We start from the raw sequence: 288,358 nt of genomic DNA on the forward strand, positions 1-288,358 counted from the left end.
TATTGGCGATGATCTTTGGATCATTAGGAATTGTGATGGGACTGTTTGTTGAAATCCCAATACCGACCGGATTGTTATTAATGCAATTGAATGCAAATGAATATGAGTTGATGCATATGAATGCACAAGTGCATGAAATGAGGAATTTGTTTATCCTGCCTGCATATAGAACGCTTGAAAACAAATTTTCAAAAAGATACCCCAGTGTAATGGGGGAGAGATAATAACAAAAACAGAACAACCACAAGAAGAATGTCATAATTAAATGAGAAAAGTTGATGATTTTATTGATGCCTTAAAAAGGATGACGACTTGAAAAAGGAAAACCACTAGGACTATATCGTCCTGACAAAATGAGAAGGCATTGGCATTGGCATTGTCATTCTTCAGAGTGATCTGGGAAAGGCTTGGTCAGGACTGCAACTCGTCCCTCCCTTTCTTCCGGCACCAAAAGCTCTTTATCGATGTAGTCCTGTACAATATTTTTTAGAACGAAGCAACGTTCAGTATTGTGCCCCATTGCCCGATGGAACTCGCAGAAACAATCTTTCCATTTCCCCATGGTGACGGGAGGATCCACAATCCTTGGAAGTTTGATCATATCCTTCGCGAGCAGATATCCAAGAATTTCTTCGATTGGCTCACCTAAAGGAGTAAACTCGCGATCATAACTCCAACCATCACGCTTTATCTTCTTCAGATTGTTGGATTTCTGTTGAATGCTGACTTCTTTGACTTCTTTCTTGGTTAGGGCTACTGGATGTTCTTCTTCTCTGCCTTCAACAAAGAGGTTCTTATCAATACAGTCTTGTACAATATTTTTGAGGACAAAACAATGATCAGTGTCATGCCCTACTGCCCGATGGAATTTGCAAAACTGATTCTTGAACCTTCCCATGATGGTGGGAGGAGTTGTGGCCTTTGAGAGCTTCACTAATCCCTTAATCAACATGTATTCAAGGACTTCGTCGAGTGGCTTGTCTATAGGAGTGAAATCTCGATCGCCGCTCCAGTTTCCGCGCTTTGGTTTTCCTTGATTTTTTTCCTTTTGCTGAGGGCTGGATTGAAAAGGTCTATTCTGGATTCTAGAATACTTTCCTTTCAAATCTTTAGACTCTTCTAACTTGCTGCTTTGACTGCCTCTGTTTTTGTTGTTGCTGGGTTTAGAACTGGTTGCCCTGTTGTGGTCTCCAATGATGCTCATAGGGATGGTGATTGATGACCCTTTGATGATGCATGAATTGCACATCATGTAAACAAGTTTTTCATGCATTTTGTGTCAAGTTTAAGGTTTTAAACCCATGTTTAGATGTGTTTTGATAGTAAGGGGCTATGGTTCGAATTTCAGAAAAATCGGAGTTAAAATGAGAGAGTTATGGCTATTTCAGTGTTTGGGCACGGATTTCGAGGTGGATCGGATCCATATCCGACCCAATTAGGTCAATTGGACCTTGGATCAACTCTTTAAAAGTCCAAAACCCAACCCATACGCCTATCCAGATCCATTTCAAAAAGTTTTTCTGAAAACCCCCCAAAAAGAGGCGCCTAGAAAATATTTTTTTTATAACATTGTTTTTGCAAATTCCAAAAGGTATAAATATACTTTTTAGAGAAGCCCTAGGCGTCTTTGGCTGTGTTTGGACGCCCCCTACAGTGACTCTACAGCAGCAGCTCCTTCCTCTCCATCTTTCCCAAGTGTTGGCCATTGAAGATCGACCTATGCTTGATTTTCAAGCATATTTTCAAGCTTTCTTTGGTTTCTTTTCCTTTCTTTCTTATTCCTTGCTGTCTTTTCACCATTTTTTTGTACTTTTGCAGGTGTAGCAGAGGTGGAGACCATTAACCTTGGGCGGGAGTGCGCAACACAACACCAAGGTGAGCCGGCCCTACCTCCATCCGGCTTTCTACACCCTCCGATCGCGAATCGGCTCACATTCCATCATCGGTGGATCTCCAACGTGTAGCAGCTGCAATAGGTGCCGTTTTTGGTGAAGTACAGCATCCTTGAACTGTAGAAGACGTCTACCTCCAGCCACGGTCCGCTCTTCTTCACCCCCCCGGTCGTCGGATCTTCCAAAAGGTAGGTCTTCTTCTTCCTTCTCTTCTAGATAAAACCGGTTTTTGTGTGTGGTTTTTGGTTTTGTTATTTTCTGTATGTTTCTTGGTTTTCTTTTTGTTTCAACCTTAGAATAGTATTCGTGCATAGACCAGCACGTTAGACCTAGGATTGTTTCATTGTTTGCATGTTCGAGTACCGATTTTCATCACTTTTCAAGAAAAACGTGTGAATCGGCTAGAGGTTCTTCTAGCCGATTTGGGTTGTCTGATCCAATGTGTGTGTTTGTGTTAGTTCTACAGAAAAAGCCTTCAAAAAGATCAGTTTGAGTTATTTTGGGTGTTGGGGACTTGAAGAAAGGCATTTTTCATTAAAAATCGGCTAGATCCATTCTAGCCGATTTTGATTTATTTTCAATTTTTGCCTTAGTTCGGGTTTTAGCAGCCATGCTGGGTTAATAGACCCTTTATAGATCCGATTCTAGTGAGTTCTTGCAGATCTATTGAGGGTTGAGTCATTGCTTGATTTGGGTGTCTTTGATTTTTAAAGATTTTTTATTCAAATTGTGAAAATCGGCTAGAATCTCATCTAGCCGATTTCTTTTATTTTGTTTGCTAGTGGTGTGTGTGTAAGCTTCTACTTCATACTGCATGTCTGCATATTTTATTGATTTTACAGTGTTGCAAAGTGTGTTGTGGTAGAGTTAGCATTTTAGGACTACTCTAGATAATCGTTTTTATCATTTTGTGTTTTTTGTGTTTTAGGTCTATTGAGAAAATTCCAAAAATCGAGTCTTAATTCTTGATGTTTTTTTTTATGAATTCCAGCATAGTGTTGTTTATGTTTGCCTTTGTGTAATTAGGAGTTCTTTTTATTAGATTTTAATTTAGTTTTATCAAAAGTGTTTGATGTTTAGTTTAATCATTTTCTTTTAGGTTGTATTTTTTTTTTTTTAGTCTTCTTCTTCCCCAAGGAGGGGCGGCAGCCATTAGAGCTCAATTCGAGCTCTAAGCTGTTTTTGGTAATTCTTAATTGCAATTAGGTAGGTTTAATTAGGTTGTCTAGGTTCAATGTATTAGGGTTTATTGTTTTAGCCGTTTTTAGGGTTGTATTTAGGTAAGTTTTGGAATTAGGTTAGCATTAACTCCTAGGAAATCGATTTTCCATTTAAGTTCTTTTGTTCCCTAGGTATAATTAAGTCTATTAGTTTAGAAAGTAGCATCCATTGAAGTTGGCGATTTTTGAGAAGGGAGGTAATTAAAGTAATTGAAAATTGGAAAGCTTTTGGAAAAAGGATATTCTTCAAAAATCATGTGAGGCATTTAAGGAAGATTTGAATTTTGAATGTGCATTAATGAAGGAGTTACTCCTTAACTTTGGAAAGTGTTTTGCAATTAAACCAAAATTCCAATATAGGTTACACGATTTCCATAGAGCATTAAAAGCATTTTAATTCCATCTTGAAAAGCAAAAATCGTGGATTTCTAGATTGGCCTTTTCAGATTTCCAAAAAGGCATTAAAGGCAATTAAGGAGTGTAACTCCCTCTTTAAATGGGGCGATTTTTGAGAATCCAAAGCATTTCAAAGTTTGAACATTGGTAATTATTACATTCCTTTTTCCAACCTCTTCCATTAAAATCGTGAACTTTGGATTAATTGTAGCTTAATTAGGAGGTTACTACTTTAGTCTAGACCTAACCTAGTCAAACCGAGCGTAGGTCGAGTCAACCCTTAGTCTACACCCCTTTGAGTCTAGTCAAAACCTAGCCTAGCCCAAGTCAAAGCCTAAACCGCATTTAGGTCGAGTCTAAGACCAAAGCCCAACCTTAGTCAAGCTTAGTGGAGTCAACCCTAACCTAAGTTAGGTCAACCTAGTCTACCTAACCTATCTAAGTCAAACCTAGTTGATTCAACTTAGTTCAAGCCTACCTAAACCGAGTTCATCCTAGTCTTGCTAGACCTAAATCCAAAACCCAACCTTGGTCAAACCTAGTCAAAGACCTAACTCGGGTAAAAACTTAGTCTAAACCTAGTGAGTCAAACCGAGCTTACCTTAGCCCATTCGAGCCTAGTCGAACCTAAGTTGAGTCCAACTTAGTTGAGTCTAAGTCAACCCGAACCTAGTTGACTAAGTCTATCCTAAACCAAGTTCAAACCCTAGCCTAGCCTAAGTCCAAGTCAAGACCAATCCGAGATCGAGTCAACCTTAGCCAAACCCAACCCAACCTTAACTAAGGTCAAACCGAGTCCACCTAAGTCAACCGAACCTAGTTGATTAAGGTAACTCAAAACCGAATCCAATTAGTGAGTTAACCTTAGCTCGAACCTATCTCTTTCAACCTAGTCAAATCGAGCCTACCTAATCCCATCCGAGTGCATCCAAACCCAAACTGAACCTACTCAAGTCGAAACCGATCCTAGTTGAGTCAACCAAGTGAAACCTAACCTTAGCCTTCGTTCTTTAGTTAAGTAAGTCATTTCTTATTATTCTTTTTTGATTTCTATATTAATTAGTTTATTTATCTAATTTAGTTTTAGTGTAGAAGTGTGTGTACGTATAGCGTATTTATTTAGTATGTATGAAATGTGTTTCATTGTGGTTTGAATGATAGTTAGATATTAGTTAACTTAGTAGTTAGATTGTATTTCATTATTGAGCATAGTTGCATTTCTATTGTTAGTTAACTTCGTTCTAGTCATAAATTGCTTGTAGTGTTTTGTTCGTCGTGCATTTAGTGTTTTCCTAATATTCATCTGCATATACACTGTTATACAATGTCATTTAGATTGCATTAGGTGTAGATTACATTTGATAGGGGGTAAATAGGTTCATAAAGTGAATAGTGCACTCAAATAAAAACCAGATTTTTGCCCTGTCGCAACAGAATTATTTTCTGAGCAAAAATTCTGTGTTTTCCAATTTTTTTTCTTTTATTCACTTTATTAACGTGTTATTTAACTGCAGACCAAATTTCAGTTCATTCGGAGTTGATTTGGTCTGATTTTTAAGCGTTTTGTGAAAACCGCTTTTTCTGGATTTTAAATTACAGGACTGACGATATCCTGATTTTTCCTAGATTTGAAACGCTTATATCTGGAGTTCCAGATACTGTTTTTCAATTCTGTAAAAACTGTCAATTTGTTTAATCTGTCAGTTGCAGAACAGAACAAATTTCGGGAAAATCGGACCTCGTTTGCCCTGTCAAACAGTGGTTTTCCGATAACCTGTCAGATTGCTAGTTTACACTAGTTAGGGGCAGTTTCGTAATTTTTTTAGTTTCGGCATTTTAGGTTTGTTTTCAGTAGTTTCTGTATTTTAGAATTTGCATAATCATCATACAGCATTAGTAGAAGTAATTTGGTTAATTTTAGAATTAATTTAGTATTTTATTTAATTTTTGTTTGATAAGTAGCATTTGTTTATTATTTTCGTAGAATTAGATATAGTTTTAGATGTTGTTTGCATAATTAAAATAGAAAACTAACTTTGTACTTTTCTGCATTTTTAGGTTGAAAAGCATATTTAGTTTCCAGGGTTATTATACAAGTGAGAAGATTCTCTAAGTGGCGAAAAGACAAAAATACCCTTGGTGTGGAGCAGAAGACTGAATGCTTGTTTAGTGTTCTTTTAGTGCTTAATTGTAGTTGTATTCACTTTATAATTGTAGATTGCCATTTGATATTAATAAATTAAATTTTCTAGAATTGTAGTTATTAATTCCTGTTCCCTGAGGATCGACCCGTACTTACCACTTTGTGGAAAGTCGGTTTTTATATTTTTGGTTGACGATTTTCCAAAGTTTTATTGAAAATAAGTGTTTTAAAAAAGAGCATTCCAAAATATCAACCAAATTTTGGCGCCGTTGCCGGGGAACGGCGAATTAATTACTTTATTTCTTAGAGTTTAATTTATTATTATTTTGTTTTAGTTAGTTAATTAGTTGTTTTCTTTTTAGTTAGTAGGATTAGTAAGTGAATATAGGATTAACATAGTAAGTAAATATAGGATTCACATATTGTTCTTTTTAGGATTCACTTAATTATCATTCTGCAAGGAGCGATTAGACAGGTGGGTTTTAGAAAAACATAGTTTGTGATTTCCTGTATTTATTTGTTTTAGCATTTTAGAATAGTTTACTTTGTTATTTAATTATTTAGTATAGAATTCTGACATAACTATATAGCATATTTGTTTGTTTTTAGTTACTGTTATTTGCTTATTTACATTTTAGTATCTGTGCTAGTTAATTTTTTTAGTTAGGTCGTTTGCTTACATCTGGTTTTAGTACCAGTGTATGCAGGGTCGACGAGGTCTAGGAACCCCATTACACCCATTTGTTGACAACCCAGAGAGAATTTTACATTCTCATCGAAGTTCGGCAACAATGGCTGACATGGATCCTCCACCTCCACCCCCAGTTCTTTCACGCCCTCTGCGGGAATACTTCATTCCCACAGACTGTTCAGGCATCCTGCATTCGGAGACCCGATGTAGGAGCGCCACATTATGAGATTAAGGCCAGCATTATTCAAATGCTTCCATCCTTTTATGGCCTTAGTCATGAGGATCCCTACCGACACTTAGATGAATTCCTCGAAATCTGTTCTACTGTTAAGATACAGAATTTCGATGATGATGCGTCGAGGTTGACTCTATTCCCTTTTTCATTGAAGGACAAAGCCAAGTATTGGCTAAAGTCCCTAGATTCTATAGAAATAGAGTCCTGGGATCAGTTGCAACAGGAGTTTCTTCGGAAATACTTTCCCATTGGTCGCACGAACCAATATCGTAGAGCCATCACTAGCTTTTCAGAGCTAGATGGTGAGCGCTTTCATGAGACCTGGGAGAGAATGAAGGATCTCCTCAGGAAATGCCCCCATCATCAGGTGCCGAAATGGCAACTGGTGCAGAGTTTCTATGATGGATTGTCTGACAAGAATCGTCAGATGATCGACTCTTCATGCGGTGGGACATTCATGCTGAAGAGCGAGGACGAAGCATGGAGGCTATTTGATACATTGGCCGAGAATTCACTCCACCATGCTTCGAGCTCTCATTCTGATAGAGCCACACCCAGCATTCAGAAGAAAGCTGGTGTTCTTGAGATTGGTCCATCTACTGCACTACAGTGCAAAGTAGACATGATTGCTCAGAAGCTGGACCAGCTTCTCTCAGGACCATCCACTACACAGCAGGTGTGTACTCTTTGTGCCAGTCCGACACACGAGATCACTGAGTGCCCTTCAGCAGCTCAGTACCCTGAATTTGTTCAAGAACAAGTTCAGGCAGCTCAGGGTTACGTCAGACCGCCAAATAACCCATTTTCATCGACATATAATCCGGGTTGGCGTAACCATCCCAATTTTTCATGGAAGAATCCACAGTCTTCTATACAGATGCCTTCTTCCTCTCAGCCAGTTCGGCAGCCATCTTTTACTCAGCCATTTCAAAGACCGAACTATGCTCAGTCTTCTTCTTCTTCAGTTCCTTCCCCGATTCAGCAGGAGTCTGCCCCGCAGACATCTTTTGAGGAGAGACTTCTCCAGGCATTCCAAGAGGTGAAAACCTCTAATCAGAATGCCTTCGAGAAGTGTAGCCAGATTTTGAGCTCGCATACGCAGTCCATTGCGAAGTTAGAGTCGCAAATGGGACAGTTAGCTGAGGCTATTAGTAGGAGACCCGAGGGTACATTGCCGAGTCAGGCTGTCATGAACCCGAAGGGTAAGGACCAGATGACTGGAGGCCTATTTCATACTGAGACACAGCAGCAGGCTAAATCAGTTATGGCCTTGAGGAGTGGACGTGAGTATCACGTCGAGAGCAGAGAGCGAGAGAGTAGAGAGAAGATAGAGGAGCCAGAGACCATTGTTTCACCTACGTCGGCTCAATCATCATCCCCATCCCCATCATCACCTTCATCATCTTTATCCTCAGAGAAGAAGAAGGATAGGAGTGAGTCTTCTCGCAAAGAGGAGGAGCCAGCAGAGTATATTCCCCCACCACCCTATCCCAAAGCATTAGAGTCTCCTGGTTATAGAGGGAAGCAAGGTGCGAAGATCCAGGACATGCTTGATATCTTCAAGCATGTGCAGATCAACCTACCTTTGCTCGATGCTATTCAGCATGTGCCAGCTTATGCCAAATTCCTGAAGGAGCTATGTACGCAAAAGAGGAAATCCAGAGAGCGAGTTCCTAACAGGGTCCATCTGACTGAGCAGGTGAGTTCAGTACTTCAGCATCAGACACCACCAAAGCTCAAGGACCCTGGAGCCCCTATCATTGCTTGTACTATAGGGAACATCCAGATAGAACGCGCATTGCTCGATCTTGGAGCAAGCGTGAACATTCTGCCCGGATATTTCTTTGATTCTTTCGGGCTAGGTGAGATGAGATCGACTCCGATTACACTTCAACTGGCAGATCGTTCCGTCAAGGTACCGAGAGGTGTCTTGGAGGACGTGCTAGTTAAAGTGGATGACTTTTATTTTCCAGTCGATTTCATTATCCTTGATATGGAAGGAGTAGACAGCCAGCACCAGACTCCGATTATTTTAGGCAGACCATTCTTGGCGACTGCCAATGCATATATCAACTGTAGGACCGGAGCCATGGATCTCTCATTCGGCAATAGGAAGGTAAAGCTGAATATTTTCAATGCCGCAATGGGACCAGCAGGAGACATGGACTGCTTTCGTGTAGACATTGCACAGGAGTTAGTGGAGGAGCAGCCCGAGTTGTACATTATTGAGGATTCTTTAGATTTGTACCATATAGAGAAGAATAGCTGTGTAGATAGTGTAGATGTGTCTAGAGTGTCGTTGGAGAGACCACCTTGGGGAGCGGTCAGGGAACCTCTTCCACCACTTGCGGAGACCCCCGCCAAATCGTCGATCGAGTCGCCTCCGAAACTTGAGTTGAAACCCTTACCAGATTCACTCAAGTATGCATACCTCGGAGATGATGAGACTTTGCCTGTGATCATCTCGTCCTTGCTCACTGAGGAGCAGGAACAGAGATTACTGACTATTCTTCGAGAGCACAAGGCAGCGATTGGATGGGGAGTTGCTGATCTAAAGGGGATTGATCCTTCATTCTGCATGCATAGGATCCATTGTAATGAGGAAATCAAGCCATTTAGGGATATGCAGAGAAGGCTAAATCCCAACATGAAGGAAGTGGTGAAGAAAAAGGTGGTGAAGTGGTTGGATGCCGGAATCATTTACCCTATTTCTGATAGTCAGTGGGTCAGTCCGATTCAAGTTGTGCCAAAGAAGTCAGGACTCACTGTGGTTGAGAATGAGAAGGGTGAGAGAATTCCGATGAGGACCACTACAGGATGGCGAGTCTGCATCGATTATAGGAAGTTGAATGTGGCAACTAGGAAAGATCATTTCCCATTGCCATTCATTGATCAGATCTTAGAGCGACTCGCAGGACAGAGCTACTACTGCTTTCTAGATGGATATTCAGGATACAATCAGGTAGCTGTCCATCCTGACGACCAAGAGAAGACCACGTTTACATGTCCTTATGGCACCTTCGCATTTAGACGTATGCCTTTTGGGCTTTGTAATGCCCCGGCTACTTTTCAGAGGTGCATGCTTGCTATCTTCTCGGACATGATTGATGATGTGATGGAAGTTTTTATGGACGACTTTTCTGTGTATGGCTCTTCTTTTGAAGATTGCCTCCACAAACTTGCTCGAGTACTAAGTAGGTGTGTGGAGACCAATCTCGTCCTGAGTTGGGAAAAGAGCCATTTTATGGTCCATGAGGGGATTGTACTTGGACACATTGTGTCCAAGCGTGGTATTGAGGTTGACAGAGCGAAGGTGGAATCCATTTCTCGTTTGACTCCACCCACCTCTGTGAGGCAGATTCGATCATTTTTAGGGCATGCGGGATTTTACAGGCGGTTCATAAAAGATTTCAGCAAAATCTCTCGACCGCTTTGCACGTTATTGGAGAAAGACCAGCCCTTTGTTTTCGGTGAGGATTGTATGAAGGCCTTTGAGATTCTCAAAGAGGCCTTGATTACTGCACCTATTTTGAGACCTCCAGATTGGACTCTCCCATTTGAGATTATGTGCGATGCTTCTGATTATGCTATGGGGGCCATTCTAGGACAACACATTGATAGGAAGCCCTATGTGATCTACTATGCGAGTAGAACTCTGTCTGATGCACAGATGAATTATACTACGACAGAGAAGGAACTACTTGCGGTAGTTTTCGCATTGGATAAATTTAGGTCCTATTTACTCGGTTCGAAGGTGGTTGTCTATTCTGATCATTCTGCATTGAAATATTTGTTGAATAAGAAAGACACCAAACCGAGATTAATTCGTTGGGTCCTACTACTACAGGAGTTTGATCTCGAGATTCGAGATAAGAAGTGAAGCGAGAATGTAGTAGCAGACCATCTTTCCAGACTGATCGTGGAGACCATGCAGGATCAGAGACCGATCAGTGATTCTTTCCCCGACGAGCAGATCATGTCAGTCAGTACATCGCAGTTACCCTGGTTTGCAGATATTGTGAACTATCTGGTTTCGAGGCAAATACCTGAGCATTGGAACAAGAATGAGCGTGAGAGGTTCCTATCTCAGGTGAGGCACTATTATTGGGATGAACCGGAGTTGTTCAAATACTGTGCAGATCAGATCATTAGGAGATGCGTTCCGGAGGAGGAATACCAATCCATTTTGAATTTTTCCCATTCGTTAGCCTGTGGAGGGCATTTTAGTAGTAGGAAGACGGCTGCAAAGGTTTTGCAGTCAGGATTTTATTGGCCCACACTCCACAGGGACGCTCATGAGTTCTGTAGGTGATGCCTGCGATGTCAGCAGATTGGAAACATGTCCAAGAGGGACATGATGCCCTTGCTGCCGATTTTGATAGTCGAAATTTTTGATGTTTGGGGCATTGATTTCATGGGACCATTTCCGCCCTCATTCAGAAATTTATATATTCTGGTGGCGGTTGATTATGTGTCCAAGTGGGTCGAGGTTGTGGCCACCAAGACCAATGATCACAGAGTAGTGCTTAAGTTCATTAAGCACAACATTTCCAGTCGTTTTGGAGTGCCACGTGCGATGATTAGCGATGGTGGCAAGCATTTTAGGAATGTTCAGATAGCTTCTCTGCTGAGAAGATATTCTGTCAATCATAGATTCACCACTCCATATCATCCGCAGACTAGTGGACAGGTTGAAGTGTCTAATAGGGAGATTAAGCGAATTTTAGAAAAGACAGTTCGTCCGGACCGCAAGGATTGGTCCCAGCGCTTAGATGATGCACTTTGGGCATATAGAACTGCATTTAAGACTCCCATTGGCATGTCCCCGTATCGCCTTGTATTCGGGAAAGCATGTCATCTTCCTGTCGAGTTAGAACATAGAGCGTACTGGGCTATCAAGAAATTAAATTTTGACCTCACCCAGGCTGGCAAAGAGGGAGCACTGCAACTCTCAGAATTAGAGGAACTCAGGAATGATGCATATGAGAATGCCAAATTATACAAGGCTCGCACAAAAGTATTTCATGATAAGCATATTGTCAGAAAAGTGTTTGAGCCAGATCAGAAAGTGTGGCTATACAATTCTCGTTTACATTTATTCCCAGGGAAGTTAAGATCGAGATGGACAGGTCCATACATTGTAAAAAAAGTATTTCCCCATGGAGCAGTGACATTATTCGATCCTATGACCCAAGGTACATTCAAAGTAAATGGGCAAAGACTGAAGCCATTCATTTCAGATGCCTTACAGGATGGTGAGTGTGAGATAGTGCATCTCACGAAGGCATGAAGATTCGACCAGAGGGATGTATCATATGTACATTATTTATTTTTCATTTCAGAGTTTTCATTTATTTAGTATTTCATTTCACATGTGCTAATTTGTGTTTTGATGTATGCAGGATGAACTTAACAATTAGTGTATCAATTACCAGGTACAGAGAAGAGTTTTCAAAGAATTCAAGAATCAGAGGAAAATCAACTTCAAAAGCTCAGAGCAAATCAGGTTGTATCTATCCTTTCTCCCATATTTTTGTTAGTGTCTTTTAGTGTGCATTTGCATTACATTTTTATTCATTTTGTATGCCACTAGAGACAGTGTCATTCAAGCATGGGGGGGTGGTTTAGATGCATGCACACAAAAATACAAAAAAAATTTTGTATGACTGGTAATCAAAGTAGGCATTTAAGAACAAAGTGTAGCATATATGATTGTTTTTGGCATAATCTAACAGTTTAAAATTTTTTAAGCCCCATAAATTTTTTTTTCTGAACTGAATCAAATATAGTAGTTGTTTATGAGATAATTCAAAGAAAAGATAGTATTTGATTGTTAGAAAATTTTGAATCACTTTTGTATAAGTATGCACAGTATGTTTTGTGAAAGAAATAAGCAATGGAAAGATGTGTTTGAAAAATGAGTTTAAAAGAATAGAGTTACGTTTAGTTGTTGATGTCTTCGTGAATCCTAGTAGTAGAACTCAGACACGAGATGAAGTGTTTGAGTATCTTAACGAAAAGGATAACGAAGGAGATCATCTCTTGTCTAAGTCGATATCTGTGGCCTTTGTAGTTCGAGTAAGTAGAATCTGAAGGGTGTTTTACATCTGGTGCCCCAAAGCCGGCTGGTTTGGGAGCCACCGGTTCGAAAGCTTGTTACATGGACTGCATAGAAAGCCTAAGAGATAGAGACATTGCACATGACAAGAGGAAGACTATACGTAAACTATTAGAATAGAAGGTCTAGTGACTCGAGCAATTAAGTCCGAGGGATACTCTGTATCTAGTGCCCTAAGGTCGGCCGACTTGGGAGTCACTGACCCAAAGCTCGCTACACGGGTCACGAAAACTGACTATTCGAAATAGTGCTCATACGAGAAGATTGCGCAAGAAATCAAAAGTTGAAAGAAAAAGAGAGAGTGAAAATGAAAAAAAAAAAAGAGAATGTGCAAAATGAGAAAATTTTCATTGCTTAAGTATATATGTGCATTACTGTGCAGAAAATATACAAGTGAGAATAAATGAGTAAAACATGAGAATATTTGACTTTCGGAGAAAAATCATGAACTAGCTACAATATGAGAAAAGTGAAAGAAAAGAATTTTTACTGTGGAGGCATTAGATTTTTAAACTTGTTTTGAGAATGTCAATTACAGGAAAGATTTGTTACAACTGCATTCTTAAGAGCCTAATATTTTTGAAAGATCATCCTTGCATTTTATTGATGTTTGTGGGTAGCATCGCTGCAAACCCTCACGAGACCTTACTCGTCCACTAGTGTAAGCTAGGGGTTTAAAGGGCTTGTTGCATACGCTAAATGCAACCGTGATTCCTACGAAAGTGAGTTAGTATTATGCATTCATGCTTAGCATTTCTTGTCTTCAGTGCATATCATGATTAGGGTTTGTTAAGGGACTAACAAACATTCAAGCATGGGGGTATTTGATGATGCATGAATTGCACATCATGTAAACAAGTTTTTCATGCATTTTGTGTCAAGTTTAAGGTTTTAAACCCATGTTTAGATGTGTTTTGATAGTAAGGGGCTATGGTTCGAATTTCAGAAAAATCGGAGTTAAAATGAGAGAGTTATGGCTATTTCAGTGTTTGGGCATGGATTTCGAGGTGGATCGGATCCATATCCGACCCAATTAGGTCAATTGGACCTTGGATCAACTCTTTAAAAGTCCAAAACCCAACCCATACGCCTATCCAGATCCATTTCAAAAAGTTTTTCTGAAAACCCCCCAAAAAGAGGCGCCTAGAAAATATTTTTTTTATAACATTGTTTTTGCAAATTCCAAAAAGTATAAATATACTTTTTAGAGAAGCCCTAGGCGTCTTTGGCTGTGTTTGGACGCCCCCTACAGTGACTCTACAGCAGCAGCTCCTTCCTCTCCATCTTTCCCAAGTGTTGGCCATTGAAGATCGACCTATGCTTGATTTTCAAGCATATTTTCAAGCTTTCTTTGGTTTCTTTTCCTTTCTTTCTTATTCGTTGCTGTCTTTTCACCATTTTTCTGTACTTTTGCAGGTGTAGCAGAGGTGGAGACCATTAACCTTGGGCGGGAGTGCGCAACACAACACCAAGGTGAGCCGGCCCTACCTCCATCCGGCTTTCTACACCCTCCGATCGCGAATCGGCTCACATTCCATCATCGGTGGATCTTCAACGTGTAGCAGCTGCAATAGGTGCCGTTTTTGGTGAAGTACAGCATCCTTGAACTGTAGAAGACGTCTACCTCCAGCCACGGTCCGCTCTTCTTCACCCCCCCGGTCGTCGGATCTTCCAAAAGGTAGGTCTTCTTCTTCCTTCTCTTCTAGATAAAACCGGTTTTTGTGTGTGGTTTTTGGTTTTGTTATTTTCTGTATGTTTCTTGGTTTTCTTTTTGTTTCAACCTTAGAATAGTATTTGTGCATAGACCAGCACGTTAGACCTAGGATTGTTTCATTGTTTGCATGTTCGAGTACCGATTTTCATCACTTTTCAAGAAAAACGTGTGAATCGGCTAGAGGTTCTTCTAGCCGATTTGGGTTGTCTGATCCAATGTGTGTGTTTGTGTTAGTTCTACAGAAAAAGCCTTCAAAAAGATCAGTTTGAGTTATTTTGGGTGTTGGGGACTTGAAGAAATGCATTTTTCATTAAAAATCGGCTAGATCCATTCTAGCCGATTTTGATTTATTTTCAATTTTTGCCTTAGTTCGGGTTTTAGCAGCCATGCTGGGTTAATAGACCCTTTATAGATCCGATTCTAGTGAGTTCTTGCAGATCTATTGAGGGTTGAGTCATTGCTTGATTTGGGTGTCTTTGATTTTTAAAGATTTTTTATTCAAATTGTGAAAATCGGCTAGAATCTCATCTAGCCGATTTCTTTTATTTTGTTTGCTAGTGGTGTGTGTGTAAGCTTCTACTTCATACTGCATGTCTGCATATTTTATTGATTTTACAGTGTTGCAAAGTGTGTTGTGGTAGAGTTAGCATTTTAGGACTACTCTAGATAATCGTTTTTATCATTTTGTGTTTTTTGTGTTTTAGGTCTATTGAGAAAATTCCAAAAATCGAGTCTTAATTCTTGATGTTTTTTTTTATGAATTCCAGCATAGTGTTGTTTATGTTTGCCTTTGTGTAATTAGGAGTTCTTTTTATTAGATTTTAATTTAGTTTTATCAAAAGTGTTTGATGTTTAGTTTAATCATTTTCTTTTAGGTTGTATTTTTTTTTTTTTAGTCTTCTTCTTCCCCAAGGAGGGGCGGCAGCCATTAGAGCTCAATTCGAGCTCTAAGCTATTTTTGGTAATTCTTAATTGCAATTAGGTAGGTTTAATTAGGTTGTCTAGGTTCAATGTATTAGGGTTTATTGTTTTAGCCGTTTTTAGGGTTGTATTTAGGTAAGTTTTGGAATTAGGTTAGCATTAACTCCTAGGAAATCGATTTTCCATTTAAGTTCTTTTGTTCCCTAGGTATAATTAAGTCTATTAGTTTAGAAAGTAGCATCCATTGAAGTTGGCGATTTTTGAGAAGGGAGGTAATTAAAGTAATTGAAAATTGAAAAGCTTTTGGAAAAAGGATATTCTTCAAAAATCGTGTGAGGCATTTAAGGAAGATTTGAATTTTGAATGTGCATTAATGAAGGAGTTACTCCTTAACTTTGGAAAGTGTTTTGCAATTAAACCAAAATTCCAATCTAGGTTACACGATTTCCATAGAGCATTAAAAGCATTTTAATTCCATCTTGAAAAGCAAAAATCGTGGATTTCTAGATTGGCCTTTTCAGATTTCCAAAAAGGCATTAAAGGCAATTAAGGAGTGTAACTCCCTCTTTAAATGGGGCGATTTTTGAGAATCCAAAGCATTTCAAAGTTTGAACATTGGTAATTATTACATTCCTTTTTCCAACCTCTTCCATTAAAATCGTGAACTTTGGATTAATTGTAGCTTAATTAGGAGGTTACTACTTTAGTCTAGACCTAACCTAGTCAAACCGAGCCTAGGTCGAGTCAACCCCTAGTCTACACCCCTTTGAGTCTAGTCAAAACCTAGCCTAGCCCAAGTCAAAGCCTAAACCGCATTTAGGTCGAGTCTAAGACCAAAGCCCAACCTTAGTCAAGCTTAGTGGAGTCAACCCTAACCTAAGTTAGGTCAACCTAGTCTACCTAACCTATCTAAGTCAAACCTAGTTGATTCAACTTAGTTCAAGCCTACCTAAACCGAGTTCATCCTAGTCTTGCTAGACCTAAATCCAAAACCCAACCTTGGTCAAACCTAGTCAAAGACCTAACTCGGGTAAAAACTTAGTCTAAACCTAGTGAGTCAAACCGAGCTTACCTTAGCCCATTCGAGCCTAGTCGAACCTAAGTTGAGTCCAACTTAGTTGAGTCTAAGTCAACCCGAACCTAGTTGACTAAGTCTATCCTAAACCAAGTTCAAACCCTAGCCTAGCCTAAGTCCAAGTCAAGACCAATCCAAGATCGAGTCAACCTTAGCCAAACCCAACCCAACCTTAACTAAGGTCAAACCGAGTCCACCTAAGTCAACCGAACCTAGTTGATTAAGGTAACTCAAAACCGAATCCAATTAGTGAGTTAACCTTAGCTCGAACCTATCTCTTTCAACCTAGTCAAATCGAGCCTACCTAATCCCATCCGAGTGCATCCAAACCCAAACTGAACCTACTCAAGTCGAAACCGATCCTAGTCGAGTCAACCAAGTGAAACCTAACCTTAGCCTTCGTTCTTTAGTTAAGTAAGTCATTTCTTATTATTCTTTTTTGATTTCTATATTAATTAGTTTATTTATCTAATTTAGTTTTAGTGTAGAAGTGTGTGTACGTATAGCGTATTTATTTAGTATGTATGAAATGTGTTTCATTGTGGTTTGAATGATAGTTAGATATTAGTTAACTTAGTAGTTAGATTGTATTTCATTATTGAGCATAGTTGCATTTCTATTGTTAGTTAACTTCGTTCTAGTCATAAATTGCTTGTAGTGTTTTGTTCGTCGTGCATTTAGTGTTTTCCTAATATTCATCTGCATATACACTGTTATACAATGTCATTTAGATTGCATTAGGTGTAGATTACATTTGATAGGGGGTAAATAGGTTCATAAAGTGAATAGTGCACTCAAATAAAAACCAGATTTTTGCCCTGTCGCAACAGAATTATTTTCTGAGCAAAAATTCTGTGTTTTCCAAATTTTTTTCTTTTATTCACTTTATTAACGTGTTATTTAACTGCAGACCAAATTTCAGTTCATTCGGAGTTGATTTGGTCTGATTTTTAAGCGTTTTGTGAAAACCGCTTTTTCTGGATTTTAAATTACAGGACTGACGATATCCTGATTTTTCCCAGATTTGAAACGCTTATATCTGGAGTTCCAGATACTGTTTTTCAATTCTGTAAAAACTGTCAATTTGTTTAATCTGTCAGTTGCAGAACAGAACAAATTTCGGGAAAATCGGACCTCGTTTGCCCTGTCAAACAGTGGTTTTCCGATAACCTGTCAGATTGCTAGTTTACACTAGTTAGGGGCAGTTTCGTAATTTTCTTAGTTTCGGCATTTTAGGTTTGTTTTCAGTAGTTTCTGTATTTTAGAATTTGCATAATCATCATACAGCATTAGTAAAAGTAATTTGGTTAATTTTAGAATTAATTTAGTATTTTATTTAATTTTTGTTTGATAAGTAGCATTTGTTTATTATTTTCGTAGAATTAGATATAGTTTTAGATGTTGTTTGCATAATTAAAATAGAAAACTAACTTTGTACTTTTCTGCATTTTTAGGTTGAAAAGCATATTTAGTTTCCAGGGTTATTATACAAGTGAGAAGATTCTCTAAGTGGCGAAAAGACAAAAATACCCTTGGTGTGGAGCAGAAGACTGAATGCTTGTTTAGTGTTCTTTTAGTGCTTAATTGTAGTTGTATTCACTTTATAATTGTAGATTGCCATTTGATATTAATAAATTAAATTTTCTAGAATTGTAGTTATTAATTCCTGTTCCCTGAGGATCGACCCGTACTTACCACTTTGTGGAAAGTCGGTTTTTATATTTTTGGTTGACGATTTTCCAAAGTTTTATTGAAAATAAGTGTTTTAAAAAAGAGCATTCAAAAATATCAACCACCCTTCTTTAACAGGAACTTTTCCGAAATTGGCTTCAGCTTGCTCGGATAATATCTCAATCATCATTCTTTTGAACAACCGATATATGGCGGGATCAATCTCCTCCTTGATGGTCTGAGCTCCCTCTTTGACAGACTTTATGGAATCCATTTCTCACTCACTGTCTGCTGAAGTAGCGCGGTCTTTGATCTCGTCAGGATCACACAACTATGCCAATGCCCTCTGCAGAACCACATGGGATGTTTAGCATGATGGAAAAAAAAAATTTTGAAACCAACACTCTTGAGGGAAAAACAAATGATGGAATTGGAAGGACATGTCAAAAATTTGGATAAAATTTGGAAGATATACTGGGAGATATGGAAAAGTTTTTGAAATTCGAAATTTCAAAAATTTGCAGGCAGGATTGGAATAAGGCTGGAAATCCGAGATCCAGTAGAACGAGAGAATGGAAAATCACCTGGAGTTTTGAAAGAAATTGGATTTTTGAGAAAATCATCCAGGGTTTGAGAAAAGATCTCGTGAAAAATAAAGATATTTTGAAAAAGGCCTAATAAGTTGAGAAACATTGGGAAACATAAAGAATTGAGAAAATAATACACATACAATCACATCTTGCACAAACATTTATGCACATTCAGCACTCCCTAAAAGGCTGACTCTAGATGCATCATTTTGAAAACAGCTGTAGGACCCTAATCCTAACACTAGGTTCAGATCATCTTTGTCCAATCCAGTTATGCCGATATACCCGAATCGAAATCCGAGGTACGTGGCATAGAATTTCAACTCCGGTTCTAAGGTAAGGTTTTCCAACATCCTTGAGCGCCTACCGATATACTTCGGACTGTGGCCCGCGGTACGTGGTAGGGGGGTGTTAACCCAAATAGTTGGCCCAGTTGTGAGGCTCTGTCCCGAACTATGGTTCTGGAAGAGAGCCCAGCAACGTGAAGACCGGGTAAAGATAGGTAAGGGAGTTTTGAAAAAATGATCACATGCAAGAAATAGAAGGCTCTAAGTCCTAGAGAGATAGATTTTGAAAACTTTGAAGAAGCACACATTGTTAGCATTCAGATCCTAAATTGAGGAGAGTTGTATTTAGACCTAAGTCTATGTGAGCATGAAAATTTCTCCTCAATCTAGTCCTACCAAACCATGCCTAAGCTACATGCAGTCAATGTCAGCTAGGTCAGAATCTAGGCTCCTAGGTTCGCATGATATCAAAAGTAAAGAGCTGACATTTTGTGAACACAATTTTGATAATTAAACTAAGTCAAGCACTACTTTGACCAGACGAGGACAGGTCCCATCACTGTCGCCAAACCTGTTATCGTCGCGAAATTTTTCCCCCGTCTTCCCTTCCTTGCGAAAGAGAAAAAGAGAGAAACGCTTTCGCGCTTCAAACTTGACCGGATTTTGGAAATTGTTTTGAAATACTCGCCTCCGTTTTGAAAATTGCGGGAAAATCCATGGGATGGGGCTCGACCTGTCGGTACGAGGTTCGACCGTTCCTGCCGCCTTTAACAGGGGTAATCGAACCAAGGACCAAAATTGTGCTTGACTTAGTTAAATCATCAAAATCATGTTCTATCCTAAATGCACAGAGAATTTAGGCATGTGCTATGAGATTTGGAAAATGCAACTTGGGAAAACATGATGTATGCTTGGAAAATATTTGAAGTTGAAAAGATTTCTCAGGAAAAGAGTAAATTTCTCAGGAAACTCAGATGAAAAGATTTAAAATCTTGAGAAAGTTTATAAAGACTTGGGAAAATCATGAATGATTGGAAGTCCTGAGAAAATGTGAGTAATTCTTAGGAAAAGTGTGAACATTTGAAGGGAAATGCTTGTCAGGAAAACTCCAGCTCTGAAAATTTTATTTGGAAAGAGGATTGAAAATTCATAGGAAAACTTTTGGAGTTGAAAAGCATTTCTTGGGAAAAGGTGAAAATCGATTTCTCAGGAAACTCAAATGAAAGGGGTTTTGAAATCACAAGAAAGTTCATAAAGGTGTGGAAAAATCAGAAATAGTTGAAAATCTTGGGAAAATAGAAGTGATTCTTGAGAAAAAGGTGAACCTTTGAAAAGGGAAACACTTCTTAGGAAAACTTGGACTTTGAGAGTTTTCTTAGGAAAATGATGGAAATTCATAGGAAAGCTCATTGGAGAAGGAAATTCAAAACTTGGGAAATTGAAATCCTGGGAATTTTACCCTTGAAATACTTGGAAATCGATTTTGATCTTGGAAAAAGATTAGAAAACTCTTTTGAAGCTCTTAAGAAAATAACATTTTCCAGGGAAAACTATGGGGAAATTGACTTGGGAAAACCGATTTTGAAAGATTCTTAGAGTTTCTTGAGAAATCGATTTCTTGAGAATGAAATTTTCTTAAGAAAATCATAAGAAAACCAATGATTTCATGATGCAAATGATATGAATGAAAGAATGCACTTTGAAAGGTTTTCTAGGGAAATTTGTTGGAAAAATGTGTATTAAGTCGAAGTAAATTCTTCACATATTCTGACTGTGGCCATGAATATGTTCCGAGTTTAATTGATTTAATGCACAAGATTTTGAAAACATTGGAAATATGATGTGCATTTTCAAGATAGCCTAAGAGTGTAGGCTCAATGTGACTAGTAGAAAGATGATGGATCTGGGTCTCGTCCATATTTCGACTAGGGCCGTAAATATGGATTCCACCGAGTTCATCAACTCCCTAAGAGTTGGTGCACGTGCCATTCGTGAACATCCATAGTGCTTTTGAAATAAAATGCATGAATCATATAAGCAGGATATTGCATAAATTCAAACTATATGATATGCATCCTAGTCTAAGCAGGAAATTAACTCTCTTATTCCAAAATTTACATTATTACATCACTAAATAAAGGAAATAAAAGAAATTTGCAGACTTCAGCTCCTTCTTTGGAATGTCCCTGCCAAGCTTGAAATAAAGTTAGCTCAAATATGTGGGTTTTTCCAAGATTTTCCAATAATATTATGAAATTATTGGACTTAATTGGATATAAACCCTATTCTCATGCTTCCTTGATATTTTGAAATGATAAAAATGCTAGAAATTCAGTAAGAAACAATTTGAAATTCGGAATTGAGGTTAAAATGACCAAAATACCCCTAAAATTAAAGTTACACCTTTAAAATCAAGGTTTTTTGAAGGAAAACTAGGTAAAATCGAGATTTTGAAATTCAAATTGAATCCAATGATGATAAAATGCAGTATGAGGCATGATGACATGCTGCTAAACCCATTATGACTGTAAAATCAGAATTTGACATTTTGAAATTTAGCCAAAATAGCGAATTTCGCTTGTTTTTCGCTTGGATCCGGGTCCTGCGGGACCCTGTTTTGGTATTGTGGCTAATTCGAACCTCAAATGGATTCCAAATTGCACCAAATTCGGTATGAAGCATCTACGTACTCTGATAAACAGCCTAGAATGCTAAAAATCATGAAATGATATGATTTAAATGCTACAATTCAAGGAAAGTCCTAAAAATGATGGATTTTGCCTATGGATCCGAACCAAATGCAATGCCTAATATGATAATGCAAGATTTACACCATGGAAACTTCTGATATTTTGCGGACTGCTAAAAGACCCGAAATGGAACATTTTTGGTTTTTATAGCCTCGGGATTTGAGCCATGGTGAGTTCAATAACAGAGATTTAGTTCTGACAGAGGTAAAAATCACACTAATCTGATAAAAAATGCTAAAGAAATACAAAACGGCCATGGAAATTTATGAAATTAATCAGAGTTATGAACGACACCTACATGAACAACTTTCATGTTTATGACTTCGGCATTTGATCAACGGAAACACAGATAAAAATATAACTATTTCTGCCTAAACTAACAGAACAGACAAATGTAGCAAAACAAAGGGCTGACAAGAAAAATCCGAATCAGGGGTCAACACTGTTCTAAAAATTACAAACTTTTAGATTCAAACATAGAACATTTCGGAAACAACTTTCACTGTTTACAGTTTTGGATTTGGAGCAACACACAAAGAGAAACCATATCCCTAAGTCGATCCAAGATCTCAGAGGCCCAAATTAGGCTCTGACACGTGTCCCGAACTATTGGATTTTTGTCAGACATAAAAAAAATTAAAAAAATCTGAAAAAATCATATTACAAACTAAACATTCTCCTGAGTTCATAACATCTTTCGGATCGAAAATCGGATCTCCCATGATGGATATATCGATTTTACAAATTGGCAAATGATTTTCAAAACGTATCCCGGGTAACAAAACCCGACTTGCCATTTTGAATGTTTACCGTAGTAAACAAATTCAAATGGCTCCGAATTTTTGGCAAAATTTTAGGGACACCTAAGGTCGCATTCCGTGATTTTTTTGGGATTTTTAATAAAAAAAAATGCATGAAATGACGTGTGGACTGACTGACAAAAACAGAGACCTACTGAAAATAAGCAGTATTGAAATAAAGGCTAAATTAATCCTAATTAATTTATGAAATATGCTAAATGAATGAAATAAAATGCAAATTAAACCTAGCTAACTATATGAATGTTAAAAATCATCAAAGAAGCATAATTAAACATTTTTATATATGTCATTTTATGAGAATAGCTCAATCCATCTCTTGGATGAGTTCTTTCTTCAAACGACTCCCGAATCGGATTATGGAATTACATGAAGGGGAAAAGAAGTGCACCTTGCTTCGTTACGCAGCGTAGGAGCTCTTGAAAGGGGCAGCTATCACGAGCTTCCTTCGTCCTTCGCTCCGAGCTTCGGATGGTTCACCAAAATCGAGCTCTATTGGAATTGGATTGGCCACGGCACGAACCTTACTCCACCCTCTTCAATGCGCCAAAGGGGGCACGATTTTCAAGGTTCAAAATCAGATGTTAGGAAGGCTAGGTCAGATTCTCCAAGTTCACAAGAGCTATAAAAAAATGATCTCTTCAGGCTGGGCGTGAACCCTTGTTTTTATAAATTTTTTGAAAAATTTTTGAAATTCAAACATGCTCAATCTGAGCCCTCCATGTGGCGCCATCTCAGGGGGTGCCATCTGAGGGGTTTGAAATTCGAATTTGTCTTTTGCAGGGAGCCCTCAGGTGGCGCCACCTCAAAAGGTGTTTTAATTTTTGAGAAAAATAAAAAAAATGGAAATTTTGTGGGTGAGACACCTCAGCAGGGGGAATTTGGAATTTTTCAAAAGTTTGCTTGATTCTCTCTGCAGGGAACTCTCAGAAGGCGCCACCTCAGAGGGTGCTCTCTTGGAGTTTGAATTTCAAATTCACTTTTTGTAGGGAGTCCTCAGGTGGAGCCACCTCATGGTGGGCTACCTTTATTAAAAATAAAAAATAAAAATGGAGCCAAGTGGAGTCCTGAAATGGCGCCACCTCAAAAGGTGTTTGACACATGTCAGAAGGTCAGAGCAGTGGGCTCAGAAGGCGCCACCTCAGAGGAATTTGAATTCTACCTTTTCTGGAGAAAGGAGATCTGGACATGTGGCGGACAAGTGTCAGCTGTCTGGAGAGGCTTTCTCAAATGGCGCCACCTCAGGGGGGAGTTTGAAATTCAAATGGAGGTTGGCCCTGGAGGAATGGAGGATGGACATGTGGCGCCACCTCAGGGTGGCTCCTACAATGCCATGTGGCAAGAGGGAGGAAAAGGAGGGAAAGGACATGTGGCGCCATCTCAGGCCATCTGGAAAAATCAGAGCTCAGGATTTTCGCCACCTAGTGCCTTGTTTGAATTTTGAATGGTTTGCTTTTTCTGAAGAAAGCCAGGAGTGACATGTGTCTCCTACTTTTCTGAAAGAGGTAGGGAGAAGACATGTGTCCTCTACTTTTTCTGAAAGAAGCAGAGAATGACACGTGGCAGAGGGGAGAGAAGGAGGGCCAAGCCATGTGGCGCCATCTCAAATAAGATGAAAAAGGTAGAAGTTCTGGATTTTCGCCACTTATGAGGAGTTTTGAACTTTTGAATTCTAGTTTTTCTGAAGAAAGCAGGAAATGACACATGGCACTTGCTTTTTCTAAGGAAATGAGAGTTTGCCACGTGTCCTCTGCAGGAGACACCCCAGATGGCGCCACCTCAGAGGAGACAAGCCTACTTTTTTTGTAGGAATTTAGGAGTGACACATGTCTCCTACTTTTTTGAGAAAAGTAGGAAGAGACATGTGTCAGGCTACTTTTCTAGAAGGAAGGAGGGGTTGACACGTGTCCCCTGCAGGAGACACACTTCAAGTGGCGCCACCTCAGAGGAGACAAACTCCACTTTTTCTAGACAGGACAACCTATGACACTTGGCATCTCCTGGTAATCTTGGGAATGACACATGGCGCAGGATGGATAGGGTGACACATGGCAGATAATTGGGATGACATGTGGCGGCTTCTGAAAGTAGCCCCACACTGACACTTGGCGTGGAAATGGGAGGAGAGAGAAAGGACAAGTGGCACCAATCCGGGGGACAAGGCTCCTATATTTTTGGGTTTTTCAAAGTTCAGGTTTTTCAAAAGAAAAGTCTATGTGACACCACCTCAGTGTGGGTCCCACATTGCTTCTTTATTGAAATAATAACAAGACAACAACCTCTTTTTGGAATTTTCATAAAAATTTGGACTAATTGGTAAAACAAAAATTTTTGGAAAGAGTTGGCCCCTGTAGGGCAATTTTGTAAAAGGAAGATATTTGAAATTGTCAAAAGGGCAAAATCTGAGATAAGGTGGCTGAAATCCATATTAAAACTATCCAGATCATTTTCCTGGGGAAATATTTTAAAATTCAGAGCCCTGGGGGTAAAATGGGAAGAACTGATAATTTTGAAGACCCAGGGTTTTGAAATCAATTTTGAAAAGAGTTGAAATTCTAATCTGGATTGAAAATTTTGAAATCAAGAGTTCTGGACCTCGAAATGACATGCTGTGCAGTGCAGTGATTTGAAATGCTCATGCAATGATATGCAATGTCATGTCTTATGAAATGCAATCTTGAATCAAGACTTGGAGATGTCTGTCTCCTGTCAGGCATAAAATTTTGAACATCTGAGTTAAAATTAGAGAAATTTTGAGAGTTGCAGATGAAATTTGGACTTTTGCAAGGTCCGGCTCAGAAAATGACCATTTTGCCCTCCAGCGATTTCAGAGGCTGGATGATGATGCTTGGTGAAGATGTAGGGGAGGTGAGTGAAAATTTGGGGTGTTTACAAATACGCGGGAGCAAGTCGTTGTAAAATTTTCCCTTTTTCCAAAAAGAGGGTTCCTCTTTTTAAAAAATTTTGTAAAAATGGTTTTGAAAATGAGTTTTTCGGCAAAATGGCTTCAGAAGGCTTAAAATCCTTTGTTTTTCTTGTAATTTTTTTCATTTTTTTGGTTTTTGTGTTGTTTTTCAATTTTTTTTTTGTATTTTTAGAATAAAATCCTAAAGCTTTACGAGAAACCAAAGATTTAAAAAAAAATTGTGTTTTTTTGTAAAATATCTATAACAGGGGGCTTTTCTAAGAATTAAAAGCTATTTTTGGGAAAATATCTTCAGAGAAATGCGTTTGGATCCGGATTTTGAAGAAATATGGATTTAAAGCACTGGATTCAGATCCAGAGTTGATTTTGAATATATCAATATGGATTTTAATTCAGAAAATCTGAAGAATGATCAAAATTTAGATTTGATTTTCTCATAAAATGAAACCAGGGGCAAAAAGGTCATTTTTACAATTTTTTTTTTTTGAAAAATTTGGGGTGTTCACAGATGCCCCTCTTTGCTACTAAGTCGGTTGAAAGCCAAGCTTAGTGGCAAAGATAACACTCCAAATTTTGAAAAATGCCCCAGTCAGCAGATCTGAACTGGGTGTGGAAGAATTATTTTGGAAATATGGCTCTTCAGGCTTAAGACCTTATCTTGAATGGTTTTGGGGAAACGAAATCTTTGAAGATGATATGATTGAGTAGAAAATGCGGAAATCGTGATGGGACTTTTAGATGGAAGTTCTGAAATGGTGGGAAATAGAAATTTTGATCAGGTCTCATGGGTGAGACAAGATACTCTTTTTGGAATGGTTCAGGTTTAGCCCTTAACCTGGATGGGCCGAAAATACATCAAGATGAATTTGAATTGAGGAAAGGGATACACGGGGACCTTGATGGGACATTTTGGAAAATGCCTTGTGAAATGAAGCCCGAGTATGATCCTTTCTTTGAATAAATGTATGAAGTATGGGTTCCTTGATGGGAGGAGCCATGATGGGACTGGAAGAAAACATCTCGTCAAAAACGAGGAATCTCATTGGAATGTGACTCAGGTTTAACCCAAACCTGCAAGGAAGATACCTCGCGAAGCGAGGTTCCAGGTTAACTCTTAATCTGGATAGGAAATCTACCATATGGGTTTCTCAAAATGGAGAAAGCACGATGGGACCTTCGGAATTTGGACGAACAAATCCAAGAGGGGTTTTTGCGAAAGGAGGAAATATAGAGTCCCTAAAGCTTTGAAAAAAGGGAAGAAATGGTGTGTCTCATTGCTGAGACTTGAAATAGCTTTTGAAATCAAAGAATCTTTCGCAAATGGTTCAAGTTTAACCCTTATCCTGAGTGGGAACACCATACGGAATCCTTGACTGAAGAAACCGCGATGGGACAGAAAGAGATACTTCAACTGAATGAGGCAACTCTTCTGGAAGATATAGATAATGCTAAGTTGCATCAAAATGAATATTGAATGTTTATTTCATTTTTGGAATAACTAGAAAAATTTGCCAATAAGATAAAATCATAGTAGATTCAAACGCTTGGAAATATGCACGTATGTGCGAAAGATATTCTCTCTTTTACCTAGAGTATTTCCCCCAAATGAGGTTAACTCCTCAGTTATAAGAGTCAAATTCAAAAGTTTAGCACTGATGATTTTCTTCAAGGAAGCTATCCATTTTCCCTGATATGAGAATAAAAGAAATATTCTTAATTTCATAAAAGCAGGGAATGAAGAGATATTGATAAAAGAATTTTGCATGAGAAAAAGATGACTTCTGGCAACTTCGGCAGTTTGATGTCTGGGTGTTTTCCCACGATGATCTTTTTGCACTCTTTTAAGTAATTGGGCTTTCTCGGTTTTTCACATCATCCTTCATTTGGATGTCCTGACTTTTCTCTCTTTTTCAGGGAAGGGTACGTCACAAACTCCTTCATCTTGGAGATGTTTCGATCCTTCTTTTATCTCAGGGATTCTATATGATATTGGCTCAAAAAGGTCTTTAGATGTAGCTGAAATCAAATATCTTTTAGGGTTTGTCAGTAGGTTCATCGCATCTGCCTTCATCTCGACAGTGATCCGAACTTTTCCTGGAAGAATCCGTCACAAGCTCCGTCATCTTGGAGATGTTTCAAATCTTCTTTGGCCCCGGGGATCTACTCGCTTAATTCGCCTTTATCTTGACGACAATTGAGAGATCTCTTTTGCGGATATTTGACCGAAGCTTTAAATGAATAAATGAGGAGATATGGATTGAGTGTATTCTTTTTATGGTTCAAGATATTTCCACTGCCTGATTGCCAAAAAGTCATTTAAAACATGCGTCATAGCTAAGATCAATATCAATTCGCTTCTGGCTTTTCAACATCATTGAAGATTTCTTTTATTGATCATATCGAGGACATTTCTTACATCCTTTTGGTTGATCAACAAGAAAAGATTTGAATTTTACCTCTTTCTCACAAAAAGTTTCACCTTTTGGAAAGAAATAGTAGAAGTAATCTCAGGAAATTCTTTTTGTATAGTCAGACTTTTAAAATCAACTAATGCTTTTAGCAAATTGGCAAAGTTTTCACGAATCTCTTGTGAAATAATCATTCAATATAGATTTTGATAAGACGCTTAGCTGTAATTTAAAGAAATGGTGTAAGAATCAGACTTTAGAAAACTAGACTGATGAAATACATTAGGTTTTGGAACTCCCGACCAGTTATGAGGAACTGGATTTTTGATAATCCCGACCAGTTATGACACTGGATTTTAAATCCCGACCAGTGAAAAATACTGGATTTCAAATCCCGACCAGTTATGACAACTGGATTTCAAATCTCGACCAGTTATGAAAACTGGATTTCAAACCCCGACCAGTTATGACAACTGGATTTCAAATCTCGACCAGTTATGAAAACTGGATTTCAAAATACCGACCAGTGAAAACACTGGATTTGAAAATCCCGACCAGTGAAAACACTGGATTTTGAAAATCCCGATCAGTTATAGAAACTGGATTTGAAAATCCCGACCAGTTATAGAAACTGGATTTGAAAATCCTGACCAGTTATAAAACTGGATTTGAAAATCCCGACCAGTTATAAAACTGGATTTGAAAATCCCGACCAGTTATAAAACTGGATTTGAAAATCCCGACCAGTTATAGAAACTGGATTTGAAAATCCCGACCAGTTATAAAACTGGATTTTGAAAATCCCGACCAGTTATAAAACTGGATTTGAAAATCCCGACCAGTGAAAACACAGGATTTGAAAATGAAGGATTTAATCTGATGGTTTGAAAGTGATTGAATTTGGGAGGTTATAACCCGAGGGTTGAGAAAATGATGAGATTTTGAAGATATTGCAACCAAAGGTTGGGAAACTGATAGAATTTGAAGGTTTTGGAAATGATAGAATTGAGGAATCGCACCCTAAGGGTTTGATCACACGACCAGTGGGAGCTGGATCTTTTGGAATACAGGACCAACGAGATGCTGGATCCTTTGGAAATACATGACCAGCGAGATGCTGGATCTTTTGGAAATACATGACCAACGAGTGTTGGATCTTTAGGAAATACATGAAATTTTGGGAGATTTAAGTCAAAACTTGAACTTAGAAGGAGAAAGGTTTTTTTTTTTTTTTGTCAGAAGACTGATTTTAAAAGGTTACCGGTGTGAGAACCGGGTTTTTTTTCAAATGAGCTCAATATATAATTGAAAAAGTTTGAGAAATAAGCAGTGTGAGAACTGGTTTTTAGAAGATAATTCAGGATTTATCCCCTTATCCTGAACGGGGGAAATAATAAAGAGAATACCTCATTGAAAGGAGGCATCAGGTTTATCCCTTATCCTGAAAGGGTATTTTGAAGATAAAAGTAGAAGAAATTTTAATAAGATTGGAAAATTTGTTAAAACTTGACATAAACGAGCATTAGCTTGATGTAAATCTGATCAAAGCAAAATGAATCAAATGAAAATAAAGATCACAAGATCAATTAAGAATTAACAAAATTTTGAGGAAAAGAACTTTCGTCTAATCCTGCCTGCATATGATGAGAAAGATTTTTATGAATTAAAATAAAATGCCCCAGTATCATGGAGAAGAATGTAAGAATTGATAGAAGATCATTGTTTTTATTGAAATGGCTCTTTGAATAGTACAAAAGGTTTTTGAATGAAAATTCTAAGTATAAAATTTCTTCAAATGCAGAGCATTGATGGGATCTGGCATCTCCACTCCATCTGCGTTGATTAGACGATACGAATTGCGAGGCAAAGCTTCCTTAACCACATAAGGGCCTTCCCAATTGGGTGACCACTTGCCCCGTGGTCGATGCTTGAGATGAGCTGTCGATCTGAGCACCAAATCGTTAACTCGAATTTTTCTCTTAATGACGGACTTGGCATAGTGTCGAGCTATCCTCTGTCGATAAGCTTGAGCATGCTCTGCTGCCTTGAGCCTTTTTTCATCTAGCAGATCCAGCTGCACCAATCTCTGTTGCTGATACTGATCAAGTGGAAATTCTATAAGTGAAGCAAATTTGAGAGCGGGCTTTTGGACATGGAGCGGTAATACTACTTCAGTTCCGTAAACAAGTTCTGAAGGAGTGGCATTAGTCGGAGTCCGAATGGTGGTCCGATATGCCCAAAGTGCGTCATGAATTTTCTCATGCCAATCTCGACCTGTCTTCACAGTCCTTTCCAAAATACGGATCAAAATTTTATTGGTGGCCTCTGCTTGGCCATTCCCTTGAGGATAATAAGGAGCTGAGAAATGATGGGAAATTCTGAATTTAGAACAGAAGGTTTTCATTCTCTCATTTTTGAAATGGGTTCCATTATCTGAGACGATATCATGTGGTATGCCGAAGCGGCAAAGAATGTTTTTGTGAATGAAAGAAACCACATGGCGGCCTTCTACTGTGCGTAGAGTAACAGCTTCAACCCATTTCGTGAAATACTCTGTCGCAGCCAGGAAGTATTTGTGGCCGTTGGAAGCAGAAGGAGTAATCGGGCCGACGACGTCAAAAGCCCACATAGAAAATGGCCAAGGAGAAACAACTGATTGTAGATATGCGACCGGAGCATGAATATAAGGTGCATGCAATTGGCACTTGATGCATTTCTTCACAAATCTATGACAGTCCTGCTGCATGGTATTCCAATAGTACCCTGCTCGAACGATCTGTTTGACGAGAGTTTGATAGCCGACATGGCCACCACAAATCCCTTCATGTGCCTCTTGGATAACTTTCATAGCTTCTTCTTTGTCTAAACATCTGGCATATTCAGAACTGAACCCACGGCGGTAAAGGACATTGGCAAGAATGAAATAACGAGTAGACATACGTTGAATCGCACGTTGCTCCCTTTTTGGCATCTCTGGTGGAAATTCACCAGACTCAATGAAATTTTTGATATTTTGATACCAAGGCTTCTCCTTTTGATCGACCTGGTTTACTTGCATAATTGAATCGAAAGCAGGTTGCTCGAGTCTGCCAACTTCGAAAGAACGACATGATTCACTGCCTCTGAATGATAAAATGGAGCCCAAGCTGGCTAAGCCATCGGCTATCTGATTGTGCTCTCTTTTTATGTGATTGAGCTGAAATTCTTCGAAGCTGTCCACAAGGGCTAAGACGATCTTCTGGTAGGGAATCAATTTGGAATCTTTCACTTGCCATTCAGTGTTAACTTGACTGACAACAAGTAGTGAATCGCCAAAAGCATGCACTCTCTTGATATTGAAGCTTTGCAGAATTTTGAGGCCTTGTATTAGAGCTTCATACTCGGCCATATTATGAGTGCATTGGAAACCAAGTTTGAGAGAATAAGGGATCATTTCTTTTTCTGGAGTGATCAACAAAACTCCAATCCCGATGCCAGACATGTTTTTAGAGCCATCGAAGAACAAGTTCCAAACTGGGGGCTATTGGATGTTACAGATGTGCTCATCAGGAAAATCATCCTCTGCTTTAATTTCTTCCGTCAAAGGGAAATCCGCCAACTGATCTACGATCGCTTGGCCTTTAATCGACTTTTGAGAAACATACTCTAAGTCATATTGCATCAGAAGGACTTGCCACTTCGCAATCCGTCCAGTGAGAAACGGTTGTTCAAGAATATATCTGAGCGGATTAAGTTTTGACAGAAATTTGATTTCAGAAGCCAGTAGGTAATGTCTCAATTTTTGGCACATCCAGACCAGAGCTAGACAAGTTTTCTCCATCTGATAATACTTCTTTTCATAATCAATGAATGTTTTGCTCACGTAGTAGATGGCGTGCTCTATCAGGCTGCCTTCTTCATACTGCGCGAGGAATCTACCACAGGCATTCTGATTGACAGAAATGTATAGTAAGAGAGGCTTTCCCAGCTTTGGCGGCTTCAAAACTGGTGGATTAAGGAGATACTGCTTGATGCGCTCAAACGAGAGTTGACATTCGGATCCCCATTCAAATTTAACTCCTTTTCTTAGCAAATGGTTGAAAGGTTCGCATCTCATGGCCAGATTAGAGATGAATCTGCGAATAGACTGAATACACTGTGAACACCCCAAATTTTTCAAAATGTTGTAAATATCCCCTTTCTGCCCTTTGTCCCCATTTTCTGGGTAATTGAGTCAGTTTTAAATCTAAATCCTCTTTTGTTTCTCAAAATTTGGTTGAAATTAAATTCATTTTCCATATCTGACTCAATTTCGGATCCGGATCCATTATCAAAATCCAAATCTGAGCTTCATTATCCAATTTTAAATTAAATTCTCAAAATTACCAAAATAATCTTTTGCAAAGCTCAGACACTTCGTCCGGTATCCGTTTGGATCCATCGAGTTGTATTTTTCGATTCGAGGTTTAAAAAAACTCGAACATTTTCTCAAAACCTGGGTCCAAACCCCTTTTTCTGAAGAGATCTTCCCCAAGATGGCCCGAAATTCTTGAGAAAACATTTTTAAATATTTCTTAGAAAAATACAAAAATTTAGTGTTTTAAATCTTAGTTTTTTTTTCTATTACAAAAATACAAAAAATGAAAAAAAAATAAAAAAAATTAGTTTTAATCCTTGTTTTCTTTAGGATTTTATTCTAAAAATACAAAAATTGGAAAAATCATGCAAAAAAATCAGGAAAAACTACGTGGTTTTTGGAAAAAAAAAAAAAACCTTTTCCGAAAAACTCACCTTTTAACCACCTTTTTAGGAAAACTTGAAAAGAAAAACCACCTTCTTGAAAAATCCCGAAAAGAGCCCCCCTTTTTGTCATAAATGTTTTTAACCCAAAAGGGGCTCGGGGAAAAGTTTTTTTTTTTAGGGGTTTTGAGAACCCCTAGCGAGAAAGGGTCGGAGGTCCAGGGGCGGCGTCTTTCTGCCCTCTTCCAGAAGTTTCTTCCCATCCCCCGCACTCCCCTCATTGCAAACTCCATAGCGATGGCCCCAGCACCGTCGATGGCCAACGACCTCACAGGCCTTCCCCTCCAATCCCCTTCGTTCATCATCAACAACATCGCACGCCAACAGGTGCGTTCACCTTCATCTACCCTCCGATCATCACCTTCCAGGGATGACCGTCGATCCCTAACCTCCCCTCTCTCTCGATATTTCTTCCGTCCCTATATAAACAGAGCCAGGGGAGTGAAAAAGGGGGAACCCATTGGCATCCGTTACAACCCATTTTCATGGGCCTTTCTGCTGGAGTTGTTCTTCTCATCCATCATCCTCGCATCAGTGATTAAGGTGTTCTCCACATCCCTTTTGATCAATCATCGCTCGTTGAACTCAGGCGTCTCTCGTTTGGCCTAAGAAGTATCTCTACCGCCTGACGCTCTCAGAAGAAAAGCCCCAATCAGGCCCCTGTATTCAGTTCTGATCTCCCGATTGCTTACCTTTTGGGAGGATCAACACCAGGCATCTAACAAATCTCCATCCGGTGAGCCTCCATCGCCTCTCCTCTTTCTTTCTTTTTTTTTTTCTTTCTTTCATTTCATTGCTCACTGAAAGGCAGACTGGTATCGCCGACCTGCCTATCGCAGACTCGTGGATACCCACTGCAACAACAAACATTGCCTCTGTTTAAATGCTCACTACATTGTCAGGCTATATTGCATAACTTTATCTCTGGTTTTAATGCTTGGGTTATGTCTTCTTTTGATGCTTCTTCTGCTATCTGACAGGAAAGTTATTGTTCATTATATTTCCTCCATCATATAGCCACTTTAGCACCGATTGTCTCAAAATAAAAGATGGCCTCTGCAAGTAATACCCTATCTGACCCGGCATCGGATCGTTTTTTTTTTATCTGTTGTGACCCCTCCTTTGCTTTCATATTTTTGATAATGTTGTTATTCTCACTAAGGTTGTTGTTGCGATCTCCAGCAACAGGCATTAACGATTGCAGGTCGCACTAACGTTCAATACCATTACGGCTTGCCTTCTTTGTGAATTCCTGTAACTTTATTCATTACGTATGGTTTATTTTTATCATGTTTTGCCTCCCTTGTTTAGTGAATTTTGGGTTATTTATGCTTTCAGCTCTGCAGATTCAATGTAAAGTTCTTCTACGAGTAATAAATTCCCTTGCATCTGTATCTTTTCTTAAATTGTTTAGAACATTTTTTTTTTACCATGAGAGATGCCTAAGTCATGTCTCGATTTCATAAGAATGTTTGGGTAAGAGCTGCTGTTGATGCTTGAAATGGAGTCTCCATTAAAGATATTCAAATGGATATTCTGTCAGAATTCCATGAAAGGGGTTAAGTAAATGCCTCTGTTCTATATAGATATTTATTTTTCATGAAGATGTCTGAGTAAATGATCCTAATCAGGCTATTATAATAATAAAATCGAATACTCATGTTCGATGTTTTGAGTATCTCTTACATTGCCATTGATGCATATTCACTTTTCTCTTTTCTTTTCATTATATTATGCCATGGGTATCATGGTATGCGTATTTCAAACTGATACATACAGTATTATCCATCTGTTTCTTTTAGTTTCACTTCCACTTTATTCTCTCTAGCATCAATATACCAATCCCGTGACTCATATGGATGTCGACATTTTTTTTTATCACCGTACTGGACCAGCCTCCCAAGATCGGATATGATATACTACAAAAGCTTTAGAAGTGACTGACTGTAACGCCCCGGATTTCCAAAACAAAGCTAAGTTAAAATTTTTCATGAATTTCTTTTTTTTTTCTTTGCAGCGGAACTTACAAAAGCTTTTAGCAGCGGAATCAGACGATAATGAGTCGTCAGTTTTAGAAAACTCCGAGCACGTTGCATATATGTGGCCAAGCAACTCATTGACCACCAAAGTGTTCCATTTTATCTAAAACTACATGTTTATTACAACACTACTGCTTAGAAAAAGCAGTGTAGGTTCAATAAAAAGGAAGCAGTACAACTCTGTCTAGAGAAACCCTGGAACTCGATGCCGCCTTGCTCCGCATATCGCCACGTAGGTACAACACCTGAAATCCCCATAAAACGGGGTCAGAACCACTGATGGTCTGGTAAGCATGCAGTCATACATCCATTCCACTCAAGTACGATAATGACCACTCAGGGTCGCAATGCGCAATAACGACGCTCAAGCCTCCAAGACTTAGCGTATATCGCAAGAGCCTCCTCAGGGCTATGAGTTGAACATCCGCTCGAGTCTTCATGACTTAGAGCAAGCCTTTTCAGGGCTGTGATTTGAATAACCACTTAAGTCTCCACGACTTAGCCATGACCTCTTCCGGGTCTCAAAGTGATGTCTAGCTCAAGTCTTCATACTTGGCACATCCGTATCCCACGCATCTAAGGACAACTCCTCGAGCTTCGCTTAGTCGTGCGGATACAACACGGGTCTTTGCCCAGTCGGTCCAGTAGTATACCGAACATGACACTTTCACAAAGGTTATGCAGGACTGACTCAACACGTCATCCACTCATACATTCAAAGCATCGTTGTACCTAGAACTAATGCATTGTTTGATAATTAACCGCTCCCGCCTTTGGTACGCAGGTACAGCTATTGTCCGGGCATCAACGCGACGTTCTGGGGGTTGATTATTCTATGTATTTTAGATACCCCAGAGGCCTGTTGACCCTATCCATAGTAGGGCAGTGTGTTTCAACTGGGAGAACCCTACTAGGCCCATATTCGGATGCATCCTCTACTTGCAGTAGTTAGGTTCAATCCTTAGATCTTAAGGATAACCACGACCCCAAAACCCATGAGTGACTGAGGCCATCGTGGACTCTATCAGGTCCAAAGTAAAATACATGTCACTCAAGGCTGTACCATCACTGTCATTCCACAGTGAGCATAATTCCTGAAGGGGTCTGCCAGTCTTACAATTACTTAGACAGAATCTGCATGCCATTTAGGCAGCCCGTGCTTTCAGCACTACGGGAGTGTGTACCCGACCCCATTCAGTCCGCCCCAACACAGTCATTACTGAGGGGGTACCCCTAACACGATTTTCAACCGCGGGGTATGTGCGACCTTAAGTCTTATTCATATGCATGCAGAACACCGCTCTTGGCACTTCGGCCACCACGAGCATCACACCTCTTTGGGTGGAAACAACACACTCTGGCTCTTCGGCCCTTACGAGTCTGGTTGTGTAACCGTTCTCAATGAGCATGCATATGACTCGATCTAAATAGATCGGCTACTCGGCGTATTTTTACGCGATGAGTACAAACCTAGCCAAGGCGCAACCTCTACTCCGGCTCAGCGGCCCTTACGAGCAAGGTGTCCTTGTAGGCACAAGGATACGAGCCGATCTGGCATCGTTCCATCAACGGACATCATTATGCCGTTCCATTGGTTACGGCAGCTCTTCTGCCGACCATTTCGTCAGCACCTCCCCTGCTCTATTGGCAGCGGTGCGACGAACCCTTCTACGTTTGTAGAAGGCAATACATGAACCGGGTAGCACTCTGCTATATGTCAGAGTATCCTGCTACGTTCTTTCTGTGCTATTCTTAACTTCTTCAGAAATTTCAGCAGCACTTCCTCTCTTTTACGGAGAAAGTGTGTGTTTCTTTTATCCATTTCAGCGGCATCTCCCCTCTTTGGTAGGAAATCGCCACGCTTAATTCGGGGAAATGGATGCGCACCGTTGTGCGTACTTTGCATCCATCAAGGTTGCAGGAACCCTGGGCCATAGCCAGGCCATACGTAATTGACTTAATTTTTACGTAAAGAGCATTTTGCCAAAAAGTGAAGCCTTTCCAATAGGGGCTTCATTCGTCAAGCAGAATCTTGAACGAGGAGCGGTCAGGGAATCGCATTGGCGATTTGGAGTTTGATCTCCATTTGAACGCTCATTTATGCGCTATATATGTAGTATAAGCAGAAGTCTGTGCTTTATACAGCGGCGGCGTAAAGAAATGCATATACTATTGTTCAGGGTGTGTAACTGAACGAAATATTCTACATATATAACAAAGCAGAAGCCTTGGCATCGTTCGACGCGACGGCGTAAGTAAATACATTGCAGAAAGCAGGAGCCTTGGCATCGTTCGACGCGACGGTGTAAGTAAATGCCTAATCGGAAGTGCAGTAATCGGAAGTGCAGAAAACAGGGAGCCTTGGCATCATACGACGCGACGGCAAAGGTAAATTACATAGCCTGTGCGATATAAGACGCGTCGGCAGAATCAGCAGATATACACCTAGATCCGTATCCAACGATAGTTACGAGGCGAGCGGGTGAACACCGAAGTGTTCTGAAGGGCTCAACCAAGAACTAGGGCGAGATACCATTTTAAAAACGCATATACTGCGTGTTTGAACATAGATATATCCGACGATAGTTACGAGACGAGCGGGTGAACACCGAAGTGTCCAAAAAGGGCTCAATCAAGAACTAAAGCAAGATACTACTTCAGAAAGTATATTCTATATACAAACAGTCAAATACTTGAGAGAGATGGATCAACGAAGCGAACTTACTTCAAATCGTGGAAGAAACGGCTCCGGGTTGCTTCTTTGGCTTCGAGCCTTTCTTCGAGAGGTCAGACTAAGTCAGATGAAGCTGACTTAGTTGAGAAAGAGGTAGAGCAGGTCAAGCTACTCAACCTAAGTGGTTTGAACCAAACAGGGTTCGATCCAAGTCAACTGGGTTCAGCAGGTTCGAACTCAGCTCAAGTAGGCTAAGTCTGGGTTCAGAAACCCAAACCGGAATTAGGACTAAAAAGGACTTTGACTTTGACTTTAAACCCAACTAGGTTCAAGTCAAGTCAACTGGGTTTGGACCAGGTCAAGTGAGTTCAGACCCAGGTCAGGTGGGTTAGGACCAGGTCAGGCAGTCTCAGGCTAAGTCAGGCAGGCTCAGACCAGGTCAGGTGGGCTCAGGTGGGCTAGGCTAGGTAGGGGAGGTTTAGGAGAGAGAGAGAAGGCAAGAGAGAGAGAGGGGGTCGATTTTTATGAGAAGAGAGAGAGTGGGGAGGGCTATTTATAGCCCAAGCCCACCTCCTCTTGGGAATTTTTATCCCCCCCTTGCCCCCTTGGCTTCTTTTTAATTCCAAGAGGTTCCTTGGTGTGGGGCCCACTTGGATATTCCATGGGATATTTTTGTGGGTTCCACCAGATATTTTCTGAGGAATATTTCTGTGGGTCCCACCAATATTTCTGTGGGTCCCTCAAGAATTTCGGGTTTCCGGCGATTTTTTTCCGAAAAATTCTGAGTACGCCATTCCCTTCGTATTGACGTAACTAAGAAAGTTGGCTCGCAGGAATCCTTTGATTTCATTCAGGTAGGAAGTTATGGCTTCCAGAGTGTTTGAGCATATATTCGCGATTCGACGAATATCCTAAGTATAACTGGCTCGCAGGAATTGATTCGTTTTGCATTCTGAGAAGAAATGCTATTTTTACCGGTAAATGCCTCATGAATTTTATTCAGATATTTTCTGAAAAATTTTGGGTCTTACATCATTACCCCCTTAAAGGAATTTCGTCCACGAAATTCAGCTAAGAGTACAAGGTGAAGAGTTCAGGATATTTATCCCGCATATCCGATTCAGGCTCCCAAGTACAATCATCGATTCCATGATGCTGCCACCTCACTTTAACAAGTGGGATGACCTTCGTTCTTAGCACTTGCTCCCGTCGGTCCATGATCTCCACTGGCCTTTCTTCTACCGTCATATCTTCTCGAACGTCAACATCTTCATGTTGAATGACGTGAGAAGGATCATGAACGTATTTACGAAGCATTGATACGTGAAATACATCATGTATTTGCGCGTATTGTGGTGGCAATGCTACTCGGTAGGCAGTCTCTCCGATTTGGCTCAAAACTTCGAAGGGACCAACGAATCTGGGGCTGAGCTTCCCCTTCTTTCCAAAACGAAACACACTCTTGGTTGGAGAGACCTTGATAAAAACCTTATCTCCAACCGCAAAAGTGAGTTCCCTACGCCGCTGATCGGCGTAGCTCTTCTGTCGACTCTGAGCAGTCAGTAGCTTCTTTCTGATCATGTGGACTTGCTCAGTATAATGCTGCAACACAATGGGCGAGTCCAAGGTTCGCTCACCCACTTCACCCCAATGGATTGGTGATCTACAGGGTCGTCCATACAAGGCTTCATACGGCGCCATCCCAATGCTAGCGTGGTGGCTATTATTATAAGCAAATTCAGCCAACGCTAGGTGGGAATCCCAATCACCTTTCCATTCCAGCATACAGGCTCTTAGCATATCTTCAAGAGTCTGTATGGTTCGTTCTGATTGCCCATCTGTTTGGGGATGGAATGCTGTACTGAACTTGAGTTTCGTCCCCATGGCTTTCTGAAGATGCTCCCAAAAGTGAGAGGTGAACTTCGGGTCACGATTGGATATGATCGAAATCGGCACTCCATGGAGTCTAACGATTTCCCGAATGTAGATCTCTGCCAATCGTTCAGTTGAGTATCGAGTGTTGATTGGCAGGAAGTGAGCAGACTTGGTGAGTCTGTCCACGATCACCCATATCGAATCGTGTTGTCTCTTGGATCGAGGCAATCCAACGATGAAATCCATCGTAATGCCTTCCCATTTCCATTCTGGAATCTCGATCCGTTGCATCTTTCCACCAGGTCGCTGATGTTCGATCTTAACTTGCTGGCAGATCAAACACTTCGAGACAAACGTAGCCACATCACGCTTCATACCCTTCCACCAGTACTTCCTCTGCAAATCTCGGAACATCTTCGTACCTCCAGGGTGAATGGTGTACTTGCTATTATGAGCCTCCTGGAGTACTTCCTGTCTTAGCTCAGGGTTATTTGGAACCCAAATCCTTTCTTCCATCCATATTCCTCCATCTTCTTTCAAATGGAAGAAAGTGTCATCTTTTTCAGCACGAGCTTTCAATTCCAAGTACTGGGGATCCTTGAACTATTCGGCTACGATGCGATCGAGGAACTCAATGTGGATCGTCAAACATGACATTTGGATTCGGCCAGAATCAGCCAAAAATGGCTTCCAGTTGACGAAATCCTCCATCAACTTCCATTGTCCGGTTAGGCTGGCCAGAGTGCCAACAGTCTTGCGACTAAGGGCAGCTGCTACAACATTCGCCTTTTCAGGGTGATAGGAAAGCGTGAATTCATAGTATTTGAGGAATTCCAGCCATCGCCGTTGCCGCATATTGAGTTCTTTTTGAGAAAAGAGGTATTTTAGGCTTTTATGGTCCGACATGACCTCAAATTTCTCTTCATAAAGGTAGTGTCGCCAAATTTTAAGTGCGAACACTACCGCGGCAAGCTCAAGATCGTGGGTTGGATAGTTTTTCTCATGGACCCTCAACTGTCGTGACGCATAGGCGATTACTTTGCCATGCTGCATCAACACACAACCCAAACCTGTTCCCGAGGCATCGGTATAAGCCACGAAGCCTCCCTGACCAGAAGGTAAGGTAAGGACAGGGGCAGTGGTAAGCCTCTGTTTGAGAACCTCAAAGCACTCCTTACACTGGTCAGTCCATTCAAACTTGACTCCCTTTTTTAGTAATTTCGTCATGGGTACGGCGATTCGGGAGAAGTCTTGTATGAACTTCCGATAATATCCGGCAAGTCCAAGGAAGCTACGGACCTCAGTAATATTTTCTGGCTGCTTTCAGTCCATCACAGCTTCCACCTTCGCAGGATCTACTGCGATTCCATCTTTCGAGATCACATGACCAAGGAACATCACTTTGTCTAGCCAGAATTCACATTTTGAAAACTTAGCATAGAGTTGGTTATCTTGAAGGGTTTTCAAGACGATTTTCAAGTGCTCCACGTGTTGTTCCTTGTTCTCAGAATATACGAGAATGTCATCAATAAAGACGATGACAACGTTATCCAAATATGGTCTGAATATCTGGTTCATTAGATCCATAAAGGCAGCAGGCGCATTAGTGAGTCCGAAGGGCATTACTACGAACTCATAATGGCCGTATCTCGTTCTGAAGGCTGTCTTGGGTATATCCTCTTCCTTTACTCTGAGCTGATGGTACCCATACCTGAGGTCGATCTTGGAGAACACCCTCGCTGTTCTGAGTTGATCGAATAAGTCCTCAATCCGAGGCAACGGGTACTTATTTTTTACAGTTGCCTGGTTAAGCATCCGATAATCGATGCATAACCGAAGGGATCCATCCTTCTTCTTTACAAACAGCACTGGGGCTCCCCACGGTGACACACTCGGTCGGATGAACCCTTGTTCCATCAGTTCTTCCAACTGACACTTTAACTCACTGAGTTCAGCTGGCGCCATTCGATACGGGGCTTTGGATATCGGCGCTGTTCTAGGTAAGAATTGAATTCCAAATTCAACCTCACGAAGTAGCGGAAGTCCTGGCAATTCCTTAGGAAATACATTGGGAAACTCCCGTACCACTTCCAAACTCTCAAGGGGTTGGTCGTTGGATTTTTCCACCGAGAGACTCAACAGGAAGGCCACACAACCCTTCCTAAGGTATTTTTATACCTTAAGTGCTGATATGAGCCTTTTCTGTGGAACTGGTTTGGATAACCGGTATTCCATCTTAGGCAATCCGGGTCGAGATAGAATCACTCTGCCCTCGCGGCACAGAATCTTGGCATTATTCTGAGCCAACCAATTCATTCCCACAATGACATCGTATTGTATCATATCGATCAGGATGGCGTCAGTAGGCAAGTGTTGCCCTGCTATCTCAATATCCAAATTTTTCACACACCGGATACATTTGGTACGTGAACCCAATGGGTTATATACTTCGATCATTTTATCAATCGGTTGCACCGAAGCGTGGAGTTGTTCGGTGAAATCGTCAGAGATAAACGTATGAGTAGCACCACAATCAAACAAGATGTAAGCTGCATGTCCATTAACAGGTACGGTGCCTTCAATCAGGTCACCATTTTCGACTTGTTCTGTCGTTACAGCGTATACACGACCTGCAGTAGGCCTTTGTTTTACTCTAGGTGGAGGTCGTTGAAACTGAGAACGTTGTGGTGCTGGTCGAGAGGGTCCGACAGATCCGGCATTACTCCTCTGTTCATCTGCAGCTTTCTTGGCGCAATCCCTTATAAAGTGGCCCATCTTGCCACAATACAAGCACCCACCAATGTCACGAGGACATGGCTTTCCGGGGTGGTTCATACGACACCTTGGGCAGCTGAAGTTGGACTGCTGACCATTCGGAGTTGGGTTCTGTCTTGGCCTCACGACTTGTTGAGTGTTGTTCCCTCCTTGGAACTTCTTCTTTTGAAAGGGTTGTCGTGAACCCTGGCCACTTGGGAATGTCCTTTTACGATTCCCACCATTCACTATGGGCTTCTTTGCTATGATCACTTTAGATCGTGCCCAATCCTCTTGGATTTTTGAAGCTGCTGCTACCGCAGCCTGAAAAGTCGAAGGCATGCTTGTTATCACTTGAGATCGCAGCCCTTCGCGCAGACCATTCAAATATTTGTCGGCCCTTTCTTGGTCTGTTTCGAACAATCGAGAGCAGTAGCGCTCTAGATTCTGAAATTTGGTGGTATAGTCCATTAGACTCATACCACCCTGTTCCAACTCCAGAAACTCCATCTTTTTCTTGTTTCTGGAATGCAACGGGAAGTAGTTATCCATAAAAGTCCTCCGAAAGTCAGTCCAAGGAATGACTTCGACTTGTGAGAACTGGATAAGTTTAGTGGTATCCCACCACTTCCGTGCATTGTCTTTCAACCGACACGTGCCAAAATTGGTCTTCTTTTCCTCTGGTACTCCCAGTACTGAGAAGGCACGTTCTGTCTCTTCGATCCAACTCTCCGCGAGCTCAGGATCGGCTCTGCCAATGAAAACTGGCGGGTCAAGCTTGAGAAACTTCTCATAAGTCACTCCTCCCAGGTGCTCGTTTCATGGTGCGACTGGTTCTGGCCTCGTTTCACGGATGGCGGTAACCAGGTTGTTGAGTGTCTCCAACAGGAATCCTTGCGTATGGGACTCCTCGCTTGGTATGGTTCTCCTCGTCGTAGAAGCCATTTATCTATGCACACACAAGCACTTGTTTTTAGTTTCTCGATGTATATGAGGAAGTAAAAGCTTTATTTACTTAATATATATCACATTTACACAAGCATCGCCTTAAACAAAACGTCATGCCGCACTGGCAGACTTTAGGCGTTGAGAAACTATATACATGAGTCTACTGACTCCAAAACATCACCAGTCTCTTTAAGACTTGGATTTCTTTGATGAAGACGAACTCCAAAAGGTCCATCTATTGCCACATGGCCTTGGTGCAGGCACTACTAGCTTTGGCTTGGGCGGCACTTCCGCACTAGCAAGCGAATATTGGGGATATATGAGGGACTCCAGTCCACTTTCCCAGTCTGCAAGATCAAGACTCTGGGAGTCTGGAATAATGATTGGCGAACAGAAAGAATCCCCTCTTTTGTTCCTGCCATTTAAGCTCGGCATATGTGATGCCGGATGGTAGCTTGGCGAGTGATAGACCTCCGCAGGGAAGTTCAAATCAAAATCCCTCAGCCTTGGTAATTCATCAAAAGATGTTGGGGTATGGTTGCTCCCAACACTAGAGTGATGCGGTCCACTGACACGCGAAGTCTCATCCCTGAGACCCTTTGAAGCCCGCCGACCCATATCGGTGGTATATTTCCTTTGGCATTCGTTGGCGGAATGCCCATCTTCGCCACAGTATTGGCAGTCTTGGACTTCATACGGGCATATCCACTCATCGTGCATGACCTTGCAGCGATAGCAGTATCCACGCGAGTCATGAGTTGCCATCTATACAAAGATGCACCCAGATCAGAACCAAAGTATAAAAACATATACTTACAGTGCGATATCGGGACCATGACGGATCTTGAACCAGGTTTCTCAGACTCATGCTTTGATACCAATTCTGTAACGCCCCAGATTTCCAAAACAAAGCTAAGTTAAAATTTTTCATGAATTTCTTTTTTTTTTCTTTGCAGCGGAAGTTACAAAAGCTTTTAGCAGCGGAATCAGACGATAATGAGTCGTCAGTTTTAGAAAACTCCGAGCACGTTGCAGGTATGTGGCCAAGCAACTCATTGACCACCAAAGTGTTCCATTTTATCTAAAACCACATGTTTATTACAACACTACTGCTTAGAAAAAGCAGTGTAGGTTCAATAAAAAGGAAGCAGTACAACTCTGTCTAGAGAAACCCTGGAACTCGATGCCGCCTTGCTCCGCATATCGCCACGTAGGTACAACACCTGAAATCCCCATAAAACGGGGTCAGAACCACTGATGGTCTGGTAAGCATGCAGTCATACATCCATTCCACTCAAGTACGATAATGACCACTCAGGGTCGCAATGCGCAATAACGACGCTCAAGCCTCCAAGACTTAGCGTATATCGCAAGAGCCTCCTCAGGGCTATGAGTTGAACATCCGCTCGAGTCTTCATGACTTAGAGCAAGCCTTTTCAGGGCTGTGATTTGAATAACCGCTTAAGTCTCCACGACTTAGCCATGACCTCTTCCGGGTCTCAAAGTGATGTCTAGCTCAAGTCTTCATATTTGGCACATCCGTATCCCACGCATCTAAGGACAACTCCTCGAGCTTCGCTTAGTCGTGCGGATACAACACGGGTCTTTGCCTAGTTGGTCCAGTAGTATACCGAACATGACACCTTCACAAAGGTTATGCAGGACTGACTCAACACGTCATCCACTCATACATTCAAAGCATCGCTGTACCTAGAACTAATGCATTGTTTGATAATTAACCGCTCCTGCCTTTGGTACGCAGGTAGAGCTATTGTCCGGGCATCAACGCTACGTTCTGGGGGTTGATTATTCTATGTATTTTAGATACCCCAGAGGCCTGTTGACCCTATCCATAGTAGGGCAGTGTGTTTCAACTAGGAGAACCCTACTAGGCCCATATTCGGATGCATCCTCTACTTGCAGTAGTTGGGTTCAATCCTTAGATCTTAAGGATAACCACGACCCCAAAACCCATGAGTGACTGAGGCCATCGTGGACTCTATCAGGTCCAAAGTAAAATACATGTCACTCAAGGCTGTACCATCACTGTCATTCCACAGTGAGCATAATTCCTGAAGGGGTCTGCCAGTCTTACAATTACTTAGACAGAATCTGCATGCCATTTCGGCAGCCCGTGCTTTCAGCACTACGGGAGTGTGTACCCGACCCCATTCAGTCCGCCCCAACACAGTCATTACTGAGGGGGTACCCCTAACACGATTTTCAACCGCGGGGTATGTGCGACCTTAAGTCTTATTCATATGCATGCAGAACACCGCTCTTGGCACTTCGGCCACCACGAGCATCACACCTCTTTGGGTGGAAACAACACACTCTGGCTCTTCGGCCCTTACGAGTCTGGTTGTGTAACCGTTCTCAATGAGCATGCATATGACTCGATCTAAATAGATCGGCTACTCGGCGTATTTTTACGCGATGAGTACAAACCTAGCCAAGGCGCAACCTCTACTCCGGCTCAGCGGCCCTTACGAGCAAGGTGTCCTTGTAGGCACAAGGATACGAGCCGATCTGGCATCGTTCCATCAACGGACATCATTATGCCGTTCCATTGGTTCCGGCAGCTCTTCTGCCGACCATTTCGTCAGCACCTCCCCTGCTCTATTGGCAGCGGTGCGACGAACCCTTCTACGTTTGTAGAAGGCAATACATGAACCGGGTAGCACTCTGCTATATGTCAGAGTATCCTGCTACGTTCTTTCTGTGCTATTCTTAGCTTCTTCAGAAATTTCAGCAGCACTTCCTCTCTTTTACGGAGAAAGTGTGCGTTTCTTTTATCCATTTCAGCGGCATCTCCCCTCTTTGGTAGGAAATCGCCACGCTTAATTCGGGGAAATGGATGCACACCGTTGTGCGTACTTTGCATCCATCAAGGTTGCAGGAACCCTAGGCCATAGCCAGGCCATACGTAATTGACTTAATTTTTACGTAAAGAGCATTTTGCCAAAAAGTGAAGCCTTTCCAATAGGGGCTTCATTCGTCAAGCAGAATCTTGAACGAGGAGCGGTCAGGGAATCGCATTGGCGATTTGGAGTTTGATCTCCATTTGAACGCTTATTTATGCGCTATATATGTAGTATAAGCAGAAGCCTGTGCTTTATACAGCGGCGGCGTAAAGAAATGCATATACTATTGTTCAGGGTGTGTAACTGAACGAAATATTCTACATATATAACAAAGCAGAAGCCTTGGCATCGTTCGACGCGATGGCGTAAGTAAATACATTGCAGAAAGCAGGAGCCTTGGCATCGTTCGACGCGACGACGTAAGTAAATGCATAATCGGAAGTGCAGTAATCGGAAGTGCAGAAAACAGGGAGCCTTGGCATCATACGACGCGACGGCAAAGGTAAATTACATAGCCTGTACGATATAAGACGCGTCGGCAGAATCAGCAGATATACACCTAGATCCGTATCCAACGATAGTTACGAGGCGAGCGGGTGAACACCGAAGTGTTCTGAAGGGCTCAACCAAGAACTAGGGCGAGATACCATTTTAAAAACGCATATACTGCGTGTTTGAACATAGATATATCCGACGATAGTTACGAGACGAGCGGGTGAACACCGAAGTGTCCAAAAAGGGCTCAATCAAGAACTAAAGCAAAATACTACTTCAGAAAGTATATTCTATATACAAACAGTCAAATACTTGAGAGAGATGGATCAACGAAGCGAACTTACTTCAAATCGTGGAAGAAACGGCTCCGGGTTGCTTCTTTTGCTTCGAGCCTTCCTTCGAGAGGTCAGACTAAGTCAGATGAAGCTGACTTAGTTGAGAAAGAGGTAGAGCAGCTCAAGCTACTCAACCTAAGTGGTTTGAACCAAACAGGGTTCGATCCAAGTCAACTGGGTTCAGCAGGTTCGAACTCAGCTCAAGTAGGCTAAGTCTGGGTTCAGAAACCCAAACTGGAATCAGGACTAAAAAGGACTTTGAATTTAACTTTAAACCCAACTAGGTTCAAGTCAAGTCAACTGGGTTTGGACCAGGTCAAGTGGGTTCAGACCCAGGTCAGGTGGGTTAGGACCAGGTCAGGCAGGCTCAGGCTAAGTCAGGCAGGCTCAGACCAGGTCAGGTGGGCTCAGGTGGGCTAGGCTAGGTAGGGGAGGTTTAGGAGAGAGAGAGAAGGCAAGAGAGAGAGAGGGGGTCGATTTTTATGAGAAGAGAGAGAGTGGGGAGGGCTATTTATAGCCCAAGCCCACCTCCTCTTGAAAATTTTTATCCCCCCCTTGCCCCCTTGGCTTCTTTTTAATTCCAAGAGGTTCCTTGGTGTGGGGCCCACTTGGATATTCCATGGGATATTTTTGTGGGTCCCACCAGATATTTTTTGAGGAATATTTCTGTGGGTCCCACCAATATTTCCGTGGGTCCCGCAAGAATTTCGGGTTTCCGGCGATTTTTTTCCGAAAAATTCTAAGTACGCCATTCCCTTCGTATTGACGTAACTAAGAAAGTTGGCTCGCAGGAATCCTTTGATTTCATTCAGGTAGGAAGTTATGGCTTCCAGAGTGTTTGAGCATATATTCGCGATTCGACGAATATCCTAAGTATAACTGGCTCGCAGAAATTGATTCGTTTTGCATTCTGAGAAGAAATGCTATTTTTACCGATAAATGCCTCATGAATTTTAATCAGATATTTTCTGAAAAATTGTGGGTCTTACACTGACGCATTCCCTTGATGGTCTTATGGGATCTCTTGCTGTCTTGAGTCGACCTATGGGGATTGGTTCGGCTGCCGATAGATCAATGATACCTCAACAGCCTCTGAACCAGGAAAGTATCAGTTCTGCTCAGGTAAGGGATGGACGAAAATGTCAAGAATGATGATTGTCCCCATTCGGCCGCGGCAATAGTCCAGCTTCAGATCCTACAAAAACAGTCCATTCGGTTCTTGGTTATAGCTCATAGCTTGCCTGCACCGCATTAAGACTTATTTATTAATATCATTGAAATTCATCTTGCTAATACTACTGCAAATTGAATTCTGATCGGGTGCATGTCTGTTCATGACAGGTTATCAGTGACTCACAAACAATATCAGCCTACAACAGGTTTGAAAATTTCCTTTCCAGTGTCCATTCTTCTCTTTGTTGTTGACTTCCTGACCTAATTTCTGTTTAGAAATTGCCATAAGGCCATGGTGGTTTTTTTAAAAAAAATTCAGTCATCTCATGAAACTGGATTTGTGTTCTTATAATCTGTGTAGACCATCTTGTAAAATTTCAGATCTGTATAGATTAGTGCTATGTTGGCTTAACTCTATGACATCTGTTGGGTATAATCAATTCACAAGTAGCCGAATGCTTCGATATAGAAATACAAAATTTCTCTTCAAATAATAGTTACATTAAAACCAAATCAAGAAATTCTGAGATGTGGATCCAATCCACGAGAGTCCCGCCGGAGAGTGACATTCTGAAATTGTCACCAATATTGACACTAAGTCATCAGGGTCTTTCTTCAGTCTATGATCACGTCACCGGCCCTGGGAAAGGCTGAGATATTTGCATCCAAAAAGGAGGGGAGAAAGGTCCTCATTTTGATGATTACATCGTCATAAAAACTTTGGTTGGATGGATTGTGAGACAGTAACTCCATTAAGTTACAGCATATAACCCGCCATTAGGGATACCCATGAGTATATCATATATTCGGGTATATTGATATATGACGTCTTCTTACTGTGTGTATTTTCATTACATTGCACTAATAGCATCATGCCCGTCATTTTTCTTTTCTACCAGCACTCTTAGGCATCTCAACAACACCCCGTTGTTGCCCATTGCACAGTCCCCTGCATCTTACCCATAACATCCATATGTTCACACTTCCTGTAAAATACACTCAGCCTGCTGTAGATACTGTATATATCTCCAGTCATCTTCACAATTCGATTATTCTTAGCACAAGCATTTTCGCCATTTTACACCACAATCATCTCATCACTTGCTTTGCTGTAAATACCCTGTCACTAACCCCTCTTCGGCCACCTGTTGCAAACACATAAACAGTACCCGCATGCTCACCTTTAGCAACAATACTCAGTGCACAGGTTATCACGGCCTATATCTCTTTGCATTATTCAGCCCCATTTGGATCGCTATTTTGGCATCCTGCTGCAATATTGACTGAGCCCCTTTTTTTTTTTGGGGGAAAGGCTCTGGTTCATCAGCTCATAATCGGTGTTTGATTTGTTGTAAACTGTATGAATTTTGATTTAGTTTCAGCCTATACCATTACATGCACCTCCTCATGTAGGTTTTCATTGGGCTCAAAGATTAACATGTGTATATTTCCAATGATAGTATAGGTAGGTAGGACCACATTTATTTTTTCCATCAACTTAGAATGCCATCCATGCATCTCAAATGTACACATTCCATCTTGTCCCTTAATCATATACATGTAGTTCAGCCTCTAGTATAACATTCCCCATCCGTATTGCTTATACTAACCTGGGACTTTGCAGGAATTAGATAGAAATCATTTTTCTTTCTTTAGGAGTTTGATCTCAATTCAATTCAATATTGTAATAGCTAAACATTAATGAAAATGTTATATTTTCAGCTCTTAGATAGAATGAATGAGCATTATAAATGTCATAAATTGCCTATTTTCCATACATTTTTCCTTTATTTCTCAAAATCTCACATTGGTGAAACACGAATGGCACGTGCACCATTTCATAAGAGGTAATTGATCCTAAGTCGATGATCCACATCAATGGCCATAGTGAGGGTGTGGACAAAACTTAGGATTTTTATCTTTTACGAAATAACATTGGATCTACACTGGATCCATTTTTCAAAATTCATCATATTTTCCTTAAATATTTTCTTCTTTTATCAGAATTTAACTTAAAATTAATTCAAAATATATACCAATGGCCATAGTCAGGGTATATTGAGAGTTAATTTCATTTTAAATTCTATAAAAGCACCAAATGTGTTTTATTCTTCACCTGAATTTAAACATAGATGACCATAGTCAGGGATGTATTATATCTTCAATCTTATTTTGATTCAGTTCAAGAATAAGATATCTTTTTCAAAATCCAATTTCAAAAATTTAAATGCATTCATCATTTAGGATAGAACTGCATCATATTTTCAAAAATTACTTTTTCAAAACTCCAAGTGATGTAAATACTTTCTTCAATCAATCTTCAATCCTATTCATCTTTTTTCAATTCTATTTCATTTTCCATCTCAGAGTCCAATTTAACTTTGAGATTTCGATTTCATTTCATATTCAAAAATCCTAATTCATTTTCAAAATTCAATTTTACTTTGAAAATTCAAATTCATTTTCAAAAGCTCCAATCAAACTCAAGGTTCAATTTTAACTTTGAGATTCTTGATTCATTTCAAGCTTCAAATCCCAGGATTAAATTGACTTAGGATTCATCTGTATATTCAACATTCAATTTCTAAAATTCCTTTTTCCAAATTCAAATCAGACTTAGAAATTCTTGATTCCTCTTCTGAAATTAACTCTAAGTCTATTTTAAGATCTAAAATTCAGCACTCATATTGGATCTCAGACTTCAGATCCAATTTCTCTTTAGGATCCAGAATTCAACACTCATGTTGGATCTTAGACTTCAGATCCACAATCTATCTTAGGGTCCAGAGTCCAACTCTACATCGGATCTTAGACTTCAGATCCAAATCCATGTTAGGATCCAGAATCCAGTTCTACTTTGGATCTCAGACTTCAGATCCAAATCCATGTTAGGATCCAATTCCATTCTCAAATTCTAGATTTCAAATCCAATTCCACTTTCAGATCTCATCCAAAACTCCCTAAATCCATTTCTATTCTTAAATACCATTTGATTATCTCAGATCCATTCCAAACTTAAAAATCCAAATTCAATTCTATCTCAAGTATTCATTTCCTTTCCTATATTCAAATTCAAAGTCCATTTTTTTTTACTTTGAAACTTTATTTCCTTTCATTCCAAAGCTTCAAAGTGATCCTTTCTCACTTATCCTTCCAATCCTGATTTACTTCAAAAACTTAGAACTCCTCTGATCTATCTCAAAAGTTCTAAGTTAGATTCAAATCATTCCTTCACTCCCTTATCAAGTCCATCTCAGAACACTTGGAAATTTTCAAAACATCTTTTCAAAAGGAGCATACATTTTTGCATTGCACAAGCATGATTCTTTGTGTATTTAGATCTTTAGAATAAATTCTTAGGTTATATTTAGGCAAAGCAAAAAGGCATAGATTCGATCCTTGGTTCGATTACCCCTGGTAAAGGCGCCAGGAACGGTCGAACCTCGTACCGACGAGCGAATCCCGTCTCTCCATTTTTCCCGCAATATTTTCAAAACGGAGGTGAGTAATTTTCTAAATATTTTTCAAATCAAGGTCAAGTGAGACCGCGCAAAAGATTTCCCCTTCTCTCTCTCTTTCTTTCTTTCTTTTCTCTTCTCTCTCTCTTTTCTTTCTTTTATTCTTCTCCCTTCAAAAAGGAGGGAAATAGAGGTTAGAAAAGGAAAAGAGAAGGAAGAGAGAGAAACAAGAGAATAGGAAATTTTTTTGCGATGATCACATACGCCCTTGAAGGCTTCGCAGTTCCCTAAGATTAGTTGGAGGCGGCATGTCAATAATGGCTTTTGCCTTGGCCGGATCCACCTCGATCCCTTTCTTGCTGATAATGAAGCCGAGTAATTTGCCGGACTCAACTCCGAAAACACATTTCTGAGGATTAAGTCTTAACTTGTAAAGAATAAGTCTTTCAAAAACTTGATTAAGAGCATCAAGGTGATCATCTTCTTCTTTAGACTTAACCAAAATGTCATCCACATATGCATCCATATTCTTGTGCATTTGATCGTGGAAAATAACGGCCATTGACCTTTGATAGGTTGCCCCGACATTTTTGAGCCCAAATGGCATCACAGTATAGCAGAAGGTTCCCCATGGGGTAGTAAATGAAGTCTTCGACTGATCACGAACGGCCAACTTAATCTGATTATAACCTGAATATCCGTCCATGAAAGAAAACATGGCATGACCTGCTGTGCTATCGATCAACAGGTCAATATTAGGAAGTGAATAATCATCTTTCGGGGTGGCTTTATTGAGATCTCTGAAATCAATGCATATCCGGACTTTTCCTTTCTTTTTAGGGACTGCCATGGTATTTGCTAACCAATCTGGGTAGTCAATGGCCCGGATGAAGCCTGCTTTTAGCAAATCTTCAAGTCCTTCCTTGACTTGCTGCTCAATTCGAGGGTCTAATTTCCTCAATTTCTGCTTGATTGGTCTGGCTTCTGGTTTCAACTTGAGTCGATGCTCAACCAGCTTGATATCCAATCCTGACATATCTTCGTAAGTCCAGGCGAACACTTCCTGATGCTTTTCGAGGAATTGGATGAGTCTAGTTTTTTCAATTTCGCTTAGACTCGACCCGATTTTGAGAATTTTCGGATCATCTTCCGATCCAATGTTGATATCCTCAGTTGGATCTTGAACCAAAGATGAGGGTTCATCCTGCTTCTGAATGTGAGCAAATTCTGACAATTCTTGAATGGTGGAGTCAAATTTAGCTGGCTCTTCGGTCTGATCTACTGCCTGACTGACCTCTGCTCTGTCTTTCATCTCAGGAAATCTTGCCAATTTTAGATACTTGGGATTGATAACAAATCTTGTCATTGATTCAGGAGTTAATGGTCCTGAAAATGCCAAAAAGAGGTTGTTTTTAAGAGAAAGATACGAGCCAAATCAAATTTTTTGTATAAAGCAAAGAATAATGACACAGACAAAGCATAAGAAGGAAATGACAGATGCTTGAAGAGAATATTTGATCTTTCATTGATTGAAGTAAAGTATTTACAAGATTTTAACAAAAGATGGGACTGTATTGTCCCTACAAAAAGAGAAGAAAAGAAAGCAGGAAAACTAAGGCATCATCTTCATTTGTTTCCCCTGACGAAAACTGTCCTTTTGCTGGAATCCTGGCCAGTGAACCCCAACCCTGAACTGTCTGAATGCTGAGTAGGAACGATTGGCTCCACTATACCATCTTCATTTTTTCCTATGCCCCGGAATGGCTGATATCCATGTTTTATCAGCAGATCAAATCCCTTTCTGGCTTTGGAGAACTGAGGGAATAAAGGGTGATCTTTGAAGGAGGCGTAATCAATACGTCCTCCTAACTTGAAGAAACAAGGTCCCTGCCATTGGACCGTAGCTGCGACATTTTCCTCTTCCATGACATCTTTTAGTTTCAGCATCTCTAGACTATCACTGAGATTAATTTCCTCTGCCTCCCGAATGCTAGGAATGTCTGCTGTAAATGTGAGACGAGGAATCATAGGCTGTGGCAGCCTTTCTTCAGGGTTTTCGCCCAAAACAGTGGTAATCATTCCGCCCTTAGACCACTTTATGCATTGGTGGAGGGTCGACGGAACTGCATTGGCATTGTGGATCCATGTTCGTCCCAACAACAGATTGTAAGTTGGTGGCACATTGACAACATGGAACAATACCGTGTGCACGGAGTAATTGATGAAGATCTCCAAAAAGACTTTGCCTTTTGCAGTTTGCCCATGATTATCGAAGCCATAGATGGTGATGGGATCAGGCACATATTCTTCCTCTTTTAATCCCAATGCTTTCGCTGTCATTTCTGGGCAAATATTCAGACTGCTGCCCCCATCAACAAGTACATGTGGGACAGTCATGCCCCTGGTCCTTACTACGATGTACAACGCGTTTGTGAACACCCCAAAATTTTCAAAGTTTTGTAAAAATGACCCTTTTGCCCCTAATCCCGTTTTTTGAGAAAATCAAGTTATTTCTTTAGATTTCTGGATTAGATTCCACATTGACATATTCAAATTCAACTCGGGGTCTGAACTCAGTATTTTAAATCCAAATCTGAGCCTCGTTGTCCGATTTCCAAAATAAAAGCACAAAAATACCAAAGAATGATTTTGAAAGGCTCAGGCGGCTCATCCAGCACTCTGTTGGATCCTCGACCCTATATTTCTCAATGCGAGGTTGTAAACCTCGAATATTTCTCAAAAATTCGGACATAAACCCATTTCTGAGGAAATTTTCTCAAAATAGTTTTTTTAAAATTTCAGAAAAATTCCTTTTTGTAAATATTTTCGCAAAAACACAAAAAAATTAGTTTTAAACCTTTGATTTCTCGTAAAGCTTTAGGATTTTATTCTAAAAATACAAAAAAAATATATATATAGAAAAATAACATAAAGAACCAAAAAAAAAAAATGAGAAAAACTACAAGGAAGACAAATAATCCTCAAGGTTTTAAAAAGCTTTTTGCTGAAAACCTCAGTTTTTGAACTATTTTTTTAAAAAAGTTTCCTTTTAATGGAGCTCCCTCTTGAAAAAGGGGAAAATGGCAAAACGGTTGCAGGCTCGCCCTTCTCCCGCGTATCTGTCTTCTGGAAGCCTCCATCGCAGAATGGCTCTCCCACCATTGATCCTCAAACAAACCCCTTCATTCTCCATCGCAGATCTTCAAACGGCCTCCTCCTCTCTCAGCCTTCGATCCTCAACCAATTCTTCTTCCCGAACCCTCCATTTCCCTTTAAGAATGAGCCTCCATCGCTTCGGTAGGGGATCCATCCATCTTTTTTTTTCTTGCAATCCATCTACGTCGCCCATCATCAGCATCTTCGTTGCTGAGAGCTACTCTGCAAGACCCCCATCCCCTTTTCTTCACACATCATCCATCGTTCGCTTCATTCCATCCATTGCCTCTTCCCTTCTTTAAAATTGCTGCAAGCAAAGGGATCTCAATCCTGAAGGATCCCCTCATGCTTCTCCACTGCCATCGGTTTCCGACCTCTCCAGAGGCATCCATTAGCGCCATCCAGCGTTCGTAATCTACCATTGGCTTTCCGATTGCATTCCTCCCTCATCCTTCAGCCAAAACGCAAAGAAATTGGTAAGAGTCTTATTCCTTTTTTCTTTTTATCTTTCACTCCTTAGATTCCTCTATTTTACCCCATTAACGCATTATCAAGGGTGTTGGGTTGCTTATAGCAACCCCAACCCCCCCTTCTGTGCTACAGCAAACGGAACTATCGTTCCAACATATTTTTCGTCGGTTTTACTTCATTTCATTTTATCTTTTTTTTTTCTTTCTTTCTCCGTTATTTATGCCAAGTTATAGGGAATCTGTGTCCAGTTTTTTTTATTTCCCCACCTACATCGGAATCTTATTTCGACCCGATGAAGCAATACAGATTTTGAACTTTTTTTTTATATATTGATATTGAATTCGTTATTCTCATTTCTGTATGCTTAATGGATCAAAATGCCACCTCCTTTATAATCTTTGCGTCCTATTGATATTTCCAGTTTTTTTATTTATTATTATTTAGCATGTTTAATTTCTACTTGTTGCATAATCGATTTAGCATAACATCTTACTTTTGAGGCTCATAATTTCTGATGGCTTTTTTTTTTTTTTGCTCATCCTTAGTATTTTCGTTCATTTTTTTTTTGTATTTTACATCTGATTGTTTAGTTGAATGCCATTCTGCTTATACATTTCTGGATGCTTCAAAGTTTTGTGTAATTATCGATGCGGTTCACGATTCAGCTGCCAAGATTATCTCTCTTTCCCCCTTATTTTTTTATTATAATCAGTGAAATCTTCTCTTAGATCATTCCCATATTGCTTGTTATTCTGCATTTCGGGTTTTTTTTTTTTTTTTTTCAGTTTATCATGCTGACAGATGACATGGTCATAAGGTTATTTGATTTCATTGCTGTATGAATGGTTCAGAGATTTATGGGTTATACAGATCGTATGACTGATTTGTGTTTTAGTAAAGATGGAAAATGGCTTTCTTACCTGCCAGTATGGACGGAAGTCTCAGATTATGGGATGTCATCCTGGCCAGACAGGTAGATGCGATGCATGTTGATGTGCCTAATGCTGCATTGTCATTGTCTCCTAACATGGATATTTTGGCAACCTCTCATGTTGATCAAAATGGTATCTATCTCTGGTGAGTTAGGTAGCATGAGCCATCTTGTGAATTCCTGTATTCGGCTCCAAGGCTTGCTTTGGTAACAGTCCAAATACTTTTATTTGGATTTGGGAGATCGTTATTGCTTATTGGTGACTAGCAAGTACCTTATAAATCTGCATATTCCAATAATTAAATTCATTCATGAAAATTCAAAGTTCAATGTGCTTCCTCTCTGAGAAGTTGAGCTGGCCATAAGTCTCTGTTAAATGTGTTTGCAATTTGCATCTTCTATTCTGCTATCTATTCTGTCTTCTGATATGAGCTTGGTCCTGAACATATTTTTGGATACCCTGCACCCCACTTCAGACATACTTAACTGCCTGTAGCTTCCTCCTTGGGTTATCAGTTAATACATGGAAACCACATCGAGGAGAAGAGTCATTTTTTTCTTCTCTCTTAATCAGCTGGGTTACTTACATAAATGTCATAATGATGGGAATTTCCCCTGTTTGGCACAGCTGGGAGCATGAAGCAAGCTTACTGTACAGAAAATTTTGAGCTCATTACTAATATTGTTGCAAAGCTGGCTTCTGCAGCTGTTGCCATAACAACCGCTATTCCAGTTGCAAGAGCAACGACTGTAGTAGCTAATGGTCGTGGTTATAAAGCCGACACTTCTAAAGATTAAAAAAGTTCTGGAAGGGTTCCTTACCTCCCTTCTTTAATGTGTTTCTGTAGCTTTTTGCCAATATATTTTTTTTTCTTTGCAAGTTCTGTACATAGTATGCTTCGTAGCTCTTTACATATAATAGCTTATTAGGTTTTCTGTAAATGTTGTATAAAATTCTGTGAGGTGTCACCACAGGAAGCCACAACAGATGGCATTCTAATCTATGTTTGACCTCCAACAGCATCCACTCCAACTCCACTCATACACAGCCACATAGTTCTTTATGAGCTATTCAAATTCGGGTATATGTATGGTACCCCCATCTTGCATCATCTTTTATATTGTTACACCTGTCATGAATATATCAATAAGCCATTTGTATATAACCTGTTATATATACTTTACCTGTCAAAATATATAATATCCATATCTTCTTTTGATGAGTAAACTCCATGGGTGCCAACAAACACCCAATATGGTGTATTGTTACCCCAATCACCCACAATACCTATGTACCTTACTCACTACTTCATCTTCACTGCACCATCCACCTGTATACCTGCATGTCAACTACACTTACTGCATTTTCATTTCCACTGTTATATTTCGCACTTCACTGGTACTGCTACATTAGTATATCACATTCTGCGTATCATGGTCTTTCCCTGTAGCCTTCCATTGCTTACCCCCGTCACTTGTTATCTCCATCTATACTATCACCGGCATTTTTTTTCCTTTTCTTCCTTCACATTGCATATTAGCAGCAGTTGCTGCATTTACATGCTACATTCACACCTAGCACCCTTATGGCACCTATGCTCAGCATTTGCAGCACCTTGCTGCATCCCTCCATCCCATTTCCCAGCGGCCTTCAGCCCCAAATTGCATTCCAGCCGATTAGAATCTAGATCCACCAACCACCAGCACTTTATGTTTTCAGTTCCCTTCCCAGCTGCATTACACCTACTGCCCCTTTTAGTTGCAATAATGGAGTTGAGATTATCCCACTCAATGATGTAGAATGTGTTGGAGGGGCTTCGATCCTACCTGCAAAATTTTGTAAATGTTGTTACAATTCCAGATTTAGGAAATTTTAGGTGTTTTAGCTGCAAGGTTTTTATATATCTCATATTTATTGTCACATACAAACATATACATATATATGTAGGCATGTTGATATATATGTCATTTTTATTCTTCCCATTATAAATATCTTGCTATATGAGCTTCTCTACCATCGATATCCACATGATATGTGTAGATTTTTCTTCCCTTTTCATACTAACCCTGTTGTTTTGCAGGAAACATGTAAAAGATATCATTATTTGGGGTTGTACATTTGATTTTATCCATTGTAATAGTTAGGTTGGAATAAGAATTTACATTTCTTGCTTTAGGTAGAATGAATGAGCATTATAGAATACCATGAATGGTTTATTCCATGCATTTTTTCTTTATTTCTCAAAATCCCCACAATGGTGAAACACGAATGGCACGTGCACCATTTCGTAAGAGGTAAGTTAATTCTAAGTTGACGATTTACATCAACGGCCATAGTCGGGGTGTGAACAAAACTTAGAATTCTTATCTTTTACGAAATAACATTGGATCAACACTGGATCCACTTTCAAAATCCATCATATTTTCTCAAAATATTTTTCTTTTATCAGAATTTAACTTAGGATTAACTCAAAATATATACCAATGGCCATAGTCAGGGTATATTGAGGGTTAATTTCATTTTAAATTCTATAAAAGCATGAAAAGGGTATTTTATCCTTCACTTGAATTTAGATATGACTATTATATAATACATTCAATGACCATAGTCAGGAATGTATTATATCATTAGTCTTGTTTAAATTCACTTGAAGAATGAGATATGATTTTCAAATACTTATTCAAATTCATTCATCATATAGGATAGAATTACATCATATTTTTCAAAATTCTTTTCCAAAATCCAAGTGATCCCAAATATCTTTCTCAAGTCTATAGTTTAATTCATTCTTCTATCTTATCTCAAAGATTTAAATTCCAAGTTCAAAGTCCAATTTGACTTTGAAATTTCAAAATTCCATCCTTATATTCTTGACTCATTCCAAATTCAAGCTCCAAATTCAAAGTCCAAATTGACTTCGAAGTTCATTTATAAATTCAAATTCTCAAATCGATTTTGAAATTCCAAAATTCCAACTCAATTCAACATCCAATCTCAAAGTTCAATTTAACTTTGAAGTTTCTGATCCATCTTCTGATTCAAAATCAAGTTTTCTTCAAGTTTTAAATCAAAGTTGAGATTGATTCTGGATCTCAAAATCCAAACTTTCCTAAAAGTTCCATCTGGGTTTTCAAAATCCAGATCCATCTTCAAAAGTCCCATTTGGACTTTTAAAACCCAAATCCAAAGACAAAATCCTAATCTCAACTTGGATCCAGATTTCCAAGTATAAATTCCATTCCACTTTGGATCTCCCATCACGGATCCAAATTCCATTTAGGATCCAGAACCCAATCCTACATTGGATCTCAGACTTCAGATCCAAATCCATTCTAGGATCCAGATCCTCACTCTACCATTGGATCTCAGATTCGGATCCAAATTCTAATTCTTAGGATCCAGAATCCAACCCTACTTTGGGTCTCAAATTCAGATCCAAATTCTAATTCTTAGGATCCAGAACCCAATTCTACATTGGATCTTAGATTTCAGATCCAAATCCATCTTAGGATCCAGAATCCAATTCTACTTTGGATCTCAAACTTCAGATCCAATTCCATCTTAGGATCCAGAGTCCAACCCTATCTCGAATCTCAGATTTCAGATCCAAATACCATCTTGGATTCTAAATCTTGAATCCAATTCCATTCAAAATTCCAAGTCCAAATTCCACTTTAAAATCCAATTCTCAAAGCCAGTCCCATTTTTTATTCAAAACCAAAGTTCTTATTTTAGATCCTAAATCCAAAAAAATCAACTCAAAACTCTATTCAGAATCCAAAATTTGGATTCGGATTTCATCTTGAAATTCTAACTGTTCCAAATCAATTCCATTTCCCAAATTTTATTCAGATTTCCCAATTCTATCTTTTCCTTCTGATTCAATTCCATTTTTTTATTTCTATTCTGATTCAAAGTCCATTTATAAACTTTGAAAATTTCCTTTCTTCTCTTTTTATCTCAAAACTTCAAAATCACTTTCCAAAATCCAGATTTATTTTCCCAAGCTCTTGATTATTCTAAAAACTTAGAACTTTAATCTTAAGTTCTAAGTTAGAAAACATTTCTTCACTTTATCTGATTCACTTGGAAATTCTTCAAAATATTTTCAAAAAGAGCATACATCTTTGCATTTGCACAAGCATGATTCATTGTGCATTTTTAGAATTAGGATAAATACTTAGATAATTTCTTAGCAAAGCAAAAGGCATTAATTCGACCCTTGGTTCGATTACCCCTGGTAAAGGCGCCAGGAACGGTCAAACCTCGTACCGACGAGCGGATCCCGTCTCACAATTTTCCTGCAAATATTTCAAAAACGGAGGCGAGTTATTTCAAAATATTTTCAAAATTAAGGTCAAGTGAGACCCGCAAGAGAGTTCCTCTTCTCTTCTCTTCTCTTCTCTTCTCTTCTCTTCTTTCTTTTCTCTTCTCTCTTTCTTTCCGTTCTTTTATCTTTTCTCCCTTCAAAAAGGAGGAAAATAAAAGGTTGGAAAGGAAAAGAGAAAGAATATTACGAGAGGAAAAATTTTGCGATGATCACAGTTTTGGCAACCGAGATGGGACTGTCGTCTTCGTTCGGTCGAATTTAATGTCTTTTCTTTTGCTTTGATATTATCCAAGTCTTTATTCTACATATGCCAGCTTCATTTCCATGCAAACCTTAAGAGCCTAGACTCTGTCCTAAAGCTAACATCATTGCATATAGGATTTAAGTATGGTTTGGTAGGACCATATTGAGGAGATTATTCCATGCTCACATTAGACTTAGGTCTTAAATACAACTCTCCTCAATTCTAGGGATTGAATGCAAAACAATGTATGCAAGTGTATGCTTCTTTTCATTTAAATCTATCTCTTTAGGACTTGCATTAGAGCCATCTGATTTATTTTGCATGTTGAACATGTTTTCAAAAATATCCCCTACCTATATTGTCCCGATCTTCACGTTGCTGGGCTATCTCACTGAACCATAGTTTGGGAGAGAGCCTCACAACTGGACCACTTATTTGGGTTCGCGCCCTCCTACCACGTACCTAAGGGCCATAGTCCGAGGTATATCGGTAGGTGCTCAAGGATGTTGGGAAGCCATTACCTTAGAACTGGAGAAATATTTCTATGCCACGTACTCCGAGCTTCGGCTTGGGTATATCGGCGTATCTTGATTGGAATCAGATTATCTGAACCCTAGAGTTAGGATTAAGGTCCTACAAGCCATTTCAACTATTGCATTTAGAGTCAGCCTTTAGGGAGTGCTGTATGCGCATCCTTGTTTGTGCAGCTTTGGTTGTGTGATATTTCTCTTATTCTCTCATATATATGTATCAGACCCTTTTCAAAACCCTGGGGGTATTATTCAAAACTTACGTTTATTTTCAAAAAACCCAGGTGTATATTTCTCTCTACCTACATTCATTTTTCTCTTTTAGATCAAATTTACTTCAAAACCCTGGAAAATTTCTTTAAAATTTTTAAAATCTCCAGGTTTGATTCTTTAAAGAGTCTATCCATAAGTCCTGCATTCTATCTAATTCCCCTTATTTTTTTTTCTTTCTTTCTTTGCCCCAGTATCACTTCAATGGCATCCGATTCTCTCAATGCTGTCTTTTCCCGAGATCATGTCTTCTATCAGATTCAGGATGGATCCCTCGGATCTGCGGGTCATCCAGTCTCGTCCTTTCTTCCCACGGTGGTATTATTCTTGGTTCGCCACCTTCTCACGTATGTTCCCAGACCACTTGGATGACTGTGGGTTGGAGATGGCATCAGCAGCAGGCAAGCGAACCATCAATGGAGCCCTGATTCAGGCTATGGCAGAACGGTGGAATCCACGTACCTGCACATTCTGGTTTCCTTGGGGATAGATGACTCTACTGATGGATGAGTTCAATGATATTATGGGATTGCCCGAACCAGCTGGTCAGCCAGATGATCCTGTCGAGCAGTAGTTTTTGATCAACATCAAAGGAGTGGACGTTCGAGAAGCCTTGGCCAGAGCAACAGGGAGCAGATCTTGGCCTTTCACTAAAATTGGTGGGAATCAGTTCATCGACCTATTCGAACTATATCAAAAGTATGGAGCCTACAATAAGGTTGACACTCTGTCTCGAGCAGCAAAGGACAGGATTCAGCATGCCATGATCCTGTGTACAGTGGGGTTAGCTTTCTTCCAAGATGGCCAGAATTTCATAGATATCAGAGTCGCTCAGCTCTTTCGAAGATGGGAAAATAAGCAGACCCGTCAGCTTTCAGTTTCTATGGCCGCATTAGCCTTCCTTTACAGAGGCTTGGCTCGATTTGCTCTTGGGGAGACCATTCTGGTAGAAGGATGCACTTACGCCCTACAGTCGTGGTTCCTGCGACACGTTCCCTCGAAAGCTAGTTCTTTCAGGTTCAACAGTAAGCAGCCGAAGACAGTCATCCAATGCCGAGCTCTGATCGAGAAGCTGCATCAGGAGGAGATCACCTGGGATTTCTTTGACAGAAGAGAGACTGTTCCTCGATACACTTATGCTCGTGACAAGCGCTACAAGTTGATGGGCCCTTTCTTTTGTGTTGATTATCAGCCGGAATGATGTCTGAGGCAGTTTTCACAGCGGCAGGTCTGTGCCAACACCCGTTTCCCGACAGGCAACGTGTCAGAATTCAACTTGCAGTCGGATCAGTGGTCTGGGGCATATCATGTCGCTAAATATACCTGGAACTCCTTTATTTCTCTGTCTATATTTCCTGGACCAAATGTATCATCTGAATATCAAGAATGGTGGCAAACTGTCTGCCCACCTTCTCTCTGTCTTTGAATGTTAAAAATATCAATAAAAATTTTACTTCTTGGCCAAAAATATTGTTTTCTGTATTTTTGTTTATAGCACAAATAAAAGTCACAAATTTTGGGTGACAACCTAAATCCTGGGTAAAAGGGATATTCCTTCCGCATTTCTTCAATATATTTTATCATGGTTGACGACCTCGCCTAGGTAACAAGGCATATTTTTTCTGTTATCATCAAAATGGTAACACAATTATCACAAATCGAGTGATGACCCAATCCCGAGTAATGGGATAATCTCTTGAAATTGTCTACCAAATCTCCTCATTTCTTGCTTTGTTTTCAAGAGAAATTATGATTTTCGAAAGCTTCTCCATACTCTAATCATTCCCATATTCTGCAGGAAAGCTTTGGCATCTAAAAATGGTTCAGACAAGGGCTGATAAGAGGGCTGCTCAACAACACAGTGACAGTGAGCCAGAAGAGATGAATTCTCCTAGACATTCCAAAAAACATGACTCCGGAGATGAGAGTGATGTTGATCCGGCCATGTACCGGGTTTTCCAGAAAATGATGACTAAAATAATGGCCGAGCAGGCTAAGGCGGCTCCAAAGAAAGCAACTTCTAAAACCAAGACTAAAAAGAAGCCCATAAAAAAGCCGGTTAAGATCAGCAAGCATAAAGTACAGCGTGACAGTACTTCTGAAGATTCTGAGTCAGCGGAAGAGAATTCTGAAGAAGAACAGCTAATCTACATCCCAAAGCATCTGCGATCATCAAAGAAACCAGTAGAAGAACCTGTGTTAGTAAATAAGCCCAATTATGGGGCCCCTGTAGAGGACTCAATCCAGGCACTGACCAAAATTGTCAAAGACCTGCAAGTCCGGGATAAAGGAAAAAGGTCATACACCAAGCAGGATTTCTACCTTGGTTTAGAAGGAGACATCAATTTGGAGAATCTCCCCCGAAAATTCATTAAATTCGATGGATCCGGAGACCCGCAAGAGAGTTCCTCTTCTCTTCTCTTCTCTTCTCTTCTTTCTTTTCTCTTCTCTCTTTCTTTCCGTTCTTTTATCTTTTCTCCCTTCAAAAAGGAGGAAAATAAAAGGTTGGAAAGGAAGAGAGAGAATATTACGAGAGGAAAATTTTTGCGATGATCACAGCGTTGTTATGAAATGAATGAGGCTTAGGTAAATCTTCATCAGAAAAGGTAATAAGCGCGTTTGTCATTGCTTGATTTACAATTTGCGCCATGTCTTCGGGCGTGGTGCCCGGCTTTACTTTGATCTTTCTTAATAGATCATTGAGCTTTTCCTGATGCTGGGGAGAATCATGAGTCAACTCGAAAATGGAGATGTTGGAGAGCGCTGTAATAGGCTTCTGAAGGCTTTTGGCCCGCTCTTCTGCTGCTTCTGAGGTTTCTGCTTCCTCTGTGCAGGTCTCCTTTTTCACGAATCTCTTTGGAAAAACTCGGATTTTCCCATTTTCTAGTGATGTATTTCTGATGTTTAAAAATGAGAGGATATCCCCTCTCTGAGATGCAGGCTGATCCTGGCGTAGAACCATTACCTGATGCTGCAGACTCATCTCCTCTTCGGAACAAGGATGTATGTGACTCTGCGGTAGGAAGGAATGTTCAGAAATGGTTGATGTGGAAAGCTTTGGGAATGGGGCGGATAGGATGTCCATTTTGCCCTCTTCTTCATCCTCGATGAGGATGCTTTTGTCGATGCAATCCTGGATCAGATGCTTCAGAACGAAGCAGTATTCGGTGTCATGGCCCATCGCTCTGTGGAACTTGCAGTACTGTTCCTTAAATCTACCCATGAGCACTGGAGGATCTGTGACCTTGGGAAGTTTCACCATCCCGTGAGAGTATTCCAGAATTTTTTCTAGAGGCTGGTCGAGGGGAGTGAACTTCCGATCCCTGCTCCAGTTTATATGTTTGGGCTTTTCTTGAAGGTCCCCCTTTTGTTGAGGACCGGCCGTAAGAGGCTTATCATTGTTTTTAAAGAATTTGCCCTTTCTTCCCCTGTTCTGCTCTGGCTTCGTGCCACTGCCCTGCTTGCTGCTACTGCCCTTATCATCCCTTGGAACCTCGGCAGAGTAGGTGAAGTGTGCCTTCTTCTTTGGGTCTGGGATATTTTTGGCCAAGGCGACACCTTCGTATATCCCGTTTTCCACCCCCATCTCGAGCCATTCCGCTCGCTCTGTTAGTTCAATAAAAGATTTGGAGGGATATGGGAAAAGAAGACTTTTTAGAGGTTGGGAGAAGTTATTGAGGATGACTTGGAGGGCATGTTCCTCAGAAATAGGGTTTCTTATTTTGTTGCACAGGCTTCTCCACTTGTGAATGAAATCCCTAGCCTTCTCATTGGGCTCCTGCTTTAAGTTGCACAGATGGTTTAGGGTGGGCAGAGCTTCCGTGTTGAATAGGAAGCATTCAACAAACATGTTGACCACCTTGTCAAAATCCCTTAGTTCGATGGGATTGACGTGCTCAGCATACCATTTGGCGGCTATTCCCTCCAAACTGCGGGGAAAACAGAGGAAGAGGGCACGGTTGTCTTTGCTGAATCGGGCGCATTCCGCGAAGAACATGGCAAGGTGAGCCTTGGGGTCTCCGGATCCATCGAATTTAATGAATTTTTGGGGGAGATTCTCCAAATTGATGTCTCCTTCCAAACCAAGGTAGAAATCCTGCCTGGTGTATGACCTTTTCCTTTATCCCGGACTTGCAGGTCTTTGACAATTTTGGTCAGTGCGTGGATTGAGTCCTCTGCGAGGGCCCCATACTTGGGCTTATTTACTGACACAGGTTCTTCTACTGGTTTCTTTGATGATCGCAGATGCTTTGGGATGTAGATTAGCTGTTCTTCTTCAGAATTCTCCTCCGCTGTCTCAGAATCTTCAAAAGTACTGTCACGCTATACTTTCTGCTTGCTGATCTTAATCGGCTTTTTCATGGGCTTTTTCTTTGCTTTGCTCTTAGAAGCTGCCTTCTTGGGAGCAGCTTTGGCCTGCTCAGCCATCATCTTGGTCATCATTTTTTGAAAGATCTGATACATGGCCGGATCAACGTCGCTTTCATCCCCGGAGTTATTCTTCTTGGACAATCTAGGAGAATTCATTTCCTCTGACTCGTTGTCACTGTGCTGTTGAGCAGCCCTCTTATCAGCCCTTGTCTGAACCATTTTCAGATGCCAAAGCTTTCCTACAGAATATGGGAATGGTTAGAGTATGGAGAAGCTTTTGAAAATCATAATTTCTTTGAGAAAAAGCAAGAAATGAGGGGATTTAGTAGACAATTTCAAGAGATTATCCCATTACCCGGGATTGGGTCATCACATGATTTGTGATAATTGTGTTACCATCTTGATGATAACAGAGGAATATGCCTTGTTACCTAGGCGAGGTCGTCAACCATGATAAAATATATTGAAGAAAATATGGAAGGAATATCCCTTTTACCCAGGATTAGGTCGTCACCAAAAATTTGTGACTTTTATTTGTGCTATAAACAAAAATACAGAAAACAACATTTTTGGCCAAAAAGTAAAATTTTATTGATATTTTTAACTTTCAAGGACAAAGAGAGGGTGGGCAGACAGTTTGCCACCACTCTCGATATTCAGATGATACATTTGGCCCAGGAAATATAGACAGAAAAAAAAAGGAGTTCCAAGTATATTTAGCGACATGATATGCCCCAGACCAGTGATCCGACTACAGGTTGAATTCTGACACGTTGCCTGTCGGGAAACGGGTGTTGGCACGGACCTGCCGCTGTGAAAACTGCCTCAGACATCGTTCCGGCTGATAATCGACACAAAAGAAAGGGCCCATCAACTTGTAGCGCTTGTCACGGGCATAAGTGTATCGAGGAACAGTCTCTCTACTGTCAAAGAAATCCCAGGTGATCTCCTCCTGATGCAGCTTCTCGATCAGAGCTCGACATTGGATGACTGTTTTTGGCTGCTTACTTGTAAACACCCCAAATTTTTCAAAATCTTTTAAATATTCCCTTTTTGCCCCTAAATTCATTTTCTGAGCAAATGGGTCATTTCAAATCTAAATTCCAGTTCATTCCTCTAGTTTTATTGAAATTAAATTCATTTCATATGTTTAAATTGATTTTGGATCTGGATCCATTGTCCATATCCAAATCTGAGTCTCCTTGTTCAAATTTTAAATCAAAATTATAGAAAATACCAAAAATAGCCTTTAAATAGCTCGGACAATCCATTCGACATCCGTTTGGATCCATCACATTGTATTTCTCGACTCGAGTGTCAAAACTTGAACATTTTCTCAAAACCTGGGTCAAAAACCCCTTTTTCTGAAGAAATTCTCTCGAAATGGATTAAAATTCTCAGAAAAATACTTTTGTAAATATTTCTCAGAAAAATACAAAAAATAGAAAAAACAATACAAAAAAAACAAAAAATGAGGGAAGCAAAGGGTTTTAAAACTTGAAAAATGGAATTTTTGCGAGAAAACCCTCCTTTTTTACCATTTTTTAGAAAAGTTCTGAAAAGGAGCCCCCCCTAGGAATTTTAGAAAATCTCCAACAACCATCTCCCGCGCATTTCTTTTCTCTCTCTCCCACCGTTGATCTCAAAACAACCCTCTCATTTTTTTACCCTCCATCTTCAACCATCGGGCTTCCCATCTTCTTTAAGAAGAGGCACCCGAGCCTCTTCTGAGGAGGAGCTTTTTCTCTGGAGGATCCCCTCTCGCATCAAGTATCTACGGCTTCTCTTTTCCCTGGGGTCCCCATCTTTTCTCTTCTGATAAGAGAAAGAAATCCGGTTGGTAAACAGAGGAGCCCTTGTAAACACCCCAAATTTTCACTCACCTCCTCTACAGTTCCACCAAGCATCATCATCCAGCCTCTGAAATCGCTGGAGGGCAAAATGGTCATTTTCTGAGACCGGACTTTGCAAAAGTCCAAATTTTATCTGAAATTCTCAAAATCTCTCTATTTTGTCTCAGATGTTCAAAATTTTACTTCTGACAGGAGACAGACGTCTCCAAGTCTTGGCTCAAGATTATATTGCATAAGACATGACATTGCATATCATTGCATGAGCATTTCAAATCACTGCATTGCACAGCATGTCATTTCGAGGTCCAGAACTCTTGATTTCAAAATTTTCAATCCAGATTAGAATTTCAACACTTTTCAAAATTGATTTCAAAACCCTGGGTCTTCAAAATTATCAATTCTTCCTATTTTACCCCCAGGACTCTGAATTTCAAAATATTTTCTCAGGAAAACGATCTGGATAGTTTTCAATATGGATTTCAGCCACTTCACCTCAAATTTTGCCCCTTTTGACAATTTCAAATATCCTCCTTTTACAAAATTGCCCTACAGGGGCCAACTCTTTCCAAAAATTCTTGTTTTACCAATTAGTCCAGATTTTATGAAAATTCCAAAAAAAAAAGTTGTTATTTTATCCTTATTTCAGTAAATAAGCAATGTGGGACCCACACTGAGGTGGTGTCACACAAGCTTTTCTTTTGAAAATTTGAATTTTGAAAAACCCAAAAATATAGGAGCCTTGTCCCCTGGATTGGTGCCACTTGTCTTTTCTCTCTCCTCCCATTTCCATGCCAAGTGTCAGTGTGGGGCTACCCTAAGAAGCCGCCACATGTCATCCCATTTATCTACCATGTGTCACCCTATCCATCCTGCGCCATGTGTCATTTCAAAGAACACCAGGAGATGCCAAGTGTCATAGGTTGTCCTGTCTAGAAAAAGTGGAGCTTGTCTCCTCTGAGGTGGCACCACTTAAAGTGTGTCTCCTGCAGAGGACACATGTCAACCCCTCCCTCCTTCTAGAAAAGTAGCCTAACACATGTCTCTCCCTATTTTTTCTCAGAAAAGTAGGAGACATGTGTCACTCCTAAACTCCTACAGAAAAGGTAGGCTTGTCTCCTCTGAGGTGGCGCCATCTGGAGTGTGTCTCCTGCAGAGGACACGTGGCAAGCTCTCATTTCCTCAGAAAAATTAGACGCCATGTGTCGTTTTCTGTTTTCTTCAAAAAAACTAGAATTCAAAAGTTCAAACCTCCTCATAGGTGGCGCAAATCCTGAGCTCTGATTTTTCCAGATGGCCTGAGGAGGCGCCACATGTCCCTTCCCTTCTTTTCCTCCCTCCTGCCACATGGCACTGTAGGAGCCACCCTGAGGTGGCGCCACATGTCCATCCTCCATTCCTTCAGGGCCAACCTCCATTTGAAATTTGAATTCTCCTCTGAGGTGGCGCCATCTGAAGAACCTCTCCAGCAGACTGACACTTGGAACCGTCCTGGACTGCCACATGTCCAGATCTCCTCTCACCAGAAAAAGCAAAATTCAAAATCCTCTGAGGTGGCGCCTTCTGAGCCCACTGCTCTGACCTTCTGACATGTGTCAAACACCTTTTGAGGTGGCACCACTCCAGAACTCCACTTGGCTCCAATTTTTTTATTTTTATTTTATTTTTCATAAAGGTAGCCCACCATGAGGCGGCGCCACCTGAGGAATCCCTACAAAAGGTGAGTTTGAATTTCAAATTCCAAGAAAACACCCTCTGAGGTGGCGCCTTCTGGGAGTTCCCTGCAGAGAGAATCAAGCAAACTTTTGAAAAATTCCAAATTCCCCCTGCTGAGGTGTCTCACCCACAAAATTTCCATTTTTTTTATTTTTCTCAAAAATCAAAACACCTTTTGAGGTGGCGCCACCTGAGGGCTCCCTACAAAAAGCCAAATTCGAATTTCAAACACCCAGATGGCACCCCCTGAGATGGCGCCACATGGAGGGCTCAGATTGAGCCTATTTGAATTTCAAACTTCTTCAGAAAATTTATAAAAACAAGGCTCCACGCCCAAGAGAGGGGAGATCTTTTTTTTGGAGACCATTTTGTGAACTGGAGAATTCGACCTAGCCTTCCTAACATCTGATTTTGAACCTTAAAAATCGTGCCCCCTTTGGCTCATTGGAGAAGGTGGAGTAAAGCTCGTGCAGTGGCCAATTCGATTCAAGCGAAAATCGTTATTTTTGATAAATTGCAAAATACCAAATTCTGATTTTACAGTCCTAATGTGTTTAGAAGCATGTCATACTGCATTTCATCATCATTTGATTCAATTTGAACTTCAAAATCTTAATTTTACCAAGTTTTCCTTCAAAAAACCCTGATTTTAAAGGTATAACTTTATAATTAGGGGTATTTTGGTCATTTTGACCACCAATTCCGAATTTCAAACTGTTTTCCACTGAATTCCCTGCATTTACACCATTTCAAATATCAAGGAAGCATGAAAATAGGGTTTATATCCAATTAAATCCAATAATTTCATAATATTATTGGAAAACCTTGGAAAAATCCACATATTTGCGCTAACTTTATTTCAAGCTTGGCAGGGACATTCCAAAGAAGGAGCTGAAGTCTGCAAATTTCTTTTATTTCCTTTATTTAGTGATGTAATAATGTAAATTTTGGAATAAGAGAGTTAATTTCCTGCTTAGACTAGGATGCATATCATATAGTTTGAATTTATGCAATATCATGTTTCTATGATTCATGCATTTTATTTCAAAAGCACTATGGATGTTCACGAATGGCACGTGCACCAACTCTTAGGGAGTTGATGGACTCGGTGGGATCCATATTTACGGCCCTAGTCGGAATATGGACGAGACCCAGATCCATCATCTTTCTACTAGTCACATTGAGCCTACACTCTTAGGCTATCTTAAAATGCACATCATATTTCCAAAGTTTTCAAAATCATGTGCATCAAATCAACTAAATTCTGAACATATTCATGGCCACAGTCAGGATATGTGAAGGATTTATCTTGACTTAATGCATATTTTTCCAACAAATCTCTTAGAAAATCTTTTCAAAGTGCATTCATTCACTTATGTCATTTGCATCATAAAATCATTGATTTTCTTATGATTTTTTTAAGAAAATTTCATTCTCAAGAAATCGATTTCTCAAGAAATTCTAAGGATTTTTCAAAATCGGTTTTCCAAAGACATGTTTCTCCACAGTTTTCCCTGGAAAAAGTCATTTTCCCAAGATTTTCAAGAGAAGTGTCTTACCTTTTTCAAAGTCAAAATCGATTTTCCAAATATTCCAAGATTAAGATTCTCAGGATTTCAATTTCCCAAGCTTCAATTTTCCTTTTCCACAAGGGTTTTCCAATGAATTTCTATCATTTTCCTAAGAAAATTCTCAAAGTCCAAGTTTTCCTAAGAAGTGTTTCCCTTTTCAAATGTTCACCCTTTTTTCAAGAATCACTTCTATTTTCCCAGGACTTCCAATCATTCGCGATTTTCCCTTTATAAACTTTCTCGAGATTTCAAGTCTTTTCATCAGAGTTTCCTGAGAAATTGACTTTCAGCTTTTTCCTGAGAGAATCTTTTCAACTCCAAATATTTTCCAAGCATGCATCATGTTTTCCCAAGCTGCATTTTCCAAAATCTCATAGCACATGCCTGAATTCTCTGTGCATTTAGGATAGAACATAACTTTGATAATTTAACTAAGTCGAGCATAGTTTTGGTCCTTGGTTCGATTACCCCTGTTAAAGGCGGCAGGAACGGTCGAACCTCGTACCGACAGGTCGAGCCCCATCCCATGGATTTTCCCGCAATTTTCAAAACGGAGGCGAGTATTTCAAAACATTTTCCAAAATCCGGTCAAGTTTGAAGCGCGAAAGCGTTTCCCCTCTCTCTCTTCCGCAAGGAAGGGGAGACGAGGGAAAAATTTCGCGACGATAACAGGTTTGGCGACCGTGATGGGACCTGTCCTCGTTTGATCAAAGTAATGCTTGACTTAGTTCAATTATCAAAATTATGTTCATAAAATGTCAGCTCTTTTACTTTCAATATCCTGTGAGCCTAGGAGCCTAGATTCTGACCCAGCTGACATTGACTGCATATAGCTTAGGCATGGTTTGGTAGGACGAGATTGAGGAGAAATTTTCATGCTCACATAGACTTAGGTCTAAACACAACTCTCCTCAATTTAGGATCTGAATGCAAACAATGTATGCTTCTTCAAAGATTTTCAAAAGTCTATCTCTCTAGGATTTAGAGCCCTCTATTTCTTGCATGTGATCATTTTTCAAAACCCTCAATTACCTATCATTACCCGGTCTCCACGTTGCTGGGTTCTCTTCCAGAACCATAGTTCGGGACAGAGCCTCACAACTGGGCCAACTATTTGGGTTAACACCCCCCTACCACGTACCGCGGGCCACAGTCCGAAGTATATCGGTAGGCGCTCAAGGATGTTGGAAAACCTTACCTTAGAACCAGAGTTGAAATTCTATGCCACGTACCTCGGATTTCGATTCGAGTATATCGGCATAACTGGATTGGACAAAGATGATCTGAACTTAGAGTTAGGATTAAGGTCCTACAGTTGTTTTCAAAATGATGCATTTAGAGTCAGCCTTTTAGGGAGTGCTGAATGTGCATAAATGTTTGTACAGGATGTGATTGTATGATTTTCTCAACTCTTTATGTTTCCCAATGTTTTTTTTTAAATCTTTAGGCCTTTTTCAAAACATCCTTATTTTCCACAAGATGTTTTTCTCAAACCCTGGATGATTTTTTTTCAAATATCCCATTTCTTTTCAAAACTCCAGGTGATTTTCCATTCTACCTTTCTATTGGATCTCGAATTTCTAGCTGCATTTTTATCCTGCCTGCAAAATTTTTTCAAAATTTCTCACATTTTCCTAAGTCTCATTCTGAGTCTTTCTCTGTTTTCAGTTCGATGGCATCCAGTCAAGTCGATCCTATCTTTCCTGAAGGTCACATCTCTTTCGAGGTGCGACAAGGTCGTCCTGAACATCGAGCCCTTAGCACCGGAACTTTCATTCCCCGGTGGTATTATTCCTGGCTAAAGAGCTTTTCCCGAATGTTCCCGGACCATTTGAGCGAGTGCGGATTAGAATTGGTGTCAGCAGTTGGGAAGCAGACCATTAATGGCAACTTGATCCATGCAATGGCAGAATGATGGAATCCTCGAACATGTACCTTCTGGTTCCCATGGGGAGAGATGACCGTTTTAATGGATGAATTTTCAGAAATCATGGGACTACCAGAACCAGCCGGTCAGCCAAGTGATCCTATAGAACATCAATTCCTGATCAATGTCAAGGGTTTGGACCCCCGAGACTCCTTAGCTCGTATGACAGGCCGCCGATCTTGGCCCCTGATCCAGTTAGAAGGAGATGAATATGTTGACCTACTTGAGTTGTATCGCCAGTACGGGACCTTCGTCGAAGTCAGCTCGCTATTAAGAACAGCCAAAGAAAAGATTCAGAATGCAATGGTTCTATGCACTGTAGGACTGTCCCTTTTCCCAGATGGACAGAACTACATGGACATCAGGATAATCCAACTTATGAGAAGATGGGGAAGTCGGCAAACCAATCGCCTCTCCATAGCCATGGCAGCGCTCGCCTTCCTTTATCGAGGTCTGACTCGATTCTCACTTGGAGAGTCCATTTTAGTTGAAGGATGCATCTACGCACTTCAGTCCTGGTTTTTCCAACACGTTCCAGCCCGATCAAGCTCTTTCAGATACAATGGTCAAGAACTCCTTCCAGTGGCGCAGTACCTGTCTATGATCAACAACATTCAAGAAGACGATGTAGTCTGGGACTATTTTGATCGGCAGCTGTCTCCTCCCAGATATACGTACGCTTATGGCAAGCGGTTCAAGTTGCTGGGACCATTCTTCTGCACTTACTACCAACCAGAGAGATGTGTTCGGCAGTTCTCCCAGAGGCAGCAGTATGTTGAAGCCCGACTGTTATCAGGAGTTATGGCAGAGTTTGATCTCACTTCCGCACAATGGTCCGGGGCATATCATTCTGCCCGCTACGGCTGGGATTCCTTTGTCTCTCTCAAAATCTTTCCAGGTCCTAGAGTGTCTGCCGACTATCGTGAATGGTGGCAAATTGTTTGTCCCCCACCTCTTTGTCAAGATCAATAAAATCTTATTTTTCTCATTTTAATAAAATTCTCTTTCCTTCTATTGTGGTTTGACGACCTCGCCTAGGTAACAAGGCATATTTTCGTTGTTTATTTTTTTTGCAGAAGGAATGGCAACACAATTGTCGTGATTCCCACGACGACTCAGTCCCTAGTAATGGGACATCTTTTTCAAATTGTCTACCATATTTTCAGCAAATATTTCTTCCAAAAGCTAATTCCTTCATAATCTAATCAGGTCTTTGCCCTGCAGAGAGCATCCATACCATTTGATGGTTGAGACAAGGTCAGGCAAAATAACCACGGCATCCCAGTACTCATCAGCCTCGGAAGAAGAAATGGGCTCCCCTCGATCCGAGAAGAGTCAAGAGCAGCAGCAAGAAGATGACGGCATAGACCCTCAAATGTATGCCATGTTCAGAAAAATGATGAATAAGATGATGAATGAGCAGCCCGGGACCAGCTCAGAAAGGATTCCATTCAGAGAAAAGTTTCATGGTCGTAGGAGTAAGAAGGCTCCCAAGAAGCAGATCCAGCCAGAAGAGATTTCAGATGAATCAGATTCAACTGAAAACACAGATGAAGAATATGAGGTGCCTCCGGCATTTCAGAAGCGTGGCCAAAGTAAAAGCCGCAGGTCAAAAAGCAGAGATAAAGAAGAGCCTTTGCAAGCGCAGTTTAAAGAAATGGCCCGAGTTGTCAAAGATCTGCAAGCCCGCGACAAGGGCAAGAAAGTCTTCACCAGTGAGGACTTCTATGACGGCTTAGAAGGGGATGATGATCTGGAAAATCTCCCCCGAAAATTCATCAAATTCGATGGTTCTGGCGACCCAAAAGCTCACCTCGCCACTTTCTTTGCTGAATGCTCTCGGTTTAAGAGGGATAACCGAGCATTGTTTCTATGCTTCCCCCGCAGCTTGGAAGGAGTTGCAGCCAAGTGGTATGCTGAGCATATCAACCCCATCGAGCTCAAGGAGTTCGATAAAGTTGTAAATCTCTTTATTGAACGCTTCTTGTTCAACACAGAAGCGCTGCCTACACTGAGTCATCTCTGCAATTTAAGGCAGAACGAGAATGAAAAAGCACGGGACTTCATTCACAGGTGGAGGTCAGCCTGTAACAAAATGAGAGATCCTATCTCGGAAAGGCACGCACTGTCCTTAATCCTCAACAACTTTTCGCAGCCTTTAAGAGGATTGATCTCCACCGCACCATCCCGGACTTTCATCGAGTTGACTGAACGAGCCGAATGGCTCGAGCTGAGCGTAGAGAATGGAGTCTATGAAGGTTTCACTTTTTCCAAGAGTAATCCTCAGGGTGAGCAGAAGAAGAAAGCTCACTTCACCTTCTTTGCCAACAATAACAACAACAATAGCCGAAATCAGTATAAAGGGCAGAAGAAAGATTACTGCTACGGTACAGGCAATCCTAGCAACAAGGACCAGAAGGCAAAGCCTGCTCCTTAGTTCAGCAAGCCTCCTCAGCAGGATCAAGGGCCAAAACTGCGTGAGAAGACCAAGTATGAAGGATGGAGTTATGATCGAAAATTTACTCCTCTCGACCAATCACTCGAGGACGTGCTCGAGTACATGCTATCAAAAGAGATGGTCAAATTGCCCAGATTGGCCGATCCCCTTGTGCCCATGGGAAAATGGAAAGATCAGTTCTGCAAGTTCCACAGGACAGTGGGACACAACACTGAGAACTGCTTTGTTCTCAAAAAGGACGTATGCAGTCAATCCGGCAATTCATTTCCAATTTGGCGATGAGATGTGAGCCCTTCAACCACTTACTCAGAAAAGGAGTGAAGTTCGAATGGGGGCCAGAATGCCAGCAATCGTTCGATCGAATCAAGAAGTATCTTCTCAATCCTCCCATCCTGAAGCCGCCAGAATTGGGAAAACCTCTTCTGTTATATATCTCAGTCAATCAAGTCGCATGCGGCGGATTCTTGGCGCAATACAAAGAAGGCAGCCTGATAGAACACGCCATTTATTACGTGAGTAAAACTGTCATAGATTATGAAAAGAGATACTCTCAAATAGAGAAGACCTGCCTAGCTCTGGTGTGGATGTGTCAGAAGCTAAGACACTACCTGTTGGCATCAGAGGTCAAAATCCTGTCTAAACTCAATCCTCTCAAGTATATCTTAGAGCAACCTTTTCTCAGCCGACGAGTCGCCAAATGGCAAGTCTTACTGATGCAGTATGACTTAGAATATGTCTCGCAGCAATCAATCAAAGGCCAAGCAATTGCAGATCAATTGGCGGATTTTCCTCTGGCCGAAGAAGTGAAAGCCGAAGATGACTTCCCTGATGAGCAAATTTGCAATATCCAGCAATTTCCAGTCTGGAATTTATTTTTCGATGGTTCTAAGAATATGGCGGGAATAGGCATCGGAATTTTATTAATCACTCCCGAGAAGGAGATGATTCCATTTTCTCTCAAATTAGACTTTCAATGCACTCATAATATGGCTGAATACGAAGCCCTAATTCAAGGTCTAAAGATTCTATTAGACTTCAATGTCAAGAGAGTACATGCCTACGGTGACTCATTACTTGTTGTCAATCAAGTTCGAGCCGAATGGCAAGTCAAAGATCAGAAGTTATTTCCCTATCAGAAAATTGTTTCAGCTCTCGTCAGCAAGTTCGAAGAATTTCAGTTATTCCACATCAAAAGAGATTTTAATCAAGTGGCCGATAGCCTAGCCAGTTTAGGCTCCATTATGGCATTCAAGAATGGAGAATCTTGTCGCTCTTTTGAAATTGGCAGACTTGACCAACCTGCTTTCATTCCAGCGGAACAAGTAAACCAGGCTGAGCAAAAGAAGAAGCCTTGGTATTACAATATCAAAACTTTCATAGAAACTGGTGAATTTCCTCCAGAACTCTCAAAGAAAGAACAACGAGCAATCCAGCGTATGTCTACTCGATATTTTATTTTGGCCAATGTCCTCTATCGTCGTGGATTCAGTTCAGAGTATTCCAGATGTTTAGATGAAGACGAAGCCAAAGAAGTCGTGCGAGAAGCACATGAAGGCATTTGTGGCGGCCACGTTGGCTACCAAACCCTTGTCAAGCAAATCATAAGAGCAGGGTACTACTGGAAGACTATGCAACAAGACTGTTATCATTATGTGAAGAAGTGTGTGCAATGTCAGATACATGCACCTTCCATCCATGCTCCGGCAACTTATTTACAGTCTGTTGTTTCTCCATGGCCGTTCTCCATGTGGGCCTTCGATGTCGTAGGTCCCATCACTCCTTCAGCTTCAAATGGCCACAAATACTTCCTTGCCGCAACAGAATATTTCACCAAGTGGGTCGAAGCCATCACTCTTCGCACAGTAGAAGGCCGACACGTGGTCTCGTTTATTCACAAGAACATCCTTTGCCGTTTCGGCATCCCACATGACATTGTGTCAGACAATGGCAGTCATTTCAAGAATGAAAAGATGAAGACATTCTGCTCAAAATTCAAGATCTATCACCATTTTTCCGCTCCATATTATCCTCAAGGGAATGGTCAGGCAGAGGCCACCAACAAGATTTTAATTCGTATCCTGGAGCGAACTGTGGAAACAGGCCGTGACTGGCATGAGAAGATCCACGATGCACTATGGGCCTACCGGACCACTATTCGAACTCCAACGAATGCTACTCCATCAGAACTGGTCTATGGAACAGAAGTAGTATTGCCGCTACATGTTCAGAAGCCCGCTTTGAAATTTGCTTCACTTTTGCAATTACCTCTTGATCAATACCAGCAGCAGCGACTAGTGCAACTAGACTTACTCGACGAGAGAAGGCTAAAAGCAGCAGAGCATGCTCAATCCTATCGCCAGAGAGTAGCCAGGCAATATGCGAAGTCTATCATCGAAAGAAGATTCAAAGTCAATGATTTAGTACTTTGATCCACAGCTTATCTCAAGCATCGTCCCGGCGGCAAATGGTCGCCAAACTGGGAAGGTCCCTATGTTGTCAAAGAAGCATTACCCCGCAACTCATATCGGCTCATCAATGCCGATTGGGTAGAATTGCCAGATCCTATTAATGCTCGACACTTGAAAAAGTTTTATACTTGAAACATTTATTCTTCTCTTGTAATCCTTCCTGTTTCCTTCAGATAATGATCCAACTTTCTTTCCCAGTTACACTGGGGCATTTTAAAATTTTGTTCTATATGCAGGCAGGATAAACAAATTCCTCATTTCATGCACTTGTGCATTCATATGCATCAACTCGTATTCATTTGCATTCAATTGCATTAATAACAATCCGGTCGGTATTGGAATCTCAACAAACAGTCCCATCACAATTCCTAATGATCCAAAGATCATCGCCAATACTGAACCAAAACCCAGCACTCGAACTGGTATTATTTCAAAATCCAGCATTCAAGCTGGCACATTTTCAACTTTTTGGAAAACCGAGTTCCGACTCGGGTTTTTATTCAAATCATTTTCCTTTGTTGATCCAGGTTCCGACTCGAGATCTCTCTATTTATTTGAGCTCAGATTTTCTTTTGTTGATTCGGGTTCCGACTCGTGATCTCTCTAATCATTTGAGCTCAGAGGCGAGCTCTTCATTTTCTCTTGTTGATCCGGGTTCCGACTCGTGATCTCTGTATTTTATTCGAGCTCTGACTCGAACTCATCATTCTCCTTTGATTAAGCCAAGTCACTTCAATCATCAGGGTCTGTCAATTGCTCAAATTTGATATTTTGCTCTCCAAATTCCAATTTAAATCTTCAAATCAGGCAATTCTCCAATTTCGACCTTCGGGTCACCCATTTTCCAATTCTCAATTTCAATTTCCAATTTTCGATCAATTGCCAAATTTTCGACCTTCGGGTCAATCAATTTTCAATTCTCGACCTTCGGGTCAATCAATTTCCAATTCTCAATTTCAATTTCCAATTTTCGATCAATTGCCAAATTTTCGACCTTCGGGTCAATCAATTTTCAATTCTCGACCTTCGGGTCAATCAATTTCCAAATTCTCAATTCCAATTTCCAATTTCCAATTTCGACCTTCGGGTCAATCAATTTCCCAATTTCGACCTTTAGGTCACTCGATTCTCAATTTCGACCTTCGGGTCACACAATTTCGACCTTTAGGTCAACCAATTCTCAATTTTGACCTTTTTGGTCAAATCAATTCTCAATTTCGACCGTCAGGTCATCCAATTTCGACCTTCGGGTCATTCAATTTTCAACAACCATTTTTCCAATTTCCAATTTCGACCTTCGGGTCAATCAATCTCAATTCAATCATTTTCTCTTGCGAGAGACCCTTTTAGGGAGAGTTCGAGGGAGCTCGTTCTTTTCGCATGCTATCCAATTCGTTCACTTAGCCCCTTTTCAGGGAGAGTTTGAAGGGACTCGCGTCTTTGTGAACCGTTTGCAAAACAATTTCCAATTTCACACGAGGAACCCTTTTTAAGGGAGAGGCTCGACGGAGACTCATTTTCTTGTGACCCCCCAATTTCATACTAGGCCATCTTCGTCATGAAGGACCCCCCCTTGCAGGGAGAGTGTGATGGACTCGTTCCTTTCATGACCCAATTTTCAGACCTCACTATTATCGGCCCCCTTTCCATAAGAGAAGCCTAATATTAGGGAGCTTTGATGAAAGCTCAATTTCTCTCCGAAAGTTCGTTTTGCAAACACCTCCTCTTCAGGGAAGAGAGGAGTATTTCCCATTTCCCATTCAGGTAAGGGCTAAGCCTGAGTCTCTCTTTTTGGGGAAAAAGAGAGGAGAATTTTCATCACGGATGTGTTGAGCCGGATTTCAAATACTCATTTTCACCAAGGATTTCAAGAAAATTTTGTCAATTTGTCAATCAATTGTTGATTTCAGAATCTTTATTGCACTAATCTCTATCTCAATTTACCTTCAGCATTACTTCCAAAAGAGTGAAGCTTTTGCGAAAAGGGATTCAAAACTCAAATTCTTTCTATTGGCCAACCAAAAGGATGAAGGATAAATCCTCAATATGGCCAGAAAAGAAGATTCAATGTTATTGAAAAGCCGTAGATGATCGATATTGATCGCAGTCGATGGCACATCTTTAAAGGCTATTCTTGCAAAGATGAGGCAGTGGAAATATCCTGAGTGCTAGAAAAGAGAGAATTCACCCAAACCCTGTCTCCTCAAAATCACCTGAGCTGCAATTAAATATCCAAAAAAGGGATCTCTCACCTGTCGTCAAGATGAAGGCGAATTAGGCGAATAGACCCCCGGGGCCAAAGAAGATTCGAAACATCTCCAAGATGACGGAGTTTGTGACGGATCCTTCCAGGGAAAGTCCAAAGCACTGTCAAGATGAAGGCAAATGCGATGGACCTCTCGACAATCCCTAAAAGATATTTAATTTCAGCTATCGCCCAAAGATCTCCAAACCCATCATCCAAGAAGGATCGAAACATCTCCAAGTTGAAGGAGTTTGTGACGTACCCTTCCCAAAAGAGAGAAAGAGAGGAAAAAGAAAGAGAGAAAAAAATCAGAACATCTCCAAAATGAAAGAGAATATAGCAAAACACCAAAGAGCGCAAAAAAGTGCAGAAAGATTATCAAGAGAGAAGCTCTCAGGATATCAAACTGCCCGATCTATCAAGAATCCTCGTTAATCTTGTGAAATTCTATTATCAATACTCTTTCATCAATTGCTTTCATAATATCAAATTCTCTTTCTTGTTCATATCGAGGAAATTGATAACTTCCTTGAAGAAGGTCAATTGCAAACAATTTGGGTTTCCAATTTCGATTCTACGAAGTGAACCTTGTTTGGAGGTAATGCTTTGGGTAGAAAAGAAAGAATATCTTTGCAGCCATGTGCAACATTTTCAAAAACTTGGAATCAATAACAAAATTCTCAATATTTTGATAATATTTTCTAGCTATCCTGACGTGAAGTGAGAGCTCGATATCCGTCTTCGATGCATCCCGACACCAATTTTAAATCCCTCCTAAGGACTTGATTCCTTCCCTTCTTTGAGAGCATGAACTCTCAGATTGCACACTTCCCTGTGTCCCCACTGTCCCACCATAGACAGTCCCATTTCGGCTTGAGGTTAAGCCACTAATTCCAGCAAAAGGCAATTTCAAAAGCTGATTTTAGTCTCAGCAGTGAGACACCCAAGATCAATCCCTTTTCAAGCTTTAGGGACCCCATTTTCCTTCCTTTTGCAAAAAACCCTGTCGGATTTACTGTGCAAAATCCGAAGGTTCCATCATGGTCTCTTCCTTCGAGGATTCCATTGCATTTTCCGCCCGATCAGGATAAGGGTACAAACCTGAGCCTCATTCAAAGAGGTATTCCATTTTCTGCCCGATCAGGATAAGGGCACAAACCTGAGCCTCATTCAAAGAGGTATTTCATTTTCCGCCCGATCAGGATAAGGGTATAAACCTGAGCCTCCATCGAAGAGGTATTTCATTTTCCGCCCAATCAGGTTAAGGGTATAAACCTGAGCCTCACTCAAAGAGGTATTTCATTTTCCGCCCGATCAGGATAAGGGTACAAACCTGAGCCTCAATCAAAGAGGTATTTCATTTTCTGCCCGATCAGGATAAGGGCACAAACCTGAGCCTCATTCAAAGAGGTATTTCATTTTCCGCCCGATCAGGTTAAGGGTACAAACCTGAATCTCATTTCAGTGAGATATTTCATTCCCCAATCAGGTCAAGGGTTCAAACCTGAGCTTTGTTCCCTACGAGGTATTTTATCCCATCCAGGTTAAGAGCAAAAACCTGAACTTTGCTCTCACAAAGCAAATCGTTCCTCTCCATTCTTCGCTTCATATCTACCATCTTGCTCGGGCTAATTTCTTCACACCCAGTCAGATCCTTCTAACCGGGGCATTTTTTTATATAGCCTAAATTTGGTGTGTTTTTCTTTGCCACTAAGCTCGGCCATGAGCCGGCTTAGTAGCAAAGAGGGGCATCTGTAAACACCCCAAATTTTCACTCACCTCCTCTACAGTTCCACCAAGCATCATCATCCAGCCTCTGAAATCGCTGGAGGGCAAAATGGTCATTTTCTGAGACCGGACTTTGCAAAAGTCCAAATTTTATCTGAAATTCTCAAAATCTCTCTATTTTGTCTCAGATGTTCAAAATTTTACTCCTGACAGGAGACAGACATCTCCAAGTCTTGGCTCAAGATTATATTGCATAAGACATGACATTGCATATCATTGCATGAGCATTTCAAATCACTGCACTGCACAGCATGTCATTTCGAGGTCCAGAACTCTTGATTTCAAAATTTTCAATCCAGATTAGAATTTCAACACTTTTCAAAATTGATTTCAAAACCCTGGGTCTTCAAAATTATCAATTCTTCCTATTTTACCCCCAGGACTCTGAATTTCAAAATATTTTCTCAGGAAAACGATCTGGATAGTTTTCAATATGGATTTCAGCCACTTCACCTCAGATTTTGCCCCTTTTGACAATTTCAAATATCCTCCTTTTACAAAATTGCCCTACAGGGGCCAACTCTTTCCAAAAATTCTTGTTTTACCAATTAGTCCAGATTTTATGAAAATTCCAAAAAAAAAAGTTGTTATTTTATCCTTATTTCAGTAAATAAGCAATGTGGGACCCACACTGAGGTGGTGTCACACAAGCTTTTCTTTTGAAAATTTGAATTTTGAAAAACCCAAAAATATAGGAGCCTTGTCCCCTAGATTGGTGCCACTTGTCTTTTCTCTCTCCTCCCATTTCCATGCCAAGTGTCAGTGTGGGGCTACCCTAAGAAGCCGCCACATGTCATCCCATTTATCTACCATGTGTCACCCTATCCATCCTGCGCCATGTGTCATTTCAAAGAACACCAGGAGATGCCAAGTGTCATAGGTTGTCCTGTCTAGAAAAAGTGGAGCTTGTCTCCTCTGAGGTGGCGCCACTTAAAGTGTGTCTCCTGCAGAGGACACATGTCAACCCCTCCCTCCTTCTAGAAAAGTAGCCTAACACATGTCTCTCCCTATTTTTTCTCAGAAAAGTAGGAGACATGTGTCACTCCTAAACTCCTACAGAAAAGGTAGGCTTGTCTCCTCTGAGGTGGCGCCATCTGGAGTGTGTCTCCTGCAGAGGACACGTGGCAAGCTCTCATTTCCTCAGAAAAATTAGACGCCATGTGTCGTTTTCTGTTTTCTTCAAAAAAACTAGAATTCAAAAGTTCAAACATCCTCATAGGTGGCGCAAATCCTGATCTCTGATTTTTCCAGATGGCCTGAGGAGGCGCCACATGTCCCTTCCCTTCTTTTCCTCCCTCCTGCCACATGGCATTGTAGGAGCCACTTTGAGGTGGCGCCACATGTCCATCCTCCATTCCTCCAGGGCCAACCTCCATTTGAAATTTGAATTCTCCTCTGAGGTGGCGCCATCTGAAGAACCTCTCCAGCAGACTGACACTTGGAACCGTCCTGGACTGCCACATGTCCAGATCTCCTCTCACCAGAAAAAGCAAAATTCAAAATCCTCTGAGGTGGCGCCTTCTGAGCCCACTGCTCTGACCTTCTGACATGTGTCAAACACCTTTTGAGGTGGCACCACTCCAGAACTCCACTTGGCTCCATTTTTTTGATTTTTATTTTATTTTTCATAAAGGTAGCCCACCATGAGGCGGCGCCACCTGAGGAATCCCTACAAAAGGTGAGTTTGAATTTCAAATTCCAAGAAAACACCCTCTGAGGTGGCGCCTTCTGGGAGTTCCCTGCAGAGAGAATCAAGCAAACTTTTGAAAAATTCCAAATTCCCCCTGCTGAGGTGTCTCACCCACAAAATTTCCATTTTTTTTATTTTTCTCAAAAATCAAAACACCTTTTGAGGTGGCGCCACCTGAGGGCTCCCTACAAAAAGCCAAATTCGAATTTCAAACCCCCAGATGGCACCCCCTGAGATGGCGCCACATGGAGGGCTCAGATTGAGCCTGTTTGAATTTCAAACTTCTTCAGAAAATTTATAAAAACAAGGCTCCACGCCAAAGAGAGGGGAGATCTTTTTTTTGGAGACCATTTTGTGAACTGGAGAATTCGACCTAGCCTTCCTAACATCTGATTTTGAACCTTGAAAATCATGCCCCCTTTGGCTCATTGGAGAAGGTGGAGTAAAGCTCGTGCAGTGGCCAATTCGATTCAAGCGAAAATCGTTATTTTTGATAAATTGCAAAATACCAAATTCTGATTTTACAGTCCTAATGTGTTTAGAAGCATGTCATACTGCATTTCATCATCATTTGATTCAATTTGAACTTCAAAATCTCAATTTTACCAAGTTTTCCTTCAAAAAACCCTGATTTTAAAGGTATAACTTTATAATTAGGGGTATTTTGGTCATTTTGACCACCAATTCCGAATTTCAAACTGTTTTCCACTGAATTCCCTGCATTTACACCATTTCAAATATCAAGGAAGCATGAAAATAGGGTTTATATCCAATTAAATCCAATAATTTCATAATATTATTGGAAAACCTTGGAAAAATCCACATATTTGAGCTAACTTTAGTTCAAGCTTGGCACGGACATTCCAAAGAAGGAGCTGAAGTCTGCAAATTTCTTTTATTTCCTTTATTTAGTGATGTAATAATGTAAATTTTGGAATAAGAGAGTTAATTTCCTGCTTAGACTAGGATGCATATCATATAGTTTGAATTTATGCAATATCATGTTTCTATGATTCATGCATTTTATTTCAAAAGCACTATGGATGTTCACGAATGGCACGTGCACCAACTCTTAGGGAGTTGATGGACTCGGTGGCATCCATATTTACGGCCCTAGTCGGAATATGGACGAGACCCAGATCCATCATCTTTCTACTAGTCACATTGAGCCTACACTCTTAGGCTATCTTAAAATGCACATCATATTTCCAAAGTTTTCAAAATCATGTGCATCAAATCAACTAAATTCTGAACATATTCATGGCCACAGTCAGGATATGTGAAGGATTTATCTTGACTTAATGCATATTTTTCCAACAAATCTCTTAGAAAATCTTTTCAAAGTGCATTCATTCACTTATGTCATTTGCATCATAAAATCATTGATTTTCTTATGATTTTCTTAAGAAAATTTCATTCTCAAGAAATCGATTTCTCAAGAAATTCTAAGGATTTTTCAAAATCGGTTTTCCAAAGACAAGTTTCTCCACAGTTTTCCCTGGAAAAAGTCATTTTCCCAAGATTTTCAAGAGAAGTGTCTTACCTTTTTCAAAGTCAAAATCGATTTTCCAAATATTCCAAGATTAAGATTCTCAGGATTTCAATTTCCCAAGCTTCAATTTTCCTTTTCCACAAGGGTTTTCCAATGAATTTCTATCATTTTCCTATGAAAATTCTCAAAGTCCAAGTTTTCCTAAGAAGTGTTTCCCTTTTCAAATGTTCACCCATTTCTTCAAGAATCTCCTTTTGAGGTTTCGAGTTCCGACTCGGGCTTCCCTTTGGTTTTGATTGAACCAATTGTTTTCTTTTATCTTTTATCTTTACCTTTTAAAGATTCGGGTTCCGACTCGGGTCTTCCTTTTACCTTTTCTTTTGAGGTTTCGAGTTCCGACTCGGGCTTCCCTTTGGTTTTGATTGAACCAATTGTTTTCTTTTATCTTTTATTTTTACCTTTTAAAGATTCGGGTTCCGACTCGGGTCTTCCTTTTATCTTTTCTTTTGAGGTTTCGAGTTTCGACTCGGGCTTCCCTTTGGTTCTGATTGAACCAATTGTTTTCTTTTATCTTTTGTCTTTTTAAAGATTCGAGTTCCGACTCGGGTCTTCCTTTTATCTTTTCTTTTGAGGTTTCGAGTTCCGACTCGGGCTTCCCTTTGGTTATGATTGGACCAATCGTTTCCTTTTATCTTTTATCCTTTCCTTTTAAAAATTCGGGTTCCGACTCGAGTCTTCCCTTTCATCTTTCCTTTTGAAGTTCCGAGTTCCGACTCGGACTTCCTTTTGAATCCAATCCTCGCATTGGAAATCCCTCATTTCTTTAGAAAACCGAATTTCAATTCGGGCTTTTCTTCCATTATTTTTCATTCGAAGTTTCGAGTTCCGACTCGGACTTCCTTTTGAATTCAATCCTCGCATTGGAAAACAATTGTTTCTTTAGAAATTTAAGTTTTCAAAACTCAATTTTATCTTTTATCTTTTATCTTGAAAATTTGGGTTCCGACTCAGGTTTTCCCCTTTTATATATTTCATCTTCTTGAATATCCAAATTGAGTTTTATTCTCTTTAAAATCCCTTCATTCCCATTCAGGATAAGGGATAATCCTGAAACCATTCATAGAAGCAGCGCAACCTTCTATAATGGTCCTTCCAAATCCAGTCTAACACTGATCCTTCATCAGAATCCTTCACCAAATCCAATTCATGTATTGGTCCTTCAAAATTCCAGTTTCACGCTGGTCCTTCAAATTCCAATTGGTCCTTCATCAAAATTCCAATGTTTTTTCATTGGTCCTTCCAAAATTCCAATGTTTACATTGGTCCTTCCAAAATACCAATTTTCACAAATTGGTCCTTCAAAATTCCAGTTTCACGCTGGTCCTTCGAATTCCAGTTGGTCCTTCAATCAAATTCCAATTCCATGAATTGGTCCTTCCAAAATTCCAATGTTTACATTGGTCCTTCCAAAATACCAATTTTCACAAATTGGTCCTTCAAAATTCCAGTTTCACGCTGGTCCTTCGAATTCCAGTTGGTCCTTCAATCAAATTCCAATTCCATGAATTGGTCCTTCCAAAATTCCAATGTTTACATTGGTCCTTCCAAAAATTCCAATTTTCACAAATTGGTCCTTCAAAATTCCAGTTTCACGCTGGTCCTTCGAATTCCAATTGGTCCTTCAATCAAATTCCAATTCCATGAATTGGTCCTTCCAAAATTCCAATGTTTACATTGGTCCTTCCAAAAATTCCAATTTTCACAAATTGGTCCTTCAAAATTCCAGTTTCACGTTGGTCCTTCAAATTCCAATTGGTCCTTCATCAAAATTCCAATGTTTTTTCATTGGTCCTTCCAAATTCCAATTCTATGAATTTGTCCTTCCAAAATTCCAATGTTTACATTGGTCCTTTCAAAATTCCAATTTTCACAAATTGGTCCTTCAAAATTCCAGTTTTACACTGGTCCTTCAAATTCCAATTGGTCCTTCATCAAATTCCAATGTTTTCATTGGTCCTTCCGAATTCCAATTCTATGAGTTGGTCCTTCAAAATCCCAATTGGTCCTTCAAAATTCCAATGTTTACATTGGTCCTTCAAAATTCCAATTTTCATAAATTGGTCCTTCAAAATTCCAATTTTACACTAGTCCTTCAGAATCTCAATCAGTCCTTCAAAAATTCCAATGTGTATATTGGTCCTTCAAAATTCCAAGTTTAGCACTGGTCTTTACCAAAGTCTTTTACCAAAATTTTCCTTTAGCAAAATCTTCCTTTAGCAAAATCCTTCTCAAATTTTAGCACTGGCCCTTTACCAAAGTCTTTTTACCAAAAAATTTCTTTACTAATTCTTTCACAAGATTCTTTACCATAATTTCTTACTAAAACCTCATTCTTTAAGTTGGTCTCGTAAAACCCAGTTTTACTGATCAAAATTGCCAAAAAAAAAAAAAATGTTCAGCCCGAGGTCCTATCAAAATCTATATTGAATGATTATTTCACAAAGGATTCTCGAAAACTTTGCCAATCTGCTAAAATATGTCTTGATTCCAATATTTTACAGCACAAAAAGAATCACCTCAGGCTACCTCTAGTATTCTTTTCAAAAGGGTGAAGCTTTTTGCGAAAAGGAGTGAAAATTCAAATCTTCTCTCTGTTGGTCAACCAAGAGGATGCAAGAAAGATCCTTGGTATGATTAGCAAAAGAAATATTCAATGATGTTGAAAAGCTAGAAGCAAATCGATATTGATCATAGCTATGACACATGTTTTAAGACGACTTTCGGGCAATCAGGCAGTGGAAATATCCTGAGCGATAAAAATAATCCACTCAATCCATGTCTCCTCATTTATTCATTTAAGCTTCAATCAAATATCCGCAAAAGGGATCTCTCAATTGTCGTCAAGATGAAGGCGAATTAAGCGAGTAGACCCCTGGGGCCAAAGAAGATTTGAAACATCTCCAAGATGACGGAGTTTGTGACGGATCCTTCCAGGGAAAGTTCAGATCACCGTCGAGATGAAGGCGAGTGTGATAAACCTACCGACAAACCCTAAAAGATATTTGATTGCTGCTGTCATTTAGAGATTTTTACCACTGAGCCAATATAATTCCTGAGAAAAAGAAGGATCGAAGCATCTCCAAGATGACGGAATTTGTGACGTACCCTTCCCCGAAAAAGAGAGAAAAGTCAGGAAACATCCAAATGAAGGATGATGTAATAAACTTCCCCTGAAACCCAAGAAAGCTCAATGTCCTCAAAAGAGCGCCAGAAAGATCATTATAGGAAAAGCCTCAGGATATCAAACTGCCAAAGTTGCTAGGAATCATCTTTTCTTATGCGAAATCCTTTAATCAATGTCTTTTCACTAGCTTTTATGAAATTAAGAGTATTTCTTCTCTATTCATGTCAAGGAAATGGATAACTTCCTTAAAGAAACTCAACAACTTTGAAATTTGAATCTAAACTCTAGAATCCAAGGAGTTAACCTTATTTTTGGAGGGAATACTCTAGGTGAAAAGAGGGAATATCTTTCGCACATACGTGCACACTTTCAAGTGTTTGAATCAATTACAGTTTCATCTTATTGGCAAAATTTTCTGGTTATCCAAAAATAAGATAAATGCTCAATATCTATTTTGATACAACCTAGCGTTGTTTGTATATTCTTTAAACGAGAGTTGCCTCATTCGGGCGAGGTATCTCTCCCAGTCCCATCATGGTATTCCTCATCAAGGAATCCATGCTTTGTATATCCATTCAAATAAAGATTATACCTGAACCTCGTCCCACGAGGCATTTTTTTAAAAGCGTCCCATCCAGGTTAAGGGCTAAGCTTGTGTCTTTTCAAAAATCCTAATCTTTGCCTCAACCTTGAAATTTCTTTAAAAATCTCTCCTTTTACTTTTCTTCGGGATCTTTATCCCAAAATTCCGTCACGGTTTCCTCGTTTTCTTCTATCCAAATTATTTTCATTCTCGAGGATTTCGTTCTCTTCCCAAAACCCCTTTCAGAATAAGGTACAAAACCTAAAAAAATAAAACCTTCTAAAGCCAATTCTTCCACACCCAGTCAGACCTTCTGACTGGGGCATTTTTTTTAAGAAAATTTGGCGTGTCTTCTTTGCCGCTAAGATCGGCTTACAACCGGCTTAGCAGCAAAGAGGGGCATCTGTGAACACCCCAAATTTTCTAAAAAATCCAAAAAAGACCTTTTGCCCCTGACCTCCGCCCTCTGAATAATCGGGTAAATTTTTAACCAAAAATTTCATTCACACCTTGGATTCGTTAGAATTCGGACCCAAAGTCTTAGCTCTGACCCAATCTTGATCCAAATTGGATCCAATCCCCCTCTTTGAGAAAAAATTCAAAAATAAAAACCCGAATTCTCAGAAAACTCTTTTTTGTAAATATTTTTGCAAAAAATACAAAAAAATCAGTTTAAAATCTTTATTTCTCGTAAATCTTAGGATTTTTATACAAAAAATAGAAAATAAAACAAAAAACAAAAAAAATGGAAAATTTCAAAGAAAAGTGAATGAGTTTAAACTTTTTTTTTTCGATTTTGCTAAAAAATTCATTCTTATACCATTTTTTTGAAAATTCTCGTTAAGGGAGCCTCTTTTTGAAAAAACAAAAAAAAAAAAAAGTTTTTAAACCCTAATCGACCCCCTCAGCCGCCCTCTCTCCATTCCTTCATCTCCCTCTCTCGCCCAAATGCTCGATGGCAAAAACCTCCATGTGCGACCATCCTTCGCCATCGATGCCTAACGGCACCCTCCTCCTCCAGCCGCTCATCTTCAACAAACGACCCTCTCGATCCTTCCTTCCTTCCCTTTAAAAAGACCACGCAGGTCTCTCCTCAAGGCATCCGTCTTCACCCCACCATCCTCTGATCTCTCTTTACACGATCGGCTCTCTACCCCTGCACCTTCTCCTCTTTGATCAATCTTCACCCTTCCCTCTTCTGGCTTCCATTGCAATTGCCTCTTCACCCTTATTTCTGCTTCCGTCTTCTTCCCCTTTTCTTTTATGGGCATCACCAAAGGAGGATCAACCCTGCAGCATAGCCAATCTCATCTATGCTCCTCTTTTGATCGACTGAAAGCAATCGGCTTCTGAATGATCAAACCACGAGAGCCCCACGAGCAGACCGCTTCTTCACCTCCTCATTTTCCTCTTTCGCGATCCGCTTTCACCCTCCTCACCTTCTTCAGCTAAAAAGGAGTTCAACGAGAGGGTAAAAGGAGGGGAACTCTTCTGAAGGATCGAGGAACACCAGCAATCAATCCAGCATCCATCCATTTGCGCCATCGTTGATCCCTCATTCCATTCTCCTTCTCTTTTCAATCCCTACAAGACTGAGGTAAGTCATCACCCCTCCTCTCTTTCATCAATTATTCACAAGTTCTCTTGATTTTCACGGATTTTAATATACGTTCATAATTAGATTTTTTTTTTGCTTTTCTTTACTTTCTGAATTTGCCCCATTAACGCACTCTTGAGGGACTGGGATTGTTCATAGCAATACCAATTCCCCCCCTCTGTGCAACAGTAACAGAATGTTCATTCCGACATTCTCTCGCCAGCTTCATAGTTTATTTTTGGATTTTTTTTGTTTTTTTTTTATCTATTCATCAGTTTATGATATTAAGATTCGATAGTCCTTGATAGTTTTCCTTTGAATTTTAAGCTGATGCTAGTTCACGCTCCTTGTTAAGGTTCTACGTCACAGTGGCTTTACATCGATTCCATTGAATCGATCTGGGTTCACGGTAAAATCTGTTATAATTTCCTTATCCTCATTACCATATCAACATCAAATAAGCATTCGTTACACTATATTTTTTTTTTAGTATCTAATGACACCATCTCTTCTTTGTTCAGCATTGACTTCATTTGTTTTGCCATCTAGTTTGAATGTCACTTACATGAGTTAATTCATCATTGCCTCCTTCTTGAGTCTGAGAGATTATGCTAATATTGGTAAATCGCAGCCTCAATACAAATGTCAGTTGTTGAAGAGATGTGACCATGTCTAAACCATGATACAGAATATCAGTTGAAGCACTGCTCCCCATTTCACTTGTATCGATGGTTTCAGCATGTGACGTTGAGGATCTTCCCAGCTCTCGACCCATCATTTTGACTTAATTCATTAGCATTTTTTGGTTTGGTGTTGTGTTTTGAATTATTTATTGGCAGATAATCTGTTAAATCATGGGGAATCAATCTGATCCTGAAGTTTAGTTCATTAGATGGTAGAATACACCTGCAAAATGCTTCATGGTCGGGCCATCCAAACTGTTTATAAGCTCTCCCTATTGCCCTTGTATATACCAGACAATGATAGATTAGGGGTCCATGTTTTCTGTACAGTGTGGGTTAGTACCCTCTCCTAGGCAATTAGTCCTCTACAATATTTGTCTTATGACCGCTGGAAGTAAAATTCCTCAGGATTTGTTCTAACAACAGAAATTTTTGCGTTTGTTTAAATGGTTTATTTAAATGTTTATGAGATTACCATCCTTGGCGAACCCACATATGCTTTTCTAGCCCTTACTGGACTTGGTTGTAACGTTCTATATCATTTCGCAAGAAATGACTGCTCTCGGGGCTCGAATCAACATTTCCATGCTGGCAGTTCAAGCACTTGACCATTTGCATCTAACAACAACCCTCTCTCTTTATCTCTCTCTCTGCATTTGCTATTGGTTGGTAAATTTAGGTCTGTGGAACTAACTGTTGTTAAGAATGCAGCTGCCCCATCAATACCGGTGCCTTCGATTGAAAAGGAAGTTATTGACTCAGCCAAGTTATCAGGTTCGTACCTGGATTTTGAGTTTTCAGAATTTGTGAGCCTGCTGTTCTCTTGAAAAGATCGAGATCAAAGTTCGTGTTTAACATACTTTGTTGCTGCTTATGATGCTTTTATTATCATCTGGAATCTATCTTAGTATGGCCTGTTGAGTTTCTATATATATATATATATGTATATATATATATATACATATATATATATATGTATATTTTAGAAGTTATATATGTCATGTGACTGTAACACCATGTTGTGCATACATTCTAAATACATCCCCATTTTCATCAAGAAAATTTGAGCTTCATCAATCATATTAGTCAATTTGGAAGGACAAAATGGCCAAGCCATTAATTATTAGGTTACACATGTCAAAGAAACCTGATATTTTCTGGGCTACGCAGATGAGAAAACTGCCTAAAGCGTTGGGTTATTTACAAGGTGAATACCTGTAAGATGGCATGTATTCCCAACCCGGGAATCATAAAATATTACGCTTAAAAGTTGATGAGCTAAGTGATATATATATGTATATATATATACATTTACAGGAGCTGAAAGTCTATTTGGATGATTACTGCTGTTTGATTCTGCACCTTTGAGTAACCCTGTTATTGTCATTTCTGAGGGACATTCCCACGGTCCCATACTAGAAGGTTTTGTTGTTTCGTAGCAGTGGGAATATTTTGAATGGACATCTGAAGATGTGATGCCATGGGGCTTCCAGTGAAATCAGCAAAAGGCATGTGGAGTATTGGTGGTGACAGCTGAAGTTGGAAATGATATTAGTTGGAACGTGTATTCACCATCAAGAAGCTACCAGCATCAGCCACCATGCGTGCACAATTTCACAGCACATTCACAGCACCTGCCCTTCCTGCTAATTTCCTGTAAGTGCGCATCATCATCTCCAGCACCTTTCTATAATATCCATTTCAAACTACAGTCGCACTCCACACTCACATGTTATACTTCCAGCTACCCCTGATCACGCTACCTTTCCCTCTGCCTCTTTCACTACCCAACCACATTACCTCTCTCCTGGCTTCTCCTTACCCTCATCCCACCTCCGAAGCTCCTGCAAAGAGCACTATTCATATCACCTTCCACAATCCCTTTACACTCACCACATCACCTTCTCTCCTTATGACATCCTCCAGTTGCAGTAAACACCTTCAGCCAATACTCATTCTTTTGCTACCAACAATACTGCAACTGCCAGCCACCTATTACTTCAATTCTCCACAAATATCACTGCTGCCTACCTTTTGTAAAACACATTTGCTGTAATTACAGCAATGCTTCCCCTGCATCTTTATTTCCCACCGCCACTACCTATTGCAAGTCCTATATATGCTACAACAACAAGATGATGTTCATTTTCTGCTATGTTTCATAAAACACCACACATCATTCTACTTCCACTTTTGCATCAGCCCATTCACCATCATTGTACATCATACTTACTGTAAAGTTTCTTTTTTTTTTTCTGTGTCTTCTTCACATCCTATATATAGGTTAGTATATATCGCATTTTATATCTTGCAATTCATCATTGTCACCTCATATATATATACATATACTCATCTTTTGTTACACTAGTGATTACCAGATCATTTCACAACAATGATTTTCACTTGCTTTGCCAAAATAACTCACTGGTGCTGTCTTTTATAAATCGCCATGTGGACACCATTTTGCTAGGTTTGATAATTGATGGTCTGTTATTTCTTGACAGTCACACTAAGATCAGCCTGTTATCTTGTCTCCAGTTGTATCATCTCATTACTATAGCTCCATAGGCATTCATTACCCCCCTGCACTATTCACTCTGCACTGCACAATATCCCCAGCACCATTTACTATCCGCAATTGCGTTGTGTACAGCATCTCATCATCAGCATTGGCGCTCCCACATCTTTCCACCATACCAAGGTACCCTCTTCATAGGCATCTTTCATCTGCATAAGACATAAATGTTTTAGGCAAGTGCATATAGATTCGCATATGCCTCTATTGTGCATACATCTTCTCATTAATTATACCTAGATGTATATGCAACTCCCATGCTAGTATGAGTGTAGTAATCAGCATATGTGTCTCTCATCAATGTAGACATCTCATCTAAGCCATAGACCTATGGATTGTTTGACAATACATTTTTCCACTATTCAGCATTTTTTTTGTTAACCTTGTTTTGCAGGAAATATTTAGAAATTGCTGAATTTCTTTAGACTTAGGATGTTATCATTTCCTTTATTCGAAAACTTGTAATAACTAGATATAATGAGAAACATTTATATTTCCTGTTTTAGATAGAATGAAGGAGTATTGTAAATACCATTAAGTTGCTTGTTTTCATGCATTTTGCCTTCATTTCTCAAAATTCTCACAATGGTGAAACACGAATGGCATGTGCACCATTTCCTAAAAGATAATCAATCCTAAGTTGATGATCCACATCAATGGCCATAGTCAGGGTATGGACAAGACTTAGGATTTTATCTTTTACGAAATAACACTGGATCCACACTAGATCCATTTTTCAAAATTCATCATATTTCCTTAAATATTTTCTCCTTTTATTAGGATTTAACTTAAAATTGATTCAAAATATATACCAATGGCCATAGTCAGGGTATATTGAGAATTAATTTCATCTTAAATTCTATAAAAGCATCAAATGTGTTTCATTCTTCACTTGAATCTAAGTATAGATTATTATATAATACATCCAATGACCATAGTCAAGGATGTATTATATCTTTAATCTTATTTTAATTCATCTAAAGAATGAAATAGCTTTTCAAATCCAAATTCAAAATTCTTCAAATTCATTCATCATTTAGGATAGAACTGCATCATGTCTTCAAAATTCCTTTTCTAAAAACTCCAAGTAAATGTAAATATCTTCCCCAATATATCTTCAATCATTATCAAATCCGATTCATCCTTTCATTTTTCTAAATTCTATGTTCAAATCTCAAAGTCCAATTTAACTTTGAGATTTCAAATTCATTTTATATTCATATTCAAATCAGATTTCAAAAAATCAAATTTGACTCTGAAATTCCAAATTCATTCAAAACTCCAATCCAATCTCCAAGTTCAATTTAACTTTGAGATTCTTGATTCATCTTCTAAAAACTTCAAATTCAAGGTCAAATTTGACTTTGAAATTCATTTGTATATTCAAAGATTCAATTTCTAAAATTCATTTTCCAAGTTCAAATTAAATTTGGAAATTCTTGATTCATCTTATGAATTTAACTCCAAATCCATTTTAGGGTCCAGGATTCAACACCCATATTGGATCTTAGACTTCAGATCCAATTCCTCTTTAGGATCCAGAGTCCAATTCCACATCTCAAATTTCAGATCCGCAATTCATTTAGGATCCAAAATCCATCTTAAGGTACAGAACCCAATTCCACTTTTGGATCTCAGATTTCAGATCCGAAATTCCATCTTAGGGTCCAGAGTCCAACTTCACTTTGGATCTCAGACTTCAGATCTACTCCCATCTTAGGATCCAGAACTCAATCCCACATCGGACCTCAGATTTCCGATCCAATTCAATTTTAGGATTCAGAACCCAATTCTATATTAGATCTCTGATCTCAAATCCATTTTAAGATCCAATACCATTTCCAAATCTAAATTTCAAATTCAAATTCATTTTCAGATCTCATCTGAATTCCCTGAATCCATTTCTATTCTTAAATACCATTTGATTATCTCAGATCCATTCCAAAACTTAAAAATCCAAATTCAAATTCATCTCGAGTATTCATTTCCTTTCCTAAATTCAAAAATCAAATTCAAGGTCGATTTTGACTTTGAAACTTCATTCCCTTTCATTTTAAAGCCTCAAGTCATTCTTTCTCATTTATTTCTCCCAACTCTGATTTATTTCAAAAACTTAGAACTTCTTTGATCTATCTCAAGTTCCAAAGTTAGATTCAAATCATTTTCTTCACTCCTTTACCAAGTTCATCTCAGAATACTTGGAAATTTTTAAATCAAATTTCAAAAAGAGCATACATCCTTGCATTGCACAAGCATGATTCTTTGTGCATTTAGGGAGTTAGAACAAATTCTTAGATAATATTTAGACAAAGCAAAAGACATTAATTCGACCCTTGGTTCAATTACCCCTGGTAAAGGCGCCAGGAACGGTCGAACCTCGTACCGACGAGCGGATCCCGTCTCCCAGTTTTCCCACAAATTTTCAAAAAACGGAGGCGAGTAATCTTTTAAATCTTTTCAAATCAAGGTCAAGTGAGACCGCGTAAAATAGTTCCTCTTCTCACTTCTCTTTCTCTTTCTTTCTTTTTCTCTCCTCTTTCTCTTTTCTAGATTTTTATTCTTCTCCCTTCAAAGAGAAGGAAAATAGATGTTAGAAAAGGAAAAGAAAAGGAAGAGAGAGAATATTACGAGAGGAAAAATTTTGCGATGATCACAACTATTCATCCCTTTAAATCCACTAATACATTAAAACCTTAAAGGACATGGAAAAACAGTCTGAACTAAACCTAACCTACTGTTAAACTACAACAAACAATAACAATTAAACTGAGTTAAAAAATCTAAGAAATAACTAACCTAAACTCACTAATACTCTAAATAAGATATCTAAATAAATATAAACTCTAATTAACCATAATGTATAATATCTAATATCACTAACAAAATTAACTATCTATTCTAATATTAATTCTAACTTACTAAAACAACTACTAACCTACGGTTAGTCTAACTAGCTAAGATTACTCACTAACTAAATTAAACACTAACTATGTTAAGTAACTATCTAGGGTTTGTCAACTAACTATAGTTAGTTACGGCTAACTAAGGTTAGGGGTTTAACTAAGGCTAGGAGTAGTAATTAACTACGGTTAGGGGTAACTAACTATCTAAGATGAGTCTAACTAACTATGGTTAATTGACTAAGGGTATACTAACTAATTACAGTTTAATCTAACTATAGGTGACTAACTAACTACAGTTAGGTATTAACTAAGGATATAACTAGGGTTTACAAGGGTTGATTAGGGTTAGTAGGATTTAACTAAGGCTAGGATCGGATGGGATAATTAAGGTTGGTTGTGGTCGGTTGTGGTTAGTAGGGTTTAACTAAGGCTAGGACTCGGTTTCTAATTAGGGTACGGTTGTGGTTAGTATCCTAACTAAGGTTAGGGTTAACTTAAGATTCTAACTAAGGTACGGTTAGGATGACTAAGGTTGTACTAGGGTTCGGTCTAAATATGGTTAACTAACTAGGGTTAGACTAGGGTTTAGCTATGCTTAGTAGGGGTCGACTAGGGTTAAATAAGGTAGAGAGGTTAACTAAGGTTAGAGTTAATCTAAATTAACTACTACATTAAATATACACTACAATTAGCATCTACCTAATTAGATCTACACGAATTTACAACCCTACTCTTAATCACTAACTTACCCTAATTAAATACACACGATTTTCTAAAATCTAATTCTAATGCTACATTACTAATTTAATTAACACCTAATTAATGTTAAGTCAAAAACAAGGAATGAATTAATTAAGGCTTTAAAAATAGAAATCCACGAATTTGGTAGAATCCAACTCCTCCTCTTCTTGCCTTAATTGCACATTGGAAAGTGTTTGGTTTTAAAAACCGTCCAACCCATTGGATTCACACATTTTTCCAAATAGGCATTAAAAGCTATTGAATCCTTTTTGAAAACCTTCCAAAATCACACTACACGATTTTGACTAGTCTTAAAAGAAGAGGTAGCATTTAAATTCTTGCCAAAATTGAGTAAACCATTTTGGAAACCTCCAAGCATTAAATCATCTTTTTGAAAACATTCCCCAAAGCATTAAAAGCTAAAGATCCTTTTTGAAAACCTTCTTCAAAGCTCTCTACACGTTTTGGGTTAGCTTTAAATGCACATTTAGAATTTCAAATCTTTCCCCAAAAATGTGTAGACATAATTAGAAGGACCTTTGGAATTCCAAAGGTTTTCCAAAAATCGTGTAACCCTATTTAAAGAGACCGTTGGAATTCCCAAGGGATTCCAACCTTGAAAATGTAAATCATTTATAGCTGGGTTAGGAAATAGAAATTTCCTTAAATGCAATCCACGAATTTGGAGGTGGTGATCTTCTACCAAAAACGACTCTCAACACAAAGACTTAAATGCCCTTTTATTAAAATACAAAATTAACTAAGGAACTACTCTATTCTAAGATTAATTTAACTACTCTAACCTATGCACACATAATCAAAAGGGTATAAATGAGAACAAAAATTAATTGGAACAACATACATTAATGCCTACATAAAAATCGAATTAACTAATGGAATGATACAATGACTCAACGAATTCTAATAAATCTAAACATCCTAATTAACATGGAATTACATTTATTCTAAAAGGCACAAAATAATAATCTAACATAATATTGCCTACGAAATGTGAACAAAGGAAGAAATTAACAAACATTATATTAAATCTATACTAACACATCAACTAAAATAAATGAAACAAATAACTCTAATCAAAATCTAATTTATCCTAGATTAACAAAATATGAAAACTGGATTTTTACAACCTTGCTGGACCTCTAATGGCCACCCTACATTTGGAGAAGACAACTACACTAACTTGAAAAACTAAATATCTAATTTAACTACTAACATAACACCAAATATAAATCTAATTTAAACTAAGCTAACACATAATTAGGACAATCTAAATGAAGCTAAAAACACACAAACTAAACAACTAACATGCTGGAAATTAAATCATAACAGAAAACAAATTCTAACAAAACCCTACAAATCGACTAGCACCAAAACACAAAACAGAAATTCATACTAAACACAATACACAAATTAAAATCTATAAAAAAAAACTAAACAATAATTAACAAATTGACATGAACATAGCAAAGAAAAGAACTACAAAAATTGCTACAGACTGCTGGACGTTCTACATAAAAATCAGAAAAATAACAATCGGTACTTAACTTTTATCAAAATCTTAAAATGCCTAAAACATGAAATCTCATAAACACTTTTCCTAAGGTACTAAACTCGATTAAAACAACATCCATTAGACTTAGAACAACTAAAAAAACACAGACATATAGAAATCTCATTTCAAACACACGCACACACCCAAAACATGCCTAAAAACTCCCAACGTTGGATTGAAAAACATACAAGTAAATGACTCAAACACCTAAACATCCTACGTGTTGGCCTTTGCACGAACAAAAGCTATACCAAGGCTGACGAAAATACAGAAAAACACAGCACATTACACACGCACATGATAGGTTTTAGCTAGAAGAGAAGGGAGACGAAGACCTACCTCTCGGGCGATCCGAAGACTGAGGGGAAGAAGAGAAGAGCGGACTTTGCTTGACTCCATGCCACGAGGAACCTCGGTGATGCTGTCTAATCCTTTTATTGTCTTCTTTGCAAGGATTCGCAAGTGGCAATGCTCCGGGGTTCATGGTCGGCCGACCATGGAGGAGCGGGACCTCCACCATGATGGATACACTCCATCTGCAGCTGCAAATAAACAAAACAAAAGTTAGTTTCAGCAGGGTGATAAGCAAGACAAGATCTGAAAAGAGAAGAAGGGGAGAAGAAGATGGCATCTCCATTGATTCGGCATGGCTTCCATAGCCAACCATGGATGAGGAAGAAGGTGGATGAGAGGGGCGGCTGGGTGGAAGGGGAGTTGAGCTAGAATCGTGCCCCTAGGGCACGAAAATCAAAGAAAAGACAAGGCTGGAATGGGCGCGCCCCTCCTTTTGACGTTTTGGCTTCTTTTGGCTATTTTACAAAAATAGTGTTAAAATAAAAATAATTCCTGGGTGCCTCATTTTACAGAGGTTTTTTGAAAATGTTTTTACAAAACTTAAGTGGGCTGGAGCTGGGTTAAATCCATGTAATTTAGTCCAGATCCAAGGTCCAAATGGGCGTCTGGATCCAAATCTCTCAAATCGGATTCAATATTTGACCCGCTACACTGTAAATGCTATAATTCCTTCATTTTAAGTCTGATTTCAATGAAATTTGAACCCAAGCTCTATAATAATATTATGCACCTAAGTGTATGCTTTTAACCTATTGATGATGCATTTATGCAGCGAAAACATGTTAATAAAACATATATTTTATGCATCATCAATCCCTTATTCTTTTATTTGTTCATTTGTATTGTGTCAACAGTATTAATCATTGGCATCATCTGTTTTGCTTATAACAGCAAAACCCATTAACTTTGCCTCTGCGTTGAACAGTCAATCAACGCATACACCCTCAGCCTATGCCTTCATCATGTTGATTTTCGGCATATCCCCATTTACACTCCCAAGTTCTAACAGGGGTTCAATGCATTTACGTTGTAATGTTTGCTTACATCTGTATCAATCGTATTTTCATTTCCTAGTTAATGCTTCCTTTTTTTTATTATTTTTATTATTTCTTCAGATCTGTTTCTGAACTGCTTTAATATACCTGATCATATCAAATATTTCTTTCATTCTTCAAATATTTCTTTAGATTTTTTTTTTTTTATTATTCATTTCCTGTGAAGCTTCAATTCATTGTTTAGCGTTGTAAATCCCTTTTTGATTTGTTGCTAACTTTAGCCATCATCATCATTTTCGATATTTCTGTAGTAACTTTCTTAAATTTTCCTCTTATGCATTATGTATAGCAGACATTTTTTTTTTTAAAACGCCTGGTGATAGCACAGATGTATATTTCTATTTCTTAGAATCTTGATGTAAGCATGCTATGCCGTAGCATAAACACTTGCCTGCATTTCAATATATGTTTCCTCGTAATCTCCTACTCAATATATGATATTATTTGCGATGGCTTTGATGAGCCTGTTTCTATTGTGGCCGAGTTGTCGCGTTTCATCCACAAAGCTCATCACCAATTCTCTGCAAAAACCATCACAGAAAAGCAGTTTTGCATATTGTTCCATGTTTCCCCAAAGATCATTGTCCCTAAGTTTGAGTTATTCATGGATGTCTGAAAGTTTCACTCGAGCCAGGAAAATGAATGAGGTCTCGGTAATAATTGCTGAATATTCAGACCCAAAATCTTGTAAAAGCATACCAGATCTGGGCAGCTACCTCGAGGAGTGACCAAATTGACTTATCTAAAGCATCTCCAAATCAAGAATACAACCTCACCCTGGTCGACAGAATTCTGGATCACCACTAAGCTCTACCCTTCTTCGATTTCTCTGCAAAAAGTCCGTTGGGAGTAGCTATTTCTGGATTTCGTCATCACAACATTTCAGAAGTCATCCTTCAAGGTACAATTGTTAAGATAGACCAAATTTAGATTGATGTTCATTTGCTTGTAAATTGGTTAGTAATGTTAGAGATAGAGATGATGATGGGTTTTATTCAAAATAAATATCTGTGACCTTTTTTTTTTGTTATATTCGCTGATGGTTTTATGTTGTTTTCATTCAGTGGGTAATTATCTAATCGCATATGGTCCTTCCCAAAGTGTGACTGTGGATGGTAGGATCTTTGTTCGTGATTCACAATCACCTGTAGCCTTTTCTTGCCTCATATTCTGTTTATGGTTTTGGATCATCTTATATTTTCATTTTATTTAGCATCGTCCACTATCACCTGTGCACCAACACTTATTTCACTATTGCTGTCTTCACACCATCAGCATCCCACTTAATCACTTGTTATATCTTTCATACACACCCATTACATTCTCATTTGCAGCATGTCTCTGCTCACACCTCACACTTTTACATACCATTTTCGTAACACCTAGATATCATCTGCAAAACTTTATCTATTTTGTATTGTGCTACACCATATCTCATATATCTGACAGATTTCACTTCTAATAAGGGCTTGGTCCTAGTAGCTGAAATGTACCATGGAAAACAAATTCCTGTCAGTTTACCCTGTACTTTATTATCGTTTGGCTTATCTGTATCGTATGGCAGGCATGAGTTCCTTTGTGTTACTGGCTATCGGATCTCATCAACACTAGTAATTTCGTGTTTTATATCCGTAAGATGTCATTCTTTGTTTTGGTCCATTCCAGAAAATTGTCAATATATTAGTCTCAAGTTTGGCATTTGAGCCAACATGTAGGGTCAGAGGTGGTATAGTGATCCCAGCACTCATCTGCACCTAACACCACCGCCCCTTTGTAGCAGTGATCATCAATTTGGAGGATCATGACACCTGCATAATGCCTTGAATGTTCTCTTTTACGGCTGAAGCAAAATAGCCCACTGCAGAGAGTTTTGATTCGCTAGTTCAGAGTTCAATTTTCGGACATGATGTAGTTGGATGTATGGATGGGTGGCAAAATGTTTTTAGCGTATCCAGTTTAAGCTTATAATTCAGAAGGTATGTTTCTCTTGTTCACCATATATTACATGGTATGACTGATCTTTTCTTTACATTAATTCCTATTTTGTCAACAAGAATCCACGTTTTATTATAGTTGATAATTCAACTCTTGATTTACAGTAGTCTTCATTTCATTGCATATTTATTCATGGATTTATTACATCTCATCATGGCTGCAACTATGCAAATCAGCTCCTCCCAATATCTATACTTGTTAGTCAATTAGCAACTTCTAGATAATATTACATCATTTAGTACAATTTCCCTCAAATCTACCCTACATACTCACCCTGTAGCTCTTTCTTTACTGCACTTATTAGGCTACCACTACCATAGTCTCATGTACAAACCTTTAAACAACACCATTCACAGGCTTCATCCCCCGACTGCCTCCATAAACACAGCCACCTGCACATCTGCTGTCAACCCTCTTCCCAACCATAGGTTTCACCACAGAAAAAAGAATCATTCACAGTGGTTTATAATGAACCACTGTGGTCCTCCATTTCCACAGTAGTTTATTAAAAACTACTACAACTGCATTTATTTATTTTTTTTAGTGGTTCACAAGGAACCACTGTAACCTTTTTCTTTTTTTTATGATAGTTCATCCTTGAACTATCATAACCATCATATTCTTATCCTTAAATTCTTCTCTCTTTGTTATGATGGTTCATTCTTGAACTATCATAATCATCATATTTTTATCATTCTTTTACAAGTGGTTCACAGGAACCACTGTAACTTCTTCTCCCTTTGTTATGGTGGTTCATTCTTGAGCTATCATAATCATCATCTTCTTGTCATTCTTTTATAGTGGTTCACAAGGATCCACCATAATTCCTTCTCTCTTTGTACATACGTATATATACATATTCCTACATACATGTGTGTGTTTTCTCATAAATGCAGGGTAGACCATATGCCTTTCTCCTTCAAATATAAACAAAGCATCTTGTGTAAGATTTTGAATAGTCATTTACACTCATATTTTAAATCTACTTTTGTGCAAATTCTATCTTGCAGGAATATAAGGAAGTCTTGGATTAAAAATATTTTGATGTTTTCAATTCCAAGTGTTGTAATAAACTAGATGATGAAAACTCTACATTTCCAGTCTTAGATTAGAATGGATGAGCATATGAATAACAATTGTTTAATTATTTTTCTTTATTTCTGAAAATTCACAATGGTGGAGCACGAATGGCACGTGCACCATTTTGTAAGAGGTAATTAACCCTAAGTTGATGATTTACATCAATGGCCATAGTCAGGATGTAAACAAAACTTAGAATTTCTATCTTTTATAAAATAACATCGGATCCACACTGGATCCTCTTCAAAAAATCATCATATTTTTAAAAAATTCCCTTTTTTTATTAGAGTTTAATTTAAAATTAATTCAATATATATACCAATGACCATAGTCAGGGTATATTGAGAGTTAATTTCATTTTAAACTCTATAAAAGCACCAAAATGTATTTTATTCTTCACTTGAATCTAAATATATATTATTATATAATACATCCAATGACCATAGTCAAGGATGTATTATGTCTTCAATCTTATATTAATTCATCTAAATAATGAAATAGATTTTCAAAATCCAATTTCAAAATTCTTCAAATTCATTCATCATTTAGGATAGAGCAACATCATATTTTCAAAATTTCTTTTCCAAAACTCCAAGTGATGTAAACATCTTCTTCAATCAATCTTCAATTCTTGTATAATCCAATTCATCTTTTCATTTTCAATTCTACTTTATTTTTTTTAATCTCAAAGTCCAATTTAACTTTGAGATTTAAAAATCCATTTTATATTTAAAATTTCCAATCAGATTTCAAAGTTCAATCTGACCTTGAAATTCCAAATTCAAGTTATATTCAAAACTCCAATCAAATTCAAAGTTCAATTTAACTTTGAGATTCTTTTCATCTTCTAAATTCAAGATCCAAATTCAAGTCCAATTTGACTTTAAAATTCATTTGTATATTCAAGATTCAAATTCTAAATTTCATTTTCCAAGTTCAATTTAAACTTGGAAGTTCTTAATTCATCTTCTGAATTTAACAATTCCAAATCCATTTTAGGATCCAAGATTCAACATCGGATCTTAGACTTCAGATCCAATTCCCCTTTAGGATCCGGAATCCAATTCTATTTTAGATCTCAGGCTTCAGATCCACAATCCATCTTAGGGTCCAGAGTCCAACTCTACGTTGGATCTCAGACTTCAGATCCAAATCCATTTTAGGGTCCAGAGTTTAATCACACTTTAGATCTCAGACTTCAGATCCAAATCCATTTTAGGATCTAGAACCCAATCTTACATCGGATCTTAGATCTCAGATCTTAAATCCATTTTAAGATCCAATTCCATTCCCAATTCTAGATTTCAAATCCAAGTCTATTTCTAGATCTCATCTAAATTTCCTAAATCCATTTCTATTTTTAAATACCATTTGACTTTCTCAGATCCATTCTAAATTTCAAACTTCAAAATCTAAATTCAATCCCATCTCAAGCATTCATTTCATTTCCTAAATTCAAGTTCGAATTCAAAGTCCATTTCCGACTTTGAAACTTCATTTTCCTTTCATTACAAAGCTTAAAATCATTCTTTCTCAAAGTCAAGATTTTTTTTTTCAACTCTGATTTACTTCAAAAACTTAGAACTTCTCTGATCTATCTCAAAGTTCTAAGTTAGATTCAATCATTTCTTCACTCCTTTACCAAGCTCATCTCAGAAAAATTGGAAATTTTCAAAACATCTTTCAAAAAGAGCATACATCCCTGCATTGCACAAGTATGATTCTTTGTGCATTTAGAGTTAGAATAAATTCTTAGATTATATTTAGGCAAAGCAAAAGGCATAAATTCGATCCTTGGTTCGATTACCCCTGGTAAAGGTGCCAGAAACGGTCGAACCTCATACCGACGAGCGAATCCCGTCTCTCCATTTTCCCACAAATTTTCAAAACAGAGGCGAGTTAAAATATTTTCAAATTAAGGTCAAGTGAGACCTCGCAAAAGAGTTCATCTTCTCTTTTTCTTTCTTTTCTTTTCTCTTCTCTCTTTCTTTTCTTTCTTTTATTTTTCTCCTTTCAAAAAGGAGGAAAATAGAGGTTAGAAAAGGAAAAGAGAAGGAAGAGAGAGAAACCACAAGAGAGGAAAACTTTTGCGATGATCACAGTTTTGGCGACCGAGATGGGACATCATCTTCGTCCGGTTGAATCTATGCCTTTGCTTTGCTTTTATATAATCTAAGTCTTTATTCTAATATATGTCAACTACATTTTCCATGCAAACCTTAGGAGCCTAGACTCTGTCCTAAGCTGACATTATTTGCATATAGGATCTAAGTATGGTTTGGTAGGACCATATTGAGGAGATTATATCCATGTTCACATTAGATTTAGGACTGAAATGCAACACTCCTCAATTTTAGGGATTGAATGCAAAACAATGTATGTAAGTGTATGCTTCTCTTAAATCTATCTCTTTAGGACTTGCATTAGAGCCTTCTGATTTTATTGCATGTTGATTATATTTTGAAAACATCCCTACCTATGTTGTCCCGGTCTTCACGTTGCTGGGCTGTCTCACTGAACCATAGTTCGGGAGAGAGCCTCACAACTGGGTCACTTATTTGGGTTCGCGCCCCCCTACCACGTACCTAAGGGCCATAGTTCGAGGCATATCGGTAGGTGCTCAAGGATGTTCGGAATCCCTTACCTTAGAACCGGAGAGATATCTTATATGCCATGTACTTCGAGCATCGGCTTGAGTATATCGGCATACCTTGATTGGAATCAGATGATCTGAACCATAGAGTTAGGATTAAGGTCCTATCAGCCATTTCAAAATATTGCATGTAGAGTCAGCTTTAGGGAATGTTGTTTGTACATCTTTGTTTGTATATCTGTGATTGTCTGATATTTTATATCTTCCTTATATTCTTCAAAACCCTGGGTATATATTATTCAAATTTTCCTCTTTTGTTTTTAAAACCCAGGTGTACTTTCTTTTTCTTCTGATTTCTTCAAATTCTTTGATTCTGCCTGCAAATTCTTCAAATTTTTTTTCCTCTTTCAAATTCTTTTTTTAATCCTTACCCTTTTTTTTTTATAAAATAAATTTTTTGTCGGGATATGTCCCTTTCAAAAATTAAATATTTGTTCATATTTTTATCCTTTTTCACAGAAAAACAGTGCGGTTGTCACAAATTTTGGAGACAACCCGATCCCTCGTAATGGGATATTTTCATTATCAGACTTTGATTTCTTCCTTTATCATAATTTTTCCTCCAAAAATTTCCTAAATATCCCATTTTATCCTACAGAGAGAGCATTGAATCATGGTTCGAACAAGGACTGAAAAGGAAACAGTGCCACAACAAAGTGACAGTGAAAGAGAGGAAATGAACTCCATCAGGTCATCCAAGCAGCAGGGCCAAGAAGCAGATAGCAATGTTGATTCAGCTACATACAAGTTGTTTCAGAAAGTAATGACAAAAATGATGTCTAAACAGGCTGAGGAAAACCCTCAGAAGATGTCTTCTAAAAACAAAGCCAAGGGAAAAGTCAGCAAGAAGCAAGTTCAGTATGACAGCACTTCAGAGTCAACAAAGGAAGACTCAGAGGAAGAGCAGCCAGCATATTTTCACAATCCCTTGTATCGGCCCAAGAAAGTCAATGAGGGGCACGAGTCAGCAAACAAAACCAAGTTTCAGATCCCAGCAGAAGATTCGATGCATGAGCAAATGAGAGAGATGACTCGTGCAATCAAAGACTTACAAACCCAGGACAAAGGCAAAAAGGTCTACATCGGTGCGGATTTTTATGACGGCCTAGAAGGAGATGACAACTAGGAAGACCTTCCTCGAAAATTCATAAAGTTTGATGGGACCGGTAACCCCAAGGCTCATCTGGCTACATTTTTTGCCGAGTGCAATCGATTCAGAAAGAACAATAGGGCTTTATTCCTATGCTTTCCACGCAGTCTGGAGGGAGTTGCAGCAAGATGGTATGTCGACCATATCAACCCGATTGAACTGCGGGAGTTTGAAAAAGTCATCAACCTGTTCATTGAAAGGTTCCTTTTCAATACTGAGGCTCTGCCTACCCTCGACCATCTTTTCAACCTAAAGCAAAATGACAATGAGAAGGCAAAAGATTTCATTCATAGATGGAGATCTACTTGCAACAGGATGAAAGATCCGATATCAGAGGGGCATGCACTCTCAATAATTTTGAACAATTTCTCTCAACCTCTAAAGGGTCTGATCTCCACTTCTCCGTCTAAATCTTTCATCAAGTTAATAGAGCGAGTCAAATGGCTCGAAATGGGATTAGAGAATGGAACCTATCATGGCCTCACCTTGGCAGGAGGCAGTCAGGATGTGAAAAAGAAAACCAACTTCGCCTTTGCTACCAGTTCCTCCAACAACAATGGCAAAAACAAAAAAGGTGGCAAAAAGAACCACACTGGCGGGTCAGGCAGAGATGATTGCTCTGGTCAAGAGAATGGGATCAGCAGGAAGAAAAACATCACTCCCTCGAGCATCCAGTTAGAATCAAAGCCCCAAGGGAAACCAAAGCACGATGATTGGGAATATGACTGTGAGTTTACACCCTTAGAGCAATCACTTGAAGAAGTTCTTGAGTATATGACAACAAAAGAGATGGTTAAACTTCCCAAGGTAGCAAATCCTCCTGTGACTATGGGAAGGTTCAAAGATCAGTTTTGCAAATTTCATCGAGCGATGGGTCATGACATCGAGCACTGCTTTGTTTTCAAAAACATCATCCAAGACTGCATTGATAAAAAGCTGCTGGTGGAAGATCAAAAAGAAGAGTAGCTACCCGTCCTGGCATAACTTCCCAACCCCTGTCAATATTTTTCTGCTTTCTCTCTTTTTCAGTCACCTAATAGGGACAACTCAGTCCCAGTCTTTTGTGACCTTTGGTCAACAAACTTGTAAATATTTCAGTCGTTATCAATATTTCCTATCAATGAAATGTCAATTTTCTTCGTATCTGTTGATATCAAATACTTCTATCATTCGCCACGATGGGGCATTTATTTTGAAAAAACTTGTATTTCTCCTATTCTTTTTAAAATAAGGGACAATCCCAAAACATCATCATGAGAGAAATGATATTACCTACGAGGATTTTCAAAATCATAAAATCTCAAAAATTTCTGCAAAAGTATTCAAAAAAAAAAAGTTCAAATATTTTGATCTAAATCATTTTTAAATAAACTAACATGTTGATTTTCCTTTTCTAAATTAAGTTTTGAAAACCATTTGCCTTCAAAATCATCCCTCGTGTTGGTTTTCTCTTTTTCAAATTTGATTTCAAACCACTATCTTCAAAATCAAACCTCATGATGATCTCTCATGATGATTCCTTTTCTTTAGGATCTCACACTGATCATCCTATTACAGTGGACTTTCTTCCCAAAAATGATTTTTTACCTATCTTTTAAATAAACATTTTCCTTTCAAGATCCCATACGCAGGCAGGATCAGAAAAACTCCTTTTTCTCTTAAATCTTATAAATTTTTAGTTAAATTTGGATATCTTTATCAGTTCCATTCATTTTATTCATATTTTTATCAAGTTTACATCAATTTTATCAAGTTTTATCAAGTTTATCAATATTTCCTCAATTCTATTAAATTTTATCAATTCTTTACCCCTTCAGGTTAAGGGATAAACCTGATGCCTCTTTCTCATGAGGTATTTCCTTTATTCTTTACCCTTTCAGGATAAGGGAAAAACCTGACCCTCGTTGTCCGAGGTGTTCCCATTCAGGATAAGGGATAATCTTGAGACCCCTTGTAGGAGCGATAACGCTACCTATGAGGATTCTTTTGTAAATACAAGTTTTATCAATCTTTATTGATTTTCTAGATTTATATCAATTTCCCTTCATTAAATTTTCTTAAATTTTATTCTTTTTCCCATTCAGGATAAGGGATAATCCTGAGACCCCTTGTAGGAGCGATAACGCTACCTACGAGGATTCTTTTGTAAATACAAGTTTTATCAATCTTTATTGATTTTCTAGATTTATATCAATTTTCCTTCGTTAAATTTTCTTAAATTTTATTCTTTTTCCCATTCAGGATAAGGGAAAATCCCGAGACCCCTCGTAAGAGCAATAAACGCTACCTATGAGGATTCTTTTTGTAAATACAAGTTTTGTCAACCTTCATTGATTTTCTAAATTTTCTCTTCATTAAAATTCCTTAAATTCTTTTTCCCATTCAGGATAAGGGATAATCCTGAGACCTCTCGTAGGGGCAATAATGATTACCTATGAGAATTCTTTTTTGCAAATACAAGTTTCATCAAATTGATTTTCTAAATTTATTTTTCTTAAATTATATTCTTTCCCCTTTCAGGTTAAGGGATAAACCTGAACCTCGACATTCGAGGTATTCTTTCTCAGGATAAGGGATAATCCTGAGATCGCTCATAGGAGCAACAAATGCTACTTGTGAGAATTCTTTTATAAAGTAAATAAATTCCCTCAAAATTTTCTCCATTGTTTATCAATATTTCGTCAAATTTTATTTTCCTTCTATCTGTTTAAATTTTATTCTTTTCCCGTTCAGGACAAGGGGTTAATCCTAAAAATTGGACCGCATACAGCCAAATGTGCTGGTCCATCTAAATCCTATATCATAAATTATAAATCTTGTCATATCTCTTCTAAATTCAAGTCTCAAGTATATCCTCAAAAATCTCCCCCTTCCCTTTCAGGTTAAGGGATAAACCTGAATCATTGTCTATTATATCCTAAATTCTCACCAACGTCTATCAATTTCATCAAATGTCTTTTATTATCGAGCCTTTGGGTTATAATTTCATCAATGTATATCCTTTTCAAGCCTTTGGGTTACAACTTCATCAATGTATATCAAGTTCAAGCCTTCGAGCTACAATTCCATCAAATATCCATCATTCTCAAACCTTCGGGTCACAACTCTATCAATATCAATCATTTTTACCAAACAAAATCCTGCTTTCGAGCTGGTCGGTCAAACAAAATCCTACTTTCGAGCTGGTCGGGCAAACAAATCCTGCTTTCGAGCTGGTCGGTCAAACAAATCCTGCTTTCGAGCTGGTCGGGCAAACAAATCCTGCTTTCGAGCTGGTACTTCCAACAAATCCTGCTTTTGAGCTGGTCGATTAAACAAATCCTGCTTTTGAGCTGGTCGATTAAACAAATCCTGCTTTTGAGCTGGTCAGTCAAACAAATCCTGCTCTCGAGCTGGTCGGGCAAACAAATTCTGCTTTCGAGCTGGTCGGTCAATCAAAATCCTGCTTTCGAGCTGGTACTTCCAAAAAATCCTGCTTTCGAGCTGGTCGGGCAAACAAATCCTGCTTTCGAGCTGGTCGGTCAATCAAAATCCTGCTTTTGAGCTGGTACTTCCAAAAAATCCTGCTTTCGAGCTGGTACTTCCAACAAATTCTGCTTTCGAGCTGGTCAGTCAAACAAATCCTGCTCTCGAGCTGGTCAGGCAAACAAATCCTGCTTTCGAGCTGGTCGGTCAATCAAAATCCTGCTTTCGAGCTGGTCGGGCAAACAAATTTTGCTTTTGAGCTGGTCGGTCAATCAAAATCCTACTTTCGAGCTGGTACTTCAAAAAAATCCTGCTTTCGAGCTGGTACTTCCAACGAATCCTGCTTTCGAGCTGGTCAGTCAAACAAATCCTGCTCTCGAGCTGGTCGGGCAAACAAATCCTGCTTTCGAGCTAGTCGGTCAATCAATATCCTGCTTTCAAGCTAGTACTTCCAAAAAATCCTACTTTCGAGCTGGTCGGGCAAACAAATCCTACTTTCGAGCTGGTCGGTCAATCAAAATCCTGCTTTCGAGCTGGTACTTCCAAAAAATCCTGCTTTCGAGCTGGTACTTCCAACAAATTCTACTTTCGAGCTGGTCGGTCAATCAAATCTTGCTTTCGAGCTGGTACTTCCAGAAAATCCTACTTTCGAGCTGGTCGGTCAAAAACAAAAATCTAAATATTCCTTCCCAAAAGTTTCAACTCAAAGTTTCGTCAAAATCTATATTGAGTAAGTATTTCACATAGAATTCATGAAAATTTTGCCAATTGACTAAAAGTATTTGTTGATTCCAATATTCTTACTACACAGAAGAATCACTTTTGTTTACCTCTAGTATTTCTTTCCAAAAGGGTGAAACTTTTTGCGAAAGAGGTAAAATTCAAATCTTTTCCTGTTGATCAACCAAAAGGATGTGAGAAATGTCCTCGGTATGATTAGCGAAAGAAATATTCAATGACATTGAAAAGCCGGAAGCAAATTGATATTGATCATGGCTATGGCGCGTGTTTAAAGACAATTTTCTGGCAATCAGACAGTGGAAATATCCTGAGCTACAAAAAGAATTCACTTAATCCATATCCTCTCATTTTAAAGCTACAAATCAAATATTTGCAAAAGAGATCTCTCAATTGTCGTTAAGATGAAGGCAAATTAAGCGAGTAGACCTCCGGAGCCAAAGAAGATTTGGATCATCTACCGAGATGAAGGAGTTTGTGAAGGATCCTTCCAGGGAAAGTTCAGATCACCGTCGAGATGAAGGCGAGTGTGATGAACCTACCGACAAACCCTAAATGATATTTGATTTCTGCTATCATCTAAAGACCTTTTGAGCCAATATCATCAATACTTGAGATAAACGAAGGATCGAAACATCTCCAAGATGAAGGAGTTTGTGACGTACCCTTCCCCGAAAGAAAGAGAGAAAAGTCAGGACATATCCAAATGAAGGATGATGTAAAAAGCCCAAAAAATCCCAATGATTCAAAAAGAGTGCAAGAAGATCATCATGGGAAAACACTCAGATATCAAACTGCCAAAATTGCCAGAAGTCATCTTTTCTTATGCAAAATATCTTTTCTCAATATCTCTTCACTACTTGCTTTTATGAAATTAAGAATATTTCTTCTCTTCTCATATCAAGGAAATGGATAGCTCCCTTGAAGAAAATCATCAACGCTAAAATTTTGAATTTGACTCTTAAAACTGAGGAGTTAGCCTCGTTGGAGGAAATACTCTAGGTAAAAGAGGGAATATCTTTTGCACATACGTGCACATTTTCAAGCGTTGAGGTCAACTATAAATTTATCTTATTGGCAAAACTTTCTAGTTATTCCAAAAAGGAAGTAAATATTCAATATCCATTTTTGATGCAGCCTAGAGTTGTTTACATCTTCCAGAAGAGTTACCCCATTCAGTTGAAGTATCTCTCCTATCCCATCATGGTTTCTTCGTTCGAGGATTCCATCTGGTCGTCCCCTTTAGGTTAAGGGTTAAGCCTGAACCTCGCCTCGAGGTATCTTCCTTTTTCAGGTTTTTGGTTAAACCTGAGTCTCGTTCCAACGAGTTTTCCCTCGTTTTGACGAGGTGTCTCCTTCCATTCCCATCATGGTTCTTCCCATCAAAGAACCCATGCTTTGTATATCCATCCAGGACAGGATCCTATTTGAGCTTCATCTCACGAGGTATTTTATCAAAAATGTCCCATCAAGGTCCTCATATATCCCTTTCCCCATCCAAATTATCTTGATATATCTTCGTCCCATCTAGGTTAAGGGCTAAACCTGAGTCATTCCAAAGGCTGATCTTGTCTCACCCATGAGACTTGATCAAAATTCTTATCTTTTCATCATTTCAGGATCTTCGCCCAAAGTCCCATCACGATTTCCTCATTTTGTACTCAATCATATCATTGTCAAGGATTTTGTCCCCCCAAGCCATTCAGGATAAGGTTTTAAGCCTGAAAATCATGTCTTTTCAAAATAGTTCTTCCACACCCAGTTCAGAATTACTAACTGGGGCATTTTTTTTTTCAAAATTTGGAGTGTTTCTTTGCCACTAAGCTCGGCTTTCAACCGGCTTAGTAGCAAAGAGGGGCATCTGTGAACACCCCAAATCTTTCAAAATATTGTAAATATTCCTTTTTTTGCCCCTGATATCATTTTCTAAGCAATTGAGTCATTTTTAAATCTAAATTCGAGTTCATTTCTCAAGTTTTATTGAAATTAAATTCATTTTAGATATTTGACTTGATTTCGAATCCGGATCCATTGTCCAGATCCAAATCTGAGTCTCGTTGTCCAACTTTTTAATTAAAATTACAGAAAATACCAAAAATAGTTTTTAAATAGCTCGAACAGTCCCTCCGACCACCGTTTGGATCCATCGTGCTATATTCCTCGATTTGAGGTTTAAAACTCGAATAATTCCGCAAAACTTGGGTCCAAACCCATTTTCTGAAGAAATTTCCTCAAAATAGCCTTGAAAACCTTCTTTTTCTAAATATTTCTCAAAAATACAAAAAAAATTAGTCTAAATCCTTGTTTTGCCGTACATTTTAGGATTTTATTCCACAAATACAAAAAAAATAAAAATACCGAGAAAAGAACAAAAAAAAAAATAAATGAAGGAAATTGCAAAAAAGTGGTTTTTTGGAAATCCGTTTTAGAAAAAAACTTTTTAAAGAGGCCCTTTTGTGGAAAACCTTATTTTCAATGTTTAAAAGACGAGTTAGGGTTTTGAAAACCCTAACTCTCGCCTTCTCCCCTCCAGAAGCTTCTTCCCACTCCTCCATTCTTCCTTCTGAACCCCTCATCACCAACAAACCCTCCATCTCCCGTTCATCCCCCAACCGCATCCTCCTTCTCTCCCTTTAAGAGAAGCCCGCAAGGGATTTCAACGCGATCCGTCTTCACCTCTCCACGGCACATCCAGTTTACCGCTTCTCCACTCCCGCATCGGCTTCCCTTCTCTTCTGAGAGCACCTCCTTCTCCTGAAGGAATCAATCTGAACTCCTTCAAGCATAGAATACCAGAGATGCCTCCTCTGATTGAAGCGAAATAAGATGATCATGGTGAGTATTCTTCCCCCTTGTATAGATTTTTATCCACAACATTTCCTTTGGGGATTTCATTTTCCTTTGTTTTAACTTTTACTTTCATTTTAAAGCATAATGGGTAGAATCGACCTGCATATAGTAGTGTTGATTCATCCAATGCAACAACAATGAAGCAATTTGACTCCAACATTTGTATTTTTTTTTATTTGTTCATGTTCAAAGCAATTTGTGTGCTAATCGGATTCAGTATTTTCCATACATTTGAATCCCCTTTTTTTTTCTTTCTCATTTCGATATTAATTCCTGTACTTACATCTGATCATTTGCTTAAATTTCTAGCTTTGATGACATTCGATGGCATATTACACATGTTTTTCGTGTTAATGGCATTTTCCTTATTGCCTTCATTTGATCAGGATCCCCTATTCTTTTATTTGTTCATTTGTATTGTGTAAACAGTATTAATCATTGGCATCATCCATTTTGCTTATAACAGCAAAACCCATTAACTTTGCCTCTGCGTTGAACAGTCAATCAGTGCATACACCCTCAGCCTATGCCTTCATCAAGTTGATTTTCGGCATATCCCCATTTTCACTACCAAGTTCTGATAGGGGTTCATTGCATTTACGCTGTAATGTTTGTTTACATCTGTATCAATCGTATTTTCATTTCCTAGTTAATGCTTCCTTTTTATTATTATTATTTTTATTATTTCTTCAGATCCGTTTCTGAACTGCTTTAATATACCTGATCATATCAAATATTTCTTTCATTCTTCAGATATTTCTTTAGATTTTTTTTTATTATTATTCATTTTCTGTGAAGCTTCAATTCATTGTTTATCGTTGTAAATCCCTTTTGATTTGTTGCTAACTTTAGCCATCATCATCATTTTCGATATTTCTGTAGTAACTTTCTTAAATTTTCCTCTTATGCATTATGTATAGCAGACATTTTTTTTTAAAAAAGGCCTGGTGATAGCATAGATGTATATTTCTATTTCTTAGAATCTTGATGTAAGCATGCTATGCCATAGCATAAACACTTGTCTGCATTTCAATATATGTTTCCTCGTAATGTCCTACTCAATATATGATATTATTTGCGATGGCTTTGATGAGCCCGTTTCTATTGTGGCCAAGTTGTCGCGTTTCATCCACAAAGCTCATCACCAATTCTCTGCAAAAACCATCACAGAAAAGCAGTTTTGCATATTGTTCCATGTTTCCCCAAAGATCATTGTCCCTAAGTTTGAGTTATTCATGGATGTCTGAAAGTTTCACTCGAGCTAGGAAAATGAATGAGGTCTCGGTAATAATTGCTGAATATTCAGACCCAAAATCTTGTAAAAGCATACCAGATCTGGGCAGCTACCTCGAGGAGTGACCAAATTGACTTATCTAAAGCATCTCGAAATCAAGAATACAACCTCACCCTGGTCGACAGAATTCTGGATCACCACTGAGCTCTACCCTCCTTCGATTTCACTGCAAAAAGTCCGTTGGGAGTAGCTATTTCTGGATTTCGTCATCACAACATTTCAGAAGTCATCCTTCAAGGTATAATGGTTAAGATAGACCAAATTTAGATTGATGTTCATTTGCTTGTAAATTGGTTAGTAATGTTAGAGATAGAGATGATGATGGGTTTTATTCAAAATAAATATCTGTGACCTTTTTGTTTGTTATATTCGTTGATGGTTTTATGTTGTTTTCATTCAGTGGGTAATTATCTAATCGCACATGGTCCTTCTCAAAGTGTGACTGTGGATGGTAGGATCTTTGTCCGTGATTCACAATCACCTCTAGCCTTTTCTTGCCTCATATTCTGTTTATGGTTTTGGATCATCTTATATTTTCATTTTATTTAGCATCGTCCACTATCATCTGTGCACCAGCACTTATTTCACTATTGCTGTCTTCACACCATCATCATCCCACTTAATCACTTGTTATATCTTTCATACACACCCATTACATTCTCATTTGCAGCATGTCTCCGCTCACACCTCACACTTTTACATACCATTTCGTAACACCTAGATATCATCTGCAAAACTTTATCTATTTTGTATTGTGCTACACCATATCTCATATATCTGACAGATTTCACTTCTAATAAGGGCTTGGTCCTGGTAGCTGAAATGTACCATGGAAAACAAATTCCTGTCAGTTTACCCTGTACTTTATTATCGTTTGGCTTATCTGTATCGTATGGTAGGCATGAGTTCCTTTGTGTTACTGGCTATCGGGTCTCATCAGCACTGGTAATTTCGTGTTTTAGATCCGTAAGATGTCATTCTTTGTTTTGGTCCATTCCAGAAAATTGTCAATATATTAGTCTCAAGTTTGGCATTTGAGCCAACATGTAAGGTCGGAGGTGGTATAGTGATCCCAGCACTCATCTGCACCTAACACCACCGCCCCTTTGTAGCAGTGATCATCAATTTGGAGGATCATGACACCTGCATAGTGCCTTGGATGTTCTCTTTTACGGCTGAAGCAAAATAGCCCACTGCAGAGAGTTTTGATTCGCTAGTTCAGAGTTCGATTTTCGGACATGATGCAGTTGGATGTATGGATGGGTGGCGAAATGTTTTTATCGTATCCAGTTTAAGCTTATAATTCAGAAGGTATGTTTCTCTTGTTCACCATATATTACATGGTATGACTGTTCTTTTCTTTACATTAATTCCTATTTTGTCAACAAGAATCCACGTTTTATTATAGTTGATAATTCAACTCTTGATTTACAGTAGTCTTCATTTCATTGCATATTTATTCATGGATTTATTACATCTCATCATGGCTGCAACTATGCAAATCAGCTCCTCCCATTATCTATACTTGTTAGTCAATTAGCAACTTCTAGATAATATTACATCATTTAGTACAATTTCCTTCAAATCTACCCTACATACTTACCCTGTAGCTCTTTCTTTACTGCACTTATTAGGCTACCACTACCATAGTCTCATGTACAAACCTTTAAACTGCACCATTCACTGGCTTCATCCCCCGACTGCCTCCATAAACACAGCCACCTGCACATCTGCTGTCAACCCTCTTCCCAACCATAGGTTTCACCACAGGAAAAAGAATCATTCACAGTGGTTTACAATGAACCACTATGGTCCTCCATTTCCACAGTAGTTTATTAAAAACTACTACAGCTGCATTTATTTATTTTTTTTGGTGGTTCACAAGGAACCACTGTAACCTTTTTCTTTTTTTTATGATAGTTCATCCTTGAACTATCATAACCATCATATTCTTATCCTTAAATTCTTCTCTCTTTGTTATGATGGTTCATTCTTGAACTATCATAATCATCATATTTTTATCATTCTTTTACAAGTGGTTCACAGGAACCACTGTAACTTCTTGTCCCTTTGTTATGGTGGTTCATTCTTGAGCTATCATAATCATCATCTTCTTGTCATTCTTTTATAGTGGTTCACAAGGATCCACCATAATTCCTTCTCTCTTTGTACATACGTATATATACATATTGCTACATATATGTGTTTGTTTTTTCATAAATGCAGGGTAGACCATATGCCTTTCTCCTTCAAATATAAACAAAGCATCTTGTGTAAGATTTTGAATAGTCATTTACACTCATATTTTAAATTTCCTTTTGTGCAAATTCTATCTTGCAGGAATATAAGGAAGGCTTGGATTAAAAATATTTTGATGTTTTCAATTCCAAGTGTTGTAATAAACTAGATGATGAAAACTCTACATTTCTAGTCTTAGATTAGAATGGATGAGCATATGAATAACAATTGTTTCATTATTTTTCTTTATTTCTGAAAATTCACAATGGTGGAGCACGAATGGCACGTGCACCATTTTGTAAGAGGTAATTAACCCTAAGTTGATGATTTACATCAATGGCCATAGTCAGGATGTAAACAAAACTTAGGATTTCTATCTTTTATAAAATAACATCGGATCCACACTGGATCCTCTTCAAAAAAATCATCATATTTTCAAAAAAATTCCTTCTTTTATTAGAGTTTAATTTAAAATTAATTCAATATATATACCAATGACCATAGTCAGGGTATATTGAGAGTTAATTTCATTTTAAACTCTATAAAAGCACCAAAATGTATGTTATTCTTCACTTGAATCTAAATATAGATTATTATATAATACATCCAATGACCATGGTCAAGGATGTATTATGTCTTCAATCTTATTTTAATTCATCTAAAGAATGAAATAGCTTTTCAAAATCCAATTTCAAAATTCTTCAAATTCATTCATCATTTAGGATATAGCAGCATCATAATTTCAAAATTTCTTTTCCAAAACTCCAAGTGATGTAAACATCTTCTTCAATCAATCTTAAATTCTTGTATAATCCAATTCATCTTTTCATTTTCAATTCTACTTCATTTTTTTTAATCTCAAAGTCCAATTTAACTTTGAGATTTAAAAATCCATTTTATATTTAAAATTTCCAATCAGATTTCAAAGTTCAATCTGACCTTGAAATTCCAAATTCAAGTTATATTCAAAACTTCAATCAAATTCAAAGTTCAATTTAACTTTGAGATTCTTTTCATCTTCTAAATTCAAGTTCCAAATTCAAGTCCAATTTGACTTTAAAATTCATTTGTATATTCAAGATTCAAATTCTAAATTTCATTTTCCAAGTTCAATTTAAACTTGGAAGTTCTTAATTCATCTTTTGAATTTAACAATTCCAAATCCATTTTAGGATCCAAGATTCAACATCGGATCTCAGACTTCAAATCCAATTCCCCTTTAGGATCTGGAATCCAATTCTATTTTAGATCTCAGGCTTTAGATCCACAATCCATCTTAGGGTCCAGAGTCCAACTCTACGTTGGATCTCAGACTTCAGATCCAAATCCATTTTAGGGTCCAGAATTTAATCACACTTTGGATCTCAGATTTCAGATCCAAATCCATTTTAGGATCCAGAACCCAATCTTACATCGGATCTCAGATCCCAGATCTTAAATCCATTTTAAGATCCAATTCCATTCCCAATTCTAGATTTCAAATCCAAGTCCATTTCCAGATTTCATCTAAATTTCCTAAATCCATTTCTATTTTTAAATACCATTTGACTTTCTCAGATCCATTCTAAATTTCAAACTTCAAAATCTAAATTCAATCCCATCTCAAGCATTCATTTCATTTCCTAAATGCAAGTTCGAATTCAAAGTCCATTTCCGACTTTGTAACTTCATTTTCCTTTCATTACAAAGCTTAAAATCATTCTTTCTCAAAGTCAAGATTTTTTTTTTCAACTCTGATTTACTTCAAAAACTTAGAACTTCTCTGATCTATCTCAAAGTTCTAAGTTAGATTCAATCATTTCTTCACTCCTTTACCAAGCTCATCTCAGAAAACTTGGAAATTTTCAAAACATCTTTCAAAAAGAGCATACATCCCTGCATTGCACAAGTATGATTCTTTGTGCATTTAGTGTTAGAATAAATTCTTAGATTATATTTAGGCAAAGCAAAAGGCATAAATTGATCCTTGGTTCGATTACCCATGGTAAAGGCGCCAGGAATGGTCGAACCTCCTACCGACGAGCGAATCTCGTCTCTCCATTTTCCCACAAATTTTCAAAACAGAGGCGAATTAAAATATTTTCAAATTAAGGTCAAGTGAGACCCCGCAAAAGTGTTCCTCTTCTCTTTTTCTTTCTTTTCTTTTCTTTTCTCTTCTCTCTTTCTTTTTGGATTTTGGATCTGAAGTCTGAGATCCAAGGTAGAATTGGGTTCTGGATCCTAAAATGGATTTTGGATCTGAAGTCTGAGATCCATGGTGGAAGTGAATTCTGGATCCTATACTGGATTTTGGATCTGAAGTCTGAGATCCAAGGTGGAATTGAATTTTGGATCCTATATTGGATTTTGGATCTAAAGTCTGAGATCCAAGGTAGAATTGGGTTCTAGATCCTAAAATAAATTTTGGATCTGAAGTCTGAGATCCAAAAATGGGGTTTATACTTGGAGATCTGGATCCAAGTGGAGATTAGGATCTAATTTTGGATTTTGAAAGTCCAAATGGGACTTTTGAATATGGATCTAGGTTTTGAAAACCCATATTGAATTTTACAATTTAAGAAAGGTCAAGCTTTGAGATTCAGAATCAATCTCAAACTTGGATTTTGAATTTAAAGATAGGAAGATAAGCTTGGTTTTGAAGATGAATCAGAAACTTCAAAGTTAAATTGAACTTTGAAATTGGATTTTGAATTTAAATTGGAAATTTGAAGTTTTGAATACAAAATGATTTTGGAATTTCAAAGTCGAATCAGACTTTGAAATTGAATTTTTGAATCTTGAAATGAGAGAGAATTTGAATTTGAATTTGAATCTATAAATAAGATTTGATCTGAGAAATGAAAAAAGAATCACTTGGAATTTTGAAAAAGGGAATTTTGAAAAATATGATGCAATTCTATTCTAAATGATGAATGAATTTAAAGAATTTGATCTTGAAAATCATATTTCATTCTTTAAATGAATGTAAATAAGATTAATGATATAATACACTCCTGACTATGGTCATTGAATGTATTATATAATAATCATATCTGAATTCAAATGAAGAATCAAACATATTTTGGTGCTTTTATAGAGTTTAGAAAGAAATTAACTCTCAATATACCCTGACTATGGCCATTGATATACATATTGAATTAATTTTAAACTTAACTCTGATAAAAGAGGAAAATAAAAGAAAATATGATGAATTTTGAAAAGGATCCAATGTGGATCCAGTGTTATTTTATAAAAGATAAAAATACTAAGTTTTGTTTATATCCTGACTATGGCCATTGATGTAAATCATCAACTTAGGATTAATTACCTCTTACGAAATGGTGAATGTGCCATTCGTGTTTCATCATTGTGAGATTTTGAAAAATAAAGGCAAAGACATGAAAATAAGCAATTTATGATTTTTACAATGCTCATTCATTCTATCTAAAAGCTGAAAATGTAAATTCTCATTAAGATCTAACTTATTACAACAATTAAAATTGAAAATACAATTCCTAAGTAATGACATTTTCCACATATTCCCTGCAAAACAGGATTAGCATAAAGCAAAATGCAACATATGAAGAGATATAGGAAATGTTATGTTAAGAACTCATATGCATATGGTCATGCCTGGGCTAATGAAAAAAAAAATTGTATGTTGGAATGTGTATATAATGCACCAAGCTAATGGGAAAACGTGTCTGTTTAATTAAAAGCATATATACAATAATGATGGAAGTGTAACCGTGTATGGAACTGTTATGGGAGACATGAAATCACGACAATTTGGTCACAGTATAACCATGACCTTTGGTCATATGCAAATGAATATCATAGTCGGACTGTCGTGATATGCCTATGAGATTATATTAAGCCAATGAGATCATAGTGATTCATCGAACTGTTATGTAATATGCATGAAATCACAACAGTTTGCAAACTGTTTGTGAATGCCAAAGGGCCACAGTTTTATTTTAGGAAACACAATATTACTATGTCATGAAATCACAATGTTTATTGTGCTTATGAAGACATAATAAACTATAGGGTGGCTGTTGTGCATTTGTGAAGTGCAAGATGGATATGATAAGAGGTATGAAGATATTATGCAGTGGTGAGATGAGGCAGTGAGTGATGCTAAATGTTATGAAATGGAAAATTCATAAGGTGAGATACTGTGCAGTGAGGAAGGTGATGTGCAGTAAGCACAGGAACAATGGACATATTAAATCTACAAAAAGTGGTTATCATGACATATGAAAAGCATCAAATGTTGAACAAATGAATGGACACAGGTAAAAAAAAATGTGGGCGTGACCACTGTGGTAATTGTAACAGCAAAAGGAGTTTTGAAGGGATGTTGTGAAATGATGACAAAGTAAAATTCTGATAAGCAATATCATTTGCAGAAAAAGTTGTTTAACAGCAAGTGTACAATGTGAGCCGAATGCCATATGCTGAGCACTGATGGAGTTGGAATGAAGTGGAATTATGACTGCATCCATACTTGCTGCTGGGCTTGCACCTGTTACAAAACTTGAGTCTGCATCCATGAAAGCTAATATGACCGGACGACTGTGGGGGCAGGATAATAGGAGTGGCAATAGCAAGTCACGTGGATGGTAGCTGTGGGAGATGTATAAACTACAGCAAGGCATACTATGGAGTATATAATTGTCGACAGACAGCCTGTGTATACTGCTGTGAAGGGAAATCAAGATGTGCTGGAAGTGGATGCCAACATATGATGGTAAGGGGTGTAGATGATTGAGTGGGAGGACTGACAGCAAACCAACGTGATGGGCACTGTGCCATGAGCACAGAAAAAGTAAATAGGAACTTGTGTTGGGCATCAGGTGGCTGGAGATGGGTTTAGTGAGGTATTAGTATGCAGAGCAGACATGCTTTACAGGATGCCGGTATAGGGAAATGAGGTGAGTGTTGAAGAGAGATACAAATGAGGAGATCTGGTTTAAAGCCAGCAGGGTATTTCACTGCATAACAGAGGAATGTTTGCTCAGCAAATGCAAAAACTGGTGAAAAGCTAATGCTCAGTGGTTTAGGGATTGAATCCCACTCAATATAAAAAATCATAAATTTGATGCAATCAGGTTGAATTTGATTATCAACAACATCTTACACCAACACCATGGCTATGCTGAAAACAGGGAATTGATGCAGCTGAGGTGGAGATGCTGCAAGTGTAGGCAACAATGAATGCTAAGTGTACAGGGACTATGCAAGTGAAGTGTGACAGACGATTAATGAAATATAAAAAGTATATGCATGTGTTGTGACTGTCCAAAATTCGACTCTTCTGAAAGTGCTTTAGTAAAAAAAAAAAAATACTCGAGAACACTCTCTTGTCTTCAAAACTTGAAGACAACTTGAACTAGAGGATTGATTCCTCCTCAGGTTGCTGGACCAGCTTATGAAACCAAATTCAAGCTATACAAAAACACATGGAGGAGATCACCAAATAAGCCTGAATGTGAAACGCAGGCATGCTCAACCTGTTTTGACAAAAGACAGAAAAAAATATAATTAAATATGGGATATCCTTGCCTACCAAAATTTCCATTCTTGTGTTATCACACCAACGCAGCCATGCGACTCTAATGATATACGAAATCAAATATATACCCAGCAAAACAATCACTAATATCTAGACACACTTCATAAAGTATGAACAGCGATTTGCTCATCATAATCTCAACCTGGCACAATATATACACTCAGCATGAACAATTGCCCCAGAAATGTATAAAGTGATTCACTAATACATATCAAACTGTAGGCGAGGCTTTGTGATCATCGCAAAATTTTTCCTCTCTCGTGTATTTCTCTCTCTTCCTTCTCTTTCCCTTTTCTAACCTCTATTCTCCTCCTTTTTGAAGGGAGAAAAATAAAAGAAAGAAAAGATAGAGAGAAGAGAAGAGAAAAGAAAAAGAGAAGAGAAGAGGAACTATTTTGCGCGGTCTCACTTGACCTTGATTTGAAAAATATTTAGAAAATCACTCGCCTCCGTTTTGAAAATATTGCGGGAAAAAGGGAGAGACGGGATTCGCTCGTCGGTACGAGGTTCGACCGTTCCTGGCGCATTTACCAAGGGTAATCGAACCAAGGATCAAATCTATGCCTTTTGCTTTGCCTAAATATAATCTAAGAATTTATTCTAACTCTAAATGCACAAAGAATCATGCTTGTGCAATGCAAAAATGTATGCTCCTTTTGAAAATTGATTTGGAAATTTCCAAGTATTCTGAGATGAACTTGGAAAGGAAGTGAAGGAATGATTGAATCTAACTTAGAACTTGGGATAGATCAGAGAAGTTCTAAGTTTTTGAAGTAAATCAGAGTTTAGGGAGAATGAATCTTGACTTGGAGAAAGAATGATCTAAAGCTTTGAAATGAAAAGGAAATGAATTTTCAAAGTCAGAAATGGACTTTGAATTTAATCATGGATTTTAGGAGAAGAAGATGAAATTTTAAAGTGATATTGGCTTTGAATCTTAGAATGGGTCTGAGAAAATCAAATGGTATTTAATAATGGAAATGGATTTTAGAAATCCGGATTAGATCCGAAAATAGAATTAAAATCGAGAATTGGAATTGGATTCTGAATCCTCAAAAGAATGGGATCCAAGGTTTTAGAATCTAAGATGGATTTTTGGGTTCTGGATCCTGAAATGGAATGGATCTGAAATCTGAGATCCAATGTGGAGTTGGGTTCTAGATCCTAAGATAGATTGTGGATCTGAAGTCTGAGATCCAATGTAGAGTTGGACTCTGGATCCTAAGATGGATTTAGATCTGAAGTCTGAGATCCAAGGTAGAGTTGGACTCTGGATCCTAAGATGGATTTGGATCTGAAGTCTGAGATCCCAGGTGAGATTGGATTCTGGATCCTAAGATGGTTTTGGATCTGAAGTCTGAGATCCAAGGTGAGATTGGATTCTGGATCCTAAGATGGTTTTGGATTTGAAGTCTAAGATCCAATGTGAATGTTGAATCCTGGATCCTAGAATGGGTTTGGAGTTTAAATTCAAAAGATGAATCAAGAATTTCAAAGTTAAATTGAACTTTGATTTTGATTGGAGTTTGAATCTGGAATTTAGAAGATGAATCCAGAATTTCTAAATTTGAATTGGATTTGGAAAAATGAATTGAATCTTGAATATACAGGTGAAATTTCAAAGTTAATATTGTACTTTAAGGTAGAATTTGGAATTTGGAATACAACATGATTCTGAAGTTTCAAAGTCAAATTGGACTTTGAAATATGATTTGAATTTTGAATATAAAATGAATTTGAAATCTCAAAGTTAATTTGAACTTTGAGATTGAAAATAGAATTTTGAAAATTTGAAAGAATGAATTGGATTTTATAAGAATAGATTGAGGAAGATATTTACATCACTTGGAGTTTTTGAAAAAAGAAATTTTGAAATATGATGCAATTCTATCCTAAATGATGAATGAATTTAAAGATTTTGAATTTAGATTTTGAAAAGCTATCTTATTCTTCAAATGAATTAAAACAAGATTGAAGATATAATACATCCTTGACTATGGTCATTGAATGTATTATATAATAATCTATATTTGAATTCAAAAGAAGAATAAAACACATTTGGTGCTTTTATAGAATTTAAAATGAAATTAACTCTCAATATACCCTGACTATGGCCATTGGTATATATTTTGGGTCAATTTTAAGTTAAATTCTAATAAAAGGAGAAGATTTTTAAGGAAAATATGATGAGTTTTTGAAAATGGATCCAGTGTGGATCCGGTGTTATTTCGTAAAAGATAAAAATCCTAAGTTTTGTCCACACCCTGACTATGGCCATTGATGTGGATCATCAACTTAGGACTAATTACCTCTTACAAAATGGTGCACGTGCCATTCATGTTTCACCATTTGTGAGAATTTGAGAAATAAAGGCAAAAATGCATGAAAACAAGCAATTCATGATATTTACAATGCTCATTCATTCTATCTAAACAGGAAATGTAGAGTTTTTCATTAAGGTCTAACTTATTACATCATTAACTGGAAATTGAAATCTTAATTCAAGAAGAAAGATAGCCTTTTTCATATATCTCCTGCAAAATGTAAGTTAGTACAAGGCAAATAGAAAAGCGAACATGTAAGAAGAAGCATCATATTGGAATCAGCATGCATATGGTTATACTGTATGAGTATATAGATGTTTAGAGTGAATGTGCATAATATATCCTATATTGCCTATATGGAGTAGGAAAAGGGTTTTTGTATCTAAAGAATGCATTTAGCTGGGAATAACACCTATGCTAGTTAAAGAACATATATTATATCTAAACTAAGCATGGAAAATGTAGGTCATGTACATAGCTAAAATAAGGACAGCTTAGTGCAGTGGGTAATGAAATGAGATGAAGTGGCAGATAAATAAATGGCAAAGATGGTGATGTAGTGGAAGATATGAATGTGCAGTAGAAAAGTGAATGCAACTGGCAGCAGTGATGTGCAATAGTGCGGCTATATAGGAGGGGCTGCTGTGCAAACAACAAATTTGCTACGGATATTCTTGTGAGCATTACTGTGAACATCACAGCTGGTAAGGGTTCTGCTGGTGTATAGTGCCTAAAAAAAAATGAGCTACAGGAGATAAGCTGGTAATAAGGGTATTACCTGTCAGGGGTGTAAACACCCCAAATTTTCCACATCCATTCTCAAACAACCCCCCTTGTGCAGTGCCAACCTTGTTAGGTTAATGTAGGAGTCAAACCCCGAGTCAGTTTCAAAAAATCGCCATTTTACCCATTTTCATTAGGAAAATTACCATTTTACCCCTAGGTCATCCCGGACCCCAGTCAGTCGGAGTCAACCAAGCTCATTGGTCAGTTCAAGACAGTTAGAATATCAGTCATCTCAAGCTCATCTGATCTCATAATGAATAAACCATTTCCATTTCTGACCATTCCTGCCAAAATGGGATCATTTCTTCAGAAATGAGCTTACTTCTCACTCAAATCCAAGCCAATTGCCTCTGAGTCAGTCATTCATAGTCAGTCATACTCCCCAGAGTCTAACTTGAGCTCACCAAAAGTTCAAGCGCTCCAATTTCAGTTCAAAAGCCTTTCCAAGTGTCTAGGAGCCCATTTTAGTCCATTTCAGCTCTTTCAGCTGAAATTGAGCAGAGTTCAGCCAATTGAGCTAGTGTTCGAGCTTCAATTTTAGTTCATGTCAGTATTATTGACCTTTTTTGTAGCTCAAAGTCAGCTCAAGTTCGTAATTCACATCACTCCAATGATCATTCCGTACCATTTCTCTAAAAATGGCAACTTTTCTTGAAAATTCAGTCGGAAAGGTCAGTTGAGTCAATATCATTGTCAGCTCATTGGAGTTCTGAAACTCTAAAACCCAGCTCAATCTAGCTCATCTCAGTTCAATCCAGCTTGAACCCCAATTTTCAGTATCACTCTGACCCAGTAGAGTCCCGAAAACCATTTCTTGAGCTATTTTGCAAATTTTATCAATTTTAATGCTTTTTAAACTGCTACAGCTGCCAATCAGGGTCTCACATCCAAAATTCTTTATTCAGGGTTACCATTTTGCATAGCATTTCATATCATTTCTCAGCATTTCATAACATTTCATAACATTTCATCACATTTCATTTAATTTTTGAAGTCCAGAACTCTAGTTTTATAAAATTCAATCCAGATTGAGTTTTTAAAAGTTTTCAGAAACCAATTTCAAACCTCGGGTTTCCAAAATTGGCATTTTCACCCCAAGATTCTAAATTTGGAAATATTTTCTTGAGAAAAACAATCTGGATTTCTTCCAAAATCAAAATTTTAAATTCTATACTGGATTTGCTTCGCAACGAGCTATTAAACTTCAAAATCCGAGCTCGTTTAAAAAATTGCCAAAAATAGCTCATTTCATTTGGAAATATTTTCTCGAGAAAGACAATCTGGATTTCCTTCAAAATCAAATTTTCAAATTCTACACCGATTTGCTTCGCAACGAGCTATTAAACTTCAAAATCTGAGCTTGTTTCAAAAACTGCCAAAAATAGCTCGTTTCGTTTGGAAATATTTTCTCGAGAAAAACAATCTGGATTTCTTTCAAAATCAAATTTTTAAATTCTACATTGGATTTGCTTTGCAATGAGCTATTGAACTTCAAAATCTGAGCTTGTTTCAAAAACTGCCAAAAATAGCTCGTTTCGTTTGGAAATATTTTCTCGAGAAAAACAATCTGGATTTCTTTCAAAATCAAATTTTTAAATTCTACATTGGATTTGCTTCGCAATGAGCTATTGAACTTCAAAATTCGAGCTCGTTTAAAAAACTGCCAAAATAGCTCATTTCGTCTGGAAACTTTCTGAAAAGACTATTTTACCCCTCTAATCGTCAAAATGAATTTCAAAATCAAAATTTGGACCCGCTCTGAGATGGCCCATCCATGTGCATTTTCTTGTTTTAATTTATAAGAAAAAAAAAATTAATTATCTTTTTCTTTATTTTTTTGGTTTGTTTTATTTTATTTATTTTACTTTTTTTTTTAATTATTTTATTCTTCCTAAGGTGGGACCCACAAGGTGGTCACCCAAATCTCCAGCCCCACTTTCCATTTTTTTCATTTTTTTCTTTCCCTTTTCCTTTTTCCCTCATTTTCTTTCTTTCCTTTCTTTTTTCCTCTTCTTTCCTTCTTTCTTCCTTCCTTCCTCCCTTCTTTTCCCTCTTGCCCAGCCATTCACGTAGAGTCCCTTTCCCTTTCCTTCCCTAATTAAAACTAAAACTTAGGGAAAGATAGGATCTTCCCTAAGTTAAAAAAAACCAAAAAAAAAAGAAAACAAAAAAGAGGCTACGGTGACCTCTTCACTCACCTCTTCCTATCTCTCTCTCTCTCTCCCTTGAACTCTCTCTTTCTCACCTCTTGGCTGTAGCTTCCAGCCATTGAAACAACACCCTCTCTCCTTCATCACAACCTTCTTTGGTGGCAGCAAGAGCCCAGCCACCTGTAGCTTTTCGTCAGCCACCCACCAACTTGCAGCCACCACAAGGGGAGTACCAGCAGCCTTCTCCAGCTTCAAGCTTCAGCAAGCTCCACCACAACAACCAGCACCTTCAGCCAGCAGCTGCACCACAGCCCACCTTGCTTCATCTTCAACGCATCAAAGGGGCAGCTGCTTCTTCCTCACACAGCTCCAACAATCACAGCAAAGGCCACCCTTTGCTCCAGCCCATCCAGTTTCCCTCTCTTTGGTTGCAGCCATAACCAACTTCTTCCAAGTGGCTGACTAATCCCCAGCCATCCCCTTCCACCAGTACAGTCACCTGCAGCCTCCAACAACACCCAAGCCATCTTCCCCGCCTCTTCCCAAACGATCCAAGGTAGGGCCTTTTTTTTCCTTTTTTTTTTCTTTTTGTGAATGAACCACCATATGTGAATTCAATGCTATGAGATGAAGAGTTTAAAAATTCGAATGTTTTCAGTTTAGTAGGTTAATATTTACTTTTGTTTTGTGTGTTCTTTATTCCAAAAAGATGAAAAAAAAGAAAAAGTATACATACTACATGTGTGGGCTAACTAAACGGTAAGATCCATCCGTTCAATGGATTTGATCTTCCATTTCGCAAGCCAACAACAAAGAATATATTGTATCCCCATTGATGTGCATTTTAATTTTATATTTCGTGATATTTTATTTTAAAAATACATGTAGATTAATTCATTTTCTTTTATTTTCATTCATCTTATATAGGATTCATTGTTACATAGTTTAAAATCTACAGAATCTTAGTTTTAGACAAAGTCCAACTGTTTTTTTTATGTTTATTTGTTCATTGTTAAATCCCAAAAAAAATTTATGTCAGTTGAGGTTATGTGTCAGTGATATTATGTCAAAAACCCAGTTTCATTCTGGTTTTGGAACCCACCTAAACCGATCAAACCCTACATCGGGTTTTCTGCCTTTTTGAATTTCCAATTTTCGCTTTAGCAGAAAAGAACCTCCGGCACCACCCTCATGGGAAATCTAAATCGACCTCAAAAAATTATAGCGGATTCATAATTGAATCTACTAATGATCTGGAAATTTTGAAGTTTTTCCAAGTAATTTTGACCTCTGTCAAAAATCGGATTTCCCAGCTCCCTGGGAAAATCTCGATTTTCCTTCGTCAGGGTATAGACAGACCCTAATGCATCAAGTCCGCCAAATATGTAGCTCGTCTGCAAAACATTTCAACATAAAAGTTGTTCCTAACATGATTTCCTGTCATTTCCCAAAATTTTGGAATTTTTGGATCTGTTTCATTATGTTTCTCGGATTTTCTCTTTCTGTCTAACAGATTCCAATGTCCAGAAATTCCAGAGATTTAGGTCTCTGATAATAGTGTGGTCTTTTCCAAACCGTAACCCGAATCTCAATAGTGTCAAAATATAAAATATTCCTATGTTTGTCAGGGACATTTTCCCACAATTTCAGCCATTTTCCCATCTGTCTGACATTTTTACCACATTTTCTACCGAAACCTGTCTGTTTCCTTCATTTCCTAGAGTCGTCGGATTCCGATCCGACTTTCCGGAGTGGCACAGCTCCGATCATAGGTCAAAAACAGAAAGTGTAAAAGGCAAAAATCCTTGCCTTACTGTCATCTGTCATCCCATAAAATTTGGGAAATTTTTATGGAAGTTTGATATCCTAAATCCCCTTTAGAATCAATATTTTAGGCAAAAATCATGAAATTTAGGGTTTTTATTTGAATTTCCATATTTAAAAATACAAAAAAAATAAATTTTCGAGCTTCATTCTGTTTTTAGGGTTATTTTAGGTGTCCATGCCAAATTTGGTTTAATTCCAAGTTCATTTGCTCCATGTGTTAGTTTATCTTTAAATTCAGAAGCGAAAATCAAGCGAAAATCAGGTTAAATTCGATATTTTATGATATTTTCGCCATTTTAGGGTTTTTATCATGTACATAAGCATGTAGAATCATATTAGGGTTAATTTTAATCTCCTTTGCATTTCATATTTTTCAATTTTGCAAAAATTATTTCAGAAAACCCTGGTTTCAAGGCCATAGTCTTGTTATTGGGGGTATTTTGGTCATTTTGACCTAAATTTCGAAATTTCAATTTCTAATTCTCCCAAAATTTCATGCATATCATCATATTTCATCATATTATGTTTGATTTATTTCATTTGATTTTCAAATTTCCAAAATTTACAAAAATTCTTTCAGAAAACCCTGATTTCAAGGTCATCAGGGGTATTTTGGTCATTTTGACCCCAATTTCGAATTTTCAAGTTTATTTTCAAAATTTATTCATTATTTCTCATGTTTATATCAAAGGGGGTATGATTTTGGGTTTATATCTGAATAATGTCCGACAATTTCCCATATTTTCGGATAAATTCAGAAAAACCTACATTTTTGTGCTAACCTTGTTTTCTAGTTTTGCAGGAACATTCAAGAAGAAGACTTAGATTTTATTTTTTTTATTTCAATTCAATGTAATCTCAAATGTAATAATTTGGAATAAGAGTTACATTTCTGCTTAGAATAGGACTGCTTAGAATAGGACTACATTTATGCAAATTTTAATATGTGATGTATGATTCATGCATATTTGTTTCAAATTCACTATGGTTTACACGAATGGCACGTGCACAAGCTTTTATGGAGTTTATAAACTCGGTGGGATTCGTATTTATGGCCATAGTCAGAATACGAAGAAAACCAAGATTTATGATCTTCGTATTAGCCACATTCAGCCTACACACTTAGGCTAACTTCAAAATGTACTGCATTTTTCAAAGTTTTAAAAGGATTTCCCAATTTCTCAATTGAAATTCCCTTTTCAAATTCATATTCATTCATTCATATCATTCAAATCGCATTATTCTCAAATTCGTTTTCCAATTTCAATTTCAGAAAATTCAGCTTTCTCAAGAATTTCCAAGTCTTTCTCAGGATCTAATTTTCTCAAAATGCTAAGTTTTGAAAAGAGATTTCAAAGCATTTCCCAAGTTCAAACCAAGATTTTCCAATGTTTTAAAATTCTCAGATTTCAAAGTCTCAAGTTTTCAAAAAGATCGATTTTCTCAGATTTCTCCCTTTCTTGAGAATCCATTTGTCATTTCAAAAGTCATTTTCCAATGAATTTCTTAGATTTCTTAAGAATTCTCAAATCCATTTTCTCAGAAAAGCAATTCCAAATTTCAAAATCGATTTTCCAAAGTTCAAATTTTCCTAAGAATTCATTTTCAATCCAATTTCTGATTTTCAATGAACTTCAATGATTTTCCCAGGAATCCCAATTTCAAGTACTTTTTCAATCAATTTTCAAGCATATTTCAATCTTCCAAAGCAAACATCATATTTTCTCAAACTTGCATTATTTTCAAAATTTCATAGCACAAGCCTGATTCTTTGTGCATTCTAGGAAAAATAGAGCATAATTTAGATACTTGAATCAAGTTAGAGCACATAATTGGTCCTTGGTTCAATTACCCTTGGTAAAGGTGTCAGGAACGATTGAACCTCGTACCGACAGGCGGATCCCATTCCATGGAATTTTCCCGCAAATTTTTAAAACGGAGGCGAGTAAATTTTCAAAACAATTTTCAAAACTTTGGTCGAGTTTGACTCGCAAATTCGTTTCTCTCTCGCAAGGGAGGGGAAAAATTTTTGCGATGATAACAGGTTTGGCGACCGTGATGGGACCTGTCCTCGCCTGATCAATTATGTGCTTTAACTTAGCCCAATTGTCAAAATTATGTTCTATGAAATGTCAGCTTTAATTTCTGATATCATGTGAACCTAGGAGCCTAGACTTGAACCCAGCTGACATGGATTGCATATAGACTAGGCATGGTTTGGTAGGACCATATTGAGGAGAATTATGCATGCTCACTTAGACTTAGGTCTGAAATACAACACTCCTCAATCTAGGACTTGTATGAAAACAATGTTTGCTTCTTCAAAAGTTTTCAAAATTCTATCTCTTTAGGACTTAGAGCCCTCTGTTTGCCTGCATGTGATCATATTTCAAAAACCACCCCACCTATGTCTACCCGGTCTTCACGTTGCTGGGCTCTCTTCCAGAACCATAGTTCGGGACAGAGCCTCACAACTGGGCCACTTATTTGGGCTAACGCCCCCCTGCCACGTACCAAGGGCCATAGTCCAACGTATATCGGCAGGCGCTCAAGGATGTTGGGAAAACACAAGCCTAGACCCGGAGATGAGTTTTATGCCACGTACATCGAGCCTCGGCTCGAGTATATCGGCATAGCATGATTGGACACAGTTGATCTGAGCCTAGAGTCAGGATTAGGGTCCTAAAGCTCTTTCAAAATCAATGCATTTAGAGTTGGCTTCTTAGGGATTGCTGTATGTGCATAATTGTTTGTAATTGAATTTATGATATTCATTTTCGCCTTATTTTTCCCAATTTTTCCAAAATACCAAACAATTTTCCAAAATACCTCATTTTTCATCTTTTATGAAATATCTCCTTTTTCTCAAAAACCCTGGACGATTTTTCTAAATTATCCACCTTTTCCTTCAAAACTTCAGGAAATTTTCCATTCTTTCGTTCCTCTGGACTTCGAATTTCCAGCTTTCATTTTATCCTGCCTGCAATTTTCAAATTTCTTATATTTTTCCAAAGTCTAATTCCAGTCTTCTGGTCTTTCAGTCCAATGGCATCCAGTCAGCTCGATTCTGTTTTTCCTGAGGGTCACATCTCCTATGAGGTGCGACAAAGTCTTCCTGAGCATCGATCTCTTAGCACCGGACCCTTCTTCCCCCGGTGGTATTATGTTTGGTTCAAAAATTTCTCTCGTATGTTTCCGGACCACTTGAGCGATTGTGGGTTGGAATTGGCATCTGCAGTGGGAAAGTTGACAGTCAACGGCAATCTGATTCATGCACTGGCGGAGCGGTGGAATCCGCGCACTTGCACGTTCTGGTTCCCGTGGGGCGAGATGACAATACTGATGGATGAATTTTCAGAGATTATGGGACTGCCCGAGCCAGTCGATCAGCCTGGAGATCCATTAGAGCAGCAATTTCTGATCAATGTCAAGGGTCTGGACCCCAAAGATGTCGTAGCTCGCATGACAGGGGGCAAGTCTTTGCCACTGATTGAAGAAAACGAGAATGAGTACGTGAGCCTGATCGAGATCTACCGACAGCATGGAAAATTTGCAGAAGTCAACTCGCTGTCCAGAACAACTCAAGAGAGAATTCAACATGCGATGGTTCTATGTACTGTGGGACTTGCTTTCTTTCCAGATGGACAGAATTAAGTGGATGTCAGAATAGTTCAGCTTTTGAGAAGATGAGGAAGTCGACAGACCAGCCGTCTCTCGATAGCCATGGCTGCGCTTGCTTTTCTATACAGAGGACTGACCCGCTTCACACTTGGAGAGTCCATCTTAGTCGAGGGATGTACTTATGCTCTTCAATCTTGGTTCCTTCAGCATGTACCAACCAGAGCTAGTTCATTCAGATACAACGGTAAGGAGCTCCTTCCAGTTGCGCGGTACCGATTCCTGATCGACTATCTGCAGGAAGAAGAAGTGGTGTGGGACTATTTTAATCGGGAATTATCACCTCCCAGATACACCTATGCATATGGCAAGAGATTCAAGTTGCTTGGTCCATTCTTCTGTGCTTACTATCATCCGGAGCGGTGTGTTCGACAGTTTTCTCAGAGACAGAAGCACATAGAGATGCGGCTGCTATCTGGAGTCGTGCCAGAGTTCGACCTTACATCAGCACAGTGGTCCGGAGCATACCATTCTGCCATATATGGCTGGGATTCTTTCATCATTCTCACTCTTTTCCTTGGTCCTCGTGTCTCTGTTGATCGTTAAGAGTGGTGACAGACTGTCTATATACTCCCTCTTTCTCAAGTCCACTATTGATGCAATCATATTTTTCCTTCAATAAAGAAAAAAAAAAATCCTTCAATTTTCATTCTATCATGGTTTGATAACCTCGCCAAGGTGACAAGGCATATTTGTAGTTGTTCGTTCTCCTTGTAAAGAATGACAACATAATTGTCGTGACTCCAGCGGCGACCCAATCCCTAGTAATGGGATGTTCTTTCAATTATCTATCAAATTCTCATCAAATATTTTTATTATATTCATTTCTATCTTGAATCTTCATCATCGAAATTTAATCATCCATTCTACAAAGAGCATCAGTATTCCCAAGTGGTTCAGATCAGATCAAGCAAGAAGACACCACTGTATCAGGGCATCAGTGATTTTAGAAGCAGGCAAGAAGAAATGGATTCTCCAAGATTTGCCAGAAGACAGAGTTTGAATGATAGGGATGGCATTGATCCTACTACATATCAGATGTTCAAGAAAATGATGATTAGGATGATGTCTGAGCAAGCTAAGGACTGTTTCAGAAAGGCTCCCATAAAAAAGAAGACATCTGTCTCCTTCTCTTAGAATATCACTGGTAAGAGTAACGAGCGATTTGGCATGTGTCTGCCCGATATTTTATTATTGCCGATGTCCTCTATCATCGTGGATTCAGTTCTAAATATGCCAGATGCCTAGATGAAGATGAAGCCAAAGAAGTCATGCGGGAGGTACACGAAGGCATTTGCGATGGTCACGTCGGCTACCAAGCTCTTGTCAAACAAATCATCCGAGCAGGATATTACTAGAGAACTATGCAACAAGATTGTTATCGTTTTGTGAAGAAGTACGTTCAATGCCAGATGCATGCACCTTCCATTCATGCGCCAGCGACATATTTGCAATCTGTCGTCTCACCATGGCCATTTTCTATGTGGGCTTTTGATGTTGTTGGCCCCATTACTCCTTCTGCTTCAAATGGCCATAAATATTTTCTTGCTGCAACAGAATATTTTACTAAATGGGTAGAAGCAGTCACTCTACGCACAGTAGAAGGTCGACATGTGGTCTCATTCATCCATAGGAATATCCTATGTCGTTTCGGCATACCGCACAATATCGTGTCAGACAATGACAGTTATTTCAAGAATGAGAGAATGAGGACATTCTGCTCAAAAATCAGAATCCATCATAATTTCTTCGCTCTTTATTATCCTCAAGGGAATGGTCAAGCAGAGGCCACCAGTAAGATTCTTATTAGAATCTTGGAGCGAACTTTAAAAACAGTTCGTGACTGGCATGAGAAGATCCATGATGCATTGTGAGCATACAGAATCATCATTCGAAATCCAACTAATGCTACTTCGTCAGAACTTGTCTACGGAACTGAAGTAGTGCTGCCTCTACATGTTCAGAAACCTACCTTGAATTTTGCATCACTGCTGGAGTTACCGCTTGATCAGTATTAGCAGCAGCGACTGGTACAACTTGATTTGCTCAATGAAAGAAGACTCAGAGCAGTAGAGCATGCTCAATCATATCGTCAGAGGATAGCCAGGCAATATGCAAAATTTGTCATTCAAAGGAAATTCTGAGTCAATGATCTAGTGATCAGATCAACGACCTATCTCAAGCACCGCCCGGGTGGCAAATGGTCATCGAATTGGGAAGGGCCCTATATTGTCGAGGAAGCATTACCTCACAATTCATATCTGCTCATCAATGCCGATGGTGTGGAATTATCAGACCCCATCAATGCTCAACATGTGAAAATTTTCTATACTTAAATCCTCTATTCCATCCTTTGTAATTCCTCAATATATTTTCCTCAATAATGGTCAAATCCTTCTTTCCCAGTTACACTGGGGCATTATTTTGAAAATTTGTCTTCAAAACATTCTGTATGCAGGCAGGATCAAACAAATCTCTCATTTTGCATACATGTGCATTCATTTACATCATTTTGCATACATTTGCATTCATTTACATTTACATGCATTCATTTGCATCCATTTACATTCATTTGCATCAAATTCACTTCCCCTTCAGATTAAGGGATAAACCTGAATTTCCCTTTCAGGTTAAGGGATAAACCTGAACTTCCCCTTCAGGTTAAGGGATAAACCTGAATCATTTTCCATAATTCTTTAATTTCGACCTTCGGGTCATCCAATTTCCAATTTTCAAATTACCAAAATTCTCAATTTCGACCGCCAAGTCATCCAATTTCTATCCCCGTTCAGGATAAGGGGATAATCCTGAAACCGTTCATAGAAGCAATCCAAGTCTATATAATAGTTCTCGTTCTTAATTGAACCAATGACGTTCGTAGGCTGAATACCTATCGAACCCATGTCGTTCCTAGTGAACCAATGTCGTTCTTAATTGAACCAATGTCGTTCGTAGGCTGAATACCTATCGAACCCATGTCGTTCCTAGTGAACCAATGTCGTTCTCAATTGAACCAATGTTGTTTGTAGGCTGAATACCTATCGAACCCATGTTGTTCCTAGTGAACCAATGTCGTTCTTAATTGAACCAATGTCGTTCGTAGGCTGAATACCTATCGAACCCATGTCGTTCCTAGTGAACCAATGTCATTCTTAATTAAACCAATGTTGTTCGTAGGCTGAATACCTATCGAACCCATGTCGTTCCTAGTGAACCAATGTCGTTCTCAATTGAACCAATGTCGTTCTTAGGCTGAATCCCTATCTAACCCATGTCGTTCTCAATTGAACCAATGTCGTTCTTAGGCTGAATCCCTATTGAACCCAGGTCGAACCCCTGCGAAACCAATGTCGTTCTCAATAGAACCAATGTCGTTCTTAGGAGGAATCCCTATAGAACCCATGTCATTCTCAGTAAACCAATTCACAATTTTGACCTTTTTAGCCAATCAATTTCCAATTTCCAATTTCCAATTTCCAATTTCCAATTTCCAATTTCCAATTTCCAATTTCCAATTTCCAATTTCCAATTTCCAATTTCCAATTTCCAATTTCCAATTTCCAATTTCCAATTTCCAATTTCCAATTTCCAATTTCCAATTTTCAATTTCAAATATCAAATTTCAAAATTCCAATTTCCAAAATTTGACCCTTTTGGTCATCCAATACCAATTCCAATAAATTTCTCTTGCAAGAGACCCTTTTTATAGGGAGAGTTCGAGGGAGCTCGTTCTTTTCGCATGCTATCCAATTCGTTCACTTAGCCCCTTTTCAGGGAGAGTTTGAAGGGACTCGTGTCTTTGTGAACCGTTTGCAAAACAAAATTCCAATTTCATACAAGGAACCCTTAGTTCAGGGAGAGCTTCGACGGAAGTTCGCTTTCCTTGTGACCATAATTTCGTACTAGGCCATTTCATCATGAAGGACCCTCTTTTCAGGGAGAGTGTGATGAACTCGTTCCTTCATGACCAATTTACCAACCTCACCAATTCTGGCCCCCTTTCCATAAGAGAAGCCTAATGTTAGGAAGTTTTGACGAAAGCTTAATTTCTCTTCGAAAGTTCGTTTTGCAAACACCTCCTCTTCAGGGAAGAGAGGAGTAATTCCTATTTCCAATTTCTGAATCTTCTCCTTTGGGGAAAGGAGAAGAAAATTTTTGTCATGGGTGCGTTGCGTTGTACTTCAGATGCTCGCTCTCACCAAGGATTTCAAGAACATTTTGCCAATTTGTCATTAAATATTTGTTGATTTCAAAATTTTTATTGTACAAAAACATTACTTCAGAATACCTTCAGTATTACTTTCGAAAGGACAAAGCTTTCGCAAAGAAGGATTCAAAATTCAAATTCTTTCTATTGGCCAACCAAAAGGATGAAGAATAAATCCCCGATATGGCCAGCAAAGGAAATTCAATATTGTTGCAAAGCCATAAGTGATCGGTATTGATCGCAGTCAATGGCACATTTTTAAAGATCATTCTTGGAAAATAAACCAGTCGAAATATCCTGGGTGATACAGGAAAATCCATTCAATCCCTATATCTCCTCAATCACCTAAAGCTGCAATTAAATATCTGCAAAAGGGATCTCTCAACTGTCGTCAAGATGAAGGCGAATTAGGCGAGTAGACCCCCGGGGCCAAAGAAGATTTGAATCATCTCCAAGATGACGGAGTTTGTGACGGATCCTTCCAGGGAAAGTTCAGAGCACCGTCAAGATGAAGGCGACTGTGATGAGCCTCCCGACAAACCCTAAAGGATATTTAATTTCCGCTATCATCAAGAGATTTCAAACCAATGAGCCAATAACCGTCGATATAATCCCTGAGAGAAAAAGAAGGATCGGAACATCTCCAAGATGAAAGAGTTTGTGACGTACCCTTCCAAAAAAAAAAAAAAAAGAGAGAAAAGTCAAGACATCTCCAAAATGAAGGATGATGTAATCTCCAAAAACCCAAGAGAGCTCTAATTCTGCCAAAAAAAAAAATATAGTAGGCAGAAAGATCGTCATGAGAAAGAATTCCAGGATATCAGACTGCCAAATCTGCCAAAGAATCCTCTTTAAATTTTGTGAAATTCTATTATCAATATTCTTTCACAAATTGCTTTCACAATATCAAGAATACTCTCTTTTCTGCTCATATCAGGGAAATTGATAGATTCCTTGAAAGAAAGCCAATTGCAAGCAATTTGAATTCGAATCTTGATTTTACGAAGTTAAGCCCAATCGGAGATAATACTTCAGGAAGAAAAGAGGGAATATTTTCAAAGCAATGTGCATCACTTTCAATTATTTCGAATCAACAATAATTTTCAACATTTTGACAATATTTTCTAGCTATCCTGGCGTGAAGCGAGAGCTTGAGGTTCATCTTTGGCGCATCCCGACATCAGTTGTTATCCCTTTTAAGGACTTGATAATGGGAGTTTTCAAGATTCCTTCCCTTCTGTTGGTATAATCTGAGCGCATGGGCTCTCAGATTCGCACACTTCCCTGTGTCCCCACTGTCCCACCATAGACAGTCCAATTTCGGCTTGAGGTTAAGCCACCAATTTCAGCAAAAGGCAATTTCAAAAGTTATTTAGTCTCAGCAATGAGACGCCCAAAATCAATCCCTTTTCAAACTTTAGGGACCCCAATTTCCTTCTTTTTGCAAAACCCCTATCGGATTCATTGTGCGGAAATCCGAAGGTGCCATCACGGTCTCTTCTTTCGAGGATTCCGTTCATTTTCTACCCGATCAGGTTAAGGGTATAAACCTGAGCCTCCTTTGATGAGGTATTTCATTTTCCGCCCAATCAGGATAAGGGTACAAACCTGAGCCTCCTTTGATGAGGTATTTCATTTTCCTGCCCAATTAGGATAAGGGTATAAACCTGAGCCTCCTTTGATGAGGTATTTCATTTTCCGCCCAATCAGGATAAGGGTACAAACCTGAGCCTCCTTTGATGAGGTATTTCATTTTCCTGCCCAATCAGGATAAGGGTACAAACCTGAGCCTCCGTTGATGAGGTATTTCATTTTCCGCCCAATCAGGATAAGGGTACAAACCTGAGCCTCCTTTGATAAGGTATTTCATTTTTCCTCCCAATCAGGATAAGGGTACAAACCTGAGCCTCCTTTGATGAGGTATTTCATTCCCCGGTCAGGTTAAGGGTTAAACCTGAGCTTCGTTTTTACACGAGGTATTTCCCATCCCATCCAGGTTAAGGGCAAAACCTAAATCTCACTTCTTTTGAAGTAAAATTTTATTCTTCATTCTTCATTTCATATCTACCATTTTAATCAGGGCTAATATTTTCATATCCAGTCAGATCCCTCTAACTGGGGCATTTTTATAGCCCAAATTTGGTGTGTTTTTCTTTGCCACTAAGCTCGTCTTCAAGCCGGCTTAGTAGCAAAGAGGGGCATCTGTAAACACCCCAAATTTTCCACATCCATTCTCAAACAACCCCCCTTGTGCAGTGCCAACCTTGTTAGGTTAATGTAGGAGTCAAACCCCGAGTCAGTTTCAAAAAATCGCCATTTTACCCATTTTCATTAGGAAAATTACCATTTTACCCCTAGGTCATCCCGCACCCCAGTCAGTCGGAGTCAACCAAGCTCATTGGTCAGTTCAAGACAGTTAGAATATCAGTCATCTCAAGCTCATCTGATCTCATAATGAATAAACCATTTCCATTTCTGACCATTCCTGCCAAAATGGGATCATTTCTTCAGAAATGAGCTTACTTCTCACTCAAATCCAAGCCAATTGCCTCTGAGTCAGTCATTCATAGTTAGTCATACTCCCCAGAGTCTAACTTGAGCTCACCAAAAGTTCAAGCGCTCCAATTTCAGTTCAAAAGCCTTTCCAAGTGTCTAGGAGCCCATTTTAGTCCATTTCAGCTCTTTCAGCTGAAATTGAGCAGAGTTCAGCCAATTGAGCTAGTGTTCGAGCTTCAATTTTAGTTCATGTCAGTATTATTGACCTTTTTTGTAGCTCAAAGTCAGCTCAAGTTCGTAATTCACATCACTCCAATGATCATTCCGTACCATTTCTCTAAAAATGGCAACTTTTCTTGAAAATTCAGTCGGAAAGGTCAGTTGAGTCAATATCATTGTCAGCTCATTGGAGTTCTGAAACTCTAAAACCCAGCTCAATCTAGCTCATCTCAGTTCAATCCAGCTTGAACCCCAATTTTCAGTATCACTCTGACCCAGTAGAGTCCCGAAAACCATTTCTTGAGCTATTTTGCAAATTTTATCAATTTTAATGCTTTTTAAACTGCTACAGCTGCCAATCAGGGTCTCACATCCAAAATTCTTTATTCAGGGTTACCATTTTGCATAGCATTTCATATCATTTCTCAGCATTTCATAACATTTCATAACATTTCATCACATTTCATTTAATTTTTGAAGTCCAGAACTCTAGTTTTATAAAATTCAATCCAGATTAAGTTTTTAAAAGTTTTCAGAAACCAATTTCAAACCTCGGGTTTCCAAAATTGGCATTTTCACCCCAAGATTCTAAATTTGGAAATATTTTCTTGAGAAAAACAATCTGGATTTCTTCCAAAATCAAAATTTTAAATTCTATACTGGATTTGCTTCGCAACGAGCTATTAAACTTCAAAATCCGAGCTCGTTTAAAAAATTGCCAAAAATAGCTCATTTCATTTGGAAATATTTTCTCGAGAAAGACAATCTGGATTTCTTTCAAAATCAAATTTTCAAATTCTACACCGATTTGCTTCGCAACGAGCTATTAAACTTCAAAATCTGAGCTTGTTTCAAAAACTGCCAAAAATAGCTCGTTTCGTTTGGAAATATTTTCTCGAGAAAAACAATCTGGATTTCTTTCAAAATCAAATTTTTAAATTCTACATTGGATTTGCTTTGCAATGAGCTATTGAACTTCAAAATCTGAGCTTGTTTCAAAAACTGCCAAAAATAGCTCGTTTCGTTTGGAAATATTTTCTCGAGAAAAACAATCTGGATTTCTTTCAAAATCAAATTTTTAAATTCTACATTGGATTTGCTTCGCAATGAGCTATTAAACTTCAAAATTCGAGCTCGTTTAAAAAACTGCCAAAATAGCTTATTTCGTCTGGAAACTTTCTGAAAAGACTATTTTACCCCTCTAATCGTCAAAATGAATTTCAAAATCAAAATTTGGACCCGCTCTGAGATGGCCCATCCATGTGCATTTTCTTGTTTTAATTTATAAGAAAAAAAAAATTAATTATCTTTTTCTTTATTTTTTTGGTTTGTTTTATTTTATTTATTTTACTTTTTTTTTTAATTATTTTATTCTTCCTAAGGTGGGACCCACAAGGTGGTCACCCAAATCTCCAGCCCCACTTTCCATTTTTTTCTTTCCCTTTTCCTTTTTCCCTCCTTTTCTTTCTTTCCTTTCTTTTTTCCTCTTCTTTCCTTCTTTCTTCCTTCCTTCCTCCCTTCTTTTCCCTCTTGCCCAGCCATTCACGTAGAGTCCCTTTCCCTTTCCTTCCCTAATTAAAACTAAAACTTAGGGAAAGATAGGATCTTCCCTAAGTTAAAAAAAACCAAAAAAAAAAGAAAACAAAAAAGAGGCTACGGTGACCTCTTCACTCACCTCTTCCTATCTCTCTCTCTCTCTCCCTTGAACTCTCTCTTTCTCACCTCTTGGCTGTAGCTTCTAGCCATTGAAACAACACCCTCTCTCCTTCATCACAACCTTCTTTGGTGGCAGCAAGAGCCCAGCCACCTGTAGCTTTTCGTCAGCCACCCACCAACTTGCAGCCACCACAAGGGGAGTACCAGCAGCCTTCTCCAGCTTCAAGCTTCAGCAAGCTCCACCACAACAACCAGCACCTTCAGCCAGCAGCTGCACCACAGCCCACCTTGCTTCATCTTCAACGCATCAAAGGGGCAGCTGCTTCTTCCTCACACAGCTCCAACAATCACAGCAAAGGCCACCCTTTGCTCCAGCCCATCCAGTTTCCCTCTCTTTGGTTGCAGCCATAACCAACTTCTTCCAAGTGGCTGACTAATCCCCAGCCATCCCCTTCCACCAGTACAGTCACCTGCAGCCTCCAACAACACCCAAGCCATCTTCCCCGCCTCTTCCCAAACGATCCAAGGTAGGGCCTTTTTTTTCCTTTTTTTTTTCTTTTTGTGAATGAACCACCATATGTGAATTCAATGCTATGAGATGAAGAGTTTAAAAATTCGAATGTTTTCAGTTTAGTAGGTTAATATTTACTTTTGTTTTGTGTGTTCTTTATTCCAAAAAGATGAAAAAAAAGAAAAAGTATACATACTACATGTGTGGGCTAACTAAACGGTAAGATCCATCCGTTCAATGGATTTGATCTTCCATTTCGCAAGCCAACAACAAAGAATATATTGTATCCCCATTGATGTGCATTTTAATTTTATATTTCGTGATATTTTATTTTAAAAATACATGTAGATTAATTCATTTTCTTTTATTTTCATTCATCTTATATAGGATTCATTGTTACATAGTTTAAAATCTACAGAATCTTAGTTTTAGACAAAGTCCAACTGTTTTTTTTATGTTTATTTGTTCATTGTTAAATCCCAAAAAAATTTATGTCAGTTGAGGTTATGTGTCAGTGATATTATGTCAAAAACCCAGTTTCATTCTGGTTTTGGAACCCACCTAAACCGATCAAACCCTACATCGGGTTTTCTGCCTTTTTGAATTTCCAATTTTCGCTTTAGCAGAAAAGAACCTCCGGCACCACCCTCATGGGAAATCCAAATCGACCTCAAAAAATTATAGCGGATTCATAATTGAATCTACTAATGATCTGGAAATTTTAAAGTTTTTCCAAGTAATTTTGACCTCTGTCAAAAATCGGATTTCCCAGCTCCCTGGCAAAATCTCGATTTTCCTTCGTCAGGGTATAGACAGACCCTAATGCATCAAGTCCGCCAAATATGTAGCTCGTCTGCAAAACATTTCAACATGAAAGTTGTTCCTAACATGATTTCCTGTCATTTCCCAAAATTTTGGAATTTTTGGATCTGTTTCATTATTTTTCCCAGATTTTCTCTTTCTGTCTAACAGATTCCAATGTCCAGAAATTCCAGAGATTTAGGTCTCTGATAATAGTGTGGTCTTTTCCAAACCGTAACCCGAATCTCAATAGTGTCAAAATATAAAATCTTCCTATGTTTGTCAGGGACATTTTCCCACAATTTCAGCCATTTTCCCATCTGTTTGACATTTTTACCACATTTTCTACCGAAACCTGTCTGTTTCCTTCATTTCCTAGAGTCGTCGGATTCCGATCCGACTTGCCGGAGTGGCACAGCTCCGATCATAGGTCAAAAACAGAAAGTGTAAAAGGCAAAAATCCTTTCCTTACTGTCATCTGTCATCCCATAAAATTTGGGAAATTTTTATGGAAGTTTGATATCCTAAATCCCCTTTAGAATCAATATTTTAGGCAAAAATCATGAAATTTAGGGTTTTTATTTGAATTTCCATATTTAAAAATACAAAAAAAATAAATTTTCGAGCTTCATTCTGTTTTTAGGGTTATTGTAGGTGTCCATGCCAAATTTGGTTTAATTCCAAGTTCATTTGCTCCATGTGTTAGTTTATCTTTAAATTCAGAAGCGAAAATCAAGCGAAAATCAGGTTAAATTCGATATTTTATGATATTTTCGCCATTTTAGGGTTTTTATCATGTACATAAGCATGTAGAATCATATTAGGGTTAATTTTAATCTCCTTTGCATTTCATATTTTTCAATTTTGCAAAAATTATTTCAGAAAACCCTGGTTTCAAGGCCATAGTCTTGTTATTGGGGGTATTTTGGTCATTTTGACCTAAATTTCGAAATTTCAATTTCTAATTCTCCCAAAATTTCATGCATATCATCATATTTCATCATATTATGTTTGATTTATTTCATTTGATTTTCAAATTTCCAAAATTTACAAAAATTCTTTCAGAAAACCCTGATTTCAAGGTCATCAGGGGTATTTTGGTCATTTTGACCCCAATTTCGAATTTTCAAGTTTATTTTCAAAATTTATTCATTATTTCTCATGTTTATATCAAAGGGGGTATGATTTTGGGTTTATATCTGAATAATGTCCGACAATTTCCCATATTTTCGGATAAATTCAGAAAAACCTACATTTTTGTGCTAACCTTGTTTTCTAGTTTTGCAGGAACATTCAAGAAGAAGACTTAGATTTTATTTTTTTTATTTCAATTCAATGTAATCTCAAATGTAATAATTTGGAATAAGAGTTACATTTCTGCTTAGAATAGGACTGCTTAGAATAGGACTACATTTATGCAAATTTTAATATGTGATGTATGATTCATGCATATTTGTTTCAAATTCACTATGGTTTACACGAATGGCACGTGCACAAGCTTTTATGGAGTTTATAAACTCGGTGGGATTCGTATTTATGGCCATAGTCAGAATACGAAGAAAACCAAGATTTATGATCTTCGTATTAGCCACATTCAGCCTACACACTTAGGCTAACTTCAAAATGTACTGCATTTTTCAAAGTTTTAAAAGGATTTCCCAATTTCTCAATTGAAATTCCCTTTTCAAATTCATATTCATTCATTCATATCATTCAAATCGCATTATTCTCAAATTCGTTTTCCAATTTCAATTTCAGAAAATTCAGCTTTCTCAAGAATTTCCAAGTCTTTCTCAGGATCTAATTTTCTCAAAATGCTAAGTTTTGAAAAGAGATTTCAAAGCATTTCCCAAGTTCAAACCAAGATTTTCCAATGTTTTAAAATTCTCAGATTTCAAAGTCTCAAGTTTTCAAAAAGATCGATTTTCTCAGATTTCTCCCTTTCTTGAGAATCCATTTGTCATTTCAAAAGTCATTTTCCAATGAATTTCTTAGATTTCTTAAGAATTCTCAAATCCATTTTCTCAGAAAAGCAATTCCAAATTTCAAAATCGATTTTCCAAAGTTCAAATTTTCCTAAGAATTCATTTTCAATCCAATTTCTGATTTTCAATGAACTTCAATGATTTTCCCAGGAATCCCAATTTCAAGTACTTTTTCAATCAATTTTCAAGCATATTTCAATCTTCCAAAGCAAACATCATATTTTCTCAAACTTGCATTATTTTCAAAATTTCATAGCACAAGCCTGATTCTTTGTGCATTCTAGGAAAAATAGAGCATAATTTAGATACTTGAATCAAGTTCGAGCACATAATTGGTCCTTGGTTCAATTACCCCTGGTAAAGGTGTCAGGAACGATTGAACCTCGTACCGACAGGCGGATCCCATTCCATGGAATTTTCCCGCAAATTTTCAAAACGGAGGCGAGTAAATTTTCAAAACAATTTTCAAAACTTTGGTCGAGTTTGACTCGCAAATTCGTTTCTCTCTCGCAAGGGAGGGGAAAAATTTTTGCGATGATAACAAGGGGGCAATGGGTGAATCTGAGAAAGAAAGTATGAGCATGATATGCAAGGTTATGACAAATGACTACTACTATAAAAAGGGGAGGTTAACAGTGTTATGACAACATTATCAGGTTTTGGGAGGATGAATGAGGCTGTAGATAATTAAGAAAAAAAAATGTAATTGCTGTAAAGGTTACAGCTAGTGGATATTGTGAAGGGTGAGGAGTATGGCCATTATATAGTTTAAGAGGAAGTAACATGGATAAATGGATGCTGGGCGAGCCACTGTGTGTGCAGGATCACATAAAAAAAAAATACAGATATACAGAAGAGAATTAATGGGAAAGGCATTATGAAAATAAAAAGAATGTTAAGATGACCGTTTTAAATCTAAGTACAAAAAGGATTATACCATATTCAATAAAACCTGATTCCTAAAGACAGTAATAATAATAATAAATAATAAATAAAAAAACTCAAGTAGAGGTAAGGAAACTAAAAAAAATGTACATGGGATGCAATAGAGGAGTTATAAACATACTTAAATGAAGAACTAAGTGGCACAAGCAAGTGTATTGGTGAAAGGATGGTAGTTGGAGGAGTGACCCAAAATTTAGATCTCAGTTGTCTTTCCTATTGTCCCCAGGAAGGATTCTTACCAGGGCTGCCACATTCAGGTCTTGCTTCTCAGCAGATGCTGTGGAGAAAAGAGAATTTACTAATTATCGCAGGGAGCTGAGCTTATCAACGACTGAATTGGAGATGATCCTCTCTGTAGGCGCAGATCATGTAGTTTGTTGGCTAATCTTTCCGAGGAGTAAACAGATCGCTATTTTGCTTGGTGGACTGATTCCTGTTGTATCTATGAAAACATTGCATCAAGTGGAGTTAAATGCGCCTCTGAGTGTTCATGCTACTAACAAAAGATGGTTACCCTGCTGACATCCCAACTTCATTCACGATAATGATCGACTTCTTCTGAATCAGGCCATACAGATGACCTCTGCTATGAATTGATCATACAGGGATTTGGTATCCTTGATTCACTCTCAAATTATATGAGTAATACTGACAGGTTGCCTTCTTGATTGAGACTTCAGCAGGACATCTTTCTACAGGTGATGGGAGATATGCTATAACAGATAATTAGAATGAATATATGCAATAACAATGGGATTTCATCCTCTTTACAGACGTTAGAAACACTATATCTTACAATAAAAATCCAGTCTGATATATCATTGATTTCCTCTGGTAAAACTGGTATACATCAAACATGACATCTATCCTTATCAAAAATATCTTAATATTGGAAGGTATGCAGTAGAAGAAAAGATGGGGATAGAATCAAATGTTGGGGATGATTTGGAGCTTATCCCATAATGAAGTCAGATTGTAGTAATCTTTAAGAAGAGCAATTGTACAAAACATTAAAACGTGAGCATAGATTTTATGTCACGATGAAACATGAACCCCTGCTGCAACGATTCATATGCCTTAGATCGAAATCAGCCAAAAGCGAAAAAAAAAAAAGAAACAGGGGTTAGTGTAATCATAAAAATCTTGAACACAGAACGTGATTATGAATCAGGACAGATCGTCTTTCAAAAAAAAAAAAAAAAGGCATAAAAATTGACGACACCAGAATGAACGTTGCGTCAATGGGTGGAAAATATCTTTCCAGACTCCCCTTCGTCAGCTTACCGTGAACTAATCTTCACGAGGGTTCAGCCTAAATTAAGGGATCAATACCCATCAGTTAAGTTTTTTTTTTTGTATTTAGAGAACAATGCGATGGAGGAAAGTAAAAAAAAAAAAAAAAAGAAATATTAGGACTGAATCAAGAAGATGGTTGAAGATAACAGTGATAACTAATGTGAAATCAGATAATCTGTCATTAAAGGAGGAGTACATCTTACGATCGAAAAACCCATATCCAGAGGAGAAGACAAAAAATCATGAATCAATAAAAAAAAAAGGTAATAATGATAAAATAATAAAATAAAAAAATAAAAAAAGGGAAATGAAACTCAAGCAGATTGCATAGAGGTATTGAATGTAAACAGGAGGAAAACAAACAAATTATGAAACAGAAAGAAGAGGGAGAAATTTTTTTGTTGGAACGCCTCTGTTCCACTTGTTATTGCTTATCTGCAATCCGATTTGCTATAGGCAAATCAGAATTGAAGGGTATGCGTTAATGGGTGAAGCAAAGTAAAATAAAGGAAAACGAAAGAGAAAGAAGCAAAAATATATATATATATATATATATATATATATATATAATAGAGGGAACGGGGAATACAATCCGAAAGGAAGAGATTCAGGTAACGAAAAGAAGAAAGAAAGGAAATGCAAAACAAAAACAAACAATGAAAGAAAAAAAAAAAAGGAAAGAAATTGAAATTCAGAAAAGATGAGAGATACGCACTTACTGGTAATCCTGCTGGTATTCGATCGGTCCTTTGCTGGTTGAGGAGGAAGCACCAAAAGGGTATCGTCGCATGAAAGTTGATGAAAAATGGCTTGAGAGGAGTGGAATGGAAGGGATCCTTCAGAAAAGACCTGTAGCCGCAGCTTCAGGGTGTCTGGTTTCCTTTGTCTTGCAGGGAGTAGATGGACGGCGACCGTGGATTTGCATAGAAGCTCCGATGATGATGGGTTTAATGGATGCTCCAGCAGAAAGACCGATGCTCGATGATGATGGATTGTAAATCAATGTTCGCCACTCGAAGATTTGCTGGAGTTTCAGACTAATGGACTTTTTCACCAAGGAAATGAGAGGAAAGACAAAGGGGAAATGAAGAGGATTAATGGAGCTTTGGGATTTATTGCGTGAGACTGAATTGTTGTATCGAATGTTCAGAAAGAAAATGGATGCGTGAATGTAGATGGAATATACCGGAAAAAGATGGATCCGAAGAAAGAAAAGAGGAGCCTGATGGTGGAATGAAATTGGATGTTCGATTCAAGGAAGATGGAGTGGTGAAAGACGAATCGTGAATGAGAAGAAGGGTGCGAGGGTGAGAAGCGGTCGTGAAGGAAAAGAAGGTGGAGAGGTAGGAGACGGATCCCCCAACGGGGTGTCCTGCGAGCTCTTTTTAGAGAGGAGAAGAAGGTTCGGGAAGGTGGTAGAGGCCGTTGGGGATCGATGGTGGAGGAAGGCTTCGGAAGATGGAGGGCGATGGAGGGTGCGCACATGGAGGAGGTGAAGAGGGGAATGGAGAGAGGGCGGCTGAGGGTTTCGGCCTTCTTCTCCTTACAAAAAACCCTAAACAACGATTTTGTAGATGACCCCCCTCTGATTTTCGGGTATTTACAAAGAGGGGGCTCCCGAGGCTTTTAGCAAAAAAAGATGATTTTTTTTTTTAAACCCATTCGTTTTTCTTGAAATTTTTCCATTTTTTTGGTTTTTGTTTTATTCTATTATTTATTTATTTTTTGTAAAAAATCCTAAGATTTACGAGAAATAAAGATTTTAAAAACTGATATTTACAAAAGAGAGTCTTTTGAGAATTCGGGTTCTTATTTTTGAATTTTTTCTCAAAGAAGGGGATCGAATCCAATTTGGATCAAAATTGGGTCAGAGCTAAGACTTTGGGTCTGAATTCTAACGAATCCAAGGGATGAATGAAATTTTTGGTTAAAAATTTACCCGATTATTCAGAGGGCGGAGGTCAGGGGCAAAAAGGTCATTTTTGGATTTTTTGGAAAATTTGGGGTGTTCACAGATGCCCCTCTTTGTTGCTAAGCCGGTTGTAAGCCGAGCTTAGCGGCAAAGAATACACGCCAAATTTTCTTAAAAAAATGCCCCAGTCAGAAGGTCTGAACTGGGTGTGGAAGAATTGGCTTTAGAAGGTTTTATTTTTTTAGGTTTTGTACCTTATTCTGAAAGGGTTTTGGGAAGAGAACGAAATCCTCGAGAATGAAAATAATTTGGATAGAAGAAAACGAGGAAACCGTGATGGGATTTTTGGGATAAAGATCCCGAAGAAAAGTAAAAGGAGAGATTTTTTTTTTTAAAGAAGTTTCAAGGTTGAGACAAAGATAAGGATTTTTTTGAAAAGACACAGGCTTTGCCCTTAACCTGGATGGGACATTTTTTTTTTGAAAAATACCTCATGGGACGAGGTTCAGGTATAATCTTTATTTGAATGGATATACAAAGCATGGATTCCTTGATGGGGAATACCATGATGGGACTGGGAGAAATATCTCACTTAGAATGAGACAACTCTCTTTGAAAAAATATAAAGAATGCTGGGTTGTATCAAAATAGATATTGAGCATTTATTTCATTTTTTTTGATAACCAGAAAATTTTGCCAACAAGATGAAATTGCGATTGATTCAAAATGCTTGAAAGTGTGCATGTATGTGCGAGAGATATTCCCTCTTTTCACCTAGAGTATTTCTTCCAAAATAAGGTTAACTCCTTGGAATCTAGAGTTAGATTCAAATTTCAAAGCTGTTGAGTTTCTTCAAGGAAGTTATCTATTTCATTGATATGAATAGAGAAGAAATACTCTTAATTTCATAAAAGCAGGTAGTGAAAAGACATTGATTAGAGGATTTCGCATAAGAAAAGGTGATTCCTGGCAACTTTGGCAGTCTGATATTCTGAGGCTTTTCCCATAACGATCTTTTGGCACTCTCTTAAGGACATTGAGCTTTCTTGGGTTTCAGGGAAAGTTTATTACATCATCCTTCGTTTGGATGTTTCCTGACTTTTCTCTCTTTTTCGGGGAAGGGTACGTCACAAACTCCGTCATCTTGGAGATGCTTCGATCCTTCTTTTTCTCAGGAATTATATTGGTGATATTGGCTCATTGGTAAAAAACTCTAGATGGTAGCAACAATCAAATATCTTTTAGGGTTTGTCGGTAGGTTCATCACACTCGCCTTCATCTCGACGGTGATCTGAACTTTCCCTGGAAGGATCCGTCACAAACTCCGTCATCTTGGAGATGTTTCAAAATCTTCTTTGGCCCTGGGGGTCTACTCGCTTAATTCGCCTTCATCTTGACGACAATTGAGAGATCCCTTTTGCGGATATTTGATTGAAGCTTAGATGAATGAATAAGGAGATATGGATTGAGTGGATTCTTTTTAACGCTCAGGATATTTCCATTGCCTGATTGCCAGAAAGTCGTCTTAAAACATGCGTCATAGCTATGATCAATGTCAATTTGCTTCTAGCTTTTCAACATCATTGAATATTTCTTTTGCTAATCATATCAAGGATCTTTCTTGCATCCTCTTGGTTGACCAACAGAGAGAAGATTTGAATTTTCACTCCTTTTCGCAAAAAGCTTAACCCTTTTGAAAAGAATACTAGAGGTAATCTGAGGTGATTCTTTTTGTGCAGTAAAATATTGGAATCAAGACATATTTTAGCAGATTGGCAAAGTTTTCAAGAATCCTTTGTGAAATAATCACTCAATATAGATTTTGATAGGACCTCGGGCTGAAGATCTTTTATTTTGGCAGTCTTGATAAGTAAAACTGGGTTTTACGAGACCAACTTAAAAGATGAGGTTAAGTAAAGAATTTTGGTAGAGAATCTTGGTAAAAGAATTAGTAAAGAAATTTTTGGTAAAAAGACTTTGGTAAAGGACTAGTGCTAAACTGGAACTTTGAAGGACCAATACACATTGGAATTTTTGAAGGACTGATTGAGATTTTTGAAGGACCAGCGTAAAACTGGAATTTTGAAGGACCAATTTGTGAAAATTGGAATTTTGAAGGACCAATGTAAACATTGGAATTTTGGAAGGACCAATTCGTGAGAATTGGAATTTTGGAAGGACCAATGAAAACATTGGAATTTGATGAAGGACCAATTGGAATTCAAAGGACCAGCGTGAAACAGGAATTTTGAAGGACCAATTTGTGAAAATTGGTAATTTGGAAGGACCAATGTAAACATTGGAATTTTGGAAGGACCAATTCATGGAATTGGAATTTGGAAGGACCAATGAAAACATTGGAATTTGATTGAAGGACCAATTGGAATTCAAAGGACCAGCGTGAAACAGGAATTTTGAAGGACCAATTTGTGAAAATTGGTAATTTGGAAGGACCAATGTAAACATTGGAATTTTGGAAGGACCAATTCATGGAATTGGAATTTGGAAGGACCAATGAAAACATTGGAATTTGATTGAAGGACCAATTGGGATTCGAAGGACCAGCGTGAAACTGGAATTTTGAAGGACCAATTTGTGAAAATTGGAATTTTGAAGGACCAATGTAAACATTGGAATTTTGGAAGGACCAATTCGTGAGAATTGGAATTTTGGAAGGACCAATTCGTGAGAATTGGAATTTTGGAAGGACCAATGAAAACATTGGAATTTGATGAAGGACCAATTGGAATTCAAAGGACCAGCGTGAAACTGGAATTTTGAAGGACCAATTTGTGAAAATTGGTATTTTGGAAGGACCAATGTAAACATTGGAATTTTGGAAGGATTTTGATGAAGGACCAGTGTTAGACTGGATTTGGAAGGACCATTATAGAAGGTTGTGCTGCATCTATGAATGGTTTCAGGATTATCCCTTATCCTGAACGGGAATGAAGGGATTTTAAAAAAGAATAAAACTCAATTTTGGATATTCAAGGAGATGGAATATATAAAAGGGAAAACCCGAGTCGGAACCCAGATTTTCAAGATAAAAGATAAAAGAGAAAATTGAATTTTGAAAACTTAAATTTCTAAAGAAATAAATGTTTTCCAATGCGAGGATTGGATTCAGAAGGAAGTCTGAGTCGGAACTCGGAACTTCAAGTGAAAAATAATAGAAGAAAAACCCGAGTTGAAACTCGGTTTTCTAAAGAAATGATTGATTTCCAATGTGAGGATTGGATTCAAAAGGAAGTCCGAGTCGGAACTCGAAACTTCGAATGAAAAATAATAGAAGAAAAACCCGAGTTGAAACTCGGTTCTCTAAAGAAATGATTGATTTCCAATGCGAGGATTGGATTCAAAAGGAAGTCCGAGTCGGAACTCGAAACTTCAAAAGGAAAGATGAAAGGGAAGACTCGAGTCGGAACCCGAATCTTTAAAAGAAAAGGATAAAAGATAAAAGGAAACGATTGGTCCAATCAGAACCAAAGGGAAGCCCGAGTCGGAACTCGAAACTTCAAAAGAAAAGATAAAGGGAAAAGCTTGAGTCGGAACCCGAATCCTTTAAAAAGATAAAAGATAAAAGAAAACAATTGGTTTAGTCAGAACCAAAGGGAAGCCCGAGTCGGAACTCGAAACTTCAAAAGAAAAGGTAAAAGGAAGACTCGAGTCGGAACCCGAATCTTTAAAAGGAAAAGGTAAAAGATAAAAGAAAACAATTGGTTCAATCAGAACCAAAGGGAAGCCCGAGTCGGAACTCGAAACTTCAAAATAAAAGGTAAAAGGAAGACTCGAGTCGGAACCCGAATCTTTAAAAGGAAAAGGTAAAAGATAAAAGAAAACAATTGGTTCAATCAGAACCAAAGGGAAGCCCGAGTCGGAACTCGAAACTTCAAAAGAAAAGGTAAAAGGAAGACTCGAGTCGGAACCCAAATCTTTAAAAGGAAAAGGTAAAAGATAAAAGAAAACAATTGGTTCAATCAGAACCAAAGGGAAGCCCGAGTCGGAACTCGAAACTTCAAAAGAAAAGATAAAAGGAGGACCCGAGTCGGAACCCGAATCTTAAAAAAGGAAAAGATAAAAGATAAAATAAAACAATTGGTTCAATCAGAACCAAAGGGAAGCCCGAGTCGGAACTCGAAACTTCAAAAGAAAAGATAAAAGGAAGACCCGAGTCGGAACCCGAATCTTAAAAAAGGAAAAGATAAAAGATAAAGAAAACAATTGGTTCAATCAGAACCAAAGGGAAGCCCGAGTCGGAATTCGAAACTTCAAAAGAAAAGATAAAAGGAAGACCCGAGTCGTAACCCGAATCTTTGAAAGAAAATTTGAAAATCGATGAAAATGGAAGATGATTCAGGTTTATCCCTTAACCTGAAAGGGAAATTGAATAAAAATGGGGAAGAATTTAAAGGAATTTATTTTGAACAAGAATTCTCACAGGTAGCATTGGTGCTCCTATGAGAGGTCTCAGGATTATCCCTTATCCTGAATGGGAAAAGAGGAAGGAAAAAAGGAATACCTCATGGGAAAGAGGCATCAGGTTTATCCCTTAACCTGAAAGGGTAATTTTTTGAAAATAAGGATTTGACAAGAAAAATTAACAAAATCAATGAAGGATCAATAAAATTTGACAAAATTGATAAAGATGAATAAAAATTGGTAAGACTGATAAAATTGACAAACAAATAATAAAAGAGTTGATTGAGAAGAAAAGAATTTTGTTTGATCCTGCCTGCATGTGGGATCTTTTAAGAAGTAGGAGAGGAACACAAGGAAATCATTTTTGAAAAGAGGATTAGCTGCGAGAGCTTGAGTTTTGAAGGGGGATCATTCATGAGAGATCATCATGAGGGTTAATTTTTGAAGCAAACGATTTAAAAACCAATTTTTAGAAAATATGACCAACGCGAGGGTTGATCTTTGAATGTAATGATTCGAAACCTATTTTTAGAGAGATGATCAACACGAGGGTCGATATTTGAATGAAATGATTCGAAATCAATTTTTTTAGAAAATATGATCAACACAAGAGTTGATGCTTGAATGTAATGAAATCAATTTTTTGAAAACGAGATCAACACAGGGGTTGATCTTTGGAATGCAATGATTCGAAATTGATTTGTAGAAAGATATGATCAACACGAGGGTTGATCTTTTAAATGCAATGTTTCGAAACCAATCTTGGAAGATAAGACCAACACAAGAGTTGATCTCTGAACATAAATGATTTGAAACCCATTTTAGAAGATAAGACCAACACAAGGGTTGATCTTTAGATATAAATGTTTTGGAATCAATCTTGGAAGGTAAGACCAACACAAGGGTTGACCTTTTAATGCGATTGTTCGAAAACTTATTTTTGAAAACATGATCAACTCGAGGGTTGATTTTTTAATGCAATGGTTTGAAAACTTATTTTTGAAAACATGATCAACTCGGGGGTTGATGTTGACAAAGGTTGGACCAAAGAGTATTTGAACTCTTCGGTCATCATAATGAAGACTTTCAAAATTTCATGATTTTTGGAAAAACCCTCATAGGTAATATCATTTCTCTCATGAATGATGTCAGGATTTTGCCCTGCATTATGAAAAGAATAGGAATTCAATGACAAGAGAATATTTTGAAGTGTAAACGTAATTTTTAACAAAAGATGCCCCAATATGGTGAAAGAAGTAAGAATTGAACACAAGGTATGAAGGAAATTGATATTTCATTTATAAGTAACTACTGAAAACAAAAAATTGACTATTTACAAGCATGTCACCAAAAAGATCACAAAAGACTAGGGCTGACTTGCCCCTACAAAGACGACGGGAAAAAGAAAAAGGAAGAAAGCAAGAAAAACTCTGATATCATCAGTTCTTTGTGTGATCTGGGAAAGGCTTGGTTAGGACAGCGGGCTGCTCTTCTTCTTCGTCCTCTATCAAAAGGTTTTTATCGATGCAGTCCTGGATGATGTTCTTTAGGACGAAGCAATGCTCGGTGTCGTGCCCCACTGCCCGGTGGAACTTGCAGAACTTGTCCTTCCATTTTCCCAGGGAGACCAGAGGATCAGCAACTCTCGGGAGTTTAATCATATCTTTGCTCAACATATACTCCAGAATTTGCTCAAGGGACTGTTCAAGAGCAGAGAATTCGCGGTCATAAGCCCAACCTTCACGTTTTATCTTTTCCTTCTGCTTGGCGAGAACTGGCTTGTCATTCTGCTTGAAGGGTTCCTTTTGCTGACCCATCTGCTTGGTCTTGTTATCTTTGCTGCCACTGCCCCCAGAATTAGCCGAGAATGTATAATTCACCTTCTTTTTGAGGTCTTGGCCGCCCTTGACGAGAGTGATGCCCTCATAATTTCCATTGTCCATTCCCATTTCGAGCCACTCAGCTCGTTCGATAAGCTCTATGAATGATTTTGATGGGTAAGTGGAGATGAGGCTTCTAAGAGGCTGAGAAAAATTATTCAGGATAACTTGGAGTGCGTGCTCCTCTGAAATGGGGGTTCTCATCTTGTTGCAGGTATCTCTCCACTTCCGAATGAAGTCTACGGCTTTTTCCTTTTCCCCTTTTTCAGGTTATACAGGTGATTGAGGGTCGGAAGTGCCTCAGTGTTGAACATGAATCTTTCCACGAACAGATTAACAACTTTATCAAAATTTTGTAGCTCGACGGGGTTGATGTGCTCTGCGTACCATTTTGCGGCTACGCCTTCTAAGCTGCGAGGAAAGCACAAGAAGAGGGCTCGATTGTCTTCACTGAATTTGGCACATTCGGCAAAGAACATCGCGAGATGGGCCTTTGGATTGCCGGATCCATCGAACTTAATAAATTTTCGGGGGAGATCTTCCAAGCTGCTGTCCCCATCTAAACCAAGGTAGAAGTCCTGTCTGGTATATACCCTCTTTCCCTTATCTCGGATCTGTAGGTCTTTGACCATCTTCGTCAATATTTGAACTGAGTCTTCCGCCGGGACTCCGTCTTTGGGCTTGTTGACTGATTCAGGTTCCTCTGCCACTTTCTTGACTTGTCGCAGATGTTTCGGGACGAACACAAACTGTTCATCCTCGAAATCCTCATCTTCTGACTCTGTACCTTCAGAGGTGCTGTCTTGCTGAACCTTCTTCTTGCTGATCCTGACATGCCTTTTCACTGGCTTCTTTTTTACCTTGTTTTTAGAGGATGTTTTCTTCGAACCTGCCCCAGCTTGTTCGGACATCATTTTTGCCATCATCTTTTGAAAGATTTTATACATCGCCGGGTCGACATCATCCTTATCTGAATCATGTTTTCGGGACAATCTGGAAGAGTTCATCTCTTCCACTTCGCTGTTATCGCGCTGCTGAGCTGCCCTTCTTTCTGCTCTCGTTTGAACCATGATTGGAACTGTTGGTGTTTTCTCTAATGAATAAATGAAGGGTTCAGATCAGAAGAAATTTTGAAGAGATAATGAAAGAGAATTTTAAAGATATTTCTCGATAAAATGGATTTTATATGAAGAAGATGGAATATACGAGGAAGAGTATTTTTGAAGATGACAAGACCTTGAATATTTTTGAAAATTGCAGGCAGGATCAAAAGAATTTAAATAAATCAGAAGAAGAAGAATACGCCTGGACTTCTAAGAGATAAGGGAAAGAATTTAAAAGAATGTCCAGGTTTTAAGAAATTTATGAAAGAATAAAGAAATAAGAAATATACCATCCTGGATTTTGAGAAAATAAAAGAATTTTTATGAAATAACTATCCAGGGTTTTGAAAGATAAGAATTTTCAAGATAATATCTACAAAAGAATCAATTTATACAAGCAATGATGCACATAATAGCCCTCCCTAGAAGCTGACTCTAAATGCAAATTTTGAAAAAGGCTCGTAGGACCTTAATCCTAACTCTAAGAATTTAGATCATCTGATTCCAATCAAGATACGCCGATATACCCAAGCCGAAGCTCGAAGTACGTGGCATAGAAATATTCCTCCGGTTCTAAGGTAATGGCTTTCCAACATCCTTGAGCACCTACCGATATACCTCGGACTATGGCCCTTAGGTACGTGGTAGGGGGGTGCGAACCCAAATAAGTGGTCCAGTTGTGAGGCTCTCTCCCGAACTATGGTTCAGTGAGACAGCCCAGCAACGTGAAGACCGGGACAATATAGGTAAGGAGGTTTTCAAAATATGCTCAACATGTAAGAAATCAGATGGCTCTAATGCAAGTCCTAAAGAGATAGATTAAAATGAAAATAAGCATACACTGTTTGCATTCAATCCCTAGAATTGAGGAGAGTTCTGTTTCAGACCTAAGTCTAATGTGAGCATGGAATAATCTGCTCAATATGGTCCTACCAAACCATACTTAAATCCTATATGCAACGATGTCAGCTTAGGACAGAGTCTAGGCTCCTAAGGTTTGCATGAAAATGAAGCTGACATTTATAGAATAAAAACTTAGATAATATCAAAGCAAAGAAAAAGGCATTAAATTCGACCGAACGAAGACGGGTCCCATCACGGTCGCCAAAACTGTGATCATCGCAAAATATTTCCTCTCTCGTGTATTTCTCTCTCTTCCTTCTCTTTCCCTTTTCTAACCTCTATTCTCCTCCTTTTTGAAGGGAGAAAAATAAAAGAAAGAAAAGATAGAGAGAAGAGAAGAGAAAAGAAAAAGAGAAGAGAAGAGGAACTATTTTGCGCGGTCTCACTTGACCTTGATTTGAAAAATATTTAGAAAATCACTCACCTCCGTTTTGAAAATATTGCGGGAAAAAGGGAGAGACGGGATTCGCTCGTCGGTACGAGGTTCGACCGTTCCTGGCGCATTTACCAAGGGTAATCGAACCAAGGATCGAATCTATGCCTTTTGCTTTGCCTAAATATAATCTAAGAATTTATTCTAACTCTAAATGCACAAAGAATCATGCTTGTGCAATACAAAAATGTATGCTCCTTTTGAAAATTGATTTGGAAATTTCCAAGTATTCTGAGATGAACTTGGAAAGGAAGTGAAGGAATGATTGAATCTAACTTAGAACTTGGGATAGATCAGAGAAGTTCTAAGTTTTTGAAGTAAATCAAAGTTTTGGGAGAATGAATCTTGACTTGGAGAAAGAATGATCTAAAGCTTTGAAATGAAAAGGAAATGAATTTTCAAAGTCAGAAATGGACTTTGAATTTAATCATGGATTTTAGGAGAAGAAGATGAAATTTTAAAGTGATATTGGCTTTGAATCTTAGAATGGGTCTGAGAAAATCAAATGGTGTTTAATAATGGAAATGGATTTTTAAAATCCGAATTAGATCCGAAAATAGAATTAAAATCCAGAATTGGAATTGGATTCTGAATCCTCAAAAGAATGGGATCCAAGGTTTTAGAATCTAAGATGGATTTTTGGGTTCTGGATCCTGAAATGGAATGGATCTGAAATCTGAGATCCAATGTGGAGTTGGGTTCTGGATCCTAAGATAGATTGTGGATCTGAAGTCTGAGATCCAATGTAGAGTTGGACTCTGGATCCTAAGATGGATTTAGATCTGAAGTCTGAGATCCAAGGTAGAGTTGGACTCTGGATCCTAAGATGGATTTGGATCTGAAGTCTGAGATCCCAGGTGAGATTGGATTCTGGATCCTAAGATGGTTTTGGATCTGAAGTCTGAGATCCAAGGTGAGATTGGATTCTGAATCCTAAGATGGTTTTGGATTTGAAGTCTAAGATCCAATGTGAATGTTGAATCCTGGATCCTAGAATGGGTTTGGAGTTTAAATTCAAAAGATGAATCAAGAATTTCAAAGTTAAATTGAACTTTGATTTTGATTGGAGTTTGAATCTGGAATTTAGAAGATGAATCCAGAATTTCTAAATTTGAATTGGATTTGGAAAAATGAATTGAATCTTGAATATACAGGTGAAATTTCAAAGTTAATATTGTACTTTAAGGTAGAATTTGGAATTTGGAATACAACATGATTCTGAAGTTTCAAAGTCAAATTGGACTTTGAAATATGATTTGAATTTTGAATATAAAATGAATTTGAAATCTCAAAGTTAATTTGAACTTTGAGATTGAAAATAGAATTTTGAAAATTTGAAAGAATGAATTGGATTTTATAAGAATAGATTGAGGAAGATATTTACATCACTTGGAGTTTTTGAAAAAAGAAATTTTGAAATATGATGCAATTCTATCCTAAATGATGAATGAATTTAAAGATTTTGAATTTAGATTTTGAAAAGCTATCTTATTCTTCAAATGAATTAAAACAAGATTGAAGATATAATACATCCTTGACTATGGTCATTGAATGTATTATATAATAATCTATATTTGAATTCAAAAGAAGAATAAAACACATTTGGTGCTTTTATAGAATTTAAAATGAAATTAACTCTCAATATACCCTGACTATGGCCATTGGTATATATTTTGGGTCAATTTTAAGTTAAATTCTAATAAAAGGAGAAGATTTTTAAGGAAAATATGATGAGTTTTTGAAAATGGATCCAGTGTGGATCCGGTGTTATTTCGTAAAAGATAAAAATCCTAAGTTTTGTCCACACCCTGACTATGGCCATTGATGTGGATCATCAACTTAGGACTAATTACCTCTTACAAAATGGTGCACGTGCCATTCATGTTTCACCATTTGTGAGAATTTGAGAAATAAAGGCAAAAATGCATGAAAACAAGCAATTCATGATATTTACAATGCTCATTCATTCTATCTAAACAGGAAATGTAGAGTTTTTCATTAAGGTCTAACTTATTACATCATTAACTGGAAATTGAAATCTTAATTCAAGAAGAAAGATAGCCTTTTTCATATATCTCCTGCAAAATGTAAGTTAGTACAAGGCAAATAGAAAAGCGAACATGTAAGAAGAAGCATCATATTGGAATCAGCATGCATATGGTTATACTGTATGAGTATATAGATGTTTAGAGTGAATGTGCATAATATATCCTATATTGCCTATATGGAGTAGGAAAAGGGTTTTTGTATCTAAAGAATGCATTTAGCTGGGAATAACACCTATGCTAGTTAAAGAACATATATTATATCTAAACTAAGCATGGAAAATGTAGGTCATGTACATAGCTAAAATAAGGACAGCTTAGTGCAGTGGGTAATGAAATGAGATGAAGTGGCAGATAAATAAATGGCAAAGATGGTGATGTAGTGGAAGATATGAATGTGCAGTAGAAAAGTGAATGCAACTGGCAGCAGTGATGTGCAATAGTGCGGCTATATAGGAGGGGCTGCTGTGCAAACAACAAATTTGCTACGGATATTCTTGTGAGCATTACTGTGAACATCACAGCTGGTAAGGGTTCTGCTGGTGTATAGTGCCTAAAAAAAAATGAGCTACAGGAGATAAGCTGGTAATAAGGGTATTACCTGTCAGGGGGCAATGGGTGAATCTGAGAAAGAAAGTATGAGCATGATATGCAAGGTTATGACAAATGACTACTACTATAAAAAGGGGAGGTTAACAGTGTTATGACAACATTATCAGGTTTTGGGAGGATGAATGAGGCTGTAGATAATTAAGAAAAAAAAAATGTAATTGCTGTAAAGGTTACAGCTAGTGGATATTGTGAAGGGTGAGGAGTATGGCCATTATATAGTTTAAGAGGAAGTAACATGGATAAATGGATGCTGGGCGAGCCACTGTGTGTGCAGGATCACATAAAAAAAAAATACAGATATACAGAAGAGAATTAATGGGAAAGGCATTATGAAAATAAAAAGAATGTTAAGATGACCGTTTTAAATCTAAGTACAAAAAGGATTATACCATATTCAATAAAACCTGATTCCTAAAGACAGTAATAATAATAATAAATAATAAATAAAAAAACTCAAGTAGAGGTAAGGAAACTAAAAAAAATGTACATGGGATGCAATAGAGGAGTTATAAACATACTTAAATGAAGAACTAAGTGGCACAAGCAAGTGTATTGGTGAAAGGATGGTAGTTGGAGGAGTGGCCCAAAATTTAGATCTCAGTTGTCTTTCCTATTGTCCCCAGGAAGGATTCTTACCAGGGCTGCCACATTCAGGTCTTGCTTCTCAGCAGATGCTGTGGAGAAAAGAGAATTTACTAATTATCGCAGGGAGCTGAGCTTATCAACGACTGAATTGGAGATGATCCTCTCTGTAGGCGCAGATCATGTAGTTTGTTGGCTAATCTTTCCGAGGAGTAAACAGATCGCTATTTTGCTTGGTGGACTGATTCCTGTTGTATCTATGAAAACATTGCATCAAGTGGAGTTAAATGCGCCTCTGAGTGTTCATGCTACTAACAAAAGATGGTTACCCTGCTGACATCCCAACTTCATTCACGATAATGATCGACTTCTTCTGAATCAGGCCATACAGATGACCTCTGCTATGAATTGATCATACAGGGATTTGGTATCCCTGATTCACCCTCAAATTATATGAGTAATACTGACAGGTTGCCTTCTTGATTGAGACTTCAGCAGGACATCTTTCTACAGGTGATGGGAGATATGCTATAACAGATAATTAGAATGAATATATGCAATAACAATGGGATTTCATCCTCTTTACAGACGTTAGAAACACTATATCTTACAATAAAAATCCAGTCTGATATATCATTGATTTCCTCTGGTAAAACTGGTATACATCAAACATGACATCTGTCCTTATCAAAAATATCTTAATATTGGAAGGTATGCAGTAGAAGAAAAGATGGGGATAGAATCAGATGTTGGGGATGATTTGGAGCTTATCCCATAATGAAGTCAGATTGTAGTAATCTTTAAGAAGAGCAATTGTACAAAACATTAAAACGTGAGCATAGATTTTATGTCACGATGAAACATGAACCCCTGCTGCAACGATTCATATGCCTTAGATCGAAATCAGCCAAAAGCGAAAAAAAAAAAGAAACAGGGGTTAGTGTAATCATAAAAATCTTGAACACAGAACGTGATTATGAATCAGGACAGATCGTCTTTCAAAAAAAAAAAAAGGCATAAAAATTGACGACACCAGAATGAACGTTGCGTCAATGGGTGGAAAATATCTTTCCAGACTCCCCTTCGTCAGCTTACCGTGAACTAATCTTCACGAGGGTTCAGCCTAAATTAAGGGATCAATACCCATCAGTTAAGGTTTTTTTTTTGTATTTAGAGAACAATGCGATGGAGGAAAGTAAAAAAAAAAAAGAAAAAGAAATATTAGGACTGAATCAAGAAGATGGTTGAAGATAACAGTGATAACTAATGTGAAATCAGATAATCTGTCATTAAAGGAGGAGTACATCTTACGATCGAAAAACCCATATCCAGAGGAGAAGACAAAAAATCATGAATCAATAAAAAAAAAGGTAATAATGATAAAATAATAAAATAAAAAAATAAAAAAAGGGAAATGAAACTCAAGCAGATTGCATAGAGGTATTGAATGTAAACAGGAGGAAAACAAACAAATTATGAAACAGAAAGAAGAGGAGGGAGAAAATTTTTTGTTGGAACGCCTCTGTTCCACTTGTTATTGCTTATCTGCAATCTGATTTGCTATAGGCAAATCAGAATTGAAGGGTATGCGTTAATGGGTGAAGCAAAGTAAAATAAAGGAAAACGAAAGAGAAAGAAGCAAAAATATATATATATAATAGAGGGAACGGGGAATACAATCCGAAAGGAAGAGATTCAGGTAACGAAAAGAAGAAAGAAAGGAAATGCAAAACAAAAACAAACAATGAAAGAAAAAAAAAAGGAAAGAAATTGAAATTCAGAAAAGATGAGAGATACGCACTTACTGGTAATCCTGCTGGTATTCGATCGGTCCTTTGCTGGTTGAGGAGGAAGCACCAAAAGGGTATTGTCGCATAAAAGTTGATGAAAAATGGCTTGAGAGGAGTGGAATGGAAGGGATCCTTCAGAAAAGACCTGTAGCCGCAGCTTCAGGGTGTCTGGTTTCCTTTGTCTTGCAGGGAGTAGATGGACGGCGACCGTGGATTTGCATAGAAGCTCCGATGATGATGGGTTTAATGGATGCTCCAGCAGAAAGACCGATGCTCGATGATGATGGATTGTAAATCAATGTTCGCCACTCGAAGATTTGCTGGAGTTTCAGACTAATGGACTTTTTTCACCAAGGAAATGAGAGGAAAGACAAAGGGGAAATGAAGAGGATTAATGGAGCTTTGGGATTTATTGTGTGAGACTGAATTGTTGTATCGAATGTTCAGAAAGAAAATGGATGCGTGAATGTAGATGGAATATACCGAAAAAAGATGGATCCGAAGAAAGAAAAGAGGAGCCTGATGGTGGAATGAAATTGGATGTTCGATTCAAGGAAGATGGAGTGGTGAAAGACGAATCGTGAATGAGAAGAAGGGTGCGGGGGTGAGAAGCGGTCGTGAAGGAGAAGAAGGTGGAGAGGTAAAAGACGGATCCCCCAACGGGGTGTCCTGCGAGCTCTTTTTAGAGAGGAGAAGAAGGTTCGGGAAGGTGGTAGAGGCCGTTGGGGATCGATGGTGGAGGAAGGCTTCGGAAGATGGAGGGCGATGGAGGGTGCGCACATGGAGGAGGTGAAGAGGGGAATGGAGAGAGGGCGGCTGAGGGTTTCGGCCTTCTTCTCCTTACAAAAAACCCTAAACAACGATTTTGTAGATGACCCCCCTCTGATTTTCCGGTATTTACAAAGAGGGGGCTCCCGAGGCTTTTAGCAAAAAAAGATGATTTTTTTTTTTTAAACCCATTCGTTTTCCTTGAAATTTTTCCATTTTTTTGGTTTTTGTTTTATTCTATTATTTATTTATTTTTTGTAAAAAATCCTAAGATTTACGAGAAATAAAGATTTTAAAAACTGATATTTACAAAAGAGAGTCTTTTGAGAATTCGGATTCTTATTTTTGAATTTTTTCTCAAAGAAGGGGATCGGATCCAATTTGGATCAAAATTGGGTCAGATCTAAGACTTTGGGTCCGAATTCTAACGAATCCAAGGGATGAATGAAATTTTTGGTTAAAAATTTACCCGATTATTCAGAGGGCGGAGGTCAGGGGCAAAAAGGTCATTTTTGGATTTTTTGGAAAATTTGGGGTGTTCACAGGCTTGATGGTGGCATGTTGTAGATCTATGTACTGGGATTTTAAGTTGATGTGATATATATTTGCAGGGAATATAAAGGCTTAGCAAGAACGAATAATGTAAGTGCTGATGACAGGGATAATGCATAAAAATTGAAGATACAATGGCTGGATGACTAGTATGTAACTAGAGCATAAGTAAATCTGAGGGTCAATATATTATGCAACCAATCAATGAATCAAGCAAATAAAACAAACAAATGAATCAATGGATTAGACAAGCCATTAATAAACCAAGCAAATGGATATTACAGTAACAGAGTGTTGGTTGGTATGTTTCACTGTTTCCCCATTCCAACAACAAATGAATAGGTGAATCAGGTTAACGAAGAGTGAATCAGTGAAACAATAAATGAATCAGTGAATCCAAGTTCTTCTTATCACACTAAACAATAAAGAAAGCTTATGATAAAAAGTAAAACTAAATAGTAAAGAAAGCTTATGCTAAACAGTAAAACACAACAGCAAAGAAGGCTTATGTTAAACAGTAAAAAAAAAAACTAAACAGCAAAGGAAGCTTATGATACTAATGTAAAGAAAGGGAAGAGAAAGAATGAATAATCCGAGATGAGAGGGAGTGAGGAACACATAGACGTCATGGCAGAGGGGACGAAAAGAAAAAAAAAATGTTCAGTTATTTCAATTGAATATGACTCGAGTATATGGGTCTTTACCATCTCAGATCAATTGGCACTCAGTGAATTAGATTGAATGGGATTCAATCATGCAATTTTTTTTTTAGATTAGACCAATCGATGTTCCAAAGCTTGAAACAAATATAATTCAAAAGTTGATCCCTTATCATAAAAACTAGTATTAGAATGAAATGCAACCTCATCAACTGATAGAGAGACCTCGAAGTAGTGTAATGGAAGATCTCTGCAAAGTGAACTGTTATCATCGCAAAATTTTTCCCCTCCCTTGCGAGAGAGAAACGAATTCCGCGAGTCAAACTCGACCAAAGTTTTGAAAATTGTTTTGAAAATTTACTCGCCTCCGTTTTGAAAATTTGCGGGAAAATTCCATGGAATGGGATCCGCCTGTCGGTACGAGGTTCAACCGTTCCTGGCGCCTTTACCAGGGGTAATTGAACCAAGGATCAATTACGTGCTTTAACTTGACTCAAATATCTAAATTATGCTCTATTTTTCCTAGAATGCACAGAGAATCAGGCTTGTGCTATGGAATTTTGAAAATAATGCAAGTTTGAGAAAATATGATGTTTGCTTTGGAAAATTGAAATGCATTTAGAAAAGGACTGGAAAATGCTTGAAAATGGAATTCCTGGGAAAATCATTGAATTTTATTGGAAATCAGAAATTTGCATTGGAAAGTGATTTCTCAGGAAAATTTGAACTTTAGAAAATCGATTTTGAAATTTGGAATTGCTTTTCTGAGAAAATAGATTTGAGAATTCTGAGAAAATCAAGAAATTCATTGGAAAATGACTTTTGAAATGGAAAATGAATTCTCAAGAAAACTGGAAAATATGAGAAAATAAATTTCTAAAAACTTGGGATTTTGAAATTTGAGAATTTGAAAACATAGGAAAATCTTGATTTGAACTTGGGAAATGCTTTGAAATGTCATTTGAAAACTTAGGATTTTGAGAAAATCAGATCCTGAGAAAGACTTGGAAATTCTTGAGAAAATTGAATTTTCTGAAATTGAAATTGGAAAATGAGTTTGAAATAATGCAATTTGAATGATATGAATGAATGAATATGAATTTGAAAAGGGAATTTCATTGAGGAATTGGGAAATCCTTTTAAAACTTTGAAAAATGCAGTGCATTTTGAAGTTAGCCTAAGTGTGTAGGCTGAATGTGGCTAATACGAAGATCATAAATCTTGGTTTTCTTCGTATTCTGACTATGGCCATAAATACGAATCCCACCGAGTTTATAAACTCCATAAAAGCTTGTGCACGTGCCATTCGTGTAAACCATAGTGAATTTGAAACAAATATGCATGAATCATACATCACATATTAAAATTTGCATAAATTAAACTATATGCAATGCAACCCTATTCTAAGCAGAAATGTAACTCTTATTCCAAATTATTACATTTGATGTTACATTAAATTGAAATAAAATAAGAAAATAAAATCTTCTTCTTGAATATTCCTGCAAAACTAGAAAACAAGGTTAGCACAAAAATGTAGGTTTTTCTGAATTTATCCGAAAATATGGGAAATTATCGGATATTATTCAGATATAAACCCAAAATCATACCCCCTTTGATATAAACATGATGAATAATGAATAAATTTCGAAAATAAACTTGAAATTCGAAATTGGGGTCAAAATGACCAAAATACCCCTGATGACCTTGAAATCAGGGTTTTCTGAAAGAATTTTTGTAAATTTTGGAAATTTGAAAATCAAATGAAATAAATCAAACATAATATGATGAAATATGATGATATGCATGAAATTTTGGGAGAATTAGAAATTGAAATTTCGAAATTTAGGTCAAAATGACCAAAATACCCCCAATAACAAGACTATGGCCTTGAAACCAGGGTTTTCTGAAATAAATTTTGCAAAATTGAAAAATATGAAATGCAAAGGAGATTAAAATTAACCCTAATATGATTCTACATGCTTATGTACATGATAAAAACCCTAAAATGGCGAAAATATCATAAAATATCGAATTTAACCTGAAAATATCATAAAATGGCGAAAATGGCTAATTTTTTTGTATTTTTAAATATGGAAATTCAAATAAAAACCCTAAATTTCATGATTTTTGCCTAAAATATTGATTCTAAAGGGGATTTAGGATATCAAACTTCCATAAAAATTTCCCAAATTTTATGGGATGACAGATGACAGTAAGGCAAGGATTTTTGCCTTTTACACTTTCTGTTTTTGACCTATGATCGGAGCTGTGCCACTCCGGCAAGTCGGATCGGAATCCGACGACTCTAGGAAATGAAGGAAACAGACAGGTTTTGGTAGAAAATGTGGTAAAAATGGCAGACAGATGGGGAAATGGCTGAAATTGTGGGAAAATGTCCCTGACAAACATAGGAAGATTTTATATTTTGACACTATTGAGATTCGGGTTACGGTTTGGAAAAGGGAATGCTGTTATCAGAGATCTAAATCTCTGGAATTTCTGGACATTGGAATCTGTTAGACAGAAAGAGAAAATCCGGGAAAATTAATGAAACAGATTCAAAAATTCTCAAATTTTGGGAAATGTCAGTAAATTATGTTAGGAACAACTTTCATGTTGAAATTTTTTGCAGACGGGCTACAGATTTGGCGGACTTGATGCATTAGGGTCTGTCTATACCCTGACAAAGGAAAATCAAGATTTTCCCAGGGAGCTGGGAAATCCGATTTTTGACAGAGGACAAAATTAATTAGAAAAACTTAAAAATTTCTAGATCATTAGTATATTCAATCATAAATCCAATGTGATTTTTGGAGAACAATCCGGATCTCCCACGAGGGTGGTGTCAGAGGTTCTTGTCTGCTAAAGCAGAAATTGGAATTTCTGAGAAGTCCAAAACCCAAATTAGGATTTTGCTTTGTTCATGGGGTTACAAAACTTGAATGAAGCCATTTTTTTTTACAGGAAAGTAAGAACATATAAATCTAACAATATTAAAATTTCAAAAATTTATTGATGGAATGTTAAACAAGAAATGATGACTGGACTGAATGCTTAATATTCAAACCTATAGACTCTAGTCAAAGCACTTACAAAATATGCTATATGAATAAAACATTAATTCAAATAACAAAATGAACTTAAATGCAATGTAAAAACTATATGGGAAAAGATAAAACGAAAATGTAAAGAGGCATAAAGTATTTCATTGATTTTGGCTATTGAGAGGAGGGACTTGATCCATTTGCCGGACATATCCCTTCCTCTATGCAGCCCACAATCATGAGAAGCCCATGAAGTTCTAAAAAAAAAAAAACCAATAGAGCATATGCAGGCTTACCTTAGATTGGTTTGGATCAGCTGGAGGTCTTGCTGCTATGGTGAAGGTGATGAAGGCTGAACCTTAGCCATATGATTGTGGTGTTGAAGTGGTGGCTGGATCGGTTGAAGGGGAGGCAGCCTTGGTGCAGTTGAAGGTGCAGCAAGGTGGGCTGCTAGAAGGCTGCTGCAGGTGGTGAGGATGGTGCTTCAAAGTGGCTTCAATGGCTGGGAGTTGCAGCCAAGGATAGCTGCAGCCAAAAGAGAGAGAGAGAGAGAGAGAGAGAGAGAGAATTGAATGGGGAGAGATAGCAGCCGTAACTCTCTTTTTCTTTTTTCTTTTTTTTGGTTTTCTTAACTTAGGGAAGATTATGTCTTTCCCTAAGTTCTTAGCTTTAATTAGGGAAGGAAAGGGAAACAGCCTTTACGTGAATGGCTGGGCAAGAGGGAGGAAGGAAGGGAGAAAGGGAAGAAGGAAAGAAAGGGAAGAAAGAAGAAAAAGAAAAGGAAGAAAAAGAAAAAGAAAAGGAAAGAAAGAAAAGGAGGGAAAAAGGAAAAGGGAAAGAAAAACATGGGGAAAAAAAATGGAAAGTGGGGCTGGAGGTTTGGGTGACCACCTTGTGGGTCCCACCTTAGGAAGAATAACATAATAAAATAAATAAATAAATAAAATAAAATAAAACAAACAACAAAAAAATAAAAAAAAAGACAATTTTTTTTTCTTTTCTTATAAATTAAAACAAGAGAATGCAAATGGATGGGCCATCTCAGAGCGGGTCCAAATTTTGATTTTGAAATTCATTTTGATGATTAGAGGGGTAAAATAGTCTTTTCAAAAAGTTTCCAAACAAAACGAGCTATTTTTGGCAGTTTTTGAAACGAGCTCAGATTTTGAAGTTCAATACCTCATTGCGAAGCAAATCCAGTGTAGAATTTGAAAATTTGATTTTGAAAGAAATCCAGATTGTTTTTTTTGAGAAAATATTTCCAAACGAAACGAGCTATTTTTGGCAGTTTTTGAAACGATCGCGAATTTTGAAGTTTAATAGCTCATTGCGAAGCAAATTCAGTGTAGAACTTGAAAATTTGATTTTGAAAGAAATCGAGATTATTTTTCTTGAGAAAATATTTCCAAATTTAGACTCCCGTGGTGAAAATGTCAATTTTGGAAACCTGAGGTTTGAAATTGATTTCTGAAAACTTTTAAAACTCAATATGGATTGAAATTTATAAAGCTGGAGTTCTGGACTTCGAAAATGAAATGAAATGTGATGAAATGTTATGAAATGCTGAGAAATGATATGAAATGATGAGAAATGACATGAAATGTTATCCGAAATGCTAACCTTGAATAAAGAATTTTGGATGTCACACCCCGATTGACACTTGTACCAGTTTAAAAAGCATTAAAATTGATAAAATTTGCAAAATAGCTCAAGAAATGGTTTTCGGGACTCTACTGGGTCAGAGTGACACTAAAAATTGGGGTTCGAGCTGGATTGAACTGAGATGAGCTGGGTTTTAGAGTTTCAGAACTCAAATGAACTGACCAGGCACTGACTCAACTGACCTTTCCGACTGAATTTTCAAGAAAAGTTGCCATTTTTAGAGAAATGGTACGGAATGATCACTAGAGTGAAGTGAATTACGAACCTGAACTGGGTTTGAGCTAGAACAAAGGTCAGTAATACTGATATGAACTAAAATCAAAGCTTGAACACTAGCTCAATTGACTGAACTCAGCTCAATTTCAGCTGAAAGAGCTAAAATGGACTAAAATGGGCTCCTAGACACTTGGAAATGGTTTTGAACTGAAACTGGAGCACTTGAACTCCTGGTGAGCTCAAGTTAGACTCTGAGGAACATGACTGACTGGGAATGACTGACTCAAAGACAATTTGTTTGGATTTGAGTGAGAAATGAGCTCATTTCTGAAGAAATGATCCCATTTTGGCAGGAATGGTCAGAAATGAAAATGGCTTTCTCACTATGATTTCAAATGAGCTTGAAATGACTGATATTCTAAATGTTTTGAACTCACCAATGAGATTGGTTGACTCCGACTGACTGGGGTCTGGGATGACCTAGGGGTAAAATGGTAATTTTCCTAGTGAAAATGGGTAAAATGGTGATTTTCTGAAACTGACTCAGGGTTTGACTCCTACACTGACCTAACAAGGTTGGCACTGCATGAGGGGGGTTGTTTGAGAATGGATGTGGAAAATTTGGGGTGTTTACAGATGCCCCTCTTTGCTACTAAGCCGGCTTGAAGACGAGCTTAGTGGCAAAGAAAAACACACCAAATTTTGGCTATAAAAATGCCCCAGTTAGAAGGATCCGACTGGATATGAAGATATTAGCCCTGATGAAAATGGTAGATATGAAATGGAGAATAAAGAAAAAAAAATTTACTTCAAAAGAAGTGAGATTCAGGTTTTGCCCTTAACCTGGATGGGACGGGCAATACCTCGTGTAGAAACGAAGCTCAGGTTTGACCCTTAACCTGACCGGGGAATGAAATACCTCATCAAAGGAGTCTCAGGTTTGTACCCTTATCCTGATTGGGAGGAAAATGAAATACCTCATCAAAGGAGGCTCAGGTTTGTACCCTTATCCTGATTGGGCGGAAAATGAAATACCTCATCAAAGGAGGCTCAGGTTTGTACCCTTATCCTGATTGGGCAGAAAATGAAATACCTCATCAAAGGAGGCCCAGGTTTATACCCTTAACCTGATCGGGTAGAAAATGAACGAAATCCTCGAAAGAAGAGACCGTGATGGCACCTTCGGATTTCCGCACAATGAATCCGATAGGGGTTTTGCAAAAAGAAGGAAATTGGGGTCCCTAAAGTTTGAAAAGGGATTGATTTTGGGCGTCTCATTGCTGAGACTAAATAACTTTTGAAATTGTCTTTTGCTGAAATTGGTGGCTTAACCTCAAGCCGAAATTGGACTGTCTATGGTGGGACAGTGGGGACACAGGGAAGTGTGCGAATCTGAGAGCCCGTGCGCTCAGATTATACCAAAGAAGGGAAGGAATCTTGACAACTCCCGTTATCAATTCCTAAAAGGGATAACAACTGATGTCAGGATGTGCCAAAGATGAACCTCAAGCTCTCGCTTCACGCCAGGATAGCTAGAAAATATTGTCAAAATGTTGAAAATTGTTGTTGATTCAAAATAATTGAAAATGATGCACATTGTTTTGAAAGTATCCCTCTTTTCTACCTGAAGTATTATCTCCGATTGGACTTAACTTCGTAAAATCAAGATTCGAATTCAAATTGCTTGCAATTGGCTTTCTTTCAAGGAAGCTATCAATTTCCCTGATATGAGCAGAAAAGAGAGTATTCTTGATATTGTGAAAGCAATTTGTGAAAGAATATTGATAATAGAATTTCACAAAATTTAAAGAGGATTCTTTGGCAGATTTGGCAGTCTGATATCCTGGAATTCTTTCTCATGACGATCTTTCTGCCTACTATATTTTTTTTTTTTGGCAGAATTAGAGCTCTCTTGGGTTTTTGGAGATTACATCATCCTTCATTTTGGAGATGTCTTGACTTTTCTCTCTTTTTTTTTTTTTTGGAAGGGTACGTCACAAACTCCTTCATCTTGGAGATGTTCCGATCCTTCTTTTTCTCTCAGGGATTATATCGACGGTTATTGGCTCATTGGTTGGAAATCTCTTGATGATAGCGGAAATTAAATATCCTTTAGGGTTTGTCGGGAGGCTCATCGGAGTCGCCTTCATCTTGACGGTGCTCTGAACTTTCCCTGGAAGGATCCGTCACAAACTCCGTCATCTTGGAGATGATTCAAATCTTCTTTGGCCCCGGGGGTCTACTCGCCTAATTCACCTTCATCTTGACGACAGTTAAGAGATCCCTTTTGCAGATATTTAATTGCAGCTTTAGGTGATTGAGGAGATATAGGGATTGAATGGATTTTCCTGTATCACCCAGGATATTTCGACTGGTTTATTTTCCAAGAATGATCTTTAAAAATGTGCCATTGACTGCGATCAATACCGATCACTTATGGCTTTGCAACAATATTGAATTTCCTTTGCTGGCCATATCGGGGATTTATTCTTCATCCTTTTGGTTGGCCAATAGAAAGAATTTGAATTTTGAATCCTTCTTTGCGAAAACTTTGTCCTTTCGAAAGTAATACTGAAGGTATTCTGAAGTAATGTTTTTGTACAATAAAAATTTTGAAATCAACAAATATTTAATGACAAATTGGCAAAATGTTCTTGAAATCCTTGGTGAGAGCGAGCATCTGAAGTACAACGCAACGCACCCATGACAAAAATTTTCTTCTCCTTTCCCCAAAGGAGAAGATTCAGAAATTGGAAATAGGAATTACTCCTCTCTTCCCTGAAGAGGAGGTGTTTGCAAAACGAACTTTCGAAGAGAAATTAAGCTTTCGTCAAAACTTCCTAACATTAGGCTTCTCTTATGGAAAGGGGGCCAGAATTGGTGAGGTTGGTAAATTGGTCACGAAGGAACGAGTTCATCACACTCTCCCTGAAAAGAGGGTCCTTCATGATGAAATGGCCTAGTACGAAATTATGGTCACAAGGAAAGCGAACTTCCGTCGAAGCTCTCCCTGAACTAAGGGTTCCTTGTATGAAATTGGAATTTTGTTTTGCAAACAGTTCACAAAGACACGAGTCCCTTCAAACTCTCCCTGAAAAGGGGCTAAGTGAACGAATTGGATAGCATGCGAAAAGAACGAGCTCCCTCGAACTCTCCTTATAAAAAGGGTCTCTTGCAAGAGAAATTTATTGGAATTGGTATTGGATGACCAAAAGGGTCAAATTTTGGAAATTGGAATTTTGAAATTTGATATTTGAAATTGAAAAATGGAAATTGGAAATTGGAAATTGGAAATTGGAAATTGATAATTGGAAATTGGAAATTGGAAATTGGAAATTGGAAATTGGAAATTGATTGGCTAAAAAGGTCAAAATTGTGAATTGGTTTACTGAGAATGACATGGGTTCTATAGGGATTCCTCCTAAGAACGACATTGGTTCTATTGAGAACGACATTGGTTTCGCAGGGGTTCGACCTGGGTTCAATAGGGATTCAGCCTAAGAACGACATTGGTTCAATTGAGAACGACATGGGTTAGATAGGGATTCAGCCTAAGAACGACATTGGTTCAATTGAGAACGACATTGGTTCACTAGGAACGACATGGGTTCGATAGGTATTCAGCCTACGAACAACATTGGTTTAATTAAGAATGACATTGGTTCACTAGGAACGACATGGGTTCGATAGGTATTCAGCCTACGAACGACATTGGTTCAATTAAGAACGACATTGGTTCACTAGGAACAACATGGGTTCGATAGGTATTCAGCCTACAAACAACATTGGTTCAATTGAGAACGACATTGGTTCACTAGGAACGACATGGGTTCGATAGGTATTCAGCCTACGAACGACATTGGTTCAATTAAGAACGACATTGGTTCACTAGGAACGACATGGGTTCGATAGGTATTCAGCCTACGAACGTCATTGGTTCAATTAAGAACGAGAACTATTATATAGACTTGGATTGCTTCTATGAACGGTTTCAGGATTATCCCCTTATCCTGAACGGGGATAGAAATTGGATGACTTGGCGGTCGAAATTGAGAATTTTGGTAATTTGAAAATTGGAAATTGGATGACCCGAAGGTCGAAATTAAAGAATTATGGAAAATGATTCAGGTTTATCCCTTAACCTGAAGGGGAAGTTCAGGTTTATCCCTTAACCTGAAAGGGAAATTCAGGTTTATCCCTTAATCTGAAGGGGAAGTGAATTTGATGCAAATGAATGTAAATGGATGCAAATGAATGCATGTAAATGTAAATGAATGCAAATGTATGCAAAATGATGTAAATGAATGCACATGTATGCAAAATGAGAGATTTGTTTGATCCTGCCTGCATACAGAATGTTTTGAAGACAAATTTTCAAAATAATGCCCCAGTGTAACTGGGAAAGAAGGATTTGACCATTATTGAGGAAAATATATTGAGGAATTACAAAGGATGGAATAGAGGATTTAAGTATAGAAAATTTTCACATGTTGAGCATTGATGGGGTCTGATAATTCCACACCATCGGCATTGATGAGCAGATATGAATTGTGAGGTAATGCTTCCTCGACAATATAGGGCCCTTCCCAATTCGATGACCATTTGCCACCCGGGCGGTGCTTGAGATAGGTCGTTGATCTGATCACTAGATCATTGACTCAGAATTTCCTTTGAATGACAAATTTTGCATATTGCCTGGCTATCCTCTGACGATATGATTGAGCATGCTCTACTGCTCTGAGTCTTCTTTCATTGAGCAAATCAAGTTGTACCAGTCGCTGCTGCTAATACTGATCAAGCGGTAACTCCAGCAGTGATGCAAAATTCAAGGTAGGTTTCTGAACATGTAGAGGCAGCACTACTTCAGTTCCGTAGACAAGTTCTGACGAAGTAGCATTAGTTGGATTTCGAATGATGATTTTGTATGCTCACAATGCATCATGGATCTTCTCATGCCAGTCACGAACTGTTTTTAAAGTTCGCTCCAAGATTCTAATAAGAATCTTACTGGTGGCCTCTGCTTGACCATTCCCTTGAGGATAATAAAGAGCGAAGAAATTATGATGGATTCTGATTTTTGAGCAGAATGTCCTCATTCTCTCATTCTTGAAATAACTGTCATTGTCTGACACGATATTGTGCGGTATGCCGAAACGACATAGGATATTCCTATGGATGAATGAGACCACATGTCGACCTTCTACTGTGCGTAGAGTGACTGCTTCTACCCATTTAGTAAAATATTCTGTTGCAGCAAGAAAATATTTATGGCCATTTGAAGCAGAAGGAGTAATGGGGCCAACAACATCAAAAGCCCACATAGAAAATGGCCATGGTGAGACGACAGATTGCAAATATGTCGCTGGCGCATGAATGGAAGGTGCATGCATCTGGCATTGAACGCACTTCTTCACAAAACGATAACAATCTTGTTGCATAGTTCTCCAGTAATATCCTGCTCGGATGATTTGTTTGACAAGAGTTTGGTAGCCGACGTGACCATCGCAAATGCCTTCGTGTACCTCCCGCATGACTTCTTTGGCTTCATCTTCATCTAGGCATCTGGCATATTTAGAACTGAATCCACGATGATAGAGGACATCGGCAATAATAAAATATCGGGCAGACACATGCCAAATCGCTCGTTACTCTTACCAGTGATATTCTAAGAGAAGGAGACAGATGTCTTCTTTTTTATGGGAGCCTTTCTGAAACAGTCCTTAGCTTGCTCAGACATCATCCTAATCATCATTTTCTTGAACATCTGATATGTAGTAGGATCAATGCCATCCCTATCATTCAAACTCTGTCTTCTGGCAAATCTTGGAGAATTCATTTCTTCTTGCCTGCTTCTAAAGTCACTGATGCCCTGATACAGTGGTGTCTTCTTGCTTGATCTGATCTGAACCACTTGGGAATACTGATGCTCTTTGTAGAATGGATGATTAAATTTCGATGATGAAGATTCAAGATAGAAATGAATATAATAAAAATATTTGATGAGAATTTGATAGATAATTGAAAGAACATCCCATTACTAGGGATTGGGTTGCCGCTGGAGTCACGACAATTATGTTGTCATTCTTTACAAGGAGAACGAACAACTACAAATATGCCTTGTCACCTAGGCGAGGTTATCAAACCATGATAGAATGAAAATTGAAGGATTTTTTTTTTCTTTATTGAAGGAAAAATATGATTGCATCAATAGTGGACTTGAGAAAGAGGGAGTATATAGACAGTCTGTCACCACTCTTAACGATCAACAGAGACACGAGGACCAAGGAAAAGAGTGAGAATGATGAAAGAATCCCAGCCATATATGGCAGAATGGTATGCTCCGGACCACTGTGCTGATGTAAGGTCGAACTCTGGCACGACTCCAGATAGCAGTCGCATCTCTATGTGCTTCTGTCTCTGAGAAAACTGTCGAACACACCGCTCCGGATGATAGTAAGCACAGAAGAATGTACCAAGCAACTTGAATCTCTTGCCATATGCATAGGTGTATCTGGGAGGCGATAATTCTCGATCAAAATAGTCCCACACCACTTCTTCTTCCTGCAGATAGTCGATCAGGAATCGGTACCGCGCAACTGGAAGGAGCTCCTTACCGTTGTATCTGAATGAACTAGCTCTGGTTGGTACATGCTGAAGGAACCAAGATTGAAGAGCATAAGTACATCCCTCGACTAAGATGGACTCTCTAAGTGTGAAGCGGGTCAGTCCTCTGTATAGAAAAGCAAGCGCAGCCATGGCTATCGAGAGACGGCTGGTCTGTCGACTTCCTCATCTTCTCAAAAGCTGAACTATTCTGACATCCACTTAATTCTATCCATCTGGAAAGAAAGCAAGTCCCACAGTACATAGAACCATCGCATGTTGAATTCTCTCTTGAGCTGTTCTGGACAGCGAGTTGACTTCTGCAAATTTTCCATGCTGTCGGTAGATCTCGATCAGGCTCACGTACTCATTCTCGTTTTCTTCAATCAGTGGCAAAGACTTGCCCCCTGTCATGCGAGCTACGACATCTTTGGGGTCCAGACCCTTGACATTGATCAGAAATTGCTGCTCTAATGGATCTCCAGGCTGATCGACTGGCTCGGGCAGTCCCATAATCTCTGAAAATTCATCCATCAGTATTGTCATCTCGCCCCACGGGAACCAGAACGTGCAAGTGCGCGGATTCCACCGCTCCGCCAGTGCATGAATCAGATTGCCGTTGACTGTCAACTTTCCCACTGCAGATGCCAATTCTAACCCACAATCGCTCAAGTGGTCCGGAAACATACGAGAGAAATTTTTGAACCAGACATAATACCACCGGGGGAAGAAGGGTCCGGTGCTAAGAGATCGATGCTCAGGAAGACTTTGTCGCACCTCATAGGAGATGTGACCCTCAGGAAAAACAGAATCGAGCTGACTGGATGCCATTGGACTGAAAGACAAGAAGACTGGAATTAGACTTTGGAAAAATATAAGAAATTTGAAAATTGCAGGCAGGATAAAATGAAAGCTGGAAATTCGAAGTCCAGAGGAACGAAAGAATGGAAAATTTCCTGGAGTTTTGAAGGAAAAGGTAAATAATTTAGAAAAATCGTCCAGGGTTTTTGAGAAAAAGGAGATATTTCATAAAAGATGAAAAATGAGGTATTTTGGAAAATTGTTTGGTATTTTGGAAAACTTGGGAAAAATATGAGAAAATAAGGCGAAAATGAATATCATATATACAATTACAAACAATTATGCACATACAGCAATCCCTAGGAAGCCAACTCTAAATGCATTGATTTTGAAAGAGCTTTAGGACCCTAATCCTGACTCTAGGCTTAGATCAACTGTGTCCAATCATGCTATGCCGATATACTCGAGCCGAGGCTCGATGTACGTGGCATAAAACTCATCTCCGGGTCTAGGCTTGTGTTTTCCCAACATCCTTGAGCGTCTGCCGATATACGTTGGACTATGGCCCTTGGTACGTGGCAGGGGGGCGTTAGCCCAAATAAGTGGCCCAGTTGTGAGGCTCTGTCCCGAACTATGGTTCTGGAAGAGAGCCCAGCAACGTGAAGACCGGGTAGACATAGGTGGGGTGGTTTTTGAAATATGATCACATGCAGGCAAACAGAGGGCTCTAAGTCCTAAAGAGATAGAATTTTGAAAACTTTTGAAGAAGCAAACATTGTTTTCATACAAGTCCTAGATTGAGGAGTGTTGTATTTCAGACCTAAGTCTATGTGAGCATGCATAATTCTCCTCAATATGGTCCTACCAAACCATGCCTAGTCTACATGCAATCCATGTCAGCTGGGTTCAAGTCTAGGCTCCTAGGTTCACATGATATCAGAAATTAAAGCTGACATTTCATAGAACATAATTTTGACAATTGGGCTAAGTTAAAGCACATAATTGATCAGGCGAGGACAGGTCCCATCACGGTCGCCAAACCAGTTATCATCGCAAAATTTTTCCCCTCCCTTGCGAGAGAGAAACGAATTCCGCGAGTCAAACTCGACCAAAGTTTTGAAAATTGTTTTGAAAATTTACTCGCCTCCGTTTTGAAAATTTGCGGGAAAATTCCATGGAATGGGATCCGCCTGTCGGTACGAGGTTCAACCGTTCCTGGCGCCTTTACCAGGGGTAATTGAACCAAGGATCAATTACGTGCTTTAACTTGACTCAAATATCTAAATTATGCTCTATTTTTCCTAGAATGCACAGAGAATCAGGCTTGTGCTATGGAATTTTGAAAATAATGCAAGTTTGAGAAAATATGATGTTTGCTTTGGAAAATTGAAATGCATTTAGAAAAGGACTGGAAAATGCTTGAAAATGGAATTCCTGGGAAAATCATTGAATTTTATTGGAAATCAGAAATTTGCATTGGAAAGTGATTTCTCAGGAAAATTTGAACTTTAGAAAATCGATTTTGAAATTTGGAATTGCTTTTCTGAGAAAATAGATTTGAGAATTCTGAGAAAATCAAGAAATTCATTGGAAAATGACTTTTGAAATGGAAAATGAATTCTCAAGAAAACTGGAAAATATGAGAAAATAAATTTCTAAAAACTTGGGATTTTGAAATTTGAGAATTTGAAAACATAGGAAAATCTTGATTTGAACTTGGGAAATGCTTTGAAATGTCATTTGAAAACTTAGGATTTTGAGAAAATCAGATCCTGAGAAAGACTTGGAAATTCTTGAGAAAATTGAATTTTCTGAAATTGAAATTGGAAAATGAGTTTGAAATAATGCAATTTGAATGATATGAATGAATGAATATGAATTTGAAAAGGGAATTTCATTGAGGAATTGGGAAATCCTTTTAAAACTTTGAAAAATGCAGTGCATTTTGAAGTTAGCCTAAGTGTGTAGGCTGAATGTGGCTAATACGGGGATCATAAATCTTGGTTTTCTTCGTATTCTGACTATGGCCATAAATACGAATTCCACCGAGTTTATAAACTCCATAAAAGCTTGTGCACGTGCCATTCGTGTAAACCATAGTGAATTTGAAACAAATATGCATGAATCATACATCACATATTAAAATTTGCATAAATTAAACTATATGCAATGCAACCCTATTCTAAGCAGAAATGTAACTCTTATTCCAAATTATTACATTTGATGTTACATTAAATTGAAATAAAATAAGAAAATAAAATCTTCTTCTTGAATATTCCTGCAAAACTAGAAAACAAGGTTAGCACAAAAATGTAGGTTTTTCTGAATTTATCCGAAAATATGGGAAATTATCGGATATTATTCAGATATAAACCCAAAATCATACCCCCTTTGATATAAACATGATGAATAATGAATAAATTTCGAAAATAAACTTGAAAATTCGAAATTGGGGTCAAAATGACCAAAATACCCCTGATGACCTTGAAATCAGGGTTTTCTGAAAGAATTTTTGTAAATTTTGGAAATTTGAAAATCAAATGAAATAAATCAAACATAATATGATGAAATATGATGATATGCATGAAATTTTGGGAGAATTAGAAATTGAAATTTCGAAATTTAGGTCAAAATGACCAAAATACCCCCAATAACAAGACTATGGCCTTGAAACCAGGGTTTTCTGAAATAAATTTTGCAAAATTGAAAAATATGAAATGCAAAGGAGATTAAAATTAACCCTAATATGATTCTACATGCTTATGTACATGATAAAAACCCTAAAATGGCGAAAATATCATAAAATATCGAATTTAACCTGATTTTCGCTTGATTTTCGCTTCTGAATTTAAAGATAAACTAACACATGGAGCAAATGAACTTGGAATTAAACCAAATTTGGCATGGACACCTAAATTAACCCTAAAAATAGAATGGAGCTCGAAAATCTAATTTTTTTGTATTTTTAAATATGGAAATTCAAATAAAAACCCTAAATTTCATGATTTTTGCCTAAAATATTGATTCTAAAGAGGATTTAGGATATCAAACTTCCATAAAAATTTCCCAAATTTTATGGGATGACAGATGACAGTAAGGCAAGGATTTTTTCCTTTTACACTTTCTGTTTTTGACCTATGATCGGAGCTGTGCCACTCCGGCAAGTCGGATCGGAATCCGACGACTCTAGGAAATGAAGGAAACAGACAGGTTTCGGTAGAAAATGTGGTAAAAATGGCAGACAGATGGGAAAATGGCTGAAATTGTGGGAAAATGTCCCTGACAAACATAGGAAGATTTTATATTTTGACACTATTGAGATTCGGGTTACGGTTTGGAAAAGGGAATGCTGTTATCAGAGATCTAAATCTCTGGAATTTCTGGACATTGGAATCTGTTAGACAGAAAGAGAAAATCCGGGAAAATTAATGAAACAGATTCAAAAATTCTCAAATTTTGGGAAATATCAGTAAATTATGTTAGGAACAACTTTCATGTTGAAAGTTTTTGCAGACGGGCTACAGATTTGGCGGACTTGATGCATTAGGGTCTGTCTATACCCTGACAAAGGAAAATCAAGATTTTCCCAGGGAGCTGGGAAATCCGATTTTTGACAGAGGTCAAAATTAATTAGAAAAACTTAAAAATTTCTAGATCATTAGTATATTCAATCATAAATTCAATGTGATTTTTGGAGAACAATCCGGATCTTCCACGAGGGTGGTGTCAGAGGTTCTTGTCTGCTAAAGCAGAAATTGGAATTTCTGAGAAGTCCAAAACCCAAATTAGGATTTTGCTTTGTTCATGGGGTTACAAAACTTGAATGAAGCCATTTTTTTTTACAGGAAAGTAAGAACATATAAATCTAACAATATTAAAATTTCAAAAATTTATTGATGGAATGTTAAACAAGAAATGATGACTGGACTGAATGCTTAATATTCAAACCTATAGACTCTAGTCAAAGCACTAACAAAATATGCTATATGAATAAAACATTAATTCAAATAACAAAATGAACTTAAATGCAATGTAAAAACTATATGGGAAAAGATAAAACGAAAATGTAAAGAGGCATAAAGTATTTCATTGATTTTGGCTATTGAGAGGAGGGACTTGATCCATTTGCCGGACATATCCCTTCCTCTATGCAGCCCACAATCATGAGAAGCCCATGAAGTTCTAAAAAAAAAAAAACCAATAGAGCATATGCAGGCTTACCTTAGATTGGTTTGGATCAGCTGGAGGTCTTGCTGCTATGGTGAAGGTGATGAAGGCTGAACCTTAGCCATATGATTGTGGTGTTGAAGTGGTGGCTGGATCGGTTGAAGGGGAGGCAGCCTTGGTGCAGTTGAAGGTGCAACAAGGTGGGCTGCTAGAAGGCTGCTGCAGGTGGTGAGGATGGTGCTTCAAAGTGGCTTCAATGGATGGGAGTTGCAGCCAAGGATAGCTGCAGCCAAAAGAGAGAGAGAGAGAGAGAGAGAGAGAGAGAGAGAGAGAGAGAGAGAGAGAGAGAGAGAGAGAGAGAGATTTGAATGGGGAGAGATAGCAGCCGTAACTCTCTTTTTCTTTTTTCTTTTTTTTGGTTTTCTTAACTTAGGGAAGATTATGTCTTTCCCTAAGTTCTTAGCTTTAATTAGGGAAGGAAAGGGAAACAGCCTTTACGTGAATGGCTGGGCAAGAGGGAGGAAGGAAGGGAGAAAGGGAAGAAGGAAAGAAAGGGAAGAAAGAAGAAAAAGAAAAGGAAGAAAAAGAAAAAGAAAAGGAAAGAAAGAAAAGGAGGGAAAAAGGAAAAGGGAAAGAAAAACATGGGGAAAAAAAATGGAAAGTGGGGCTGGAGGTTTGGGTGACCACCTTGTGGGTCCCACCTTAGGAAGAATAACATAATAAAATAAATAAATAAATAAAATAAAATAAAACAAACAACAAAAAAATAAAAAAAAAGATAATTTTTTTTTCTTTTCTTATAAATTAAAACAAGAGAATGCAAATGGATGGGCCATCTCAGAGCGGGTCCAAATTTTGATTTTGAAATTCATTTTGATGATTAGAGGGGTAAAATAGTCTTTTCAAAAAGTTTCCAAACGAAACGAGCTATTTTTGGCAGTTTTTGAAACGAGCTCGGATTTTGAAGTTCAATACCTCATTGCGAAGCAAATCCAGTGTAGAATTTGAAAATTTGATTTTGAAAGAAATCCAGATTGTTTTTCTTGAGAAAATATTTCCAAACGAAACGAGCTATTTTTGGCAGTTTTTGAAACGATCGCGAATTTTGAAGTTTAATAGCTCATTGCGAAGCAAATTCAGTGTAGAACTTGAAAATTTGATTTTGAAAGAAATCCAGATTATTTTTCTTGAGAAAATATTTCCAAATTTAGACTCCCGTGGTGAAAATGTCAATTTTGGAAACCTGAGGTTTGAAATTGATTTCTGAAAACTTTTAAAACTCAATATGGATTGAAATTTATAAAGCTGGAGTTCTGGACTTCGAAAATGAAATGAAATGTGATGAAATGTTATGAAATGCTGAGAAATGATGAGAAATGACATGAAATGTTATGCGAAATGCTAACCTTGAATAAAGAATTTTGGATGTCACACCCCGATTGACACTTGTACCAGTTTAAAAAGCATTAAAATTGATAAAATTTGCAAAATAGCTCAAGAAATGGTTTTCGGGACTCTACTGGGTCAGAGTGACACTAAAAATTGGGGTTCGAGCTGGATTGAACTGAGATGAGCTAGATTGAGCTGGGTTTTAGAGTTTCAGAACTCAAATGAACTGACCAGGCACTGACTCAACTGACCTTTCCGACTGAATTTTCAAGAAAAGTTGCCATTTTTAAAGAAATGGTACGGAATGATCACTAGAGTGAAGTGAATTACGAACCTGAACTGGGTTTGAGCTAGAACAAAGGTCAGTAATACTGATATGAACTAAAATCAAAGCTTGAACACTAGCTCAATTGACTGAACTCAGCTCAATTTCAGCTGAAAGAGCTAAAATGGACTAAAATGGGCTCCTAGACACTTGGAAATGGTTTTGAACTGAAACTGGAGCACTTGAACTCCTGGTGAGCTCAAGTTAGACTCTGGGGAACATGACTGACTGGGAATGACTGACTCAAAGACAATTTGTTTGGATTTGAGTGAGAAATGAGCTCATTTCTGAAGAAATGATCCCATTTTGGCAGGAATGGTCAGAAATGAAAATGGCTTTCTCACTATGATTTCAAATGAGCTTGAAATGACTGATATTCTAAATGTTTTGAACTCACCAATGAGATTGGTTGACTCCGACTGACTGGGGTCTGGGATGACCTAGGGGTAAAATGGTAATTTTCCTAGTGAAAATGGGTAAAATGGTGATTTTCTGAAACTGACTCAGGGTTTGACTCCTACACTGACCTAACAAGGTTGGCACTGCATGAGGGGGGTTGTTTGAGAATGGATGTGGAAAATTTGGGGTGTTTACATGAACCTATTCTGATAATTCCTGCAAACGACCCAATATGAGACTGGATCAGATTGGATGTTCTTGTGGAAGCCAAACCCAAATGCAAACTGAAGGGGAAATATTAAATGTAGGGAGATATGTTGGAGGGTAGGTCTCCACTTGTTGTAGCAACGGAGGGTCAATCCTGCTATATGCAGGATGATCCTCTCCATAATGCCGTAAAAGGGAAATGAAATTGAGACAAAACAAGGAAAAGGAAATATGATGATAAGGGATTTCTTATAGAAAATTAAAGTAGCGTAAAGAGGGAGGAAAATCAGAAAACTCAGAGAGGAATATGATAATCAAGTCGGGAATAGGGGAAGTACATCACTTACCTCCCACTGCAGGGATTCCAAAGAGAGAACTCCCCCTTTTTTTTTTTTACTGAGTTTTACAGTGACTCTGGCCTGCTTGTTTTCTGAGAGAGGATGGGTGGAGGCTTTGGAAGGGATTCTGCAGACCCAATCGACCTTTTGTTGGTCGTCTTTCACAGGGGGGGAGGGGCCGTAGAGGAGACCCTGTGAAGAGGGATTGATGGCGGCCACTTGCAGAGGATGGCTTGGATGTTTGATTGCGATGGCCGAAGTGGCGGATGATGGGTCAAAAAGGAAAAAAAAAAACTACTAAGTGAGGTGGAAAATGGATGTCGATCATGGATGCTTCAGAACGGATGGGGGGTCTCCTCTTAAAGGGAGAATGGATGGTTCGAGAGGGGAATTCGTTAAGGATTGAAGGCTGAGAGAAGAAGAGGTTGTTGAAGATCGACAATGGTGAATCGAGAGAGGGGATGCGCGGGAGTAAACCATTTGCATTTTCCTCTTTTCCAAAAAGAGGGTTCCTTTTAAGAATTTTTTTGTAAAATGGTTTAAAAATGAGGTTATCGACAAAATTTAACTTTAAAAAGCTTCAAAACCATTTGTTTTTCTCGTAGTTTTTCCAATTTTTTTGGTTTTTGTATTACTTTTTATTTTTTTGCATTTTTAGAATAAAATCCTAATGTTTTACGAGAAAACAAAGATTAAAAACTATTTTTTTTATATTTTTGTAAAATATTTATAAAAGAGAGTTTTTCTGAGAATTCAAAGCTATTTCTCTGAAAAATTCTTCAGAAAGCGAATTTGGACCCAGAATTTGAGGTGATATTTGAGGTTTGGACCTCGAATCGAGAAAATATAAAATAGTGGATCCAAATGGGTGCTGAATGAGTTGTTTGAGCCATTCAGAAAATGTTTTTGGTATTTTATAATTTCGATTTGTAAATTGAGTAACGAGGCTCAAATTTGGGTTTTGACACTGGGTCTGGATCCGGAATTGAATTTGAATATATCAATATGGAATTTAATCCAGAAAATCTGAAGAATGACTGAAATTTAGCTTTGGTTTTCTCAGAAGATGGAACCAGGGTCAAAAAAGGCATTTTTACAAACTTTGAAAAATTTAGGTTGTTCACAGTTATCCCTCTTTGCTACTAAGCCGGTTGAGAGCCGAGCTTAGTGGCAAAGATAACACTCCAAAATTTGAAAGTGCCCCAGTCAGCATATCTGAACTGGGTGTGGAAGAATTTATTTGAAAGATGGCTTCTCAGGCTTAAAACCTTATCCTGAATGGTTTTGGGGAGACGAAATCCTCAGAGATGACATGACTGAATAATAGAGGATGAGAAAATCGTGACGGGACTTTTGGGTGAACATCCCGAAATGGTGGAACAAGAATTTTGATCAAGTCTCATGGGTGAGACAAGATATGCTTTTTGGAATGATTCAGGTTTAGCCCTTAACCTGGATGGGACGAAGATATATCAAGATGAATTAAATGAGGAAAGGAATACATGAGGACCTTGATGGGACATTTTTGGAAAATGCCTCATGAGATGAAGCTCAAGTAAAATCCTTTCTTGTGTGGATATACAAAGCATGGATTCCTCGATGGGAGGAATCATGATGGGACTTGGAAGAAAATATCTTGTCAAAACGAGGAATTTTGTAGGAATAAAACTCAGGTTTAACCCAAACCTGAAAAGGAAAATACCGCGTGGCACGAGGTTCAGGCTTAACTCTTAACCTGAAAGGGGACAACTATATGGAATTCTCAGACGGAGAAACCATAATGGGACCTTCGGAGTTTGGACGAACAAATCCAAAAGGGGTTTGCGAAAGGAGAAAAATGGGGTTCCCTAAAGCTTCGAAAAGGGGACGAAATGGGGTGTCTCATTACTGAGACTGAAATAGCTTTTGAAATCAATGACCTTTTGCAGAAAATTCAGGTTTTGACCCTTAACCTGAGTGGGAACGACCATACGGATTATTGCATGAGAAAACCGTGATGGGACAGGAAGAGATACTTCTTTCAGAGGCAACTCTTTTGAAGATATGAACAACGCTAGGTCGCATCAAAAATGGATATTGAATATTTATTTCATTTTCGAATAGCTACAAAATTCTGCCAATAAGATAAAAATATAGTTGACTCAAAGGCTTGAAAATGTGCACGTATGTGCAAAGATATTCCCTCTTTTTACCTAGAGTATTCCCTCCATCGGGGTTAACTCCTTGGTTTTAAGGGTCAAATTCAAAATTTTAGCGCTGATGATTTTCTTCAAGGAAGCTATCCATTTCCTTGATATGAGAAGATGTGATCATCGCAAAATTTTTCCTCTTTGGTGGTTTCTCTCTCTTCCTTCTCTTTTCCTTTTTCAACCTCTATTTTCCTCCTTTTTGAAGAGAGAAAAATAAAAGACAGAAAAGAAAGAGAAAAGAGAAAAGAAAGAAAGAGAGAGAGAAGAGGAACTCTTTTGCGGGGTCTCACTTGACCTTGATTTGAAAATATTTAGAAATTTAACTCGCCTCTGTTTTGAAAATTATTGCGGGAAAATAGAGAGACGGGATTCGCTCGTCGGTACGAGGTTCGACCGTTCCTGGCGCCTTTACCAGGGGTAATCGAACCAAGGATCGAATCTATGCCTTTTGCTTTGCCTAAATATCATCTAAGAATTTATCCTAAAGATCTAAATGCACAAAGAATCATGCTTGTGCAATGCAAGGATGTATGCTCTTTTTGAAAGATGTTTTGAAAATTCCCAAGTGTTCTGAGATGAACTTGATAAGGGAGTGAAGAAATGTTTGAATCTAACTTAGAACTTGAGATAGATCAGAGAAATTCTAAGTCTTTGAAGTAGTTTAGAGTTGGAAGAATAAATCTTGATTTTGAAAAAAAAAAAAGAATGATTTTGAAATTTTGAAAATAAAAGGAGATGAAGTTTCAAAATCGGAAATGGACTTTGATTTTGATCTTGAATTCAGGAAAAGAAGATGAAATTTTGAAGTGATATTGAATTTAAGATTTGAAATCAGGATGGATTTGAGAAATTGAATGGTATTTAAAGATAGAGATGAATTTAAGAAATTTAGATATGATCTGAAAATGGAATTGGATTTGAAATCTAAAATTGGAAATGGAATTGAATTCTAGATCCTAAGATGAATTTAGGATCTGAAGTCTATGATCCAAAAGTGGAATTGGATTCTGGATCCTAAAATGGAATTGGATCTGAAGTTGAGATCCAAGATGGAATTGGGTTCTGGATCCTAGAATGGATTTTGGATCTGAAGTCTGAGATCCAAGGTAGAACTGGGTTCTGGATCCTAAAATGGATTTGGATTTGAAGTTTGAGATACAAAGTGGAATTGGTTTCTGGATCCTAAGATGGATTTGGATATGAAGTCTGAGATCCGATATGAGTGTTGAATCCTGGATCCTAAAATGTATTTGGAGTTTGTTAAATTCAGAAGATGAATTAAGAACTTCCAAGTTTGAATTGAACTTGGAAAATGAATTTTAGAATTTTGAATACAAATGGGTTTTAAAGTCAAATTGGACTTGAATTTGGAGCTTGAATTTAGAAGATGAAAAGAATCTCAAAGTTAAATTGAACTTTGAACTTGATTGGAGTTTTGAATATAAATTTGATTTGGAATTTCAAAGTCAATTTGAACTTTGAAATCTAATTTGAATTGGAATTTTTGAATATGAAATGAATTTTGAAATCTCGAAGTTAAATTGAACTTTGAGATTTGAAATAGAATTGAAAATGAAAAGATGAATTGGATTTTACAAGAATTGAAGATTGATTGAAGAAGATATTGACATCACTTGGAGTTTTGGAAAAGAAATTTTGAAACTATGATGTAGTTTTATCCTAAATGATGAATGGATTTGAAGAATTTGAAATTGGATTTTTGAAAAGCTATTCCATTCTTTAGATGAATTAAAATAAGATTGAAGATATAATACATCCTTGACTATGGTCATTGAATGTATTATATAATAATCTGTATTTAGATTCAAGAGAAGAATGAAATACATTTGGTGCTTTTATAGAATTTAAAATGAAATGAACTCTCAATATACCCTGACTATGGCCATTGGTATATATTTTGAGTTAATTTTAAGTTAAATTCTAATAAAAGAAGAAAGTATTTAAGGAAAATATGATGAATTTCGAAAACGGATCCAGTGTGGATCCAGTGTTATTTCGTAAAAGATAAAAATCCTAAGTCTTGTTTACATCCTGACTATGGCCATTGATGTAAATCATCAACTTAAGACTAATTACCTCTTATGAAATGGTGCACGTGTCATTCGTGTTGCCATTTGTGGGATTTTTCGAAAAATAAAGAAAGAAAGCATGAGAATAAACAATTTATAATATTTATAATGCTCATTCATTTTATCTAAAAGCTGGAAAATGTAAATTCTCATTAGGACCTAACTTATTACAATACTTAGAATTGAAAATACAACTCCAAGCAATGACATTTTCCACATATTTCCTGCAAGAACACTCAGTTAGTGTAAAACATAGAAAAGAATTGCTCATGTCATACGAATCTCAAAAGATGCCAAATGATGAAATGCTCTTATAGCAAGATACTTATGATTTAAGGTATAAGAAGTGATATCTACATGCATATACATACATACATATCTACATACATGTATACACATATATATGAATATATGTATATATATATATATATATATATACCGTATATGATATATGTGCAACATAGTTGGATGAGAGTGATGCTGGAATTCACAGGTAATGAACAAATGAATAAATGCTAAAATCACCTTGGGAATGTAAGTGTTTTTGCAGGAAAATTCAGCAAAAAGACAGGTGGGGGCTGAACAATATGAAGTGCTTGTGGTGCTGTGAATATATTCGGGTAAGGTGGGGAATAAAGGTGATTATCTAGGTGGATGTTTATGGTTTGCACAACAAATGACACCCAAGTTGCCATTGAATACTGCAATAGTGAAGGTAAGTATTGAAATGGGTGTCGATCGGCAAATATGGATATGTTAATGGGTTTTACACCAACAGCAACAGGCCATGAATAGGGTGAATAGTGTGCTACAGGTGGAAGTGTGATAGGTGACATACAAGGGAGGTGCAATGAAGTGGCACGCTGGAGGGTGAAGATACCACAAGCCATAGTGATGTGGTGGAGATACAATTTGTGCAACAGTGGAAAAGTGAAGTGGATGTGCTGTTGCCAAAGAGTGTTGTGGGTGCAGGGATGGTGCTGGTAGTGCAGGAATTGTAACAATAGTGAATGTGATAGGAGGGGATGAAGGTGTAGCCGGCTGGACCTATAGTAAGATGCTACTATAGTTATTGGAAGTGATATGCTGCAATGGAAGGAAAGTGTGAAAAATGAATGTTGGAAGGTTAAGTGCAGCAAGGTGCTGCTAAGATGATGTAAAAAAAATGTGTGCTGGGAAGTAAAAGATGAAGTGGTTAGCGTTGTAGCAGGAAGATGGGTGAGGTAGATAATACAAGGGCAGAAAGTAGATGTTTATGCTGTAAAACAGGAAACATAGGAACAAAATGGGTTGTGAAGCATGGAATGAACAACGGTGTTTGCAACTAATGATGATGCAGCAATGGTGACAGTAAGTGTGACTTTCAGGGTATAATTTGTGATGTTCAGAATGTAAATGCGCAGAGGCATAAGTGATGCTGCTGGGTGTAATAAAGTGGATGTTATGACATATATATTATTGTAAATAGTCGTGGAAATTAGATAGAGCAGTGGTGATATGTGGAGCTGTGGTGAATATAAATCGGCAAACATGGTAGGATGATGATATTGGTGCAATGGTAAATCGGTCTTCTTTGCTATAAAGAGAGAAAAATAAAGAGGGAGAAAGAAGAAATGAGATATTCATTGTCACCTTTTATATGTGAGAGGTGTGCTCCTGATGAACTAACCTCTGTATTCTCCTCATTTTGAGCCAATGAATGTACCAACGTAGCAATAGGAATCGGGTCTTTGGTGCTAAATTAGCTGATGCATAGGGCTGATATCATTGGTAAGCCACCAGAACAGTGAGTCTTCACCTAACCAAATATTATTTGAATTAACTTCATAAAAATCATATTTAAGCATAAGCTAAAACAAAGAGTCTCGAAGAAGACGTTTCTCAGGTACACTTTGTCCAGATATTATAAGCAGATGACACAAAAATATATCCAAGTAGCAACATAATAATAAAAAAAATCTTATACAGGTGTGCCTCAACCGACAATTCCTTCAAGGATCCAATTCTCCATCCTCAGATTCATTCCTTTTGACCAGACATCATAATCTCCTCTCCTTCCAACGAATTTGATCTTGAAACTAATGACCGGAAAATATGTTTCTAGAGGAGTTTTGCAGTGGAAAAAGAAATAAAACAACAAAATGAATCATAACCATGGTCCAGAAGCAAATCCAATTGAATGGAATTCCATATTACAACAATTAACTTTCAGATCTTTACCTGTAATTTGCAACATCCGAAGTTCCTGATTCAGGGTTGTTGGAGACCTTTTTAAGATGCTCTGTCAAAATCCCCAAGGAGATCCACGGGAATTCATGATACAGCTACTTATGAGAAATAGTAAAACAGAACAAGGTGTTTGCAAGTAATTCAGGAAAAATTTCACGACAGACTGTAGGGTAGAACTCGATATCCTCAGCAGATCTATCAAAATGGGTACCAAATTCATTCGATTTTTTTAGAAGAGAGGAGTAATATCACCAGATCGTGTAAGTATAGTTTGATGATTAATAGAACTTCAAAATGAATTCAAACAAAATACTGGGAATGAAACAAATTTAGTATATCATGAAAATATAACTTAGAACGAATGTCTTTGAATGATATATTCAGAAATTGAACAGGAAGCCAACAAGAAGGTAATACATGCGTGATTTACCGTAGCCTCAAAACATAACAAGCATTTAAAATCTACTACAGCAATATGCGTCGTGGAGGCTATAACTGCAGGGGATGCGATAATCTGTATACTGTTGTCATTCTTACCGTGTGACCATCAAAACTCTTACCTTTATCTGGAAGGGGTAATGTCCTCATGAACTTTTTATAGAATTTTACCATACTTAGGGAGGATTGGGCGTAATTCAAAGCAAAATTTACACAGAAGTTTAAACATAGTAAGATAGAACAAAAATATAACTCAAAATAACAAGACAAAAAAAAAAAACACAAAACAAGACAAAGGAGGAAAGAAAAAATGTTGGAATCGCTTGATTCCTATAGATGTAGCACTTGGTGGGTCGGTATTGCGATAAGTAGACCGACACCATCAATGATGAGTCAATGGTAGATCCGCAACAAGTAAATAAAGGGGAAAATGAGAAGAAGGGGAGGAAAACTTACCTGATTTGAAGAATTTCTGAAGAAAGGGGGAAAGAGATGCTGATGAAAATTTGATGATACCGTGGCCTTGCTCTATGGAATGGTCAGCTTCTTCTTTGGAAGTTCAGAGGAGAGGTATTGATTTTTACAGAGTTACTGGTTTGCAGAAACTTTGAAGGAGAAAGGAGGAAAAATGCCAAAGGAGGGACAGAGGATCGATGAAGCTTCGAGAGGATGAGCAGTGAAGAGGTGAAAAGCGGATCCCCCTCCTCTCGCGTGCTCCCCTTTTTAAAGAAGAAGAGGAGCCTTCGAGAGAGAGGCTGTTGGTTGCAGATGAGAGGTTGAGGGAGAAGAAGTTGTTTCAAGATGGAGGGTAGGACTGAGAGGGGAGGTGCGCGGGAAAGAGGTTGTTGCCTCTTTTCCAATTTTCCAAAAGAAGGCCCCCTTGAAAGAACTTTTGTAAAAAAAATGGTTCAAAAGGAGGTTTTTGGCAAAAATTCAATTTTTCAAGTTTTAAAACCATTTGCTTTCCTCAATTTTTTTGTTTTTTTGTATCGTTTTTCCATTTTTTTGTATTTTTGTAATAGAAAATTAAGATTTTAAACAAAGTTTAAACACTAAATTTTTGTATTTTTCTAAGAAATATTTAAAAAAAATGTTTTCCCGAGAATTTCAGGCTATTTCGGGGAAATTTCTTCAGAAGAAAGGGTTTGGACCCGAGTTTTGAGAAAATGTTCAAGTTTTAAAACTCGAATCGAGGAATACAACGCAATGGATCTAAACGTATGTCGGATGGACTGTCCGAGTTATTTAAAAACTATTTTTGGTATTTTCTGTAATTTAAATTTAAAATTTGGACAATGAGACTCTGATCTGGACAATGGATCCAGATCAATTTAAACATATAGAATGAATTTAATTTCAGTAAAACTTGAGAAATGAACTGGAATTTAGATTTAAAAATGACTCATTTGCTCAAAAAATGAATTTAGGGGCAAGAAGGGAATATTTAAAAGATTTTGAAAAATTTGGGATGTTCACAGAAGAGAAGTAATATTCTTAATTTCATAAAAGCAAGTAGTGAAGGGACATTGATAAGAGAATTTTGCATGAGAAAAGATGACTTCTGACAACTTTGGCAGTTTGATATCTGGGTGCTTTCCCATGATGATCCTTTTGCACTCTTTTTGAGTCACTGAACTTTCTCGGTTTTTCACATCATCCTTCATTTGGATGTGTCCTGACTTTTCTCTCTTTTTCAGGGAGGGGTACGTCACAAACTCTTTCATCTTGAAGATGTTTCGATCCTTCTTTTATCTTAGGGATTCTATTGATGATATTGGATCAAAAGGTTTTTAGATGATAGCAGAAATCAAATATCCTTTAGGGTTTGTCGGTAGGTTCATCACACTCGCCTTCATCTTGACGGTGATCTGAACTTTCCCTAGAAGGATTATTCACAAACTCCTTCATCTCGGAGATGATCCAAATCTTCTTTGGCCCTGGGGGTCTAGCTCGCATATTTGTCTTCATCTTCACGACAGTTGAGAGATCTCTTTTGCAGATATTTGATTGCAACTTTAAATGAACGTGAAGACATGGGTTGAGTGGATTCTTTTTTATAGCTCAAGATATGTCCACTGCCTGATTGCCAGATAGTCGTTTTTAAACATGCGTCGTAGCCATGATTAATATCAATTCGCTCCTGGCTTTTCAACATCATTGAAGATTTCTTTCATTGATCATATCGAGGACATTTTTTACATCCTTTTGGTTGATCAACAGGAAAAGATTTTGAATTTTACCTCTTTTTGCAAAAAGTTTCACCCTTTTTGGAAAGAATACTAGAGGTAATCTGAGGAAATTCTCTCGTGTAGTCAGATTATTGGAATCAACAACTATTTTTAGCAAATTGGCACAATGCTCCGGAATCCTTTTGTGAAATAATCACTCAATATGAATTTTGATGAGACCTTTAGCTGTAATTTAGAGAAATGGTGTAAAAATCAGACTCGACTGATAAAAGACATTAGATTTTGGAAATCCCGACCAGTTATGAGAAACTAGATTTGAAAATCCTGACCAGTGAATATACTGGATTTGAAATCCTGACCAGTTATGAGAAACTGGATTTTGAATCCCGACCAGTTATGAGAAACTAGATTTGAAAAATCTCGACCAGTGAAAACACTGGATTTAAATCCCGACCAGTTATGAGAAACTGGATTTGAAAATCCCGACCAGTGAAAACACTGGATTTAAATCCCGACCAGTTATGAGAAACTGGATTTGAAAATCCCGACCAGTTATAAGAAACTAGATTTTGAAAATCCCGACCAATGAAAACACTTGATTTTAAAATCCCGACCAGTTATGAGAAACTGGATTTTGAATCCAGACCAGTTATGAGAAGCTGGATTTGAAAAATCCTGACCAGTGAATACACTGGATTTGAAAATCCCGACCAGTTTTGAGAAACTGGATTTTGAAAATCCCAAACAATGCAAACACTGGATTTTAAATCCCGACCAGTTATGAGAAACTGGATCTTGAAAATCCCGACCAGTGAAAAACACTGGATTTTAGATCCCGACCAGTTATGAGAAACTGGATTTTGAAAATCCCGACCAGTGAAAAACACTAGATTTTAGATCCCAACCAGTTATGAGAAACTGGATTTTGAAAATCCCGACCAGTGAAAAACAGTGGATTTTAAATCCCGACCAGTTATGAGAAACTGGATTTGAAAATCCCGACCAGTGAAAGACACTGGATTTGAAAATCCTGACCAGTTATAAGAAACTGGATTTTGATTTAAAAAGGTTTTGAAGGTTTGAAAATGATTAAAATTGAGAGATTATAACCCGAGGTTGAGAAAATGATGAAATTTTTTTAGAATGTTGTAACCCAAAGGTTGGGGAACTGATAGAATTTGAGAGATTAAAGATTTTGAAGGTTTGGAAATGATAGATTTCAGAAGATTGAAAACCCGAAGGTTCAGAAATGAGAAAATGGAGAAATTGCACCTTGAAGGTTTGATTTGTGGAACAAATTGATTTGGGATCTCGACACTTGTGAGCTAGGACTTTTCGAAATACATGACCAGCGAGATGCTGGGTCCTTTTGGAATACATGACCGGCGGGAGCTGGATCTTTTGAAAATACATGACCAACGAGATGTTGGATCCTTTGGAAAAGACATGACCAGCGAGATGCTGGATCCTTTTGGAAATATATCAAATTTTGAGAAGTTCAAGTCAAAACTTGAATTTTGCAGAAGGAAGGTCTTTGATCAGAAGACTGAATTTTAGAAAGTTACCGGTGTGAGAACCGGATTTTCCAAATGAGCTCAATATATGATTGAAAAAGTTTGAGAAATAAACAGTGTGAGGACTGGGTTTTGAAAATGAGCTAGATTTTCAAAATGAATTTAGAAGATAAAGGTTCTTGGTGAGAATTAATGGACCATCATAGTTTAATTGTGTGTGGTCGGCTTTCAGGATTTATCCACTTATCCTGAATGGGTGAAAATAATAGAAGAAATACCTCATTGAAAAGAGGCATCAGATTTATCCCTTAACCTGAAAGGGTATTTTCAAAGATAAAGATGGATGAAATTTAATAAGATTGACGAAGATCTGCTAAAACTTGACAGAAATTGGCAATAGTTTGATAAAAATTTGATTAAATCGAAAAAGTGAATCAAATGAAATAAAATTAATAAAGATCTCAAGATCAATTGAGAATTAATAAAATTTGAGGAAAAGAGCTTTTGTCTAATCCTGCCTGCATATGATGAAAGAAGACAATTATAGATTAAAAAAAAATATGCCCCAGTATCATGGAGAAGAATGTAAGAATTGATAGAAGATCATTGCTTTATTGAAATGGCTCCTTGAATAGTACAAAAGGCTTTAGAATGAAAACTCTAAGTATAAAATTTCTTTAGATGCAGAGCGTTGACAGGATCTGGCATTTCCACCCCATCTGCGTTGATTAAACGATACAAATTGTGAGGCAATGCTTCCTTAACCACATAAAGGCCTTCTCAAGCATCGACCACTTGCCCCGTGGTCGATGCTTGAGATGAGTCGTTGATCTGAGCACCAAATCGTTAACTCAAAATTTCCTCTTAATAACGAACTTGGCATAGTGTCGAGCTATCCTCTGTCGATAAGCTTGAGCGTGCTCTGCTGCCTTGAGCCTCTTCTCATCCAGTAAATCCAGCTGCACCAATTTCTACTACTGATACTGATCGAGTGGCAATTCTATAAGGGACACAAATTTGAGAGCGGGTTTCTGGACATGGAGAGGCAACACTACTTCAATTCTGTAAACAAGTTATGAAGGAGTGGCATTGGTTGGAGTTCGAATGGTGGTTTGGTATGCCCAAAGTGCATCATGAATTTTCTCATGCCAATCTCGACCTGTCCTCACAGTCCTTTCCAAAATGCGGATCAGAATCTTATTGGTGGCCTCTGCTTGGCCATTCCCTTGAGGATAGTAGAGAGCCGAGAAATGATGGAAAATTCTGAATTTAGAACAAAATGTTTTCATCCTCTTATTTTTGAAATGACTTCCATTGTCTGAAACAATATCATGTGGTATGCCAAAGCGGCAAAGAATGTTCTTGTGAATGAAAGAAACCACATGATGGCCTTCTATTGTGCGTAGAGTAACAGCTTCAACCCATTTTGTGAAATACTCTGTCGCAGCCAAAAAATACTTGTGGCCATTGGAAGCAGAAGGGGTATTTGGGCCTACAACGTCGAACGCCCACATAGAAAATGGCCAAGGAGAAACAACTGATTGTAGATATGTGGTCAGTGCATGAATGGAAGGTGCGTGCATTTGGCACTTGACGCACTTCTTCACAAATCGATGACAGTCCTGCTGCATGGTATTTCAATAGTACCCTGCTCGGACGATCTGCTTGACGAGGGTTTGATAGCCGACATGGCACCACAAATCCCTTCATGTGCCTCTTGGATAATTTCCATAGTTTCTTTTTTGTCTAAACTTCTGGCATATTCAGAACTGAAACCACGGCGGTAGAGGACATTGGCAAGAATGAAATAACGAGTAGACATACGCTGAATTGCACATTGCTCCCTTTTTGGCATTTCAGGTGGAAATTCACCGATCTCAATAAATTTTTTGATATTTTGGTACCAAGGCTTCTCTTTCTGATTAACCTAGTTTACTTGCATGGTTGAAATAAAAGCAGGTTGCTCAAGTCTGCCAACTTCAAAAGAACGACATGATTCACTGCCTTTAAATGATAAAATGGAGCCCAGGTTGGCTAAACCATCAACTATCTGATTATGCTCTCTTCTTATGTGATTGAGCTGAAATTCTTCGAAGCTGTCCACAAGAGCTAGGACGATCTTCTGATACGGAACCAATTTGGAATCTTTCACTTGCCATTCAGTGTTAACTTGACTGACAACAAGTAATGAATCGCCAAAGGCATGCACTTTCTTGACGTTGAAACTTTGCAGAATTTTGAGGCCTTTTATTAGAGTTTCATACTCGGCCATATTATGAGTGCATTGGAAACCAAGCTTGAGAGAATAAGGGATCATTTTTTTCTGAAGTGATTAACACGACTCCAATCCCTATGCCAGACATATTTTTAGATCCATCAAAGAATAGGTTCCAAAACTGGGGGTTGTTGGACATTGCAGATGTGCTCATCCGGAAAATCATCCTCTGCTTTAATCTCTTCTGTCAAAGGAAAATCTGCCAACTGATCTGCGATCGCTTGGCCTTTAATCGACTTTTGAGAAACATACTCTAAGCCATATTGCATTAGAAGGACATGCCACTTCACAATCTGCCTAGTGAGAAATGGTTGTTCTAAAATGTATCTGAGAGGATTAAGCTTTGATAGGAATTTGATTTCAGATGCCAACAAGTAATGTCTCAATTTCTGGCACATCCAAACCAGAGCTAGACAAGTTTTCTCCATCTGAGAATACTTCTTTTCATAATCAATGAAGGTTTTGCTCACATAGTAGATAGCATGCTCTATCAGGATGCCTTCTTCATATTGTGCGAGGAATCCACCACAGGCATTCTGATTGATGGAAATATATAGTAAGAGAGGCTTCCCCAATTTTGGCGACTTCAAAACTGGTGGATTAAGGAGATACTGCTTGATGCGCTCAAACGAGAGTTGGCATTCTGATCCCCATTCAAATTTTACTCCTTTTCTAAGCAAGTGGTTGAAAGGTTCACATCTCATGGCCAAATTAGAAATGAATCTGCGAATAGACTGAATACGCCCTTGAAGGCTTCGCAACTCTCTGAGATTAGTTGGAGGTGGCATATCAATAATGGCTTTTGCCTTGGCTGGGTCCACTTCGATTCTTTTCTTGCTAATAATGAAGCCGAGCAATTGGACGGACTCAACTCCAAAAACACATTTTTGAGGATTAAGTCTTACTTGTAGAGAATAAGTCTTTCAAAAACTTGACTGAGAGCATCGAGGTGATCCTCTTCTTCTTTAGACTTAACCAGAATGTCATTTACATATGCATTCATATTTTTATGCATTTGGTCATGGAAAATAATGGTCATTTGTGATCATCGCAAAATTTTTCCTCTCTTGGGTTTTCTCTCTCTTCCTTCTCTTTTCCTCTTCTAACCTCTATTTTCCTCCTTTTTGAAGGGAGAAGAATAAAAGAAAGAAAAAGAAAGAGTGAAGAGAAAAGAAGAGAAAAGAAGAAGAGGAGAGGAACCCTTTTGCGCGGTCTCACTTGACCTTAATTTGAAAATATTTAAAAATTTAACTCGCCTCCGTTTTGAAATATATTGCGGGAAAAAATGGAGAGACGGGATTCGCTCGTCGGTACGAGGTTCGACCGTTCCTGGCGCCTTTACCAGGGGTAATCAAACCAAGGATCGAATCTATGCCTTTTGTTTTGCCTAAATATTATCTAAGAATTTATTCTAACTCTAAATCCACAAAGAATCATGCTTGTGCAATGCAGAAGATGTATGCTTCTTTTGAAAAAATGAATTGGAAATCTTCAAGTTTTCTTTGAAGAACTTGATAATGGAGTGAAGAAATGTTTTTGAATGGTAGAATCTAACTTAGAACTTGAGATAGATCAGAGAAGTTCTAAGCCTTTTAAGATAATCAAAGTTGGAAGAATAAATCTTGATTTTTGAGAAAGAATGACTTGAAGCTTTGAAATGAAAGGAAATGAAGTTTCAAAGTCAGAAATGGACTTTGAATTTTGAACTTGAATTTAGTAAAGGAAATGAATACTTGAGATGGAATTAAATTTAGATTTTGAAGTTTGAAATTTAGAATGGATCTGAGAAATGGTATTTAAAACTAGAGATGAATTTAAGAAATTCAGACGTGATCTGTGGGTGGAATTGGATTTGAAATCTAAAATTGGAAATGGAATTGGATCTTAAAATGGATTTAGGATCTGAAATCTGAGATCCAAAGTGGAAGTGGGTTCTGGATCCTAAACGGATTGTGGATCTGAAGCCTGAGATCTAAAATGAAATTGGATTCTAGATCCTAAAGTGGAATTGGATCCAAGGTCTGGAATCCAAGAGATGATTTGGATCTGGTGTCTAAGATCCAAAAGTAGAATTTGCATTTAGAAAACTGGATCCAAGTTGATCTAATTTTGGATTTGAGTTTTTGAAAGTCCAAAAATGGGACTTTTGAGTATGGATCTGGGTTTTGAAAACCCAGATTGAATTTAAAACTTAGAAAAAGGCTAAGCTTTTTGAGATTCTGGATCAATCTCAAACTTTGATTTTGAATTTGAAGATGAACTTGGTTTTGAGTTTGAAGATGAATCAGAAGTTTCAAAGTTAATTTGAACTTTGAAATTTCGTTAAGAATTTGAATTTTGGATATACAAATGGATTTCAAAGTCAAATTGGACTTTGAATTTAGAATTTGAATTTTGGATATACAAATGGATTTCAAAGTTAAATTGGACTTTGAATTTGAAGTTAGAATTTGAATTTTGGATATACAAATGGATTTCAAAGTCAAATTGGACTTTGAATTTAGAATTTGGGATCAGAAGATGAATCAGAAATTTAACTTGAACTTTGAATTTGGTTGGAATTCTGAATATAAGATGAATTTGGAATTTTTGAATTTGATTGGAGCTTCTAAAAAAAATGAATTTGAAATCTCGAAGTTAAATTGAACTTTTGAGATTGGAAATGAAATAGAATTGAAAATGAAAAGATGAATAGGATTTCACAAGAATTGAAGATTGATTGAAGAAGATATTTACATCACTTGAAGTTTTGAAAAGGAAATCTTGAAAATATGATGTAGTTCTATCCTAAATGATGAATGAATTTAAAGAATTTGAAATTGGATTTTGAAAAGCTATTCCATTATTTAGATGAATTAAAATAAGATTGAAGATATAATACATCCTTGACTATGGTCATGAAATTCCACTAGAGGGGGGGTGAATAGTGAAATACGATGCAAGTTGATATAATAAAAAATAAAGCAATAAGGCACAACACAATAAACACAGGATTTATACTGGTTCGGTCAAAACCCTGACCTATATCCAGTCCCCAAGCAAACCACTTGAGCTTTCCACTATAACATCCGAGTCACCGGATAAATAGTACAACACCCTCTTCCTCAGAGGTCTTCTTCTCTCAACAGAGAAGGGGCACACCCTCTTCCACAGAGGTCTTCTTCTCTCAACAGAGAAGGACAACACCCTCTTTCACAGAGGTCTTCTTCTCTCAACAGAGAAGGGCAACACCCTCTTTCTCAGAGGTCTACTTCTTTCAATAAAGAAGGAATACAGTGAATAACAGAGTTACAATACTTCCTATAGAACCTTCAGGATGATATGAATGCACGAATGAAGGATTCTCAGAATGTTCTGTTTGTCACTCAGAAGATACTCTTTGTCAAAGAGTTATTTTGACCTTTTCTCTTTCTTTTCTCTTTCTTTTTCTAGGCTCTCTTTCAAAAATCGAATAGGTATTTTTCTCGTTGTAAGCTCACTTGTCTATTCCATTCCCTTCTGTTTTGAATAGTTCATTTGAGTGTGTTTTTATAGCTTAAAAAAATAGTCGTTGGCTTTTTGAAATCGTAGCCTTTTTGAGATGTGAAATGTCATGTCATTTCAAAAAACATCTTTAGAGAAATTCGAGAAAGTCTTCTTTCCATAAAAGTAAAATATAGGGTACACTAGTCGTTGTGATATTTTAGGTAATACATATTTTATGTAAAAAGTCTGTTTCTTTCAATAGTACATTGAACGTTGGATTGAAGGCTATTATGTAGTTTTGTCTTTATTCTAATTAATGATTTGAGGTACATAAGTACTTCTTTACTTTAAATGAGTGTAAGTACAATGAGTGCTTTGAGATATTTATTTGTACATAGTCATATTAAGTGTTTTCTTTATGTTGTGTTTTTTAAAGTCTATAGAGAGAATGAAGACTACAAGTAAGTCGACATTCTTGAGAAGGATATTTAACAAGGATTCTTTACAGAAGGTATTTAATGCTTATACAAAGAGAATGATGACTTTAAGTAAGTCGACATTCTATGAGTTTGTAAAAAGGTAACTAGAGTCTTTTCAAAACATATTACATTTGTTTTCTTTGTGTAGCCGATTTCATGTTTTGTCTTTTTCCTATATTTGAAATCATTTTTTTAAAGAAGGTAACTAGAGTCTTTTCAAAACATATTATATTTGTTTTCTTTGTGTAGCCGATTTCATGTTTTGTCTTTTTCCTATATTTGAAATCATTTCTTTAAAGAAGGTAACTAGAGTCTTTTCAAAACATATTATATTTGTTTTCTTTGTGTAGCCGATTTCATGTTTTGTCTTTTTCCTATATTTCTTTTTGATGTTGTCTTGTATATGATATAAGGTACAATTATTACATTTTGAAATCATGTCATAATACCTTTTTCATAAAGGGTTGTAAGAAGGTACAATTATTTGTTTTCAAAAAGGAGCTTTTTGAAACTATCGTATACTTTTATGAAATAGCTTTTATGAGTGAGTATGTAATATGCAATATGCATCCTTCTGAAGGTTCTGTTACAAATGACTCTAAAGAAGAAAAAATCTTCAACTTGAGGAAGCCGATCTCTTTTAGATGGTCTTTAGGAGTGCATGGCTCAACAAGCTTTTTCTTCAAGGAGTATGATTGCATCATAGTTGTACTTGAACATGAGGTCTCCATCCTTTTTGAGTGAGATATCCTTGCATCAAATACTCGTTAGATATATGGCAAAACATATCCAGTCATTATATAACATTTTTCAAGAAGACATATTATCATATCATATGAAATCAAATAAGACAGTGTATCATATTATGTGACATCAAAACAGAGTTTCTCAACATTCTCCCCCTTTTTGATGATGACAAAATATGCTCCCTCTGTCAAAAAGACATTATGCATAGAAATAATAATATCATAAAACTATTGAAAAAAAATGTTAAAGAGAGTATTTTTCTCCAATAATGGAGACAGGTTTTTCTCTCCCTTTGTCATGGACAAAAAGGAAGGGATCAAAGTAAGAGAGTTATTACAGACACAACAAAATGTAAAGTTATTACAGACCAGAAGTAATTAAAAGTTATTACAGACCGAAAAAAATACAGCTAGTACAGTCTAAAAGATAAGTTGTTGGATGTTGGAGCATCTTCATCAGAGCCGGGCAGGTGCAGGGACCTGAGATTGAAGGAAGTAGCATCAAGGACCTGAGAGGGATGGAGGATAACTTCGTTTTGAAGGGGTACTTTTCAGTATTTTAAAATGAGAGTTATAAAACACCCGAAAAGAAGAGGCTGGAATTTTTTATAACGAATAAAAAGGTCGAAAAGAATGTTGGACCAGTTTATCGGAGTAGAAGAAAAAATTGTGTAGAGAAGGAGAGAGATTTTTCTTGGTACTAATCCCTTGCGTGGAGGCTTGGGATAGATATTGTGGAGAAGAATCTGGGCAAGAAGTTGAGCATGAGGTTGGAGATTCCTCATGTGCCAGGGAAGTTGTGAGCAGTTGGTGCAGAGAAGAATTTTTTGAAGTACCGACCGTTCGAGTGGTACTATGTTGTCTAGGTTTATGCCGGTGGAAGGAAGATTAAGAATTTTGCCTAATGAGGAAGCATGAAAGGTGATCATGCATATAATTCAGGGTTTATTAACATTTAAATATGCATGATTTTATAAAATAATGTTTCAAAAACCCAATTTTATGATAGTTTTCGAGTAAATGTGCTAAAATGATTTAAAAATAGAAAATGCATGAAAAATAGTTTTATTTTACATTTTTATGCATATTTTAGTTTTTGTTGTAGTCATAGTATTTTTAGTTTTAGTTTTCAATAAAAATAATAATAAAAATAAAAAATAAAAATAAAATAAAAATTAGAGTTAAAAATTAGAGTTAGATATATTGTGAAATGAGGTTAGTGTAAATGATTTTTTTTAGAGTAGTTAGTTAGCTTGAGGTTTTTAGTAAATAGTTTGTTTTTTTACTCTTTTAAATAGTTTGTTTTTTTTTAGATTTTTTAAAAAGAAAAAAAATAATAATAAACCAAACCGGTTCAAAACGATTTGCATTTGGTTTTTAAACTGAAAAAAAAAATAAAAAAATATATAATAATCACAAACCGGTTTAACCGGTTTGCATTTTAAAATAAAGAAAATAATCCGGTGAAACCGGTTTGGATTTTGTTAAAACAAACAGCAAACCGGTTCAAAACCGGTTTGCTTGTTTTTAAAAACCCCAAAAACAGAAAAAAAGAGTCGTCTCCCCCTTCCTGCGCCAAAACCCTTTTTCCCTATCTTAACTCTCTTCTTTCCCTTCTCCACCATCGATTTTTCTTCCCTCTTCTGTCCCTTCTCACTATTCCTCTGATTTCTTTCGTCGGTGGAGGCATCTCAGTCCGGTGGCGGCGTACGGGAGGAGGCCAGCCACTTCTTCCCCTAATCCTTCAGTTCACGGTCTCTTCTTCTTCTTCTGATCGGATTCTTCTTCTTCCTCTTCTTCTTCAGAACTTCTTCTTCTTCTTCTTCTTCCTTAATGAATTCCGGTTGTATTACTGTGTAATAAAAACTAAAAATAAGAAAAAATAAAAATTAGAAATAAAAAGAAAAGAAAAAAATAAACCGATCATTGATGTTTCTGAATTTTTTTCATCTGCGGATCAATTTCGTGCTGTCTTTGATTTTCTGTTCGTTTTTTTTTTTATTTCTTTCTCATTCCTAAAAATTTTGTTCATAGCGTAATGTAGTTCCAGATTTTTTTTAATTTCATTCTGTGTTTTCTTTTTCTTTCTTTTCCTGTTTTTTTTCATTATAATTTTTTGTTTCATCACATTAATTTTTGTGTTGATTTCATTCGATCAGATAGCTGGTGATCATGCATATAATTCAGGGTTTATTAACATTTAAATATGCATGATTGTATGAAATAATGTTTTAAAAACCCAACTTTATGTTAGTTTTCGAGTAAATGTGCTAAAATGATTTAAAAATAGAAAATGCATGAAAAATAGTTTTATTTTACATTTTTATACATATTTTAGTTTTTCTATAATCATAGTAGTTTAGTTTTAGTTTTTTTTAAATAAAATAAAATAAAAAAAAAATAATAGAGAAAAATATTTTTTTCATTTTAAGTGTTTGTTTTTTTAACAAAAGAGAAAAAAATTTAGAATAGTTTTTTTTTTTTAGTTCTTCATAAATAAGTTTTGTTTTTAAATCTTTGAAAATTTTATATAGTTTTTGATTTTTGAAAATTGCAAAAATAAACACAAACTGGTTCACCCGGTTTGCTTTTAAAAAAAAAAATAAATAAACAAACCGGCTTGAACCGGTTTGCATTTGTTTCAAACCGGTTCCAGCCGGTTCGTTACTTTTAAAACCCCCAAAATCGTAAAAATCGGGGCCTCCTCCATTTTACGCCTGAAACCTCTCCTCTTTCTCCTCTTTCCCCTCTTTCACTCTCGTTCCCTCTTTTCTCACCCTCCTCCACCAACACCAGGCCATTCCTTACCTACCTTCCCTTTCTCCCTCTTTCTCTGTCAAATCCGGCAACCGGCGGTGGTGGAGCTTCCTTCTGGCGACGGCAGCGGTGGTGGAGGTCGCCAGCTTCTTCCCTCAGATTCATTCACGGTGAGTGCTGAGTTCTTCTTTCCTTCTTCTTCTCCTACTTCTTCTTCTTCTTCTTTATTTCTTCTTCATTCGATTTCTTCTTTCTTCATCATCTCCGATTCATCTGCTTCTTTTTCTTCAGATTCTTCTTCTTCTTCTTCTTCTTCTTCCTCCGATCTTCTTTTCTTCTTCTTCTTCTTCTTCTTCTTCCGATCTAATTTTTCTTCTTCTACTACTTCTTCTTCTTCAGCTTCGTTAATTGTTTTAATTGATTCTCCAGCTGTGTTGATTGTGAAAAACAGAATAAAAAATTTAAAACAGAAAAAAAAATCAATAGTTGTGTTTCAGAATTTTTTTTTCTCTGTTCCTTGTCTGATTTGTATTTTGTGAAGTAGTTAGTTAGATCTGTATTTTAGTTTTATAAGTAGCTCATTAGTAGTTATTAAATCCTGTTTTTCATTCATCGCACAGAGTAAAGTTCTGTTTTCAGTTTTTTTCTTGTCTTTTAAGTAATTTTTTTCTGTTTTGATAATTTTTTACTCTGAAATTCTTGTTTTGATCATTGTAATCTCCTATTAGCCTTTGAATTTTTGGTTATTCATACTTTGATTTCCTGTTTACTGTCATCTTCTATTTTTCTGTTTTTTTTATTGTCATAAATTTCCTGTTTTTTTTACTTCCAGCATATTCATTGAATTTCTGTTAGTTCATGTTATTTTTTTTTTCTTCATTCTTATGTTTTTTTTGCTTTAACATTACGGTTTACAGTTGCTTTTATTTTACAAATTAAATTTCTGTTTTTCATCTTCAGTGAGGTCTTGTTCTAATTTTTTTTTATTTCATGTTTTGTTTGCATTTGTTTTCCTGTTTTCTTTGAATCTTTGAGTACTGCTTTGTTTTTTTTTTCAAATTACAGATTTCCTATTTTGTTGAATCGTTTCTAATTCCTGTTGGTTTAATTTCTTTTCTTTTCTGATTGTCATTTCTTTCATTAAAATTCTGTGTAGTATTTTGTATTTTCTTACTGAATATGTGTGTTTCAAGTCTTGCTTTTCAGATTACAAGTATTCTTGTTTCATATTAATTCTTGTTCTTTATTCATCGTTTCTTGATTTTCATTGTTTTCAATTCTTTAGTTGTGTGTTTTCATTAGTTCATTTTCATATGTTTTGATAATTAGATTAGTAGTTAACTGAATTCTCTGTTTTGCTTTAACATGCTTTTGTAAGTAGCATTTAACTAGTTTAGTATAATTTTACTTCTATCTCTGGTACTGCTCGTGTTATTTTGACTTGTGCAGGATAGCACAGGACTGGAGCGGAAGCGATTACGTGACACGACGTACGAAGAATAAAGCTTCTTTTTTCTTTTATTTTTTAGAATTAGGAATTTTAATTGGGGTTGTAAATATTGCACTTTACGCCCTCTGCGAAGGGTATTCATTTGTTGTAATAGTTAGTTGTTTTTACCTTTTCTGAACATTTTTACATTTCAATAATTCGGCAATAAAGATTAGTTTAGAATTGTGTACTTGAATACGAAATATTCCCGTTCCCTGAGTTTGACCCGGTCTCATCCACTAGTGAGAACCGGTTTTTATTATTTGATGTCTGGTTTTCACATGTTTTACACTTAAAAATCTTTTCAAAATTTACAACGATTGCAAAAAGACATCAAATTTTTGGCGCCGTTGCCGGGGAACGGCGTAATATTAGTATTCACTTTATTGCCTAGTGTTTGTGTTGCATTTAGGTTTAGAACCACGTATGTGCATATCTTAGAGACGAGCTTACTTTTTTGCACAACCCACCTATTAGGATCCCCTTAGAGGTGACTGTGTACGATTGGTACCGTACACATAGATTTCATATTTCTTATGCATAATCTCTGTTATGTGTAACTGCGTGGTGTTTGTTTAGTTTTTGTTGTTTTTAGTTCACTCGCTTTGTGGTTTGCGTGGTTTGGCCGCTTAGTGCGTTAGTTAGGTAGAAAACCCAAAGTTAGGACGTGTGCTACACCGGTCTACTCCAAGGTGTACGCAATGGCTGACGATCATCAATTGATCCGTCCTTTGAGGGAGTACTTCATGCCAAATACGTATACTCCCGCCTCCTGCATCACGAGACCTAATGTAGGAGCGAGCCATTTTGAGATTAAGGCCAGTGTGATTCAAATGTTACCCTCGTTTTATGGCCTTAGCAATGAAGACCCATATCGTCATCTCGACGAATTCCTTGAGATTTGCTCGACTGTGCGAATCAATAATTTTGGAGAAGATGCTATGAGGTTAACTTTGTTTCCGTTCTCTCTCAAAGATAAAGCCAAGCACTGGTTAAAATCTCTTGAGACGGTTCGTATTACTACTTGGGAAGGAATGCAAAAAGAATTTTTAAAAAAATATTTCCCAATTTGTAAAACGAATCAATTTCGTAAAGCTATAACCAGTTTTTCTCAAATTGAGGGAGAACAATTTCATGAGTCTTGGGAGAGATTGAAAGATCTTCTCCGCAAGTGTCCCCATCACCAGGTGCCTCGTTGGCAGTTGGTGCAGTATTTTTATGACGGGCTTACTGAAAAGCATCGTCAAATGGTTGATTCGTCTTGTGGGGGCACTTTTATGCTCAAGAGTGAAGATGAGGCGTGGTCTCTATTTGAGACCTTGAGTGAAAACACGATGCATCATACCTTGTCTTCACGGCTCGATAGGACTACATCTCTGTCTAGTGGTCCTAGGAAAGTTGGGATTTCCGAAGTTGGGTCCGAGTTAGAATTGCGTACCAAGGTTGACCAATTGACTAGGAAGTTAGATCAATTCTTAGCCAATTCTTCGAGAAATCCAGTAGAAAGAGTGTGCGAGCTATGTGCTAGCCTTGCACACTGTGTTTCAGATTGTCCGGCAGCACCATTATATCCTGAATTCGTTCAGGAGCAGGTGAATGCTGCCCAAGGTTTCGCTAAACCCATGCTCGATTCATTTACATCCTCATATAACCCAGGTTGGCGAAACCAGTTTATTTCCTCATCCCATCAGCCCTCCCAGACACAGTATAGACCCAGTAACCCTTCACAAGGTTACTCGCACCCCATTTTTCCACAGGTTCATCCCCCAGCCCAACATGCTTATACTCAACCCCATCCTCATGAGCATTCATTTAGTCAATCCTTCCAAGATAGGATATTACAAGTTTTGAGTTCCCATACGCAGTCAATAGCCAAGCTAGAGACTCAAATGGGACAGTTGGTTGAGACTTTCACTAGGCAAAGCCAGGGGAACCTTCATAGTCAGTCTGTTGTCTCTAAGGGAGAGGATTCCATGTTATTTGATTTGCAACCCACTATTTCACATCATGAGCAAGTCAAATCTGTTACATCCCTTCAGTATGGGAAGGCGTGTCACCCCACTCAGGAATCGACTCATGAACCCCATATCATTTCTACTGACGAGTTGATCTCCATGATACCTCAGCAGAAGGGGCCTTACTCACATCATGTATTTTCATCATATAAAGCCCCATTTTCTCAGCCTTTAGGATCACCAATTTTTAGTAAGCAAGAGGTACAGATGCAGAAGGTGCTTGACCAAGTCAAGCCTGATCATATTCACCACTTGTCTGAAGTTGCATTCATTGGTACTCGGTCGGTCCTAGACTCTCGATTCTTGACCAGTCTCTCAAATGAGACTAATCTCCGTTCTTCATGTCAAGAGAGTTTTGATACTACAGTTAGAGGTAGACGGGATGGAAACACAGTGCGTAGTGTCACAGATGACACTCTTTTCTTCATAGAGCCCGGTTGAGTCTGACTTCATGTCCATTGATCTCATGGACGATGAAGGTTTTTCCAAGGATCCGTCTGGCTGGGGACGTGAAACTTAGCGCTTTATGGGAGGCAACCCATATCTTGTACATTATTGGGTTTACTTAGAATTTATAGATTTTATTTTGTTTTTACTTTTTAGTTTTCTTCATGAGTTTTTCATATCTTTTTGTTTCATTCATGGTTTCATGTTTTGTCATGTGTACAATGCATTCATTACATTCATAGAACGTGCATTTTTAATTCATGTCAGGTCATTCTACTCTTTTCCCTCATTTATTTCTCTCATGTGCATTCACTTAGTTTCATTCAAGCATGGGGGAGTGCCACTGGGACAGTGTCATTCAAGCATGGGGGAGGGTGTAGAGTGCACACCTTGATATTTCTGTTTACGTTCTTGCACATGTTTACACATATTTCATGAAAAGTAGATTTTTAAAGAAAGAGTTTAAACTTATATGAATGTTATTTCAAATCTGATGTTTTTAGAGGATTTTTAAGCCCCACGAAATTTTTTTTCTGACATAGATCTAAAAATTATGGTTGTTTATGTGGATTTCGAGGAAATGATGATAGATACATGTTAGAGTTTATTTTGAATCATAAATATGAATATGCACAGTTTTAGTTTTGAAAAACTAAGCAAATGAACAAAAGCATAAAAATGAGCTCAAAAAGTGAGAAAAGCATGCGTTAGGTTGTTTGGATAATTCCACAATCCTTAGTAGATGGAACTTAGATGTAAGTTGAAACTTTTAATTCCATTTTCGAAAAGGAGAGTGGAAAACTTTGTGATCCTAAGTAACTGAGAACAGATACAAGTTGAAATATTTGACTCTCATGTTATAAAGGTGAATGAAGGAAGTCACTTTTATGTCTTAGTTGATATCTTTTTTTTGTATGTATTGAAAAAGTATAAAAGATATTGACATTGCACAAGGCATAAAAGCAGACCACACGCAAGCTATAAGAGAAAAATAAGTGCGCAAAAAGAAAAAGCGTGAAAAGAAAAAAGAGAGGAAATAGCTTAAAAAGAAAGAAAAGTTCAATGCTTAGAAGTGTGATTGAGAAAACCTGTGCAGAAAACATATGAGTGAGGATAAGTAAATAATAATATGTTTTTATTGGATTTTCTAAGAATAAAACATAAATAACTGTGATATTTAGAAAAGTGAAAGAAATTCTTTTTCTGTGGTGGTATATAAAAGATTCTAATTATATTATGATTTTGAAATAACAGAAAATATTTGTGAAAATAAAGTCTTTGATTATCTACTGATTGTGAGGATGTGTAATATTATGCATACATGACAGAGATGTTTGTGGGTAGCATCACTGCAAACCCTCACGAGACCTTACTCGTCCACTGAGGTAACCCAGGGGTTAAAAGGGCTTGTTGCATGAGCTAAATGCAACCGTGATTCCTACGAAAGTGAGTTAGGTGATAGTTTGATTTCTTGCATTTTTCTAGTTTGCTCGAGGACTAGCAAAACATAAGCATGGGGGTATTTGATCATGCATATAATTCAGGGTTTATTAACATTTAAATATGCATGATTGTATGAAATAATGTTTTAAAAACCCAACTTTATGTTAGTTTTCGAGTAAATGTGCTAAAATGATTTAAAAATAGAAAATGCATGAAAAATAGTTTTATTTTACATTTTTATACATATTTTAGTTTTTCTATAATCATAGCAGTTTAGTTTTAGTTTTTTTTTAAATAAAATAAAATAAAAAAAAAATAATAGAGAAAAATATTTTTTTCATTTTAAGTGTTTGTTTTTTTAACAAAAGAGAAAAAAATTTAGAATAGTTTTTTTTTTTTAGTTCTTCATAAATAAGTTTTGTTTTTAAATCTTTGAAAATTTTATATAGTTTTTGATTTTTGAAAATTGCAAAAATAAACACAAACCGGTTCACCCGGTTTGCTTTTAAAAAAAAAATAAATAAACAAACCGGCTTGAACCGGTTTGCATTTGTTTCAAACCGGTTCCAGCCGGTTCGTTACTTTTAAAACCCCCAAAATCGTAAAAATCGGGGCCTCCTCCATTTTACGCCTGAAACCTCTCCTCTTTCTCCTCTTTCCCCTCTTTCACTCTCGTTCCCTCTTTTCTCACCCTCCTCCACCAACACCGGGCCATTCCTTACCTACCTTCCCTTTCTCCCTCTTTCTCTGTCAAATCCGGCAACCGGCGGTGGTGGAGCTTCCTTCTGGCGACGGCAGCGGTGGTGGAGGTCGCCAGCTTCTTCCCTCAGATTCATTCACGGTGAGTGCTGAGTTCTTCTTTCCTTCTTCTTCTCCTACTTCTTCTTTATTTCTTCTTCATTCGATTTCTTCTTTCTTCATCATCTCCGATTCATCTGCTTCTTCTTTTTCTTCAGATTCTTCTTCTTCTTCTTCTTCCTCCGATCTTCTTTTCTTCTTCTTCTTCTTCTTCTTCTTCTTCCGATCTAATTTTTCTTCTTCTACTACTTCTTCTTCTTCAGCTTCGTTAATTGTTTTAATTGATTCTCCAGCTGTGTTGATTGTGAAAAACAGAATAAAAAATTTAAAACAGAAAAAAAAAATCAATAGTTGTGTTTCAGAATTTTTTTTTCTCTGTTCCTTGTCTGATTTGTATTTTGTGAAGTAGTTAGTTAGATCTGTATTTTAGTTTTATAAGTAGCTCATTAGTAGTTATTAAATCCTGTTTTTCATTCATCGCACTGAGTAAAGTTCTGTTTTCAGTTTTTTTCTTGTCTTTTAAGTAATTTTTTTTTGTTTTGATAATTTTTTACTCTGAAATTCTTGTTTTGATCATTGTAATCTCCTATTAGCCTTTGAATTTTCGGTTATTCATACTTTGATTTCCTGTTTACTGTCATCTTCTATTTTTCTGTTTTTTTTTATTGTCATAAATTTCCTGTTTTTTTTACTTCCAGCATATTCATTGAATTTCTGTTAGTTCATGTTATTTTTTTTTTCTTCATTCTTATGTTTTTCTTGCTTTAACATTACGGTTTACAGTTGCTTTTATTTTACAAATTAAATTTCTGTTTTTCATCTTCAGTGAGGTCTTGTTCTAATTTTTTTTTATTTCATGTTTTGTTTGCATTTGTTTTCCTGTTTTCTTTGAATCTTTGAGTACTGTTTTGTTTTTTTTTTCAAATTACAGATTTCCTATTTTGTTGAATCGTTTCTAATTCCTGTTGGTTTAATTCCTTTTCTTTTCTGATTGTCATTTCTTTCATTAAAATTCTGTGTAGTATTTTGTATTTTCTTACTGAATATGTGTGTTTCAAGTCTTGCTTTTCAGATTACAAGTATTCTTGTTTCATATTAATTCTTGTTCTTTATTCATCGTTTCTTGATTTTCATTGTTTTCAATTCTTTAGTTGTGTGTTTTCATTAGTTCATTTTCATATGTTTTGATAATTAGATTAGTAGTTAACTGAATTCTCTGTTTTGCTTTAACATGCTTTTGTAAGTAGCATTTAACTAGTTTAGTATAATTTTACTTCTATCTCTGGTACTGCTCGTGTTATTTTGACTTGTGCAGGATAGCACAGGACTGGAGCGGAAGCGATTACGTGACATGACGTACGAAGAATAAAGCTTCTTTTTGCTTTTATTTTTTAGAATTAGGAATTTTAATTGGGGTTGTAAATATTGCACTTTACGCCCTCTGCGAAGGGTATTCATTTGTTGTAATAGTTAGTTGTTTTTACCTTTTCTGAACATTTTTACATTTCAATAATTCGGCAATAAAGATTAGTTTAGAATTGTGTACTTGAATACGAAATATTCCTGTTCCCTGAGTTCGACCCGGTCTCATCCACTAGTGAGAACCGGTTTTTATTATTTGATGTCTGGTTTTCACATGTTTTACACTTAAAAATCTTTTTCAAAATTTACAACGATTGCAAAAAGACATCAGCTGGATTCCTTCTATTGTTGTGTTTAACTGATCATCATTATATAAAGCCCCATTTTCTCAGCCTTTAGGATCACCAATTTTTACTAAGCAAGAGGTGCAAATGTAGAAGGTGCTTGACCAAGTCAAGCCTGATCATATTCACCACTTGTCTGAAGTTGCATTCATTGATAGTCGGTCGGTCCTGGACTCTCATTTCTTGACCAGTCTTTCAGATGAGACTAATCTCTGTTCTTCACGTCGAGAGAGTTATGATCCTACAGTTAGAGGTAGATGGGATGGAAACACAGTGCGTAGTGTCACAGTTGACACTCTTTTCTTTATAGAGCCTCATTGAGCGATACTTCATGTCCATTGATCTCATGGACGATGAAAGATTTTTCCAGGGATCCGTTTGGCTGGGGACGTGAAAATTAGCGCTTTATGGGAGGCAACCCATATTCTGTATAGTATTACATTTGTTGTTAGGATTTGTAGATTTCATTTGGTTTTATTTTTCGTTTTCTATCTTTTCTATGAGTTTCATGTTTTGTCATGTATACATTGCATTCATTACATTCATTACATTCATAGAACGTGCATTTTTAATTCATGTCAGGTCATTCTACTCTTTTCCCTCATTTATTTCTCTCATGTGCATTCACGTAGTTTCATATAAGCATGGGGGAGTGCCACTGGGACAGTGTCATTCAAGCATGGGGGAGGGTGTAGTTTGCACACCTGGATATTTCTGTTTATGTTCTTGCACATGTTTACACATCTCTCATGAAAAGTAGATTTTTAAAGAAATAGTTTGAACTTATATGAATGTTATTTCAAATCTGATGTTTTTAGAGGACTTTTAAGCCCCACGAAAAATTTTTCTGACATAGATGTAAAAATTATGGTTGTTTATGCGGATTTCGAAGAAATGATGATAAATACATGTTAGAATTTATTTTGAATCATAAATATGAATATGCACAGTTCTATTTTTGAAAAACTAAGCAAATGAACAAAAAGCGTAAAAATGAGCTCAAAAGAAAAAAATATAGCATGTGTTAGGTTGTTTTGATAATTCTACAATCCTTAGTAGATGGAACTTAGATGTAAGTTGAAACTTTTAATTCCATTTCGAAAAGGAGAGTGGAAAACTTTGTGACCCTAAGTAACTGAGAACAGATACAAGTTGAAATATTTGACTCTCATGTTATAAAGGTGAATGAAGGAAGTCACTTTTATGTCTTAGTTGATATCTTTTGGTATGTATTAAAAAAAAAGTATAGAAGGTATTGACATTGCACAAGGCATAGAAGCAGACCACACGCAAGCTATAAGAGAAGAATAAGTACGCAAAAAGAAAAAGCGTGAAAAAAATGAAAAAATTGAGAAAAGAGCTGAAAAAGAAAGAAAAGTTCAGTGCTTAGAAGTATGATTGAGAAAACCTGTGCAGAAAACATATGAGTGAGGATAAGTAAATAATAATATGTTTTTATTGGATTTTCTAAGAATAAAACATAAATAATTGTGATATTTAGAAAAGTGAAAGAAATTCTTTTCTGTGGTGGTATATATAAAAGACTCTAATTATACTTTGATTTTGAAATAACAGGAAATATTTGTGAAAATAAAGTCTTTGATTACCTACTAATTGTGAGGATGTGTAATATTATGCATACATGACAAAGATGTTTGTGGGTAGCATCACTGCAAACCCTCACGAGACCTTACTCGTCCACTGGGGTAATCCAGGGGTTGAAAGGGCTTGTTGCATGAGCTAAATGCAACCGTGATTCCTACGAAAGTGAGTTAGGTGATAGTTTGATTTCTTGCATTTTTCTAGTTTGCTCGAGGACTAGCAAAACATAAGCATGGGGGTATTTGATCATGCATATAATTCAGAGTTTATTAACATTTAAATATGCATGATTTTATAAAATAATGTTTCAAAAACCCAATTTTATGATAGTTTTCGAGTAAATGTGCTAAAATGATTTAAAAATAGAAAATGCATGAAAAATAGTTTTATTTTACATTTTTATGCATATTTTAGTTTTTGTTATAGTCATAGTAGTTTTAGTTTTAGTTTTCAATAAAAATAATAATAAAAATAAAATAAAAATTAGAGTTAAAAATTAGAGTTAGATATATTGTGAAATGAGGTTAGTGTAAATGATTTTTTTAGAGTAGTTAGTTAGCTTGAGGTTTTTAGTAAATAGTTTGTTTTTTTACTCTTTTAAATAGTTTGTTTTTTTTTTAGATTTTTTAAAAAGAAAAAAAATAATAATAAACCAAACCGGTTCAAACCGATTTGCATTTGGTTTTTAAACTGAAAAAAAAATATATATATATATAATAATCACAAACCGGTTTAACCGGTTTGCATTTCAAAATAAAGAAAATAATCCGGTGAAACCGGTTTGGATTTTGTTAAAACAAACAGCAAACCGGTTCAAAACCGGTTTGCTTGTTTTTAAAAACCCCAAAAACAGAAAAAAAGAGTCGTCTCCCCCTTCCTGCGCCAAAACCCCTTTTCCCTCTCTTACCTCTCTTCTTTTCCTTCTCCACCATCGGTTTTTCTTCCCTCTTCTGTCCCTTCTCACTATTCCTCTGATTTCTTTCGCCGGTGGAGGCATCTCAGTCCGGTGGCGGCGTACGGGAGGAGGCCGGCCACTTCTTCCCCTAATCCTTCAGTTCACGGTAAGTTTTCCAAACTCTTCTTCTTCCTCCTCTTCTTTTTCATTTCTTCTTCTTCATCAGAATATTCTTCTTCTTCTTCCGATTCAGATCTTTCTCTTCTTCTTCTTCTGATCGGATTCTTCTTCTTCCTCTTCTTCTTCAGAGCTTCTTCTTCTTCTTCTGTAGGTTCCTTAATGAATTCCGGTTGTATTACTGTGTAATAAAAACTAAAAATAAGAAAAAATAAAAATTAGAAATAAAAAGAAAAGAAAAAAATAAACCGATCATTGATGTTTCTGAATTTTTTTCATCTGCGGATCAATTTCGTGCTGTCTTTGATTTTTTGTTCATTTTTTTTTTATTTCTTTCTCATTCCTAAAAATTCTGTTCATAGCGTAATGTAGTTCCATATTTTTTTTAATTTCATTCTGTGTTTTCTTTTTCTTTCTTTCCCTGTTTTTTTTCATTATAATTTTTTGTTTCATCACATTAATTTCTATGTTGATTTCATTCGATCAGATAGCTGGATTCCTTCTATTGTTGTGTTTAACTGATTATCATAAATTTTTTACATCAGAAAAAGAGAGTACCGAAAATCTGGATTGATTTCCATTTGATGGCATGATGTTTACTGTATTTCTGGTGATGGATTGTGGTTTAATGAATTTTCCGGCGAGTGATTGTTTGAAAGCTAATTGACTGATCTATTATCAAAGTGCCACCTGAAATTTGGCTATTCCTGGTTGATTATGTGATTTCTGAAAAAGGCTGGGTTAATGAAAGAGAAATGTTGTTCAGCCATTTTGATTGATTTTGAATTGCTGGATCAAGAGTGATGAGATACTAATCTCTGGATCAGTTTGAGTGATCAATGTGATTTCAAATTTTTGAAGATCTATCTAATTTCCAGTGATCAGGAGTATAGTTTACTGAATTTTTTTTAGTGTTGTTTAGCTCATTTTCTTGTGGTGGCTGTATAGAATTTAAATCAGTATTGTGAATTGAGTATAGTAGAATAAGCTTGTAACTAGGAATTGTTAGAGTGATTGATTAGTAAAGTAAACTAGCTTACTCAATATTAGATCATAAAACTTACTTAGTTGTAATGGATTAATTAGTTGTTTTTAATATTACTTTTAGTCTTAGAATTACTTAGTTAATTGTCATTAGGTTTATCTAGTTATTGTCATTTAGATTTCGTTTATTTTACTTTCCATTGTTTTAGTATTCTCCGTTTAGCACTGTTTCTACTTTTCTCTCTTGTACTGCTCGTGTTCATTTGAATTGTGCAGGATAGCACTGGAATGGAGCTGAAGTGCATATGTAACGTGGAAGTGCAAGAATAGAAGATGTTTTTCTTTTATTTTAGAATTTAGGCATTTAATTGAGTTTGTAAATATTGCACTTTACGCCCTCTGCGAAGGGTATTCATTTGTTGTAATAGTTAGTTGTTTTACTCTTCTTGAACATTTTACATTTCAATAATTCGGCAATAAAGATTAGTTTAGATTTGCGTACTTGAATACGATATATTCCCGTTCCCTGAGTTCGACCCGGTCTCATTCACTAGTGAGAACCGGTTTTTATTATTTGATGTCTGGTTTTCACATGTTTTACATTTAAAAATCTTTTCAAAATTACAATGATTATAAAGAAGACATCAAAAGGACATCAGGCGTCCGCGTACTTTGGTGGTGATGGTAGTTTGTTCATGATCAGAAGAAAAATTTGTGTAGAAGAGTCAGACGAGTTCGGGATAGTAAGCAGCTTGGGATGAGGATCCTAGTAAGTGTTTGAGTTCGGGGAGAGATCTGTCTAGGTCAAATAATACGAAGTCGTTGTAGTTAACCAATTTACCTTCATGAATTGGTCGAGAACAAAGGGAGTTGTAGAAGTGAAATAGATCGGGATCCCTTAGGTCGGCGGCAGTGATTGCAGTGTTTGAGGAGGAAGCCATGGCAAGGGCTTAGAAAGAACGAGCAAGAGAGAAAGACTTGGAAAGGAGTAAGAGTTTGTAAGAGAATAGAGAAAATCGTGGGAAAGAGATATGAATCAATCTAATAAATAGAAGAAGAAAAATAATGGTGATAAGAAAAGAATGACATTGGAAGTGAAGGATTTTTAGATTTTAGTGGAAAGAGGAAATGCGTGAGTTGTAAAATAAGAGACTTATGAATGACAAATCAAATCAATTTCGGAAAATAGTGCATTATATTAGTGAAGATATTAAGAAGGACATAGTTTCGAAATAATATGTAACAAATTTTCTATGGGCAATCTTGTTGGATAGTGAGAAGAGTCATGAATTGAGTATAGAGTGTCATTTCAAACGTAAGAGAAAGAATGATTCAAGAGTTTTTAAAGGTTTTCGTGAAGATCATGGAGAATAGATAGAGAGTGAATAATGGCCTAATAAGAACAAACAACTTTTTCAAGGATTTACTTTATGTGAAAGCATTCCAAAATCGTGAAGAGGGAGTTTGGAATAGGACAAACATGAGAATATGATGAAATGCAATAATTTCTTATTTAAGAAGTGTATATTTTGATATACGTGAAAGGAGTGTGAATAGATATAAAGGAGGGTGATACGGATGTGTGAAGAAATGAGAGTGGTCATAAAGGACACAAATTACTTGAAGTTGGATAGGAGATGTATGACATAAAGTGGAGTGAAGGACAAGGTTTTAATGAGTCTCGATTGGAGAGAGATATAAAATATATGAGAGAGTCATGGTCACGGATGAAAAAGAACTTTGTATAATGTAGAGAGAGAGAGAGATAAAAAGGTGATACAAAACGTACTAATGAGTGAAGTACAAGTTTTTGAAAAGAGAATTTTACAATACTTTTTGTAAAAGATGTAACACATGAAGAGATGATAATAGATTGTTCTTAGGCTATGATATAATAGATGATATAGTAAAAATTTTACGTGAAATATAACAACTTAAAAGGTGGTAGGATAGGATAGTCAATTGAATTTTTCATGAAAGGCATTAATATTTTAGTGAAGTGTCTCGATAGGAGGAAAAGGAAGACATGATAGAAATAGAGTGTACGTATGATATAACAAATGATATAGTAAAAATTTTACGTAAAAACATAGCAACTAGATCTTTAGAAGAAGGTAAAAAGAACAAAAAAAATAATCATTCGATTTTGACTAAAATTTGAAAAGCAAGATTTCTCATAAACTAAAATGTTATCATGTTGAAGGTGAATCAACTTATTGTAAGAGAAGTTTTCACAAAAGGACAAAAATAATAAAGGAGTTATAAGATGAGTGATGTGAACAATGTCATGATAGCTTTTAATATAATTAGTTTTTATGGATATGAGTGAAAGGAGATAGGACAAAGAGTCATTATGGATGTGTACTTGAAAGATGACAAGTTGAAAGACATAAAGAATGTGTCCTATAAGAGTTTAGAGTATACGTGAATATGTAAACCTAGTTTGACTAACAAAAATCGATAAGAAGAAAAAAAACTTTTAAAATAAGATTTTAACAAAACTTATAAGAAGTATTATAATAAGTGTGATTAATTTATAAGTCACTTAGTTTGCATATTCCTAGTTCTCTTCTAATTCGTGTAAAGTCTTCATGTTTCAATGGTTTAGTGAAAATGTCTTCTAACTGTTGATTATTGGGTATGAATTCGAGTTTAATTATGTTGTTTAAGACTTGTTCTCTTAGGAAGTGGTGTCTTATTTGAATGTGCTTAGATCATGAGTGTAAAATCGGATTCTTAGATAAGTTTATAGCACTAGTATTGTCACAGAAAATAGTTGTATTTTCAAAATTTAAACCAAAATCTTTTAAGGTTTGTTTCATCCAGATAACTTGTGTACTAGGCTAGCAGCAATGTATTCGGCTTCAGTAGTAGATAAGGATACACAGTTTTGTTTCTTACTAAACCATGATATAAGTGAGTGTCCTAGCATATGACATGTTCCACTTGTGCTTTTTCTGTCAGATTTACTTCCAGCAAAGTCAGCATCGCTGTATGAGATTAAATCAAATGTAGAGGATTTTGAATAGAATAATCCAAAATCAACCGTGTCTTTTAAATATCTCATTATTCTTTTTACAGCCTTAAGATGTGATTCTTTTGGATTTGACTGAAATCTAGCACACAAGCAAACACTGAACATAATATCTGGACGGCTAGCAGTTAAATAGAGAAGTGATCCTATCATACCTCAGTATACCTTTGTATCAACAGACTTACCATCTTCATCTTTGTCCAAAAACAGTAGTAGTGCTCATAGGAGTAGATTTTGAAGCAGTTGAGTTCATGTTGAACCTCTTTAGAAGTTCACGAGCATACTTAGACTGATTGATGAAAACTCCATCCTTGGTTTGCTTAATATGCAGTTCAAGAAAGTAGGTGAGTTCTCCCATCATACTCATTTCAAATTCTTTCTGCATGGACTTAGAAAATTCTTCATAAAGAGTGCTGTTAGAAGATCCAAAGATGATATCGTCCACATATATTTGAACAATTAGGGTATGATTATTCACTATTTTCACAAATAAAGTAGAGTCTGCTTTGCCTACAGAAAAAACAGTTTTTAATAAAAAGGTTTTAAGTCTATCATACCAAGCACGAGGTGCTTGTTTTAATCCATATAAAGCACGTTTGAGTTTGAAAACATGATCTGGATATTGTTCATTTTCAAATCCTGGAGGTTGTTTTACATAAACTTCTTCATTTATAAAATCATTTAAAAAGGCACTTTTAACATCCATTTGATATAATTTGAAATCCATATAGCTTGCATATGCTAAAAACATTCTAATAGATTCAAGTCTAGCAACAGGAGCAAATGTTTCATCAAAATCAATACCTTCCTCCTGGTTGTATCCTTGAGCTACTAGTCTTGCTTTGTTTCTTATAACATTACCTGTTTCATCTAGCTTGTTTCTGAAGATCCATCTTGTCCCAATGATCGGATGATCCTTTGGTCTTGGTACAAGATCCCAAACTTCATTCCTTTGGAATTGATTCAGTTCTTCAGTCATGGCTAGCATCCAGAACTCATCGATGATGGCTTCATCAATCTTCTTTGGTTCAAGTTGAGAAATGAATGCCATATTTGCAATCCGTTCTAGCTGAGCTCTAGTCTGAACCCCCTTTGTCAGTTCTCCCAAAATCTGTTTTTGAGGATGATCTTTGATATCGACAAATGTTCTTTGATGATCATCTTCATTAGACTTAGCTGTGTTATCTAAAAATAAATCTGTACTTTCAACATCATCATCGTTAGTTTGCTTATGAACAGATTGATCAATAGATTCACAGAAACTAACATGCATAGATTCTTCAATAGACTTAGAACTCTTATTGAAAACCCTGTATGCTTTACTATGACTTGAATATCCTAAAAATATGCCTTCAATAGATTTAGCATCAAATTTATCTATGCTATCTTTTGTGTTTAGGATAAAGCATTTATAACCAAAGACTTTGAAATAGTCTATTCTTGGAGTTCTGTCATAGAATAGTTCATAGGGAGTTTTATTTAATAAGGGTCTAATGAGAACTCTATTTGTTATGTAGCATGCAGTATTAACAACTTCTGCCCAAAAAGATTTAGCAAGATTATTGTGTTGGAGCATAGTTCTAGTAGATTCCTGAAGGGTTCTATTCTTTCTTTCTACTACACCATTTTGAGGTGCAGCTCTAGGAAAGGCAAAGTTATGAGAAATACCATGCAAGTTACAAAAATTTTCAAAAAGTTCATTTTCAAATTCTCCTCCATGGTCACTACGGATTTTAACAATAGAACAAGATTTTTCATTTTGTAATTTTTTACATAAAATTTCAAATTGACAAAACGTATCACTTTTGTTTTTCAAAAATATTAGCCAAGTAAATCTTGAGTAGTCATCTACAATGACAAAAACGTATTTATTGTGATTATGACTAGCTACTCTAGAAGGACCAAAGAGATCCAAGTGGAGAAGCTCTAGAGGTCTTTTGCTTGAAATGATATTTTTTCATTTAAAAGATGATTTGGACAGTTTTCCTAATTGACATGCATCAAAAAAATAATCCTTTTTAAAAGATATTTTGGGTAACCCACGTACTTACTTATCTTTAGCTAATTTAGACATGTACTTAGAATTGACATGACCCATTCTCATGTGCCATAGATGTTGAGAGTCATTATTAGCTATGAGGCAATGTTCTGTGATGTTTTCTAGGTATAGTTCATATATATTATTTTTTCTTATACCTTTTAAGATAATATTTTCGTTGGTGTCTGCTATAAGACAAGCATTATGATTAAAGCTAACATTATAACCTGTATCACACATTTGACTAATACTTAGAAGGTTATGTTTTAAGCCTTTAACCAGGAGAACGTCTTTGATAAGAGGTTTAACTATATTTCCAATATTACCAATACCTATTATCAAACCTTTGTTGTTATCTCCAAAGGTGACGGTTCCTCCTTCTTTTTTATGAAGAACAACAAAGAGATCTGAATGTCCAGTCATGTGTTTTGAACATCCACTGTCTAGAATCCATCTGTTCTTCTTGTTTGGAGCCTGCAAATCATTAAGTAAAATTTCTTTTTGGTACCCAATCGGGTCCCTTTTTGTTAGACTTTGGAACCCATATCCATTTGGATTTGGGTTTGTCTACAGCCTTAGAGGAGTTCAAAAAGTTAAAATTATAATACTCCTTATTTTGTTCAGAAGAACTTTTCACAAAAGTGGTATTTTGATTCATACAAGAAGGCTTGTTGAAATGAGAGTAGCCAATACCATTCTTGTAGAAAGAGACTTTTTGAGAGGATAGGAGTTTATCCAAGTTCTCTTTTCCTTTAGTAAACTTGAAAACCGTTTTCATAAGGTTCTCAGTTTTGCTTTTTAATTCTGAAATTTCTACTTGCAGATTTTTAGTCTTGAAGCTAGTAGACGAGATTTCAGAAGTAATAAGAAGATTTTTCTTTTGTAACTCAGAATTTTCAATACTGAGTTTTTCATTTTTCAAAAGGAGCTCTAGATTCTCAGATTTTAACTATTTATTTTTTAGAATCGTTTTCCTTGATTCTTCAAAAAGTTTCTGAAAAGCATTTTGAAGATCTTCAAAGGAGAAATCAAGAGATTCACTTACAGAGCTTTCTGCCATGAAACACATGTTGGCGGTTTCTGCTTCATCATCATTTGACTCTTCACTGGTGGATGGTTCTGAATCATCCCATTGAGCATGCAGAGCCTTTTTCTTGAAGAACCTTTTCTTTGGTTCCTCAGTCTTGGATTTTCTTTTGAGAAGAGGACAGTCACGTCTCAGGTGACCTGGCTTATTACACTGGCAGCACATAGAATCTTCTTTTGGGTCTTTTCTTTCTTTGTGCTTATTTGGAAGTCGGTTCCTTCTCATAAAGCGCTGAAATTTTCTGGTGAGTAGCGCAATCTCAGTTTCTTTTTCTGAGTCTTCATCCTCAGAAAGGGCTGGGAAGGCTAGAGTTTTCTTCAAAGGTTGTTCTTCTTCCCTTCTTTCCTTCATGTGGACTTCATATGCCATAAGATTTCCTATTAGATCATCCAGGGAAAGTTTGGATAAATCTTGAGCTTCTTCAATAGCAGTAGTCTTTTTCTCCCAATCAGTTGTGAGAGATCTCAAGATTTTCTTCACCTTTTCTGTCTGAGAGTGGGTTACACCCAGAGATTTTAGATCGTTGGTGATGTTGGTGAATCTGGTGAACATCTCTGTGATGGGTTAATCTTTGTTCATTTTGAACAACTCATATTTTCTGACAAGAGATGAGATTTTGGCTTCTTTCACTTTGTTGGTTCCTTCATGAATAACCTCCAAAGAATGCCAAATATCATATGCAGATTCACATATAGATATTCTATTGAATTCATTCTGATCGATGGCACAATATAAGGCATTCATAGCCTTTGCATTTAGGTTTGCCATTTTCTTTTCTTTATCAGACCATAAGTTATAGTCTGCGGAAGAAGATGTGTATGGATGCTCAACAATTTTCCATACAGCAAAATCTATGGATTTGAGAAATATAGTCATTCTGCACTTCCAGTATCCATAGTTGGAGCCGTTGAAGAAAGGAGGACGAGATTCATGTTGACCTTCAATATCACGAGCATAAGAGGTAGATGCCATATGTGCTGGAAGACTTGTTATGTCGAAACCAGCAAACCTGCTCTGATACCAAATGAAATTCCACTAGAGGGGGGGTGAATAGTGAAATACGATGCAAGTTGATATAATAAAAAATAAAGCAATAAAGCACAACACAATAAACACAGGATTTATACTGGTTCGGTCAAAACCCTGACCTACATCCAGTCCCCAAGCAAACCACTTGAGCTTTCCACTATAACATCCGAGTCACCGGATAAATAGTACAACACCCTCTTCCTCAGAGGTCTTCTTCTCTCAACAGAGAAGGGGCACACCCTCTTCCACAGAGGTCTTCTTCTCTCAACAGAGAAGGACAACACCCTCTTTCACAGAGGTCTTCTTCTCTCAACAGAGAAGGGCAACACCCTCTTTCTCAGAGGTCTACTTCTTTCAATAAAGAAGGAATACAGTGAATAACAGAGTTACAATACTTCCTATAGAACCTTCAGGATGATATGAATGCACGAATGAAGGATTCTCAGAATGTTCTGTTTGTCACTCAGAAGATACTCTTTGTCAAAGAGTTATTTTTGACTTTTTCTCTTTCTTTTTCTAGGCTCTCTTTCAAATATCGAATAGGTATTTTTCTCGTTGTAAGCTCACTTGTCTATTCCATTCCCTTCTGTTTTGAATAGTTCATTTGAGTGTGTTTTTATAGCTTAAAAAAATAGTCGTTGGCTTTTTGAAATCGTAGCCTTTTTGAGATGTGAAATGTCATGTCATTTCAAAAAACATCTTTAGAGAAATTCGAGAAAGTCTTCTTTCCATAAAAGTAAAATATAGGGTACACTAGTCGTTGTAATATTTTAGGTAATACATATTTTATGTAAAAAGTCTGTTTCTTTCAATAGTACATTGAACGTTGGATTGAAGGCTATTATGTAGTTTTGTCTTTATTCTAATTAATGATTTGAGGTACATAAGTACTTCTTTACTTTAAATGAGTGTAAGTACAATGAGTGCTTTGAGATATTTATTTGTACATAGTCATATTAAGTGTTTTCTTTATGTTGTGTTTTTTAAAGTCTATAGAGAGAATGAAGACTACAAGTAAGTCGACATTCTTGAGAAGGATATTTAACAAGGATTCTTTACAGAAGGTATTTAATGCTTATACAAAGAGAATGATGACTTTAAGTAAGTCGACATTCTATGAGTTTGTAAAAAGGTAACTAGAGTCTTTTCAAAATATATTATATTTGTTTTCTTTGTGTAGCCGATTTCATGTTTTGTCTTTTTCCTATATTTGAAATCATTTCTTTAAAGAAGGTAACTAGAGTCTTTTCAAAACATATTATATTTGTTTTCTTTGTGTAGCCGATTTCATGTTTTGTCTTTTTCCTATATTTGAAATCATTTCTTTAAAAAAGGTAACTAGAGTCTTTTCAAAACATATTATATTTGTTTTCTTTGTGTAGCTGATTTCATGTTTTGTCTTTTTCCTATATTTCTTTTTGATGTTGTCTTGTATATGATATAAGGTATAATTATTACATTTTGAAATCATGTCAAAATACCTTTTTCATAAAGGGTTGTAAGAAGGTACAATTATTTGTTTTCAGAAAGGAGCTTTTTGAAACTATCGTATACTTTTATGAAATAGCTTTTATGAGTGAGTATGTAATTTGCAATATGCATCCTTCTGAAGATTCTGTTACAAATGACTCTAAAGAAGAAAAAAACTTCAACTTGAGGAAGCCGATCTCTTTTAGATGGTCTTTAGGAGTGCATGGCTCAACAAGCTTTTTCTTCAAGGAGTATGATTGCATCATAGTTGTACTTGAACAAGAGGTCTCCATCCTTTTTGAGTGAGATATCCTTGCATCAAATACTCGTTAGATATATGGCAAAACATATCCAGTCATTATATAACATTTTTCAAGAAGACATATTATCATATCATATGAAATCAAATAAGACAGTGTATCATATTATGTGACATCAAAACAGAGTTTCTCAACAGGTCATTGAATGTATTATATAATAATCTGTATTTAGATTCAAGAGAAGAATGAAATACATTTGGTGCTTTTATAGAATTTAAAATGAAATGAACTCTCAATATACCCTGGCTATGACCATTGGTATATATTTTGAGTTAATTTTAAGTTAAATTCTGATAAAAGGAGAAAATATTTAAGAAAAATATGATGAATTCTGAAAACGGATCCAGTGTGGATCAGTGTTATTTTATAAAAGATAAAAATCATAAGTTTTGTTTACATCCTGACTATGGCCATTGATGTAAATCATCAACTTAGAATTAATTACCTCTTACGAAATAGTGCACGTGCCATTCGTGTTTCACCATTGTGAGATTTTGAGAAATAAAAGCAAAAGCATGAAAAATAAGCGATTAATGATATTCACAATGCTCATTCATTCTATCTAAAACAGGAAATGTAGAATTTTTCATTAATGTTTAGCTTACTATAACACTGAAAAGAAAAATATCAAAGAGCTTCTAGCTCGGCTTTTCGCATATTCCTGCAAAAAGGGGAGTTAGCAAAATGTCAAGATAAAAGGGAATGGAAGAAATTAGGCTATGAATGTAGAATATAGATGGTTAATTCTAACTTGTACTTATGTTACATGGTATATTATGAGAAAATATACATGTATGTATATATATATAGGTGATGTCATAAGCAAACGAAAACCTACATATGAGAGGGTATATGCAATGGATGAAAGCAAGAGCCAGGATGGTCCGCGGTGAACCATCATGAAATGTGGTAGTTCCTGATGAACCGCCATAGAAAGGAAGAGACACGGTGGTTCATTGTGAACCACTGTGAAATATGGTAGCTATAGTAGTTCATTATTGAACTACTATAGAGGAAAAGAAGACACAGTGGTTCATTTGTGAACCACTGTGAAACCACAACAATTATGGTAGTTCATTGTTGAACTACCATATAGGAAAGAAGACGCAGTGGTTTATTGTGAACCACTGTGAAAACACAACCACTATGGTAGTTCATTGCTGAACTGCCATATAGGGAAAGAAGGCACAATGGTTCATTGTGAACCACTGTGAAAACACAGCAGGGACAACAATAATAGTGAAAATGCAGTAGAAGACTTCCACAAAGGCAACAATTTTGGTGATTGAACAAGAAATAGCAGGGCTTGTGACACTGCACAATGATATGCTAGGGAACATCAAGTGATCCTAGCAAGTTGATGAAGACAGAAAGCTGGCAGAGGCTCTTGTCATGAGTGATGTGCCATAAACTAGACCAACAACCTGTTAATACTGCCTAATGTGCTGGGATATGGGCACGTAAAGAACAACTAATCGTGTTGGAAGCTTTGTGAACAAGATATGGTATGAAAGGGGATGAAGGTGACAAGTGTAGTGAAGGGCTGGAATCTTCACCAGAAGAAGGATGTGTCATGTCGGCACCAAATACTATGGTTGGCACCTTGCTAACAAGTTGGTAAGCTTCTAGTCAATGCATCAGCTAGAACTGTGTTTCTTCCACCAACCTTCACATTGACATTTTCTAGGTACTGATTGCTAATCCTAGATACATTCTTCAGTTTTCAGCTTTGAGAGACAATATCTAATTCTATTTCACATAATCGTTTCAATTTTCCATAAAAGATGGCACTGCTTTCTGGCAAAATTATAACCAATAACTGAAGAATTCCAGCTTTGTTATTTTTCCCCAGAATTTGATCTGCTTCCTTGGGAATTTGCGTGAGTGTCCTCACCATAGTGGCAGAATGTTGCCCACAGAAAGGAAATACAGGATTGACTGCAGAATCCATATAAGTGTTTATGCACATCTTAACTAGTTCCTGACAAAAACTTTTGGGCCATCCCCTAGCAGACTTGCGAGAAGTCCACACAAATGCTTCGAATTAACATCTGTTGGCCAAATATTGTGCTGGCCAGCATTAAAATATGACACATGCAACAGCTGATAATCAGGAAATGAATGAAGGAGAAAAGAGAAAAGAAAAAAAAAGAATTGGAAGAGAAGTAGCAGCAACAATCATAATAGAAAGAAGCAACTAGAAACCATCATATACCTATTGAACTGTGAAGAACAGAGCGAAAAAAAAAGTTCCAAAAACACTAAGCATGACTCACTTTAATTCCTTTGTCTGTTCTTGTGTTAATCCCTTAATGTGACATCGCCTATGCGGAATTTCCTCATAAGTCACTTCAACTTTCTCCTCAGTAAGAGCCTTCTTAATCTGCCACAGAAAAGATTAGCACAAGCACATTGTACATACAGACAAACATTTATCTATAAATTTAGCCTCCCTGTACAACTTAAACTTTTAATAATTACTGAATAAGTCTCATGTGTTTAAGATGATAAAAGGGAATGATCCAATACCATTAACAGCTTCCCTTAGGGTAATAGGGAGTTGATATGCTGTGTAGGTGGGTGCATCATAGTGTTCCACAAGATGCTATGATAGGTGTGATGAAAGTGGGAGGTGGTGGCAAGGGATTCATTAATATACAATATGGAGCAACATACAGGGAAATATGCACAAAATATCAGATGCAGAGGACACAGCTAAATAACTGATGCACTGGTAGTAAGGGTTTTGCAAACAGTGACTATGGAATATAACCATAAATCAGAAACCGGTGTGCCATGACACAGTAGCACTGTGAGTTGTTCCCAGTATCAACTAGAGGATTTCAACCATCCTGTCTAGTTATGTTTCACACAACGGCCCTCAGCCGATTCGACGAAATCTAACAGATCGATCAATGAATCAAGATGATCATACCCCAGAAATCGAGTTTTTTGTGAAGTCATATCAGTGATTTTCCTTTTCCTGACCGCAACTCCTTTCTTGATGTCAAAAACTGCTGTCACCCAAGAGTTACTGTGGTGGTCGGGAGCTTGAATAGCAGGTGATTTATGGGTGTCACTATGAATACGCAGATGAAAGGGGAGTGATATACAAGGAAATGAGACTACCACATGCCATTTTCATGTCCAGCCGTGGAATACATGGCAATAGAATTTGACTCAGTTCGGCTATGACTAGAAACTTTAGCAAGAATGCAGCTACAAGTCTTTGTTAGCAAGGCGCAGGACATCTGATTTTGACTCAGCCAATCAGAGAAAAAAAATAAACAAAACCAGAAATATGACCAAGGCATTCCATTTCGAACCAGTAATCATAAATTTATAACAAATTATGAACTTGAACTAAACATTTGGTCTTAATTCAGCAAATCAGAATAAATCAGAGACTTGATCTTAGGTTAGATAAACAAGATTTTTTTTTTCTTCTTTTTCATAGCAGAGATTTCTGCTGAAACCGATTCAGAAGCCCAACTTTTTCCTTTTTCCTTAGCTGTTCTAACTGATTCCACAGCAAAATCGAGAGTGGTTTTATTTACTAGAAAATAGAAATAAAACGATGAACACCCTGATGCCTAATTTTTAAGTTGAATGCATGACACTTAAAGATGTATCACCTAACTGTTAAGTGGTGAGAAACATAATCCTGGAATGTATGGCAACACGTTTTCCATTATTGACTTCAATCCCCCATATTCAGAAGGGAGCGAAATTCCAACCTCGAACTTAACTTGTGTGCTGATAGTGATCTTGAAGTCTCATATTTTCGAAAGATCAGACCCACGCAAGGAGTTCCCCTACTGTATTACATGGCAATCTGCTGAAGGTGATTTCTAACCAGATCCAGTTGCAAAGACTGAAAGGGTCGGTCAGAACCCAATTATCCTTGTTTCAATCCTGTAGTCCAGAAATGGACTCCTTACCCAAGCCAAACAACAAACTTTCATTGTAGTGACTATGGAAATTACTTTCACTGTCAGGAAACGTACATAGATGTCGGTTTCTGGCACCAAGTAGTAACAGATTCTACCAATCTACAATGGAATTTGCATAAGATAGTGACGCACAACGAAAACAATTTAAACCAATAAGCCTGACAAATCGCATTTGGTTAACATAAAAAAAAAGTCCCTGAAATTAGGTAGAACATTAAGTGGAGAATCTAGCAGGTTTTACATATTCATAACATACTAAAAAGAAATATGGTGGAAGAGCTAATACTTACAAATCTGAAATGTTAAAATTCTTCAATTTCTTTCTTAACCACTGCCAATTTAACTGTATATACAACCATGAAGTCAGACTAGAGGAAATGTACACAATTTGGATATTAGGATTTCAAGAAAGAAAAGAATAAGAAAGAGAGAAGAAGAAGAAGAGAAAGCAAAAAAAAAAAGAGAATAAAAGAAATCTGTGAGATTTTTTTTTCATCTCCTTAGACATAAAACATTCAAGGAGATTGTCGTCTTATAATATCCCTTCAAAGCAAGGCATGTTGGTAAAAACCTGCAGGAATCTTGATATGGCTTTCTATTGCTGAGATTTTACCTTCAGCCACATCACAGAAACCAAAGCTAAAGCAACAATGATAGAACATTTGTGATACAGAAAAGAATGAACAAGATTTACCAAATCTCTAGGCATCGGATTGAGGATAGATTTATTGAACTCCACATGCCCTGAGGTCTAATGGATATAAATGCTAGGACATTACCCTACTACAGAGGGTCACTGCATCAATGGCTTTTATTAGCCTGCGATGAATCAATTCTCGCGGAATTCGATCCATGTCAGAGGTCGGTACTTAGCAGTTGATGCTCATCAAGCGACGAAGATACTACACATGTGTGAGATGGAGACGACCCAACAGACAAGGCTAGGGAGGAAACAAACCCGAACATGGATGTTGAATGAACCGAATTTGCAGATCATTATCGTCAAGTGGGAAATTAAATACAAAAGACAGTAATGAAATGAAAACAGGAAATCAAATGGTAAATAAAGAACCAACCATGAATTGGAAATCAAATAATAAAGAAAAAGATAAAAGCTGGGCTAATGTTGATGAAATTAAAAGGACGGGGCATAAACTTTATACAGTAATGCAGAGAGAAAAGAAAAATAAAAATAAAAAATAAAAAGGGAAAGTTGAAACCTGAAAGAAGAGTTTGTTAAATTGAGGTATAGATTGAAATTTAAAGTCCGATGAATCTATGATGTTATTGAGAAGCATCATTGATTCCCATCAAAAGAGAATTTGAGAACCCAATTTAAATCTCGTGATCGAAATGAACATAGGTATATAAAAAAAGAGAAACTGCAATGCAAATGAGACACTGAGTATAAACAGATGGTGCAATGAAAATCAGAAAAAAAATCAATAAACATGAAAAGGGATTGTGGGAACAACTGTTCCGTTATTATTGCACAGAGGTAGGTTGATGTTGCATGAGCAACTCAACACTGCCAGGGGTGCATCAAATAGGGGAAAGTGAAATAAAGGAAAAAAAAAAACAAGGAAGCTAGACAGGAATTTCATGGAGAACAGTAGAGATGAAGGATATAGATGGCTTACCCGATTGCTGTAGGAGTCAAGAAGGGCCTTTCCTAATCCCTTTTCTGATTGAAAAGGGGGGGAGGCTTTTACCAGATTGTCCTGTTTAAATTGGAGGAGGAGAGGCGTCTCTTATACTCTGTAGCTATGGCGAAGCTCTGAAGATTGATCGGCAAAGGGAAACCGGGGGAAGAAGAAAGGAAAACAGAAGAAGAAGAAAAGAAAATTTTCAAGAGAGAAGCATTGAGAAGATCACGTGGAGGGGTGAAGCGCGGATGTTCCGAAGAGAAAGGTGCGATGGTAGGGTGATAACGGATGGGGAGAAGAGGCGCATGCGTGCTTCTCTTAAAGGGAGAGGAGGAGGATTCGGTTGGGGGATGAGAGGCTGAAGATGGAGTTGTTGGCGATGGGTGGCTGGAGGCTTCGAGAAGTGGTTGGAGGCACATGGGTGCTTCCGGAAGGCTATGGAGAGGGGCCATCGACCATGGAGGTTTAACGGTGAGAGAGGGAGAAGACGAGAGTTAGGGTTTTCAAAACCCTAACTCGACTCTTAAAAAATAAAGTTTTTTCACAAAAGGGGCCTCTTTAAAAAGTTTTTTTTGTTTTTCAAAAACGGGTTTCCAAAAAACCAGTTTTGAAATTTCCTTCATTTATTTCTGATTTTTTTTCTTCTTTTCTCAATATTTTTATTTTTTTGTATTTTTGGAATGAAAATCTAAGATTTTACGAGAAAACAAAGATTAAACACTATTTTTTTTGTATTTTTCTGAGAAATATTTACAAAAGTATTTTTCTGAGAATTTCCGACCATTTCGGGGAAATTTCTTCAGAAGAATGGGTTCGGACCCGAGTTTTGAGAAAATGTTTGAGTTTTGGAACTTGAATAAAAAAATACAACATGATGGATCCAAACGGATGTCGGAGGGACTGTCTGAGCTATTTTAAAAATTATTTTTTGTAATTTTAATTTAAAAGTTGGACAACGAGACTCAGATTTGGATCTGGACAATGGATCCGGATCCGAAATCACGTCAGACATATAAAATGAATTTAATTTTAGTAAAACTGGAACTTAGATTTAAAAGTGGCTCAATTGCTCAGAAAATGATATCAGAGGCAAAAAGGGAATATTTAAAAGATTTTAAAAAATTTGGGGTGTTCACAGATGCCCCTCTTTGCTACTAAGCTGGTTGAAAGCCGAGCTTAGTGGCAAAGAAACACTCCAAATTTTGAAAAAAATGCCCCAGTCGGCAGATCTGAACTGGATGTGGAAGAATTTATTTGAAAGACATGATTTTAGGCTTAAAACTTGATCCTGAATGGCTTGGCGGAGACGAAATCCTCGAAAATGATATGACTGAAAAGAAATGAGGAAATCGAGATGGGACTTTGGGTGAAAATCCCGAAGTGGTGAAAATATAAGAATTTAGATCAAGTCTCGTGAGACGAGATCAACTTTTTGGAACGACTCAGGTTTTTGACCTTAACCTGGATGGGACGAAGATATCTCCAGATAACCTGAATGGGGAAAGGAATATATGAGGACCTTGATGGGACATTTTTGGGAAAATGCCTCGTGAGATGAAGCTCGAGTAAGATCCTATCCTGGATGAATATACAAAGCATGGATTCCTTGATGGGAAGAACCATGATGGGACTGGAGGAAAACACCTCGTCGAAACGAGGGAAACTCGTTGGAACGAGATTCAGGTTTAACCAAAACCTGAAAAGGAAGATACCTCGAGGGGCGAGGTTCAAGCTTAACCCTTAACCTGAAGGGGACGACCATACAAAATCCTCGAGTGAAGAGACCATGATGGGACCTTCGGAGTTTTGGACGAACAAATCCGAAAGGGGTTTTGCGAAAGGAGTAAATGGGGTTCCTTAAAGTTTGAAAAAAAAGGGATGAACTTGGATGTCTCATTGCTGAGACAAAATCAGCTTTTGAATTTAATGATCTCTCGCAGGAAGGTACAGGTTTTGACCCTAAACCTGAGTGGGAAATAACCATACGGATTTCTTGAAACCGTGATGGGACAGGAGAGATACTTCAGCTGAATGAGGCAACTCTTCTGGGAAAGTGAGAGATGAAAAAATGAGGAGATGTAAGGTAATTCTTTCGACAAAATGAACGATGAATCAGGTGAATCTTTCAATGGGGTAAAAGATGAATAAGGCGAACCTTTTATCAAGGAGACGAATCTCTTGACAAGGCGAAAGATGGAAGAGGGCAAATCCTTTGGACAGGAGAAGGTGAAAGCAAAATATGAAGATGAAAGTGCACTAGGATCGAGGCAACGAGCACTAGAGGGGGGGGTGAATAGTGCTTTTATAACTTTCTGCGGAATATTGAATGATTTTGCAAATCTCAAAGCAAACACACAAAGAACACAAGATTTTATCCTGGTTCGGTCAAACTCGACCTACATCCAGTCCCCAAGCAAAACCCGCTTGAGATTTTTCACTATCAACCTTGTAAACTACAAGATCACACAGACCATAACCGGTCCCACTTTCAGTAACAATCCCACTGAAAGCAAACAACTCCTTTACACCAAGGAGTCCTTCTTTTTACACAAAAGAAATAACAACTTACAATACAACCTATAAGCCTTCCTTTTGAATGCAAATGAAATGCAATTGGCTTTTGAGGTTGTTGAAATACTCTACTCACGAATTCACTATCTCTCAAAGTGATTTGAGTGAAAAACTGAAGTGAAAGTATCACGTGAGTGAGAAAACAAATACTTGAATGGATATGAGTGAAAAGCAAGAAGTAATTCAATATAATTCTATTGAATTTCATGTTTTTGAGTGTAGAATGCACTCATATTTATAGTTAAAAGATTCCATACGTTAAGAGTATGAAAGGGTGTCAAAACTGTCCATTTTGAACGATCAAAACGTTTGAAAAATGAAAAGACATGCCTTTTTGAAGTTTCAGGAAAACGCAAAATTAGTCGACTGAAACATCAGTTAGTCGACTAATAATTAGTTATTAGTAGACTGACAGTTATCGTCGGTCGACTGATCTGTTAATCGAGTCGTTTGAAAATCTGAACTTTTGAAACTTAGTCGACTTGAGAAAAGTTAGTCGACTGATAATATCATCAGTAGACTGAAAAACCTTTTAGTCGACTGCTGCTAAAAACTTCTGAAAAACAAACATTCTGTTCGGTCGACTGATAAAAAGCATTAGTCGACTGCTGCTAAATTTTACAGAAAACACATGTTCTGTTCAGTCGACTGAAAAATCATTAGTCGACTGCTGCTAATTTTTCAGAAAACATACATTTTGTCCAGTCGACTGATAAAACCTTCGGTCGACTAATTTGACAAAAATGACTTTTTAGAAAATATGGCGCGAAAGGATTAGTCGACTGATAAGTCTATTGGTCGACTAAAAAACATGAAAATTTAAGAAAAGAGTTTTCTAAAAAGATTTTCAAAAGAGTTTCTTTTAGAAAAGTTTTTCTAAAGACTTTTAAGGTGAAATGCAACCTAAATATGCACTCTAAGTAAGGCTCTTACAAGAATCTAAGACTTTTAATGAATTAAACATTTGCACACTAGTCTTCAAGGATTCTTCACCGAATTCTTCAATTTCTTCATAGCCTTAGCTGAAATGCAGTTGATTCTACTTGCTCATCATCAAAACGTTATACTTGAAGTATCATGTATGGCTTCATTGTCGTAACAATCTCCCCCTTTTTGATGATGACAAACTTAATCAAAGATGAAGCATTTAGATGCATAGATGGAGATTTTACTCCCCCTATCAATATGCTGCAAAACATTAAAAGTTAGCACATTTAAAGCACATATATCACATATTGATTGGTTTGCATTTCCATTCATCATTTCTTCATGTATTTAGAAATACATTCATTCAAAGCTTTCTTTTTCGCTTAATTTTGCATTTCTCATGCAAGATCTCCTGTAATGTAATTGCTATCATCTTTTTCTCAAGATCTCCTGCAATTTCAATTTAATGCTATCTTTATCTTTTTCTCCCCCTTTGTCAGAATCAAAAAGAGTAAGGGCAAAAATAGCATAAGCAAAATAGACTTTTAACTCGTATCTCTATTTTAAAACACGGCAAGAGAGTTTCGGCGTGTTTTGAAGATGCGCCAGTCACTACAAGAGGATTCCGGCATTTCAAGATCACGGCCAGAAGATTCCGGCGTCTCCCTGTTACGGTAAGAAAATCCCGGCGATGATGGAGTCGAACGGCACTCCAAGGGTTTTTCGGAAGAGAGAGAGGCAAGAGAGAAAGAGGGGTTTAAGGGTTTCGTTTTTATAAAAAAAAATGAAAAGGTACGAAGTGAAACGATGCCTCTTTTTAAAAAAAACGGGTTTTGAAACAAATCCAAGGGGTGTCGGGTCCCTTCACTTAAATTTTTTTTAAAAAAAATTTAGTCGACTAAAACTTTATCGGTCGACTAAAAAAGTGCGACTTATTCTAAAAATATCATCAGTCGACTAGAACTATATCGGTCGACTAATATGATGTAATACATTCCAAAATATAAAAACACCAGTCGACTAGAATTTTATCGGTCGACTAATATAGTGCGATTTTGAGATTTTGTTCAAAAATCAGCATTTTTATAAATCCAAAAACGAGCAAATACCTAGTTCTCTACTAATTCTCATAAAATCTTCATTTTTAAGAGGTTTAGTGAAGATATCGGCATGTTGTTCTTTAGTGGAAATAAAATTTAACAAAATACCTTCTTTTAACACATGATCTCTTAAAAAATGATGTCTGACTTCAATATGCTTAGTTCTTGAGTGCTGAATAGGATTTTTCGAAAGATTTATAGCACTAGTGTTATCACAATAAATAGTTGTTGTGGAGTAATTCAAACCAAAATCTTTTAAGGTCTGTTTCATCCAAAGTACTTGTGAATATGCTAAACTAGATGCTATATATTCAGCTTCAGTTGTTGAGAGTGATACTGAATTTTGCTTTTTACTAAACCAAGAGACTAATGAATTTCCCAAGAAATGACAAGTTCCACTAGTACTCTTGCGATCAGATTTACTTCCTGCAAAATCTGCATCACTATATGAAACTAAATCAAAGGAAAATGATTTTGGGTAAAACAAACCGAAATCTGAAGTATCTTTCAAATAACGAAGAATTTGTTTTACTGCAGTTAAATGAGATTCCTTTGGATTAGCTTGAAATCTTGCACACATACAAACACTAAACATAATATCAGGTCGACTAGCAGTTAAGTATAATAGAGATCCGATCATACCTCTGTAGAGCTTAGTATCTACACTTTTACCATTTTCATCTTTATCAAGAGAAGTAGTTGTACTCATAGGATTCCTTCTTGATTTCGATGAGTCCATCCCAAATCTCTTGAGAAGTTCTTTTGTATACTTACCCTGATTGATGAAGATTCCTTCTTCAGTTTGCTTTATTTGAAGTCCAAGGAAGTAGTTTAATTCGCCCATCAAGCTCATTTCAAACTCTTCCTGCATAGCCTTAGCAAATTCTTTACAAAGAGAATCATTAGTAGAACCAAATATTATGTCATCAACATAAATTTGCATAATAAGAATATATGAATTAAGATTTTTAATAAATAAAGTGGAGTCTACCCGACCAATGGAAAAACCAGATTGTTCTAGAAAATTTCGTAGTCTTTCATACCACGCTCTTGGTGCTTGTTTGAGTCCATACAGAGCTCTTTTCAATTTGTAGACCTTTTCTGGATATTTCTCATTTTCAAAGCCTGGGGGTTGCTCTACATAAACTTCTTCATTGATGTGTCCATTTAAAAATGCACTCTTAACATCAATTTGATATAACTTGAAGTTCATGTAACTAGCAAAAGCAAGCATCATACGAATTGACTCTAATCGAGCCACTGGTGCATAGGTTTCATCAAAATCTATGCCTTTTTCTTGATTATAGCCTTGTGCCACTAGCCTTGCTTTGTTACGAATGACTTCACCATTTTCATCCAGCTTATTTCGGAAGACCCATCTTGTTCCAATTACTGGATGATCCTTTGGTCTATCAACTAGATCCCAAACATCATTCCTAGTAAATTGGTTAAGTTCTTCAGACATGGCCAAAAGCCAAAATTCATCATCACATGCCTCATTGATATTCTTTGGTTCTAATTTAGATATGAAAGCAATATTTGCAATATATTTTTCTAACTGCCTTCTAGTTTGGACACCACTCTTTATTTCACCAATAACTTGTTCATGTGGATGATTAGAAACTTCTTTCCAAACCGGTTGAAGAGGAATATTTTCTTGAGAAGTACTCTCTATCAAGGGTTCTTCTTGAAGTATTGCTTCTTCTTCTTCGCTTAGAGGTATAACCTGCTCACAATTCTCATCAAATGCAACATGTAGAGATTCTTCAATACAAGATGTTTTTTTATTGAAAATACGAGATGTTCTTCAATAAAATTGGCTTTTGAGGTTGTTGAAATACTCTACTCACGAATTCACTATCTCTCAAAGTGATTTGAGTGAAAAACTGAAGTGAAAGTATCACGTGAGTGAGAAAACAAATACTTGAATGGATAGGAGTGAAAAGCAAGAAGTAATTCAATATAATTCTATTGAATTTCATGTTTTTGAGTGTAGAATGCACTCATATTTATAGTTAAAAGATTCCATACGTTAAGAGTATGAAAGAGTGTCAAAACTGTCCATTTTGAACGATCAAAACGTTTGAAAAATAAAAAGACACGCCTTTTTGAAGTTTCAGGAAAACGACAAAATTAGTCGACTGAAACATCAGTTAGTCGACTAATACTTAGTTATTAGTAGACTGACAGTTATCGTCGGTCGACTGATCTGTTAATTGAGCCGTTTGAAAATCTGAACTTTTGAAACTTAGTCGACTTGAGAAAAGTTAGTCGACTGATAATATCATCAGTAGACTGAAAAACCTTTTAGTCGACTGCTGCTAAAAACTTCTGAAAAACAAACATTCTGTTCGGTCGACTGATAAAAAGCATTAGTCGACTGCTGCTAAATTTTACAGAAAACACATGTTCTGTTCAGTCGACTGAAAAATCATTAGTCAACTGCTGCTAATTTTCCAGAAAACATACATTCTGTCCAGTCGACTGATAAAACCTTCGGTCGACTAATTTGACAAAAATGACTTTTTAGAAAATATGGCGCGAAAGGATTAGTCGACTGATAAGTCTATTGGTCGACTAATAAACATGAAAATTTAAGAAAAGAGTTTTCTAAAAAGATTTTCAAAAGAGTTTCTTTTAGAAAAGTTTTTCTAAAGACTTTTAAGGTGAAATGCAACCTAAAAATGCACTCTAAGTAAGGCTCTTACAAGAATCTAAGACTTTTAATGAATTAAACATTTGCACACTAGTCTTCAAGGATTCTTCACTGAATTCTTCAATTTCTTCATAGCCTTAGCTGAAATGCAGTTGATTCTACTTGCTCATCATCAAAACCTTATACTTGAAGTATCATGTATGGCTTCATTGTCGTAACAGAAGATAGCAATGAAGATGGCAATCCTTTTAGCAAGGAGAAGGTAAAATATGAAATATGAAGATGGCAATCCTTTTAGCAAGGAGAAGGCAAAATGTAAAATATGAAGAAGGCAATCCTTTTAGCAAGGAGAAGGAAAAATGTGAAATATGAAGATGACAATCCTGTTAATAAGGAGAAGGCAAATCTTTTGATCAAGGCAAAATGATGAATAAGGCGATCCTTTTATCAAGAAGAAGGCGAGTCTTTCGATCAAAGCAAAAGACGGGGAAGGCAATCCTTTTATCTAGGAGAAGGCGAGTCTTTCGATCAAACCGAAAGACGAGGAAGACAATCCTTTTATCAAGGAGAAGGCGAGTCTTTCGATCAAAGCGAAAGACGAGGAAGGCAATCCTTTTATCAAGGAGAAGGCGAGTCTCTCGACAAAGCGAAGGACGAGAAAGGCAATCCTTTTATCAAGGAGAAGGCGAGTCTCTCAACAAAGCAAAAGGCGAGTAAGGTGATCCTTTTATCAAGGAGAAGGCGAGTCTCTCGACAAAGTGAAAGACGAATAAGGTGATCCTTTTATCAAGGAGAAGTCGAGTCTCTTGACAAAGTGAAGGACGAATAAGGCGATCCTTTTATCAAGGAGAAGGCGAGTCTCTCGTCAAAGCGAAAGACGAATAAGGTGATCTTTTTATCAAGGAGAAGGCGAGTCTCTCGACAAAGCGAAAGACGGGGAAGGCGATCCTTTTATCAAGGAGAAGGCGAGTCTCTCGACAAAGCGAAAGACGAGGAAGGCAACACCAAGATGTATCAAAACAGATGTCAAGTTCTTATTTCTTTATCAGGAAAGCTGGAAAATTTTGCCAAAATGATAAAATTTATAGTTGTTTGAAGGTAATTGAAGGTAAGCACTTTTGAAAGATGTTCCCTCTTCCACCTAGAGTATTACCCCCAACTAGGTTAACGCTATAGAATCCAGGATCAAAGTCAAATTTTGTTATTGGTTTTCGTCAAGGATGCTATCAATTTCCTTGATATGAAAGGAGAGGAAATATTCTTAGCTTCATAAAAGTAATTAAATGAGAAGATATTGATAGAAGAATTTTACATAGATAAAGAAGATCCTTTGCAGTTTGGGCAGTTTGATATCCTGGGCATTTTCCCATGATGATCTTTTTGCACTCTTTTGAGTCATGGGTCTTTCTTGGGCTTTTACATCATCCTTCATTTTGGAGATGTCCAAACTTTTCTCTCTTTTCAGGGAAGGGTACGTCACAAACTCCTTCATCTTGGAGATGTTGCGATCCTTTATTTTCTCAGGGATTATACGTGATATTGGCTAAAAAAAAGGTCTTTAGGTGATAGCAGAAATCAAATATCTTTTAGGGTTTGTTGGTGGGCTCATCACATCCACCTTCATCTTGACGGTGATCTGAACTTTCCCTGGAAGGATCTGTCACAAACTCTGTCATCTTGGAGATGTTTCAAATCTTCTTTGTCCCTGGGGGTCTACTCGCTTAATTCGCCTTCATCTTGACGACAAATGAGAGATCCCTTTTGCGGATATTTGATTTGCAGCTTAGCTGACTTGAGGAGACATGAATTGATAAGGTTCTTTTCTGACTGCCCAGGATATTTCCACTGTCTTACTGCCAAAGAATAATCTTTAAGGATGTGCCATAGCTATGATCAATATCAACTCATTTATGGCTTTTCAGCATCATTGAATATTTCTTTCGCCGGTCATGTCGAAGATTTTTCTTCATCCTCTTGGTTGACCAACAAAAAATTTGGAGTTTGAGCCTTTCTTCACAGAAGCTTCACCCTTTTGGAAGGAATACTTACGGAGATTTGAGGAAATTCTTTATATAATTTTGAGATTAACAACTATTTTATGGCAAGTTGGCAAGATATTCCTGAAATCCTTGATGACAAAACCTTTGCTTAACATCGAATCCTGACATATCAGTGGGATTCTGGGGAAGAATCCAACACGAGGCTGAATTCTGAAGGTAAAATTTAAATTTAAAGTTTCGAAGGCAAGCTTGGCATAAGACTGGATTTTGAAGGTAAGCCTAACTCAAAAGTTGGTTTTGAAAGACCAACCGAATCGGGACTCGGATTCTACAAGGAAAACAGGAAAATTCGAGTTGAAACTCGAGTCTTCAAAGGAAAACTGGAAGGTTTGAGTCGGGGCTCGAATCTCAAAGAAAACTTGAAAATTCATTTATTGAAGGCAAGAAAACTCGAGATAAAACTCAAATTTTCGAAGGAAAATAGGAAAAGTTTGAGTCAGGGCTCGAATCAAAACTTTGAAGGTTCATTTATTAAAGGCAAGAAAACTTGAGATAAAAACTCAAATTTTCGAAGGAAAGTAGGAAAATTCAAGTCAGGGCTCGAATCTCGAAGGAAGACTTGAAAATTTATTTATTGAAGGCAAGAAAACTCGAGATAGAACTCAAATTTTTGAAGGAAAGCAGGAAGGTTCGACTCAGGGCTCGAATCTCAAGGGAAAACTTGAAAGTTTATTTATTGAAGGCAAGAAAATTTAAAACTCAAATCTTTGAAGGAAAGCAAGAAAATTCGAGTCAGGGCTCAAATCTTGAAGGAAAACTTTGAAAGTTCAGATTTTTTGAAGGAAAGAATACTTGAGTTAAGACCTAAATCTTCAAAGGAAGGCTGGAAAATTCAAGTCAAAGCTCGAATCTCAAGGAAAGAGTTGGAAGTTCGAGTCGAAACTCGAATTTCAAAGGAGAATTGATGAGAAGGGATAGAAGAAGACTGGCAGAATTTTAAGGAAAAATTGAGGGAAGATTGTGACCTGAAGGCTTGAGATTTGAATAACCCAAAGGTAAAAATTGGATTTAGAGATTTGATTTTTTTTTGGTGAAGGGTCAGTGCTAAGACTGATCCTGAGAGGCTAACTGATCGGTCATCCAGACACTAGCACGAGCGCTAGGCTTACCTGTATGAGTACTGGATTTTTCAAAAATGCCCCAGTATGAGTACTGGGTTTTCTAGCGAAGATTTGAAGAAAAAAAGGGGACACCGACATTCTAAGATATATACGAATTGAGCAAGAATGATTGTCGGTGTTTTCAGGATTATCTCTTATCCTGAAGGAGAAAGAATAAAATTTAAGGAGAATTAATGAAGAGAAATATATAAATTTAGAAAATCAATAAAGATTGATGAAAACTTGTGTTTACAAAGGAATCCTCATAGGTAGCGTTGTGGCTCCTACGAGGGGTTTCTGGACTTTCCCTTATCCTGAATGGGAAAAAGAATAGGATTTAAGGAAATTTAACGAAAGGAAATGGATATAAATCTAGAAAATCAACAAAGATTGATAAAACTTGTATTTACAAAAGAATCCTCATAGGTAGCGTTATTGCTCCTACGACGTGTTTCAGGATTATCCCTTATCCTGAATGGAAACACCGCGGACAACGAGGGTCAGGTTTATCCCTTAACCTGAGCAGGAAGAAGAGTAAAGGAATTACCTCATGGAAAAGAGGCATCAGGTTTATCCCTTAACCTGAAAGGGTAAAAGAATTGATAAAATTTAATGGAATTTGAGAAAATATTGATAAACTTGATAAAACTTGATAAAATTGATGTAAACTTGATCAAATATGAATAAAATGAATGAAACAGATAAAGATACCAAAAATTAACTGAAAAATTTATAAGATTTGAGGAAAAAGAGTTTTTCTGATCCTGCCTGCATATGGGATCTTTTGAAAGGAAAATGTTTATTTAAAAGATAAATGAGAAATCATTTTGGGGGAAGAAAATTCACCACAAGAAGAATGATCAGCGTGAGATCTGATCCTTTAAATCAAATATGAGAGATCATCATGAGGGTTAATTTTTTAAGGCAATAGTTTTGAAAACCTATTTTTTGAAGAAGGAGATCAACAATAGATCTGATTTCTAAAAATAATAGTTTAAAATTGATAATAAGATCAATATAATGGTTGACCTTTGAAGATGATGTTTAAAAACCAATCTTGGAAGATAAGACCAACACAGGGGTTGATCTTTGAATATAATGATTTAAAACCCATTTTGGAAGATAAGACTAATGTAAGGATTGATCTTTGAATATGATGATTTATAACCCATTGAAGATAAGATCAACTCAAGGGTTTATCTTTAAATGTGACGGTTTGAAAAAACACTTTTGGAAAATATGATCAACACAAGATTTGAGACCTATTTTTGGAAGATAAGACCAACACAACGGTTGATCTTTCAACGCAATGGTTCGAAAACCTATTTTTGAAAACATGATCAACACGAGGGTTGATTTTTGACAAAGGTTGGACCAAAGAATATTTGAACTCTTTGGTCATAATGAAGACTTTTTAAAATTTCATGATTTTTGAAAAGCCCTCATAGGTAATATCATTTCTCTCATGAATGATGTCAGGATTGGTCTCGCATTCTGAAAAGAGCAGAAAAAAATATGGTTTTAATAGAAGCCGATAAAGAGATTTTTGAAATATAGATTTTCAAAAGAAAATGCCCCTATGTGGCAGAGGAAGGAAGTATTGTGATATCAGAGATATAAAGGAAAATTGACATTTCATTGTTGGGCAAAACTGATAACAAAGAACTGAAATATTTACAAGTATTTTGACAAAAAGGTCATAAAAGGACTGGGCTGACTAGCCTATACTAGGCGACTGGCAAAATGGGAGAAAAGTAGGAGAATTCTGGCATCTTCAGTCTTCTGAGTAGTCGGGGAGAGACTTGGTCATGATGGCTAGCTCGTCTTCCTCTTCGTCTTCAACAAAGAGACTCTTGTCGACGCAATCCTAAACAATATTTTTGAAGACGGAGCAGTGATCGGTGTCATGCCCCACTGCTCGAAGGAACTTGCAGAATTGATTTGTGAACCTTCCCATGACCGTGGGAGGATCTGCGACTTTTGGGAGTTTAACCAATCCCTTAGCCAACATGAATTCAAGGGCTTCTTCAAGCGTTTGCTTCAGAGGAGTGAACTCACGATCATTACTCCAACCGTCGCGCTTTATCTTTTCTTTCTGCGGAAAGTTAGATTGAGATGGCTTGTTATTCTGCTTGGAAGACTTCTCCCTTTGAGCTGCGTCGTGGTTTTGGCCATTCTTGCTGTCATTTCTGCTTCTTCTGCTGCTGTCATGATCATTGCCAGAGGCATCAGCTGCATGAGTGAACTGCGCTTTCTTCCTCTGGTCTTGGATATTTTTGGTCAGAGGCATGCCCTCATAAAGCCCGCTTTCTATTTCTGCCTCGAGCCATTCGGCTCGCTCAATTAATTTGATAAAGGATTTTGCTGGAGAAGTGGCAATGAGGCTTCTCAGGGGTTGAGAGAAATTGCTTAGGATTATTTGCAATGCATGCTCCTCTGGAATGGGAACTTTCATCTTGTTGCAGATGCTTCTCCACCTGTGGATGAATTCTCCTGCTCTTTCAGTCTCATTTTGCTTTAGGTTGTAAAGGTGATTGAGCGTAGGTAAAACTTCAGTGTTGAATAGGAAGCGCTCAATGAACAAATTTACCACTTTATCGAACTCTCGTAGTTCGATAGGATTGATGTGGTCGACATACCACCTGGCTGCTACACCCTCTAAACTGCGGGGAAAACAGATGAATAAAGCCATATTATCCTTTCTGAAGCGGCAACATTCTGCATAAAAGGTGGCTAAGTGGGCTTTAGGGTTGCCAGTCTCGTCAAATAAGAGAAATTTACGAGGGAGGTTCTCCAGGTTATCGTCCCCATCTAGACCATCGTAAAAATCTTTGCCAGTGTAGGTTTGCTTGCCCTTACCCTTGGCTTGAATGTCTTTAATTGCTCGATTCATCTCCTTCATCTGCTTGCTCATCAGGTCCTCTGCTAGAGCCCCAGACTTGGGCTTGTTGACGGATTCAGGCTCTTCTGCAGCTATCTTTACGAACTGTCTCGGAAGATTCTGTTTGTAGACGATCTGCTCTTCCTCTACCGATTCTTCCTCGACTGACTCCGATTCTTCTGAAGTAGTGTCCGGCTGTACCTTCTTCCTGATGATTTTGACTTGCTTTTTTACAGGCTTTTTCCTCAGTTTCCTTTTAGGAACTGCCTCTTTCATTTTGGCCTCGGCTTGCTCCGACATCATTCTTGCCATCATCTTTTGGAACGTATCATACATAGCGGGGTCGATGTCATCCTTCCTGTTCTGACTCTGTCCCCTGACTGATTTAGGAGAGCTCATCCCTTCCGCCTCATTGTCGCTATGTTGAGGAACTGTTTCTTTTCCAGCTCTGGTCTGAACCATTTTTGAATATCAGCGCTTTCTCTGTGGAGGAAAGTGGAGGTTTTTACACCAAAGAAACTTTTTGGAGAAGTTTTGACAAGAGGAAGGATTTAGGTTGAAATCTAAAAACTTGTATCCCATTACTAGGATTGAGTCGCCACAAAATTTGTGACAATTGTGTTGTTTACTCTACGAGGGAGAGTAACCAACTAAAAATATGAAAGAAAATACCATTTTGAAAAGGATATCTCTTGACAGAAAGAGATTTTTATGAAAATATAAACAAGAATATAAAATCAGAAGAAAATAAGAGGAAAAATGGAATTTGAGAATAAATGGTAAAGATTTAAATTTTGAAAAACTTGCAGGCAGGATCAGAAGAAATTTTGAAAAAATTTTTAGAAGAACAAGAAAAGAAAGAAAAATACACCTGGGTTTTAAAAACGAAGAGGAAATTTCGAAATATATACCCAGGGTTTTGGAAAATATAAGGAAGATATAAAATATCACACAATCACAGATATACAAGCAAGGATGTGCAAACAGCACTCCCTAGAGCTGACTCTATATGCAATATTTGAAATGGATGATAGGACCTTAATCCTACCTCTAAGATTTATATCATCTGTTTACAATCAAGGTACGTCGATATACTCAAGCCGAAGCTCGAAGTACGTGGCATATAAAGATATCTCTTCGGTTCTAAGGTAATGGCTTCCCAACATCCTTGAGCACCTACCGATATACCTCGGACTATGGCCCTTAGGTACGTGGTAGGAGGGCGCAAACCCAAATAAGTGGTCCAGTTGTGAGGCTCTCTCCCGAACTATGGTTCAGTGAGACAGCCCAGCAACGTGAAGACCTGGACAATATAGGTAAGGAGGTTTTCAAAAATATGCTCAACATGCAAGAAATCAGATGGCTCTAATGCAAGTCCTAAAGAGATAGATTTTAAATGAATAGAAGCATACACTTGCATACATTGTTTGCATTCAATCCCTAGAATTGAGGAGAGTTGTATTTAAGACCTAAGTCTATTGTGAACATGGAATAATCTCTTTAATATAGTCCTACCAAACCATACTTAGATCCTATATGCAAAATAATGTCAGCTTAGGACAGAGTCTAGGCCCCTATGGTTTGCATGAAAATGTAGCTAACATATGTTAGAATAAAGACTTAGATTATATAAAAGTAAAGCAAAGGCATAGATTCAATCGGATGAAGACGAGTCCCATCACGGTCGCCAAAACTGTGATCATTGCAAAAATTTTCCTCTCTCGGGTTTTCTCTCTCTTCCTTCTCTTTTCCTCTTCTAACCTCTATTTTCCTCCTTTTTGAAGGGAGAAGAATAAAAGAAAGAAAAAGAAAGAGAGAAGAGAAAAGAAGAGAAAAGAAGAAGAGGAGAGGAACCCTTTTGCGAGGTCTCACTTGACCTTAATTTGAAAATATTTAGAAATTTAACTCGCCTCCGTTTTGAAATATATTGCGGGAAAAAATGGAGAGACGGGATTCGCTCGTCGGTACGAGGTTCGACTGTTCCTGGCGCCTTTACCAGAGGTAATCGAACCGAGGATCGAATCTATGCCTTTTGTTTTGCCTAAATATTATCTAAGAATTTATTCTAACTCTAAATGCACAAAGAATCATGCTTGTGCAATGCAGAAGATGTATGCTTCTTTTGAAAAAATGAATTGGAAATCTTCAAGTTTTCTTAGAAGAACTTGATAATGGAGTGAAGAAATGTTTTTGAATGGTAGAATCTAACTTAGAACTTGAGATAGATCAGAGAAGTTCTAAGCCTTTTAAGATAATCAAAGTTGGAAGAATAAATCTTGATTTTTGAGAAAGAATGACTTGAAGCTTTGAAATGAAAGAAAATGAAGTTTCAAAGTCAGAAATGGACTTTGAATTTTGAACTTGAATTTAGGAAAGGAAATGAATACTTGAGATGGAATTAAATTTAGATTTTGAAGTTTGAAATTTAGAATGGATCTGAGAAATGGTATTTAAAACTAGAGATGAATTTAAGAAATTCATACGTGATCTGTGGGTGGAATTGGATTTGAAATCTAAAATTGGAAATGGAATTGGATCTTAAAATGGATTTAGGATCTGAAATCTGAGATCCAAAGTGGAAGTGGGTTCTGGATCCTAAACGGATTGTGGATCTAAAGCCTGAGATCTAAAATGAAATTGGATTCTAGATCCTAAAGTGGAATTGGATCCAAGGTCTGGAATCCAAGAGATGATTTGGATCTGGTGTCTAAGATCCAAAAGTAGAATTTGCATTTAGAAAACTGGATCCAAGTTGATCTAATTTTGGATTTGAGTTTTTGAAAGTCCAAAAATGGGACTTTTGAGTATGGATCTAGGTTTTGAAAACCCAGATTGAATTTAAAACTTAGAAAAAGGCTAAGCTTTTTGAGATTCTGGATCAATCTCAAACTTTGATTTTGAATTTGAAGATGAACTTGGTTTTGAGTTTGAAGATGAATCAGAAGTTTCAAAGTTAATTTGAACTTTGAAATTTCGTTAAGAATTTGAATTTTGGATATACAAATGGATTTCAAAGTCAAATTGGACTTTGAATTTAGAATTTGAATTTTGGATATACAAATGGATTTCAAAGTTAAATTGGACTTTGAATTTGAAGTTAGAATTTGAATTTTGGATATACAAATGGATTTTAAAGTCAAATTGGACTTTGAATTTAGAGTTTGGGATCAGAAGATGAATCAGAAATTTAACTTGAACTTTGAATTTGGTTGGAATTGTGAATATAAGATGAATTTGGAATTTTTGAATTTGATTGGAGCTTCTAAAAAAAATGAATTTGAAATCTCGAAGTTAAATTGAACTTTTGAGATTGGAAATGAAATAGAATTGAAAATGAAAAGATGAATAGGATTTCACAAGAATTGAAGATTGATTGAAGAAGATATTTACATCACTTGAAGTTTTGAAAAGGAAATCTTGAAAATATGATGTAGTTCTATCCTAAATGATGAATGAATTTGAAGAATTTGAAATTGGATTTTGAAAAGCTATTCCATTCTTTAGATGAATTAAAATAAGATTGAAGATATAATACATCCTTGACTATGGTCATTGAATGTATTATATAATAATCTGTATTTAGATTCAAGAGAAGAATGGAATACATTTGGTGCTTTTATAGAATTTAAAATAAAATGAACTCTCAATATACCCCAGCTATGGCCATTGGTATATATTTTGAGTTAATTTTAAGTTAAATTCTGATAAAAGGAGAAAATATTTAAGAAAAATATGATGAATTCTGAAAACGGATCCAGTGTGGATCAATGTTATTTTATAAAAGATAAAAATCATAAGTTTTGTTTACATCCTGACTATGGCCATTGATGTAAATCATCAACTTAGAATTAATTACCTCTTACGAAATAGTGCACGTGCCATTCGTGTTTCACCATTGTGAGATTTTGAGAAATAAAAGCAAAAGCATGAAAAATAAGCGATTTATGATATTCACAATGCTCATTCATTCTATCTAAAACATGAAATGTAGAATTTTTCATTAATGTTTAGCTTACTATAACACTGAAAAGAAAAATATCAAAGAGCTTCTAGCTCGGCTTTTCGCATATTCCTGCAAAAAGGGGAGTTAGCAAAATGTCAAGATAAAAGGGAATGGAAGAAATTAGGCTATGAATGTAGAATGTAGATGGTTAATTCCAACGTGTACTTATGTTACATGGTATATTATGAGAAAATATATATGTATGTATATATATATAGGCGATGTCATAAGCCAACGAAAACCTACATATGAGAGGGTATATGCAATGGATGAAAGCAAGAGCCAGGATGGTCCGCGGTGAACCATCATGAAATGTGGTAGTTCCTGATGAACCGCCATAGAAAGGAAGAGACACGGTGGTTCATTGTGAACCACTGTGAAATATGGTAGCTATAGTAGTTCATTATTGAACTACTATAGAGGAAAAGAAGACACAGTGGTTCATTTGTGAACCACTGTGAAACCACAACAATTATGGTAGTTCATTGTTGAACTACCATATAGGAAAGAAGACGCAGTGGTTTATTGTGAACCACTGTGAAAACACAACCACTATGGTAGTTCATTGCTGAACTGCCATATAGGGAAAGAAGGCACAGTGGTTCATTGTGAACCACTGTGAAAACACAACAGGGACAACAATAATAGTGAAAATGCAGTAGGCGACTTCCACAAAGGCAACAATTTTGGTGATTGAACAAGAAATGGCAGGGCTTGTGACACTGCACAATGATATGCTAGGGAACGTCAAGTGATCCTAGCAAGTTGATGAAGACACAAAGCTGGCAGAGGCTCTTGTCATGAGTGATGTGCCATGAACTAGACCAACAACCAGACCTGTTAATACTGCCTAATGTGCTGGGATATGGGCACGTAAAGAACAACTAATCGTGTTGGAAGCTATGTGAATAAGATATGGTATGAAAGGGGATGAAGGTGACAAGTGTAGTGAAGGGCTGGAATCTTCACCAGAAGAAGGATGTGTCATGTCGGCACCAAATACTATGGTTGGCACCTTGCTAACAAGTTGGTAAGCTTCTAGTCAACGCATCAGCTAGAACTGTGTTTCTTCCACCAACCTTCACATTGACATTTTCTAGGTACTGATTGCTAATCCTAGATACATTCTTCAGTTTTCAGCTTTGGGAGACAATATCTAATTCTGTTTCACATAATCGTTTCAATTTTCCATAAAAGATGGCACTACTTTCAGGCAAAATTATAACCAATAACTGAAGAATTCCAGCTTTGTTATTTTTCCCCAGAATTTGATCTGCTTATTTGGGAATTTGCGTGAGTGTCCTCACCATAGTGGCAGGATGTTGCCCACAGAAAGGAAATACAGGATTGACTGCAGAATCCATATCAGTGTTTATGCACATCTTAACTAGTTCCTGACAAAAACTTTTGGGCCATCCCCTGGCAGATTTGCGAGAAGTCCACACAAATGCTTCGAATTAACATCTTTTGGCCAAATATTGTGCTGGCCAGCATTAAAATATGACACATGCAACAGCTGATAATCAGGAAATGAATGAAGGAGAAAAGAGAAAAGAAAAAAAAAGAATTGGAAGAGAATAGCAGCAACAATCATAATAGAAAGAAGCAACTAGAAACCATCATATACCTATTGAACTGTGAAGAACAGAGCGAATAAAAGTTCCAAAAACACTAAGCATGACTCACTTTAATTCCTTTGTCTGTTTTTATGTTAATCCCTTAATGTGACATCGCCTATACGGAATTTCCTCATAAGTCACTTCAACTTTCTCCTCAGTAAGAGCCTTCTTAATCTGCCACAGAAAAGATTAGCACAAGCACATTGTACATACAGACAAAGATTTCTCTATAAATTTAGACTCTCTGTACAACTTTAACTTTTAATAATTACTGATTTAGTCTCATGTGTTTAAGATGATAAAAAGGAATGATCCAATACCATTAACAGCTTCCCTTGGGGTAATAGGGAGTTGATATGCTGTGTAGGTAGGTGCATCATAGTGTTCCACAAGATGCTATGATAGGTGTGATGAAAGTGGGAGGTGGTGGCAAGGGATGCATGAATATACAATATGGAGCAACATACAGGGAAATATGCACAAAATATCAGATGCAGAGGACACAGCTAAATAACTGATGCACTGGTAGTAAGGGTTTTGCAAACAGTGACTATGGAATGTAACCATAAATCAGAAACCGGTGTGCCATGACACAGTAGCACTGTGAGCTGTTCCCGGTATCAACTAGAGGATTTCAACCATCCTATCTAGTTATGTTTCACACAACGGCCCTCATCCAATTCGACGAAATCTAACAGATCGATCAATGAATCAAGATGATCATACCCCAGAAATCGAGCTTTTTGTGAAGTCATATCAGTGATTTTCCTTTTCCTGACCGCAACTCCTTTCTTGATGTCAAAAACTGCTGTCACCCAAGAGTTACTGTGGTGGTCGGGAGCTTGAATAGCAGGTGATTTATGGGTGTCACTATGAATACGCAGATGAAAGGGGAGTGATATACAAGGAAATGAGACTACCACATGCCATTTTCATGTCCAGCCGTGGAATACATGGCAATAGAATTTGACTCAGTTCGGCTACGACCAGAAACTTTAGCAAGAATGCAGCTACAAGTCTTTGTTAGCAAGGTGCAGGACACCAGATTTTGACTCAGCCAATCAGAGAAAAAAAATAAACAAAACCAGAAATATGACCAAGGCATTCCATTTCGAACCAGTAATCATAAATTTATAACAAATTATGAACTTGAACTAAACATTTGGTCTTAATTCAGCAAATCAGAATAAATCAAAGACTTGATCTTGGGTTAGATAAACAAGATTTTTTTTTCTTCTTTTTCATAGCAGAGATTTCTGGTGAAACCGATTCAGAAGCCCAACTTTTTCCTTTTTCCTTAGCTGTTCTAACTGATTCCACAGCAAAATCGAGAGTGGTTTTATTTACTAGAAAATGGAAATAAAACGATGAACACCCTGATGCCTAATTTTTAAGTTGAATGCATGACACTTAAAGATGTATCACCTAACTGTTAAGTGGTGAGAGACATAATCCTAGAATGTATGGCAACACGTTTTCCATTATTGACTTCAATCCCCCATATTCAAAAGGGAGCGAAATTTCAACCTCGAACTTAACTTGTGTGCTGATAGTGATCTTGAAGTCTCATATTTCCGAAAGATCAGACCCACGCAAGGAGTTCCCCTACTGTATTACATGGCAATCTGCTGAAGGTGATTTCTAACCAGATCTAGTTGCAAAGACTGAAAGGGTCGGTCAGAACCCAATTATCCTTGTTTCAATCCTGTAGTCCAGAAATGGACTCCTTACCCAAGCCAAACAACAAACTTTCATTGTAGTGACTATGGAAATTACTTTCACTGTCAGGAAACGTACATAGATGTCGGTTTCTGGCACCAAGTAGTAACAGATTCTACCAATCTACAATGGAATTTGCATAAGATAGTGACGCACAACGAAAACAATTTAAACCAATAAGCCTGACAAATCGCATTTGGTTAACATAAAAAAAGTCCCTGAAATTAGGTAGAACATTAAGTGGAGAATCTAGCAGGTTTTACATATTCATAACATACTAAAAAGAAATATGGTGGAAGAGCTAATACTTACAAATCTGAAATGTTAAAATTCTTCAATTTCTTTCTTAACCACTGCCAATTTAACTGTATATACAACCATGAAGTCAGACTAGAGGAAATGTACACAATTTGGATATTAGGATTTCAAGAAAGAAAAGAATAAGAAAGAGAGAAGAAGAAGAAGAGAAAGCAAAAAAAAAAGAGAATAAAAGAAATCTGTGAGATTTTTTTTTCATCTCCTTAGACACAAAACATTCAAGGAGATTGTCGTCTTATAATATCCCTTCAAAGCAAGGCATGTTGGTAAAAACCTGCAGGAATCTTAATATGGCTTTCTATTGCTGAGATTTTACCTTCAGCCACATCACAGAAACCAAAGCTAAAGCAACAATGATAGAACATTTGTGATACAGAAAAGAATGAACAAGATTTACCAAATCTCTAGGCATCGGATTGAGGATAGATTTATTGAACTCCACATGCCCTGAGGTCTAATGGATATAAATGCTAGGACATTACCCTACTATAGAGGGTCACTGCATCAATGGCTTTTATTAGCCTGCGATGAATCAATTCTCGCGGATTTCGATCCATGTCAGAGGTCGGTACTTAGCAGTTGATGCTCATCAAGCGACGAAGATACTACACATGCATGAGATGGAGACGACCCAACAGACAAGGCTAGGGAGGAAACAAACCCGAACATGGATGTTGAATGAACCGAATTTGCAGATCATTATCGTCAAGTGGGAAATTAAATACAAAAGACAGTAATGAAATGAAAACAGGAAATCAAATGGTAAATAAAGAACCAACCATGAATTGGAAATCAAATAATAAAGAAAAAGATAAAAGCTGGGCTAATGTTGATGAAATTAAAAGGACGGGGCATAAACTTTATACAGTAATGCAGAGAGAAAAGAAAAATAAAAATAAAAAAATAAAAAGGGAAAGTTGAAACCTGAAAGAAGAGTTTGTTAAATTGAGGTATAGATTGAAATTTAAAGTCCGATGAATCTATGATGTTGTTGAGAAGCATCATTGATTCCCATCAAAAGAGAATTTGAGAACCCAATATAAATCTCGTGATCGAAATGAACATAGGTATATAAAAAAAGAGAAACTGCAATGCAAATGAGACACTGAGTATAAATAGATGGTGCAATGAAAATCAGAAAAAAAATCAATAAACATGAAAAGGGATTGTGGGAACAACTGTTTCGTTATTATTGCACAGAGGTAGGTTGATGTTGCATGAGCAACTCAACACTGCCAGGGGTGCATCAAATAGGGGAAAACGAAATAAAGGAAAATAAAAAACAAGGAAGCTTGACAGGAATTTTGTGGAGAACAGTAGAGATGAAGGATATAGATGGCTTACCCGATTGCTGTAGGAGTCAAGAAGGGCCTTTCCTAATCCCTTTTCTGATTAAAAAGGGGGGGGAAGGCTTTTACCAGATTGTCCTGTTTAAATTGAAGGAGGAGAGGCGTCTCCTATACTCTGTAGCTATGGCGAAGCTCTGAAGATTGATCGGCAAAGGGAAACCGGGGGAAGAAGAAAGGAAAATAGAAGAAGAAAAGAAAATTTTCAAGAGAGAAGCATTGAGAAGATCACGTGGAGGGGTGAAGCGCGGATGTTCCGAAGAGAAGGGTGCGATGGTAGGGTGATAACGGATGGGGAGAAGAGGCCCATGCGTGCTTCTCTTAAAGGGAGAGGAGGAGGATTCAGTTGGGGGATGAGAGGCTGAAGATGGCGCTGTTGGCGATGGATGGCTGGAGGCTTCGAGAAGTGGTTGGAGGCACATGGGTGCTTCCGGAAGGCTATGGAGAGGGGCCATCGGCCATGGAGGTTTAAGGGTGTGAGAGGGAGAAGGTGAGAGTTAGGGTTTTCAAAACCCTAACTCGACTCTTAAAAAATAAAGTTATTTCACAAAAGGGGCCTCTTTAAAAAGTTGTTTTTTTTTTTTTCAAAAACGGGTTTCCAAAAAACCAGTTTTGAAATTTCCTTCATTTATTTCTGATTTTTTTTTCTTTTCTCAATATTTTTATTTTTTTGTTTTTTTGGAATGAAAATCTAAGATTTTACGAGAAAACAAAGATTAAACACTATTTTTTTTGTATTTTTCTGAGAAATATTTACAAAAGTATTTTTTTGAGAATTTCCGACCATTTTGGGAAAATTTCTTCAGAAGAATGGGTTCGGACCCTAGTTTTGAGAAAATGTTCAAGTTTTGGAACTTGAATCGAGAAATACAATATGATGGATCGAAACGGATGTTGGAGGGACTGTCTGAGCTATTTTAAAAATTATTTTTTGTATTTTTTGTAATTTTAATTTCAAAGTTGGACAACGAGACTCAGATTTGGATCTAGACAATGGATCCGGATCCGAAATCACGTCAGACATATAAAATGAATTTAATTTTAGTAAAACTGGAATTTAGATTTAAAAGTGGCTCAATTGCTCAGAAAATGATATCAGAGGCAAAAAGGGAATATTTAAAAGATTTTGAAAAATTTGGGGTGTTCACAGATGCCCCTCTTTACTACTAAGCTGGTTGAAAGCCGAGCTTAGTGGCAAAGAAACACACCAAATTTTGAAAAAAAATGCCCCAGTCGGCAGATCTGAACTGGATGTGGAAGAATTTATTTCAAAGACATGATTTTAGGCTTAAAACTTGATCCTGAATGGCTTGGCAGAGATGAAATCCTCGAAAATGATATGACTGAATAGAAATGAGGAAATCGAGATGGGACTTTGGGTGAAAATCCCGAAGTGGTGAAAAGATAAGAATTTAGATCAAGTCTCGTGAGACGAGATCAGCTTTTTGGAACGACTCAGGTTTTTGATCTTAACCTGGATGGGACAAAAGTATCTCCAGATAACCTGAATGGGGAAAGGAATATATGAGGACCTTGATGGGACATTTTTGGGAAAATGCCTCATGAGATGAAGCTCGAGTAAGATCCTATCCTGGATGAATATACAAAGCATGGATTCCTTGATGGGAAGAACCATGATGGGACTGGAGGAAAACACCTCGTCGAAACGAGGGAAACTCATTGGAACGAGATTCAGGTTTAACCAAAACCTGAAAAGGAAGATACCTCGAGGGGCGAGGTTCAGGCTTAACCCTTAACCTGAAGGGGACGACCATACGGAATCCTCGAGTGAAGAGACCATGATGGGACCTTCGGAGTTTTGGACGAACAAATCCGAAAGAGGTTTTGTGAAAGGAGTAAATGGGGTTCCCTAAAGTTTGAAAAAAAGGGATGAACTTGGATGTCTCATTGCTGAGACAAAATCAGCTTTTGAATTTAATGACCTCTCGCAGGAAGCTACAGGTTTTGACCCTTAACCTGAGTGGGAAATAACCATACGGATTTCTTGAAACCGTGATGGGACAGAAGAGATACTTCAGCTGAATGAGGCAACTCTTCTGGGAAAGTGAGAGATGAAAAAATGAGGAGATGTGAGGTAATTCTTTCGACAAAATGAACAATGAATAAGGTGACAGGAGGTGAATCTTTCGATGGGGTAAAAGATGAATAAGGCGAACCTTTTATCAAGGAGATGAATCTCTTGACAAGGCGAAAGTTGGAAGAGGGCAAATCCTTTGGACAGGAGAAGGTGAAAGCAAAATATGAAGCTAGCAATGAAGATGGCAATCCTTTTAGCAAGGAGAAGGTAAAATATGAAATATGAAGATGGCAATCCTTTTAGCAAGGAGAAGGCAAAATGTAAAATATGAAGAAGGCAATCCTTTTAGCAAGGAGAAGGAAAAATGTGAAATGTGAAGATGACAATCCTTTTAATAAGGAGAAGGCAAATCTTTTGATCAAGGCGAAAAGATGAATAAGGCGATCCTTTTATCAAGGAGAAGGCGAGCCTTTCGATCAAAGCAAAAGACGAGGAAGGCAATCCTTTTATGTAGGAGAAGGCGAGTCTTTCGATCAAAGCGAAAGACGAGGAAGGCAATCCTTTTATCAAGGAGAAGGCGAGTCTTTCGATCAAAGCGAAAGACGAGGAAGGCAATCATTTTATCGAGGAGAAGGCGAGTCTCTCGACAAAGCGAAGGATGAGGAAGGCAATCCTTTTATCAAGGAGAAGGCGAGTCTCTCGACAAAGCGAAAGACGAGTAAGGTGATCCTTTTATCAAGGAGAAGCCGAGTCTCTCGACAAAGCGAAAGACAAATGAGGTGATCCTTTTATCAAGGAGAAGGTGAGTCTCTCGTCAAAGCGAAAGACGAATAAGGCGATCCTTTTATCAAGGAGAAGGCGAGTCTCTCGACAAAGCGAAAGACGAGGAAGGCGATCCTTTTATCAAGGAGAAGGCGAGTCTCTCGACAAAGCGAAAGACGAGGAAGGCAACACCAATATGTATCAAAACAGATGTCAAGTTCTTATTTCTTAATCAGGAAAGCAGAAAAATTTTGCCAAAATGATAAAATTTATAGTTGTTTCAAGGTAATTGAAGGTAAGCACTTTTGAAAGATGTTCCCTCTTCCACCTAGAGTATTACCCCCAACTAGGTTAACTCTATAGAATCTAGGATCAAAGTCAAATTTTGTTGTTGGTTTTCGTCAAGGATGCTATCAATTTCCTTGATATGAAAGGAGAGGAAATATTCTTAGCTTCATAAAAGTAATTAAATGAGAATATATTGATAGAAGAATTTTACATAGATAAAGAAGATCCTTTGCAGTTTGGGCTGTTTGATATCCTGGGCATTTTCCCATGATGATCTTTTTGCACTCTTTTGAGTCATGGGGCTTTCTTGGGCTTTTACATCATCCTTCATTTTGGAGATGTCCTAACTTTTCTCTCTTTTCACGGAAGGGTACGTCATAAACTCCTTCATCTTGGAGATGTTCCGATCCTTTATTTTCTCAGGGATTATACGTGATATTGGCTCAAAAAAAAAGGTCTTTAGGTGATAGCAGAAATCAAATATCTTTTAGGGTTTGTCGGTGGGCTCATCACATCCACCTTCATCTCGACGGTGATCCGAACTTTCCCTGGAAGGATCTGTCACAAACTCCATCATCTTAGAGATGTTTCAAATCTTCTTTGTCCCTGGGGGTCTACTCGCTTAATTCACCTTCATCTTGACGACAATTGAGAGATCCCTTTTGCGGATATTTGATTTGCAGCTTAGCTGACTTGAGGAGACATGAATTGATAAGGTTCTTTTCTGACTGCCGAGGATATTTCCATTGTCTTACTGTCAAAGAATAATCTTTAAGGATGTGCCATAGCTATGATCAATATCAACTCATTTATGGCTTTTCAACATCATTGAATATTTCTTTCGCCGGTCATGTCGAAGATTTTTCTTCATCCTCTTGGTTGATCAACAGAAAATTTGGAGTTTGAGCCTTTCTTCACAGAAGCTTCACCCTTTTGGAAGGAATACTTAAGGAGATTTGAGGAAATTCTTTATATAATTTTGAGATTAACAACTATTTTATGGCAAGTTGGCAAGATATTCCTGAAATCCTTGATGACAAAACCTTTGCTTAATATTGAATCTTGACATATCAGTGGGATTCTGGGGAAGAATCCAACACGAGGCTGAATTCTGAAGGTAAAATTTAAATTTAAAGTTTCGAAGGCAAGCTTGGCATAAGACTGGATTTTGAAAGTAAGCCTAACTTAAAAGTTGGTTTTGAAAGACCAACCGAATCGAGACTCGGATTCTATAAGGAAAACAGGAAAATTCGAGTTGAAACTCGAGTCTTCAAAGGAAAACTGGAAGGTTTGAGTCAGAGCTCGAATCTCAAAGAAAACTTGAAAATTCATTTATTGAAGGCAAGAAAACTCGAGATAAAACTCAAATTTTCGAAGGAAAACAGTAAAAGTTCGAGTCAGGGCTCGAATCAAAACTTTGAAGGTTCATTTATTAAAGGCAAGAAAACTTGAGATAAAAACTCAAATTTTCGAAGGAAAGTAGGAAAATTCGAGTCAGGGCTCGAATCTCGAAGGAAGACTTGAAAATTTCTTTATTGAAGGCAAGAAAACTCGAGATAGAACTCAAATTTTTGAAGGAAAGCAGGAAGGTTCGAGTCAGGGCTCGAATCTCAAGGGAAAACTTGAAAGTTTATTTATTGAAGGCAAGAAAATTTAAAACTCAAATCTTTGAAGGAAAGCAAGAAAATTCGAGTCAGGGCTCAAATCTTGAAGGAAAACTTTGAAAGTTCAGATTTTTTGAAGGAAAGAATACTTGAGTTAAGACCTAAATCTTCAAAGGAAGGCTGGAAAATTCGAGTCAAAGCTCGAATCTCAAGGAAAGAGTTGGAAGTTTGAGTCGAAACTCGAATTTCAAAGGAGAATTGATGAGAAGGGATAGAAGAAGGCTAGCAGATTTTTAAGGAAAAATTGAGGGAAGATTGTGACCTGAAGGCTTGAGATTTGAATAACCCGAAGGTAAAAATTGGATTTAGAGATTTGATTTTTTTTGGTGAAGGGTCAGTGCAAAGACTGATCCTGAGAGGCTAACTGATCGGTCAGCCAGACACTAGCACGAGCGCTAGGCTTACCTGTATGAGTACTGGATTTTTCAAAAATGCCCCAATATGAGTATTGGGTTTTCTGGCGGAGATTTGAAGAAAAAAAAGGGGACACCGACATTTTAAGATACATATGAATTGAGCAAGAATGATTGTCGGTGTTTTCAGGATTATCCCTTATCCTGAAGGGGAAAGAATAAAATTTAAGGAGAATTAATGAAGAGAAATATATAAATTTAGAAAATCAATAAAGATTGATGAAAACTTGTGTTTACAAAGGAATCCTCATAGGTAGCGTTGTGGCTCCTACGAGGGGTTTCAGGATTTTCCCTTATCCTGAATGGGAAAAAGAATAGGATTTAAGGAAATTTAACGAAGGAAAATCAATATAAATCTAGAAAACCAACAAAGATTGACAAAACTTGTATTTACAAAAGAATCCTCATAGGTAGCGTTATTGCTCCTACGAGGGGTTTCAGGATTATCCCTTATCCTGAATGGGAACACCACAGACAACGAGGGTCAGGTTTATCCCTTAACCTAAGCGGGAAGAAGAGTAAAGGAAATACCTCATGGGAAAGAGGCATCAGGTTTATCCCTTAACCTGAAAGGGTAAAAGAATTGATAAAATTTAATAGAATTTGAGAAAATATTGATAAACTTGATAAAACTTGATAAAATTGATGTAAACTTGATAAAATATGAATAAAATGAATGAAACAGATAAAGATACCAAAAATTAACTAAAAATTTATAAGATTTGAGGAAAAGGAGTTTTTCTGATCCTGCCTGCATATGGGATCTTTTGAAAGGAAAATGTTTATTTAAAAGATAAATGAGAAATCATTTTGGGGGAAGAAAATTCACCACAAGAAGAATGATCAGCGCGAGATCTGATCCTTTATATCAAACATGAGAGATCATCATGAGGGTTAATTTTTGAAGGCAATAGTTTTGAAAACCTATTTTTTGAAGAAGAAGATCAACAATAGATCTGATTTCTAAAAATAATAGTTCGAAATTGATAATAAGATTAATACAAGGGTTGATCTTTGAAGATAATGTTTAAAAACCAATCTTGGAAGATAAGACCAACAGAGAGGTTGATCTTTGAATATAATGATTTAAAACCCGTTTTGGAAGATAAGACCAATGCAAGGATTGATCTTTGAATATGATGATTTATAACCCATTAAAGATAAGATCAACGCAAGGGTTTATCTTTAAATGTGACGGTTTAAAAAACCACTTTTGGAAAATATGATCAACACAAGATTTGAGACCTATTTTTGGAAGATAAGACCAACACAAGGGTTGATCTTTCAACGCAATGGTTCGAAAACCTATTTTTGAAAACATGATCAACACGAGGGTTGATTTTTGACAAAGGTTGGACCAAAGAATATTTGAACTCTTTGGTCATAATGAAGACTTTTTGAAATTTCATGATTTTTGAAAAGCCCTCATATGTAATATCATTTCTCTCATGAATGATGTCAGGATTGGTTCTGCATTCTGAAAAGAACAGAAAAAATGTGGTTTTAATAGAAGCCGATAAAGAGATTTTTGAAATATAGATTTTCAAAAAAAAATGCCCCTATGTGGCAGAGGAAGGAAGTATTGTGATATCAGAGATATAAAGGAAAATTGACATTTCAATGATGGGCAAAACTGATAACAAAGAACTGAAATATTTACAAGTATTTTGACAAAAAGGTCATAAAAGGATTGGGCTGACTAGCCTCTACTAGGCGACTGGCAAAAGGGAAGAAAAGTAGGAGAATTCTGGCATCTTCAGTCTTCTGAGTAGTCGGGGAGAGACTTGGTCATGATGGCTAGCTCGTCTTCCTCTTCGTCTTCAACAAAGAGACTCTTGTCGACGTAATCCTAAACAATATTTTTGAAGACGGAGCAGTGATCGGTGTCATGCCCCACTGCTCGATGGAACTTGCAGAATTGATTTGTGAACCTTCCCATGACCGTGGGAGGATCTGCGACTTTTGGGAGTTTAACCAATCTTTTGGCCAGCATGAATTCAAGGGCTTCTTCAAGCGTTTGCTTCAGAGAAGTGAACTCACGATCATTACTCCAACCTTCACGCTTTATCTTTTCTTTCTGCGGAAAGTTAGACTGAGACGGCTTGTTATTCTGCTTGGAAGACTTCTCCCTTTGAGCTGCGTCGTGGTTTTGGCCATTCTTGGTGTCATTTCTGCTTCTTCTGTTGCTGTCATGATCATTGCCAGAGGCATCAGCTGCATGAGTGAACTGCGCTTTCTTCCTCTGGTCCTGGATATTTTTGGTCAGAGGCATGCCCTCATAAAGCCCGCTTTCTATTCCTGCCTCGAGCCATTCGGCTCGCTTAATTAATTTGATAAAGGATTTTGCTGGAGAAGTGGCAATGAGGCTTCTTAGGGGTTGAGAGAAATTGCTGAGGATTATTTGCAATGCATGCTCCTCTGGAATGGGAACTTTCATCTTGTTGCAGGTGCTTCTCCACCTGTGGATGAATTCTCCTGCTCTTTCAGTCTCATTCTGCTTTAGGTTGTAAACGTGATTGAGCGTAGGTGAAACTTCAGTGTTGAATAGGAAGCGCTCAATGAACAAATTTACCACTTTATCGAACTCTTGTAGTTCGATAGGATTGATGTGATCGACATACCACCTGGCTGCTACACCTTCTAAACTGCGGGGAAAACAGATGAATAAAGCCCTATTATCCTTTCTGAAGCGGCAACATTCTGCATAAAAGGTGGCTAAGTGGGCTTTAGGGTTTCCAGTCCCGTCAAATTTGAGAAATTTATGAGGGAGGTTCTTCAGGTTATCGTCCCAATCTAGACCATCGTAAAAATCTTCGCCAGTGTAGGTCTGCTTGCCCTTACCCTTGGCTTGAATGTCTTTAATTGCTCGATTCATCTCCTTCATCTGCTTGTTCATCAGGTCCTCTGCTAGAGCCCCAGACTTGGGCTTGTTGACGGATTCAGGCTCTTCTGCAGCTATCTTTACGGACTGTCTCGGAAGATTTTGTTTGTAGACGATCTGCTCTTCCGCTACTGATTCTTCCTCGACTGACTCTGATTCTTCCGAAGTAGTGTCCGGCTATATCTTCTTCCTGATGATTCTGACTTGCTTTTTTACAGGCTTTTTCTTCAGTTTCCTTTTAGGAACTGCCTCTTTCATTTTGGCCTCGGCTTGCTCTGACATCATTCTTGCCAGCATCTTTTGGAACATATCATACATAGCGGGGTCGATGTCATCCTTCCTTTTCTAACCCTGTCCCCTGATTGATTTAGGAGAGCTCATCCCTTCCGCCTCACTGTCGCTATGTTGAGGAACTGTTTCATTTCCAGCTCTGGTCTGAACCATTTTTGAATATCAGTGCTTTCTCTGTGGAGGAAAGTGGAGGTTTTTAGACCAAAGAAACTTTTTGGAGAAGTTTTGACAAGAGGAAGGATTTAGGTTGAAATCTAAAAACTTGTATCCCATTACTAGGGATTGAGTCACCACAAAATTTGTGACAATTGTGTTGTTTACTCTACGAGGGAGAGTAACCAACTAAAAATATGAAAGAAAATACCATTTTGAAAAGGATATCTCTTGACAGAAAGAGATTTTTATGAAAATATAAACAAGAATATAAAATCAGATAAAAATAAGAGGAAAAATGGAATTTGAGAATAAATGGTAAAGATTTAAATTTTGAAAAACTTGCAGGCAGGATCAGAAGAAATTTTGAAGAAATTTTTAGAAGAAGAAGAAAAGAAAGAAAAGTACACCTGGGTTTTAAAAACAAAGAGGAAATTTTGAAATATATACCCAGGGTTTTGGAAAATATAAAGAAGATATAAAATATCACACAATCACAGATATACAAGCAAGGATGTGCAAACAGCACTCCCTAGAGCTGACTCTATATGCAATATTTGAAATGGCTGATAGGACCTTAATCCTACCTCTAAGATTTATATCATCTGTTTCCAATCAAGGTACGCCGATATACTCAAGCCGAAGCTCGAAGTACGTGGCATATAAAGATATCTCTTCGGTTCTAAGGTAATGGCTTCCCAACATCCTTGAGCACCAACTGATATACCTCGGACTATGGCCCTTAGGTACGTCGTAGGAGGGCGTGAACCCAAATAAGTGGTCCAGTTGTGAGGCTCTCTCCCGAACTATGGTTCAGTGAGACAGCCCAGCAACGTGAAGACTGGGACAATATAGGTAAGGAGGTTTTCAAAAATATGCTCAACATGCAAGAAATCAGATGGCTCTAATGCAAGTCCTAAAGAGATAGATTTTAAATGAATAGAAGCATACACTTGCATACATTGTTTGCATTCAATCCCTAGAATTGAGGAGAGTTGTATTTAAGACCTAAGTCTATTGTGAACATGGAATAATCTCCTCAATATAGTCCTACCAAACCATACTTAGATCCTATATGCAAAATAATGTCAGCTTAGGACAGAGTCTAGGCCCCTAAGGTTTGCATGAAAATGTAGCTGACATATGTTAGAATAAAGACTTAGATTATATAAAAGCAAAGCAAAGGCATAGATTCAATCGGACGAAGACGAGTCCCATCACGGTCGCCAAAACTGTGATCATTGCAAAAAATTTCCTCTCTCGGGTTTTCTCTCTCTTCCTTCTCTTTTCCTCTTCTAACCTCTACTTTCCTCCTTTTTGAAGGGAAAAGAATAAAAGAAAGAAAAAGAAAGAGAGAAGAGAAAAGAAGAAGAGGAGAGGAACCCTTTTGCGCGGTCTCACTTGACCTTAATTTGAAAATATTTAGAAATTTAACTCGCCTCCGTTTTGAAATATATTGCGGGAAAAAATGGAGAGACGAGATTCGCTCGTCGGTACGAGGTTCGACTGTTCCTGGCGCCTTTACCAGAGGTAATCGAACCAAGGATCGAATCTATGCCTTTTGTTTTGCCTAAATATTATCTAAGAATTTATTCTAACTCTAAATGCACAATGAATCATGCTTGTGCAATGCAGAAGATGTATGCTTCTTTTGAAAAAATGATTTGGAAATCTCCAAGTTTTCTGAGAAAAACTTGATAATGGAGTGAAGAAATGTTTTTGAATGCTAGAATCTAACTTAGTACTTGAGATAGATCAGAGAAGTTCTAAGACTTTTAAGATAATCAGAGTTGGAAGTATAAATCTTGATTTTTGAGAAAGAATGACTTGAAGCTTTGAAATGAAAGGAAATGAAGTTTCAAAGTCAGAAATGGACTTTGAATTTTGAACTTGAATTTAGGAAAGGAAATGAATACTTGAGATGGAATTAAATTTAAATTTTGAAGTTTGAAATTTAGAATGGATCTGAGAAATGGTATTTAAAACTAGAGATGAATTTAAGAAATTCAGACGTGATCTGTGGGTGGAATTGGATTTGAAATCTAAAATTGGAAATGGAATTGGATCTTAAAATGGATTTAGGATCTGAAATCTGAGATCCAAAGTGGAAGTGCGTTGTGGATCCTAAACGGATTGTGGATCTAAAGTCTGAGATCTGTGATCATCGCAAAATTTTTCCTCTTTGGTGGTTTCTCTCTCTTCCTTCTCTTTCCCTTTTTCTAACCTCTATTTTCCTCCTTTTTGAAGGGAGGAAAATAAAAGAGAGAAAAGAAAGAGAGGAGAAAAGAGAAAAAGAAAGAGAGAGACGAGGAACTCTTTTGCGGATTTTCACTTGACCTTGATTTAAAAATATTTAGAAAATTACTCGCCTTCGTTTTGAAAATGTTGCGGGAAGATGGAGAGACGGGATTCGCTCGTCGGTACAAGATTCGACCGTTCCTGGCGCCTTTACCAGGGGTAATCAAACCAAGGATCGAATCTATGCCTTTTGCTTTGCCTAAATATAATCTAAGGTTTTATTCTAACTCTAAATGCACAAAGAATCATGTTTGTGCAATGCGAGGATGTATGCTCTTTTCAAAGATGTTTTTGGAAATTTCCAAGTATTCTGAGATGAGCTTGGTAAGAGAATGAAGAAATGATTGAATCTAACTTAGAACTTGAGATAGATCAGAGAAGTTCTAAGTCTTTGAAGTAATTTCGAATTTTGGAAGAATAAATGAGGGGGAATGAATTTTCAATAGTCAGAAATGGATTTTGAACTTGAATTTAGGAAAGGACAGGAAATGCTTGAGATAAATTTAAATTTAGATTTTTGAAGTTTGAAATTTAGAATAGATCTGAGGGATCCAAATGGTAAAAAATAGAGATGGATTTAAGGAATGTTTTGGATTTGAAATCTGGAGATGAATTGGTTTTGAAAAGAAGTTGGACTTGGGAATGAAAGTTGGATTCTGAATCTTGGAATGGATTCAGATCTTGAAGTCTGAGGTCCAATGTAGAATTGGATTCTGGAACCTAAGGAGAAACTGGATCTGAAGTCTGAGATCCCATGTAGAGTTGGACTCTGGATCCTAAGATGGATTTGGATCAGAAGTCTAAGATCCAAGGTGAGATTGGATTCTGGATCCTAAGATGGTTTTGAATCTGAAGTCTTAGATCCAAAGTGAAATTTGGAGTCTGGATCCTAAAGAGGAATTGGATCTGAAGTCTGAGATCCAATATGAGTATTGAATCTTGGATCCTAAAATGGATTTGGGTTTAAATTCAGAAGATGAATCAAAAATTAAAATTTGAACTTGAAATTTAGAATTTGAATATACAAACAAATTTCAAAGTCAATTTAGACCTTGAATTTTTGAATTTGGAATTTGAAATGAAGGTGGAAGGAATCTCAAAGTTAATTTGACCTTTTGGATTTGATTTGGAATATAAATGAATTTGGAATTTCAAAGTTAAATTGAACTTTGAAATCTGATTTGAATATAAAATGAGTTTGAAATCTCAAAGTTAGTTTGAACTTTGAGACTTGAAAATGGAATAGAATTTTGGAAATTAAAAGAATGAATTGGATTTGAGAAGGATTGAAGATAGATTGAGGAAGGTATTTACATTACTTGGAGTTTTTGAAAAAGACATTTTGAAAATATGATGCAAATCTATCCTAAGTGATGAATGAATTTGAAGAATTTTGAATTGGACTTTGAAAAGCTATTTCATTCTTTAAATGAATTTAAAATAAGATTGAAGATATAATACATCCTTGACTATGGTCATTGAATATATTATATAATAATCTATATTTAAATTCAGGTGAAGAATGAAACACATTTGGTGCTTTTATAGAATTTAAAATGAAATTAATTCTCAATATACCCTGACTATGGCCAATTGTATATATTTTGAATTAATTTTAAGTTAAATTCTGATAAAAGAAAAATATTTAATGAAAATATGATGAATTTTGAAAAACGGATCCAGTGTGGATCCGATGTTATTTTGAAAAAGATAAAAATACTAAGTTTTGTCCACTCCCTGACTATGGCCATTGATATGGATCATCAACTTAGGATTAATTTACCTCTTACGAAATGGTGCACGTGCCATTCGTGTTTCACCATTGTGAGATTTTGAAAAATAAAGGAAAAATGCATAAAGGATAATAATTTCATGATATTTACGATGCTCATTCATTCTATCTAAAACAGGAAATGTAAATTTTCATTAAGATCTAACTGTTATAATACATGAAATTGAATTAACAACTCCAATATTCTCCTGAAATGCACCTAGATTAGCACCATGTAAATATATAAAGAAATGGAAGATATTTCACTGAAAATGCAGATGTACATGCTTATGCCTATTCCAATGGAGGATATATACCCAAAATGCTAATCTAAAATTCATATGGAAAGGCATATGAAATGCCTTAAGCTAAATGGAAAAGAGGTATTTATCTGCCTAAGGCTAATGAAGTCCCATATGGGAAAGGCATATACAATGCCTTAGATTAAATGAGGATCTGCGTTTGTCTACCCGAGGCCATACATATATCTATGGATGAGGTGCAGTGGACAAAGTGAAAGATGTGCTATATATATGTGAAGTGACATAGTGCACTTTACGAAGACTAAAGGGGGTGACTAACAGCAATTCACTGAGTTGCTGTAGGAGGTATGAAGCTATAGCAACTCAGAGAATGGCTGTGGATGCATAAAACTATTACCACCATGCTTAACATAGATGCAAACAATTATTACAGCAGTGTTTGACACTGCTGTAAATGCAAGGAAGCTACAGCAGTGATTAGCACTGCTGTAGTTGTGAAGGAATGGGAGGTGCCGGGATATGACCGACATACAGCCACAAAACAAAAGATATGATTTCAAGTGAAATGTCTATACATTTTGCCACCGAAAATTCAGTGATTGGCTTAATGACTTCAGTGTGTATTTTCATAACAATTTAAAATCTCTTCTAGCAAACCAGGGGATTTTCCTGTAAGAGCAGACTTATGAACCTTTTAGCCGTAAACCAATCAACAATGATTTACCTTCAGCCAACATATTCATTTCAAATAGGTTAAGGTGACAGCGGATCCATGGTGCAACATAACAAATTGGCAATTTCAGAAGATAGGTGCTGCAGTGAATGTAGTTGTGCAACAATGAACATTGTAATTCAGAACTAAGGTCATACTAGGACTTCTGCTAACCATTGTGAACTCTCCTTGCTATTTCCACAGGTTTCATAGGAATCACACTTAAAGTACTGATGGAGCTACTGCTGTTGAGCTGAGTCTTGAAATTCAGGTAAGCAAACACGTGATTCCTATTTCGCAAATGCTTCAAAGTGAATCCTAGCAGATATGGAGAGACTTCCATCAATTCATAAAATTTTGAGTGACCCAACCTTACAGTTGTATTTACCAACAAGATCAATTACTGTAAATTTGATGGACTATGGTTAGAACACTTGATGTGAAGCAATAGGAGATGAAAACTGGTTCCAAAGTTTAGCAATGACATTCAGAAAAAGAAGGAAAAAGAGGAAAATTTAGTAATAAACCATAGGGATTAAATGGAGTTGACAGATGAAATGGTGAGACCACACAAGACCTATTCTTGTGGCTGAATAGTGTATTTGAATAAAACGAGTGAATCAACCCACAGGAGCCAGTTGGGCGGTGGTCACGGGATTTTGGTTTGTCTGGTTCTCATCATGGGAACTAAATGACATCTTCAGATTCTCGTTGTTACTTGACAGATCCACAACTAAGCTTTTAGTGAAGCGCCCCTGCTATATGGTTTCTTTATGGCAATCTCAGTGTCAAACAAAAATTTAAGATAAAGGTTTTGGCAAGGCATGCTGCTACACAGGATAACAATGATACGACCTGAAAATTCTGGAGTCAAACTCTGTGCCCTACATAGCCCAAATCATAACAGTAACACCATGATGATAATGTATTACGATTGATGCTGATGTTCATGAACTAGCACCATAGAATACCCACCAAGATTCATGAACCTCCAACCAGTGGATAAGTAAATAACCTACGTTTGGTAATGATATCTCAATGAGCAATTTGATTCTAAACTAATTGGTGATTATAAGGGATGCAATGGTAAAAAGAGGAAGAGAAAAGAAAAAAAAATGCAGAGATGTGGCTGCAAAATGCTCTGATGACTTTAATAACACAGGTGCCAAAATCAGATAGCCCTATTTACAGGGGATAGGGCAATATTAACCTTCATACCAGCTAAAAGGCACCAATCAAATATACATAACACACATGAGAACTTCAATCGGTGGAGGGTTCGTACCTGATTGCTGCAACCAGGCTTGCAATTTGGCCCTTGTAAAAGATTTTAGTCAAATTAACAACGTAGTGAAATTTTCCTGCGCAATATCTTCATGGATTTAACAAAGATAAGCTACATAAATGACTCTACTATTGGCATAGTATGAGTACTGGAAGTACTGCTAACGGCTGTAATGTTGCAAATGAGGATGGAAGCCATGTATGGGTTGATAACATTCAGTAAATTAACTAAACAACTGAGATATCCAAAAATGATGAGAGTCAGGTTTTTTTTTTGAAGTAGGATCCCAAATCCTCAGAGATGCAACCAGAACAATGCAATAATAATAAATTTTCATAGAACATGTGAAGTAGGCACAAATATTATAATATATATCAAAAGGAGGACCTTATCTAGAGAGATCGATCTATTGAAATAATATGAGTCTGAGAAAAAAAAAAAAAACTCCATTCAAATCAGAACTCCCTCATACGACATAGTGGTCCAAAGTTTGCACAGGTTACCCAAGGGAAAATGGCTTCAAACAAGGCACTTGCTGATGTGATCACCACCTTTGATGCGGTCACCATGATCTCATAACCATTGAACCTGGCATTTGCCAATCTGAGATAACTGAGCAACACGGTCCACTTCTCTGCAACTGGGCATTTCTTAACTGCGGAAAATCTTCAAGGCTTATCACCATGAACGAGGGGGGGGGGGGGGTGGATTGAAACTGAAATTGTCCTGGAGAGCATTCATCCTCTGCCATGCAATAAGGATAAAGGCCTCCTATGGTAGGTTATAATAGGGAGGTGAACAAATCTGGTAGAAGAGAAATTTTGAACTGAGGAGACGATCTGGGTACTGAGTTGAATCCGATGCAGATACAATACAGAACTGGATGAAGCGCCTAAAAACCTTATGAGAAGGATCGGTTACTTAAAATATCCTATGATATTAAAAGGGGATGAAAAAAAAGGAGAAAAAAAAAGTGATCATAATGTTACAAACAACAGATTAGGAGCTTCTGTTGATCGATGAATGCCGATGGATGATAGGTATTGTTGAGAGGATGCTCGAGAAAATCCGTCGTCCCCCCAGTGTGAGGGATGGCTTCCCTTTTAAAGGGGAGGAAGAGAAAGCTCCAGAAGCCTCTTCCGTTAGAGATGAAGGGTGGATCGCTTCCAGCCATGGATCGGAGGGTGCCGATTTGAGGGATGAGAGAAGTCAGTGAGTTCGTTCGTGATGAATGAAGGAGGAGGAGGTCGTTGGGGATCGGATGGCTGAAGGATGAAGGATGCACATGGGGGTGGTCGGCCATGGAGGGAGAGAGGCGAAAGTGAGGGGGGAAGGCGAGTTAGGGTTTTCAAAACCCTAACTCGACCTTTAAACATCGAAAATCGGTTTTTCCAAAAAAGGGCCTTCTTTTCAAGGTTTTTTAAAAAGGTGGTTAAAGGTGAGTTTTTCGGCAAAAGTTTTCAAAAACCACGTAGTTTTTCCTAATTTCTTTGGTTTTTTGCCTGATTTTTCCATTTTTTTGTATTTTTAGAATAAAATCCTAAAGTTTGTAAGAAAACAAGGATTAAAACTAATTTTTTTGTATTTTTCATTTTTTTGTATTTTTGTATTAGAAAAACTAAGATTTAAAGTTTAAACACTAAATTTTTGTATTTTTCTAAGAAATATTTAAAAAAATGTTTTCTCAAGAATTTCGGGCCATCTTGGGGAAAATTTCTTCAGGAAAAGGGGTTTGGACCCAGGTTTTGAGGAAATGTTTGAGTTTTAAACCTCGAATCGAGAAATACAACTCGATGGATCCAAACGGATACCGGACGAAGTGTCTGAGCTTTTCAAAAGATTATTTTGGTAATTTTGAGAATTTAATTTAAAATTGGATAATGAAGCTCAGATTTGGATTTTGATAATGGATCTGGATCCGAAATTGAGTCAGATATGAAAAATGAATTTAATTTCAACCAAATTTTGAGAAACAAAAGGGGATTTAGATTTAAAACTGACTCAATTACCCAGAAAATGGGGACAAAGGGCAGAAAGGGAATATTTACAACATTTTGAAAAATTTGGGGTGTTCACAGATACCCCTCTTTGCTACTAAGCCGGTTGAAAGCCGTGCTTAGTGGCAAAGAAACACTCCAAATTTTGAAAAATGCCCCAGTCAGCTGATCCGAGCTGGGTGTGGAAGACTTATTTTGAAAACACGGCTCTTTGGGCTTGAAACCTTATCTTGAATGGTCCTGGGGGGATGAAATCCTCGACAATGATACGACTGAATGATAGAAATGAGGAAATCGTGATGGGACTTTGGGTGAAAATTCTAGGGATGGTGAGAGATAAGAATTTTGATCAAGTCTCATGGGTGAGACAAGATCAGCCCTTTGGAATGACTCAGGTTTTAGCCCTTAACCTGGATGGGACGAAGATAGATCAAGATAATTTGGATGGGGAGGAATATAAGCAGACCTCGATGGGACATTTTGAGAGAAATGCCTCGTGACATGAAACTCAAGGACGATCCTTTCCTGGATGGATGTACAACGAGCACAGATTCTTTTGTGGGGAAAGCCATGATGGGACAGGAGGATTGCCTCGTCTAAACGAAGCTCAGGTCTAACCCAAACCTGAAAGGAAGGTACCTCGCAGAGCGAGGTTCAGCCTTCACCCTTATCCTGAAAGGGATGACCATACAGACTCTTTAAACAAAGAAACCGTGATGGGACAGGAAGGAACATATCATCAGAAGAAGATTTAAGATTTTAATCCTTGACCTGAGTGGGGGATGATACGAAATCTTCGGATGAAGAAACTGTGATGGAGCCTTCAGAATTTGGACGAACAAATCCTGAAAGGGGTTTGCGAGAAGAGAAAAACAAGGGATTCCCTAAAGCTTGGAAAAGGGATGATCTTGGGCGCCTCATTGCTGAGACTAAAATCAGCTTTCTAAAAATAGACGACCTCTCGCAGAAGGTTTGGGTGGTACCTCGAGGAGCCAGGCAACAGGTTTAATCCTTGGCCTGAATGGATGCAGAATCCTCGAGGAGCGAGGAAACGGTGATGGGACTAGAAAGGATATCTTGTCGGAATGGGACTCAGGTTTTAACCCTAACCTGAACGGAAGGTACCTCGTGGAGCGAGGTTCAGGTTTAACCCTTAACCTGAAAGGGACGACCATACGGAATCCTCGGATGAAGAAACCATGATGGGGCCTTCGGAATTTGGACAAACAAATTCAAAAGGGGTTTGCGAGAAGAGAAAATCAAGGGATTCCCTAAAGCTTGGAAAAGGGATGATCTTGGGCGCCTCATTGCTGAGACTAAAATCAGCTTTCTAAAAACAGACGACCTCTCGCAGAAGGTTTTTGGGTTACACCTCGAGGAGCGAGGTGACAGGTTTAATCCTTAGCCTGAATGGATATAGAATCCTCGAGGAGCGAGGAAAACTGTGATGGGCCTCTAGACTTTGCACAACAAATCCAAGAGGGGTTTTTGCAAAAAAATGAAAATGGGGTTCCTAAAGCTTGAAAAAGGGGTTGTTCTTGGGCGCCTCATTGCTGAGACTGAAAATAGCTTTTGACAATAACAGATTTTTTGCAAAAAGTTCAGGTTTAGCCCTTATCCTGAGCGGGAACTGTCCATGGCGGGCAGTGGGGAACACAGGGAAGTGTGCGGATCCGAGAGCGCTCAGATCAGACGGAAGGAAAGGACTTTTTAGTCCTAAGGAGGGATGACGTCAGGATACGTCAAAACGATCCTCAAGTTCACACTTCATGTTGGGATAACTAGAAAATATTGCCAATAAGATGCCAAAAATTGTAGTTGATTCGGAATGATTGAATTGTGCTCATGTGTGAAAATATCATCTCTTTCTACCTAGAGTATTAGCTTCAATTGGGCTAACTTTGTAGAATTTGAGATCTAAAATTCAATTTTGTTGCTGTTGAGTTTCTTTAAGGAAGATATCAATTTTCCTGATATGAAAAGAAGAGGAAAAATTCTTAGTTTCATAAAAGCAATTAAGTGAAAAGACATTGATAAAGGATTTCACATAGATAAAGATGATTCTTGACAGTTTCGGGCAGTTTGATATCCTGGGCATTTCCCATGATGATCTGTTTGCACTCTTTTGAACCATGGATCTTTTCTGGGTTCTTTTACATCCTCCTTCATTTTGGAGATGTCCTGACTTTTCTCTCTTTCTCGAGGAAGGGTACGTCACAAACTCCTTCATCTTGGAGATGCTCCGATCCTTCTTTTCTTTCTCAGGGATTATGGCATTGGTTCTTGGGTTGAAATCTCTAAATGATAGTAGAAATCAAATATCTTTTAGGGTTTGTCGGTAGGTTCATCGCATCCGCCTTCATCTCGACGGTGATCCGAACTTTCTCTGGAAGGATCCATCACAAACTCTGTCATCTTGGAGATGTTTCAAATCTTCTTTGGCCCCGGGGGTACACTCGCTTAATTCGCCTTCATCTTGACGACAATTGAGAGATCCCTTTTGCGGATATTTGGTTGTAGCTTAGCTTGGATGACTGAGGATATATGGATTGGGTAGGTTCTTTTTACTGCCCAGGATATTTCCACTGTCTTACCGCCAAAAGAATAAATCTTTAAGAATGCGCCACAGCTATGATCAATATCAGTTCATTTATGGCTTTTTAACATCATTGAATTTTCCTTTGCCGATCATATCGAAGATTTTTCTTCATCCTCTCGGTTGACCAACAGAATAAGCTTGAATTTAGCTCTTACTTCGCAAGAGTCTTGCTCTTTTGAAAATGATACTGAAGGTAGTTTGAGATAATCCTTTGCGATGAAAACTTTGAGATCAACGATGACTTTTGATAGCAAATTGGCAACGTATTCTAGAAATCCTTGATGAAAGAGATTGCTTGATATCGAACTGACACGTCCATGACAAAATTCTCCTCTCTTTTTCCCCAAAAAGAGAGACTCAGGCTTAAGCCCTTACCTGAATGAGAAGTTGGAAATACTCCTCTCTTCCCTGAAAGAGGAGGTGTTTGCAAAACGGAACTTTCGAAGAGAAATTAAGTTTTCGTCAAAACTCCCTATCTCTAGGCTTCTCTTATGGAAAGGCGGCCGAAAACAAAGTTGAGAAAGTATCACAGAGGAACGAGTCCATCACACTCTCCCTAGAAGAGGGTCCTCTGTGAAGGGGTTGGCCAAAGATGATAAAAACAGGGGCCACAAAAAGAAACGAGCTTTCGTCGAAGCTCTCCCTGGAAAAAGGGTTCCCTTGTGTAAAGTTGGTTGTTGTTTTGCAAACTGTTCGCGAAAAAAACGAGTCCCTTCAAACTCTCCCTGGCAGAGGGTTCTTGCGAACTGAAGATGGTTGCATGCGAAAGGAACGAGCTCCCTCGAACTCTCCCTGAAGAGGGTCCTTCGCAAGAAAAGATAGATTTTTGATGAAAGGATAACCCGAAGGTTGAAATTGAGAATTTAAGACTTGAGTTGTTGCTTGGTTAGTACAAAGACTGAACCTGGAGGGCCAACTGATTAGTCAGCCCAACACTAGCACGAGCGCTAGATGTGCCAGCACGAGCGCTGGATTTTTGAAAAATGCACACCAGTACGAGCACTGGATTTTCCAAAAGAAGGATTTGAAAAATGAGACCGACATTCGAAGATATTTGAGAATTGAGCGAGAATGATTGCCGGTGTTTCAGGATTATCCCTTATCCTGAAGGGGAAGTTCAAGGAGGAACTTTTGAGAAAATAAGGATATACAAAAGCGAAAATCCAAGTCGGAACTCGGTTTTTCAAATATAAGAAATGAGTGAAAATTGAGTTTGAAAACTTGAATTCTCAACACGAGCATCGGATTCAAAAGGAAGTTCAAGTCGGGACTTGAGACCTCAAAGATAAGAATATACAAAAGAAAAATCCGAGTCGGAACCCGGTTTTTAAATATAAGAAAATGAGTGAGAATTGAGTTTGGAAACTCGCATTCTCAACACCACAATTTGTCCAACACGAGCATTGGATTCAAAAGGAAGTTCAAGTCGGGACTTGAAACTTTAGAAATGAGAATATACAGAAAAGGAAAATCTGAGTCGGAACCCAGTTTTTAAATATAAGAAAATGAGTGAAAACCGAGTTTGAAAACTCGGATTCTCAATCCAACAATTTTGTCCAACACGAGCATTGGATTCAAAAGAAAATTCAAGTAGGAACTTGAGACTTCAAATGATATATAAAAGGAAAAACCCGAGTCAGAACCCGGATCCTTAAAACAATGATAAAAAAATGGAAGAACCCGAGTTTTGAAAAACTTGAATCTTCAAGGGTACGATCGGTTCCAACACGAGCGTTGAATTCGATAGGAAGTCCGAGTCGGAACTCGAAACTTCAGACGATATATATAAAAAAAAGAGAAACCCGAGTCGGAACCCGGATCTTTAAAGATAATGATAAAAATGGAAGAACCCGAGTTTTGAAAAACTCGAATCTTCAAGGGTACGATCGGTTCCAACACGAGCGTTGAATTCGATAGGAAGTCCGAGTCGGAACTCGAAACTTCAGACGATATATATAAAAAAAAGGGAAACCCGAGTCGGAACCCGAATCTTTAAAAATAATGATAAAAATGGAAGAACCCGAGTTTTGAAAAACTCGAATCTTCAAGGGTACGATCGGTTCCAACACGAGCGTTGAATCCGATAGGAAGTCCGAGTCGGAACTCGAAACTTCAGATGATATATAAAAAAGGGCAAACCCGAGTCGGAACCCGGATCTTCAAAATAATGATAAAAATGGAAGAACTTGAGTTTTGAACAACTCGAATCTTCAAGGGTACGATCGGTTCCAACACGAGCGTCAAATCTGATAGGAAGTCCGAGTCGGAACTCGAAACTTGAAACGATATATAAATATAAAAAGGGGAGACCCGAGTCGGAACCCAGATCTTTAAAAATAATGATAAAAATGGAAGAACCCGAGTTTTGAAAAACTCGAATCTTCAAGGGTACGATCGGTTCCAACACGAGCGTTGAATCCGATAGGAAGTCCGAGTCGGAACTCGAAACTTCAAATGATATATAAAAAGGGGAAAACCCGAGTCGGAACCCGGATCTTTAAAAATAATGATAAAAATGGAAGAACCCGAGTTTTGAAAAACTCGAATCTTCAAGGGCACGATCGGTTCCAACACGAGCGTTGAATCCGATAGGAAGTTCGAGTCGGAACTCGAAACTTCAAATGATATATAAATATAAAAAGGGAAGACCCGAGTCGGAACCCGGATCTTTAAAAATAAATGAAAACAAAAAACAAAAACAAAACCTGAGTCGGAACTCAGACGGGAGGGAAATAATTTCTACCCAAGAGTCGGAACTTGAAGGATTGACAGAAGCATGAGTAGATTTTGATGATGAAGATGAGGGATTTATTCGAAATCCTAGACCCAAGATGGCCTAAGGTTCGAACGGCTTCAGGATCTCCTCCTATCCTAAAGGAGTATGGAATAAAATTTGATGAGAATTGAAGATTTTTTTTTGGGGGGAATAATCTAGATTTATCCCTTAATTTGAAGAAGAATAAAATTTATAAACATGAAGAGGAATTTAAATAGATTTATTTGGAAATTTGTTTTGGAAAAGGATTCTCACGGGTAGCAACGATGCTCCTATGAGGGGTATCAGGATTATCACTTATCCTGAATGGGAAAAGAATAGAATTTAAGAAAAATTTAAATAAAGAGAAATTGACATAAATTTAAAAAATCAAATGAAGGTTGATAAAACTTGTTATTTACAAAAGAATCCTCATAGGTAGCACTATCGCTCCAGAGAGGGGTTTCAGGATTATCCCTTATCCTGAATGGAAAGAAGAATAGAATTTAAAGAGTTTTAATGAAGAGAAACTGATATAAATCTAGAAAATCAACAAAGATTAATAAAACTTGTATTTACAAAAGAATCCTCATAGGTAGCGTCGTGGCTCCTACGAGGTGTTTCAGGATTATCCCTTATCCTGAATGGGAGCACCTCAGACAACGAGGGTCAGGTTTATCCCTTAACCTGAAAGGGGTAGCACCTCAGACAACGAGGGTCAGGTTTTTCCCTTAACCTGAAAGGGCAGCACCTCGGACAACGAGGGTCAGGTTTATCCCTTAACCTGAAAGAGGTAGCACCTCGGACAACGAGGGTCAGGTTTTTCCCTTAACCTGAAAGGGCAGCACCTCGGACAACGAGGGTCAGGTTTATCCCTTAACCTGAAAGGGGTAGCACCTCGGACAACGAGGGTCAGGTTTATCCCTTAACCTGAAAGGGGTAGCACCTCGGACAACGAGGGTCAGGTTTTTCCCTTAACCTGAAAGGGCAGCACCTCGGACAACGAGGGTCAGGTTTATCCCTTAACCTGAAAGGGGTAGCACCTCGGACAACGAGGGTCAGGTTTTTCCCTTAACCTGAAAGGGGTAGCACCTCGGACAACGAGGGTTAGGTTTTTCCCTTAACCTGAAAGGGCCAAAAGAAGATTTTTAGAAAATACCTCATGGGAAAGAGGCATAAGGTTTATCCCTTAACCTGAAAGGGTTATGAAAATTTGACGAAAAATTGATAAAGATAATGAACTGACGAAAATTTGATTAAATTGAAGATGAATGCAACTAATAAAGATAACAAGATTAACTGAAAAATTGAGAAGATTTTTTTTTTTTTGAAAAAGAGTTTGTCTGATCCTGCCTGCACGTGGGATCTTTAAAGGAAAATGTTTATTTAAGTGAAAATCATTTTTGGGAAGAAAATCCACCGCAAGAAGAATGATCAGTGCGAGGACTGATCCTTCGAATCAACATGAGAGATCATCATGAGGGTCAATTTTTGAAGGCAATGATTTTGAAATCTCATTTTTGAAAAAAGAAGATCAACAACAGATCTGATTTCTAAAAATGACAGTTCAAAATTGATAATAAGATCAACACAAGGGTTGATCGTTGAAGGTAATGCTTAAAAACCAATCTTGGAAGATAAGACCAACACAGGGTCGATCTTTGAATATAATGATTTAAAACCCATTTTTGGAAGATAAGACCAATGCAATGATTGATCTTTGAATATGATGATTTATAACCCTTTTTAAAAGATAAGAACAACGCCAGGGTTGATCTCTGAAAAAGTTTTGAGATCAATTTTGGAGGATAGGATCAACACAAGAGTTGAACTTTTGAATAAAAAGATTTGAAATCTATTTTGGAAAAGAAGAACAATACCAGGATTGATCTCTGAATATAAGGGTTTTGAAATCCACTTTGAAAGATAAGATCAACACAAGGATTGATCTTTGAAAAGTTTAAAATTCATTTTGGAAGATAAGACCAACACAAGGGTTGATCTTTCAATATAATGGTTTGAAAAACTTATTTTTGAAGACGTGATCAACACGAGGGTTGGTTTTTTTGTCAAAGGTTAGACCAAAGAATATTTGAACTCCTTGGTCATAACGAAGATTTTTTTTTTTTTTTTTTTTAAATTTCATGATTTTTGAAAAAGCCCTCATAGGCAATATCATTTCTCTCATGAATGATGTCAGGATTGTCTCACGTTTCGAAAAGAACAAGAATTTAAATGCCCCAGTATGGCAAAAGAAGGAAGTATTTGAATATCAAAGATATAAAGAAAACTTGACATTTCATTGATAAGCAAAGGTTTGATGACAAAAACTGAATATTTACAAGAACTTTAAAAAGGAAAAGATCCATAGAAGGTTGAGCTGACTTGCCCCTACAAGATAACTAACAAAAAGAGACGAAAGCAGGAAACTTTGGTTTTATCAATTCTTCGGGTGATCCGGAAGAGTCTAGGTTGGAACTGCAGGTTGCTCCCCTCCTTCATCTGGTACCAAAATTTCTTTGTCGATGAAATCCTGTATGATGTTTTTGAGGACGAAGCAATGCTCTGTATCGTGCCCCCTTACTTGATGAAATTTGCAAAAACACTTGTTCCATTTTCCCATGGTGACTGAAGGATCAACTCCCCTGGGAAGCTTGATCATATCTTCCGTGAGCAGGTATTCGAGAACCTCCTCGACTGGCTGACCTAAAGGGGAAAACTGGCGATCATAACTCCAGCCAACATGCTTTGCCTCCTTTGGCTTGCCTGATTTTTGTCGAGAGCCATCCCTTTCCTGAGAGCTAGACTGAGCATGCTTGGTTAGGGGGATCGGACACTTTTCTTCTTCGTCTTCAACAAAAAAATTCCTATCAATGCAGTCTTGAATAATATTTTTGAAGACAAAGCAATGATCAGTGTCATGTCCTGTTGTCCGATGGAATTTGCAGAATTGGTTCTTGTATTTTCCCAAGATAGTGGAAGGACTCGTGGCTTTTGGGAGCCTGACTAGTCTCTTGGTTAACATGTACTCGAGAATTTTATCCAGCGCCTCATCCAAGGGAGTGAAATCTTGGTTGCTACTCCAATCTTTACGCTTTAGCTTTTCCTGATTCTTCTCCTTCTGCGGAGGATTGGATTGAAGTGGTTCATCTTGGTTTCTGCTGAACTTTCCCTTCTGGTTCCTAGATGACTCCAAATTGCTGTTTTGATTGCTCGGGTTGCCTTTGTTGCCACTCCTGCTGGTTTTAGAACTTCCTGCACTGCCATCGTTGTGCTTGCTTGTTCGAAAAGTGACAGGTGTCTCTTCCTTGGTGGGAGCTTTTCCAAAACTGGCTTCAGCCTGCTCGGATAATATCTCAACCATCATCTTTTTGAACAACCGATATATGGCAGGATCAATCTCATTCTGGCTGTCCTGACCTCCTTCTCTGGCAAACCTCTGAGAGTCCATTTCTCAATTCTTGCTTCTGACTGGTGCGGTCTTCGATCTCAGTCTGAACCACCCGTTAATACAAAATGCTCTCTCTGTAGGACAAAATGGGACCCTTTTAGAAAGATTTTGGAGGAAACTTTGATAAAGGAAGAAATCGAATTTGACAAAGAGATATCCCACTACTAGGGATTGAGCCCGCACGAGAGGCACGACAGTCGTATTATTTTCCCGTGAGAAGAAAAAAACAATTTAGAATATGATTAAAAGGACATCTCTTGATGAAAGAGATTTTTGTTACAAAATAGATTTAGAAGATATATAGAAGAAAATTCTAGAATAATGGATGGTAAATTTTGAAAAGTTGGAAAAATTGCAGGCAGGATCAGAAAAGAATTTTAAAGAAATCAAGAAAAGAAGAAGAAAAAAAAGATACACCTGGGGTTTTAAAAGAGGAAATTTTAAATAATATATACCCAGGGTTTTGGAAAGGTTTGATATATATAAGAGAATACAATAAAAAATTACACAATCATGGCTGCACAAACAAGGTTGTGCACACAACACTCCCTAAAGGCTGACTCTATATGCAATATTTGAAATAGCTTGTAGGACCTTAATCCTAACTCTATGGTTCAGATCATCTGATTCCATTCAAGGTACGCTGATATATTCAAGCCAAAGCTCGAAGTACGTGGCATATAAGATATCTCTCCGGTTCTAAGGTAAGGGCTTCCCAACATCCTTGAGCACCTACCGATATACCTCGGACTATGGCCCTTAGGTACGTGGTAGGGGGGCGCGAACCCAAATAAGTGGTCCAGTTGTGAGGCTCTCTCCCGAACTATGGTTCAGTGAGACAGCCCAGCAACGTGAAGACCGGGACAATATAGGTAGGGATGTTTTCAAAATATGATCAACATGCAATAAAATCAGAAGGCTCTAATGCAAGTCCTAAAGAGATAGATTTAAATAAGAAGAAGCATACACTTGCATACATTGTTTTGCATTCAATCCCTAAAATTGAGGAGAGTTGTATTTAAGACCTAAGTCTAATGTGAACATAGAATATTCTCCTCAATATGGTCCTACCAAACCATACTTAAGTCCTATATGCAATGATGTCAGTTTTAGGACAAAATCTAGGCTCCTAAGGTTTGCATGGAAATGTAGCTGACATATGTTAGAATAAAGACTTAGATTATATAAAAGCAAAGCAAAGGCATAGATCCAACCGGACGAAGACGGGTCCCATCACGGTCGCCAAAACTGTGATCATCGCAAAATTTTTCCTCTTTGGTGGTTTCTCTCTCTTCCTTCTCTTTCCCTTTTTCTAACCTCTATTTTCCTCCTTTTTGAAAGGAGGAAAATAAAAGAGAGAAAAGAAAGAGAGGAGAAAAGAGAAAAAGAAAGAGAGAGACGAGGAACTCTTTTGCGGATTTTCACTTGACCTTGATTTGAAAATATTTAGAAAATTACTCGCCTCTGTTTTGAAAATGTTGCGGGAAGATGGAGAGACGGGATTCGCTCGTCGGTACGAGATTCGACCGTTCCTGGCGCCTTTACCAGGGGTAATCAAACCAAGGATCGAATCTATGCCTTTTGCTTTGCCTAAATATAATCTAAGGTTTTATTCTAACTCTAAATGCACAAAGAATCATGTTTGTGCAATGCGAGGATGTATGCTCTTTTCAAAGATGTTTTTGGAAATTTCCAAGTATTCTGAGATGAGCTTGGTAAGAGAATGAAGAAATGATTGAATCTAACTTAGAACTTGAGATAGATCAGAGAAGTTCTAAGTCTTTGAAGTAATTTCGAATTTTGGAAGAATAAATGAGGGGGAATGAATTTTCAATAGTCAGAAATGGATTTTGAACTTGAATTTAGGAAAGGACAGGAAATGCTTGAGATGAATATAAATTTAGATTTTTGAAGTTTGAAATTTAGAATAGATCTGAGGGATCCAAATGGTAAAAAATAGAGATGGATTTAAGGAATGTTTTGGATTTGAAATCTGGAGATGAATTGGTTTTGAAAAGAAGTTGGACTTGGGAATGAAAGTTGGATTCTGAATCTTGGAATGGATTCAGATCTTGAAGTCTGAGGTAGAATCTTGGAATTGGATTCTGGAACCTAAGGAGAAACTGGATCTGAAGTCTGAGATCCCATGTAGAGTTGGACTCTGGATCCTAAGATGGATTTGGATCAGAAGTCTAAGATCCAAGGTGAGATTGGATTCTGGATCCTAAGATGGTTTTGGATCTGAAGTCTTAGATCCAAAGTGAAATTTGGAGTCTGGATCCTAAAGAGGAATTGGATCTGAAGTCTGATATCCAATATGAGTATTGAATCTTGGATCCTAAAATGGATTTGGGTTTAAATTCAGAAGATGAATCAAGAATTAAAATTTGAACTTGAAATTTAGAATTTGAATATACAAACAAATTTCAAAGTCAATTTAGACCTTGAATTTTTGAATTTGGAATTTGAAATGAAGGTGGAAGGAATCTCAAAGTTAATTTGACCTTTTGGATTTAATTTGGAATATAAATGAATTTGGAATTTCAAAGTTAAATTGAACTTTGAAATCTGATTTGAATATAAAATGAGTTTGAAATCTCAAAGTTAGTTTGAACTTTGAGACTTGAAAATGGAATAGAATTTTGGAAATTAAAAGAATGAATTGGATTTGAGAAGGATTGAAGATAGATTGAGGAAGGTATTTACATTACTTGGAGTTTTTAAAAAAGACATTTTGAAAATATGATGCAAATCTATCCTAAGTGATGAATGAATTTGAAGAATTTTGAATTGGACTTTGAAAAGCTATTTCATTCTTTAAATGAATTTAAAATAAGATTGAAGATATAATACATCCTTGACTATGGTCATTGAATGTATTATATAATAATCTATATTTAAATTCAAGTGAAGAATGAAACACATTTGGTGCTTTTATAGAATTTAAAATGAAATTAATTCTCAATATACCCTGACTATGGCCATTGGTATATATTTTAAATTAATTTTAAGTTAAATTCTGATAAAAGAAAAATATTTAAGGAAAATATGATGAATTTTGAAAAACGGATCCAGTGTGGATCCGATGTTATTTTGAAAAAGATAAAAATACTAAGTTTTGTCCACACCCTGACTATGGCATTGATATGGATCATCAACTTAGGATTAATTTACCTCTTACGAAATGGTGCACGTGCCATTCGTGTTTCACCATTGTGAGATTTTGAAAAATAAAGGAAAAATGCATGAAGGATAAGAATTCCATGATATTTACGATGCTCATTCATTCTATCTAAAACAGGAAATGTAAATTTTCATTAAGATCTAACTGTTATAATACATGAAATTGAATTTACAACTCCAATATTCTCCTGAAATGCACCTAGATTAGCACCATGTAAATATATAAAGAAATGGAAGATATTTCACTGAAAATGCAGATGTACATGCTTATGCCTATTCCAATGGAGGATATATACCCAAAATGCTAATCTAAAATTCATATGGAAAGGCATATGCAATGCCTTAAGCTAAATGGAAAAGAGGTATTTATCTGCCTAAGGCTAATGAAGTCCCATATGGGAAAGGCATATACAATGCCTTAGATTAAATGAGGATCTGCGTTTGTCTACCCGAGGCCATACATATATCTATGGATGAGGTGCAGTGGACAAAATGAAAGATGTGCTATATATATGTGAAGTGACATAGTCCACTTTACGAAGACTAAAGGGGGTGACTAACAGCAATTCACTGAGTTGCTGTAGGAGGTATGAAGCTACAGCAACTCAGAGAATGGCTGTGGATGCATAAAACTATTACCACCATGCTTAACATAGATGCAAACAATTATTACAGCAGTGTTTGACACTGCTGTAAATGCAAGGAAGCTACAACAGTGATTAGCACTGCTGTAGTTGTGAAGGAATGGGAGGTGCCGGGATATGACCGACATACAGCCACACAACAAAAGATATGATTTCAAGTGAATCGTCTATACATTTTGCCACCGAAAATTCAGTGATTGGCTTAATGACTTCAGTGTGTATTTTCATAACAATTTAAAATCTCTTCTAGTAAACCAGGGGATTTTCCTGTAAGAGCAGACTTATGAACCTTTTAGCCGTAAACCAATCAACAATGATTTACCTTCAGCCAACATATTCATTTCAAATAGGTTAAGGTGACAGCGGATCCATGGTGCAACATAACAAATTGGCAATTTCAGAAGATAGGTGCTGCAGTGAATGTACCTGTGCAACAATGAACATTGTAATTCAGAACTAAGGTCATACTAGGACTTCTGCTAACCATTTTGAACTCTCCTTGCTATTTCCACAGGTTTCATAGGAATCACACTTAAAGTACTGATGGAGCTACTGCTGTTGAGCTGAGTCTTGAAATTCAGGTAAGCAAACACGTGATTCCTATTTCGCAAATGCTTCAAAGTGAATCCTAGCAGATATGGAGAGACTTCCATCAATTCATAAAATTTTGAGTGACCCAACCTTACAGTTGTATTTACCAACAAGATCAATTACTGTAAATTTGATGGACTATGGTTATAACACTTGATGTGAAGCAATAGGAGATGAAAACTTGTTCTAAAGTTTAGCAATGACATTCAGAAAAAGAAGGAAAAAGAGGAAAATTTAGTAATAAACCATAGGGATTAAATGGAGTTGACAGATGAAATGGTGAGACCACACAGGACCTATTCTTGTGGCTGAATACTGTATTTGAATAAAACGAGTGAATCAACCCACAGGAGCCAGTTGGGCGGTGGTCACGGGATTTTGGTTTGCCTGGTTCTCATCATGGGAACTAAATGACATCTTCAGATTCTCGTTGTTACTTGACAGATCCACAACTAAGCTTTTAGTGAAGCGCCCCTGCTATATGGTTTCTTTATGGCAATCTCAGTGTCAAACAAAAATTTAAGATAAAGGTTTTGGCAAGGCATGCTGCTACACAGGATAACAATGATACGACCTGAAAATTCTGGAGTCAAACTCTGTGCCCTACATAGCCCAAATCATAACAGTAACACCTTTGTAACACCATGATGATAATGTATTACGATTGATGCTGATGTTCATGAACTAGCACCATAGAATAGCCACCAAGATTCATGAACCTCCAACCAGTGGATAAGTAAATAACCTACGTTTGGTAATGATATCTCAATGAGCAATTTGATTCTAAACTAATTGGTGATTATAAGGGATGCAATGGTAAAAAGAGGAAGAGAAAAGAAAAAAAATGCAGAGATGTGGCTGCAAAATGCTCTGATGACTTTAATAACACAGGTGCCAAAATCAGATAGCCCTATTTACAGGGGATAGGGCAATATTAACCTTCATACCAGCTAAAAGGCACCAATCAAATATACATAACACACATGAGAACTTCAATCGGTGGAGGGTTCGTACCTGATTGCTGCAACCAGGCTTGCAATTTGGCCCCTGTAAAAGATTTTAGTCAAATTAACAACGTAGTGAAATTTTCCTGCGCAATATCTTCATGGATTTAACAAAGATAAGCTACATAAATGACTCTACTATTGGCATAGTATGAGTACTGGAAGTACTGCTAACGGCTGTAATGTTGCAAATGAGGATGGAAGCCATGTATGGGTTGATAACATTCAGTAAATTAACTAAACAACTGAGATATCCAAAAATGATGAGAGTCAGGTTTTTTTTTTGAAGTAGGATCCCAAATCCTCAGAGATGCAACCAGAACAATGCAATAATAATAAATTTTCATAGAACATGTGAAGTAGGCATAGATATTATAATATATATCAAAAGGAGGACCTTATCTAGAGAGATCGATCTATTGAAATAATATGAGTCTGAGAGAAAAAAAAAACTCCATTCAAATCAGAACTCCCTCATACGGCATAGTGGTCCAAAGTTTGCACAGGTTACCCAAGGGAAAATGGCTTCAAACAAGGCACTTGCTGATGTGATCACCACCTTTGATGCGGTCACCATGATCTCATAACCATTGAACCTGGCATTTGCCAATCTGAGATAACTGAGCAACACGGTCCACTTCTCTGCAACTGGGCATTTCTTAACTGCGGAAAATCTTCAAGGCTTATCACCATGAACGAGGGGGGGGGGGGTGGATTGAAACTGAAATTGTCCTGGGGAGCATTCATCCTCTGCCATGCAATAAGGATAAAGGCCTCCTATGGTAGGTTATAATAGGGAGGTGAACAAATCTGGTAGAACAGAAATTTTGAACTGAGGAGACGATCTGGGTACTGAGTTGAATCCGATGCAGATACAATACAGAACTGGATGAAACGCCTAAAAACCTTATGAGAAGGATCGGTTACTTAAAATATCCTATGATATTAAAAGGGGATGAAAAAAAAGTTGAAAAAAAAAGTGATCATAATGTTACAAACAACAGATTAGTCATGCAGAGATTCACGAAAACCAGAGAACATAGGCATAAAACAAAACCATCCAGAAATTGCAGAGAGGGAAACCAATGTCAAATGACATTTTGAGACAGGGGGATATCAAAGATGGAAAATGACGCATCTAAAAAAAAAATGGAACACCCGATATATACTGATAAGGTTTTCTAAAAAAAATGAAGATGGGAGTGTAGGACAACTTATCATGAGGGACCAGAGTTCTTATATAAACAAACGGATGCAATCAAAATGAACTCGATGCTGGGTCAGAAGGTAATGTAAATGACGAGACGAAATGAAGGAAAAGAGAAAAAGAAAAAAAAAATGAGAATATTGGAATTCGAGGATTCCCATTACTATTGCATAAGAGGGAGACTGATGTTGTTATGAGCAACCCAGCATGCCCAATAATGTGTCGATGAGATCACAAAATAGAAAAAAAAAAAGAAAAAAAAAAGCAAAGGAGAAAAAGAAAACAGAGAAAAGGTAGGAATTATTACCAGGTACTTGATCAGAAAGAGGAGAAGAGTGTAGGAGCTTCTGTTGATCGATGAATGCCGATGGATGATAGGTATTGTTGAGAGGATGCTCGAGAAAATCCGTCGTCCCCCCTGTGTGAGGGATGGCTTCCCTTTTAAAGGGGAGGAAGAGAAAGCTCCAGAAGCCTCTTCCGTTAGAGATGAAGGGTGGATCGCTTCCAGCCATGGATCGGAGGGTGGCGATTTGAGGGATGAGAGAAGTCAGTGAGTTCGTTCGTGATGAATGAAGGAGGAGGAGGTCGTTGGGGATCGGATGGCTGAAGGATGAAGGATGCACATGGGGGTGGTCGGCCATGGAGGGAGAGAGGCGAAAGTGAGGGGGGAAGGCGAGTTAGGGTTTTCAAAACCCTAACTCGACCTTTAAACATCGAAAATCGTTTTTTCCAAAAAGGGGCCTTCTTTTCAAGTTTTTTTAAAAAGGTGGTTAAAGGTGAGTTTTTCGGCAAAAGTTTTCAAAAACCATGTAGTTTTTCCTAATTTCTTAGGTTTTTTGCCTGATTTTTCCATTTTTTGTATTTTTAGAATAAAATCCTAAAGTTTGTAAGAAAACAAGGATTAAAACTAATTTTTTTGTATTTTTCATTTTTTTGTATTTTTGTAATAGAAAAACTAAGATTTAAAGTTTAAACACTAAATTTTTGTATTTTTCTAAGAAATATTTAAAAAAATGTTTTCTCAAGAATTTCGGGCCATCTTGGGGAAAATTTCTTCAGAAAAAGGGGTTTGGACCCAGGTTTTGAGGAAATGTTCGAGTTTTAAACCTCGAATCGAGAAATACAACTCGATGGATCCAAACGGATACCGGACGAAGTGTCTGAGCTTTTCAAAAGATTATTTTGGTAATTTTGAGAATTTAATTTAAAATTGGATATTGAAGCTCAGATTTGGATTTTGATAATGGATCTGGATCCGAAATTGAGTCAGATATGGAAAATGAATTTAATTTCAACCAAATTTTGAGAAACAAAAGGGGATTTAGATTTAAAACTGACTCAATTACCCAGAAAATGGGGACAATGGGCAGAAAGGGGATATTTACAACATTTTGAAAAATTTGGGGTGTTCACAAGATCTAAAATGAAGTTGGATTCTAGATCCTAAAGTGGAATTGGATCCAAGGTCTGGAATCTAAGAGATGATTTGGATCTGGAGTCTAAGATCCAAAAGTAGAATTTGCATTTAGAAAACTGGATCCAAGTTGATCTAATTTTGGATTTGAGTTTTTGAAAGTCCAAAAATGGGACTTTTGAGTATGGATCTAGGTTTTGAAAACCCAGATTGAATTTAAAACTTAGAAAAAGGCTAAGCTTTTTGAGATTCTGGATCAATCTCAAACTTTGATTTTGAATTTGAAGATGAACTTGGTTTTGAGTTTCAAGATGAATCAGAAGTTTCAAAGTTAATTTGAACTTTGAAATTTCGTTAAGAATTTGAATTTTGGATATACAAATGGATTTCAAAGTCAAATTGGACTTTGAATTTAGAATTTGAATTTTGGATATACAAATGGATTTCAAAGTTAAATTGGACTTTGAATTTGAAGTTAGAATTTGAATTTTGGATATACAAATGGATTTTAAAGTCAAATTGGACTTTGAATTTAGAGTTTGGGATCAGAAGATGAATCAGAAATTTAACTTGAACTTTGAATTTGGTTGGAATTCTGAATATAAGATGAATTTGGAATTTTTGAATTTGATTGGAGCTTCTAAAAAAAATGAATTTGAAATCTCGAAGTTAAATTGAACTTTTGAGATTGGAAATGAAATAGAATTGAAAATGAAAAGATGAATAGGATTTCACAAGAATTGAAGATTGATTGAAGAAGATATTTACATCACTTGAAGTTTTGAAAAGGAAATCTTGAAAATATGATGTAGTTCTATCCTAAATGATGAATGAATTTGAAGAATTTGAAATTGGATTTTGAAAAGCTATTCCATTCTTTAGATGAATTAAAATAAGATTGAAGATATAATACATCCTTGACTATGGTCATTGAATGTATTATATAATAATCTGTATTTAGATTCGAGAGAAGAATGAAATACATTTGGTGCTTTTATAGAATTTAAAATAAAATGAACTCTCAATATACCCCCGCTATGGCCATTGGTATATATTTTGAGTTAATTTTAAGTTAAATTCTGATAAAAGGAGAAAATATTTAAGAAAAATATGATGAATTCTGAAAACGGATCCAGTGTGGATCAATGTTATTTTATAAAAGATAAAAATC

The 288,358-nt window shown here is 37.4% G+C and overlaps 1 non-coding gene across 1 annotated transcript; it reads right to left on the minus strand.

Moving 5' to 3' along the window:
* Positions 1–6,843: 6,843 nt before the first annotated feature.
* On the minus strand, positions 6,844–6,946 carry LOC149813218 (small nucleolar RNA R71). Its single transcript, XR_016428424.1, has one exon. It is a non-coding gene; the product is annotated as a small nucleolar RNA R71 (small nucleolar RNA).
* Positions 6,947–288,358: the final 281,412 nt, after the last annotated feature.

This window comes from Nuphar pumila, chromosome 16 (genome assembly GCF_984573655.1).
Source record: "Nuphar pumila chromosome 16, dmNupPumi1.hap1.1, whole genome shotgun sequence".
Taxonomy (NCBI): domain Eukaryota; kingdom Viridiplantae; phylum Streptophyta; class Magnoliopsida; order Nymphaeales; family Nymphaeaceae; genus Nuphar; species Nuphar pumila.